The 227,962-nt window shown below is 50.1% G+C and overlaps 12 protein-coding genes across 20 annotated transcripts; 8 read left to right on the top strand and 4 right to left on the bottom strand.

The window, feature by feature from the left end:
* Positions 1 to 972: 972 nt before the first annotated feature.
* Positions 973 to 10,149, top strand: LOC310914048 (purine nucleoside phosphorylase-like; the record flags this gene model as incomplete). The annotated part of the gene is made up of 6 exons (XM_083869946.1): positions 973 to 995; positions 4,298 to 4,467; positions 4,745 to 4,848; positions 6,103 to 6,278; positions 8,856 to 9,046; positions 9,932 to 10,149. 6 exons carry the CDS (start codon positions 973 to 975, stop codon positions 10,147 to 10,149), a joined length of 882 nt encoding a protein of 293 aa, XP_083726072.1.
* Positions 10,150 to 17,273: 7,124 nt separating this feature from the next.
* CALB2 (calbindin 2) lies at positions 17,274 to 23,877 on the top strand. The gene is made up of 11 exons (XM_083870331.1): positions 17,274 to 17,387; positions 20,516 to 20,592; positions 20,781 to 20,870; positions 20,970 to 21,050; positions 21,866 to 21,922; positions 22,027 to 22,104; positions 22,208 to 22,263; positions 22,469 to 22,508; positions 22,620 to 22,673; positions 22,898 to 22,969; positions 23,209 to 23,877. The coding sequence occupies exons 1-11, from the start codon at positions 17,297 to 17,299 to the stop codon at positions 23,323 to 23,325; spliced, it is 813 nt and encodes a 270-aa protein (XP_083726457.1). The 5' UTR covers positions 17,274 to 17,296; the 3' UTR covers positions 23,326 to 23,877.
* Positions 23,878 to 25,091: 1,214 nt separating this feature from the next.
* On the top strand, positions 25,092 to 37,787 carry GOT2 (glutamic-oxaloacetic transaminase 2). The gene is made up of 10 exons (XM_083870042.1): positions 25,092 to 25,191; positions 30,504 to 30,660; positions 31,856 to 31,984; positions 32,341 to 32,400; positions 32,522 to 32,683; positions 33,135 to 33,239; positions 34,088 to 34,238; positions 34,891 to 35,056; positions 35,978 to 36,128; positions 36,600 to 37,787. The coding sequence occupies exons 1-10, from the start codon at positions 25,124 to 25,126 to the stop codon at positions 36,720 to 36,722; spliced, it is 1,272 nt and encodes a 423-aa protein (XP_083726168.1). The 5' UTR covers positions 25,092 to 25,123; the 3' UTR covers positions 36,723 to 37,787.
* Positions 37,788 to 38,780: 993 nt separating this feature from the next.
* On the top strand, positions 38,781 to 44,213 carry SLC38A7 (solute carrier family 38 member 7). The gene is made up of 11 exons (XM_083870090.1): positions 38,781 to 38,829; positions 39,997 to 40,437; positions 40,668 to 40,866; positions 40,954 to 41,098; positions 41,817 to 41,915; positions 42,644 to 42,701; positions 42,821 to 42,935; positions 43,159 to 43,306; positions 43,389 to 43,588; positions 43,849 to 43,903; positions 43,997 to 44,213. The coding sequence occupies exons 2-11, from the start codon at positions 40,171 to 40,173 to the stop codon at positions 44,097 to 44,099; spliced, it is 1,389 nt and encodes a 462-aa protein (XP_083726216.1). The 5' UTR covers positions 38,781 to 38,829; positions 39,997 to 40,170; the 3' UTR covers positions 44,100 to 44,213.
* Positions 44,214 to 47,078: 2,865 nt separating this feature from the next.
* CNOT1 (CCR4-NOT transcription complex subunit 1) lies at positions 47,079 to 102,455 on the top strand. 3 transcript variants are annotated; one of them, XM_083870251.1, is made up of 49 exons: positions 47,079 to 47,182; positions 52,740 to 53,016; positions 56,747 to 56,854; positions 57,525 to 57,623; positions 58,117 to 58,185; positions 58,292 to 58,346; positions 58,728 to 58,931; positions 60,289 to 60,457; positions 61,676 to 61,802; positions 62,091 to 62,201; positions 63,338 to 63,508; positions 64,044 to 64,171; positions 65,132 to 65,372; positions 66,825 to 66,944; positions 68,005 to 68,127; positions 68,353 to 68,504; positions 72,907 to 73,057; positions 74,431 to 74,632; positions 75,140 to 75,286; positions 76,408 to 76,532; positions 77,340 to 77,626; positions 78,471 to 78,549; positions 79,784 to 80,014; positions 81,319 to 81,459; positions 82,139 to 82,318; positions 83,366 to 83,482; positions 83,885 to 83,995; positions 84,581 to 84,658; positions 84,978 to 85,155; positions 85,655 to 85,785; positions 86,122 to 86,418; positions 87,889 to 88,029; positions 88,126 to 88,230; positions 88,778 to 88,897; positions 89,706 to 89,897; positions 91,211 to 91,353; positions 91,957 to 92,065; positions 92,156 to 92,325; positions 93,422 to 93,653; positions 95,682 to 95,930; positions 96,510 to 96,673; positions 96,948 to 97,065; positions 97,542 to 97,643; positions 97,902 to 98,075; positions 98,631 to 98,780; positions 99,518 to 99,698; positions 100,495 to 100,627; positions 100,731 to 100,865; positions 100,988 to 102,455. In XM_083870251.1, the coding sequence occupies exons 2-49, from the start codon at positions 52,915 to 52,917 to the stop codon at positions 101,064 to 101,066; spliced, it is 7,131 nt and encodes a 2,376-aa protein (XP_083726377.1). In that variant the 5' UTR covers positions 47,079 to 47,182; positions 52,740 to 52,914; the 3' UTR covers positions 101,067 to 102,455. The 3 variants fall into 3 exon arrangements, with proteins under 3 accessions (XP_083726377.1, XP_083726379.1, XP_083726378.1); XM_083870253.1 differs by having other exon boundaries at positions 75,140 to 75,271; XM_083870252.1 differs by having other exon boundaries at positions 75,143 to 75,286.
* Positions 102,456 to 105,039: 2,584 nt separating this feature from the next.
* SETD6 (SET domain containing 6, protein lysine methyltransferase) lies at positions 105,040 to 109,224 on the bottom strand. Its single transcript, XM_083870015.1, has 9 exons — positions 109,167 to 109,224; positions 108,944 to 109,042; positions 108,714 to 108,858; positions 108,050 to 108,191; positions 107,547 to 107,741; positions 107,287 to 107,410; positions 106,854 to 107,034; positions 106,506 to 106,648; positions 105,040 to 105,994 (listed from the first exon to the last, which is right to left on the bottom strand). The coding sequence occupies exons 1-9, from the start codon at positions 109,191 to 109,193 to the stop codon at positions 105,683 to 105,685; spliced, it is 1,368 nt and encodes a 455-aa protein (XP_083726141.1). The 5' UTR covers positions 109,194 to 109,224; the 3' UTR covers positions 105,040 to 105,682.
* A 1,963-nt stretch (positions 109,225 to 111,187) lies between these two features.
* LOC310914272 (SNF-related serine/threonine-protein kinase-like) lies at positions 111,188 to 116,498 on the bottom strand. The gene is made up of 6 exons (XM_083870318.1): positions 116,460 to 116,498; positions 115,001 to 115,623; positions 113,429 to 113,570; positions 113,045 to 113,257; positions 112,805 to 112,942; positions 111,188 to 112,667 (listed from the first exon to the last, which is right to left on the bottom strand). Exons 2-6 carry the CDS (start codon positions 115,587 to 115,589, stop codon positions 111,827 to 111,829), a joined length of 1,923 nt encoding a protein of 640 aa, XP_083726444.1. The 5' UTR covers positions 115,590 to 115,623; positions 116,460 to 116,498; the 3' UTR covers positions 111,188 to 111,826.
* Positions 116,499 to 119,199: 2,701 nt separating this feature from the next.
* On the top strand, positions 119,200 to 120,825 carry AGRP (agouti related neuropeptide; the record flags this gene model as incomplete). Its single annotated transcript, XM_083870332.1, has 3 exons — positions 119,200 to 119,383; positions 119,672 to 119,766; positions 120,634 to 120,825. 3 exons carry the CDS (start codon positions 119,200 to 119,202, stop codon positions 120,823 to 120,825), a joined length of 471 nt encoding a protein of 156 aa, XP_083726458.1.
* Positions 120,826 to 121,995: 1,170 nt separating this feature from the next.
* ATP6V0D1 (ATPase H+ transporting V0 subunit d1) lies at positions 121,996 to 156,623 on the top strand. Its single transcript, XM_083870067.1, has 8 exons — positions 121,996 to 122,174; positions 132,362 to 132,533; positions 146,034 to 146,212; positions 149,166 to 149,245; positions 153,059 to 153,136; positions 153,735 to 153,911; positions 154,656 to 154,733; positions 155,259 to 156,623. The coding sequence occupies exons 1-8, from the start codon at positions 122,045 to 122,047 to the stop codon at positions 155,418 to 155,420; spliced, it is 1,056 nt and encodes a 351-aa protein (XP_083726193.1). The 5' UTR covers positions 121,996 to 122,044; the 3' UTR covers positions 155,421 to 156,623.
* Positions 156,624 to 157,202: 579 nt separating this feature from the next.
* On the bottom strand, positions 157,203 to 176,084 carry HSD11B2 (hydroxysteroid 11-beta dehydrogenase 2; the record flags this gene model as incomplete). 2 transcript variants are annotated; one of them, XM_083870434.1, is made up of 5 exons in its annotated part: positions 157,203 to 158,072; positions 158,549 to 158,686; positions 159,277 to 159,492; positions 159,726 to 159,938; positions 176,030 to 176,084. In XM_083870434.1, 5 exons carry the CDS (start codon positions 176,067 to 176,069, stop codon positions 157,711 to 157,713), a joined length of 969 nt encoding a protein of 322 aa, XP_083726560.1. In that variant the 3' UTR covers positions 157,203 to 157,710. The 2 variants fall into 2 exon arrangements, with proteins under 2 accessions (XP_083726560.1, XP_083726559.1); XM_083870433.1 differs by lacking the exon at positions 176,030 to 176,084 and adding an exon at positions 173,793 to 174,087 and having other exon boundaries at positions 159,277 to 159,462.
* Positions 176,085 to 180,483: 4,399 nt separating this feature from the next.
* On the bottom strand, positions 180,484 to 198,517 carry FHOD1 (formin homology 2 domain containing 1). 4 transcript variants are annotated; one of them, XM_083870431.1, is made up of 24 exons: positions 198,266 to 198,517; positions 192,125 to 192,231; positions 191,936 to 192,000; positions 190,550 to 190,617; positions 190,356 to 190,461; positions 189,883 to 189,977; positions 189,341 to 189,452; positions 189,155 to 189,249; positions 188,923 to 189,066; positions 188,591 to 188,805; positions 188,327 to 188,437; positions 188,014 to 188,037; positions 187,257 to 187,310; positions 186,678 to 186,844; positions 185,500 to 186,425; positions 185,088 to 185,240; positions 184,774 to 184,956; positions 184,375 to 184,494; positions 184,061 to 184,222; positions 183,770 to 183,960; positions 183,505 to 183,697; positions 183,260 to 183,413; positions 182,998 to 183,174; positions 180,484 to 182,509 (listed from the first exon to the last, which is right to left on the bottom strand). In XM_083870431.1, exons 1-24 carry the CDS (start codon positions 198,449 to 198,451, stop codon positions 182,427 to 182,429), a joined length of 3,891 nt encoding a protein of 1,296 aa, XP_083726557.1. In that variant the 5' UTR covers positions 198,452 to 198,517; the 3' UTR covers positions 180,484 to 182,426. The 4 variants fall into 4 exon arrangements, with proteins under 4 accessions (XP_083726557.1, XP_083726558.1, XP_083726555.1 ...); XM_083870429.1 differs by lacking the exon at positions 180,484 to 182,509 and having other exon boundaries at positions 182,516 to 183,174; positions 198,266 to 198,514; XM_083870432.1 differs by lacking the exons at positions 187,257 to 187,310; positions 188,014 to 188,037.
* Positions 198,518 to 205,285: 6,768 nt separating this feature from the next.
* Positions 205,286 to 214,213, top strand: SLC9A5 (solute carrier family 9 member A5). 3 transcript variants are annotated; one of them, XM_083870319.1, is made up of 15 exons: positions 205,286 to 205,566; positions 206,217 to 206,380; positions 206,667 to 206,745; positions 207,443 to 207,620; positions 207,750 to 207,970; positions 208,156 to 208,358; positions 208,869 to 208,958; positions 209,087 to 209,157; positions 209,852 to 209,981; positions 210,142 to 210,230; positions 210,395 to 210,521; positions 210,645 to 210,815; positions 211,385 to 211,454; positions 211,610 to 211,741; positions 212,118 to 214,213. In XM_083870319.1, the coding sequence occupies exons 1-15, from the start codon at positions 205,392 to 205,394 to the stop codon at positions 212,582 to 212,584; spliced, it is 2,367 nt and encodes a 788-aa protein (XP_083726445.1). In that variant the 5' UTR covers positions 205,286 to 205,391; the 3' UTR covers positions 212,585 to 214,213. The 3 variants fall into 3 exon arrangements, with proteins under 3 accessions (XP_083726445.1, XP_083726447.1, XP_083726446.1); XM_083870321.1 differs by having other exon boundaries at positions 212,054 to 212,335; XM_083870320.1 differs by having other exon boundaries at positions 205,345 to 205,435.
* The last annotated feature ends 13,749 nt before the right edge of the window (positions 214,214 to 227,962 follow it).

Below are 227,962 nucleotides of genomic sequence, written 5' to 3' on the forward strand. Positions count from 1 at the left end.
TCCGTGCTTGGGATATTTATAAATTCTACCCCCATGTGTGCATTTTGGATCTATTAAGCTGTGAATGCATATTGTAGATGTGGCCTTTCAGCTGGGGCGTGTAAGGTCTCTACTCATCACTGCTTTTCTTCAATTTTTTTGGCATTCAATTGTCTTGGAAACATCTCTGGCTCTGTAAAATGTGGTTCACATCAGTTGTTGGGATCAAACACCGATGCACAAACAGATTAATATGACAAGGTTGTTTTTATATTTGTTTTCATACACAGCAAAGCTAAAATTAAAGGGACAGATGGTGGGGTGTCCATCTTCTTTCCTGTGTCTCCCATAATCTGCTGAACAGAGGTTTAGCATATCTCAAAGAAGTATTTCCTTTTGGGAAGGGTGAGGCAATTAAATAATGAACAAAAAGCCCTGAGGGGAGCTAATGGGTCATCAACGCTGGTTGCCATGAAAGAATGGGAAGCTAATGATGTGAGGTATGGAAAGGTCTGGGGTCAGTGGTAGGTGGTACAGGTCGTCTCACAGAGTCTGCACAGTCCCAGAAGTTTGAATTGCACAGGAGCAGGTGACTCCAGCTGGTTCCCAGGTGACACAAGAGGTGCAAATCCAGGCAGATCTCTTGTCAGCCGCTGAAAAGTTGTGTGTGTGCGTGTGAAATTTCTAGGCTTAATCTGCATTTCAGTGTGTGTGTGTATGCATGTGTGTAAGCTTTCTGCAGAGCTCTAGAGCATGTGTGTCATGTGGGGTGAGGCCAGAAAAGCAGATGTCCTGACCATGCCACTCCTACTTGGGGATTAGAGATGCTCAGGGGACAGCAGAGAGAAGCTGGGACACACCTCCCTGACTCACTGCCAGAGACAGCAGCAGCTTCTGCAGGTTCAATAGGCCTCTGCTCTTTAGTCAAATAAAACCCTGCAGCTTCATTTCCAACAACCATCCCCTTCTTTAGGTTAACCAGAGAGGAGGAGGATGGCCTATGCTGAGGAAGACAGGTAAGGTGCTGTGAAATAGGGGATGCACAGACATCCAAGCTGGATGGGGCTAACAAAATTACATCGCTTTTCCTCACCTCGTTTTCTTTCTACTGGGCACTCAATAAATGTCAGACAAAGGCTGCTCAGAAGTAAACATCTTATTACTGGAGAGGAATCTGGCCATCTGCCTGTGCAGGTGCTGGTATTATGAAATATGGCAGCAAGTAGGTGACCTTGGGAGAGGTTATGGGCCAGAAGAGGCAAATATCTCCTGTGGAGAGGCACAGACTGTGAATACGTATGGCCGTGTGCCCCCAAACATAATGCTTTAGCTGTTTATTGGAATGTGTCTACTTTTTTTACATGGATTTGCTTTCAGCCAATTTAGAAGCACAATAAGGGTGGGGGTTTTTTTCATGCCATAAAAGATCTGTCACCGGTGACAGTCCTGTGTTTTGCAACAGATGCGTTTCTCCAGTGGATGACAGCAATCACAATAAAGGGGATTGTGTTTTCAGCTGATCCTGTGATTTAATCCAAAGCGATGCTACCGAGCACTATTATTAGGTGTGCATTGTTAGAGCAGCTAGAGGGGCCTTTGTGCTACATGTATTAATTCAAGCTGTCAAAAAGCTTGCACAGGCCTTGTGCTCACGCAGTTCCAGGCCGAACACTCTGTTTGGTGACCCACAGGTCAAACTCCCCCTTTGCTCCTGCTGAGCAGGTATCTCCCTTGCATTCAGAATTTATCAGTGCTTGCCAGTCCCTTTGATGTCATCCGGAAGGTTTCTGAAAGCTAAATACTGCAAGCAGATTAATTTTGGCATCACTGTGCTCTCAGCACTGGGGACAGCTCTGATGTGCCCAAAGCCTTTGGGATGGTCAGGCCTCTGCCAGGCCCCTGTGCACTTGCTGGAGCTCCTTTGAGGCAAGGAAACATATGCAGCACTGGAGATTTACTTCTTTGGTTAAGAAGTATTTTAATATCTTCTGTTTAAAAGGAAAAAAGTCACTGTAACTTGGCATAGCTCAGTCAGTCCTGATGTCTTCAGCAGACATTGAATGGGTTCCATCCCACATTCCTAAAATTTCTGAGGATATAGGAATAATATCCATTCTTTAATGTTATTTTGCAATGGTTTATGCACTTTTTGGAAAAAAAATACTGAAACAAGCAGTAGTATGGTCATGAGGAAGAGCAGACCCTGGTGACCTTGTTCTTTCCTCATGCCTGCCGCAGGTGTGTCAAAAGCTTGGGTATTACATATAAATTCTCTTGGTTCCCTTGAATTTCTAAACAAGGATTACAGTTATTCAACAGAGGAATTGGGGGGAATTGTTCATTAATGTATGTAAAGCACTTTTAAAGCTTTTGTCTGGGAGCAAGTGATAACGTAGTCAAGTGTAGTCTTTATTAATGTCACTTTCACAGCTCCTGCTTATTTCAGGAGCTCATGATACACTTAGAAAATTCAGTATGTGATGGTAAATAAACTCTCTCATTTCCAAACTTTTCCTTTGAAAAGTATTTAGCTAAGTATGACTCTTCATTTTAATCCATGTGTATGGGAGTTATTTCTTCCCATTGGATTGCAGTTTTATGACATTTTTGGGTATTTTTGACGTCACAGTTTGTAACTGGGACCATAAGTTTGTGTATCATACACTGGATAAGATTTTCAGTAGTAACTAGACAGTTAAGAGATTAAATGCTTACAGAAAACACCTGTGCAATAACAACTGACCCTGTCAGTGTAAAGAAAGAAAAAGCACAGAACTGAGAACCTTTGTTTCAATACCTGGTACGTTAGTTGGAGGAACCAGTTGTGCAGGGACAATCAAATCCTTTTAGTGGCCTGAGACCTCCTGCAGTGAGGAGCACCACTTTGAAAGCTTCTCTCTCTGTCCTCTAAGGCTGTTGAGGGCAGCATCACAGCATTACTAAAGTTTACACCTCTTGAAACAAAATAAAAACAAGAAACACTTGATAAAAAAATAATCAAAATAAATGTTCCTGGACAGACAGTGACTGCTTATCACCACTTGCAGTCAATTTGACATCACCTGCAGCCTCACAGTATCTGATTTCCTCACCTCTCAATAATCAGATCAAGTTTTCATAGAGAGAATCGCTGTCCCTGCTTGTGTTGGTTCTCTCCAGGACCCAATCCTCTATCATGTACAATCATTAATTCTACTCATCAATGGCAATGATTGAGTTAGTACCCCTGCTTTTGAGGATAGCTTCCAATCAACCTTGATATTAACTTTCAGAAAGTACCTGCATTGTCCTATTGGAAACAGGATTATAGGATTATTTTGCTATTGATTGTATTTCAAATCCGTGATTAAAGCATCTGAATACTGGGCTAAGAGGTTAAAAGCTGAACTCTTCTCCCTTCCCATGAGACAGATATACAACAGGCACTGTAATACCAACTTCTATCCCACCTTCAGGCAGTGGGGTTCCCTGCTGGATAAGACTTTCAACCAAGGTATTTGCTGAGTCCCTCTCTTGAATCAATCTAGGATCTGGAGCCCAGATTCCTGTTTTTCCCTTGTTTTGATGGAGACTGATGTCATTGGGCCTCTTGGCTATGTCTGGACTGCAGGTGTGATCCCATGCCCACTCTGTGGGAGAGAAGAGGCTGAGTAAGATCTCCATGTTTATCCTTCTGTACTGAAGGCACGAGGTATCAGGAAGGTAGGTGGGTGTCTGACATGTGGTACCAGCCTGGATGGAAGTAGTGGGAGCTGATGGCACTCAACACTTGCAGAGATTGGCTTCTCCATCTCTGTAGATGATGCTTGACTCATGTCTCAGAAGTTTATCTGAATCTTTACCTACTGCAGATGAGTGTCTACCCCTTTATCAGCACAGCACTCCAGCTGTTCGGGTGTCTTCAGAGCCCCACACTTGGATTTCCCCATCACAGGCTGGACATCTGCAATGCACACTCCTATAGATTGGAATTTCTCAGTCTGACTGTGCTTTTGCCTTTCTTCAGTAACTCAGGAGAGACCAGAGCCCATCAGAAGCAGGAGTGGTTATGCCTGGTGACATTTCTGTGATCTAGGTATCATTAGCCATTCTTCATCTACAGAATGAAACCAGCCAAGGGGATTCAAATTATTTCCCTGTAGTCAGGGGTAAAATACATGAGATTAAAAGTGATACATCTTCAATAATAGCAGCGAAGCTTCTATCATTATAGTCTTAATGAAAATTCTTTTTCTCCGCACCTTTTCAGGACTTTTATCCTTTGAAGCTTGTTCTTTGAACGGGCTGACAGTCTCACTGCCCTGTTCTCCTCCTGCAGAAATAGCTACGAGGTGTATAAGGAGACAGCAGAGTGGCTGCGTGCCCGTGCTGCCCAGCGGCCCCGCATCGCCATCGTCTGCGGCTCTGGGCTGGGAGGCCTGGCTGATGTCTTGGATAACAAGACAGTTTTCCTGTACGAGGACATCCCTCACTTCCCACGGAGTACAGGTGAGCACAGCCCAGGCCATCAGTGCCCCATCCACCAGCAGCCTCACACAGGGGTCACTCAAGTCTGCAAACCAGTCCCACACTGGTGTAATGTGTACTCACAGTGAAAAAAACATAAATATCATAGCACAGAAATTTGTATTTGTTTCTTTGATTTCCAGCTCCTGCTTTTGCAGTGCTTGGCCCTGCAGTAAAGCAAAAATCATCAACTAACAGATCGCTCTAAAGTCAAAGTCCTTGAGACCTGTAACTGACATGAGACTCTGTTAATTTCCAGTGGCAGGGCACGTTGGCAGGTTGGTGTTTGGGGAGCTGAACGGACAGCCCTGCGTGTGCATGCAGGGACGTTTCCACTCCTACGAGGGCTACTCTTTCAGCATGGTGAGTTCTCCTGAAGGAAGGTATTCATTGTGGGGAGATGTGTTGCAAAAGCTGCAGAAGTGACTGCTTGCCTTGCTATCTCACTGCAGGATGGTAGCTCTTGCAATGAACTTACATTACTCTTGAAATGAATCTTTCTTAGATTTCAGATCTTCCCCCGCCCCCTCCAGAAAAAAATTAGGAGTTCAAACCAAGAGGTGGATGGCTTCTGCTGGGTGAAGGTGATGCTGCACAGCCACACAAATTGGCTGACCCTGCTACTCTCACAGGGAGAAATAGTTTATCATAGAAGGCAGATTAATTTACATGCTTTAAATTAGTCAGTTTATTCATGATTTAAATCAGCAAACAGAAAACTTTGATAAGAATAATCTATTTTGATCTTCTATTGCATTTGTATAGTTTACAGCTTTTTTTCTCCTAGAAAAAGTTCCCAGGCTACTGCAAGCTGCTATAACCTCCCAGCTAACATACTGGAATGTGTGGAGATTTATGTTACCTACCCCGCACATATGTACTTTTCTGCTAGAAAACAACAATATTATTTATTTATTGGCTCTTTTTTTGTTTGGATAGCTCTGAGATTTTCCTTTTTACATTGAGATTGTTTGCATTTGGATATAAACTGTAATTTTTGGCACCACTCAGCTTCTTATAGAGAAACAACTATTTTAAAATCACTCAGTACAAAACTAGCTTTGTCAAAATATGTTTGTTTATTGAAATTAACTAATTTCTTGAAGAAGTAGTGTCCATTATTAGGAAATTTTTTGCTCACAGTAGCATATGATTGATAGCAGGTATCATCCAAATTCCTTTGTGACTCCTCAAAATCAAACTTCTTAAATTTTTTTCTCCAGCTCCCAATTGTTCCTTAACTTTGGATTACTCTCCAAGTCCCTGTGCATAAGTAGTTACTTCAATCAGCACAGTGGTTTGATCTCTGCAAGACCTTGGCAGTGAGCAAAACCTATCTGCATGTTCTTTCTGTATCACCTTTATTTGACCTTAGTGCAACTGTAGGAAGTGTGGTCTTGGATTTTAATGCAAGATTTTCATTGCAAGATAATGTTTAATTTCTTCAAAAAGCATTAACCTTCTATTTAAATTAGAGGAATGTTTAAAATTGAAGAAGGTTGTTTTGTCTCCATATATAGACTCTTTGCATCCACAAATTGTGATATTACAAATGTAGCAGCAGTAGCTGTCTCATGACTGTGATACTCATTGCACAAATACTTTTGGTTCTTGCAGGTCACCTTTCCCATAAGGGTGTTCTTTCTCCTGGGAGTGGAGATCTTGATTGTCACAAATGCTGCTGGAGGACTGAATCCCCACTTCCAGGTGGGGGACATCATGTTCATAAGGGATCACATCAGCTTGTTTGGCTTGGGAGGGCAGAATCCCCTGCGTGGACCAAATGATGAGAGGTAAGTGAGAAGGCATCAGGTCCATGCTACCAATTAATCCTTTCTTCCTTCAGCCACGGGCTGGGACTGCCAGTTGTGCCTACTGACAAATATTTACTGAGAGGTAGAGTTTGGCTCCAGATAACCACAAGGAAAAAGTTACAGCAATAGCTGCCCTGCCTTCCCTTTGCTGTTGCTTACTTTTACAAACCTACAAGTTTACACACAAACCCCCGGAAGGTCTTGTTTTGTACAAGTAGGCTTCTGATCCTTCTCCTGACATGACCAGCTGTACCATCTGCTAAAGACACCCACTGCTCCTCTTCTTATCAGCCTCTCTCTCTGTTGGTTCCTCTTCACTGAGCAATCAGTGAACTGTTCTATCTCCAGCCTGGGTTTATCAACAGCCATTTCTGGTGTGATGGAATGGGTGCAGCAGAGGCCAGGCAGCAAATGGAGGGCAGAGCAAAGATGAAACCTCTAAATTTCCTGTTCACCACTGCTGTATCCAGGTCTTTAAACTCGGGTGCCTTTGTATTCACTGAAGGCATTGCTCTGATGAGAGGTGGTTGTCTTGGCAGCTTCTTCAGAGACCTTGAGATCTACAAGAGCAACCTGCTGCTGGCTGAACTGGGAAGTCGGGTTTCCTGTGCTGGCTGTGTAGCAGAATCTTTGCCTTATGGAGAGTGCAGAGAGGAGCTTCTAACATATCCTCACCCCTGAGCTGCAGTTGCCACCAGATTTGGATTTGCTTTGAGCAGGATGCTGGACTAGATGACCTTGAGATCCCTTCCAAAATGAATTTATGATCCCAAAATTCTTCCAAGACACCATCAGACTGGTAAGGTGGAAGGCCCATTTTGAAAAATGGATGGGTTTGCAGGGCAGGCATGTGGATTGTCCTCAGATCTTTCCAGAGAGAAAGTTCTGCTGAGAGTAAGGTGGCCTGCCTGGTTTTCAGTTAGTTCCTTCCTGATGTAACAGCAGACCTGGCTCTTGCTTCTGAAAGAATCTGAAAGGTGCTGGCAGCTCCCTCAGGAGAAGCAATCACTGTGCTGTGATTCCATGGCAAGAGGACAGTACCCATCTGAAGCAGAACATCTTTAAATTTTTGTAGGTATTGGTGTGGGTTGGAGGAAAGTGATCAAAAGCAGGGAAGCCACATGGAGTGTTTAAAGCTCTCTGGACTTGCATAATTGCACTGGAACAGGAGGAGAAACTCCAATCAAACAACTGCATCTGGACAACGTTCAAAGGCAGCAGAGCTGCCTCATTGCCTTCCAAAAGCAGCTTCTTGGTGAAGACTGCAGTGCTCTGGGAGATGACTTTTGTACTGCTGACCAAGGCATCAAAATGGGCAAAAGGTCTTTATGAATCAGGTTTTCAAGTATTGCAGAGATTTAGCTGAGCAAACTCCTAAAATCCTGTCCAGCTGAGCTACCAGGAAGGATTTATCTAAGCACAACAGAGCAAAACTAGAGGCAATGAAGTGATGTGGAAATAATATTTTTTTAATAAATTAGAAATTTGGCTTCTGCATTGCTGGCCATCCTTCAGAAAAGGGAAGCAATTTTCATGGTGATGAATACTTATTGCCTTAGACCAGAGGGGAAAGTTTGTTTTTATTTATATAATATTTAGTGTTTATAAAAACAAAATAAGCCACCTACTGCCCTAAGCATTGAGCTGGAAGAACATGTAAACAAGCAGAAGCTTTAATAGCATAAATGAGGGACCTGGTCCACTCCTACTGAACTGTGTTGGTGAACACAGCTGGGAGTTTATTTTCCAGTTTCCTCAGTGGCAGCATAACAGTCTTTGCCATCTACTTCTTCTCTCCTTGAGTCAGGAGCAGAATTCACTCCATCCGGAGCAGGGCCAGGCTGCTATTTTGAGACCTAAAGCAAGAGACCCAGTCTTGAAGCAGAAGATGAAAGCTACCTAAAATATGGCCCTGGAGCTCCAAGATGTAAAGTAGCTCCCTGCTGTGATGGGCCTTAAATGTAGGGACTGATGCTCCATCAGGCCTGGCTCAAACCCCCACTCAGGGGCAGCCTGAGGGATTCTGTGCCTCAGGGAGCCCAAAGAGCAGCAACTGTCTGGTGGGGAATGTTTAGAAGTCATCATGAGCAGTTACTGAGGAGAGAGACAACTGGCCATCATTTCTCACTATAGACAGAAGCCCTTCAAATACCATTCCAGAAGGATTCCTGCAGTAGGGAAGTAGTGCCAGACCTTCCAACAGCCATAACCTCTGTGTGCTGATAGTCTTGGCTGATTAGATCTAACAGGAATTTCATGCCCAGGTAGGTGCCCCATTCCTGGAAACATTCAAGGTCAGGTAGGACAGGACTCTGAGCAACCTGATCTAGCTGAAGGTGACCCTGCTCACTGCATGAGTTTTGATGAGGTGGCCTTTGAAGGTCCCTTCCAGCCCAAATTGATGGCAGAATTATGATAAGAGTGGAGTGAGAGAAATTGCATCCATGGCAGATCTTCCCTTAACCCTTCCCTTTTCTCCAAAGAACGACCATCCCTGGACTCTGATGGAGGGAGCAGCAGCACGATCACACAGCTGTGTCCTTTACTGCCTTTCAGGTTTGGAGTGAGGTTTCCCTGCATGTCAGATGCTTATGAACAAGATCTTCGTGGCCTGGCAATGGAGAGTGCACAGGAGCTGGGGTTCCTGAGCTTCACCAGGGAAGGAGTGTACTGCCTGGTGGCTGGGCCCTGCTACGAGACCATCGCCGAGTGCCGCCTGCTGCAGGCGCTGGGAGCTGATGCTGTGGGTGAGCTGCCAGCCTGGGCTGCCAGGGCCCACTGGGCACATCCAGTGAACAGTTAATTCTGCTCAAGGCTGACTTGCTTCAGTCTTTGATTCTCTAAGTCTCCTGGGGCTGGAGAAATGAGCTCTGTGTATTTCTGCTTCATTCTGCAGTGGCTTAGTGCAGCTCCTGGGAGGATCTGCAGAAAGTCCCTGTGCTTACAGCTGCGCAGGACAGGGATCTCAGCACAACTTTGTGTTTATTTCCCAAACACAAAGTCTCTCATGCTCAGATGGCTCCACTTCAGGAGGACTGAGAGGGGCTCAATAAAAATGAATTCTTTTTCTAGTGTTTTTCCTCTAATTCTGACACTGTAAAGATTTTCACTGTGCTTTTTCTCTACAACCTTCCCAACTACGTACAAGAAAACTGAGTGCCATGATCCATATGATTCCTCCAGCTATGATTTCTTCCATGACCCCTGCCTCATGGAAGTCTGTTCATTAATACCTGCAGATTCCTTGTGTGTGAGGAAAGGGGCTCAGCTCCCCTCAAAGCCATTTTTATTTGCAATAGCATTTTTAGCCAAGGAAGAGCCAAATGACACAGCATATCAGTACTTCCTTAGCAAGTCTGCAAGCAGACTGACAAATCTTGAGGAGGGAGTTTGGTGGCACAAGGATCAAATGCAGGAGGTTTATTGTGCTGAGCAGAGTTGTACCTTAGTACTGCAGCTATTTGAGCCTTGTACATATCACAGCCTTTAACTATTACAGAGTTCAGACACAGACCTGGGGGGAATGAGACAAGGGTGTGTGCTTGGAGGTAGGATGGTGGTTTGCAGCCTTGGAGAGATCTTGTTTCAGAGTAAATCCTGACTCATTATGGTTCTTTCCTCTCCTACTGTAGGCATGAGCACTGTCCCAGAGGTAATTGTAGCCAGGCACTGCGGCCTCCGAGTCCTTGGGATCTCCCTCATCACCAACAAAGCGGTGATGAGCTACAACAGCCAAGAGAAGGCAATCCACGAGGAAGTGCTGCGCATCTCGGTGGTCCGGGCTGAAGCCCTGCAGAAACTGGTCACTCACCTCCTTGGGAAGCTGGGGGAAAGCACAAACTCTCCGTGACCTCCAGCCATTAATCCTTTGTATCATAATGTGTGTGAACACTACCAAGTGTTGGGGGAGAGCTGTTGGTGGGACTGTCCCCTTCTCTCCAGATTTTAAATAGACCTTTTGATCTTTGTGCTTTATCTGATGAGGTGCAGAAGTTAGCTTTGAATTTTGCCAGGATGATCCCCTTGTTAGTAGCCAGTGACCAAACAGCTTACTGAGACTTCAACACTCTGGCATATTCCCAAACCCCGGTGTCAGCAGAGCCCCCAGTACTGTGACCTCCACCTGTCTCTCTTGGGGCACCCTCCTGCCCCAAGTCTCTGCTCCCCATTGCACATGAGCCAGGTCAAGAGTTGGTCATGGGGCTTGGTGCCTGCTGGGCCTGCTTTGGTAGGGCCTGGTCTGAAGCCAGGGGAAGCTCACAAAAGGAGTTTTGAATACATGAAACAAGCCAGGCTAAAGATGAGATCTGCCTGGAACAAGCAGTGGTGCAGAGCAGGTGAATTGCAATTGATTTAACAGCTTGGAAAACCACTGCATTGCCATGGGGTTGTGTGACCTTCCGCTCCCAGAAGGTCTTCCAGAAAGCCCTCTCTTTCCTCATCCTTGGCTCGCCGTGACCAGCTGCAGAGCTGTGTAGCTGTTTGCCACAATGCAGCACATCCCCAGCACCCCTCACACCTCTCTATTCTGTTTCATTGCCCAATTTAGCAGGACATGAAAGTTCAGCTCAGTACAAGGCATGGCTTACCTGTGCACCATGTAAACATTGCCAATCTGGAAACAGAATCCAGGTCTGTCTCTCCCTGATGTTGATCAGTTTCTGGATGTCTTGGAGATCAGTGGCTTCAGCACTGCAGGCTGGTTTCCTGTTGGTGCCTAAAGACAGAGAGATCAGTTTGATCTCATGTTTCACATGAGCTTTGCTCCTGTCCCTGCAGCAGATTTTGGAGCACCAATGGTTTGTGGATTTTAGCAATGTGAAATTACAGGGGAAATATTTTGAAACAGGTATGATATTTTACCGAGACTTTCTTGGTCCTCTTACATAAAGAAATTGAACCAAGCAGTGAGTAAAGGACAAACAAGAGAGGTTCTCCCTTACCAGTGCTGACGGTCTGTCAAGTAGGGGGAACAGTCACCAGAATGGTGCATTATTCATTGTTCCTCAAAGGTCAGGCTGAGCTGTGAATGCAGCTGGATGTGAAGCAGTGACGGTAATTATTAGATAACCTTTTTTTCCTTCATTTATCTTGTAGTTCTCTATAAAGCCCATCACTGTCATAGCTAAATGTTTTTAGTTGACTCAGTGGTCTGAACTGAAGACACCCAACCAGTCATGGAGAGCTCCCAACCTGCCTTCCTAAATTTAGCTGACCAGTTGTTTACCCCTGATGCTTGCCCTCTGTCACAGCCTTCAGCCTTCCATGACATTTCTTCCATTTTTTTCCAGATGGGTATTTGCTTGAAGCCTTTCATGCTGCAGTTACTGGTGTCAGCTGCAGTATCCACGGTGCTGATGTTGCCACCAGGAGGAACAGTTGTGCTGTGAATGTTTTTCATTAAATGGTAGCACTTGAGGTGTAGGGGAGATCTTGGGGTGGCCCCTTCTCTCCTTCTGGGCAATGTTACCTGTGATCAGCCCTGAGAAATATCTGCCCAGCCTGGTCTGGAAGACTTGTGGAAGGGAAGGATTCATTGCTTGTGATTTCCTGGTAGATTTACTTGTTCTGCAGCTCCTGGCACTTGGAGGAGCTCTCAGAGACAGCAGCTCTTTCCATTTGATGGGTCTGACTGTCAGGACAGTCTCTGGGACCAGCTCTGGTTGGTAATCTGCAAAGGGAGAGGCTCCAGATCCATCTTTCACAATGCTGTTCCCTTTCCAGATCAAGCAGGAGTGAAGTGCTTGTCAAGAGGGGCAGCACAAGCAGGAAATATGAAAAGTGGCAGATGTGCAGAGCTAGAAGGAACCACTTCTACCTGCTCCCTTTTCAGACTCGTCCCAGTATGAGCTTGTTACAAGGCAGGCAGAGAGCAGATAATTTCCCCTGCCTAGAAAATGGTGCTTCACGTTCATCTAATTAATACTTGGTAAATACAAAGTCTCTCAAGTGGGAGTGGAAGGCAGCTGTGCAGCTCGCTGTAGCTAGCAGCAGCCAGAGTAGCTAAGGCTGAGATTTCAGCAGAGTCCATTAATTAATCAGAGTCAGGCTGGGCTGGGATGTGAAGACAAGCATCCAAAAAAACCTGCTGTTGTGCTGGTACTTCTCAGGCAGGGTTTGAGATGATGAGGAGCTTGGCAGCAGCACCTGCTTTCAGCAGGCCAGGTCTGCTCCTCTCTCCAGCTGTACCAGAGGCAGATTCCATGCTCTTGTGTCTGAATACAGCTGAAATGCAACTTAAAATTGAACCTGAAAATCACTATATAGCTAAGTCTTCAGCAAATTATGTCTGTTAAAAAAAAAAAAATCTAAATTGCATCTGAGCCCTTAAACAGTTTGTGACTCTTCTTTTAGCTGCCCAGAGTTGGCTTGGATAGCCCAAACTTTGCATGAACATCTGGATTTTTTGTACCTGCCAATGGTAAGAGGAAGATGCCCTGGGCACTTTGGAAAGGATCTTATTCGTTTGCAGGCAAGAGAGGAAATGCAAAAATTAACACAGTGAGCTCATCTGGCTTTGGAGATACTTTTAATACAATTTTGATTTCTTTTTTTTTAATGCTGATGAATTTCAAAAGTCTGAAATGCAGTGATGCAAAATGGGTAAGACGTGTGGGGAAGGAACTGTGAGGGAATAAACCCTGCTGTGATCCTGAAAACTGTTTTTGTTTGCTGTGCCAATGCCACTGGTTAGAAAGAAAGAAGGGGCTTAACTGCTCCCCCTACATCAAATCCCCAGGCTGGAGGATAATCCAGGGAAACCCCATAGCACCACATCCCTGGGGGACCAGAACTCAAAGCTCAGGATATGCAGGAACAACATTTGACCAGCACTTGGCACAGGTATTTCTTACAGATCCCACTAGGCTGACAAACATGGAAAATATACCAAGATCCAAGGTACCTCAACTTAACTTCTGAGCAGCTGGAAAGTGCAGTGGGCTGTGGTGATGCCAGAGCAGCAAGTCATCTATACTGGAAGCAGGACACAGTTCCCTTGATGCTCTGTCTTTCATTTAGTGCTTTTGGTGTTTTCTGGCAACATCCATGGCTGAAATGACTACTTCAGCTTTCTTCATTCCTGTACTCTGTGCCACTTACCTGCTTCTGAAGTCTAGGGCATTGTGGTCATAAGGATAAGCTGAAAGATACATGAAAAGCTAAGACACCTGGCAAGTGGTAAAAGAGCCCCAAATGATGTGATGATCCTGGCTTTCTCAGTGCTTTGGTTGGCAGTGAGCCCAGGTGCTGCCTGATTAGGGAATGCCACCAGCATGGGCTGTCCCATCTGGCTGTACCTGTGGCAAAGGGACACATGGAACACCTGTGTCAGTGCAGGGCAGAGCTGGCACAGCTCCTCCTCTACTCACTCACAGCCACAGACTTGTGAGCCAGTCTGCATCATCCTCTGTGCCAGCCTTTTGTTTTTCTTTGCTCATCAGTCCAGAGAAAACTTTCCAGATCACAGGGTCCTGCTGTTTCCAGTCCCCTGGAGAAGACAGAAGTGTTATATTGATGCCTTCATGTGAGATTCACATAAAAATGTGAGGCCAAGAGGAGAAGCCTCTGCCACAGTCCTTGACTGGACCATACCATGAGTGTTTAAGTAGAGATCTCTGCTCTTATCTGAGAAACAACCCTGTGACCCAAAAAATTTGATGGTGTGATTTATCCTGTTTCCTTTGCAAGCCTCAGTTTCCTATTTTTCCTTTTTTTTTTTTTTTTTTTTTTTTTACATGAGGTTTGCCTTTTGCATTCTTTCCTATTTACAAGTAAATCAGAAAGCTTTTAAAAACCTGTGCTGTCTTAGCTCAGCAGCGAGCGTGTGCATTGCCTTCAAGTTATCAAAATTCCCTTAGATGTTTCTCTTTATTGAAAACCTGCAGTTGAATTAAGGGGATTCTGCTACAGCGGTATGTTGTTTGTAGTTTTTTCCAAAAGCTTTAGGTCTTCACTGCAAGGATTTCATTTGCAGGAAAGAACTAAACTCTCCCCTGCTGTGCTGAATGTGTGGAGCAGGGGGGAGCGATGTGGGTCATGGCAGCAGGTTGATCTCATATGTTGCTGAATTAAGTCCTGGCTCTGTAAACAGCATGATGGTCTGTTCTTTCCAAAATCTGATGGCATGTTCACATTGAATCACAGACTGTCCTGAGTTGGACCCACAAGGATCATCGAGTCCAATGCCTGGCACTGCACAGGATATCCCAAGAATCCCACCATGTGCCTGAGAGTGTTGTCCAAATGTTTCCTAAACTCTGTCAGGGTTGGTGCTGTGACTGCTTCTCTGGGGAGCCTGTCCCAGTGCCCAGCCACCCTCTGGGTGAAGAACCTTTTCCTGATATTCAGGTGGTGGGACAGTGGTGCAGGCTGGAGGGAACCATTTAGCCTTTAATCTTGCAGAAGGGACATCTCCAGTGCCTGGACACCTGTGTGGGAGATGGCTTCAAACAGCAGCACAACCACCACTGTTTCCTTTCCTGAAGCTTCACGGTCCTCTCTAAAAGTCTTTCTCAATCTTAGCAAATCCCTTCTTACAGCAATGAACCCCTCTTGCCCCGCCAGCTACTTCAGAGGCAGCTTGGGGAAGCATTTCCCCAGAGAAGCGGGGGGAGTGCACCTGGAGCCCAAATATCGCTCCCAGGCCCCAACTTGGAGCATCCTTGGCTCTTTGTTAGCAGAGATGTGGGTGTCATGGAGCAGCATGAATGTGATGGGCTGGTGACCCAGAGCCATCCCTGCACTGGGCTGGAACTCTGCTCCCTGTTGAGCAGTTCATGGACCAGTGTTGGTCCCTGTGCCCAATTCTCTCCCCTGCCTGGGCACAACTGGGGACACATCCCTATACCCAGCCCTGCAGAAGCAGTGAGTGTCCCCTCTCAGCCCCCAAGAAAAATCTGCTCTGGAGGGAGTGGGACAGTAAAGCAATGGGCTCTGCTAGGGAAAATTGTGCTGCAATAATGGAAAAAAAAGAAGCTTTTTTTGGACTAATTTCTGTGCCAAACCACAGGAAATGTGAATGGAATACACAGGACACCCTTCAGTGTCCCACGTGTACCTGAAGGCTGCGTTGTGCAGCAGGGAGGAGGAGAAGGCCATCACACTGCTCGGTGTCCCAGTGTGGTTCTTCTCATGAGATGCTGGCACAGCATCTCTTCCCATGCCGGAGGTCCTGTGTCCTACCCTGCCTCAGCTTCCCACAGCCAGGTGTGGCTCCATCTCCACTGCACTGAGCTCCTCCAGGCCCCTGCCATTCAGAGGGAGCACCTCACCCCCCCGCCCTGTTCTTCCAGCCAAAAGACAAAAATAAGAGGCACCAGCGTTGGACAGGATGGGCAGTGCCCTGGATAATTCCCAGCAGCTGCCTGCTGCCAACTGTGTCCCTGCTCTGCACACATCTGAACTTCCCTGATGCCTTCTCATCTTTAATTAAGCACTTCCATCGGCTCAGCCTTCTTGCTGGAGCTGAATTATTTTTTTCATTGTAGCCATGGCAACGCTTCCCCTGGGCAGGCTTCGCTGGAGCCAGTGACAAACCCCATGTGTGGCTGTTTTGTTTGGGCCTGGAAACTTCCCTGCTATTTGGGAAAACTTGGGAAAAGAAAATCCTGCAACGAGCTGGTGAGCAGCAAGGGGAGCCAGGGTGAGAAATGTGTTTTGGGCTGAGCATCCCTTCTATCCCCCAAGGAGCCCTGCTCCAGCACGGATGGCAGAGCCTTGATCTGAGGATTCCTTATTTCTTCCTCCAAAAGATGGCTGCAGTGTCCAAGTTTTGTGTCCTGGCTCCAGCCATGGGTACAAGTGACAGCCCTGCTGTGGCCATTGCATGGTCCCTTGGTGGTGGTGACATAGGGACTGCCACTGCCCTGCTCCTCCTGCCACGACCAGCAAATCATGAGTCATGAAGCTGCTATGAGGCAGAGGGACAGTGACACAGATGTGGTGACACAGGGCATGGACATGGTGGCTGGGGTAGGGCTCGGTGGCACAGGAAGGGATACAGAGACTTGGGGAAGGAATGGAGTGACAGGCAGGAGGAGGCAGCAGGGCAGAGTGCCAGGGCAGGGCTGTCAGGAAAGGGCTCGGTGACATGAAGCAGGGTGGGTGATGTGGGACAAGGATAAGTGGCACAGGGCAGGGACAGGTGACACAGAGGAGGAGTAGATGTCATGGGGCAGTATAGGTGAGAGAGTAGGGTTAGGTGACAAGGCAGGGACAAGTGTCAGGGCGCAGGCTGCCGACTCCAGTGCCCAATGCTGCTCCCAGTATCCCGGTGTCCCGGTATCCCAATGTCCTGATATGCTGGTGTGCTAATGTCCTGGTATGCCGATGTCCGGTATCCCGGTGTCCCAGTATCTCGGTATCATGGTGTCCCAATGTTCTTGTATCCTGATGTTCTGGTGTCCTGGTATCTCGATATCCCTCTGTCCTGATATCTGGGTATCCCGGTGTCCTGCTGTCCCGTTGTCTGGGTATCCCGCTGTCCCAGTATCCCGGTGTCTCTCTGTCGGGGTGTCCCGGTATCCGGTTGTCCCCCTGTCCCGGTATCCCGGTGTCCCTCTGTCGGGGTGTCCCGGTGTCCAGATGTCCCCCTGTCCCGGTATCCCGGTGTCTCTCTGTCGGGTGTCCCGGTGTCCAGATGTCCCCCTGTCCCGGTATCCCGGTGTCCCTCTGTCGGGGTGTCCCGGTGTCCAGATGTCCCCCTGTCCCGGTATCCCGGTGTCCCTCTGTCGGGGTGTCCAGGTGTCCCTCTGTCCAGCTATCCCGGTGTCCCCCTGTCCCGCTATCCCGGTGTCCCCCTGTCCGGATGTCCCGGTGTCCCCCTGTCCCGCTATCCCGGTGTCCCGGTACCCGCTGCCCCCCGTGCCCGGCCGGTGTCCCGGGGCGGGGGCGCCCTCTGGCGGCGGCGGGCGGCGCGGCGGCGGCGGATATAAAAGGCGGCTGCGGACGGCGGCGGGAACGGGAGCGGCGGGATCGGGAGCGGGATCGGGAGCGGGATGGCCGGCCCGCAGCAGGCCCCGCACCTCCACCTGGCCGAGCTCACCGCCTCCCAGTTCCTCGACATCTGGCGGCACTTCGACGCGGACGGTCAGTCCCGGGGCGCGCGGGACACTTCGCTCCTCAAAAACCCGGCGGGGAGGGCAGCGGGCTGAGCATCCCTGGGGGTACGGGGCTGAAAGGGGGTGGTGAACAGTCCCTGGACATCCCGGAGGAGAGGACAGACCCTCCACTGCCGCAGCCCAGGGGTAACGGTGAGCCCCCGGAGTGATGGAGAGCCCCCGGGATGCAGAGACTCCAGGATGGAGAGTCCCCGGGGTGATGGAGAGTCCTCGGGGTGATGGAGAGTCCTCGGGGTGATGGAGAGTCCTCGGGGTGATGGAGAGTCCTCGGGGTGATGGAGAGTCCCCGGGGCGCAGCCCCGTAGGTTGAAGCTCCGGGGTTGGGGAAGCTGTCGGTCCCCCAGGACCTCCCCGTCGGGAAAGGACGGGGAGCCCCAGAACTAGATCGTACTGGGAGCCCTCAGCCCATGGGACGCTGAACCCGGGATATCCCGAGTCTCCTTGGCACGTCCCCCGGGTGCCCAGAGAGCTGAGATTCGCTCGGGGCTGGTGTCACTTCTGGGTGCTGCTTTGGGGTTTGCCCTTCCCGGGGTGCCCGGTGTCACCCTCCGTCCCCTGCCCCGGCAGTGCCCCGCTGTTGGTAACTGGAGGGAGGGGGCAGCGCGGCCACCAGATTGTCCCCAGGGCCACCCCCTTGCCAGGGCGGATGTCCCACGCCTGGGGCAGGCTTAGGAACGGTCCCCCCACGTCTGGAGCGCTTGTTCTCTGCCTGCCGGCTCCCCAGCCTCACAAAACCTCTCCTCGGCGAAACTGTGGCAAAAACTGCGTCCACTGTGGGGATGTCACCTTCCCACGGAGTCACATCTGGGCAGGACATCCCTGTTCCTACCACTGTCAGCCCCAAAAAGGAGGGTGGGGGGGGGTGTGGAAATGCAAAAACCAGCATTGTTTTGGGGAAAACAGTTTCTTCCAGCGCTGCGGTGCCGTGAAGGAGGCTCAGCCCGCTGGGAACAGCAGCCCAGGGGAAAGCTCGTGTCCTTCACTGAGTCTCCTGCTCCTGCAGGGAGGTTTGGGGACCAAAAACCTCCTGGGAACTGCGTCATGCAGCCTCCCCAGCTGCGCTGCTGGAACGGGAGCTCAGCTTGCTCCCGGCTGCATTTTGGGGTTCCCCCCCCCCCCCCCGCAGCCTCACAGCATTGGGGACACAGACAGAGGTCTCTGTCACTGCTGGAGCTGGCACTGGAGCAGCCACCAAGGGGTTGGGAAGGTGGCACTCCCGTGGGAGTGGGCAGGTCCTGATGTGGGTGTCCAGCTGCCTCCCTGCAGCGCGTCCCACTGCGCCCTTGGATGTGCTCTGTCATCTCCAAACCCAGCGGCAGGCACGGATCCAGCTTGGCCCACGGCCCCCAGGCAGGGCAGGGCTGTCGAGCTGCGGCACGGCAGGTGCCCAGGAGAGGAGGGACTCAGGCGTCGGGAAGGAAGGTGGCCTTGACAAGGACAATGCTCGGCTGCACCAGGCAGGAGCTCCAACAGCCCTGGCTGCTTCCCCGTGCCAATGGAGGGGCCTGGGTTCATTCCCCTGTGCATGGGACCACTTCGCCCAAGCTCATCCCTGAATTTAAACCCCTTCAATGTGGTTTCCATGCCTTGAACCGCTTCCCCTCAAGGCTTGTCATGCCCCAGAGATGTCCCCTTGGATGTCTTTGGTGTCCTCACTTTACCAGCCACAGCTGCCCCGAGGCTCCGAGGTGGAGCTGCATGGACTGGCAGTGGCTCTCCGGAGGGGATTTTCCATGACACTCCACATCCCGCTGCTCTGCGGACACGGATCAGACCTGTCCAAGCTGCTGCTTGGAGGAAGCCAAGCTACTGGCCACAGCTTTTCTCAGCCTTATTCTTTATTCCTGGCTCAAACTCCTGTTGATTTTTCTTTTTTCCCCAACTGAATTGAAAGCCGCTTGAGGTTCTCCTGCACCCAGAAGAGCAAAGCCCCTGGGAAGAGCAGGGGGAAGCCAAGTACCTCACACCAGCACCCCAATATCACCCAAGCCCCTCATCCCCTCCTGGGAAGGACGCTGCTCATCCATTGGGATGTGGTCACCAAAGAGGAAGGTACCCTGGGACTTCCCCAGTGCTTCAAGCTGGGATGTGGATGGGTTATTCCCAGCTGCTGTGCTGCAGTGGGGAGCAGACGTGGCTGGGGAGCCTGCAGGTGGTAATGCCGAAGGTGGCGCAGAGCAGGGAGCTGTGGTCCAAGCCTCGGGAGGCTGAAATGCAGAGCAGTCCTGGGGAAAATGTTCACAAGGAAGAACTCTGGCTATCCTTCAGCCAGGCACTTCAGGGCAAAGGGCAACATCCCTCTTTTATTGTCCAGATGTTCTTAGAAGGGAGGATTTCTGGCAGGGAGGTGACACCTTGCCTGACAGTGCCATAGAGCCAGTGTCTTCACTGCTGTTCCCAGCTGTGATGTGACCCTGCTGCTTCCAGGCACAGCAGCCACACCCCAAAGCCACCACTGTGGGTGCCATGTGTGGCTGAGCTGTCCAGCCATCGAGCATCTCAAAGGCAGGGCAGGGCTGTGGATAGCCCGGGTTCCAGAGGAACCACATCTCAGCACGGATACCAGCAGTGAGAGGTGTGAGGTACACAGGACAGGGATCTTTTGGAGCTCCTGGCCACGCTGGAGATTGGCAGTGGGGTCACCCCTTCCTGGGGCTGATCCTGCACCCAGGATGTGCTGGGTGTCTTGTCTCTGCTCCCCATTTGCCCCTGTGGCCCCCACAGGGGGTTGAGAGGAGACAGTCCTGGCTGGGAGATACTTGCACGGAATGGGGTGCCTTTATTTAAGGCACCTGATTGAAGCATCAGATACAGAAAATGCAGCAAAGACCAAGATGAACGAAGTCCCCTGTCCCCTACAACTGAGTGCAAGGAACAGGTCCAGGGCTGTGTGTCACCTGGGCAAATTTGGGCATCACCAGAATGTGTAATAACACTCAGCATCAACATTAGCTGGCGTTTCCTTGCTGCCACAGTTGCCTTGGAGCCACATCCTGGTGCAGAGGGAACAAGCACCATGTCCCCTGGGAGCCTCTGTCCCTCTCCTCCAGTGCTCTGACACTGTGGAAGTCTTAGTGCATTTTTTTCCTTTCCCAGGAAATGGCTACATTGAAGGCAAAGAGCTGGAAAATTTCTTCCAGGAGCTGGAAAGTGCAAGAAAGGGGGCGGGTGTGGTAAGAGCATCTCCTGGTTTTATTCCCTCCTTCCCCTGTTCCCTCATGCCCAAAGTTTCACACTCATGTCAGCCCCATCTCCTTTGGGCACTGATGAGTGGGACTGGGGCTCCTCTGAGAGGAAAGCAGGAGAACACCAGCACAGGCAATGGGAAAAATGCTCCCATCCCTTCTCTCCTTGCTGGCAGGACTCAAAGAAGGACAATTTGGGTGACAAGATGAAGGAGTTCATGCACAAATATGACAAAAATGCGGATGGCAAAATCGAGATGGCAGAGGTGAGCAGTGCTGGACCTGACAAACCCTGGGTTGTTCATGTTCCACCCCCATGGTCATGTTTCCCCTCCACCATTCCACCATGCCTGTGTTCCCCACAGCTGGCCCAGATCCTGCCCACGGAGGAGAATTTTCTGCTGTGTTTCCGCCAGCACGTGGGCTCCAGTTCAGAGTTCATGGAGGTGAGTGGGACAGGCTGTGCTGGGAGATCCCAAAGGAATTCAATCCAGCTCCACCATGGGAAAACAACTGGGAGCTTGAACGCCCAAACCTCCCCTGGCCTCCCCAAAATTCTTGGCATTAACTCAGCACTGGGAGGCAGTGCTGGTTTAGGGAAGGGAGTGTGGTGAGTTTTCCCACTTCTCAGCACCCCTTGGATACTTCTCAGGGCAGCCGGGTGCCTCATCCCAGCCTCCAGGCAAGGTGAGCTGCAAAGATTTGGGGCATTTTTTGTAAACTTCCCCTCATGATTGCTCCTAACTGCCCGAGGGATGTGCCAAAGCCAACACTGCTCTGTGCCACCCCACAACCTTGCTGGGCCCTTGCATGGGGTGAACCCACACAGGTGGGAGAGAAATTGCAGATGGGGAATAAAACATAGTTGGGGTGGAAGGGAATCTTGGAGAGGAAGGAGCTTCTACATGGAAAATGAACCCTGGGTGGAGGGGAAGGCTGAAAGAAGAGCAGCCTGTGACATGGGGGGAGGTAAGCAGGCACTGTTGTTTAATTGGGGGAAGCAATTAAATATTATTAAATATTAAAGCCTGATCTTGCATACTGACATGAGGATAAAGGCACTTGAACTCTTGATGTGAGGCTGAACAAAAGCATCCAGCCCTAAGGCAGAGCAGTGACACCAGTGGGAGCTGTGAGATGGCCCCATCTCCTTTAGGGTGCTGGGGGACACTCTCAGGAGGGGTTTATGGGGACACACTCACACTTCAGGGATGGTAGGGGTCAGAAGCCCCTGCAGAGGCTCATGGCAGTCCCTCCACAGGCTTGGCGCAGGTACGACACGGATCGCAGCGGCTACATCGAAGCCAACGAGCTCAAGGTGGGCTGTGGGCATAGGGTGGGCTGGGTTGGGTCCCTGCCAGTGGGACATCCCCACTGGGACATCTGGGCATGGGGAGAGCGAGCAAAACCCTCTCCTCCCAGGGCTTCTTGTCGGACCTGCTGAAGAAGGCGAACCGGCCCTACGACGAGCCCAAGCTGCAGGAGTACACACAGACCATTGTAAGTGGGACCTGGGGCACTGTGGGGTCTCAGCACCCCAGGGGGGTGGCACGCAAGGGAGGAAGAGGTGATGGGTGACAGGGCACTGTTTGTATCCCGACAGCTGCGGATGTTTGACATGAACGGTGATGGGAAGCTGGGCCTCTCCGAGATGTCCCGGTAAGGTCATGGGCAGCGAGAAAGAAGAGCTGGGGAAGGAAAGACACCTGGAATGCTTGTATTTAGAAAGAGTCTGCTCCAGCTTCCAGGGAAAACTGTTTTCCTCTTTAATTTACTCATGTTTCTGAGCAAAACATCACTGTGATTTAAGAAAGTGTCTTTTTCTGGCTGCTTGCCGCTCTTCCCTGCCCTTCTTGTTTTTCAGACTTTTGCCTGTGCAAGAAAACTTTCTTCTGAAGTTTCAGGTAACATAATACTACTCCCTACTGCTAATAATAACAACAAAACCAACCCATTCCCGTTGCTTGTACCTCCATCCCCTCTCTCACACCCTGCTGTCCCTTGTCACTTCCCAGGGAATGAAGCTGTCCTCGGATGAGTTCAATGCCATCTTTGCCTTCTACGACAAGGTAGGGAGCTGGCTCATGGGAAACTGCCCCAAATAAATATAACTTGGCAAAAAATAACCCCAAATCATATGGGTTTGGTTGGGGCAATTCCTGCTCTGGTTTGAGGTGGGAGAACTGGGTTTACCTCTGGCTGTGCTGGGTGAGGTCTGGGGATGCCCATATCCAGGGGGGAATTGAGGGGCTTGTGTCCTTCCTGCTGTTGATGTCCCTCCCACACTATCCAGGATGGAAATGGCTTCATTGATGAGAATGAGCTGGATGCACTTTTGAAAGACCTGTATGAGAAGAATAAGAAAGTAAGTAGGGGCAAAGCTTGAGTGCCACCCCCAGAGCCTCCCCCAGTTCCTTCTCCCCTCTCCCAGCAGCATCTTTCCATGTCCATGCTCCATGGGGACTAGGAGATGCTCGTCTGGGTGCTGACCCTGCATCCTCATGAGAAGCTGCACTGGAGCTGGGGGGAGTGTAATCTCAGCCTGGGGGTACTCCCCAGGGAGAAAGGGGATGCCCACCCCCCTCTGCCCCTCATGCCTTGCAGGAAATGAACATCCAGCAGCTCACCAACTACAGGAAGAGCATCATGAACCTCTCCGACGGGGGCAAACTCTACCGCAAGGAACTGGAGATGGTGCTCTGCAATGAGCCCCCCATGTAGGACCCCCATACACACAGCCCACGCTCCTCCTCCCCTAAAACAAGCACAAGGGGGAGCCCCCATCACTGCAGAGCTCCCCCAACAGCTCTTGGGTTGCTGTAGGTTGCTAAAATCCCATTTGGGGGGAAAACTTTTTTTTTTTTTTTTTTTTCCATCTGCCTGGTTTGTTTAATTATATGATTTTTTTTTTTCTTTGCGGGGGTTGTTGTTTTCATTCCTTTGGTCTCTTGAGTTTTTATCATTTACCAAAGAACAGTTTACTAATAAATTCAAGTACTGCTAGACTGGAGCCCCTATTTCTCCATCCCATGGTGGGCTGTGGGGTGACAGGGAGGAGGGGGGCATCCCCACACTCTGATCCCACAGAGGACGTGGCTGCTGGGTGGGGAAGAGAGATGGAGCATTTGGGATGGAATGAGGGTCATTGAAAATCCATGGGGGGCAGAGTGCAGGCAGGGTGGGTGGGGATACTGGACCTCCCAGTCATCCCTCCCAGACCCTGCCAAAGCCTATGGGACATCCCAAGGGTTGTTTCCCCCACTCCCAGTTTTGGACACCAGTCACAGGGTGACGATGCTGGTGGAGCTCCAGCAACCTTTCCCACTCTTGTACCATCCAGTGCGGCCCAGCTGAGGCCTGCATGGCCCAGTGCAGTCCCATCTGGACATGTACAGCCCAGTACAACCCTGTACTGCCCATTATGATCCAGTACAGCCCCACATAGCCCAGTATGGCCCAGTACAGCCCTGTACATCCCTCTGTGGCTCAATACACTTCAGTATGGACCAGTACCACACTACACAGATCTGTGTGGTGTTGTACAGTCCTATATGGCTAAACACAGCCCAGTACAGACCTTTACGGTTCCACATGGCCCTGTACACCCCAGAATGGCACAGGGCAACCAAGTACAGCCCCATACAGCCCAGCATGACTCAGTACAGTCCTGCACAGTCCTGTACAGCTCCATATGGCCAAGTAGAGCCCTGTATATCCCTGTAGAATCCTGTATGGTGTGTTACAATCCTGTATAGCTCACTGTGGCCAAAGACTGCCCTATGTAGACTTGTATGGCTCCACATGGTGCAGTGCAGTCCTATACAGCTCAAGTACAGCACTGTACAGTCCAGTATGGTGCAGTACCATCCCGTATGTCCCAGTATGGCCAAGTACAGTCTGATACAAGATGGTCCAGCACAGCCTGGTCTGGCCCACCACATCCTAGTTGAGTCATCCATATTCCAGTACAGCCCAGCGTGGCCCACTACATCCCAGTCGGGTCCTGCACAGCCCAGCGCAGCTCAGCACAGCCCAGTCCAGCCCAGCACAGCCCAGTCCAGCCCAGTACAGCCCAGCCCAGTCCAGCCCAGCCCAGCCCAGTACAGCCCAGCCCAGCACAGCCCAGTCCAGCCCAGCCCAGCCCAGTACAGCCCAGCCCAGCCCAGCCCAGCACAGCCCAGCCCAGCCCAGCACAGCCCAGCCCAGCCCAGTACAGCCCAGCACAGCCCAGTACAGCCCAGCACAGCACAGCCCAGTACAGTCCAGCCCAGCATAGCCCAGCACAGCCCAGTCCAGTCCAGTATAGCCCAGCACAGCACAGCACAGCCCAGTACAGCCCAGCCCAGTACAGCCCCGGACCGAGCGGGCGGGCGGCGCGGCTGCACTGACCCGCAGCGGCCGCCAGGGGGCAGCGCCGGCAGTGCCCGGCGCGCTGCGGCGCATGCGCGGGGCGGAGCGCTCAGCCGGTGCCCGTGGTCAGAAGTGCCCGCCCGCCGCCGCCAGCACCGCTGCTGCCGCCATGGCGCTCCTGCACAGCCGCCGGCTCCTCGCCGCCCCGCGCCTCGCCGCCGCCGCCTCCCGCGCCAGGTGAGGGCTGAGAGGTGGCTCAGCCCCTGGGGCCGCCCGCCGGTGTCGGCGGAGGGGATTTCCCGCGGCCGAGCCCCGCTCCGAGGTGGCGGTGGGGGGAGGCTGCGGGGAGCGGATCTCCCCGTGCGGCAGCGGGTGACGCCGCGCTGGGGAAGGGGGTTGCCGGGGGGACGGGCCGCGCTCGGATTGGCTGGGGAGGGGGGTCCTCGCCCTCTGATTGGCTGCGGCCCAGGCCGGCGCCCCCCGCTGCCCTTGAGGCGCCGCCGTGGAGGGCGCGCAGGCACCGGGGAGCCCCAGAAACGGGGCCGGGGGAGCCTGTGCCTTAACGGCGGGCCGGGGACACCCTGTGCCTTGAGTGATTGGGCCGGGGTGTTGCTAGGGCTGTACACTGTGCTACAGGGCACGAATGATGTGGTTGATGAGAGGCTGGACGTGCCCGGCCATGTGCGCTCGCAGCGCAGAAACCAGCCATGTCCTGGGCTGCAGCACCGGCAGAGTAGGCATCAGATAGAGGGAGGGGATTCTGCCCCTCTGGCCTGCTCTGCTGAGACCCCACCTGCAGCACTGCATCCACCTTTGGGACCCCAGTGCAGGAAGGACGTCGACCTGTTCGAGCAAGTCCAAAGGAGGCCACAAAGATGATTAGAGGGATGGAACACCATTTGTGTGGGGAAAGGCTGAGTGAAAGAGCTGGGGTTATTCAGCCTGGAAGAGAGAAGGCTTTAGGGTGACCTAATTGTGGTCTTCCAGCATCTAAAGGGGCTACAGGAGAGCTGGAGGGATTTTTGACAAGGGGTGTGGAGCAGCACACCCATGGATTTCCAGGACAAGGAGGAATGGATTTAAATTGGCAGAGGGCAGGGTTAGATTAGATATTAGGAACAAATTCTTCCCTGTGAGGGTGGTGAGGCCCTAGCACAGGTTGTCCAGAGAAACTGTGCCTGTCCCATTCCTGGAAGTGTTCAAGGCCAGGCTGGACAGGGCTTGGAGCATCCTGGCCTAGTGTAAGGTGTCCCTGTCTATGGCAGGGGTTTGGACAAGGTGATCTTTCAGGTCCCTTCCAGCCCAGACCATTCCAGGATTCTGTGTGCTGTGAAATGGGGCTGGGGTGGTGCTGTCTGGCTGCCCTGGGTAGTGGAACCAAGAGACCTCTGCACTGTGCAGTGGCCTGGGGACTGTGCATGGTGCAGCAGGTCTGCAGTTCCCCCACGATCCATGGAGGCTGGCTGTGCCCTCATGGATCCCGAGATCCATGGGAGTAGTGCTGGCTGTGCTAGAGCTGTGCCCTCAGGGGTACAAACCCTGGCAGGAGCGGGCTGGGAGTGACCATGTTTCTGCAAGGACCAGTTCTGCACTGGCTGTCTCTGGTCAGAAGAGGTTTGGAGAGAAGGCTGCTACACAGCTGCTGGACCTGTATGAACAGCCCAGAACAGTTTCCACGAAGTACAGCTGACCTGAGAGCCACAGGGCTGGGAACATCACTGAGACCAGATGGCCAAGAAGCAGAGTGTGCAGAGGGATCTGGACAAGGCCTTGCTGCTCTCCAGAGCTCTTTGACTCCTGGCCCTCACTAGTGGGGAGTTCTCTAAGAAACATTTCCAGCCTACATCAGAGCAGGAAAGAAGTGAGGTTTTTTTAATCCCCATTCCAGCAGTCAGTACTGCTTTTAAGCCAGCCTTCTGGCTCCTCTCGGCAGGGACAGAAGAGCAGCTGTTTAGAACTTGTATTTTGTGCCCGTGGACTGTAGCAGGCTGTGAAAAGTATGGAGCCTGCTGGCATAAGCTTTGCTTTTATCAAGCTTGTTATACAGCAGACTATAAATTACTAAAATGCATTGAGGTCACCCAAGAGAGGTTGAGTTTTGTAAGGAGCCTCTGTACACACCCCATTTTCCTGTTCAGGAATTGTGGCTTATTATGCAACAAGGAAAACCAAGCACTGATTAGTGTCTGTTTCCTTATCTTTGGCGATATAATGTGATGCCCCAGCTGCTACCATTACTATGTGCTGAGAATGCTCTTTCTGAAAGCAGAATAAAGATAAAGAGATAGGAAATGGTTAAAAGCTGTTCCTTGACACACAAATGTTAATTAGGGTGATAGCTCAGTCTGCTGCTCTGATGTATCACAAGACAGCTATTTAAATACTTTTCTTGGTGGAAAGCTTACCCTAAGCTCACTGAGGCAAGGAATTTGTAGGCTTGAAAGGCTCTGTAGTAGCCAGCAGCCTGTTGGCATTGTTCTTCTGTAAATATTTGCTATAGATGTGGTTTTACGTACAGCCTGACAGCCTTTGGCCCCTCGTTCTGCCCCAGCTTGCAGAACTGCTGTGGGGGCTTTGGCAAAGCTTCTGAAATCCAGTATCTCATGTGGCTGTACCTCAGGGAACGTGGGCTGGCCTCTCCAGGATGGAAACCTTCACTGGGCTTGTAAATGCTTGCTCTCCAGGCTTGGCTTGAGTCCTTAAGCACTTCTTAGGTCTATGCACTTGAGGCATAAGTTCCACATATATTTTGGAAAGGTGTTGCAAATTTATGCAATTCCTGATGCATTTTCCCACCCTCTCTGTCCCACTGCACTTGCAGATGTGCATTAAACCAGCTCAGAAGACCATCATGGCTAAGAGCACAGAGGCTATTTGGATACCAGCTCTGATGAGCATCTTAACTGAGACTGGGCCTTCTGTGTTGAAGTCCTAGAGAATGTGCTTCCTTTGGCTTACATTGAGTATCCCTCGGGTAGGTCAACCCCAGCTTACGTTTACCTCTGGTTACTTTTCTGCACTGAATACCTCTGGCCTGGCAGAGATGTGCAGTTTATAGCTTTGACCTTTATTCAAGCCCAATGTTCTTTTAATTGCTCAAAATAAGATACAAGGCAGTGGAGGGACAACACTAATGTGGTAGAAGAGTCTTAGGGTTTGTGGCCTTGGACCCCTAGTAGATCTCTTTTTCCCAAACCCCATTTGGAAAGCTTTGCCTCTGTGATCTCTTTGGTATCCTGGTGTGTTTGGACAACTCAGCCTAAACTGTTTTCTCTTGTCTCTCTGCAAGCTCACCTCCCTGGAAACACCAGAGAGTCTCGTTTCACCTGGAAACAGTCATGCTGCGAACGGGGAAAATAAGTCCTAAACCTACCCTTCGGTGCCTTAAGCCAGCACAAAAACCAGATCAGCACAAAAGTACTTAAATCTCTTGAGTGCTGCAGCTTAGGTGAATGCCTGTGGGATCAGCATTAATTGCAGTATGTTAAAACTCAGTGACCTGCCTAAGCCTTAGCAGGATCAGGACCTAAATACCCCATACTGTAAGCTGCTTGGGGAAAGGCCCAGCAGAAAGAAGGTGCTGTCACCATCTCCAGAGGAGCAGCTCTTTAAAATAGATGGCCAGGCTCCTGCAGCCCTTGAAACCAGAGTAATCCTAGACCAGGTAAACTGCAGAGAGACAGACTATTGCACACTGTTCCTCTCTTTCCCTGCCTTTCCATTGCCAGGAACACATTGGGAGGGGTTTATCCAAAGCCGCCTGAACCCGCAGCTGGAGTTTGCTCTGACAGTCCCCTTGACGTGTTCTGCTTAGGTTGGTTCCCCAGGTCACTCCCCCTACACTGGCTGCAGCCCCTGTCCCTCTCTGGAGGGTGTGTGTTGATGGCATAACTGACTCATCCTCCTTTCCAAGCTAATCCTATACTTTAGAGGTAATTAAGACTGGTTAGTGGTCTGAAAAACATTAAGCACATCTTCCATTTTTAAACTATCTCAGGTAGCTCTACCTCTTCCTCAGAGCCTGTCGAAAGGAGAAACAGGCTTTTTTTTAAATTTGGAAATAGTGTACAGATGGGAAGAGCAGTTAGTCTGAAGAGAGCAAATGATGTTTGGGACTCCATGAGATGGAATCTACGTACATGGGACAGTGCAAAACTTTTCTGTAGTGAGTAAACTTGGCTGAAATGGACCTAAAACAGGGACAGAGTGGAGAGGAAAGATGATTTTCTGAGTTCTGCTGATCAGTTGCTGAGCTTCCTTAACCCACCTGGCGCCACAGATCTGTATCTGCCTACAGAGTGTGCAGTACACACTCAGCAGGAGTTCTGGCTGGCCCTGGGCTGGCTCCAGGCTGCCTGCATTGCCTGGGGCGGGGACCAGCCCCAGGACAGCATTCCCAAGTTGGGAAAGGATCTTATCAGATGAGGTTGCCTTTCCTGGGCTGCAAAGCTTAGTAAAGTTGATATGACTCTCTGTCTGTGTGCTTCTCCTTCAGCAATCAAGGCTTGAGTTCTGTCCTCCAGGAGATAAACCAAATCAACTTTGTATTGCTCCCTTTGTTCCCCACTGAGCTGGGGGACCTGGGTAGGTGCCTGTGGTGAGTCAGGACACTCAGAGCTGCATGCAGTGCCTTCAGGAGGGGGCTGTGACAGCCACAGCCCTCTGCCAGGCAGGTTAAAAAACATCACAGTGCTGCTCCTGCACTGTCTGCAGCCCTGCAGGGCTTGGACATGGGACAGGGCAGACACTGTGGCCAAAGGAAATAACAGGTTTCTTTTTATAGCATGGTCTGTTCTGCCCTTGACATTAAGAGAGCCTCTCCATCTTCAGGGTGTGCTGCCAGCAAGGCAGAGGCAGGTGCTCCTCGTGTTGGAGGAACTCAAAGCTCCTCCTGATGCAGGGAGGTTTTGTGCTTGACAGCAGGGGAAGGGTCTTCACATCAGAGCCTGTCACCTGTCACACAGGGAAGAAACTCTTCTGTGATTTCCTGGAGAAAACAGTATTTGTCTATAACGCATGGGGATGCAGAGTTTGTAGGGCAAGGAGTGGAAATACCTTTGTTCTGTCAGCCAATGTTGGGAGAAAAACAAATTAGTTTTCATGTACTAGAACCCTTCCAGGAGTTTGGAAGAGACTCCATATTTATGCTATGTGCAATTACTCGAGTTTGGCCAAGGTTCCCTGGAGGGGAATAACCTGTGCAATCCCACGTGCAGGCTCTGGGCACTTGTCCAGAGCATATGAGTTCAAGGCTTCAGTTTCCTGGGCTCTTTGTGGTGTTAGCACATAGGGCAAACAGGAGCATTTCAACATGCTAATTGACTGACAGGGAGTCAGTTATCTTCAGCCACAATGAACTGAGGCTCTTCACCCATTCTGCAATATATGATGTGACTTAAATGGTTTGGTTTTTCTTTGGTAATTCTCTGAACGCTATTTATACCTTTTTCAGTGGTTTTAAAGACAAGTTTTCCCTTGAGGGTTTCTGTTGGTGCACATCTCTGCCCAGTTCTCAAGCCTCATGCTTAGCTTCTTGTTTCTCCCTTTAGCTCATGGTGGTCCCATGTGGAGATGGGTCCCCCCGACCCCATCCTGGGGGTGACAGAAGCTTACAAACGTGACACCAACTCCAAGAAGATGAACCTGGGTGTGGGGGCATATCGGGATGACAACGGGAAGCCCTATGTCCTGAACTGTGTTCGCAAGGTGAGCTGGGCCAGATCACTCTGCTGCTGAGCAGAGCCAGACCCGGGTGCCAGGTACCCTGAGGGAGTCAGGGAGGGGGAAGGTCACTAAGCAAGTTTTGTCTGTTGGTCCTTAAAATAAGCTTTGTCTCCAACTGAGCAGGACAGTTTTCCTGGATGTCTCCCTTAGCAGGACTAATGCTTTTGAGACATGACAGGGCCGTTAAGGAGTACAGGACAAAACAGGAAATATATGTCCTGTTTCCATTCAGGTAACTCTCAACTTGCTGCTGACTTCCATGAACCCTGCAATGCACCTGTTCTTCTCTGAACTTCAAGGTGTTTCTTGAATAGGCCATTGTTCTTTAGGGCACCCCACAAGGGAGGAAGGAGCTCACATTGGCCCCTTAGTGGATTAGTCTTAGAAAGTCTGCTGAGCCGATGTTACCCAGTTTCTCCATAAGCCAGTCTAAAACTCCAGCCCAGGGAGCTGGGTGTGGACATTGCTCTTGAGGGGATTATGGGGTCTTTTAGGGCTGTCAGGGTAGAAATAGGCTGTTAAATAGCTAGCAGCTACACATGCATTGATTGGCTGCACTGATAGGGACAGTATCTTTCCCATGTGTCTTATCAGTGTGGGGTTTAAAGCTATCCCTTGCCCTTCCTCTCTCTGTGCAGCTGGGTCACAACCAGGGAGCCTGGATGGTGTCACAGGGACAGTTTCCTGGTGGTATGTGAATGCTGCCAGGGTCTGTGCCACTCCCAGCATGACAAGGCCTGGCAAAAGGTTTGCTACCCTACCTGGTTTGGAGATGTCTCCTATGTAGAGATAATATCTGCCTCTCAGTAGCACTCAAGTGTTGCTTTCCTGCAGGACAATTCCTGCGTTTTTTTCCTTGCCCTTTGCTTGGGCAAAGTGTGTGTTCTTGTGAAGCAACATTGACTTATAATGGGGAAGTGGTGCTCTCTTCTGGTGCCAGGTTTCCTTAGCTCCACTGCACCAATGCTGTCACCCACTGAGAGCTCTGGTGGCTGCGGGGTTTTATCTGAAGTGTTTACTGCTGCCCCTTGCTTGAAATGAGCCCCTGCAGAGAAACTTCTGTAAACCAACCTTTGTCCCTTTCGAGCAAGCAAATGTGCAGAGAAGTGACCTTCAGCTGTTCATCATTCTCTCCATGGTGATGCCTTCCTTGCTGAGCTTGTGTCCTCCCTTCCAGGCAGAGGCCATGATAGCGTCCAAGAAGATGGATAAGGAGTACTTGCCCATTGGGGGACTGGCAGATTTCACCCGGGCATCTGCAGAACTGGCTCTGGGAGAAAACAGTGAGGCTTTCAAGAGTGGCCGGGTAAGGAGAGGCTGGGACACAGGGGGCAGGGAGGACACACAGTTGATATGTGGGTGCTCAGCAAATGTGGAAGAACTGGTGGGGTATTGATACTTCTGAGTTGTGGGCTGGCTGGGCCCAAGGATCACTGCTTCCTCTGAAGGCTGGGATGAAACAGCCCTGTCCAAGGAGGGGATTTAACCTTGCCTGGGGGCCCAACTCCCTATCCTGGAGCTGGAGCTGCTGACCCCTGTGGTCTCTCTAGCCCCTTGTCCCTGTTTTGGTGTGCTGCTGCCAGTGCTGACATAGTGACTGTGTTCTCCCTGTAACACAACATAGCTACTCAGACTCAGATATTATTTTTTCTTTCCTTGCAGTATGTTACTGTGCAAGGTATTTCTGGGACTGGATCTCTGCGAATTGGAGCCAACTTTTTGGTGAGTGCCTGGCCAGCAGTGGAAGGAAAGGATATATTTTGATCAGAGCTGAATTTTTAGGGTGTTCTAACTGCTTGAATGTATTCAGCCTGTTTGAACACTCTGTCTTTCTATTGACCAGCAACGATTCTTCAAAGCCAGCCGTGATGTGTATCTACCCAAACCATCCTGGGGCAATCACACTCCCATTTTCCGTGACGCTGGCATGCAGCTTCAGGCTTATCGTTACTATGACCCCAAGACGTGCAGCCTTGACTTCTCTGGAGCCATGGATGACATTTCTGTGAGTTGCCTTCCATGCCTGGAAGTAGGGAGGTCGTGGGGAAAAGGGTGGTGATCTTACTTTACTCTGTATGTGATGATGCAGCATAAAGCGATGTCAGGGGAGGTTTAGGCTGGATATTAGGAAAAGGTTTTTCACCCAGACAGTGATTGGGCACTGAAACGGGGTCCCGAGGGAAGTGGTCATGGCACCAAGTCTGCCAGAGTTCAAGGAGGGTTGAACAATTCAGGCACATAGTATGATTCTCAGGGTTGTCCTGTGCAGGGCCTGTGCATAAGGAGTTGGACTCCTTATGGGTCCATTCCAGCTTGGAATACTCCTATCATTCTATGATGCCTGAAGGCATTAAATCAAGGCTAGAAGCCTCATAGAGCTTATCTAAGCTGTCTCCTCTGTTGAGGAGAGTGCTCTGATATCATTGATGATTCATTCTCTATAACATCTTCCTTAGAAAATTCCAGAGAAGAGCATCATCCTCCTACATGCTTGTGCTCACAACCCCACTGGAGTGGATCCCCGGCAGGAGCAATGGAAGGAACTGGCAGCTCTGGTGAAGGTAAGCAATGTCCCAGGGGTACTGTGCCATTCCTGGGAAAACCACATCTCTGGCCTTTATGGTTTTCACTTCACTAAAGGTTACTCCCTTCCCTGAAGCAGGATGGGTGTCATGTTCCTGACAGGAGCCAGCCAAATGCACCCAGAAGGCTTCTAGCTGACCATTGGGCTTTCTGCTGGCACCTTCCCAGGAAGCTGGAGTAGGGAGACCTGAAAGGAGAGCAGCAGGGTTGAAAGCATGAGCTGATTGCTGTAGCAGAGCACCCAGTGCTGGTGTGTTAAAAATGCTGCAAGATCTCTCACATGCCTGGTGTCTCCTTGCAAGCTTTAGCTGGAAATAGACAGAGACAGGTTCTACCTTCTCCTCCTTCCTGCTGTTCCATCAAGCCTATAGTCAGTGAAATTTGGCTTGGAGATACTTGGCATTAGTAGGGTTCTGAGAATTGGTAGATATCAAAGTGATCTCTGTGGCCTACAGAAGGGTAGATCTCCTGACTAAGGGGCAGAGCATCTAGGGTATCTGCCTACCTAACTAGAGAGTTCCCAGCTGATTTCCTGGAAACTGATAATACAGAAGACATTGAAGTAGACTGTTTTATTACTGTTGAATCTACTTCTGCATCCCATAAATGCACTGGAGGGTCTTTAGCTGCTGTTTTGATGTGTGGTGGGTAGCTGCAGGTTTTGGGCTGCTTTCCCTGTGGTGAGTGAAGGGGAATGGCTCTCTTTCTGGAGGAGAATGGCTGCAGGTGGACAGACTGCTGTCTGCATGGCTTTTCTCAGCCTGCTGCCCTGCTCCTTGGAGGGCTGCTCAGTTTCTGTGACACTCTCTTCCATCTTTTCTGGCAGAAACGAAACCTCCTTGTGTACTTTGACATGGCCTACCAGGGCTTTGCCAGCGGGGACATCAACCGGGATGCCTGGGCCGTGCGGCATTTCATCGAGCAGGGCATCAACATCGTCCTGTCACAGTCCTTCGCTAAGAACATGGGGCTCTACGGTGAGTAGGGCATGTGGCAAGGAAAGTTTCATCCAGGCTGCTGGCGGGATCCCAGTATCTCCAGGGTTTAGCAGCCAGTGTCTTCCTGCTGCCTGTGTTCATCCTGCAGTACTGAGTAGGGATAACCCATTAGGAGCTGGTGGAGACCCTTCCAGAGAATAGGGATCCACTAAAGCTGTGTTGGGTGCCACAGTATAAGGATATAAAGCTTTCAGAGGATGTCCAAAGAAGACTACAAAGATGGTGAATGGTCTAAAAGAGAAGGCATACAAGTAGCGACTGAGGACACTTGGCTTGGTCAACCTGGAGAAGAGAAGACTGAGGGCAGAGCTCATCGTAGGCATCAGCTTCCTCCCAAGGGGCAGCATCTGCTCTCTGTGACCAGTGACAGGACCCAAGAGAATGACATGGAACTGTGTCAGAGAGGACTTAGGCTGGATATTAGGAAAAGGTTCTTAACCTAATGGGTGATTGGGTATTCGAACAGGCTTCCCAGGGAAGTGGTCATAGCACTAAGCCTGACAGAGCTTAAGGAGTGTTTGGACAATGCTATCAGACACAGGAATCGTTGGATTCTTGGGGCTGTTCTGTGCAGGGCCAAAAACTGGACTCAATGATCCTTCCAACTCATGATATTCTGTGACTCTTTTAGGAGAGCGTGCAGGTGCCTTCACAGTGATCTGCAGTGATGCAGATGAAGCCAAGAGGGTCGAATCACAGCTGAAGATCCTCATCCGCCCCATGTATTCCAACCCACCCGTGAACGGAGCACGCATTGCCTCTCTGATCCTGAACACCCCTGACCTGCGGAAGGAGTGGTAAGAAGAAATCTGTAATGTTCATGACAGTGAGGTCTCTTTGTGCAGCCCTGTACTGTGCTTACTGTGTGCTGCTGTCACAGGCAGGTCTTAGCTTCAGGAACAGTCAGAACCATGTTTACTCTGGAGAAATCCCTGCTTATGTTCAGGCATCAGCTGGTGTCAGTTTAACCTGACACAAACACGTTTTCCTTGTGTTACTAAGGAAGAAAACATTCAAAAGGAGGGGATAAAGCTCCTGAAGGATTGAGGGCTGCAGGAGCTGCTTATCCAAGAAGTATAAAAGTCTGAGGTGGTGTAGCCATGTAGTGTGTCTCATGTGGGGGAAGTGGAAGTGTAAGCCCCCTGGGAATAAGACCCAGGAATGTAACCCTCATGCCCTAAGCCTGATTCCTGGCGTCAGCCTGTGCTGTTTTCCCAGCCTCTTTGTGCCGGGTCCCTCCCAGCAGCTGGCCTGGCAGAACAAAGGCTGGCAGTGTGCTGGGGACTGTTTCTTTTGGCAGCCTGACACTTGTGCCTGATCCAGGGTCCAGCAGAGACATTTCCTAGCTATGCTGCTTTGGAGCAGGGCCTGTTTGTCAATGCTACCCCTGCACTCTTGGTTTATCTGTAGATACTATTTTATCTATGTTTGAGTAGTGCTGCCATGAGGCATCCTACTGACCTGTGGCTTTCAGATGTGAGAAATGTCTATATTCTGGTAGTAGTGTCCAACAGCAATGGAATAAATTAAAAGAGGTCACCTTCAGGTATCAGGAAAAAGCAGCAGCTCCCCCAGCTGAAGCTACATCTTCATGCTCTTTTGCATCCCCCTAAGGGGCCCCTCCAGGTGGAGAGGTGGATTTTCAATAGCTGGGGTGGGGAGAGTAGCACTGGTGTGTTCTGTCCCTGCTCTGAATGGTTCCTGGGTTGGCTCCTCAGGCTCACAGAGGTGAAGGGCATGGCTGACCGGATCATCAGCATGCGGACTCAGCTGGTGTCCAACCTGAAGAAAGAGGGATCCTCCCGCAACTGGCAGCACATCACTGACCAGATCGGCATGTTCTGCTTCACAGGGCTGAAGCCTGAGCAGGTAAATACAATTCCAGTGGTCTCAAAGTGTCATTTGTGGTCCTTGTCAGTAAGTTTTTGATTGCAGATGCCAAAATGGGCCCTTGTCAGCACTTCCTCCTCAAGGGGAACATTATCCAAGCCCTAAGCACTGGCACATCATGGGGACACTGTTTTTGCTCTGTTCCCTGCTGTACTTGGGGAGGTTGAAAGTAAATGTAGCTGTCGTGTCTATCAAAGCAAGTCACTTGGTGCTGCTCTGAAGTTATCTTAAGGTCAGCTCAAGGAGGTGACTCTTCCAGCTGAACATCTGCAGTGTTGCTGCTTGAGCTGAGCAGCATCTCTCTTGGTGTACAGGGTGCTCTGCAGGTAGTGGGATGCTCTGTCTGCTGGCAGCCAGTTTGCTTTGATTTTTAGCAAGCTGGGTAAATTTGCACTTTGCTGACACAGCAGAGGTTGGGCCTGCAGTTTGAACTTTGCTCTTTCACCCCAGGTGGAACGGCTGATCAAGGAGTTCTCAGTCTACATGACAAAGGATGGACGCATCTCTGTGGCGGGAGTTACATCAGGCAATGTGGGTTACCTGGCTCATGCCATCCATCAAGTCACAAAGTAAAGACAAAGGGGTGCCCTGGAGCTGGTGGCTTTCCCTTCCCCACCAGTCGAAGATGGGGAGGGAAAAGAAACAAGCAGAATACTTCCAACCACAGCACTTGAAGCCGCTGCTGAATGTATCTTGTAGATGAGTTGTTGTAGAGGCCTAGTCAAATCCACCCTGTGTTGTGGAGCAGAGACATCATTGCTGGCTCCTGCTCATCACAGCCGTTCTTCCCTGCTGTCCATCCTTTCTCCATCAGCCCCAGCACCTATCTATGCTGGAGGAAGCAAATGCTTAGCAATGCCATCCTACCAGTGTAGGCACCAAAAGCTTCTCCGCACACTTTTCTCCATGAGAAGGCTTTGTGAGACTGTTGCCTGCTGGCCCAAGCAGCAGCAGGCAGGGAGCTGGGTGAGCTGAGTTGGAGGGCTGCTCTGGTGTGCTCCTCCAAATTCCTCAGCCAGTCCCTGCTGCCAGCAGGCTTCATCTTCCTCCATCATCCCAGCCTGGGGCTGGGCAGCACCAAAGCTGTCCTCTGACAACCAGCTCTGAGGACTTCTCACTACCAAACTCTGCTCCGTCGCTGGCTTCACTCTTTCCATCTGGGACTCTCCTTTCAGGTATAATTCACAGTGGCATCAGTGCATGGGGCTGACCAGTGTCCCTCTTTTAAACCTGTCTCATACCTGGAAGTGAAACGGTTTCTCACCCTCCCCTCCCCAATAAGAATCTCCTCTGAAAACTGCTCTCTGGTGGTCTCTGCCTCTCCCCATTCCTGTCTTAAGCCCAGCAGTCCAGTCCTGTACCTCCAGCAGCCCTCCCTGCAGTGTTTGTGCGTGTCCCAAAGCTGTAAGCCAAGAGGCTGGCCCTGCAGTATCCCCCTCACGTGGAGATGTGGAGCCTTCCTCTCTGCTCTGTTCAACCACATTTCTGGTGACACCAGAATACAGAGCTCTTGAGAGAAATCTGAGAGCTGATGACTCAAAACCCAATCTTTCCTTCCAAACTGAGTGTCCCTGAGGTCCTATGACTTACTGGACTCTGATTTTTAATCCAAATAAAACTGGTGCATGGCTATGTTGAGCTGGGGACTTCATCCTGTCATTGTGCAGCTGGATCCTGTCTCTTCCATGCACCAAACATTTCCTCTCAGGGCCATGCTAGCACAGGGGATCACATGACCAGTGAAACTCCTCATCTCCTGAGAATCCCATGTGGAAAGAGGCAGTTCCCACCAATGGCCCCAGGAGCACATTGTATGTGAGGTTGTCCAGGTGCAAGCTGGTATCACAGAGCTGAAATTAAAGCCTATGGCATTCAACGTAGGTGTTGCTGGGGAGAGGATAAATTCCCAAAAGCTGTCTGCCTTGGGACATGGGGCCATCCTTGGCCACTGGCCCACATTGGAGTGGAGCCTCCCTAAGCAGAACTGGAGGCATTACCTCTTAAGGAGTTTGTAAGCTGTCTCCATCCACTGGCATCTCTTCCCTCTGCAGCCATACCAGGGTATTTAGCAGGGCAGTCCTCATTTTCCATTGCTGCCCAGGGCAGCCGCGTGCCCGTTGGAGCTGGGGCAGGTCCGGTCTGGTGCACCTGTCCCGGTCTAGTGCAGGTTGTTTCCACACTTGCTGGAAGGCTGGATCCTCCCGCCTCTCCCTGCCAGAGGGTTTCCGCTCCCACGCCGCTTGTTTACTGGCCCCATGCCCACAGCCGCTGCTTGCTGTCCTTTGTGCAATAAACCACTTTCCATGCCGCACACGCTGTACGTGCTGCCCCACGGTGCTGCGGGCTCCTGTGCTGTGGTCCCCGGTTCTGCGTGGCTCTGGAGCTGCCGCCTCCTGCCCTCTTACCCGCCTGGGGCCGTTCTCCTGCCCCTTCTCTGTACAATAAAGGCACCCTGGAGCACAGCCCCGTCTCTCGCCCTCTCCTTGCCGCGCGTTCAGCCTCGGGGAACGGCTACTCGAAGCGGGGTGTTTCCCCTTGGCTGATGCTCCCCTATCTGCGGGGCTGGACTACAACCCCCGGCGTGCAGCGGGCAGGGCGGGGCTGCGCCGCGCCGCCGCTGCGGCCGAGCTCGGCCGGGGCCGGGGCCGAAGGGAGCGGAGCCGAGCGCGTTCCCCGCCTGGTGAGTGGGGACGGGATGCGGACGGGGCGGGGGGACACACGCGGGGAGCCCAGCGACCGGCTGGGGCGGGAGCCGGTGCATCCCCTGCGAGCGCGGGCTGCCCGCCACCGGCCCCGGGCCTTGCTCCTCCGGGCGGGGGGCGCGCCGGGCCCGAGCGGGGCCGCGGGGCTGTCGAGTCACCCTCGGGGAAGCGCCTGCTCCAGGGGTTCCTGGTTGCCAGAGTACGGCGGCTCTGCCTGGAGGAGAAGGACACCCTTCAGCATCCTCCCCCAGGGCGGGGGAGAAGCACGGACCCCCTGCAGCATCCCCGGCCGGGGGGAACTTCAGCCCACGCGGAGCCACCGGCCAGTCCCTCCACGCCCCTGCCCCCGGGGCACAGCGCGGCCCTTCCTCCCCTTCCCCGGAAATCTTTACAGAGAATTCATAGCACAAGCACAGAGTTTAAATAGCCCAGAAGCAAGGAATGAGCTGGGTGGGCAGAAAGAGTCTGTAGATGTTCTTTAGGAATAAAACCCAGATTTCCTTGAAAAGAGATTTCTCGTTGTCATGTAGATTCCTGCAAAATGCTGCCAGGTTGTGAGGGTCAATCTCCAGCTTGGGGGCACTGGGATGAGATTTGGACTATCCAACCCCCAAGGGCTGTGATATTGGAAACAGCAGATCTTCAAATCCAAAAGCTTCTGAGACATCATCTGCTGGTTGTCACCCTGAGGGTGCACTGGAAGGGGCCAGTCCTGCTTTTCCTGTTGACACAGTATTTCTGCTGCACACAGTCATTCCTGTTGAGCCCAACCTTGCCCTTTACTCAGGAGCACGTGCACAGCTCCTCTTGCAGAGCTTGCAGAAATTAGGTTTGGAAATCAGGAAGTGAGCCGGGACACTGGGTTTCACTCCCACACAAAGGCAAGTCCTGCTGTGAGGCTGCAGTTCCTCAGCCCCACAGCCAAGGTTCAGTCCCCCATCTGACAGCAGTTGTGTCCTCTCCCTTGATTTGAGGGACAAGAGGTGAGTTCTGCTATATCTCTGCTGGTGTCTATGTGCTGTGACCCCCTGCAAGCTAAGACCCTGGGAACTCAGTTCTCCTGTGCCCCCATCTGATGCCTGAGTTGACCCCTGTTAATATAATTTAAGTAACACTTAACAGTGACATTCTTCATCCTCTTGTAGGAGTAGGAAAGTCCCTGACTCCTGTGTTGCTGCATTCCAGCCTGTCTGTTTACTGCCCTTCCTGCCTGATGGAGCCAGCACTGGCTGAAGACCCTTCTCAACGTGCCTGGCTGAGCCTGGTGCAGGACCACTAGTGGGACGTGGATGGTGGCGTGTGCCACTTGAGGAGGGACAATGGCTCAGGGCACTGGGAGCATCAACAGTGACTACAAGGATTGGGAGTGGAGCGACGATGCTGGCGAACGGGCCAGGCTCCTGCAGAGCCCTAGTGTGGAGACGGTGCCCAAAAATTCAGAGAACCAAGGAAACAGTCTCGGGACCACGTCGGCTCTGGGAGCTGTCTTCATTGTGGTCAACGCTGCCCTCGGGGCTGGACTGCTCAACTTCCCTGCTGCCTTCAGCATGGCTGGCGGTGTGGCTGCAGGCATCACCCTGCAGATGGTGAGAGTGGGGAAGGGACAGTCCCCTGTCACACCCTGGGAGGGTGCATGGGAGGGACATGTGGTGCTCCAGAAAGGGCCTGGGGAGGACCAGACTGCTAGGAAGAAGCTCTCTTGGGTGATGGGCACCAGAGATGCTCAGTGTACTCAGGGGTGGCTGCCTGGGGTGGCTGAGGGGACTTTGCCATGTTGTTGGCTCAGTGTTCCTTCCCTGTCTCTCTCCCATCCCAGTGCATGCTGATCTTCATCATTGGAGGCTTGGTCATCCTGGCATACTGCTCACAGGCCAGCAATGAGCGCACCTACCAGGAGGTTGTGTGGGCTGTCTGCGGGAAGGTGCCCGGTGTGCTGTGCGAGGTGGCCATCGCTGTCTACACCTTTGGCACCTGCATCGCCTTCCTCATCATCATTGGAGACCAGGAGGACAAGAGTAAGAGCATCCCATGGAGCAAATAATAACCAGTTGTTGTCCATTCAGCTGGAAGGGCCAACCTGACCATCTTGGTTGTCCCCACAGTCATTGCTGCTCTGGTGAAGGAGCCCGAGGAAGTTGGGAGCAGCCGCTGGTACACAGACCGCAAGTTCACCATCAGCATCACCGCCTTCCTCCTCATCCTGCCCCTCTCCATCCCCAAAGAGATTGGCTTCCAGAAATATGCCAGGTGGGTGGGAAGAGCCCTCTGGGGCTGGGAGTTGGGGTGGGCCAGCCAGCATCCACCTAAGCACAGTTGCAGAGGACAGGGACTGGAAAAACTGTAGTTCTAGTGCCATATCTGCCCACTCACCATCTGCCTTCCCATGCCTCAGTTTCTCCATCTGGGAAGCAGAGGAGCAGCTGAGCACCATGTAGCCATAGTGTTGTACTTCAGGGCTTGTGTCTCTCACTTCTGCATGCTGGAGGAAGCAGGAAATGCTGCTTTCAACTACATTGTCTCCTATCTTTGGAGTTGGCAATCCAGCAGAAAGGAGAGCCAGTAAGTCCCTAAGTCCCTAAGCCAGGTGGTCTGCAGGCCAGCCCTGCTCCACCAAGAATTTTGGTGTGACCTGGCTGCTGGAGCTGGACCAGAGGCACCAAGGAGTGTCACTGATTCAACACTCACCTCTTTCTCCAGCCCAAAACCCAAGTCTGGCAGGTTTGCCACTCACAGAAGCATGGGATAACCCTCAAATGCAACAGAATTGTGTTGGGATCTGCTTGGGGGACAGCGGGTGACATTTCCTGACTATTCCCATGGGAAGAGAGACCAAAAATAGAGCTGATAGGCAGGAGAGGGGTAGCCTGTGCTGTGCAGGGCAGAAGATCGGGGTGGAGAAGCTGGGAGGAGACCCTCCATGAAGTGGGGAGGCAGAGCACTCACAGCCTCCTATCCCCTCTCACAGCTCCCTCAGTGTGATTGGAACATGGTATGTCACAGCAGTCATTATCTTCAAGTACATCTGGCCTGACAAGGAGCTGGTGCCTGTGGAGATCCCCACCAGGTGAGAGCAAGAGACACGATGGTGTCAGTGCCATCACAGCACTGCAGAGCTGTGGGAGTGGGGGCTGCGAAGGCTGGGGATGAATCTTTCATCAGCCCCGTCCCTGGTCCTGGGGACTCTGCATGTTGCTGCCAGAAGCTCCCAAGTGGCTGCACCTCTGCATGTTTCAGAGGAGCAGGTGGTGAAGAGGAGGAAAAGGACCTCTTAAAGGTCCCTATGGCTCCATCACAGGTTTTGATCAGCACTGATTGGCTTTTATCTCTGACATATGCAGGCCCTGGATTCTCTGTGCAGTGTTTGTGCTTACCCAGCAACAAGGGCTGTGTCTATGTTTGGATGATTTTGGTTATTTCTTTGGCCAGCACAACCACTGTGGCTTATTCCCTTCCTCACAGTGTATATTTTTGGATCCAGTACAGGAATTTTATTTTATGACAGAGCAAAGGTTAGACCAGTTTTTTTGCACTGCACAACTAGATCCGTATTTTTTACTGATACTTTTACTTTTGTATGCTCAGGTTTGGCTGTTTCTGTATCAGTGAAAGGCCCTGGTCTTCAGGGAGTACCAGGTCCCAGGGAAAACTCATTTCATGCAATGGCATCATCCTGGGTGGGGGGATACAGTAATGGCAACAACACTGAGCACTCTCAGCTCATCCTCCCCTGGGGCACTGGATGGGGGTCAGAGGAGATTCTGCTGTGACTGACGGGTGTTTCTCTCCTGCCAGCCCCTCCACCTGGACAGCTGTCTTCAATGCCATGCCCACCATCTGCTTTGGATTCCAGGTAAGGCTGTGAACTTGGCACTCACCTTCCATCCTGTGTTTGCTTGGGTGGCAGACTAAAATCCTGCCTGTGTGATTGTCTTAGTGATTGGCTAAAACCCTGTCTCTGTGTCCTGGCAGTGCCATGTGAGCAGCGTGCCCGTCTTTAACAGCATGAAGCAGCCAGAGGTGAAGACCTGGGGGGCAGTGGTGACAGCAGCTATGGTGATTGCTCTCTTTGTCTACACAGGCACTGGTAAGTGAGGGACACCGTGTGAGTGTGGCACAGTCCTTGGAGTGGCTGTGAGCTTCAGGAGGGCAGGGAGCCTCTGGTCATCAAGGGTCAGAGGGAAAAGGGAGGAGAGTCCATCGAACACCTCTGCAATGTGCCCTGTGCCATATCCATCCAAATCTGGTCCTTCAAACAGGTGTTCAGGGGACTTGTCCCTGTCTCCTGCTGACTGGTCCCTTCCTGGCAGGCATCTGTGGCTTCCTAACCTTTGGAGCTGGCGTGGAGCAGGATGTCTTGATGTCCTACCCCTCCAATGACATCCCTGTCGCTCTTGCCCGGGCTTTCATCATCCTCTGTGTGCTGACGTCCTACCCCATCCTGCACTTCTGTGGCCGGTGAGTGCTGGGAGAGATGGGGCTGCTGTGGGAAGGAGGAACAGCACGAAGAAACCCCTCTATCCTGGGTCTGTGCCCATAGGGCTGTCTTGGAGGGCCTCTGGCTCCGCTATACCGGGATAACAGTGGAGGAGGACGTGGTTCGGGAGCGGAGGAGACGCCTGCTTCAGACCATCAGCTGGTTCCTCCTGACACTCCTTCTGGCTCTTTTCATCCCTGATATTGGCAAAGTCATCTCTGTCATTGGGGGCTTGGCTGCCTGCTTCATCTTTGTCTTCCCAGGTAGGGCATCCTGGGATGCTCAGGGGCTGACAGAGGTCTCATGGTCTTGTGTCTCGAGGAGGGAGGGCAGGATGGAAACACAGGAATCAGGAGATTTTTAGAGGAGGACAAAAATGTGTGAGGCCAGTCAACAGCCCAGCTGTTTTGGCTGGACTTGGTGCTCTGTAACAGGGAGTGCAGCTCCCTGTTTTATGGAGTGTCTGTTCAGTCCCCAGTGGACAGTCCTCATCTGGTTCTAATTTGCCTCCCCTGCCTTTCAGGGCTCTGCCTGATTCAAGCCAAGCTCTCTGAGATCCAAGAAACACGGGCAATCAGGTAACTGAAATTACCCTCCCCTCTCCCCTATTCCCCTGTGGATATTGGGGTGAAGGACCCCTCTAAATATGCCCTGTCCTCCTGCATCCACAGCTGGTGGGCCCAGGTCAGCTATGGGGTGTTCATGGTCACCCTTGGAGCCTTCATCTTCGGACAGACCACTGCCAATGCCATCTTTGTGGATCTTACAGCCTGACTCCTCCAGGCTGGACTGCACTGCTGCTGCTGAGGGGATGGAGATTTCCCCTAGGACCAAAGGGAAGTGGGAAGAAAATACGTTGGTGTGTTGGGAGGATCCAAGAGAGCCGTTGTGACTTGGGGCTTGGCTGAACAAGCCCTGTGGTGGTTTGTATCTCATTGTCTTAGGGCACCAGGCAGTCAGGCTTCTCTCAGCCCTGGCTCCCTGGTGAAGCCAGAGCAACACTACAAAGGGACCTGTCATCCAGGGCAAGCTCCTTCTGCCCCTTGGGGTAGACATCACTCCCTTAGACATCAGTAAGGGGTCATGGTTGGGGTTTGCACAGCCATGCTGCTCTCATCTGTGTACTCTTGTGCTGGTGGAGCTCCTCTCCACAGCTAAAATGCCTTCTCCCAATTTTGGAGGGAGAAGCAGTGTTCTGCATAAAAGGAAATAGTAATCATGTTTATCAGACAGGGAGACACCCTCATAGTCCTGTGTCAATGTTTGGGTTGAACTCTGGTTTCCTGCCAGTCTCCTGCCCCTACTCTCACATCTCCCTCTGCCTGGGGGATTGCACTTTGTGTGACAAAGGGTTGCCTTCAGCCTGTTTGGGTTTTTTCTTCTGAGGATCAGAATGACCCTGGGGTAGGGACATGCCAGTGCAAAGCTTCCCTTGCCAGGGGTTGCTCACTCAGTAGAGAAGCTGCTATGACTGCATTGACCTACTGAAGACACTACAACAGAGCAAAGCTCTTCTCCAGATTTACAATCCTGTTCTTCCAGGTGTCCAGGAAATGGGACTGGGCCAGGTTTTAAGGGATGCTTTTGGGATAAAACAGTCGGTATTAATTTGTTTTATATTGTTCTCATGGTCATTTACACTCTCTATGGCTGGTGTTTCTCTGGGCTGTCCCTCTGTTGCCCGTCTGGATGATAGTTTCATTCCTGCTTTTTCTGGGTTGAGCAGTTCCCCCAGCTGCAGATTTGGTTGGGGCATTAGACCTCAACAGCAAAGTTTCCTTGTTCTGTCTTTGAGTTTCTTTTTCTCTTGTTTGGCTTGTAAAACCCTTGGGGAGGAAGGAATTCAGGTGTAGCTGTTGATGCATCTGTGATGAGGGTTCAGCCCAGATTTGTGCAAAACCTGGCCCTGCACCTCTTGCATCTTCTGGAAGCAGCACAGGCTGTTGTGGTGGGAAGGAGAACCATGGCTTGTGCTCCAATACTTCTGAGCATGGCTCTGTCCTGTGCAACCAGAGGCTGCAGGAGGGGAGACAGCACGTGGGTGCTTCCCCATGTGGAAACGTTTGGTCTTTCCTTCCTAACACTGCTTGTAAATGGAGACCTCCCCATTGCTGCTTGGGACAGGGAGACCCAGAGAGAGGAGGAAGAAAAGCCCCAAGCACAGCAGGAATGTTTCAGGGACACTGTGAAGGCACAGATCCCTCCTGCCTCTCCCAAGGGATGTCCAGCATCTGTGCCCTCATCTGTTGACAAAACCAGGCTCCAGCAGTGATGCCCCACTTGTATGGCATCAGCCATGTCCCAAGCCCCTTTGAGCAGGAGCTGGAGCTTGAGGACCCTTTGGCATAAAGAAGATGTCCAGTTGTCCTGGATGTGGGGAGCACAGAGCCACCTCCCATGGAGCCCAGCAGAGACGCTCAGCAGATGCCAATGCCAAAATGCCTTCTAGTGCCCACCCTGCATGAAGATGGAAAGGTTTGGTACCTGGTGGGTCTTGTGGCCCTGGTTTTCCTGAAGGTGTGCTAGGCATGAGGAAGTCCCTTGGCCAAAGTGGAGGAGGACAGAGTGTCTCATGTCACCTGGGAAACACCAAGGCTCCCCTGGTGCTCCCGCAGCGTCCCTGTGGCTGAGGGCAGGGCAGGTCTGGAGGTGCTGTGGCTGTTCTGTTTGCCTTACTGCTCCCGTTTACAAACACTGGCCTTTTAACATGTATTTTGTACATGCAGAAAAGTGGAGGGTACTCAATAAAAGTGACATTGTGATGCGTGTGTCAGGCCAGCACGAGGTGGTTTCTGTGGAAGATGCTCCTAGGTGGGATACAGGGATGAAGCCATATCCTGAAATGCCATCCCAACTCTCCGAGCTTTGGGAAGGATGGTGTGGAGCTGGGAAGTCCCACCGCCTTCCTCAGGCCCTCATCCTCCGGGGTATCTTGGCGCCCAGGGCCGGGGGATGCCAGGGGAGGCACTGTGGGCCCCGGTCCCGATGTGGCACCCCAATGCCGACCCCGGGTCCGGCAGGCGGGTGTGGTGTAGCTGAGACGGGCGGGAAGGAACTGAAGGGAGTTTCCTCTTGGGGACTGAGTCCGGCCATCCGGATGGGTGCAAACGGAGAGAGGATTTCCTTAGAAAGGAAAAGCCGCCCCTGGAGCGCTCTGGCGGCTCCACCATGTTGTGGGGAAACAGCGTCTGGGCCGTACCAAGGCACCGCCTGCGAGGGGACGCCAATGCATGGGCCCGTACCACGGCGCTGCGCGGGGGGGGAAACCATTCCTGGGATTGTACCACCGCGGGGGGGGAGGAAACAGCGAGGCGAGGGGGAACGGGGCGGGCCGCACCACTCGGGAGGGGTGCCCCCCCCCGCCATGACTCCGCGCGCCCTTTGGCACCGCCCGCCACTTCCCCTTCCCGCCCCGCCCCCGCGCGGCGCTCCTCGCTCATTGGCCGGTCTCGGCAGCGCGGGTTGGCTGCCGGCGCGCACGCGCAGCTCGTGAGGGCTAAGGCGCTCTGATTGGTTGAGAGAGTAGGAAGGATTTCTGCCCCTCCCGGCCAATGGCGCGCGGCTCAGGCTCCTCGCGGAGGGAGGCGGGACGCCCTCTCCCGAGGTCGCACGGCGCTGATTGGCCAGCTCCACGCGGCCCCGCGCTCTGATTGGGTGAAGGCCGCGCCGGGGGGGCGGGGCAGCTCCGCGCGCATTCCGCCCCTCCGCTCCCCCCGCGTCCCCCCCCGCGAGAGGACGGGGGAGGGGAAAGGCCGCGGCGCGAGCGCGCGACCCCATCCGCCATTTTGTATCGGAACGGCGGCGGCGCGAGAGAAGCGCGCGAGCGGCCCCGGCCCGGCCCTCACGACACCGCCGAGGTGCGAGCGGCGCCCGCCCGGCCCCGGGGGGCGGCTCTGGGCGGCTCTGGGGGAACCGCGGGCTCCGGGGCGGGGGGAGCGGCGGTGGGGACGGGGCCGGAGGCAGTGGGGCCGGGCCGGGTTGCGCTGGGGGCACCGGGGCCGCCTGAGGTCCCCCCGGCCGGGCCGCCCTCGGGGTGTGCGAGAGGCGGCGGCGGGACCCGCGGCCCTCTGCCCCCCCCGCTCCGCGGTCCTGCGGCCGGCCCTGAGCCACAGGGGGACCTCCGCAAGGTCCGGGCGGGAGCCGCGGGTGTTCCCGTTGGGTGGCGGGGGCAGGAGGCGGCGGCGGCGTCGCGAGGTGGCGGGGAAACCGCCGGCTCTGGAGCCGTGCTCATTGCTCCCCCTTGGCTTGTGTAACGCCGCTGGTGACAGGTGGAGCTCTGAGGAGTCCGGGCCGGGCCTGCCCCGGCCGGGCTCGGCGGCCTCCTGGGAGATCGGTGTTGTTCTGACTTGCCCGTAGAAAATACGGAAAAAGTGAGCTGTAGTAAATAATCCGGTGACATAACCTTCTTGCAGACCACAGGAGAGAAATCCTTCTCAGTGCTGTCCTCCAGTTAAGAAAACACTGCCCAGTAAAATGGACTTGTATAATACTGAACTAGAAATAGCAACAGTTGGGCGTTTCGGCAGACGCTGTATCGATACAAGAGCTTCTTTACAATAGTTTTCTAACTTGGAGTAGTACCATTTACTTCTTATACAGGAAGGCCTGTGAGTAATTTCAACAAACCACAAGCAATTTGGACTGTATTTTCGACAGAAGTGAGGTAATACTGAAGATACAACCCCAGTCTGTTGGTACATCACATATTCAGATTGTTTCTGAATCCCACTTGTTGCACGGGAAGCGTTAGCGACTGCTCTCAGAAACTTTTTTTAAGCAGGTAACAAAGCAGGTCTGACTCTGACGAGTCATTCTTAGTGTACCCAACTGATTCCTGTTTCTAAGGTAACTAATTTGGCATTGGCTAAAATTATGGGCAGGGTGAGTCCAGATGGAGTGACTCTCTTACAAACAGGAAACAAACTTAGTTAGTAGTAGACTGGTCTGTCCTCTCCATGTTTGTTATTTTGATTCTTTCAGCCCTTTTAAGTTCACTCTTAACTGTTGCTGCTGTTGGCCTGGTGTTTCCACACCAAACTCACAGCCTGTTTGCTGCCTACCCGTGTCTCTTCTTTGGAGAAACACCTTGTCCTGTTTATCCTTTATAGTGTTCCTGGGTTTTTGGTTTATTCTGAAATGGCCACTCTTGGTGTTGAGCTGAGTAAGTGAAAAAGAAGCTGTGGAAATATAACTTAGCCCAAGAGGACAGTGATGTTTTGTGTCCCCTTGATGGGACATAACTAAATCACGTTGGGAATTGTTACCACTGAGGATCATGATTGAGGCCATCACTATTTTAGCCAGATTTCTCTTTTTGTTCCTTAAACATCCCTGATGTGTGAATTCTGCAGTTTTCCTTTGACTTTTGAAGCAGCATTTAGCTGTTTTAAAACACATTTTGGATGGCAGAAAACCATGAAGCATTTGATAACAAGTCCCTGCTTTTCTTCCCTCCAGCAGAAGCTTTATTCTGCAGTGTTTGTCTGAAGGAGAACTGGGAAGTGAGAGTTTCTTGGTTTGTTTTCTTTTAACAGTCCAGGTTGAGATGGGAAAATGCCCGAGGCAGTCATGTCATGTTTGATGCATATCTCATGTATTTGAGGTGAATTCCAGACTGCAGCTTCACTGGCCTGAGTGTACAGGAACAACATAGTGCTTAATTCAGCCGCGCTCTGTAAACTAAAGTTACTGTGTCTAATCATCTTTGTGACTTCCAGTTTGCTGGATTTGGGGGCAGATTTCCAGCGTATGGAATGTTCAGGTGTCTTTTCTGTTTGTAAACACCTGAATTTGAACTGATCAAATGAATTGGGAGATTATTTTACTGGTAATGTGACTTTCACTGTGGGTTTTTTCCCCCTCAGTAAATTTCAAAGTGGTAGACATCCTGAAATACAAAGTATCCTGTGATTCAAAACCACCTTTTCTGCCTTGGATTGCTCCCAGTATTGGCCTTCAGAGAGGTGTGGTGCTCTTCCATGTTTTGTATTTGTTCATGGGTTTAAAAAGAGGATGAGAGACTATTCTGAAGAGCAGGTTTAGCAGTGGTCCCTTTAGCATGTTTTATGTGATGTTTTGTGACAGAAGTTTAGATCTGATCAGCAAACACCTTGCTGTTTGTGTCACTTGGTCTATTTTATCCTCCACATGCAGCACGTGTGCCCTGAAGTCATACAACTCTTGAAATCCAGTGGAATAGTTACTTCTACAAAATTCTGAAAAAAAATCCAAAGTTATTTTAAAGTAATTTTGAAGTTACTTTCTTTGTGAGGGCGTTTCTGAATTTGTGGAAGACTTCAGGTTTGTAAACTTCAGTATCAAGGCTTAGTTACTCTGTAGTGATTTCTGGTTAGTAGGGAGTGTCTTTGGTCACACCTGATGGGTGGTTTCATATTGGCCCTCTCTATTTTGTGATTTTTGGATTCTTGCCTGAAATTTTATTGCATTTATGTTTTAATCCAACAGAACTCTGCTCTTGAAAAAAGGTCTACAGAAGGAGATGGCAAATGTTTTTTGCTGATGGGCTGTTGTTTTCCTTAGGAAGTGTTCAGGGTGTGTAATGCTGTAGAATTTGGTAAATACATTTTATCTCTTCAAAATGGGCTGTGTTGCACAATATAAAATTATAATATTGAAAGAGCTCCTGAGTCCCTGCAGGGTATCTTAATCCATTACTGTATCAGAGGATCTGTGACTGAAAGTAGCTAGTTTTGCCAGGTAATCTAAATTTTTTATATATAAATTCCGTGTAGCTGAGGCCTGACTTGTCTGAACATGGCAGATTTGTCCCATGAACTGAAAGCTTCCTGAATTGTTGAGGCCAGTGTAGGGAGATTCATTCCCACTAAGGATGTATGGATCTAAAAATAAAGTCTGCTTCACATAGCATTCATAGCTTCCTTAATCAGTGCTGTAGTAATTGAATTTTCGCCTTGCACTGAATGACCAAAGAGGTACCTGTGCAGTTCTGCTTTGCAGGCGAGGCTCCCTTGGTAATTCTGTACTCCCCTGAGTTGGGTTACATCGTTTGAACCTCTCAAGTGTGTTTAACGTTGTGTCCGTGGGAGCTGTCAGGGTTTGCTGTGTGTCAGGATACACATGGTGCAAGCCGTATGTTTAGAACATAAGTAGGAAGCTGTTTCCTCAGCTATTGTGCTCCTTCCTTGAGTCTCTGTGTTTGCTCAGGCTCTTCCTTGAAAGGAAAAATCCGATTTTGCCTCCAGCTTGGATTGTCCAGTGGCAGTGCCAGATTTTGCAGTTGGAAGGTGGCAAAGCTTGTTTTGCTTCCCTGCAATCAAAGCATTCCCTGCTTTTTTGAGAGACAACAGATATGCTAATGGGAGGGTGGGATGGTCAGTGTTGGTGCTCTGCAGGGTGTTGTATGGCAGCAGGGAGGCTTGAGCCCAGCTTGAGAATTTCAGTACTAACCCCCTGGGTTTTAGGTGGAGTAGGTGTGATTGCTGTGCTGTTTGTATTGGTAAGAGGAAAAATGCCCAGAGAAATACATTTTTTTCTTCCTAGGGGCCTGAAAGGCAAATTCTGAAATTCTGTTATAGCCTTAAAAATTGGTCCAGTTGAAGTTTTGTGTTATGTCCTGTAGGCAGTTGGAACAGCCTGTGAGTTTTCCAGGCTGATTGCTGTAATCTGGAGCTCTGATGGGACTGAGTTCCCCTTGCTCACTGCTGGTTTTAGTAAGTGCAACTACTGTCCCTAGGTCTGTGTGTTTGATTTCTAACAAATACTTTTCAGAAGCTTTATATTGGTCATGTATTTTAAACCCTGCCAGTAAGATTGTTTTGGAAGGCGAGTGTTTGCCAAACCCAGTGACATTTTCTAGGTTACTCCAAAAGAGGAATTTGAAGGTTAATAAAAATAAATCAGGTATTGTGCTACTGAGAAATTTTTTTTAAACTTTGTGCCAGTCCTGCCTTCTAGAGGATCCACAGTCAGTGGCCTTTTAAATCTTTATATATAAAGGTAATGAATTCTAGCTTGTCAGATGTACTAAAAAGAAATGGAAGTTTTGTAATTCTTCTCACTGTAGTTTTAGACATGCCCTGAAATTCTTTCAGAGACCAACTGCCTTGTCACTGAGGAATGCTTTCAGTATTACTGCTTGAAAATTTGTTCTTTGTGAGATGTAAGTTTTATTGCGTAAGAACAATCTTGCATACCTTCATTGGGTAGTCAGGGTTTTCTATGGCATAAGGAAAGTCTGGAAGTCAGTTGATTTGACTTAAAAATAATTTACCTATATATTTGTGCAATATAATAAACTTTTTCAGAGAGCAGAATGGTCCTCATTGCCTTTGATAGGATTTGTTGCCCCTGATGCTTTGAAGTGTATGCAGATGTTAAATAAGGTGTGGTTCCAAGTGTAAGCAAGTGAAAACCTTTGTATAAAGGGAGATGTGAGGAAGAGTTCTATTTGTGGCCAGCACAGCCTGTTCAGCCTCCTGCCTGCTGCTGCTGTTGGGCGCTGGCAGGAGGAGGCCCGGAGTGCCGGGCTGTGCTGCTGCAGGAATCCTCCCCGCACTGCTCTGCCTCAGTTCCGCGTGCCAGGAGAACACATCACCCCAGCCAGCCCTTTACATGATGAGGCAGAAATCCTGTGCTCCTGGATTTTGCCGTGGAGCCAAGACAGCAAAGCAATGGTTTTTGTTCTGAAAAAGGGATCTTCAGACTCCTGGCATAGAGCCCAGTGACCTTTGTGTTTTGATCAGGTAGAGCTTCCAAGCAGTGACTCTGTGGCTTGATTCTACCTCTGTTAATGCACAGCGCTGCTTCTCAGAGCAGCTTGGGGCTTCTTTTGAGGCTCCCCACACTGTTGGATATGCAGGACTTGCTTTGGGATGCGATTTTGTCACACTGGCAATCTGTAATTTAACAGATGAGATGTCAAGTGCCAAGTTTTGTGTTGTCATAGAAATTTATTAAGCTGGCAAGCTTTGCTGTTGTAGATCACTGGAAAGCTGTTTCAGTATAAGCCAAATGTTAGGGTTAGTTTATTGCAGTTCTTTGTGTGTTGCTCATTCACAATTGCTTGTTTTGGTGTACAGGGTTGAGGCAATACTGCCTGGATGTACTGAGGCAAAATATAGCCGAGATGGTAAAAGTGCATTTTTGGTACTAATTTATAATCAATGCTTTGAATGATTCTGGCCTCTGATTGTTGCTGTGTGGTATCCTATTCGTTATTCGTCTCGTTTTCTTTCTCACGGTGCTGAAAATCATTCTTCTGACTGAGCTGTTTGCTGGCTCTTTCAGACTGCAAACTGCAGAAACAAAAGTGGTCAGGTAGTGTAAAAACAACTGAACTTGTGTTTTAAAGACTTAATAGTACTTTATTTTCCTTGTAAACATAGTTATGTGATGTTGCTAAGAACTTAAATCTAATTTAATACTGTTTTCCAGGTGCCATGTTTCAGAACAGACGAAGACAACTGAGAAAGAAGAGCTGAAGCAAGTAACACAAAAACAGATATAGTCTCATTGGGGGAAAAAAACTTGACCTGTCTCTGAGGTGACTAAAGGGGAATAATGGTGATTTTGCGCCGGGCTCGGCCGCCTGCTTCCGCCCCAACCAGCAATGAATCTTGACTCGCTCTCGCTGGCCTTGTCTCAAATCAGCTACCTGGTGGACAATTTAACCAAGAAAAACTACCGAGCCAGCCAGCAGGAAATACAGCATGTAAGTAAAGTGATACAGTGCTACAAAATAAATTTTGGAAAGAGAACTGGAGTTTCTCTTCTTGTTTGTATTTGTACTCTGTCCTGCTCTTGTGTACGTTACTGTTCGCTGTTTTCTGCGGTGTTGGAAATTGCAGGGTGTGTCTGATACTCCTGCTGGTTCATTTGCCAAGTCATGAGATACAGCTCAGAGCTGAGTCCAGTATTAACTTTGTAGTTGAATATCAGGATTAACTGCTGCTCCTGAAGGGTGGTATGAAAAGCTTTCTTCTCCAGGTTAAATCTTCCCACTTTTGAGCATTCAATAGAACACTGATTGGGAAGGGGAGGAAAACTGTATACATTCAGTGTTCAGAGTTCTTGCACTGAAAGCCTGAGTGTTGTAATTTACCTCTGAATGCTCTCTCTCCTCCCTTGATGGAAGTTTGTTTTCCTCTTCATTCAGTGACTCATGGCTTGGTTGTGAAGCCAAGCTGGCTGTCTTGGCCCTGCGTTTTCAGACGGCAGGCAGAGTAACTGCACGTTGAGACCAAAATATTTGTGATTTGGACAATAATTCTGTTTTAATTGACCTTTTTAAAAATAGCTCTAACTTGTAGGGTGGACTGAAAAGCATTATCTGCAGAGGAGTTCTTAGGAGGAAGTGAATGCTACTGAGCTAGTTTTAGAAACTGATTTAGTTCGGTTCCCAGCAGACAGCTGGGCCACTTAATTTTGAGTGTTTTTCCTGTAACAGTGCAATCCCGCAGTGATTTGAATCAGATTAGAAGGCCAGGAGGCTTAAGCAGTGAGTTTCTGTAACATTTGATGTCTTTAAAAGTGCATTCATTGCTTATCTTGAGGTGAGAGGAGAGTGATTTCAGCTGTATTGGCTTATTTAAATGTAAGGTTGGATAGATGTGTTGTAACTTTTTTAACTTTCTCATGTTTTTGCAAATTCAGTACTCCAGGGGCTCATTTGGGATCATGCTGTCCTTTTGATCCTTGTTAGTTTCAACAGATGGTTTTTGCAGCAAGGTGTGACTGAAGCATGGCTTGATTTGGGAGAAGATATGGTTGATCTGCCATTCACTTGGAGCACAGCTCTCCAAAACAGGGACAGATTGTTCCTTACCCTTCAGCCAGGCCTCTTAACCTCACTGGGGTGAGAGGGGCAAGAGACTGGGACCTGGTCCCTGGAAATGTCTGGATTGTGTATGGTTATAAAGCAGATCTAGAATTTCAAGGGTAAATTCATAAAATCGTAATCTCTTATTGTCTTTTATTTCCTGGTATTGCTTTACTTTTGTGGTTGCTGGTACAATATTTCTTTAGTTGAAGAGAATATGTGTGCTGTAACTCTGTCTTATGGTACACTGCTTGGGGTGAATTTTCGGCATGATTCACTCAATTTTACAAAGTTTCCATCTAAGCATATAGAGTTGTGGAAATTCATACTCAGAGTTGTTCTTGTCTCAACTGACCAAAATGACACTTATATTTAGATACATCACTTGAGTGTAAGAGTGGCAAAGCTTAAGGAACTATTTTCTGTTTAAATGTGCTATCAGTAGTCATTTAATGTAGATAATTCTTTAAAAATAGAATATATGTTTAAAAAACCCAAAAATATTTTATGCATTTGTCAGACACAAATTCTAAACCATGACTTCCTCTGAAGTGAGTTTTTGTGGTGTCCTTCTTCTAAAGTGGTAAGGAGAGCCTGGTTGGAGTGGGGGAAAGGGCTTTGTGGGTGAGATTATCTAGGAAAGCAAAACTTTGTGAATCTAGAAAAAATTCTGTCTAATCCTGTATTTGCCCAAACACATTATGTGATAAATCCAAATATGTGTGGCTCAAGTTTTATCCTAAATCACAGGCTGGTTGAGGTTGGAAGGGGCCTGTGGAGGTAATTTGTTCCAACCTCCTGCTCAAACAGTCACTTAGGGGGGGTTGCCCAGAAATATATCTGGGCAGCTTTTGGGTACTGACGTGGGTGGAGACTCCACAGCCTTTCTGGGTGGCCCCTGTCAGTGCTTGATCACCCCTGCACTAGTATTTTTGGTCTGACTTTGACTGGATACACTGTTATGTAAACTTATCTAGGCTGCCAATACAAAGGTTTTTTTCATCTCTTTCTTCAGGAACACTGGCAGTTCTCATTCCCCATTTCCTGGAAGACCTTTTTTGTGAATGTAGTTAGAGTTGAAATATGATACACTGCACTTCTAGCCTTCTCTTCTTTCCTGTATGTTAAATTTTCAAATTATTGTCCTTTGGAAGATACCTCAGTGCAGGGAAGCAATCTACTTCTGATGCTGGCAGGTTGTGTGGATGGCTTTAGTATGAGCAGTTTTCTTTGGCGTCTGTTTACTTCGATGAATTCACCTTGGTCACAGCACCAGGCAGCTCCTTAGGAAATTGATACAGCTTTATGTCAGTCTTGTTAGCACATCCAAATCTTTGTATTTAATTTGGATCACCTAAACAAACTGGCTGTTTTCTGAAACCTGAGCTAGGGAGTAGAATTTGCTGCCAATTCAGGTTTGCTGCCTTTTGCACCAATCTGAGCATCTTCCTAATCCTGGGGTATGGCTGCCTTCAGAGGCCCAGCTGACATCACAGCTGGGCTGTTTACTCTGGACTGACATACCACAGGCATGTATATTATAGCCTCTGGTCAAGAAGCACAGCTAGGTTTGACTTGGAAGTTTCTTTGCAGCAGAACAAAACTTGGCAGCCACTGGAATCAGCAGGCTCTGAGGGAAAGGGAAGCATAGTGTCAGATAACAGTAGAAAAACTGAGATGAAAACAGTCAAACATCAGAGCCCGGGCAGACAGAGCCTAAAGCAGCCCTGTTTGTGTCTTTGCACAAAGAAACTACTGGCAAACAAGGACATTTGTGACGGGTGAGGCAGTGGACTTGGTGGAGGCAGTCAGACCAGAGGCAGAGCTGCGGGTTTGTGCTGGCACATTTGTGTCTCCTGCAGCTACAGAAGGGGAAACAGTGAGAAAAACGTTGCCAGTAGGTGAAGGTTGAATTTGTTATTAGCTGCTACCATGTGGCCAAAGAGGCAGGCTACTGTTTATTGGCTTCATATTTCTGACAGTATAGATTGTATTAAAAGCGAGTAATGCTGTCCAGTAAGTCCTGTCCTGTAAGTGTAAAGAAAGGAGCAAGTTCTGAAACAGTATGGAGCTATTTCAGACAACAAGCTGGTGAGCTGGTCTGTAACCAAGAGTTAAGGTAAATGGTAGGGGATGCAAACGAAAATGTAATATTGTTAAGATTTAGTAATGAGTGATAGGTGTTGTAAGTTAGCAAATGCAGAACACCCAGATGCTGTCCCAAGGCTGTGTTCTTCCAGAGTTAGGCATTGCACCTGTGGGAAAGAATGGGGAAAAGTGAGGCCACAGACTGTGTGGATTCTGGGCTGTTTTGGTGACAGAATCCTGAGGGTGACTTAAAAATCCCTTTTTACTTAGCTTTATAAGAATACCATCCCTGAAATGCATGGCTTCCATGTCAGTGACTTGTGTCTAGATTCTCTTTGTTTATACTTATTATTTGCAAATAGGGTTAATTATGTGGTTTCTAGGTTACTGATTAAAAGGAATATTTATAACAGTTTTCTTGAAACTACAGACGATTTAACTACTAGCAGTACTGCTGTATCCATAGTATTAGACCCAGATCTTGCTCTGTAATGACTGTTTACTACCAAGCTGTTTTTTTGATACTTCTTTTCAGATTGTGAATAGGCACGGTCCCGAGGCAGACAGGCATTTACTACGCTGTCTATTCTCGCACGTGGATTTCAGTGGCGATGGTAAAAGCAGTGGCAAAGATTTTCATCAGGTACAGTTTGCACCAATGCATCTGTTTATTACTTCAGATTGTTAAAAATCATGTGCTGGGATTTTATCCAGGTCAAGCACAGAGGCAGGTTAGAAGCAGTAGCTTCAAACAAAATTCTTTTCTGGTTATGTGGCCTTTTAACTGCAAGCACTTTTTGCCAGCCCTCAAATGAGAGGATAATTGTTGATATCTGGCTTACCATCTCTTGATCTGGAAAAAACCAAGTTGCATCAGTACAAATGCTCCTTTTACCTCATGCATTGCTCTAGTTTGAAAACCTTTCTGTGTATCTTTAGAGTTTGTCTGAATCCATTAACTGACATTTCTGGTGCTGACTATGTCTATTGAATGTTTTCATCCTTAAGCAATTTTGCTGCAGACTTTTTAGCTCCTAACCGTGAATCAGGTACTCTGGGTTGTCTATTGCAATGCGTGAGGATGTTTACAGAAAGGAAAACATTGCACATATGATGGAGAATGTTTCATCACTTTGTCAGTCTTAAAAGCAAAGCAAACCTGAAGAAAGCTTGAATGAAAAGAAGCTAATTGATGTTAGAGAGAATTTGGGCATTTAAATAAATACTTTATCTTTTGTTTTTCAGTGCAAGTACTTTATTTTTATTGTCCTGTTACGAAACTGTGAGTCTTCAAGTTCTCTTGTTCTTTTCAGACTCAATTTCTGATCCAGGAGTGTGCGTCGCTGATTACAAAACCAAACTTTATCTCGACGCTGTCGTACGCCATTGACAATCCCTTGCACTATCAGAAGGTTTGTTTGCTTCTTGAAGGGGATCTCAGTGTCAGAAACTGCGCTGAATTGGTCTTTAGGAAACCAGCTGGTTTTCCCTTGTAGTAAAATTTTCAAAAACTTAACTTGCCTGGTTGGTGTGGGGTTTTTTTTTGTTAAACTAAGCAAGTTTGTAAATTACTCGGAATGACTGCAAACTTAATTTTTAATACTTTCTCTGATGTTGGTTTTTCATGGCTTGTTTATGGCACCAGAACCAAAACAAATCATCAGTGCTTCTTTAAATATGAAAGCCATGAGAGTGGTTTAATAGTGGAATATATGGAAGAAGCTTTTAGATGAGATGTAGCCAAAAATAGTTGGAAAGTTGTTTAGCCTTAGAAGCTTTGTGTTAACCCGCAGCAGAATAATTACTAATATTCCAAGCTTGCAAATAGACTCTAAATAGTCTGACACTTTGCAAATGAGATTAATCCCAAAACAGCTTTCATGTTATTCTTCTTACCTGTTTCAGAGTCTAAAGCCTTCACCCCATTTATTTGCCCAATTGAGTAAAGTCATCAAATTAAGTAAAGTTCAAGAGGTAGGTGAATAGTTATTTCAAAATTTTTTATTTCTTCTTTTTTTTATTATTTATCTAGTTAGAAAGGATGAGGTCCCCTTACTATGATGTTTGTTTTTGTTTGTAGGTGATTTTTGGTCTGGCTTTACTGAACTCTTTCAGCTCAGATCTGCGAGGTTTTGGTAAGTTTTCTAAAGCATCAGGGACAACCTTTTTCAGCAGTGTGCTTTTTAGATGGGGTAGATGGGTGCCTGCCTGACCTGACCTTGCAATTAGTGGTGCCATTGGGAGGGGCAGTAGATAGCACAGTCATCTTGTGTGAAGTTAAAGGACCAGTTCATGTATGACTGGCTTGATAATGAATCAAATTGGGCTATTGTGATATCTTAACTTGTAGTTGTCCACTAATATTTGAGTTCCCAGATACGAGATTTCTGTTTAAATCTGAACTGTTGTGGATTGTGTTAAACGAACTCAAATTAAGAGAATGGTACCTAGCTAAATGAATCTCATATTAAAGCAGAATCCCAGGTTTTGACTCTAACCTCTTCTGTTTCCAAAAGCTGCCCAGTTTATCAAACAGAAACTCCCGGATCTTTTGCGCTCTTACATTGACGCGGACGTCAGTGGAAATCAAGAAGGTGGCTTCCAAGATATTGCAATAGAGGTCCTGCACCTTCTCCTCTCCCATCTCCTCTTTGGGCAGAAGGGAGCCTTTGGGGTAGGACAGGAGCAGATTGACGCTTTCCTCAAAACATTACGTAGAGGTAAGTGGTGCTGTTCAGGAAGCCTGACCAGATGCAGACTTTGAGATGGATTTTTATGACTTGCTGTCAGTGCAGAGTACTGAAGTGGTGGGGAGCTTGCCAACTTAGAACTTGGTAAATTTTCATAGTAAACTGACAGAAAAAGTACCATTGTTCTGGTATTGGGTCCTAATGTACAGTTTTGCTTTCAATGAGCAGAAATGTGGTCTCATGTTCATGAAAAGTTTTGATAAATGAACACCGAATAAGGGATATTCAAGTCTGCGTTTGCTTGTATTGCTTGGTATGTGTGGATTTAACTAAAGCAGCTTAGTGCACTGTAGTTGAAAACCCCCATGCAGAGTAAGGAACATACATTGCCATTTCAAACAGGTTCATTTCAAGCATTGTTTTATTACATTAGATGCAGATCCATGAGGAAACACTAGCACACTGAGGGAGTTGCTTCTGACTTAAACTCTAGTTCATTTCCTGAAAACTACCACTGTAGTCTGTTCCTTTCCAAAAACCAGTGTTTGCTGTAAACCTATCACACTAGGGAGGATTTGGACTCAAGATGATAATTGAACTTAACCCATTCCTTGATTCTGCACAGACCTAGAGGAAGCTACCATTTCTACAAAAGTAAAATATTTGTTCTATTTTTTTAAATATAATGTCATCGTTCATACATATTTTAATAAGGATTAGTGCATTAGCTTGTGTCATTCCTGACGCTTTGCTTTGGGATATTGGGAACTCTTCTATGAATGGCTCTGTAGGGTCTGGAGGTGCTGTATGTCAACAGTGCTGTCTCAGGAAGGCCCACCCCACAAAGGTGTCTTTGCTGCTCTCCACTGTGAGCAGAACCCTGATGCGCAGATCTGATCCTCTCATTGCTTGTCTCTCTTAAACTTTGCCTCCCAGGAAGGAAATGATGAGTAATCTTTCTATGCCCAAGTGCCTGGCTTAGTTTTGCAATGTTTCTTAGACTCAGTAGGAGATCCTTTGTTTCCTAATATTACCTGATTTGGAGGAGTAACTTTTGCTGGACTGCTGTATTGTTTCCTGCTCTGTGCTTTTTTTGGATGACTGCTGTTAGTGACAATCTAGTTCTAAACTTACACCGGCACAGCTGCTGGCCTTTTGGGCAGCTGCTAAGCTGCAGTGAACCTGCATGAGCCTAGTTTAGTCTACATTCTTCTTCTCTAAGAATATCCCAGCGCCAGTAGAGAACTGAGACTGGGATGGAGGGATGCTGCTCTCTTGATTTCTGCAGCAGTAGGCCAACTCTAGCACAGCCATGAAAGAATTCTGAATAGTCTTTGACATGCAACTGTTGTTCTGGGTGTTTTGACATTGTTACTCTTGCCTTTAGATTTTCCCCAGGAGCGTTGCCCTGTGGTGCTTGCACCACTTCTATACCCTGAAAAACGGGACATTCTAATGGACAGGATCCTGCCTGATTCTGGAGGGATAGCCAAAACCATGATGGAGAGTTCTCTGGCAGATTTCATGCAAGAAGTTGGCTATGGCTTTTGTGCAAGGTTTGTAGGAAAATACAATTTTCACACATGTAATTTTGTGGGGGGAGTGTTTTTCTTTCTTGTTTCTTGAGGTAAAGGATAAAGAACACTTAAAACACTAAAATAAGTAGAATCTTAAAAACTATTATGAGGTTGTTTATTTGAATTCCGGTTGTACTTTGCTTTCTTCTAATGTGTATTAAATGCCTGTGGACACCGTGTAGAATTTTAATTTTATCATGGTAAGAAATGCCACATGAAAGGATTCACATTGCTTTTGAAGGTTTCATAAGAATTTGACTATCACCCTTTTGTACATGAAAATGAAAGTGTCTGGGTAGACATAAACTCCGGCTAAATCCCACTAGAGTGTTGGAATAACTTTGCTCTTGCAAAACTTAGGCCTCAGAATGAAGCTAACCTGTTTTTTTGTAAGAGGCGTAAGGTAGAATTAAATTATTCTGTATTTCAAGAGAGGCTCTTGATTACTTTAGGGAGGTGACAAAATCTCAAAGGTATTACCATGAGTTTCTTTTTAAACCAAGAAATAAAAACACCATGTGTTGGAAGATACTGAGTTATTTCCTTTGTTAACACATGCATGTTAATAAAACAGTTTATATATTCTTGCTATATAAATCTTCCTGGCCTAGTTATGAAGTGTTCACAAAATGGAAAAAAAACTTGCAAAAAAAGCCTTCAGTTCTGAAATTGAAACTCAGGCATCTGCTCTTTGTTTTCTCTCTAGTCTCCCAGGAGGTTTTTGCTGGTGCCCTCTGCTCAGGGATGCCATGGTTTGTATCAGGCTGAAGGGGAAACATTCATAGTTTACCTTTGAACAGTGCATGTCAGCGTTTTGAAATGTGCATTCTCAAAGCCTTTGTTTCGCTTTTAGGTAGCAGAAAATTTGAGTCTTTGAAGCTCTGTATCACAGGTCAATAGTGGAAGTGCTTTTAACTAAGAAGAGTGCTAAACCTAGCCTGTGCTTTTACTTTGATAGAGCATAGTCTGTGAAACATCTCTGTGACTTCCCTGTCACTTCAGTATACCTGGCTTTGAACTGGAATCATGGCACCAGTGTATTTCATGGAAATAATTGCACACACTGCTGAATTTTTCTTCTTGATTGTCTTAGAATTTTGTTATGTTGGATCATTTAACTAACTTGATGGAAGTCTTACATTGTGCTACAGTGCAGCCTGCTTTCCTGTAAGATCTCTTTGTTTTGTTGCATCTTAGTGTGGAAGAATGTCGCAACATAATCATGCAGTTTGGTGTTCGGGAAGTCACGGCTGCCCAGGTTGCCAGGGTGTTGGGGATGATGGCTCGAACCCATTCAGGATTGACAGACGGTATTCCACTACAAGTGAGTGGCCTGTTGTGCTGGGGATTACATTTCAACAGAAAGAGTTTAAATGCTGGCCTCTAGGAATTTAATAATTGCTTGTATTATTGAATACTTGTCCTTCTGACTCTTCTGCTGTAGATGTCTGTAATACTTTCATGAATGAAAGATTCTCAAAGTGTTAAACTGATACCGTTACTAGTCTGAACTTCTGTTTACACCTCTCTAGTGCAGGGAGTTCTGTAGCCGGTGGGTGTTGAGCCTGTGTTATTTTTTACTAGTGTTTGATTCAGTGTATTTGACTTGCAGTCTATTTCGGCTCCTGGCAGTGGGATTTGGAGTGACGGCAAAGATAAGAGTGATGGAAGCCAAGCCCTTACCTGGAATGTGGAGGTCTTGATTGATGTTCTTAAAGAGCTAGTAAGTCTTGTGAACATCTTGATCTTTTATGTGGATAAAGCAGGACATATCTCAGTATGATTATAAACCTTTTTAAGCTCCCCAACAGCCTGAATAGCTTTGAATCTCTCTAATGTAACTGTACTTAAATGCTGGGTTGTTGTTTTTTTTTTCCTCATGAACAAGTAAATTTTGAGGAATTCTGGAAAATGGAAGCTGCTTGTATGAGTGACTTGGGTGCAGTTTGAGATTCATTCTGCACTGCTCCCATGTGTTCCAGCATGTGTTCTCTGAGGGCTTTTGTGTTTCAGTGTATTTTTGACAGTGGGAAGTTCTGTACATCCGACACCTTGTTTCGGAAAACTTCTTACTGTAGGCATTAGCGATGAGTGGCTATGCATTCCAAAACTCTTCTTTATTGCTTCTTAGATATGCTAACACTATAGAAATAGTAAAGTTTTTCCACCACTTTATAAGCAGCAGTTTTTGTAATGAACTCAGTTAAACATGAATACCATTTCTTTTGCTTGCCTTATATAGGATTTTTTCTTATGTTTCTTCTAATGTATGCACAAATCACTGCTTTGTTTTTCTAAACCTTGGGCCATAAAATAGCTTTGTCTCTGCTGCTCACCTGTCTCTGAAATGAATGGTTTGTGTTCTGTAATGGCCACAGTTCCCTCCAAGCTCCTTCATCAATATTGTTTCACACTGTTCCTGAAAATACAATGAGTGCTTTACAAGATCTTGGAGTTTACATTTGGCAAAAGGAGGAGCAAGTTCTGCTTGCTAGCAGATCAGACCCTTCTGCCTTTTATCAGAAGCTGTGGAATCCTAGGAAAGGAACAAGTTAGTATGCTACGACAGAAGCTATATGTTTGGGGGTTTTTAAAGAATTTTTAGTTAAATGTTTGGAAGGAGAGACAGCTACTGTAGTGCTGGGGAAGTGCAATCTCACAGAGTAGTTTAAAACATTAACTTGCATCGAATTCTCATAACTGTATAAATACATCTCTTTTTAAAACAAAGCACTTGCTTTCAACTAAAAGTTGGGTGAATGTTAGGTTGGGTACAATACTGATGAAGAGGAGTTCTTTCAAGACAGCACTGGACATTGTAATGTACAAGGCTGACAACCCTTGTTTGTCTCATTGCAGAACCCTACCCTGGACTTCAAAGTAGTAACGTATGAGTTGGACCATCCGGGATTTCAGATTCGTGATAGCAAGGGCCTGCATATTGTAGTTTTTGGCATCCAGAGAGGGCTGGGCATGGAGGTTTTTCCAGTTAATGCCATATACAGACCTTGGAAGCATGCAGAGGGCCAGGTATGTTTACCAACTTTTTTGTTGTACCTGTAGAATATTTGCAAAGTTCCTGAATTTCTTGAATGATAAATGGAGATTAGTAGTGTGAATGTTTAGATAATCCTCATTTGAAATGCTGGCCTGTAAGGCAGAAGCCTCAGGTGTGTTACAGAAGTACAGTGTGTGATTGACTGCACTGTGTGGGACATGGTCACTTGCTGTGCACTGTGTCCCTGCCTTTGGCCCCAGCAGAGTTCTGGTGTGTAGTGCGGCTGAGCATAGAACTGGTGCTGCATGGCAGTGCTCTGGGGTGCTTACCTGGTTAAACAAAAAGGCCACAGCTTCATGCAAACAAGTACCTCAGCACATCTATACCCATCATTCTCAGATTCCAGAAGTGTGAGGTTCAGTCTTGCATAAAACACACAGTGAAGCTTGGCGCACATCTCAGCTGCTAAGTTGATTTGTATCATTCTCAAAATGTGACACTTGATAAATCAGAAGGAACCTGAAACTAATATCTAAACTACTTCTGACATTTTTTTTTTTATTCCAGCTCTCCTTCATCCAACATTCCCTCATAAACCCTGACATCTTCTGTTTTGCTGACTACCCTTGCCATACTGTTGCCACAGACATCCTGAAAGCACCACCAGAGGATGACAATCGAGAGATTGCTACATGGTAATAAACCTGCTCTCAGCTGCTTTTCATACACAGTTAGATTACTTGTCTGGTCAAAGGTGGCTTTATCTTCATGCAGGCAGATTTATTGTAGCTATGTACATACCAGTAGATCGGCCATTAGTATTTGTGACGTTTCATTGGTGAAACTATTCACAGTATCAGAACTTCCTGTGTACTTCCATAATACCTTGCTTTTGTTGGAGTCTTCAGCTTGTTTGTAGAGTTTCTGCTGGTGTGTTTTGGCATATCCTGCAAGCTGAAAGGAGGCAGTAGAGGAGGTGGTTTGAAACTTAAATCTGTCTTTCTCAGGATGATATTAGAAACTTGCTCTACTTGTATGAAAGTAGTCCTAAAATTTAATTATTATATGTATGTGGATATTGGTGAGTTATTACGTAAAGGTGGCTGGTGTGACTTTCTGAGCTGACCTTTCCACCCCTTTTTTGGTGTAGCCATGTAGCTTATTTCAGTACACATACTTGCTGCTTTTTCAATTACACGGCCCAGAATAGGGAATTGAAGAATGAGGAATACAAGTAAATTGGCAGTGATCATTCGTCTGTAAAGCAAGCAAAACAAGTAGAGTATCTTCACTAACTTTCACAAGTGGGGACTGTGAGGTGTTTTAAAAAGTGTTTTTCCATTTCTGGAAGTATGTTTCAAGTTAAATTATCCAAGTGATGCACCTCAAGCTGAATTTCTTCAACATCAGCTTTCAGTTCCCTCTCCTCCCTAACATAATTAGGAGCTCTTAAGTTCTTGGGGTTTTTTTTTATGGTTTCTTGCAGGGCTTAATTGTGCATTATAAGAGCGGCAGTGTCAGATTGTTTGCAGTGAGTGTTGCTGTATATGTCCTTACAATTGCTGCCATAAAATACTTGAAGCCAGGATCCTGTAAACTTGCTGCTTGGTAACTTTGTGGGGGTTGTCTGTTTGTTTTTTCTTCTCTTTTGTTAGGAAGAGCCTGGATTTGATTGAATCTCTGTTACGATTGGCGGAAGTGGGGCAGTATGAACAGGTTAAGCAGCTCTTCAGTTTTCCAATCAAGCATTGCCCAGATATGCTGGTTTTGGCCTTATTGCAGATCAACACGTCCTGGCACACCTTGCGCCACGAACTCATCTCCACACTCATGCCAATTTTCCTTGGCAACCATCCCAACTCAGCCATCATTTTGCACTATGCATGGCATGGACAGGTAAGTATTTTCACTGTAGTTTGTTCCTGTAACTTGAAAGCTGGTTAAATGGGTTGAACAGTTACCACAATGTTGGTTTATGAACCAGTCAGTTTAAAACCCAAGAGGTCAATGATCCATGGTTTATGTAAAGTAATGGGATGTCTCTTCCCTGACTTGAGGGGGAAACTGAACTGTTATGGTTTGGTTTTCAATAATATTCACTGAGAAGATATTCCTGAAAAACTACAGAGATCCAAGTTGAGTTAGACTTTTTAAAACTTTAGCTGTAAACAAAGTTGACCACTTTTATTTTAAGAAAAAGGAAAAAAAAAAAACAAAACCAAACAACCCAAAAGAAACCTCCAAAACCTTCATAGTAGCATCACCTACCTCACCTCCTCAACTCTCAACCTCACACATTTAAAGTGTAAAAACTTGAAGTAGTAAGATGTGAGAAGGTTTAAACCAAAATAGTTGCCTTTATACTTGACAAAAAGATGAAGGCTATTCTAGACATAAAAAAACCTACATGCATGGGAAGTTTTCAGAATCTGGATGTTTTCTGAAAACTTGGGGTTAGCTGCTGACCTTTTTCAAGGAGAGCTTCCATGTAGAGATACAGTAGCTGTGTATGCAAATCCCATCCTTCTAATGGATGTTTTGTTTGGTGTGGCCTTCATCGTGATGTGCACTGATAGTTAAACAAAGAGAAGTCATATGAAATTTAAAGCAGAGGAAGTCTCTGGGGTCGTAGGGAATCTGCATTAGCAAACATGTTTCCCTGTTCATCTAGAGTAGAGTTAATGGCAAGAAGCTTGACCTCTGAGGTTATGCTATGAATGTTTTATATTTTCCTGATGGAAGTCTTTAAATTAAAGGATGAGGGGTAGAATAGACATGAAGTGTTTTTTACATGAAGTCTTGAAATGGCAGAAGAGGCAATATTTCCACAGGGTATGTCTCAGATCAGGGCACTGAATGATGGTTGCCATGGGACATGGTGCCATTCCATGACACTTTTCCTTTAAAAAAAACTGTTGCTGCCCTGAAAATCTTACTTGTGTTGCATTTTGAAATTGCCCCTGTATGAGCAGAGAGCTAGATACTGTGTTTTCTTTGTAAGGTGTACTGAATTTTCACTTCAGGACATCATGTCCAGCATAGCATTTAGTAAATATTTATGTAGTCTAAAAGTGATTTGCCTATGATAGAGAGGAATTGGTCCTGGACAGTGGTAGGAAAGAGGTGGGGATGTATGTATCTATCGTTTGCAGTCCGCTACATCCTTTACTTGTAGCTCCTGGGTAGTTTATTTTTGCATAGAAGGAGCTCAAATCAGAAGCAAGTTCTGAAGCTAAAAAGTAAATATGTTTGTTAAGCTTTTTAGTTGTGAAATACCCCATTGAATGTTCACATATTTGATCCTGTTTCTAGAATCATGAAATGCAATCCTAATTTAATTCTCCTCAGGGTCAGTCTCCTTCAATTCGTCAGCTTATCATGCATGCCATGGCAGAATGGTACATGAGAGGGGAGCAGTATGACCAGGCAAAATTGTCACGTATTCTTGATGTGGCGCAAGACTTGAAGGTGAGTTTTGCAAAACGCTGCCATTTTTTTTTGTCTGGTGTCTTACACAGACTTGCTCGTCTTTTAAGGAAAGCTAAGCTTACCTTGGATTAATTTAGTAAGGATTACATTGTTTAGGCATGTCTGAATTAATTTCAAAATTGGCTGCTGTCCCTCATCTTAAAGAAAAAAAGCCTACATTAATGTGACTTAAAGTACTCCTCAGCTGAGTTGTTGTATCTGACTATAGATGCTTCCAGCCTGTCCTATTGCAAGCCCAAGATGTTTTACTTGATATTTGCAGTGGGGTTGGTTGTCATGGCTTAGACAAGTACCTTGGGAAGCAGCACAACAGAACTGCTCTCTGTGTGAATGTAGTGTGAATCCAGGAAGAGCTTTGTCTGTTTTAACCTTGAATATTAATGGAATGACAATGTAGAAAATATCAGATGCTTGCGTGAAGGCGGTAGTGCTAAACACAATGGAGTGGGGATTTCTTGAGAATGCTACAATTTTTCAGATTTTATTTATTGACAAAAGACTGGAAGTTCTGACTAACTTCTTTGAAGCCTTTATTGCTTCCTAAAGTTACATGCAGAATAATTTGTTGTCTCAACGTGCAAGAGCACAAGCTGCTGCTTGAAGTCAGTTTTGTTGTAGCAATTACAGTGTTCAGAGATGACCTCTTGGAGCAGATATATTCCAGGTATCTCTGAAGTGATTGAGGTCTGTTTGCAGGAAAATGCTAGGTTCTTCTGCTCAACTTTGTAGCAATATCAGTTTCGTAGCTCTTGACCACTTGCTGGTGGTTTTTCATAGCACAGAGGAATTTGAAACTGTCAGCACAAGGTCACTTTAAAGAAGGTGAAATTATGATTTCAAATCAGAGCTCTTGCTTATTTGTCTCACAAGCGAGCTATAAGTGAAGTTGATAGTACCAATCTTTGTTGACAAAGAAAGCATAGCAGCATGTCATAATAAGACTTCTTTGCTAAAATGTGTATGGGAACTAGAAAGAAAAGAAAGGAGAAAGAGTATTCTGTGTGTCTTCACTAGTAGTCTTCTGATTTTCTTTCTTTAGGCCTTGTCAATGCTGCTAAATGGTACTCCATTTGCCTTTGTTATTGACCTTGCTGCACTTGCCTCTCGACGGGAATACCTCAAACTTGACAAATGGCTCACAGATAAAATTCGGGAGCATGGGGTAAAGCAGGATTTTTCTCTTTACTTTTGCACTCTCTTTAGTGACTAACTTAAGTCACTTTAACAATTTTATAAATAGCTTTAAAGTTATTAAAAATGGTCTGATAGTTCAATGTTTTCGCTGAACTATAGTAGCTTAGTGGAATCTCTTCCATGGTGCAATTGCCAAGTTTGAAATAGTGTCTTGGATGTGGTTTGGGAGATTAAAGCAATATTTTTTCCTCAGGAACCTTTCATCCAGGCCTGTATGACTTTCTTAAAGAGAAGATGTCCATCTATCCTGGGTGGCCTTGCTCCAGAGAAGGATCAGCCCAAAAGTGCTCAGCTTCCTCCAGAAACCTTGGCAACTATGTTGGCCTGTCTGCAAGCTTGTGCTGGGTAAGAATTATGTTGCTTATGCTCAAAGTGTAATCTGTTTGCAGCTCGCCTTCTGGCACGTTCGCAGCTGGTTTGGAATTTCATGTGGAAAATGGGGTTAGCGAGGGTGTATAAACTTTCAGGGATAGGTGTAGTAGTACATTTAATTTTGTGCTTAAACTTCTGTTGTAGGCTAGATCACAAGAGCTTGAGTATTGTCTTTATCATCAAACCAGGTGAGCTGATCTTGGTGGCTGGGGGCTGTCTGGTCAGTCAGATAATCAGTTGTTAATGACTAGATAGATAGAGGGCTGTAATTCAGACAAAGGAATCCAGGCCATGGCTACAGAATGGGACAGCATCTTGGAAAACAGTGGCTTTATAATGAATTTTGTGATTGCGTTAACCAAATGTTTCTGTGTGGTAACTGCTTTGGCACAAGGGACTCATGCTGCCCTTATGAGTGGGAGAAAAGTGGGGAGTCGTGATTGTAGTGTAACTGAGACTGAAACTAGACATGTGTAGCTTCTGTTGTTTTTGAGAGAGACTCAAAGTAGTCAAAGATGGAAAATATTGAACGTCTGCAATCAGATTGTTTAGCCAAAGTCTAAAGAAAAGGGTTTGGATTTAAGAGCTGCTAGAGGCAGGGGTGGAATACAGAAGGGTTGATGGAAAGTGAAGTTGGACAAATCAGTCTTTAAATGCTATGTACACACATAGTAAATGTGACTGAAAACATTTGTGGTGTTGTTTCTTAATGCTGTCAGATCAAGGTGTTGTTGAACTGCAGCAATATTTCAGAGTTAACAGGAGGCAGTGTACTGCTGTGTGTGAGCCAGAGTGGCTGGAAGCTGGGATGGCATTTGTTTTGCTGCTACGTTTTGGCACCGTATGAGGCTGACATGTCCAAGTGTGTGTTACCTAATCTGAGGTTTATACTGTGTCCTTTGGCTTAGCCAATGTGGTCTTGAAAGAGATAAGAAACATCTTTAAAGGTGCCCAGGGTGATTCATGGCTCTCACGTAGATAGTAGGAAATTATACCAACATAGATTTGGTCACAATCAGTATCGGAACTGAAAGGGAATTTGAGGTATCTGTAAGACTTTAAGAGAAGGGATTCTCCTGTTTTCTGCTGGAACCTATGCAATTGAAGTTCAAATGCTGTTTCTGAAATAAAATGGTCTAGCACATGTTTTGGTCTGAAGAGATAGCTCTTAATTTTCAAGTCAAAGTGCACCTTTTGAGACTGTAGTTCATAAATGGACTTATATTCCTTATTTTGCATGTTGCAGTGTCTGTTTTAGAGATTTAATAGTTAACCGTAGATTTGAATTGCATCTAATGTCATTGTGTTCTGAATTTTAATGTGTTACCGAGTTTTATTTATTCCATTAATTCCAAACGCCACTAGTTCTCTACTGGCACAATTCTCACAGCCTTCGGTTTCTTTTTATAGCTACTTCTATTCCCTTTTATACAAGAATGTGACCTACTTGCAGTCACTCTCCATTAGTTATTCTCTTTGAGCTTTAGAATGAAAAAGCTTGGATTTCTTTCATGAAGCAATTGCTTTGATTAGCTTAGGTTGCAGTCACGAATGGAAGCAGGCGTTGTAAAGACTAGAAGGTTAAAATCCCAGTAAATATGAAATACATTTGGGAGGGTAGTTGTACTTCATCAGCTGAAGCCTGCCATCTCCTAAATCTGTTTATTTAGGAGCCTGCTTTTTAATTAGGCTTTGGTTAGTTCTTTTCTTGTTTGTGACCTGGGAGATGCAGGTTTTTTTTAGCCACCAGGTCCCTGCATGTTCTAAAACTTATTTTTGGTGCAGCTTGTTTATCACTAGTGAGCACTGCAGTTGTGGCATCATGTAACAGTGAGTCTTCAGAAAGAAATACATGTTCCTTCTATCCTGAGTGTTTTTACAATGAAGTCAGGCTTGGTTGCAGGCACCACAGGCTGACCAACCATGTAATTGATTAACAAGCTGCTTGGGATAAGTCCTTCCCTTGTGGAGCTGCCAGGAGTTGGGGAGGGCAGCAGTGCCTTCTCCACGCAGTCATGTCCTCCATGGTCCACGTGTGTCAGTGTGGGGAATGGTCATTTCTTCTCAGTCCTTGTTTCAAGCAGAGAAGAGGCTTCTGTGTACCTGTGCCTCAGGAATGGAAAGGCTTGTTCCTGCTTTGTAAGAAAGTGTTTGGGGGGAGAAAAAAGAGTAAGAGAAATGAAGATGTGATTCCAGCAAGCTGGAACTTCCCTAACAGCGACAGTTTTGTTGCTCTGGACTCTGGTCCCTGGCTCTCAGCTCATCAGCTTCATTTGCCTGAAATGAAGACTGGGTTTTTTTGTGGATTTTGGTTTTGCTGGGTTTTTTGGTTGTTTTTTTTTTCTAGAAAACCAGCAGTTCTGTGCTATCTAAAAATACTGTGGTGTTTGCAACTTGATCCAGCAGAGTGTCTCTTGACATGATAAAAAAGTTAACCTTCTGTCTGCCTGGATGGCGGGACAAAACATTTGTGGTTCTCTCCAAAGCACAAATGGCTTAACCAGTCACTGTAAATATCCAGCTGGGAGATTGTAAGTCTGGCTTTGTCCTCATTCTGGGCTTCCATATTATCTATCTACAGCTGGTTGGAGTTTGTTTTGTAAAAACATGTTGTAGTATTTAAGTGTAAAGACTCCAAATTTAACCCCCAAAAAAGGAGGAGGGCAAAAGACTGGGGTTGGTAACCACATGTGAACTGTAGACTCCCTGACCCACTCCATGGCTAAGTGATGTGCTGTATGGTCTTGAAATGCCTCCTGCATCAGAAAAAAGTCCTGTGGTGCATTTCAGTTGGTCATTCATACATTTAAACGTTGAGATTTCTGGGACTATGGCATTGGGGTAAGGGCAAATACATACTGTTGATACTGGGTCTACTGTTTGCCAAGCTCAGAGCTCTGTCTTCAGGTCTGGTTGCACTTTCTGAAAAAGAAATCTCTGGAGTTTTTGAAGGTAGATTTCTGATTGCATTTTTGTACATTCCCCCCAAGCCCATTTGTTTTGAAATTTTTGAAACAAGGCTCTGGTGAGAGGATGTTAAAAGAGTGTAAAGGAGCCAGCTTGTGAAACAGTTATTAACATGTTCATTGCCCTCTGTAGAAACCTGGTCACCCATCCTACCTCCCCAGATTCCCATCTGTCATGGGTGGGATTTTCCCCACACTGCATAGTGCATCACTGGCTGTGGAGAATAGCTGGAAGCCCTTAACTAATTCTGGGTGTCCCATAACAGGATACCTGCCAGAGTTAAAAGCTAATCTTCAATTCTTCTGCCTTAATCGCCAGGATGGTTCCTTTGTTCTTTTTTCTCTCATCCCAAGAGTTGAGCAGTAAAAGCTTGTGAAAATTGAGTTGAAATGAGGAATCTTCAGACAAGGTTAAGAACAACAAATCTGTATTAAGATAGTTGCACCAGGTACAGAAAGAAATCTGCAGCTTTAGCTGTCTTCACCGAAAAGGTATAACTGAAGTTCAGGAAAGCATAAATAATTGGCTGTTTTTTTCCAAAAGGAAAGTGTTAGTGTTCTGTTATTATGTCTGTGTTAGGTAAGTCAGCAGCAGAGCTGGCTTTCTTTCAGTTTGGGAACCTGGCAGTCAGACATGGAATACTTTGGAAGGAGGTACTGACTGCTCTGGGTTGTGCAATCACTGTGCCTAAGTTTGAGTTTTCTGAGGTTTTTTGATTATGTTTTTTCTTGAATAGTTAAGTTTCCTGTCTCTGTTTGGGTTTAGTGCCAGTGTGTGAAGCACGTCTTTCAGTCTGTAGACAGATGAGTTTTAGTGAAGCAGGTGGTGGTATTTACCTCTGCTTTTTTTGTCTGTGAGTGCATAGCCCATGTATCTCATCTTTTAGAGAGACCTTGTGTGTAAGGAAATTCATAATGAGAACAACCATAAATGATGAAGTTTGGGTGCAGGAAAAAGCCTTGAGAGGCAGATTTGAACAGGGGATCACAGCACCACTATCTGTGTTTTAATTCATGAGGCTGAGGTGTTCTATAGCCAGTAACGTGGACAACCACAGATGAAGGCTCTTCCAAGAAGCTGTTAGAGCCATGTAGGTACTATCCCAGCCTTCTGTAAGTCTTTACTCACTGAGGTAACTGTAAAGGAGTTATTGAATCATCAAAAACAAGAGAATAGGCTGTTGGAGATTGTTATAGAACTACAGTTTAAACTTTTCTATTTTAAATATAGCTATTTCTGTTGGGAGATGATCTAAGGCAAGTTTTTCTAGTATGTAGCTTTTCCTGGGGTTGTTTTGCTGCTTTTTTTTTGTGAAATGTGGCTTCAATTTCTTTAGGAAAATCAAATAAGTTAATGGCCTTATTTTTGTGAATCTTACATGGCTTACTGTCGTGCTTCCACATCCCAGGAGTGTTTCTCAGGAGCTGTCAGAGACGATCCTCACCATGGTAGCAAACTGCAGTAATGTCATGAACAAGGCTCGACAGCCCCCACCTGGAGTCATGCCCAAAGGACGCCCACCCAGCGCCAGCAGCCTGGATGCCATCTCTCCTGTGCAGGTACAGCAATCACGTGCTGCATTTTTGGAAGGTGCTGTTAATTTGGTGCTAGTTCTGCTGTACTAGTTGAGCTCTTTCTGCAGGAATTAGTCAGACATCATCTGGCTCACGTAGTTCTGTGCTTGCATGTCTTGATAGCTTGCTTGTAACTAGAGAATAATGTCTGAGGGATGTAGTTCAGAACTGTCTTTCACTTCACTGATGTCTGTAAGAAGTAACTGTGAAGTATTATAGGATGGGAGTGCTGAGGAGGGACAGATACTTGGTTTGGTTAAAATAACTGAGGCTTTCGTTTAAAGTGCTAAAATTTACTAGGACTTCTGAGAATTAAGCACTGCCTTTGAACCTGATGTGTCTTGTTTGTAGCTTCACGGGCCAAGCCACAGTGCTAGAGCATAAGGACTTGTTATAACTGGGGCTCTTCAGCTCTCAACTGAACTGCTCTTTTAAAAACAAGGTACATTTCAGTTAATCCCTGCCACTCATCATCCCTTCCTCCTCTGGGAGCAACACATTACAGACAAGTTTTGCTTCTAGCAGTTACATTCAATGGCAGATTTTCAAGCGGTGAAAAATATTTCACATGAAATAGTGGCAATTCAGCATTTAAGAATGACTGAATTGTCAGTAAATTATGTAAACTAAACCCAGAGAGTGGTTTTATTGTGAATTGTTGCTTTATTGAAGTTGCTCATCAGATGTACCAAATATCTTGGCAACCTGCTACAAATAACTCATGAACAAACAGCAGCAATTTTTAGTCTGTAGTCATGTTGTCTTCTGAGTAGATAATACCATTTTCTGCTGTTCCTAGTCAGTTCCTTAACTTACTGCTTTGGCAGACTGTATTGTCTTCCCTCCTGTTCATGAACCAGGTCCTAATGCTTTTTATTGAAGACTTCATTCAGGTATCTAGCTGTGAAAAGTGGGCATAGTAGGGTCTTTCAGATAGTCAAAAATACTTTCAAGTTTGAAATGAAATAGCTTTGTACGTCTTGAAGTGAGGTCTGAGGTTGCAGACTGCAGAGCATAAACTACTTCAGTGCAAAAATCTGCAAGTAGAAGTAAATGATGCTTATTGTAAGCATTTACTCTTGTGTTACTCTTAACTACAGACTATGGAGCAATCAAACTTTCTATAAAACCTGTGAGAGAATAGAATTTCATGGGATTGCAGAAGAAAAATAAAAGTGCATTGTGTAGACAAACTAATCTTTTGGGGTGATCTGGATGACTTCAGAATTTACAGTAACCATGCAGAAGAGCTATTCTCAGAAGTGTTTTGATATGTAGCCATCTTTGTACAAAAGATGCCAAAAATCATCTGGATTGTGGTTTATGGATGTCTGTATAATCTTGCTTTCTTCACTCAGATCGACTCGCTTGCAGGAATGGCCTCTCTCAGCTTAGGTGGCTCAGCTGCTCCTCACACCCAGAGCATGCAAGGCTTCCCTCCAAACTTGGGCTCTGCATTCAGTACTCCTCAGTCACCAGCAAAAGCATTCCCACCTCTTTCCACCCAAAACCAGACAACTGGTTTCAGTGGCATCGGAGGCCTCTCTTCACAGCTTCCAGGTACTGCTATTGAGTGGAGTGGTTTTGTTTTGACACGGCACAGCTGAGGCACTGTTACTGCTGTGGTTGGAAATACTGAGGGTGACAGCCACCCCTTAAGGGTGGATTCGGTGCTTCCTTCCCTTTAAGGATGGGAAGTCACACTGGACAAACAGCTGTGTCATATGGGAGGGAGTTACACTCTGATATGGAGTGAGGAGTCCTCACTCCTGGGTCATTGCTGAAACAGCACTTCAGAGTGTTGCAGCTGCAATAGGTAAAAGGTTTGAGTCAAGAGGATGAGTGTTTTGACAAATATAGCAGCCTTATTTTAGGTTGGGACAGAGATGAAGAACTGCTTATGTTAAAACTGCTTTATATTAGACAGCAATGAGGCCATAAAGCTCTTGAGTTTTTGGAAACGACAAGGGCTAGGAGGAGTGGTAAGTGGATACTCTGAGGGTGCAACTGAGATGACCAATTGCTTGCTTTTGTAGTAAGTGGCCTTACTACAGGTTTGCTTTTCAGTAGGTGGTCTTACTACGGGTAGCCTGACTGGCATAGGAACTGGAGCCCTGGGCCTTCCTGCGGTGAACAATGACCCATTCGTGCAAAGGAAGCTGAGCACATCTGGACTGAACCAGCCTACATTCCAGCAGAGTAAGATGAAACCTTGTAAGTGGTAGTGTTGTCTGTGGCTGTGAAGTGTGACTGTGGTTCTGCAGTTAATCTGTGTTTGCTTCAGGGGAAGCTTGGATCTGTAGGTGGTAAATGTTAGAAGTGTGGCTCTTGTATTATTATATTAGTCTTAAAAAGATGTTTCTAAACTTGTATCCTAAGAGCTTGCCAAGTGTGTGTGGGGGGGTGTTTTTAAAAAAAAACACATTAGCATTAAAATATAATGGGTTATGGATTTGCATGAATAGTGTGTTTCTGTCTGTTTTCTGCTGTGCTGTGTTTTGAACAAGTGTTGTCCGGCTCTTGACAGAGAATTGTATGTGTCTGGTACCAGGGTATTTTTTGTTTCATTTGTAGCAAGGTTAAACCTGTGTAAGTTTCTATTGCAGCAGAGAACTTGACAGGTGAAGCAGTGAAATAGACTGCAGTATTGGATACAAATAAGACAAAAGTTGGTGGGAAGGTAGTTTTTGAAAGAAATTATTTGGTTCTTAATACTAAGCCATTATCCTTAACTCATTTATGCCTCTGCAGCATGCTTACAGTGAGATGTTGAAGCAGTCAAATGGTCAGGAACCACAGCCATGTGCTAAACCTTCCACATTGCTGTTATGGAGGAAGATATCAAAGGAGCCATATGCAGTAACAGCAAAGTTAGCTATCTCTACAGATGTGCAATGGAGATGGCTGTAATGACCATTGGTTTATATTCTAGGTTTTGAACATTGAATATAAATTTGTTGGAAGCTCATGGGCTGGCCTGAAAGTTTGTGTGCAAGTTTGTGTGCATGTTGGTGTTGTGTAGCATGCTTTTTTCTAGTCTGTTCTGTATTCATTTATTTAGTTGTCATCTGAGGTTAGCTTGGGATGCACTGGGTTCTAAGAGTAGAGCAGTGTGAGGTTAATGCTATCTTAGGTTGCAGGTTTTTTGAATAAATATAGCATAATGAAAACAGATTTTTAAATAGCAATTCCTGTCTCCTGGGAATGTTAAATATCTTGCTTTTCAGAAGAACTAGCAATTTTCTATAGATTGGTGGAAGAGTTGAAAAGGACTAGATGAAATCCTGAGTGTCTGAAGTTGTCCTGAGCATGATACCTGTTCTCCTTTTTACCAGCTGACTTATCTCAGGTGTGGCCAGAGGCTAATCAGCACTTTAGCAAGGAAATAGATGATGAGGCAAACAGCTACTTCCAGCGTATTTACAACCATCCACCACACCCAACCATGTCTGTGGATGAGGTGAGTTCCCTTCTGTAGCAGTTACAGCACCTGTCCAGAGACTTGCAGTAAAGTGGATCTTAATTACTCCTTCATGTATTAGTTTTAGTGGAAAATAATAAAGGGCTTGTAGCATTGCTTGCAGTATTGCTTTTTTGCTTGGTTGAAGTTGTTTTCACAGTAAAATTGCAGTTCTTCATTACATTCAGCTTTTACTTCTCTGGACTGAAGACTTTAGATGTCTAATTAATACTCCTAAAATGCAGCTAAGTGGGAAGGATTCAGTGTAGTGTGGAAGCTTTTGTGTTGAAAATAAGTGCTAAAGAGTGCCTTTAAATAGTCTGTATAAATTATCTTAAATGTATTTGGTTTTAAACTATGTAAAAATGACTACAAGATCCAGATACATAAAAGTGTCCCAAGTTCAACTTTCTGAGCTTTTCATAATTATTTTTGTTAGTCTCTATGAGAGTAATTATTGGTCTGATGTACTTACTCTTTGAAGTACTTCAAATTTACTTTAATATATTTACATAGTTATAAATTATGGAAGACACAATATTAATTTTCATTTTTCTGATTTGAAAGTAATGGAGTACGCGGTCACAAAAAAGTTTTGTGTGAAGACAGTCACTTAAAAAAGAACTCAAGTCTGAAGAGGAAGCTGGTTGTAGTGATGTAGTGTCTGTCTGCTGGCTAAAATAAAGCAGTTACTTTGTGGTTGTGGTAGCATAACGTACTTTAGTAGTTGCAAACACTCATGAAACAGTATGTGAAAGGGCTGAAATAAAGCAAATCCGTTGGTAACAATTTACAATTTCTTTGCAGGTCTTGGAAATGCTGCAGAGGTTTAAGGACTCCAACATTAAACGGGAACGAGAAGTGTTTAACTGTATGCTGAGGAACTTGTTTGAGGAATATCGTTTCTTTCCCCAGTACCCAGATAAGGAGCTGCACATAACAGCCTGTCTCTTCGGGGGCATCATAGAGAAAGGACTGGTTACTTATATGGCATTGGGCCTGGCCCTGCGCTATGTTCTTGAAGCCTTACGAAAGCCTTTTGCATCCAAAATGTACTATTTTGGTATTGCTGCACTAGATAGATTTAAAAATAGGTGAGTGTGGGTTTTGGTACACTTCTAATAGTGCCTATATTGTCTCATGAACCTTGAACCTGCTCTAATCATACAGTGCAAGGTTGCACATCTCAGCTTAGGGATTTGTTCAAAGATACACTCACTTGGAACAAAATTTGTGAAAGTGCTAATTAACCTTTCTAAATTAAAATGTTCAATGCAATACCTGAATATATGTGGACAAACTGAGATGCTGAAACTACTTGGACTCTATAAAAATCAGTAAAGTGTTGAGTTAGATGAAGTAACTAACATCTTATTAGAAATGTGGTGAATGTAATTACTCTTCACGGTGCTTTTCAGTGGGGTGCCATTTGCACTGTTCATTACTGAAGGACTGGCTGGGAGCTAAGCTCTAGAACTTTGCTTTTACACAGGAAAGTATGGCTAAATAATCTCAGAAAAAGTTCTTTCCCAAAACTTCTAATGAATTGCAGATAGAGAAGATTCTGGGTGTGAGGTATACTCTGGTTTGCTGTTTAATATGCACTGAGCCAGACTACAAATTACTTATCCAGTAATCTTGTTGCAAACACTGAATATAAATGCAACTGTGTACTAGGTCAGAAGTATAGAGATGTAGGAAAAGATGAGTTGTTGTGGATAAATCTTGTGCTTTAAGGTTAAATTAATTAATTTTAAATAGATTTTGCAATAAAAAATATTTTGTAGGAAATGCTTTGTTTATAGTACAGCTGCTGTAAGGACTCCAGAAGTAGTTCTGTGGTGCAGTATGGGAATGACATACCTAATATTTGTTTCTGTCTAATACTGTTTCTGATGTGGGCTTATGCTTCTGACCAGTGTATGTTTTGTCTGACAGATTGAAGGACTATCCCCAGTATTGTCAGCACTTGGCTTCTATTAGTCACTTTATACAGTTCCCACATCATTTACAGGAGGTGAGTGTGTTTGTAAGCAACACTAACTTTCTATGATGTTAAATTCTTGAGAGAAAGTTTCTATTTCCTTTGGAAAAGCAGTCTCATCTGTGGTGATTTTAGACCATGTACATCTACAGAATCAAATGCCTTTTCTTAAAGGTTTTGCTCTGGGCTAGGGTAGGCAGATGAAGGTGCCTTTCCTGCTTCCATAAATCTGTTTGGATTGTTTATGTTGAAATAGCTACCTGCATATAACTGCATGATCAACCAATACACATGTCCATGCATGAAGGTTTTAAAGTGCCTTGGTGGATTTATATTCCAGTCCCTTAAAGATCTGAAGTTTTAGTCTAAAACAGAGGTCATTCAGCTGGGTTTACCCAGTTTCGTACTTAGACATGATAAAATATTCCAGGAAAAATTTCTTTCCTGAAGTTACGATAAGAGCCATGGGAATACCTTGTTGTGCAAAACAGTGTTCATCACATAGTGTCTGCCTTGAATATGCTTTTATTGGTAGAAATACAGAAAAAATAATCCCAGTCGCAGAGCTTAAGAGCATGAGCTAAGTAAGGAAAAATGTTCAGCTCTACCATTAAGGTAGAGGCTCACACCTGAAGCTGCAAAGTCCAATAGCAGTCTTACCAACAGCTTTCAGACTGTACCCCTTAAATGATAATCTGATGTTTCCAGTTTTTGGGGAAGTGTATAGCAGTGGGGAAGAAACTCATTTTCTACTATGGAACTAGTTCAGAAAATGTAATGTCTAAAAGTTGTCTGTTTCTGAACTGTGGTTTTGCTTATTAATGGTCAGTTTTACACTATTCTATCTAAATGTTGAAATCCTTGCAGAAGACTTCTTACCTGCTTTGTAGCCTGGTTCTTGATACTCCCACATTGCTCTTAGGATCTTTCTCCTCTTTTGCTCTGCTGGTCTAGGCCTGGGGGGATAGAAAGGGAGGTTTTTTAGGTAGTGGTCTGTAAAATACTAAGCATGTTAGGTCTTGTGGGGCTTGATATCAGCTTGTTGAGGCTGGAGGCAGAGCTTGAGGCTCCTCTGCAGTAAGAAAGTCCATAGTGACAAGATGTGCTTTATCAGGGTATACGGTTGTATTTACGGATTCCTTTATAGCAAGACTGTCAAATATTTTAATGATTGTTGGCAAACTTTTATAATGCTCATGGTAAAAATCAGCCTATAGTTCTGTTGCTGCATGTGAAATTTTGTATGTGCTTGTTCACCCTGTTTTAGTACATAGAATATGGACAGCAATCCAGAGATCCTCCTGTGAAGATGCAGGGTTCAATCACCACCCCTGGAAGTATTGCACTTGCCCAGGCTCAGGCCCAGGCCCAGGTTCCAGCAAAAGCTCCTCTTGCTGGCCAAGTCAGCACTATAGTGACCACCTCAACCACCACCACCGTTGCAAAAACCATTACAATCACCCGACCGACTGGAGTCAGCTTCAAGAAAGATGTGCCGGTGAGCATTGTGTCATTGTGCCCTTCCTAGAGGGGCAGATGCTGCTCTGGACTGAGTACATACAGACAGAATTCTGTTTCAATTTGTGTACTACAGATTTTCAGACTGTGATCTTTAATTTAGATTTAAAGTATATGACCTTTTAAAATATGGCCCACATTTTATTAGAGAGAAGGTGTTTTTCATCATCAGACTACCTAATTACTTTGGAGTAAAGTTGAAATGTGTTCTTGAGGCTGTAATTATCAAGACAATTAAAGAACCATCATTTCTCTTAATGACTTGCAACAGGACTTTTAAAATAGTTGGCAGCTGCTGTTCTGCTTGGGACTTAAGAACACTAACTACACACATCTGACCTCACAGTTCTAACTGCATTACGTTTTCACATTTTTGGTCACTTGTGTAAACAACTCTGAAATGCTTGTCAGAGTTATTACAGGGTTGGCAGATAGATAGATAGAAGTGGCTATTGCACAGAAAGTTTTGGGGCAGACTTGGTCCCATGTGAATGCTGAGGCTGGGCAGTGCTGTTCTGTATGATGGCTGAGCACTGGAAGGTTGACCCTGTCTTTCTGCTTGGGACTGTCTTTGAATAGCTCTCTGTAAAGGAGGCAAAAGCCAAACTAAGCTGAAAGTGTTGTGAACACACTTAGGGTGACAGTCATTAGTGTAGCTATTAATGTCTTTCGCACTTGATTACATCATGTAGAAATTTGTTACTTTGAGGTGTTTCTTTTCCCATTTTAAACTCCAATCAGGACTGATGCTTAAAACTGCATTGCTTTTTCCCTTAACTGCAATGTACCAGGTGCTAAAGCCCTGGGGTCCAGGCCTGCAGCTGTAGGGACCAGGGTCACATGCTGTTGACTTCAGCTGGCATCTCAGAATGAGAACCTGGCCTCAGAACGAACAGCCGGGATTTCACCTTCCCAAATCAGCACTGAAGTGCTCCTGGAGACTCCTTGCTGTGTTAAGTGCTGCTGGGTCTTGTGTTGTGATTTTTCTCCAAGCTATAACTGTACACAGGCTTAAAGGCCCAAAGGGTGCCATTGCAGTGGCACCTATTATATGTGCATGTAGAGGCTTTTTCTGTAGCAGCATTCTTCTGCTGAGTATTGATCATCATTTTCAGAATAAAAAAATCACTTGGCTCCTTCAGAGTGCTGTTGAAAATGAATCTGAGACAGCAGATGTCCCCTGATAAAGCTCAATTCTATTTTTGTTTGACAGAACAGAGAAAAAGTTTCGTTTTATGTCACCTCTAGGTATTGTTTATGCTTAACTTCTTGTTCTCTCTCCAGCCTTCCATTAATACTACCAACATTGATACGCTGTTAGTAGCAACAGATCAAACAGAGAGGATTGTGGAACCTCCAGAGAATGTCCAGGAAAAAATTGCTTTTATCTTCAATAATCTGTCTCAGTCAAATATGACACAGAAGGCAAGTATGAAAGAATGCTAGTAAAAATAATTTTTATACTCTTAATCCTTTATTTATATATTAATTTTTAAGTGTGGGTTGATACTTCTGCAAAATTCTGACTTCAAACACTTCAGGAGGGAGCACACTGTAAAGAAATTATAGTTTCCAGGACTTTCTGTTTAAACATCTTTGGAGATAAAATTTTCCAGGGAGTGGAGAGATGGGGAAAAAGATACCTGTTCTTAATCTTAAATAAACATTCACATCATAAATGGTCTGAGTACCATCAAGTGTTGCAAGGTTAAGCTCTGGTATTTCAAGCAGAAATTAAGGGAATTTTTCTGAACTAGTTGAGGTGTACAGTCCTGCTGCCACCTGCGCTGGTGTCTTGTGGGTGGATGGCTTGAACTTGTAAAGTGACAACATTTACTTCCAGTGTCTGGTAAAAAGTTGGGAAGTGAAGAAGACATGAATTGTTATGCCTTGCTAATTTCATGTTTGAGTCCTTACTGGTTGACCAGATCTTTGGATAATGAGGCGCTGATTTCAAATATTTATCTTTTTTTGATAGAAAAACAGCCTTAGTATTAGAAGCAATTGACTAATTATAAACTGTGTTGCTCAGAGATGGCCCCAGAAAGTTTTGATTATATTCTCATCTGTTCTGTGGTGTGCTTTGTCTTTGGTTTGAGCACAGGTGGAAGAATTGAAGGAAACTGTGAAAGAAGAGTTCATGCCTTGGGTATCACAGTATCTTGTGATGAAAAGAGTCAGTATTGAGCCTAACTTTCACAGCTTGTATTCAAACTTCCTTGATACACTTAAGAATCCAGAGTTTAATAAAATGGTTCTGAACGAAACCTACAGAAATATCAAGGTGAGTAGTGCAAGTTTTCTAAAGGCAGCACAGGAGTATGCTGTTCTCCTCATGCTATGTGTTTGTATGGTGCTGATCCTCAAATATAGGATATCATTCAAAAATCTACTCTCTAGCTTACATTAAACTTACAGGTTATCTTTAGGAATACTGGGATTGTTTACAGTTACAAATGTATGAAAGACTTAACTTGTATAACAGGAAGGCAAATTTGCATTTGAATTAATTTATGTAGGTGGACTTCAAATTTGTGTGAGGTTTGCAAATTATAACCCAGGGGGAAATTGCTCACGGTCTAGTTGTTTTCTGTGGAGGGAAGTACAAAGATAGAAAACCACACTCTGCTCTTTTGGCCCAAGAGGAATGGGGAGAAAGGGTGTGTTTAGAAAATGGGGGTGTAAAAGCCAAAATTTATTGGAGGACTAAGGTAATATGGGTGGGAGGAGGAAGCAGTAGCGCAGAAGTGATGACCAGATGAAACAAGTTGGTAAAGAAAGCACTATTTTTAAACCTGTTGGTGGAATTTCCTGACCACCATGGGTTACGCTGTAGTGCAAAAGCATCTCCTGACTTTTGAGAATACAGCTGACCTTGCTCTGTTCAGCTGATACTCCTCTGAAGTTAAGGAACAGAATTAACAGCAGAATACTTGTTTTGTGATTTATGACATGATGGCATGATTTATGTTTTGACATGACAATGAGATGGTTTCCCTGGAAGGTTAAACTGTAGCCTTCAGGTCTGTGGTGAGGCAGCTTGGCTATGGGAGTAGTTGTAATAGTCTCAACAGAGTAATTGGTAAGGTCTGGGGAGATGTAATCCTCTTTTTTTGATCCTTTTAAAGAAAGGAATTTTGAAGTCATCACAGTGCAGATTTACAGGGTGCTGCCTTGAAGTGAAAGCTGTTCAAGTATCTCGGTAATGTGACTGAAGCTCAGAACTTAATGTTTTAAAACTTTGCCTTCACTCAGATCAACTGTTGGATTTAGTTTGGAGTCTGGTTATCTTCCGCTTGTTGCTTGAGATGCTTTTTTTATTCTTTGTTAGGTGCTATTGACATCAGATAAAGCTGCAGCCAACTTCTCAGACCGTTCCTTGTTAAAGAACCTTGGTCACTGGCTGGGAATGATAACGATGGCTAAAAATAAGCCCATCTTGCACACGGTGAGCTTCTGTCTTTACAGATTGCCTTGGCATGAATTGGTATGCTGTTATGCAGTAGCATTGGCTATTTGGGAAATCTTACCACCTTTCTGGTGCCTCTTTTATGTGCCAAGTACAAAGCATGACTCCAGAGTTGGTTATTTAACACTTCTAAATTTTTTTTTAATTCAGAAAAGTTACTAGTTAAATTTATTTTGGCAAAAGCCTGTTAATCCATGTAAAAATGTAGATGTGTAAATCTTTGTTCAAAAAGTAACTGCTACTTAGCAGTCTGTAAAATTCAAGGGCTGTCTTGACTCAGCCTTGCCTGTATTTGAAAAGGATTCAGTGTATTAGTGGAACTGTGTGTGCGATGTGTTTGCTGTTTTCTCCACCCTCATTCCCACTTCAATTGTTTTTCAGGATTTGGATGTTAAGTCACTACTACTGGAAGCATACGTTAAGGGACAGCAGGAATTGCTTTATGTAGTGCCATTTGTTGCCAAAGTCTTAGAATCCAGTGTCAGGAGTGTGGTAAGTGTCTTTGTACAGAGTTATTGCCCACATGGCATAATATTGCAGGGAGTAATCAGCTTTTGTCACAAATTGAAAGCTGATTGAATTCCATGGAGAGAAAGGAAAGGGATGTAAAAAGCATGAAGTGAAAGAGTTCTGTCTGGAGGGAAAGTGGCCATGCATTTTTGCAGCATAAATAGGTGGTGTTTGCTGAAATGCACTGTGGTATCCCTGAACAGAACTCTGTTGAGAAATTGAAGGATGCCATTGAAGAAGTTCTAGGATATATTTATTCCTAGATTTATTTTTTTTCTTCCACCCGCTTTGATCCTGATCAGCTTGTCAGTTCTGCTTGATGTAGAACTGATCTTTCAAGAAGGACCAGGTCATTGTGTTTCCAGTTTTTCACTTAGGTTTCTAATGTATTTCCAGTTATACTGAATTACTGGAATAATTACTACTAAAGTACTAAATTCAACTCTAATCACAGCAGTTTAAAGGTTTCCATGGCTGTATGCACACATAACTGCTTGTGTTTAAAATATTTCCAGTCATAAATTATCTAGATGATTCTGTAATACTGCTGTCTTCTTTCTCTTGTAGGTCTTCAGACCTCCAAACCCATGGACAATGGCCATTATGAATGTTTTAGCTGAGCTACATCAGGAACATGATCTAAAGGTAAACTTCTGGATTTTTTTTTCTGTAACTTCTGAGAGTAAGGTTTTATTGGCATGCAAGTCAAGAAGGCTGTTGTGAAGGACGAGAGCAGTCCTTATCACTGCTTAAGCATGGGGAAATTATTTTGGTATTGCCTAATTTGGTAATAATTGAATGGAGCTCTTCTCCATGAGCAGCATCAGGATAGTTGTTTAATCCTCAGTCACTATTAGTCTCTGAAAGGGGTGAGATTAGAATGGGGAGCTTGGGAGTCAGATGGCTCAGTAGATGTTTTGGGTATTTTCCTTGTGATGTGACCTAAACTAGAGTTGTTTTGCAGTTGAATCTGAAGTTTGAGATTGAGGTGCTCTGCAAGAATCTTGCACTGGACATCAATGAGCTGAAACCTGGAAGTCTCCTGAAAGATAAGGATCGTCTGAAAAACCTGGATGAGCAGCTCTCTGCTCCAAAGAAGGATGTGAAGCAGCCAGAAGAGCTACCACCCATCACAACAACTAGTAAGTGCATCTCATAGAATCCAGAATCACACTTTTAAAGTTCAAATAAGACAGGTTTTGCTATCACAAAATAAAATATGAAGCTACATGTGTTATTGTAACATTCTTGAGTGCTTGGGAGTGCTTATTTTTGTAAGAAATAGGTGTACAGTTTGGAAATGGGAGGGGAGTGGAAGCTGCATGAGGATTATTTCTTTATTATGTGTGTGTAGCTACTCTTTAGACTCCCTCCTATTAGCACTACACCGGGTGCTAAAACTGTCATAATAAACAGCTCTCTTAAAATGTACTGAAGCTACTTTGGAACTAATCATTAGGTAAAGGGAGAACGAAAGTTGCTTGGTAAATTTAGGAGGTTTCATGGTCAAACTGCAAAGCTTTTGTTTCTGGTTTACAAACAAAGCTTTTGTTTCCTAGTTTAAAAAAAATATATATACCTGTTTTATAAGCAGTTGCTTTTCACAAAGTGTCTTAATACAAACCTACTTGTGTTCTCCAGCTGCTTCTACAACTCCAGCTACCAGCACCACTTGTACAGCCACGGTTCCTCCACAGCCCCAGTACAGTTATCATGACATCAACGTCTATTCCTTAGGAGGGTTGGCTCCACACATTACCTTAAATCCAACGGTGAGTTTTAGAGCTGATTTAGTTTGCTGAAAGAATTCTTTCAGCCAGGGTTAATGCAGATCTCAGCTGGTGGGAGCTTTCAAGACTTAAATATAAAAGGAGCCTCTGAGCTCCTTTTGTCCAGTCAGCAGCTCAGCTCTTAAGTCAATCTTTGCATTGTTACTCAGCTGCAACGTGGTTAGAAAAATAACAATTATCAAATACTGTAATAGCTGCATGGGGGAACATGATTGTACCACACAAGCTATGACAATAAGTCATTCATAAAATGCAGATGTCTAGAGTAGATGGGATTCCAGTGTACTTTATTCTCTCACCTTTCCTAATCCCCGGCAGATTCCACTGTTCCAAGCCCACCCGCAGCTGAAGCAGTGTGTGCGGCAGGCGATCGAGCGCGCGGTGCAGGACCTGGTCCATCCCGTGGTGGACAGATCCATCAAGATTGCCATGACCACCTGTGAGCAGATAGTCAGGAAGGACTTCGCCCTGGATTCCGAGGAGTCACGGATGCGTGTGGCCGCTCACCACATGATGAGGAACCTGACTGCTGGGATGGCCATGATTACCTGCAGGGAGCCTTTGCTGATGAGCATAGCTACCAACTTGAAAAATAGCTTTGCTACTGCACTGAGGGTAAGAGCCCCATCATTGGAAGGTTATATCCAACTTACAGGACTGTAGGCATTGGTAAATCAGTTCTCCACAATGTAGACTTGTTAATTAATTGTGTGGCTTAACTGGCATGGGAATGAATTCACTGGGTAAAAGTTTTGTGACTCTTGTGGAATTACAGTGGACCTGTGATTCCAAGTCAAACACTCTTAAACCGAGATGGTGGATCTTACTAAATGGCACATAAACTTCCTGACTATCTTTTTATTTTGCCCCAGTGTTCTGTCCAGTTTGATCACATCATGGAGGCCTTGGAGACTTGAACTTTCTGCAGGGTTTGAGGCAGAAAAGCTGAAATGGGGAGGACTGAATTGATTTTGGTGATATCTTGGGTTGTTTCAGCATGCATGCTTCAGGCAAATTTTATTTACTTGTGCTGTTAGCAGATAGGTAGTTTAGATTCTTCTGCACAGCTTGTGAATTCATTGGGTTTTCTAGAGGCTATTATCAGGTCTCTTAATGAAGAAAGTTTGAGCTAAACTGCATGAAACATCCTGTGAACTGCTGACCACAACAACAGCTACCACCCAGAATTCTTGCCATCAGTGTCAGCAACAGGCACAAGAGCATAAGGATCTTGGAAAGATCAAGACACAATTGTACTTTCAGCAGTTAGAAATTAATCAGTTTTTTTATCCCTGAAGACAGATGACATTGGTACAAATCTAGTTTTAATCTAAGGAAGTTTTTAAGGGATAATTGTAGAAAACCTGTTGTTGCAGAAAAGACTCTATATGAGTCATCTCAAAATTCTTATCTGGCTTATTTTTATGAAGTGGTTTAACAGAAATAGTGTAGTTTAAAGGAATTAATGGAAGAGCTCTTAGCAGACAAGGAAGTCCAAGTAGATGGGACAGGCTGCCTTTATAAATATATTCCATTTCTAGTGAAAGTTTCTGCTTTGTACCCTGGAAAATAAGTGCATCTGTTCAGGGTTCTCATAAAGCAGACTCTGAGAAGGAAGGAAGGAAGGCCGAAAATTGGATTCCTTATCAGAAAAGGAACCCACTAAAAAGGCTTAGGACTGCTGTTTTGCACTGTTAGTGCTGCACCTTTATATCTTCCAATTACAACCTAGGAAGTAGGAAAACTTCTGTGATGCAAAGCCTTCCCTGCATTAGCATCACTCTGTGTGTGTCTGTCTAAAACAGGCCTTTATTTCTGTGCCCTGGAGATGAGTAGGTGGAGAAGATGGAGAACTCCTGCTGTTTTGTTCCTTGTTGAAAGTCTTTACTGTCGTCTTGCCTACATGTTTTATTCAAAGCTATGCAAAATTAAATTTAATATTGTATATTCTATGGGAAGAGAGTGTGATCCTAAGAGCATTCCTTTTTGTTGCTTGTGTTCTCTATAAGCAGTGGTGCAGATTTTAAGGCTAGTTATATGCAGGGAAATTTTACATCCTTCACTGATTATTGTGATTTTCAATAGGCAGCCTCCCCACAGCAGAGGGACATGATGGAGCAGGCAGCTGCCCAGTTAGCACAGGATAACTGTGAGCTTGCCTGCTGCTTTATCCAGAAGACAGCTGTGGAAAAGGCAGGTCCTGAGATGGACAAGAGGCTTGCAACTGTAAGTATGGGGCTGTTGTCTTTTTAGAAGTAGTCTATGTGTTCATACACATCCAGATGGGTGTCTAAAACGCAGTGTGGTGTTTGTTTTTCCCAGGAATTTGAGCTCAGGAAGCATGCAAGGCAAGAGGGGCGTCGCTACTGCGATCCTGTTGTGTTAACGTACCAGGCTGAGCGGATGCCAGAGCAGATCAGGTTAAAGGTGAGTTCTGTTTGGATGCTGCTCTTCTCTCCCTCCTGATAAGGAAAAGTGGGTGGCACAGCATCAGATGAGTAATTACATATTGTTACTCTTGCCTAGCAGTGCAGCTGCTGTTTTCTTGATTGGTGTGGAAACACATAAATACATTATTCAAAAATGAGTGTTTATATAATTTTCTCAATTCCTTGAGTCTCTATTTCTGTGCATTTCCTCTCACTGAAAGATGGCTCATCTGTTTTGTTGTCTTTATATTTTTTCTTTCGTCTCCTTTATATTTTCTTCCTTTAAGGACATACCATGTGCTTTCAGCAGAGCATTTCTCAATATTTGATTATTTCTGTTTCTGGGAATGTGAGTTTTATTTCTAGAGCAAAATCCCTGTGTTAGGAGGTGTGGCAGGAGAGATAGGACCTCAGTGCAGAGCAGCTGAATCCTACTCAGTGTTTGGGCCACTCTGTTTAAGAGTAGCTACCTGTTACACTACCCTCATTTTTTACTGCCTTGGTGCTTATCAGTGAGTTAAATGCCTGTTCTTTTTGTTGCAAAGGTTGGAGGTGTGGACCCAAAACAGCTGGCTGTTTATGAGGAGTTCGCACGCAATGTCCCTGGCTTCTTACCCACCAATGACTTAACTCAACCTACAGGATTCTTGGCTCAGCCTATGAAGGTAGAGGTTTCTGAATTAATCAGCTTGAGAGTACTCCAGCCATTTTGGAGACTGTTGCAGAACTTGTGTTTCTGTTATAAGGACTCATAAGAGTTAAGTGTTTGTATTGCTTGGGGACAGTCATTGAAAAAACACCTTTGTTCTAAAGACAAAGTAATGGCAAAAAGCTTCCATTCAGTCTTAGGGATTTGTACACCAAATTGGGACAAATTCTGCAATTTAAGATTACTACATGCAGTTTTAGTTGCAGTGAAACATTTTATTTAAATCTCAGGTTACTTTTGCAGGAAGATCATGGACAGCAAGTCTGAATTTTGAGATAATTTAACAAGTTTTTGTATGCATACATAAAGCCTTACTGACAGAACAAGGGGGAATGGCTTCAAACTGAAAGAGGGCAGATTAGATTAGATGTTAGGAGAAACTCCTCTGTGAGGCTGGAAGAGGTTATCTGAAGATGTAGATGGCCCATCCCTGATGTGTTCAAAGCCAGATTGGGTGTGGCTTTGAGCAACCTGCTCTAGTGGAAGATGTCCCTGCCCATGGCAGGACAGTTGAAACAAGATAATCTTTAAAATCCTTCCAACCCAAACCATTCTGTTACTCTGACAGAATTACGCGCTGGTTATTTTCACAGCTTAATTTGCTCATATGTGTGTGCTTAAAATACCAGCATAACAAACCACAGTACTGCAGAAGTCTAAATTCTGGATGCTATAATTTCTGAAGAAGAGCCAGTCAGTCAGTATTTGAGCGTCACAAATGCAATCCGTGCAAAAATCACTGATTCTCACTTTCTCTTAAGCAGCAGGCTTGGGCTACAGATGATGTAGCACAGATTTATGACAAATGTATGACAGAACTGGAGCAGCACCTGCAGTCCATTCCACACACCCTGGCCATGAATCCTCAAGTTCAAGCCTTGCGTAGCCTCTTGGAGGCGGTGGTGGTGGCTCGGAACTCCCGGGATGCCATTGCTGCACTTGGACTTCTGCAGAAGGTGAGTGTTGACAACTCATCTCTGTAACAACTAGCTAAGAGTTCATTACTCACCTCGCTCATGGATTGCCTTGCTGGTGACCTTGTCTCTTCATGCATTCTGTGGAACTGCTTGGTGGACAATACTGAACTGCTGTCTTCGGAAATGCCATAAGTAAGACTGGGAGGGAGCCATTGTGTTCACTTAGGGTATTGTACTCATGGTCTCTACTTCCCATCAGCAGGGAGATGTCCAGCTGCTCCTCACAAAGCAGGGCTTCAGCACATGTGACATTTGCCTGGAAAGGCAAACATTGGAACCATGAATACCCTTTTTCATCCTCCTTTCCCTGAGCTTTTATTGCTGAACATGATGTCATATGATACAGAATATCCCTTTTTTTCAGTTTGGGTCAGCTGTCCTGTCTGTGTTGCTTCCCAGCCTCTTGTCCATCCCCAGCCTACCCACTGGTGCACGAGGCAGAGTGGGAAAGAAAAAGCCTTGATCCTGTGCTAGTGCTGCTCAGCAGCTGGCAAAACTGTGGTGTGTTGTCAACACTATTTCAGCACAAATCCAAAGCACAGCATCATGTAGGATGCTGTAAAGCAAATTAACTCCATCCCAGCCAGAATTTGTAGGCTGTACCGGTGGGAAGTGTTGCAGTGAGCTCTGTGAGCTGAGCTGGCATTAGTGCCTGTGTAGAACAAGTGACAGACAGAGAAAAATTCACTTGAGAATAGTGTAAGGATACTGAGCTGTCTGCATGAGGATCTAAGAACAGTGCCAAAACAAAAGTAACCAAAAGCAGGAGGGAGACACTTCATTCTTGTCTCTTAGTGCTTTTACCTATTGAAAGATCCAGTCCTGACTAGGACTGGACATAAAAAAAAATGTGTTGCCTATGTAAAACTCATTTGCTGTAGACTAACACAAATACATCTGAGTTCTGCAGCTTTCTCCAAGGACGTTGGCAGGTTCTGTAAATATTTTCTCAGGTAGTTTTCAATGAGCTGTATGCAGAAATTGCTTGAGGAGGCATTGACTTAGGGAAGCTGCAGCACAGACTGACACAGTCTGTCATGGTATTTGGTGCACATACAAAGCTAGTGGGGCATAGAGACCTTTAGGTTTGTTTGTGATAGCATAGCTTTGTAAACTGCATGTGTAGATGCCATAGTAGCTGGTAAAATCTTGCAGTCTTATCAAGAGGTCAGCATAATTACTAAATCGATTTTTTTTCATGTTTTCTGGTGATAATTCTTGCTGACGTAACATGCAGAAGATTTGGAAGAGGACTTGTTTTTTCCTCTGCTAACAGGTTGCATCTATTCTAGGCTGTAGAGGGCTTGCTGGATGCCACCAGCGGGGCTGATGCTGATCTCCTGCTCCGCTATCGCGAATGTCACCTGCTGGTGCTGAAGGCTCTGCAGGATGGCCGTGCCTATGGGTCTCCATGGTGTAACAAACAAATAACTAGGTCAGTTACAAGACAACAAGGACACTGATGTAGCTTTGACCATCTTTTGGGAGTTGCCGTGTTACTCTGAATTCCCTGCCTGTTAATATTTTACTTTGCTGCAATTTGAACTGACAAAAAATAACCAGCTTTTTTGTCAAAATTAACTAGATCTTCTGATAATGCTGGTTCATCCCAGAACATGATAGGAATCTAATTAGAGCATGGTCTGGGCTTTCCCACCCCCCCCCCCCCCCCCCCCCCCCCCCCCTCATTTTGCAGAGAATATCTCAGTGCTGTCACAAGCAATGTGACATGGCATATGCCTGTAGCAGAAGCTTCAGCTAGGCAGATCTGCCAATTCATCCTTGGAAGAGGGGCTTCTTACGCTGAATAAACTGAAGCTCTTGGAGGGCTCTTGTCACTAGTTGTTCGGGGCAATAGATGTTTGAGTGGGACTATTCTGAACTTAAACATTACCTTAGAGAATACTCTACAGGAGCCTTCTTGTGAAGGTGGATAGTAAATCACACTGAATGTCAGTTTCTGAAGTACTAGATTTGAGTTGTTTCACTTAAACTGTGTTGTTGAAGTACAGTGTTTATAAGAAGTCCAATTCTTCAGGTGCCTGATCGAATGCAGAGATGAGTACAAGTACAACGTGGAAGCTGTGGAGCTGCTAATCCGCAATCACCTTGTTAACATGCAGCAGTATGACCTCCACTTGGCTCAGGTAAAGAGAACCTACTCTGGTAAAAGAGGAGGGGTGCACTCAGTCCACTGTAAGATCTGTGGTTGAACTTTGTCTTTTTCATGTTGACAGTCCATGGAGAATGGCTTGAACTACATGGCTGTGGCTTTTGCCATGCAGTTGGTAAAGATCTTGTTGGTGGATGAGAGAAGTGTTGCTCATGTAACAGAAGCAGATCTGTTTCACACCATTGAGACACTCATGAGAATTAATGCCCATTCCAGAGGAAACGCCCCGGAAGGGTGAGGCTATAGTATTGTGCAATGTATTACTTTATTTTGTGCTCATTTATGATTTGCATATTATATAGGCAATGTCTCATATCATTCAGTCATACAGCTTTAAACTTACCCTGAGGCTGCAGTCCTTTCTTAGTTTCAACTGTCACTCTAATGTAAATGTGCTCATCTTAGTCAAAATAGAAGCAGCTGCAGCAGCATGTGAAACTGAATGCTTAAGCAAGAAAATCTCTCCATGCACTATGCTCCAAAATTCTGTCGAACTGTGAGAAACCTGTTTGAATTCCTACTTTATCTCAAATTTATGCAATATTACTGCATGCTTAAATTTTATATATCTAGGTGTCAGTATGTTAAATAGTTAACTGCAAACAATCCAATTGGACAGTCCTTTCTGTTCAGAGCTTACAGAGCAATCCTCCACCAGTCTCATGTGGCATATGTATTCACCAGCAAACTTCCCAAACCATTTGGGTAGCAAATGTTGCCACATCACCTGGAAATACCTGTGGCACTTGCAGGCCCCCCTTTTGTAAGGTGGAAGCAGTTGCTGGGTTTGAGTAAGAGATGCATTAGAGCTTGGAGAACTTTGAATAGATGTGAGAACAGCCAGCAGCTGGCTGATGGCAATAGCTGCCATTACCAACACAGCTGCTTATAGGATATCCCAAAACCAAAGTCTTTCATCTGTGCTTGGCATGGATACACTGTCCTCGCTGTATGGCTTGCTTTTCACTGCAGCCAAATCCAGTGCCCCAGTCAGTTCTGACATCTCCCTGTCTGGGAGAATTTTAGAGCTCCTGAAGTCTGCAGAAGAGAAGTTGCTTCTAGTCCCTGTGGTGGTTTGTTGCAGCATTCCCGTGTACAAATTGGAGTGGAACTTCAAAGCTTATGTGATTTCAGTGTTCCTTCTTTCATCATAAGTGTATCTGCTTTCATGACTTATTGCTGCTATTCCAGTGAGGACTGAAAGATAGAAGGTTTTAGTTTAAGAAATAATTTACTTTCTTTCAACTCTCTTTGACTGAGCTTCCAGTTCCTGCACCTTCTGGGCGAGGAGGAATTCTAACCCAGCTCTTGCTCTGGTCTGTTGCATTAGATTACCCCAGCTGATGGAAGTGGTCCGATCAAACTATGAAGCAATGATTGACCGTGCTCATGGAGGTCCTAATTTCATGATGCATTCAGGAATTTCCCAAGCTTCTGAGTATGATGACCCACCAGGCCTAAGGGAGAAGGCAGAATACCTGCTGAGGGAGTGGGTGAACCTCTACCATTCAGCTGCAGCAGGCCGTGACAGTACCAAAGCATTCTCTGCGTTTGTTGGACAGGTAGAGCTTTTGGAAAGAAAGGTGCTTTTTATTCAACATAAGTAGGGTGTGATGCCCTCCATTTTAAAGCAGTATTATAACCAGACATCATTGTGAAATAGAATCATTGTGAATATAGACATCATTGTGAAACTTCCAGGTGTATGGCAGTTTACTGTCAAAATTCTGTCTGTTGTTGATTAAGCCCCTGTCCTCCACCAAGTCATGTTCTTCAGATACTGCAGCAACAGGCTGTCACTTCAGACCATGAGTTCTGGGATAAGTTTGGCAGAAAAAGAACTTGAGCTGAAATAGCTCGTGGAAATAGTTCTGTCATGCTCTGTAATGAGCCTTGACTGGTGTTGCTCCTTATGGGTAGCAGTAAAAGCTCTGACAGCCTACAGGAGGATGTCACCAGTAGAGATTCAGGTAAACTGTTTCAGGTCGTGTGGGCAAGGGAATCTTTTTCCAAAATGAAATCATTAATAAGGAAAATCTTGAGACTTCATTAGCAGAAATGACGTCTAAATTTAAACAATGTCCGACGTGCCACTCTGAAACACTTTAACAGGTGTGGTGAACATTACATACCATCTGTTTTCTAGGTGTGATTGAGGAGGGAGATCCCCTCCGTGGGGATCAGCATGTGTAGTAACTCCAGTATTTGCAGGCATCTCCCTAAAACTATGTTCCTTGCATGCAGCTCCTTGACTGCAGCTGGGAGAAAGCCCCTGACATGGCCTTTTTGCATTGTGTTCTTTTTAAGTTTGTGACACTACCACAGAAACGCTGCAGACTTTGCAGCTACTAATGAAAATAAGCTCAAGCTTCAGAAAATTGTGACTGATGCCATAGGGGTTTTTAATTTGATTTTAGTGTCCTTGCGTACTGGTTATAGACAGCTTTCTGTTGTTCTGACTTCTACTGCATAGAACTTTTTGAATGTTTTTAATAGATATTATGCTAAATGTACATCTTAAAGAAGCATTTGACCTATTTCTGTGACCTCACGTTTTACTTTAAATCACGCTTCTAAAACAAATTTCAGTATAGAGTGCTCATAATACTTAGTACGCTTCTGTCCCACTTCACTTTTTATCACACTTGTTTGATCACACCTTTTGTACATATTTAATCAGTTTTGAAATAGCAATTTAAATATATTGAAGTGCAGTGTTTATTTACAATTGTTTCCTTACAGGCTTTAGTAGTAAGTTCTAAAGGAATATTCTGTAATAACTACATTAAATAAGGTTTTATTACTGGATTTGTATGACTGCCAAAGTGTTGCTTCCTTCCCACAAGTCTGTAGGACAAGAAGAACTACGAAACTTTGAAAGCAGATGCCTAAATTCTTTGGGCTTTTTAGAATAAAAGTTTCTCTAAAAGTTCTCCACATTGTCTCCAGGTTACAGCTGTGCTGTTTTTACAGCTTTATGTCCAGTAGGAGTTTAGAAATAGAATGCTTTTTTCAAAACCCCCCAGTTTTCTGCAGTGTAATTTGTTTCATTTTGATGGTTCTAATACTGTGGCTAACAAATGAAATAGAGGTCTCTGGGGTTTTTTATATTATTAAAACAACTCCCTCTTGCAAAGCAAAAGAGCCCACCCAGTCTTCCTCTGTGTGTAATGTCCATGTAAGGAAAATTTGCTTTCCAAATGCAGTTTGCTTCTACAGAATGGGGCTGCAAATTAGTGATGATCCTGAGCTAGAAATGGGAATCTCCCCTTCCCAGAGCTTGTACTTCTCATGTTCTTCATGCAAGGCTGAATGCTGGTGGCAGCACTCATGCTGAAACAGGCTTCTTAGCTATGCTGATGGTTGGAAATATTTGGGATTCAAAAGATTATTATTTGAGAATAAATGTGCTTGCTAAAATTGTGTTGCCACCCTCAAATTGCCTTGCAAACATTAATCTCTCAGGAGAGTATGGCAAAAATTTAACTGTGGCAGTCAAGGTGGATGCTTTGTAAAGGGTGTGTTTGAAATAAATTGTAAAACGAACTGTCTGTGGTTACAGTGCTGACGTCTTTTCCTTTCCTGGTTAGATGCACCAGCAGGGGATCCTGAAAACAGATGACCTGATCACCCGTTTTTTCCGTCTTTGCACCGAAATGTGTGTTGAGATCAGCTATCGAGCCCTGGCCGAGCAACAGCACAATCCTGCAGCCAACCCCACTATGATTCGAGCCAAGTGCTACCACAACCTGGATGCCTTTGTGCGACTCATTGCACTGCTGGTGAAGCACTCTGGGGAGGCAACCAACACAGTCACAAAGATCAACCTCCTGAATAAGGTTGGGAATCCTTCTTGTCCTTATTGCATTTAAAGTATGTTGTCACCTGTACCTTTGTTGATAAACCTGAGGTGCAGACCTTAATGTGGGCTGCTGCTGAAGTGTCAGATGAGCACTGATTTGAGTGAACCACCAAGATGCCTAGTGGCTTTCTTGTTCACAAAGATTTCGTCTCAGACCAATCTGAAATTCATCTTTGTGCGTTGAAATGAAAACGTCAGCAGCTGTTTTAAGGTTGTTGATTCCTGAGTATTTACCTTCATGTTGTGAGGGTCTTGTCTTTGCTCTCACACTACTTGGTTTATGGCTGGATGGTCTTAGGTAATTAAGACCTTCAGATACTACCCAGTTAGTTAGTCATTATGACTGTGGTCCAAGGGACAGGGAGGGCAAAGCATAGTAGTTGGGAATTGCTGAAACAAATTGTATTATTAATTTATGCAATACTTTTAATAACTAGGAGTTTTGGTTCTTGATAGAATGTACTGTTTTGGTTTTTTTTACTGATGGTTAAACTATTATCTGTAGTCTGACTTGCAGAGTAATTCTTGCTGTCTTCACATGTCTTAATCTCTTTAGGTTCTTGGTATTGTGGTGGGAGTTCTTCTGCAAGACCACGATGTTCGGCAGAGTGAGTTTCAGCAACTTCCATACCATCGCATTTTCATCATGTTGCTGTTGGAATTAAATGCTCCTGAGCATGTACTGGAGACCATCAATTTCCAGACACTCACAGCTTTCTGGTATGTATTTGGGATTGGCCACAGTGCTCATCCTTTCTTGGCAGGATCAAGGATTTTCACTTAAAGGCTATCTGACTGTTCTTTGTGGTGGCTTAATAATTTTTAGAGTAACTGGTTCTACTGTGGACTGACCACTTGCTTGTTTTAGGGAAGGTGACTGGTAAAACCCAAGATGCTCAAATGCCTTTGCTTTTAGGGCTGTGTTTTTCCCTCAATGTTATGAAAAGCAATCTTATTGCTGTGCACTTCTAACCTGCTCTAACTTTTCTTTCAGTAACACATTTCACATCCTGAGGCCTACAAAAGCTCCAGGTTTTGTTTATGCCTGGCTGGAACTGATCTCCCATCGGATATTTATTGCAAGAATGCTGGCACATACACCACAGCAGAAGGTGTGGCTGCAGTTTATCTTTTCTGAATTAAAAAGCTCACCCAGATGTTTATCTGGTGTGATGCTGTTTCACATCTCTTGAAGTGCACTAGTAGCATGGCTGTTCTGTTTTTGTTGTCTTCCATATTCACAGTAACCTAACTGCATGGAGCAGAGTCTGTGTGTCAATAACTATGGAACACAGGGTGAATTGAATTGGATGAACATGCCTTTGTCAGTGTCTAGAAGAGCTGTAGCCTTCCTTCTGGGCTAAATATTGTCAGCTCGATATGGCATGTTGCGGGTTCTGGAAACCCCCATGGCACAATGGTGTGCAGCTGAAGCCCTTGAAATGAGCTGTGCTGCACTGAGTGGTTAAGCTGGCATTTGCTAGCTCTTCCATCCAGTTTTATATAAAGATCAATATAATTATAGTTTTGTAATTAAGGTAATCGGTCTTCATTGCATGTTTTCCACCTGCTGTTCTTTTCTTGACAGGGTTGGCCTATGTATGCCCAGTTATTGATTGATCTGTTCAAGTACTTGGCTCCTTTCCTTAGAAATGTGGAACTCACCAAACCTATGCAAATTCTTTACAAGGTAAAAAAAAGTTAACTAATAGATGCTTCCAATCGAAGTTGTCTGAAAGTAGAGGTAATCTGGCAGCAAAACAGAATTAGCTGTTTTCTTCTAACCTATGCCTGAGAGTTGAATTGAAATTGTGGGGGAAGCAGGCTGCTCTCCCAGCTTAGTTTCCTTCTGGTAACGTTAGCCACATGACGTAGAATGATGGCTCTACAAGCTTTTGGACAGTTTCAGCAGTTACACACCTCTTATATTTAATATTTTATTTCACAGGGCACTCTGCGTGTGTTGCTGGTCTTGTTGCATGATTTCCCAGAATTTCTTTGTGACTACCACTATGGGTTCTGTGATGTGATCCCACCCAACTGTATTCAACTAAGGAATCTGATCCTGAGTGCCTTCCCACGGAACATGAGGCTTCCAGACCCTTTCACCCCCAACCTAAAGGTAGAATTTACTTTAAAGGAGTTTGATAATAGGAATTTTAATGCTCAAAATACTCTCTATCCAGGTGTTAAAGTTATTTAATTAAATCTTCAGGTATCTGCTAGGCAACTAACCCTGGAATGATTAGAAGGAAACATTCTCACACTGCCAAAGCACTGTCCTGTTGCTCTTCTCTGAGCTGTGCAGGGTGATGGGAGTGAAATTGCAGTGCTCATTGTCACTGAAGAAGGCTGTTCTTGACTTGTGTGGATGTTTGTGTCTTTTGAAACTACCAAACTAGAGTGTAGGTGGGGAGACCCCAAAGGCAGTGACTGAATTTCCCTGTGGCCTTCACCCCTGAATTGTTTTATCCTCTCAGTTCTTCAAGACATAATGTAATAAGTTTGCGTGTTAGATATCAAGTTTCTTCTAAAACCTGCAAAAGTCAGGTGTTACCATTTCATTGATGGAAGGAAAAGTGATCAGCTGCAATAGTTGATGTAATATTGCTTATGGATCTGCTTTTCAATTTGCTCCATTGCTGATGGTTTAATTGACTGAGTTTTCTGTCAACAGGTGGACATGTTAAGTGAGATTAACATTGCTCCACGAATACTCACAAATTTCACTGGAGTGATGCCACCTCAGTTCAAGAAAGATTTGGATTCCTATCTCAAAACCCGTTCTCCGGTCACCTTTTTGTCTGACTTGCGGAGCAACTTACAAGTAAGTTTGAGGTTTTTGAGATTTCTGTGGGTGCTCAATTTAAATAATGTGGCACAGATGATGTCACTGATTCAGCCACCATGCTTTCCTGAAATTTTGTTGGTGTGTTAGCCAGCTCCAGGCAGTAGAAAAGCCTGTGAAAATGTACACTCTGAATAAATCTTTTGCCATTCCCTGATAGGATGCATTGAAATCTTTTAGAATCTGATTAAATTTTGACTCCAAATAGATTAATTGTTACAGAAATATATGGATCCTGATGCCAATAATTCAAGGGTAAAAAAGGTCAAATTGGCTAAAACCTCATTTCAGACATCTCATGGCTTGGCTTGCAGCAGACTTGAAGTTGGACTTCCTCAGGGAATTGCTTAGACAGAAACAATCAGACAGTGGGGATGTTTCAGCCACTGTCTGGCACTGCTGCTGAATTCACATTGGCTTACCTGTTGTTTTCCTTTAGTCAGAGAGCAAAAACAAATCTGTTGTGTCAACACTTTGCTGGTGTTTTTGAATATATATATATATATACACACACACGTATATATGCACTATAATATATGCTTTCTAGTGTATGTGTATTAAAAAAAAGGCCAAATGCCAAATTGAATTTGCGGATGTCCCGGTGTGTTGTCTTCTGGATAATCAATAAGATCCTTGGATGCTGTTGTTGTACATGCTGTACCTTTGAGTGCTGAAGGAATATTGACTGTTAATGCTTTTCATATCTTTGTTATTAGGTATCAAATGAACCTGGCAACCGCTACAACATCCAGCTGATTAATGCACTGGTGCTCTACGTAGGTACTCAAGCTATTGCACACATTCACAACAAAGGCAGCACACCCTCCATGAGCACCATCACCCACTCAGCTCACATGGACATCTTCCAGAATTTGGCAGTAGATCTGGATACTGAAGGTGAGCTGGAAAACACGGCTAGTTCATGCAACATCACATTTACAGCAAGTGGGCCTTCACTTTAGAAGGGATATTGAGGTGCTGGAATGCATCTAGTGAAGGGCAGCAAGGCTTGTGAAAGGTCTGGAAAACGTGTCCTGTGAGAAATGGTTGAGGGAGCTGGGTTTGTTTAGTGAAGAGGAGGTTCAGAGAAACCCAAGCTCTGATGGGTTGTAGTGAATTGGGGTCTTCTACCATGCCTGCAGTGAGAGGACTAGAGGAAATGGCCTTAAAGTGTTACAGGGAAGATTCAGATACCAGAAAACGCTTTTTTCACTGTTAGCATGGTCTGATATTGGAATAGGCTGCTCCTGGAATAGGGAGGTGGTGGAGTTGCCATCCATGGAGGTGTTTGAGAGGTGTCTGGACCTGTTGCAAGTGGTTATGGGGTAGTGCTGGCTTGATGGTTGGACTTGATGGTCCTGAAGGTCTCTTCCAACCTTGATGATTCTGATTTCACGTAGCTGATAGTGAATTCACAGAAATAAATGCTATGTTAGAATATTAAACTCTGAATATAGGAGCAATGTTCTAACCAAAAATTAAAAGTTTTGAAGGGAATTAGAAATGCCTTCAGTGAAGAATTGAATTCTTAGTTCTCCATCAGCCTGGGTTGATACAGCTTTTACATACCTTCAGTTGGTTTTGTTTCACGTACCTCCATAAGGGTCCCAGACATCAGTCTCCAGCACTGTTGCTTCTTTATCCCTCTTTGTGTGCAAGGGGAGCTGTGTGCGCTCAGTGTTCTCTCCTGCAGGCCGGTACCTCTTCCTGAACGCCATCGCCAACCAGCTGCGGTACCCCAACAGTCACACCCACTACTTCAGCTGCACCATGCTCTACCTGTTTGCAGAGGCCAACACAGAGGCCATCCAGGAGCAGATCACCAGGTCAGAGGGACAGCCTTTAACTGGCCAACATTCAGCTTTTTGCTTTCCTTCCTTCTCTGTTTTTGATCTTTGAGCTCTAAGTGTTCTAACTTTTGGATTTCAGGGTTCTCTTGGAACGACTGATTGTAAATAGGCCTCATCCCTGGGGTCTCCTCATTACGTTTATTGAGCTGATAAAAAATCCAGCCTTTAAGTTCTGGAACCATGAGTTTGTTCACTGCGCTCCAGAAATTGAGAAGTGAGTATAACTTAACCACAGAATCATTAAAATGGTATCTCTGAAGCAGCTGAAACTTGAGGTTTCAGAGCATCCATTTGCTGCCATAAATGCACCTACCATTGCTTTGCTTCTGTGTGCAGGTTGTTCCAGTCGGTTGCACAGTGCTGCATGGGGCAGAAGCAGGCCCAGCAAGTTATGGAAGGGACTGGTGCCAGTTAGATGAGCTGCATCCTGCGTTTTAAGAGTGCCAGCCTGGAGGTCCTGTCCCATCAGCTGACTGAAGACTCTGTAAGGCTCCTCCTGACCTTCCCAGCCCCCTTGATTGGGTAGACACAACAGACCCTGGGTGAAAGTCTTATGTGGGCATGTTCCAAAGTTTGAAACAATTTTTTTGACTTTTGGCCAAACTTCAGAAGATGCTGTGAATATCATTTGAACTAGTGTAAATACAAGGAACAGAAACATTTGTCTGGACTTTTGGGTTTGTGCAAATTGTGTAAAAGGCAGGTGGGTAACTGGTGCCTGTCCATCTTGTAATAAAGGGGCAGCTGCTGATGCCAAGCACTTGTCTGGGGCAGACCTCCTTGTCCTGACATTCCCAGACTCCCAAAGAATATTGAAAAGCCAGTAACTTATTTTTCTTTATGTGAATGGGGGACCTTTAAATCACTAAGTTGTTTAAAAAAAAAAGTGGATGTGTTTGGAATATGGGAATTCTGTGGAGTACAGGAGGGGTGAGGGAAGGGTTAAGGTTCAGGGTTGCTTTCCTCTCACCCTCATCAAATGCTGATAGACAGCAAGTGGAGTGGCAGTCAGAGAACACCTCCTTTATGTTGGAGAAGAAACAGGCCCTTTGGATGAGGGTCAGCTGTTTTCAGTAAATAAACCAGAGACCAGGCCTATAGCTTCTTTTTTTTTTTTTTTTTTTGACAGTTGTAAATTTTGAAAGATGAGGGGTTAAATCTAGACCTTTTCCCACCCTCCCCTGTGACCACACAGTATAAGTTTGTAAAAAAACCTAAAAAAAGGAAAAAAAAGAAAAAAGGAAAAAATTAAACAAAACTAAAAACCCGAAGGACCAATACAGCCCATTTTGTAAGGATTTTCAATGTTTTGTAAAGTATTGGTCCACGTGTTGTATTTTGTAGCCTTTCTAGTTCTTGGGCTTTAGTTCTCCCACTCTTGTATGTATGCATACTGTAGTTACACATTAAAGTCATGACATGCAGCACGTGCCACTGTGCTTATTCTCTCCAGTTCTGTCCTGGCCAGTTGGTGTCTTCCAAAGCCTGTTCCACCCATCCAAAACCTGCAGTTTTCCAGCGTGTTTTGGGCACTGCCTGTTGAAAGTACCCGGGTTTGTTCTCTAGCATGAGGTCAGTGGGCAGATGTAATGACTAGACAGGGTCTTGTTTGAAGTGCATCAGAAAGGAAACAGAAATGGCTTAGTTGCAAGTTCATGAGCAGTTTGTCTCAGACAGGAGACTGCATTGGAGGTATATAGAGCGTAGACAGCCCATCAGTTTCATTTCTAGTGCCTTCCACCTGCTGTGATCTCCCTGCAGCAGGAATCTGCCCAAGATTGTGGTTAGCTATTGTAAGGGTAGGCAGCTTCATGTTGTTAATATTGCAAGGTCCTTTAACCTAGCAGGTGCTAGGCAATAGAGCTTCACTTCTTTCTTTTTAGATAACATCACCTTCTTTAAGCTGACTACTTTAGTTGACTGCTGTGGTGTGGGCAGAGGTCAGGATTTCCTGCTCAGGTTTAAGGGGTTCATACCTTTGCATTTGCTGCATAGAGGAAAAAACAGCTCCAAGGGATCACTGAGCCAGCTGTGCCAATGGATGGCAGCTCAAAGGGAATTCTCTCTCTCTGTTGCAGGCATTAGTCACATCTGTGTCAAGGAGTAGATTGTGGCTAGGTCCTACAATTCCATGGCATTTCTTTGCCAGGTCATCAGCTGTGCTGAAACTGAGCCTTTTGAAGTTGGAACTGTGGACACAATTCTCATTTCTTCTTCACTATACATTTTACTATGCCTCCCATTCCAATCCCAAGGACACACAGTTTTACATTGTTTTCTAGAAATTGCATGGCTGTTCGTAAATCCCTGTGGTAAAACAGTCCAGCAGAATTGACAGCCCCCTGTTGGAGGATTCTCCCCTTCAAATGCAAACAGCTCCTGAATTCCGGCATCCAGTTGGTTACAAAAGGACATCTTTTAAGGGAATATCTTTCAAGTCTAATGCCCTAAACTATTGATCACTGTCTTTTTATGTGGTTGATGCATATCTTGTATGCAAGCTTTATGGCTCTTAAATCTTGGACTAGCTGATACTTATCTGATTGTGGTTTCTTAACTGGTAGAATTGGGGTATTAAACTGACTGGCATTCCTGAAGCAAGTCAAATCTAATAAATCTTTCAATGTTTGGCTCTAGTCCCTTTCTAGCTTCCAATTTATCAGGGTATTGTTTTCATCTTAACCAGTCTGGTGCCTGCTTTTAATTAGATTGTTACCAGTTTTGCATCTTGTGGTCTTGCAGGTGTGCCAGTCACCTACATGACAGGAGTCACCCCATTTTCTAGTTTTTGGGGTATCTCTTCCTCTCTAGGTCTTTTGATCCTGTAACGTAAACACTTGTGCTCCCAGGGCTTTTTCTTCTGGTTTATGTATTTGGATCTGTTCTTTTTTTTTAAGGGTTCTTTTTGGATTTAATTTACTTAATCCTCTTCCTAATAATGGCCTTGGGCATTTGGATATGTATAGGAATTTTATAAAGGTCTTTACAATTCCAAATTTGAGTGGCTGGAAGAATGGCCCTATTTCCTTTTTCCCCCAATAGTTCCAGCTATAGATGTGCTTTGTTTACTGAAGACTCCTTTACATCCAAGTTGCTCCTCTCTTAGGTATTCTACCTTTTCATTCCCTAAATTTACTGTGACCAGGAGTTCTGTTGGGCATTCTTGGGAGCTCTCAGCTGCCTCTCAGTCTAAATCCCAGTTGAGTGTAAGCAGTCTTCCTACTTCTGGAGCATCCCATCTTTGAGGATTACCTATGGCCCTGGGTTCTGTAGGAAATTGTTTCCAGTGCCTGTTCTGCTTACAGTAAGTACATTTAATTTTTTGTACTAGATGGGAATTTACCAGTTGAAATCTGATTCCCTTACATTACCTCCTGCCCTTCCAATTATCACAGCAATCAACCAAATTTACCATCCCTTTTCCTGATCTCTTCTCCTTTTCTTTCCTTTCTCTTCTCCATCTCATTCTCTTCATTACACTTCTTTTTTATTTCTCTAGTGCTAAAACATGAGAGTCTGCTGCCTTCCCAGCCTTATCATTATTCTGCAATGCAAAGAACAGATCAACATCTGGTACTTCACCCCATTTTCCTTCCTGGCAACAAAGTAACATTAATTGCAGGATCCATTCTGAGGCCATTTTCCACAATTCTCTAATAGATACAAATGCCACCACATAATCAATTTCTTGTTAGTAAGTGAATCCCCTCCAAGCTTTCCCCATGATCCAAAAATACACTCTAAAAGTGAAGTTCTCAAAATGCTTTTCTCCAATGAGATAGGACTTCCAGTGCCCATGCAGACAAACAGTTACAACCAGTAGGTATAACAAACTCTTGTTATACTGCGTTCAAACATTTTATATGCTTTGGTCATCACCAAGTTTGTGCATACCTAAAAAACAAGTGTAACCCAAACCCCAAATGTTAAGGAAGATACCAAATGTAATACTCCTCTGACATGTACATTTTTCAATATGATTTCTTTGGAGAGACATGAGATACCAAAATACCAATTTTAACCGTGTCTCTATGAAGGATAACAGCAGCTGTGTGAGATCCTGGTCAAATTCACTATTTTCCCATCTGGGGAACCAGAGCAAGCTCCCCTCAGTACTGTTAAACCACCCTGTCCCCAAGCATTATAGGCAAGGCTGTAGCTGAGCTTTGTCATGAGTGCAGTTTGGGTTTTGTTTATCTGCAATACTTTTAACTGCAGCAGCACCAATCAACCCCCTGCTTTTAGATGGGACTTCACACTCTGTTGAAGTAGAAAGCATGGGCTGAGTAAGAAAACTCGTTTTATTAAATAGAGCTTGGCCTGTCAGCCATCAGTGTTTTGTCATGCAGAACCAAAGTGAGTTCAGAGTAGAACTGCATTAAGCAGAGGGTGTGTATCAAATTGTCAGCCTGCAGCAGCTGTAGAACTGTGACAGTCCTCCAGAGTAGTCTCAAGCAGACACAGAAATACCTTTTGTGGAAATAAAAGGAAATATTTGTTATACTGAGTCTACATGAAGACCAGCTAGAAGGGCCTGTACTCTTGAAAATGTTCAACATAAAGCATGTACAGATGAAGAGTTTAGTGTTGTCAGCAGGTCCAACTGCTAGATATTTACTCTGAACCTCTCCAAGGCAAGAGCTGGATTTCTGCCCTCTTAATCTGGACAAGAAGCAGCTCTTGCCCTAAATTTCCGATGCTGAATGAGGCATCATTCTGCTGTTCTGACAGTGTATGTCCGCCTTCCTGAAAGAGCCATTAGGATGGCTGGGGTTTCTTATGGCCTCTGGAAAAAGGTGGTGTTTGTGCTCCAGAGCTGTCATAGTACAGTAAGGCCACTCAAAACCACCTTTATGCTGTGAAGATACTTCTTTATGTAGAGGTAGCTAAAAATCCATGTGCTGTATGAGGGACAAGTGGACCCACAGTCAGTCTTGCCATCTGTTCTCTCTGCTACAGAAGAGATGGCTAGAGGCTGACCTTTCCCTCAGGATCAGCCCCAGCCAGGTCCTGTCCTGGGTACTGAGGTTTCTATTGTACCAGCTCTAGCAGCTGATGCAAGATCCTTTTCTGTCCGTAGCGCACATGCAGTGCTTGCTGCTCCCTTCGACTCAGTTTCTCATAAGCCTCCTTGTTGTTTAGCAAGTCCTGCTCTGCTTTCAGGTCTGCCCCATAGGACTCCAGGGTCAGCAGCACACTGTCATAAAGAAGCTTCTTGCAAGGGGTTTTAAGTCTGGAGAGGGCTTCATTTGAAAGAGTAGAGTTTTCCTCATCCTCACTGTCGTCTTCCCAGCCATCTTGCTCCTTATACTCCTTGAATTCTTCTTCTGACATGCAGAGCACCTGTAGTGACCCAGGCAAAGAGATAAGTTACTGGCAGTGTGAGTACATCAGGCTTTCTCCTCTGTGGAACAGAAGAGCCACATGGAGCAGGTGAGCTGTTCTTCAGCTGCACTAAAGGTTAAGAGACTAAAACTGGCTTAGATACCTAACTGCAAGTAATTGTGGGTTACAAGAACATTAAAACAGCAAATCTGGGTATTGGTAAGTCTTGTAAAACATCTCAGCTGTTTACCTGCAAAGTTGTGACAGCTTTCTAGAACAGCAGTGGCCATGGAGCCATTCAAGACAAATATATGAGTGCACCTGAATGGCTACTTCAGGAGAGGAAGGTGATTTAACAGCACCTGGGAGCTGGGCAGCCACATCCCCTACCACTCTTCACACAGGACTGGGAGTGCCTAACTGCCTTCAGGTGCTTGTCCCCTTCACTGAGCCATTCTGCACTGCTGATCTGCCCAGCTGCACTCTGTGCTCCCTTTTGCAGCTCTTCCCCCAACCTGGCCATTTTTACCTTGAGGGTCACGGACAGCTCTTCTTCTGTCAGCACCTCATCCCAGCCAAGCACAAAGGCACCTTCCTCCCCCACCATCTCCAGCTGGCACAAGAAGTCCCACTGCTCTGAGATCAGCTGCTGCTGAGCTTCACTTTTGGCACCTGTTTTGAAGACAGCGGAGCTGTGAACACAGCCGGGATGGCAGTGGAGGGGGAAGGTGAATGGAGAAGGGGAAACAGAAAGCAGAAAACAAAGGCATGGCCGCACCCCCTGAAATGCTGTGGAACAGGCTTATTTTTCATGTCATCCCAGTTTAACAGAGATCCCTGCCCCATCCTGTCCCAGAGGGGCTGAGGTGCCACTCACGCTGCAGAGCCGCCCTGCGCAGCGTCACCATCTGGATGTCGGCCGTGTCGTGGGTGTTGCCGGGGTAGGGCTCTGCGAAGCCGTACATGTGCAGCAGCTGCCAGTTGGCCATCTGCCCATATGTGTTGAAGATCTCCTGTCCTTTCCCCACAGGCTGTGTTGTAACCATCCTCAAACATTGCTGCAAGCAGGGAGAGGAGAGCATCTGAGCTGTGCTGATCCCACTGCTCAACAGGGGCTTTCAGAGAGTTCAGATGAGCCTGAGTTCCTCCTAACAAACACCAAACATGCAGCAGGGCTTTGTATTAACAAGATCCAGGCCATACTTGCTGCCACGGGCTGAGACCTCACCCTGCTGTGCCCCCATTCCCAGAGGTCTTACTAAAACAGAACCAAGCTGTGAGAATGCCTGGTGCAGCAGCTTTGTACTCACAGGAGAGTATTCCAGGTTGGCATTGTGGTTGGCCACATGGTTCAAAATATCTGCTACAGGCACCATCATGGGAGGATTGGGCCCCTTCTCATCTTCTTCCTCCTCCTCCAAAGGTTCCTGAAAGCTAAGACAAGCCAGTGGTGCACAGGGCAAGCTTCACCTTACACTGGGTTTCTTGTGCAACTGCACCCTCTAACATAACCTGTATTCCTGCTTCCTTGTCCGTGATCCTTGCCTGGAGCAAAGCCCTCACTTCTCACCTGTAAGCCATGACAAATGCCACCAGCTCCTTGTATAACTCCAGAGTGTGCAGTTTGGGGTCAAAGATGTCAGGGTGTGTCTCCATGAAAGGCAGGATGATGGAGTTGTACTCCAGGTCAATGTTGGCTAGGTCCTTGTCCACAGCTTCTGGGATGCCTGTGCCCTGCAGGAGCCTTGTTCGCTCTTCTTGAGGCCTGTTGCAAGAAAAACAGTTTCTTTTCTCTTTGTGCTAGGGCCAAGGGTCCATAAACTCCTTCCTCTTTAAAAATCTCAGCGTCCCTATGCTCTCCAGCTCCTTGTTCTCTAGCTCTCCCTGTAACGCAGCTCCAGGAGGGCCCCTCAGGCTGCTGCCAGTGCCAGCACAGGGCTAGAACAGAGGGTTGGGGTCACCCAGCAGGACCACATCCCTTCCCAGGACAGCACTCAGCAGGCCCTGCCCTGTGCCATGCCTGCCTTTAGCTGTAACACTGAGCCTCCCCAAGCCCCCTTGCTTTCACCTTACCAGAACATGGGGTGGTCCAGGCTCCGAAAGTCCTGCCAGAGGGAGAAATACGGCTGCCAGTGGGAGTTGCTGGCTGTGTACTCGTGGAGCAAGGCCAGCAGGAGAGGGACCCAACCGGACTGGCTCTGCAGGGACTCCTGGGCTACAGAACCAGACAGGATGGAGAAAACCTAAGTTGCTCAGCATTTCAGAACCAAAACCTGATATGAGAAGCCTCTGTGCCTTGTCTTCAGCCTGGAGACAGGGGTTGAGCTTTTATTCTGGTTTGTCTTGTGTTTGTCCTGAGCTGAACCAGGACCAGAAATTGCTTCTCAGGAGTTATGGATGAGCTCTCCCAGGACCCACGGCCTTGCCCTCCTCAGCCTGAGGCTCTGTGTGCCTTCAGGAACCAAGGAACTTCTTATCAGTGCTTCAAGGAAAGCAGCATCATATGGGTACCTGTCACTTAGAAGCTGGAAATGTTGCATTGATGGACTTTCCTCCCTCTCCAGTACAGCTGTTAGGGAAGCGAGGAGGCTGCCCAGCCCTCCCCTTTCCTACCTGGTATCAAACACCCCTACAACATCCTGTGCAAACCAGGAACGTTCCCGAGGCTTTTCCACAGACCCATTTACTCCTTTAAAAGGCACAGCTGACTCGGGTGACACAAGAAGCTTGCACTCACCTTCCTGCAAGAGTGCGTGGATGGAGGTGGTGTGCTGGGACAGCAGCGCCGTGCGAGGGATAGTGAAGAGCACCTCTCCCGCCTCCAGCTCCTCGGCGGCCAGCATTCCGTACCCCGCCACCGCGCCCTCCCTGCTCAGCCGGACCTGGGGCCAGAGGGGGCGGTGAGGGGCGGAACGAAGAGACCAGGGCGGACCTAAGGCGTGCCCGGGCCGGCCCGCTGTGCCTCACCTTGGGGCTCAGCTCCACCCCGGCCTGCCCGCACCATGCCAGGAACCCGGAGAGGGGGTCGGCACTACGCTTCTCCTGGGCATCGCTCTCGACCGCCGCCTGTGGATGGGAACATGGGGTGAAGGGGAAGGAGGCACGAGACCGATCGCGGATCCCGTCAGCGCCGCCGTCCCAGGAGCCGGTGTGTCTCCAGTTCCCCGGGAGCCCCCGGTTCGCCCCGCACCTTGAACCTCTTGGGCGCCGACGCCATGACGCTGCCAACACGTGGTCCCGCACCACGTGGTCCCGGCGGGCCCTTCCGGGTGGGCGGGGTCTCCGCCCCCAGGGGCCGGGCTAACGGCGGCCGAAAGGGGACAGAAAGGACTCGGGGGAGCAGCTGCGGAAACGCACCCGGGAGCCTCCTGCTCGCGGGACTCGGGGAGGGGGGGACTCAGTCCCTCTCTATAGGGTCATGCCTCCGAGCGCCTCCCGGAACGGTCTGAGGTCCTTATGGTGCCTTTGTGGGATCCAGGGACCACCGCATGTGTGGCTGTGTCCACCCCGGGGGGCTGCGGTGCCTCGTGGCTGCCGCGGGGCCGTGCACCGGTGGGTGCACGGGTTAAAAGCAGTGGGTTCTAATTAATCAGGGTAATTAAGCTTGTGCTCTTGTTCAGTCGACACTGCACACACTCCCACCGAACGTACGGGCTCTGATCTCCCCTCCAGGGCCGTCCCGAGGCCATCGTTCCCCCGGCTCATTAGAGCTGTCCCCAGCCCCAGCAGAGAGGGGCTGCTGCTATCACTGGCTGCTCTAATGAAGGCAATTAGTTCGCACGAGGTGTTTGAAGAGGCCCCATGGGCTCTCTGCGGGCTGTCCCTCGGGCTCCCCCACCCCGTCTGCAGTTTGGGGGCGGCTTTAATCTTCTCCAGTCCCTTCGAGCCGGGCAAGGCTGGACTGGCAGGGTGGGCTCCCTATGGGGCAAAACGGTCCCTTCCTGGGGAATGGGGAAGGAGGGCAAGAGAACATGTGGGATGGCCTTGAGGTGCCCACCGCGGGCTCTGTGTCTCTGTAACCCAACCCCCCGCAGCCGCCTCCCTCCCGCTTTAACGCGGCTCCTGTAAAATCACCGCTGGGACTCGGATTGGAGCCGAGGGGCTGCAGGCACAGAGCAGAGCCCGGGCCCCTGTGCGGCCACAGCCGCCGCTGCTGCTCCTGTCCCCCGCGGGCCCCTCCTGCCTCCCTCGGCGGGCGGCGGGGGTTTCACAGCCGCTCCCGCCGCGTCCCGCTCCCCTCCCCGCCCGCGCGTCCCCGCGGCTCCGGCATCTCCCCGGGGCGCGTCCCTGCGCCCCATCCGTGCCCAGGGACATTCCCAGGGGTCGGGTGTTCGCTCTGGGCTGCGCCGGCAGCCCCGTTGGGGTGGTGTGGGAGTGGGAAATATCAAAGCGGGTCCCCACATTGTCCCGGCAATGCTGCAGGAAAGCGGGGTCCCCCCTGCATGTCACAAATATGCCCCCCATGGGCCCAAATGTGAGCCTGGATAGCTCAGTTGGGAGAGCATCAGACTTTTAATCTGAGGGTCCAGGGTTCAAGCCCCTGTTCAGGTGGATGCTTTATCCTTTAAGATAAAGAAAAGGGTGCCTGTGGGCAGGAGCAGCATCCCCTCCTGCTGCTGGAGCCCTGGGGGGGGGGCTGCAGGGTCCTCAGGGCACCGGCCTCCTTCTTTTCCTATCACGTGAGGACTCCCCAAGCTGCTCACAGCTGCCTCCATCCCAGCTGGGACCCACACAGCATTGCTCCGTTCTTCCAACCACCCAGTGCTCAGAGAGATCTCATTTTGGATGGATGAGGACAGACAAGGGAGCTACCAGGGGTGCACCTGAAAGGAGGGAGGATAGATAGAAAAGGAAGAGGAACAGCAGAGCTGGAGGGAAGGAACTTTGGGCTGGGTTGGAAATTGGGGACTCAGGGGTGGCTCCAGGCTGAGAGTGGGGAAAGCTATTGGGGACACCCTGAGGCTGAGTGTGGTTGACTCTCATGGGGATGTGCAGCACCCTCCACCTGCTTTCTGGCATGCCCAGGCCTTCCCCCACCTTTGGATGTTCATCATGCCTGTCCTCAATCCCATCTGTGGCTGCCCTGAGCTTCATTCTGGGCCCCTGCCCACCTCAGCTCAGGCGGATGCTCCCCTGAAGCCATCCCTGGCCCCCTGACTGAGGGGACAGTGATGTTTTTGCAAGGACACTGCACCTGCATCAACCCACGAGTTTATTTTATTGTCCTGACAAACTTTGCTTCCCAGCGGCTCCGATCCTTCCACGCACATGCGCCACGGCTCAGGCCGAGCTCGGGCCCACGCCTCCGTCGTCATTCATTTCTTGCCAGCAAGAAAACAAAGAGATAATAAATAGGAAGCTTATTTGCAGGGAGGGCCCAGGGGACGGCCTGGGGTCACGGGGCAGGCTGTGCCTGGCCCCGGCCAGGGCTGGCGGGGGGGCTGCAGGCAGGACAGTCCAGCCCCGGGCCATGCACGCTGTGGGGCTGGGGCACTGGGGGGAATATAGCAATCTCTATTTAATTACATTAAAATAGACTATTTAAAAAAGTTATTTCTAGTAGTTAAAAAAGTATCATGGTCCATCCCATTCTGGCAGGGTCATGGAGCTGTCCCAGAGGTTTTGGGACACACTGGCCAGTGTGGGGATGGACCCCAGTTTGCTTCACCCTGGGCAGGCCTGTCTGGGGGATGGTCTGTCACAGCAGGTTCCGGGGTGGGTGGTGGCAGGGCGGCCACCACGGGTGACAAACAGGGCACTGTGCCACCCACTAGTCCCACAGCCACCACAGACCAAATGAAGGGGAGTGGGCGCCCTCCCAGACCCCACAGCGGGGCCAGTCCCGGGGCCTTAAATGACATGGCAGCAGTTGAACTGCCCCAGTGACAGGAGGCTCTCCTTGGAGCCCGGCCGGAGTTTGAAGGCCAGGGCTTTCTCGCAGAGTGGGAACTGCAGGAGCCTGTCCCGCAGGCTGCCGCCCTTGCTCTTGCCCGGGTCCAGCTTGATCACACTCTCTGCGCCCCCTTCAGGGCCTGAACTCTCCGCCGACTGCTGGCCCGGGTTGATCTGTTCCCCCTGGCCTGGGGACGTGTCTGCAGGACTTGGGAGGGTGGCAGGAGTTGTCTCTGTCCCCAGTACCTGGGGAACTCCAGCCGAGCTGCTCTGGGGTGACAGGACAGCCCCCCTTTCCTTGGGGAACTCTGCTGAGGAGCCCCCAGGCTCTGTGTCCTCCTCCCTCCTTGGCGGCTCAGCTCCATTTCCCCGCAGCACCGGGAGACCCCGGCCCCCGCTGACCCCCTTCCCAGCCCAGGCCGCCCCCGAGCGCCCGCCCCGGCCCCCCAGCTCCAGCCCCGGCCCCCAGACCTCCCCGCGGCCGGGCGGGCGGTGGGCGCGCAGGAAGGCTCGCATCTGCTCCTGGTTCAGAGAGCTGCTCTTCCTCTCCATTGCGCTGGGCCTCTCCTCCTCCTCCTCGTCCTCCTCTTCCTCCTCGCAGATCTGCTGCAGGGCCGGGGTGCTCTTGGTGATGGTGGTGTCAACGGCGGGGACCTTCAGCAGGCTCCCGGTGGGCTGCCGGCCGCCAATGTCCCCTCCGGGGGGCAGCCGGGAGCCCCCGGGGAGGCCGCCTGTCTCCGCGAAGGGCAGGAGGCTGCCGGCGCTGCCCACAGAGCCAAATGAGTCTGACAAGTTGGGCCTGAAGAAGGGGAGAGAGGTGCCAGTACCCAGCTGGGCATCACAAGGAAAGGACAGGGAACCAGCTAAGACCCTGCACTGGGGACCCAGGATGGTGGGGAGGGGGTCCACAGGACAGGGGGCAGCAGGAGGGCTCACCTGCTCTGTACCTCCTTGGCCAGGTTGTAAACGAGACTGAGGCGGTGGCCCTGCTTCTCCTGCTTCTCCCGCAGCATCCTCTCCGCCAGCAGGAAATAGGTGGCCGTGATGTGGTTGTAGCGGTCGGCTTCCAGCGCCCTGCGTGGGGCCGAGGGAGTTGCATCAGCACACAAGGGACACACTGAGAGGGACCCCCAGAGCCCTTCCCTGGGGCTCTCACCCCCGCACCCCGTCACTCACTCCTGGATGGTGTCTCGATCCGCGATGTTCCCGCACATCATGGCCTGGAGGATGATCTCGTGCTCCTCCTCCGACACGCGCTTGTGGGAGGTGAGGGGCAGCAGGGAGCGGCTGGCAGGGGACGGGTCCACCCCCTGCAGCCACGTGTGGCCCTCGATCTGCTCCAGGGACGCTCGTTGCTTCGGGTCCCGCTGCAGCATCCTGGAGATGAGACTGGGGGAAAGGAGTGACGCTGCAACCCTGCAGCACAGTGTGAACCCCAAAGCGAGCAGCTTTGTCTGCTCTTCCCACCGCAGCTCCCAGGCACTGCCAGGGCTGGGGCACCCACCCCAGGGGCAGCAGGTTGGGGTCTGGGGGGACGGTGAGGGGGTGGGTGGTGCTCACTCAGCGCACTGTGCCGAGACGTGCGGGGGGACGGTGTAGCGGCAGTCCATGATCATGGTGAGGGTTTCGCTGTCGTTGGCCTCCTGGAAGGGGGGGTGGCCGCACACCAGCATGTAGAGGATTACTCCCAGGCTCCAGATGTCTGCAAGAAGCAGCAGCAGCAGTTCAGGTTGCACCCACCGTGGCCCAGGAGATTCCCCACCCCAGGGACTCTGGGAGGGGCTGCTCCAGCAGAGAACAGTGCTCACTGGGATGTTCCTTGGAGGTGAAAGCTCCCAGGTCTTGCCCCATGGACAGGGGGACCATACTCCATACTCCCATCAAGGCAGGGAAGGATCCTCCCATCCCCACATCCAACCATGTCTCAAGGGACTTCACCAAAGCATTTGGGGTGTTATCACCTTGTCCAGGCAGGGACAGGAAGGCCAGCCCTGAGCTCTGACCCCATCCCTGCTCCCCCTAGTCACACACTCACCCATGGCACTGTTTCATGTCATTCCTCAGCTTCCTGATTCCCAAACCCCACCACAACCACCCTGGCACTGGGCTGTGCTATAGGAGACACTACAGCAATCAGAGAGGGGCATAGCACTGATCTGGGCTCTCTAGCTGCATAGGGATCAGCTGGGGCAGGATGGCTGCCCTATCCTGAGGACAGGGATGGAGCCAGAAGCATGTTCACTGGCTCCTCCTGCCCAGAACACAAATTCCTGCAGATGTGCGGGTTTAGGATGCTGAGCACGCCCTGGGGCGCTCTGTTAATACCTTCAGCTGCTTAAGTCAAGTGTTTGAAAATTTCTCATCTGCGTTGGTTTTCTCCCTTCATTTCCCTTTGCAGCGCCACCAGCTTATTTTTCTACCGCCTCCATAAGCTATCCCTGTTCTCAATTCAGGATCCGCCTTTCCCTGAGCCAACGCTGAGCTTTTGCCTTTAAGGGCTCATGTTTTGCTTTGCTAAATCCTCCTGCCCTAATTCCAGCCAGCCAGCCAGCTTGGATTCTGCTTCCCTCCCACATCCCCTCTGTCACAGCAGAGCCTCTTGGAGCCCCCAGCCCAGCTCCCTGTGCCCTGGGACAGTCTCCCCAGATCCCTGCACCCTGGCCAGGGGAGGAGGAGCACTGGGAGCCATGGGGAGGAAGTGGTTTTCAGGGCGGGGATGGAGCAAAGGAAACTTTCAGAGCTCCTCCACCCAAACAGCAGCATCCCGAGCAGATTTCCTTCCGGCCTCACCCTGCCAAATAACCACCAGCGCCAGATTGCTGGCAGCTGTATCCTCACACTGCTTCTCCTGGCAGCTGCCACGCCAGGCTCACAGCCTGCTTGGGCTTTTTCCCCTCTCTGTGGGATCTCTGTGGATGCCAGGATGGTCTCTGCAAGAGGACCCTGCTGTGTCAGGGCAGGGCAGGGCAGCCAAGCACCCAAGGGACAGGCTTGCTCCTTGCAGGGATAGCAGTGCTACCGTGTGCTCCTAGTGTAAGGGGCCAAGTGGGAGGTGGTACCCTGCTGGCAGGACCAAGCTCCAGGCAAGGGACAGGAGGAAGGCAGGTCCCCAGGGCACCCCACAGCCCTTACCAACAGCCGGGGCATCGTACTCATCCCCAAGCAGGATCTCTGGTGCCGAATAGGCCAGGGAGCCACAGCTCGTGGTGAGCATCTTGCCAGGCTGGAAGCGGTTGCTGAAGCCAAAGTCAGTGAGTTTGACCACCCCTTGCTCCTGGAAGAAGACCACGTTCTCGGGCTTGAGGTCACGGTGCACCACGTGGAGCTTGTGGCAATAGGAGATGGCGTGGACAATCTGGGCAAAGTAATGCTTGGCCCGCGGCTCGGCCAGGCCGCCCTCGTGCCGCATGATGTGGTCAAACATGTCCCCTCCGTCACCCAGCTCCAGGATGAGGTAGAGCTTGGCGTGGGTGTCGATGACCTCGTAGAGGCGCACCACGTTGGGGTGCTGCACCAGCTTCATGCAGCGCACCTCCTGCAGGAGCTGCCCCGCCGCCTCCCCCGCCAGCTTGCTCTTGTCGATCACCTTCACGGCCACGCGCTGCCCGGTGAAGACGTGCCGGGCCAGCTTCACCACGGCAAAGTGGCCCTTGCCCAGCGTGCGCTCCAGGTCGTAGAGCCCCGCGATCTTGCCCTCGCCGCAGCCCTGTGCCCCGGCCATGGCGGTGTCCTCAGGTGGGCACGGGCATCAGGCGCTGTGCCAGGGAGGAGAGGCTGAGCAATGTGAGGTGAGGGACAGGGTGCTCCCAAATGCCAGGGCCCCCGGGACCACTGACACCAGCACTGCCAGCACATCAGGTCCCCAGCAGCCTGGGCACCCCCGACACTCCACCTCGCAGTCCCCATCCCAGGACCTAGACCCCTATCTGTATCCCTGTCTCCAGTTTCTAGTACTTTGGACATCTCAATACTTTAATCTTCCATCTCCTGAGTATCCTAGGGCACCACATGGACCCCATGTCCAGGTCCCCAGCATCTTAAGCACTCCAACACCCTTCTTTCAGTTCCCAGCATCCTGGACATCCTGATACATCCCTCTACTTCCAAGAACCCCAGGACATCCTGATACCCTCTCCTCCAGGTGTCCAGAACTGCAGCACTCTGGGATCCCCAAGACTCCTGCCTCCAGTTCCTCATCACCCTGAGCAGCCCCACACCCCTTCTCTCCTGGTTCCCAGCAGCCTGACCACTCCATACCCCTACCTCCAAATTGCCAGCAGCCCTGTCACCCCATACTCCCAGATCCCAGCATCCTGGGCACCCCAATAATACCAACCTCCAAGTATTCGGCTCCTGGCTACCCCAATATGCTCACCTCCACTACCCAGCACCTCTGGGCACCCCCCTATCTCCATCTCCAGTCTCCAGCACTCCGGGGCACCCCCATAACGCCAACCTCCAGGTCTCCAGCACCCCTGTCAGTCCCGTACCCCCATCTCCAATCCCCAACACCAAGCCCTCACCTCCAGACCTCAGCACCCTGGGCACCCCCTTGCTCCCCCTCCAGCGCCCCGGGCACCCCGATACCCACCCCGGCCCCTGTCACCCTGTGCGCCCCAGCGGAGCCGCACTCACCGGGGCGCGGAGCTGCGACCGCCGGGGCTGCGGTGCCCGAGCGCGCCCGCCCCGCTGACGTCAGGGCGGCTCCGGGATCGCGCCTTAAAGGGCCCGGCCCGGCGGGGCTGGGGCCGGGGTGATGCTCATCGCACCTCCCGAGAGGCAGCTCCCGCGGCCCCGCTCGGTACCGCCTGTTTGGGGTAGCGGGGACTCGGATGGCCTTAGCAGTAACGAGGGCTGGTGATGAGCTAAATGAGCCGCCCACCTGCCTGGATGCTTCCAGGAGGAGAGGGAGAGCCCCCAGCCCGGGCTTGTCTCCGCAGGGTCCCGCCACTGGGGCTCCTGCCCGGGGTACCCGCTCACGGGCATCTCTGCTGTGCCACTGACCCACTCCATCGCCCGCTCCCACCCTCGCTGGAGCCTGGACCATTGAGCCCGGGAGCGCAGCCCCGGCCCCCCTTTCCCCCTCGCTTTAAGCCGTCTTTTCCTGGAAGCGGCCCGGCGAGCGGCCGGCCGCCTCATTTAGCTCGTTACTGGCCATCGGGATGCGCACAAAGCAGATGTTGCTCCTGCAGATTAAAATGCTCTCAGCGCGGCCGCCCTCGTTCCCGCTAATGCCTTCCCAGAAGTCCCGGCCCGCGGCTGCAAACAGGCCCTAATGAGCTGTGCCGAGCGCTCCGTGCGGGGGCCGGTGTCAGCGGGCACCGCGGGCCTGGAGACCCCAGGGCTGAGGAATGGAGGAGCTGGGGCCGGATGGGACACTCGGCACCCAGCTGGGCCTTGGGAATGGAAAGGGCTGCCAGACCTGCCTCTCAGCCGAGATGGGTCTGTCCAGGCATGTGGGGTGCAGGAGGCATCCAGGTGCTCTGGCAGAGGATCCTGACTGGGTGTTGTGCACTGGGGGACCCAGATGGGTGGTGAGTGTTTCCAGCAGCCACTTGCTGGAGAAAATAACACATTGCAGATAAGCAAATCACTGGTCCTGGCCAGCTTGTCCCTCAAACGCAGCAGGAGCCAGATCATGCTGGGAGAGGGGATGGAGGAGCAGAGGAAGCCTGCAAAGAGCCCAGAGGTGGTGTTGCAGCCAGGAGCAGAGGCTCACGCTCTGCTGGAGATCTGCTGGGAGGTCTGGGGGGTCCTCCTGGTCTAGGAACAGCCTGGTGAGGGCAGAGCCTGGGCTGTCAGCCTTCCCTGCTGGATGTGTCAGAGACTGCTGGATCCTTCCAGATTATGTTTTATTTCCCCAATTTCTTGCAGGACTGAAGCCACTCAAAGCCATAAGTGTTCTCCAAAGGAGCCTGGCTCTGGGGAGATGCAGGTTTTCCAAATGAGACATGAGTAAGAGATGCAGTTAGCACAGGTGGAAGCCTGGACAATCTGCAGATGGTATGTCAGGAGCTGGAGGACTTCTGGAGGCTCTGTACTATGAGTGGATGCTTGCCAGGAGATACAGATAGGCAACATTCCCTTTGAAAACCAGTCAAGCTTGGCATGGTTTTGGTGAGGAGACTGTAGCCTTGTTATTTCTGTATTTGGGAACCAGGAGATATCCTCAGGCTGCAGCCTTGGTGCTGGAAAGGGAAGTGGGCTGGGAAGAGAAGTGGGCTGCAAGGACAGTGGGGATCACTTCCAAGAAACCTGGGAGTTTGGAGCTAACAGGGACGTGTTCCTTCCTGCAGCTGTGCAAGGCACAAAGCAGGAGTCCCCCCGCCCATGCATCACCCCACTGGCTGCCTCTCTACCCAGACAAAGCCCGTTTTCCAGAGACTCCCACCTACCTGGTAGTTAGTGAAGTCATGTGGCTGCAGCACTTAATTAATAAAAAGCCAATATAAATCCCAGTAAACATGTGGGGAGGAGGACACCGAGACAGAGAGCAGTAGTGGCACTTCCAGCAGGCTCAGTGGAGCAGCGGACAGCAATCCCCTCTCTGCTGAAGAGGTCAGTGCCATGGAAAGGGTCTTGGGAGCGTGCGGGGTGTGACGGCTGTGGGGCTCCCCACAGTGCACAGGGGGCTCTGCCAGGAAAGAGCTGGGTGGTTTTGTGGGATGGGGAGATGAGGAGTGGCCAGCGCTGGGCTGCTGGAGCCAGGTTTGGAACCCCAAGGCTGCCCAAGCAGCAGGCACAGGGTTTCCCAGGATTTGGCTGACAGCAGCAACTGGGATACCACCTCCTGGCCCCTTTCCATTTGCTCCCTAAGAAGTCACCTACTTTTTAAAGCCTTCAAAAGCCTGACCCTGCAGCTTCTCCTGTCCCCCAGCCATGTGTGCTGTGGTCCATCTCCCTGCCCAGCATGCAGATTCTAGTGGCACTTCCAGGCTCAGAGCCGTGGTAGGAGCCATGTCAGATGTTTTGGCCACACACTGCACCTCAGTGGCCTGGTGGCTGCTGTGTCTGGGGCAGAAGAACCTGAACTGCTGCAAAAAGATCAAATCTCAGTCTGCTGTCTGCTGGTCACCCCTTTCTGTGGGGAGATCATGAATGTGAGAGAGCTTTGGGGGCTCCTGCTCCTATGTACCTGTGGGCCCAAAAAAAGGCTCTCAAGTCCAAGGGAACAAACAGCTGGGAGTGGTGGCTGTGCCGGCAGAGGCTGCCCCTCGCTGACACAGCACTTCTCGGGGGTGGGGTGTGATGGCAACGAGGGGACAGGCCAGGTCGCCAGCAGGTGGGCTGATGCTGGCCAGGCCCCTCTGCACAGGTTGTCCCCCAGGACCATGCTGAACGTGCTGCTGCTGTGCTGCGGGCTGCTGCAGGGGATCCAGGCTGTCCTGGATCTCAGGAGTGCTGACCTCAGCTGTGGCCACCTGCAGAAGGCGAGCGGCGGGCTGGAGGGGGCGGACAGAGCCCGCCACGCCGGGCAGCAGCGGGGACCCAAGGAGGTGTCTGCGGGGCCCGCAGGTGAGTGCCGGGGCCGCCTGCTCTTCACTGACCCCCACCGGCTGCTCGATGGAAAGCCCACGGCCCCAGAACTGAGCTGGGGATCCCCTTAAAGCAGCACAGCTTCTCCTGGCCCGGGCTAGTGAGAGCAGCCTGGCAGCCCACAGGGAGTGCGTAGGTTTTTTTTTTTTTTTTTTTTTTTTTTTTTTTTTTTTTTTTTTTTTTTTTGTGGGGACACACGAGCAAAGGGAGAATAATCAGAGCTGACCCTCGAGCAGCCTCCTTGTGCAGCCTCTCTGTATCTTGCAGGAGCTCTCCCAAGGCTGGGGTTTGAGCAGATAGCCATGGGGGTCCAAGAAGCTGATGGTGACCTTGTGCAGAGAGGGAGCCTGCTGGAACCACAGGTATGGCTCCCTGAGCTTTCTTAGACACCCCTAAGAGCAGGGCAGCCTCAGGCCACAGCAGCCTTCTCTGTGTCCCTGGGGCTGGGGGGGGTTGGAACCCAGCACGGTGCTGGATGGGACTATCTGTCCCTCACCTGAGGAGCTGGGACAAGCTGAGGCTGCCCAGACCTGCAAGGGACTCCAGCACCCAAAGGAGAGTGGTCCAAGCCTGTGCTCCTGTAATCCATTTAATTAACCTCAAGTGCAGCCCAGGAATCCTCTGCAGAGCAGGAGCTTGCAGGGCAGTGCCCTGTATTGCCTGGCTCAGCCTCTGGTGCCTCTGTTTGGGCAGAAGGCGCAGCACCATTCACTAAAGTCCAGGCTGAGCCACAAAATAAATGTGTGCAGAAAGACCTTGAGAGACCGTGGATGAGGCAGCAATGCCTGCAGAGAGTCCACAGGGCTCAGCAGTGACTTCCAACAGAAAATAGAGCCCAGAGTTGAACACGACAGAAGCCTCTGCTGCTGGCAACGCCAGGTTTCAGCAGCCACTCTTGGCTCTCCCCTATTGCCATAATACTAAGCCTTCTGATGATTGTTTACATATTTTCCTTTGGAGTTTCTCAAAACAATGTATATTGTTTTCATTCCTCTCGATGATGGACTTCTGGATTCACCAATGGGGTCAGGGAGGTGTTCCTCTCATTGACCAATCCTTGACCAAATCCCAAATACTATATAAACCCTAAATCGTAATAAACTGCCTTCTTTTCCCTGCTTCTACCTGAGGGGTGAGTGTGGTTCTCTAACTGTGACACTCCCTCACGCAGCTCTTTACTGCTGGCACAGTGGTCCAGACCAGCTCTCCCCCTCCTGTCTCCCCTGCAGGCATCCCCCACAGAGCTGCAGGCTGAGGGCCGTGAGGAGCGCTCCCCCCGGCGCTGCGTCCGCCTGCTGGAGTCCTGCCTGGGCCAGCAGATCCCCTGCTGCGACCCCTGCGCCACCTGCTACTGCCGCTTCTTCAACGCCTTCTGCTACTGCAGGAAGATCAGCACCACCTTCCCCTGCGGCAAGAACTAGTGCCCGGGGGGCGGCCGGTTCCCGGCCCCCGTGTGCGCCCCCCTCCCTGCAGCTCCAATAAACCTGCCCTTCGCAGAGTGGGGACGGTGTGATGTGTCCTCTCGGGCTCTCCGGGGGTGGCAGCGGGTGAGGGTGGTTTGGGTACAGTTGTCCACATAGCCAACGCTCCAGGACACATTGACATCAATCCAGATGTGCCTTTCCTGGCTTTATAAGTGGTGTTTCAACAGCCAGAGTATCACTGCCCCAGGTGACGCTCTGGCCCTGCTGCTGTTCCCCACAAACTCGAGTTCGTTCCCTGCTGTGCCCCGAGCCGGCAGGGACACGCTCCAGAGGAACATGGATTGTTTATTCCAGAGCTGCCCCAGCCGGGGTGCTCGGTGTGATCCCACAAATCCAGCACACCCCACCGGACCTTCCCTGCCATTGTTTACTCTGAGCAGTTCAGGGTGAGGAATTTCCCGAGCACAGCCCCATTATTAAGATTGGTTAGAAATTTCCACAGAAATCACGTAACTCCAGGTGACTTCTACTCGTGCTCAGGGGAAGGGTCTTCACCTGGGCAGGGCCTTTTTACCCACAGAATGATTTTTAGTGTTACAGTGAAGACAGTTCAGCTCTAGGATACCTGGAGTGCAAGTATTTCACCAGCTTAACAATGTACATATAGACATATATGAACATCTTGACTTACTACATCCTAAAAGCTTGTTCCAGGATATTCCTGAGTGAGAGGTGCTGGCTCCTGCCTGTTCCACTGATCAGGTGTCCTTTCTTCCTGATAAGGCTTGAAAGTGTACAGAGCTCTTACATCAAAGAACATCCTGCCTTAAGCCAACCTTGACACATCTCAAATTTTTGCAGCACCTCTACATCAAACAATATTATTTCATTTTTTCACAGAGCAGCTGCCGGCAAAGCCTTTTAACTGGCTAGGTATTTCCTGACCAGCAGAAATGGTGTCTCGGCGGTAGGCGACGCTGCGAACGTTACTAGTGCACCCTTCCCGTGCCTGTACCGCTCACGGTGGCTGAGGGGCGGCGGAGGGGAGGCTCCCGGGCGCGGGGTGATGGCGGTGAGCGGGGTGATGGCGGCCGCCATGGCCTCAGGCCGCCCCCCCCCCCCCGCAAGGGCTGCCGGGAAGGCGCCGCGGCCACGTGACGCGCTGGGGGTCACGTGAGGCGGCGGGCGGTCGCGCTCCCGTCTGGTCGCCGCCGCCATGTCGTGTTTCCCCGAGCTCTATTTTAACGTGGATAACGGGTACCTGGAGGGGCTGGTGCGCGGCTTCAAGGCGGGGGTGCTCCGGCAAGGCGACTACGTGAACTTAGTTCAGTGCGAGAGCCTGGAGGGTGAGTAGCGGGAGAGGCCTGAGGGAAGCGGGAACACCCCCCCCACCCCGCCATCCTGAGGGGAATGTCCGGGCTGTGGGCTGAGGGGAGGCTGAGGGGCTGCCTGGCAGGGGGGAAAAGAGCCGATAGCGGCGTTTATGAGATGCTATTCCCTCTCCACCCCGTGGCTGTCCGTGTTCCGTCCTGTCCCCCCACCCTCTTCAGCTGACTCAGTTTCCCGGTCAGCCCGGCCGTGTGATTGCAGCAGCTGATTGAGTGCTGTAAGGGAACTTGGGCTCCCGCTGCTGTCTTGAGGTGGCCGTGTGGCTGTGCCCTGTGGATTTTGGGAGCTTGGAGGGTTTTGACAGACGTTGCTGGTGAGAAGTTTGTGCCTTCACTCCCTAAAGGTCAGGAAGCCTTTTAGGGCCTGGAATAAGATTACTGGTATAATCTAGGATCCCTGATATCCATTATTAGTTTTTAAGGCGATCAGGTCACCTCGGAAAGTACCTGCTGTTATTGAAGGATCGCTAGTGGAAAAAACTCTAGTGGACATCTGAGTAAATTTACCAGTGGATTACCTGTTACCTGTGATCTTGAGATCTTTGGAGGCTAATTCTGATTTGCAGCTGTCATCTTTTTTCCTAGGTCAGCGTGTACAAACTTGCAGAACTGTGAGGAATTTTATTTTATGATGAGGGTGGTGGAACACTGTCACAGGTTGCCAGAGAGGTGGAGGATGCCCCACTCTTGAAAACGTCCAAGGCCAAGTTGAATGGAGCCCTAAACAGCCTGGTCTAGTTAAAGATATCCCTGCTTATTGCAGGCAGTTGGACTCTATGGCCTTTGAAGGTCTTTTCCAACCCAATCTGTTCTGCAGTTCTGTGATCAGCTGTGCTCAGCTCATCATCTTAATTACTTGGTGCTAAACTGCTCCTCTGATCAGTGACCTGATTAGGAGTTTTCACTGGTGTACAGAACCTGGATCACAAGTCACAAAGATTAAAACCAGGCCTGTCTTGAAATAAACACACAGATGTTGGTTGTTTTGATGCATGGAACTGTAATTATTGGATCATTCTTCTAAAAAAAATTAGTTAAGTATCAGTTTTATCTAGACACTTGTTGCTGAGTGGTTAATTGACATTGACAATTTAGATGAATCCCTGGCCAGCTGAACTCTGGACACAAGTTACTTGGAGCTGCTCACTCCATGTAACAACAGAATGGGAGCAGAGTGCTCTGTGCCCCAGTCTCTACCTTACAAATTCCCACTATATTTTTACTTAGGACTGAAACTCCTTTTCCACTTTGATTTGCTGGCAGCAGTCAGTGTCAGTCCTGCCACGGAGCCCAGGGCCTAAAGAGAGCAGTGGGAGTGACTTCTGCTCTCTTGGTAGTCACAAGTCTCAGCATGCCCTGAACTGTGACTTTTCCACCTTTCCTCCAGATAACTTCCTCTCTGGGGTCTTTCTGTGCTCGGAGCTTCTCTTTTCTCTCTGTTTCTTGGTTTCCAAACCAGCCTGTTTAAACCCAGTTCTCCCTTGGAGTGGTGCTGGCTGCGTTTGGGATGAGTCACGTTGGAGTTCCCATGTTTGTCACGCTGGAGCTGCTGTTCTGTCCCCAGCAGTTCTGGTGGTGGTCACTGCTGTGCTCTTGGTCACGCTGCATTCAGAGCCTGAAGGCTCCTCCAAATTCACTGCCAGTCTTGTTCCTCCTTCCCTTGGCTCACTGTGCCCCTGCTCAGCGTGCTGTTGGGCAGGGATTGTTCTTCAAAGGAGCATTGTTCTTTATTACTTACTTAGGTCTCTGGTCAAACAACTTCTTTCCTCTGTCCTTTTAGTCCTGATGTTCCCTTTCCAGTACTTGTTTTCTGTGCTCCACAGACTTCTAACATGTTTCTTTCCCTCCCAGATGTTCGTCTGCACTAAATTCAGGCAGTGGCTGATGTATTGGAAGCCAAAATAAGTACTGGGACATAAATTACAGATACATTCTTCCCTGTTTCCCGTTTTGTCTTTGCTGCTGCCTCTCACGTGTCTGGCTCTGCAGTTGGTCCCAGTCCTGGAGCGAGTGATTGCCTTGGCCACAGAGAATGCCTGAAGGACCAAGGCTGTTTGGGGTCTGGCCCCGGGAATTGAGTGTCTGGCTGCCTGGAGGACATTGTGCTTCCAGGTCTGAAATGCTGCTCCCTCTGCTGTGCCCAGATCAGTCTGGAAGCATAAAGGCATTGACTTGTCTGCTTCAGGACGTAGGCTGGCAGTTTAGTGCTGCTGGAAGGGAGGAAATCCTGCTTTTCTGTGTGATCCCCTGTTGCCTCTGCTTGTCTGATCACAAGGTAACCTGATCCAAGCTCTCCCTTGTTGAGTCAGAAGCAGAGTGCCAAATGGGCTGTCTGTGGTCGGGCAGGCTCCTGAGCTGGCCTTAAGAAGTGCAGGATTGAGGGTGTTTATGTGAGAACTGTTTTGGTTTAAGCTTTCTCTGAAACCCTTTAGAAATAACACATTTAATCCCTTCTTTCAGCTCCAAAAGTCCCGGTGCTCTGGTTGTTTCTCAGCCGAGGCCCTGTGCAGGACACATGAGCCGGGAGCGTTTGGAACCTGCCTGGCGGCCGCTGTTGTATCCAGTTCCTGCTTCTGACACAAGGTGTCAGTGAAGGACCTGGAGCTGCTTTCCTCTGCTCCAGTGCTGTGGGCATGGATCTGTGCTTGAGTGGAATCTGTTTGGGGCAACCCAGCTTAGGAGTCACCCAGATTTCTGCTGTCAAAGGATTGGTGAGTCATCTACAGCTGCTCGAGCTGTGGTGGCCTGTCAGAGCTCTGATATTCTGTCAGGAGAATGAAGAGCTGTGGGCTCGATCTTTCTCAGACCGTGACCAGAATGAAAGTCATCAAGTGGAGGAACCTTCGAGTGATGACCCAGATGCAGAAGATGTGAGTGATCACTTGGACGGCCCCTCTACAGACAGATATTGAACATCTTGCTCTTTTTTTCTTTTTTTTTTTTTTTTTCTTTTTTTTTTAACAGAAAAAAGGCTGAGATGTGGGCTTGATCTTTTCTCAGCAGTTCTCAGGCTCAGAAAGTATTGAGCCCACAAAAAGCTGTCGATGCAGTTGAACAGTGGTGACACTTTTAAGCAGAAGAGTTCAGTCTAGATCTAGACTGTAGGTCATCAACTGGCTTTACTGCTGATCTGAAAAACTCCCTTTTGCAAAAAGCGCACAGAGCCCAAGAACTGCAAAAAAGTGTCTTGAACCAGGAATGTCTTTAGCCTTAGGTCAGTGTTCATGAGCCTCTATTGCTACTACTTCTGGCTTCCACAGCAACAGTGTAGAAAGCTGCTTTCTTTCTGACCTGCCAGAGTTGTAGAGGTGATTGGTGGGTGAAATCCAGCAGCAGGATGTGTCACCTTCTCGCTGGGTGATGAGGCTGAGGAGTGGCAGAGAGTTGGCTCAAGCTTGTGGGCCTCTTTTGGGAGAGGCCTTCCAGAGATTGTGCATCTCAGCACCAGCACTCTGGGTGCTTGTGCCTCCATCTGTGCAGCTGGTACAGCTGGGAACTGGGATGCCACGGGAACAGTGGTGTGCACTTGGAGGAATGGGATCTGTCCATGGAGTTTGTCTTCTGTACACCAGGCTGCATGCAGTGTATGCTTTTGTTTTCATTTTCCCAAGGATCTTTTTTCTCCCCTGCAGGCTGTCATTGCTTTGAGATGTCCAGCACGTCTCCTTTCACTGAGAGAAGAGCAGGGAAGGGTATGCTACCTGTCTCTTTTCCATTTCTTCACTGTGGTCCTGGAATTCAGGTCCCAAGAAGGCTGGAGCTGGGCTTCTCTTTCAGCATAACCACATGGGCAGTGTGTCCTCTCTGGGGTGTTGCAGAGCTCCAGACTGACTTCAGGAGTGCTTTTGGTGGAGCTGATGGTATTCTGTGTGAAGGGGAACAGCACAGATCCTTCCCTGTGCAGCTCCTTTACTGTACTGCCAAGCAAGGAGAGGCCACTTGATGTTCCTGAGGTGTGGCTGTGTTTAGATCCTTCCTGAGCTCTGAGAATGGCTCAGTCTGAGCTCTGGGGGTGTAGAAGTGGTGGGCACCTTTCATTGTCATTCACACAATGATGATTTGTCACTCTCCTGACACCTTGGAGCCCTGTGTGAAAAGCTGACCCCTGTGTGCTCAGACTGCAGCAGGGCTGGCCCCTGGCCCCAAGAGCTTTTCTCCTGCCAGAGGAGGCAGAGTCCAGAGGCAAAGTGACACCTGGGGAAAGTACAGACCCTTTCTGTCCTCTGAATACTGACTTCTCATGCAGCAACAGAACAGGGTCCAAAATGCTGTCCTGCTAATCTCAATGCTTTGTCCTGCATCCTGTGTGGGTGTGACCACTGGGCTGTGGCTGTTCCATCAACTGTCCTGTTAAAACAAGCTCCAGGAAAACATCATTTATTGGAAGAATGATGGCACTTCCATAGCCTGCTAGATCGTGGTGGCAAACAAACACTGTGGTCACTGGCTTCCTGCAGGGTTCAGCAGAGGCTCTTTGCTGTTTGTTCTGGCCTCCTTTACCAGGCAGAGACCTGCTTCATAGCCTCTCCTAATTAAACTTCAAGCAGGAGCTGAGGTCAGCTTCTCAGTACTGGTGCAGCCTCAGCCCTTGTTTGGGTCCTGCCCCTTGTTAGATGATGATGGTGTCTGGGTTTCCTGGCAGGTATTGCTGATCAGCAGCCTGTCAGTGCTTTCATCTTGTTTGTCCTCAGCTGTTGGCTCCTGCAGCATGAGACTGTTTGCTGCCCTGTTTGTTTTAGTTTCTGAGTGATTCGTTGCCTCTCCCTTAACCCCTGCACTGGGTGCTGGGCTGATGTCCTGCACTGGACTTCTGAGGTTACAGAGTGTCTTAGAGCAGTCTGCTTTTGGAGGGGGAAAAAGCAGGCAGATGAGGAGGGATTACCTTGCCTTTTGGACAGATTAGGAAGGGGCTGCCCAGTTGAGGGGCCTCTCATGGAATATGACCTGGCTGTGCTGGGCTTGCAGCTCTGAGTGGAGTGAGTTCAGTCCCAGGAAGGGATGGGCTAGAAACACAGGGTGCTCTTTGGTGCTGTGGCCATCTCAAACTGGTGAAAAGTCAAAGGTGAGATACTGATGGAGGAAAGAGCCAAAGATGATGCTTCTCTCTGCCTAATTGTGGCTCAGATAAATTTGCTGCCTGACAACAGAGAAGAGGTAGCACATCGCTGCTGGTGGTGAGCAACCACAGGAAAGGTCTTAAATTCTGCAGGGAACAAAAGGTCTCTGAGTTCTTCTTGAGCAGGATTTCAGAGAATCAGCTTCAGGAGTGTCTGAGATGGCTATAAACAGACCAAACAAACAGCAACAAGGCAAATGATAATGGCTGCAGTCTCCTGAAGGGAGACGTGGGCGATGTAGCTCAGCTGCAGGCTGCTGTGTAATCCCTCGGCTGCTTTATTGCCTCCAGCCTAGGAGATGGCAAATGATATTTTAATTTTTTATATAGGCGGTGATGACCCCAGGTGCTTTGGAGGACGATGTTGGGGTTACAGCAGATAATTTTTGTGAAAACATCAGTTCAGCTCAGAAGTTGCAGAAGCTGATTCTGTGCCTGTGCATGAGAAGACAGATTAGTCCTTGCCTGGAAGTGCTTGAGCCCTTAACTTGATTCAGAGCTCTGCAATGCAGTTACACCAGGAAAGAAGGAAGGGTTGGAAGTCTGAGCTGATGGGGCCATGGATCACTCTGTCTGAGCAGGGCTTACAGGAAAGGCTTTGACTGACAGATGTCTGACAGACTAATGGCTTGGTTCCTTGTTATGTCAAAGCAAAATTGCAGGAGAGGATAGTTGCATTAGTGTGGATTTAAAGTCTCTTGTGAAGATGTCATCTGAAACGTCAAGGTGTTGGCACAACAGTGTTTAATTAAGCTCTGGCTGTTTGTGGCTCATGTACAGGCAGCTGCACGAAAACCAGAGGGCCTGATCTGAGAGTTGATGGGAGGTGGCTGTAAGTACATGTCATGGTAATCCCAAGCACTACCCTACCCAGTTGAAAAAGGCTGTCATTGTGACAAATGGTTGTGTTCTTGCACGAGACAGCTTTCTGGGAGCAGTGACCTGGCCATGATTTCCTAGGTTTTGCGGGGGAGGAGAGGGAGCAAAAGTGTGGTCATTCAAGTGCTCCCTTGCCAAATGCTGGCTCAGTCTGTTACATAAAGTGTGCGAACCTTTTGGAAAAATGCCAAAACAGGCAAATGTATCTCTTAAAATCAATCATTGGGTTGAGGCTCTGTGCTGTTGCTGGTGGTTATCTGGAGGAGCTCATCAGGAGGGGCTGGGCTCTAGGTGCAGGTCTCCCTCCTCCTCAGCAGCAGAAGAGGCGCTGCAAAAGCCTTGCGGGCAGTGTCTTATCGACAGGCAGTGTGTGGGATCTCTGGCAGCTGCCCCTGCCACAGTGCTGCTCTTGCTGCCAGAGGCCAACTCCAGCTCAGTCTAAGCTTGTGTCAGTCAGGAACCTGAGCTTTTGGAGAGCCTAGGGCTTGCTCAGCAGTGGGTCCATTTATCAGCCACCACGCTACTGGGACAGCTCTTCTGGCAGCAGATTTGTGAAACCACGGGATTGGTTTGCTCTCATCTGAGACGCTTGACATGTGAATAGTGCTATTAAAAGTTCCCAAACCCTCTTGGCTGAGGCTTGGTGACTAGCCCAGCAGCTGGAGGAGGACAGGCTAGTGTGAAGCACTGATACACCGTGGGATGCACTGAGTCAGGGTTCATAAATCCGGTCCAATTTTTGGAAAATATGTTCTGTTTTGTCTGCCTGGATGCTAAAAGATTCAGAAAAAGTTTAGTCCTGCAGTTTGTGGCTGGCCTTCCTTGCAAAAATGAATTCCAAGTGTTATATAAACATGGCCCTTATTCCAGTTGCAACATAATGTGCTGGCTCTCGTGCTGTGGAGTTGGGGGGACAACCCCTTCATGGAGCAGGGCAAAATGTTCCGGCCAAGCAGCTCATGGGAGCTTGCTAAGAGCTGTTGAGAGCCTGCAAGGCACAGTGTGCAGCCTGTGTGCCTCTGGTCTACATGAAGTGCAGCTCTGCCTTCCTGGAAATACAGCAAACTTCTTTTTGTGTCACTGAGTCCGTAGCATCAAGTGACATGATTGCAAAGCAGCTACTTGCAACCTCAAAAGCAGAGTTTCAGGTTGTGATGACAGCAAAACAAACTCATGGTGTTGGACTTGAGGAAACAAACTTTGGCAGCTTCCCTACTGAAGGCAGATCTGGGAGGATATGCAATAGCTGCTTCCTCTCCAAGGTCCTGTATGCTGCAAAACAACATCACATGCCTTTTTGGGCAGCCTTAGCTTCCATTAGAGCTCTGCACAGCTACAGGAAATTGCAAGTAGGAGGTATATGAATGCAGCTACTGCAGTTCCCTGTGCCTTCCCTTTCAATCTGAGCTTATGGGTATAATGCTCTTACCAGTACCTTTTCTCTCATATTCATTGAACAAATGAATTGATCAGTTTTGTTCCATGTTTTCTCCAGTTTCTGCTAAAAGCAAACTAGTAAAGTCCTGATCTGTCAGGAACTTAGTTTCCACTCAGCCTCCAAAGTTCATAATTCAAGAGCTTTAAAAAGTGGGACAAAAAAATCATTAAGATGTAGTTCAGGTAGATTTCCCATCTATTTTTGCTTTCAGAAATCAAGTGATTGCAGAACAGAGGGGTCAGAACCCTTTGTACACAGGGTGCTGCCCACAAGCTGGGCTTTTTGAAGACTTTAGGAAGTGATCACTATGAATAATAATCATGTGCAGGCTGCAGGGAGGTGAGGGATGCTCCAGGTTCTGGCACGATCTGATGTTTGACTCTGTGGCAAGGTTCATGTTGCAGACTCAGCTGAGTTACCCAGGCAATGTCTTCTGCCTTGCAAGTTGTGAGCATAAGTTGACCATGATTTGGCAGAATAAACCACAGCTGTTCAGCTGCAGACTAACCTGAAGAACTGAGATCTAGGTTAGATCTCTGCTTTGCTTCAGCCTTGATGTGTGTAGTTGGATGGGGAGCTCTCTTTGCTCCATCCAGGATTCATATAAATTGAATGGTTTGGGTTGGAAGGGTCCTTAAAGACCATCTTGTTTCAAGTCCCCATCCATTGACAGGGTCACCTTCCACTAGACCAGATTGCTCCAAACCCTATCCAATCTAGCCTTGAGAAATTCCAGAGATGGGGCATCCACAACTTCTCTGGGCAACCTGTGCCAGTGCCTCACCACTGCCCCAGGGAACAATGTCATCCTAATATCCAGTCTAACCTTAGTCTCTTTCAGTTTGAAGCCGTTACTCCTTGTCCTGTCATTCCATGCCCTTGTTAAAAGTACCTCTCCAGCAATAGCCCCTTCAGGTACTGAGAGGCTGCAGTAAAGTCCCCCTAGAGCCTTTTCTTCTCTAGGCTGAAAAATTCCAATCCTCTCAGCCTTTCCTCAAAGGAGAGATACTTTTTCCCTCTAATTATCTTTTATCCTCTTCTGGACCTTTTCCTAACTGTTTGATGTCCTTCCTGTGCTGGGGACCCCAGAGGTGGATGTGGTGCTGCAGGTGGGGTCTCACCAGAGCTGACTAGAGGAGCAGAATCCCCTCCTTCATACAAGTGCCCCTAAAACTCTCATGTAAAACACTGAGAAACACGACAAACTGAGTGGTATTTAAGACTGGCCCTTTTTTTCCTTCCTTATAAACTCCATCTGTTTTCTGCACCACCAAGCAGTGGGAATATCTTTGTAACTACTGAGTACTGGGTCAAAGTCATCTTTGCTAGACCTCCTTGGAAACACCCAGAAGAGTCAATTGGCTTGGAAGCCATTTGACCCCTGATCCCTGGGGCTGAGAACAGTATCGTGCTGCAGGAGCTCAGGTTGGAGCCAGAGGAGGAGCTCCATGGCTGGGTGTAATGTCAAGAGATCAAACTCCTCAAACCAGGCTGAGTGCTTGCTCTGACCTCGGTGCTGTGGATGCCTGTGCCATAATGCTGAGGACTCGTATGGCTCAGTGGGAGGGAAAGGCAGCCTCAGTAATGCTGCTTTAGAAAAAACAGGGGGAAATGTCTTTTTTTTTTTGTTTTCTCTGGATGGTGTGTTCACATCTGGTTTGACTCAACTCTTCCAGCTCCTCTCCTTACCCCATAAAGGCCTTGTATTCCTGGGAGGATGCTTGCCTAACTGGCCCTCTGAGGTGAAGCTGAAGGGAGATGAACATTGTGTACCAATGCAACTAGTAGAGTTTTGAGGAGTAGGGTTGTATGACGTTCCTTAGTTCTGGATTCAGTTTTTCCACAGAGACACTTAAATTCTTTTGGCTCAAACAGGGCTTTTATCTTGACAGAACTCAGCGTGTTGTGGTTGCTGGTTGGCCAGGACTGCAGCTTGGTTGGGCACCTGACCTGCAAGCAGGGGTAACAGAGGAAACAAAGGTTTCCTCTGCTTGAAACTGGAGAAGGGGAAGACTTCTGAGCATGTTCTTCCATCCCGGGCAGGGATTGCCTGCCCTGTGAGATGGATTTAAATGGCCTTCATCCTCACTAGCCCCTCTCTACCTATTAATGCCTGAATTCTATTTACCAGCACAGTTAGCTGAGCTGCTTTGATAATATAAGACCAAGATGGTTTACAATTTCTAAATTGCTGTTTCTGTCTTATTGGCTTTGAAAGCTTTACAAATGCCTGTACATCACTAGTATCTGGGGTGACTCGCTGTGCGTGCAGTTAGGTTCTTGGTTGTGATTTTTTTGGAGGGGCCTGCAACCAGAGCCCGTTCAGCTAGCCCTTTTGGAATGCTTAAGTTACCTGTTTTTTTTTTTTTTTTCTCCCCCTAGATTTCTAGCAAGTACCTCCTAGAAGAGCAGTCAGCTTCCACCTTGACCTAGCAAGAGGTGCTCAGTTACACACATGGTGTCACAGATTTTTCTTTAAGATGAGGCAAGGCTGATATGGTGAAACACTGATCTTTTCCTGCATTTGGGTTGTCCATGATAAAACTGAGCACAAATATAAATGTATGACCTAACACTTGGGTTTTGTCTAGGTGGTGTTTCAGGGAAGAGAGTGCTTAGAGAAGTGCTGAGCAACAGGTTTCTTGGCAATGCTGAACCCCCTCCAAAGCCAGCCCAAAACCCTCTAGAGTGGAATAATTCTTTCTTTTTCAGACCTGAAACTGCACCTCCAGAGCACAGACTATGGGAACTTCCTGGCCAATGAAGCCTCCCCGCTCACGGTGTCTGTCATCGATGACAAGCTGAAGGAGAAGATGGTGGTGGAGTTCCGTCACATGAGGAACCACGCCTATGAGCCCCTGGCAAGTTTTCTGGATTTCATCACGTGAGTACCAGCTGCTCATGAACAGCATTTGAAATGCTGGTGCTGTTCCAGACTTGAGAGCTCTCAAAACAGCTTTCTACTCTCAGCACTGTGCCTGTTGTGTTTTATGGAGCTTCTTGAATAAAATGGGTGTGTGCTTGTATCTGGAGGTCTCAGAGCAGCAGCCATGGTATCACTGTGTTGTTAAAGGCTTCTGTTCCCAGGGAGCATGTGCTCCATTGGTACAGCTGCTTGGCTGCCTTCCACTGCAGTATTGATTCAGTCTCCTAGAGGTACCATTTATCTTTCTCCCTTGTGTTAAGCATTCTTGGTTTTTTTAAAAGCTGTGGTCCTGCTGCAAAACATAGGCATGCCATGCATGTGCACTACAGCAGTTGTCTGGCTAGTTCTGAGCCACTGAGGTTGATCAGCCTTCATCAGGACTGATGTGATTCTCCTGTCCTACCCCAGGGGCTGTAGGCCTTCCTCTGGCCCCATCACAAACTGGTTCATGTTGTTGAGCTGCCCAGAAATTGAACATTTTTTCCCTTTTGGGGCTAACCTTTGACTGTTTTGTTTTTCTTGGACAGCCCGGTGGGATCCAGCAAATGCCAGCCCTAGGGGAGGGCAGGGCCTGGAATGCACAGCAGGGAAACAGGGCTGCAGCAGCCTCAGCACGTCTCTGTCAGTTGATGGAAACACATGGGGCTTCCACAGCAGGTTCAGCTGATGTGAAAAGCTTGAAATAGCCCAGCAGTCTTGAGGTATCTTCTCCCAGAGGTTTTGCACAACCCTCTGCTTCTCAGTGTGCTGCTCTTGTTTTGTTCAGTAAGAAAATGGAATTGTTAGTGGCAGATGGGTAGTAGTTGTCCTATCTTGAATCTGAAACATGGAAGTAAAATTGACTTTTTTCTTTTCCTTAGTCTATATAAGCTCGAGTTTGGCTTGCAAACTGCACAGCCAGTGGTCTCCTCGAACCATCAAGGAGATGCCTCAGGGACAAAAGTGAGTTTCTGGTTCAGTAGAATGTGACTTTAACTTGAATTTCTGAGAAGGAGATCATACTCTATTCTCGAGTGGGATAGTGAATGTATCACCTCTGGTACAGTGAGCCTGGGCTCATCACAAGCACTCTGGCAAGTGATATTTAACCCTGCATTTTTGGCAGTTGTGTGTTCTCTTGTGTACCAGCTGCAAGTTTTTGAATGATGCAGGCTGATGTAGAAAGAGCTTTGTGGTTGATTGAAAAATTTTCAATTTTCATCTGTCTGTGGCATCTCCTGCATTTGCAAATATTGACTATACACCCATCTCTCTGCCATGTGCCTTTGTGTTCACTCCTTTCTGTGTCTGGGTGCTGCTACTGCTATCTCACTTTCTAACCCAGTGGCTTATATCTGTTATTTTCTGTGTCAGTGTGTTAAAGTTGTCTCCTAAGTCTTTCCTGTTTTCTAGGAAATAGTTTTTACTTCTAAGCTTGTCAGTAAAATTTCTGGAGTTTTCATGTTTGCACCCAAATATGGAGCAAAACATTACTAAGCTCCCATTTTGCAGCAGCATTTGCTGTGAATGAAGCAATTTCTAGTTCATCATCTTAGTTGTGTGGAGGAATCTCTTCTATTCTCTCAAACTTAAGTTAGCTCTTAAAACACCTCTTTGCCCATCTTGAATTTTCTGTCACCAGTGCTGTTTGAACTTGGCAATATTAGGTGGGTGGTCCTCCACTATTGCTTTTCCTTTGCTGTGTTACAGGTTTATGAAAATGTCTCAATGGAATTTTCATAATAATCACTAATGCTTCTGCCATACCTGTTTAAAGGCAATAATTTGGGCAGCACAGCAATATCTTGCAGACTTTAAAACTTTGCTGTTGCCTAACAGTCTCACTTTAAAAACCAGTGTGTGAAAAACTGAATGGTCTCAGACCACGCCTGCCTTGGTTACACACTGCCTGACTTGGTAGGATGGCCATGGAAATCCAATTCCTTCTTACTTCAGTCCTGTTGATCTTTATCCAGTGTCTACATCCACCTCAAGTTTTGCAGAAGACCTTAAACATCTTGTGTGATCAGAAAGGCTGGTTCTTACCAGCTGTTGGAATCACTTTTTAAATCTGATGTTCTGTCCTCAACTTGATTTAACGTTGATCTTGTTCTGCTTCTGTCATTCTGATGTTTGATGAGTTCTCTACAGCAAAGCATGATTCTGTGCAGATACCTCTATCTCTTGCTACTGCAGAATCTCTTCTTGGGTATATTGTTCAGCACATAATGTTCCTTCCTCAAGTTGTCTTCAATCTTATCTCTTCTTTTCCTTTTTACCCACAAGATTTGCTTTAATGCCACTGTCTGCAGTGCTGCCTAGAGGAAGGCAAAAGGTGAAGCAGGAAAAAGCTGTTTTCCTGTATGGAATATCTGTGCTTTCTTGTAGAGCCTTTTGTGCAAGGAGGTCAAGTGTTGAGTTGGGTGTTGTCATGGCTCTGCTGCACCACTGATGGAGGGGCCTCCTCTGGGTCTGCACTCACCACACCGTGGGGTATTGTTGAAGTAGAGGTGTTACCAGCTTTGACTGCTCCAAGGTGGCAGTCACTATCAGGGTATCAGAGTCTCTAATAACTTGTAATGACTCTACAGGCAGGTTAAAACAGAAGATACAGTGAACCACAAGGAGTTTGGAGAGGGTGCTGCTTTTGCCCAGTGGGTCTTTGTATCTTCCTTGATAAACCTAGTATTTTGGTGACAGGCCTAGTAGAGAAGGTGGACTAGACGTGATTTCTTGGGCTGCCTTTCAGACTATCTTCCCTGAAACTGTCCTTGTTGTTGTTGTAGCTCTTGGTTTGGGGCAGGGGACAGAAATTTCAAAGATTTTGTTTGCTGACAGTGTAAAACTTCCCATGTGTATCTCAAATAGTTGGAGTGGAGAACAGAGCTCTTCAGAGCTGGTAGCACATACTTGTGCCAGTGGTTTTTATTGAGGCCTGTATGGAAGCTGCACCATAAAAATGTTCAGCCAAAGGATGTTGGCAGTGCTGGGGATTTTGTGCTTGTGCACCCAGAGGTACTGTGCCTGCCTGCCTGCCTGCCTGGGGGACACTGGGACAAGCCTTTACCTCTTGATTTTTTCATTCTGGGTGCACACACAGATAGGGAGTGATTTATCTTTGCCCTTTGAACATGACTTTTCCCACTCCTTTCTTTCATGGCAGTTAATGAAACTTGAGCAGGAAATGATAAAGACTGCTCCTGGTAGACAGCTCAAGGCAATTGAGGCACCAGGTGGTCAGAAGAAGAAATTGTACTCAACTGGATGTATCTGTGTGCTAATAGTATACAGGCTGAAGTGAAATAAAAAATAGTAGAAAGATGTGGAAAGTTTGAGCAAGGCTGGCTTGTGCAGAAGGAAAGCTTGAGTACACCGAGACCTCTTTTGAGTTGTAAACAGAGATTTTTAACGTTGAGTGGGACTGTAGGAGGTGTGTCTGGCTCAAATTGGAAGGAAATGCTTTGTAGCATGTCCAGTTCAGCTTTGAAACTCACTGCTGCTTGGATGTCTTTGTATGTACTTACCTTTTTGGCCTTCTCAGGACTCCTGGATAACATCACGTGAAAGGGGCACATTGGGGCCTGTAAACACTCATTGATAGTGGCCAGGCTGTGTGTGGCTGATGCCAGGAGGTGGACCAAGCATTTAAAAAACAGTCAAGCTTTCTCCTTCCTGAATGTCCTGCTGAACCTTTGAGGTGGTTTTGGGTGGATCATCGGGTGACTGTTGTGCTTGTTTTTTGAGGCTGCTCCAATCTGACCCAGGACAAATTGCTGAGATCTGGGGAAATGTCTGATTGTGGGAGCAGCCGTAGTCCTTGTCTCCTCTGGCCCCAGCACCAACTTGCCAGGAGCCATGCCGTTTGTCCCAGGTGGAATGGTACCATGTCATTTCATTTGCCCCTTAGAAGCAGCCCCTGCAATAAGTGAGGGCAGGGAAAGGAGAAGCAGCAATGGGGGCAGTGCAGGGGCTCTGGAGCGGAGGGTGTTCCGTGCCCGGCTCCAGGGAGGGGAGGCCGCGCTGCCGGTCCCTTGCCAGAAGGTGGCACTCCAGCCCCGTGCTCCCTGTCCCCAGGTGCGCAGGGAGCCTGGGTGAGGATGGTCACCTGGGGAGGTGGGCAGGAGTTAGCCTCTATCCCGACTGTAGGAGAAAGGACGGTGTTTCAAAGCATGCGAACAAAACTGGTCCCAGAACGCAGCTAGGCAGCAACTCCGAAGTAAGGTCTTTGTTCCCTAAGTCACTTGCTGACACTGATTTTTTTTGTCCTGTTGTGCTCCTCTCCTGGCACCACACTGACTCTTTCCTGGCTCTAGTTCTCTCCAGGAACTCTTCTGTGGCAAGTGTTGTGTTCTTAGTACCAAAATAAGGGAAATCAGCCAACTTCCTCAATTTGTTTTTTCAAGTGGTGGCTGTAGCTGGCAGCCTCTGCCACTGCAAGCAGAAAGCTTGGCTTGCTGAGCCTGCTGCAGTCTCCATAACACACCTGCTAGCTCTGCATCTCGCCACGCAGCTCCTTGCTGGAAATCTGCTGGTGCTTCCCCAGGTCTTTCAGCCAGCCCTAGTAGGTTCTGAGTGATAGGCACAAATTGTCTGTTAACATCTCTGCTCCAACACAAACAATGGACTGTTTGGCTGAGGGAATGCAGTGATGTTCTGTAGGGCAGCAACAAACAGGTATTAAGTGTTCTTGAAACAGCAAAAGCCACTTCCTGAATTCAACAAGCACATATTGACTTGTGGGATGGAAGTGGGTTTTAGGTTCTTCTTAGTGATGTGCTGCCTTGCTTTTCTGTACAAGCTTTGTTCTTTGTGTTAGCCTGACACGGTGCCATGGCCTGTCTCCCCTTCTTTCCAGTGTTCATGTATATGGCTTAGATAGGGGCAACATTATGATAAAGAATCCTGACTCCAGCTTGCTGTAGCCTGATCAGATTGTCAGCTTTAGTGTTTTTCTAGTGGCAGGGAAAAGAGTTTAGTGGGTTTTATGGGTTGGTTTGTTTGATTTTTGTTGTGTGGTGTTTTTTTGTTTGGAGTTTGTTTTGCCTTTTTTTCCTTCCCCCTTTCTACAGCACAGTCTTTTTCCTGCTCTGGAAAGTCTGGCCTTGCAGCAGACCACTGTCAGGGCCCTGGCAGCTGTTGGGCCCTTTGAACCCTCACAACAAACTGATGGGCAGAGAAGGGTTTGATCTTGTCTTCTGCGGGGGAGCTGCTGGTAACTGTGGGCACTGAATGTGCTGTGGGAGTCAGGGCTGGCTGGGTCTAAATACATCTTCCCAATCTGCGATCAAGCCTGTCATTAGAGGACAGACTAGGTCATCTTTTTTATCTTACCAGCCTGCAAGGGCTGGGAACCAGGTTCTTTTTTTGCCTTGAGGATGCAGCTGGGAACTTGGCTTTTAGTATGTTTTTGTGGTCACAAAATGTGTTTTTGATGAGGCTGCATGTATGTACCTTTTCCCCTTGTGTGTGCCTTTTCTTAACTGAGACTTCCCTCTGTTACCTTCTCCCTGACCCAGTCCCACTCTGCCTCTCCCCTGCACTGGATAGATCTAGTTTCTGCTGCACAACTTTGAGTTCAATTTTAATTTTGCAGCAGTGGTTTTTCTGGAGCCAAATTGTTTCAATTGCTACTTAAGATGAAGAGCACTAATTCTCTTCTCTGGAGTAGGAAGTTGCCTGTCTTCATTCTAAAAGTATCGGAGTGTGCATCCTGGCAAAACTTTGGAGGTTACAAAATATGATTGCATCCTTTTGAAATCTTTTCCTGCAAAAGGAAAAAATCCTCCAAATGCTTTACATTAGGTATAGTTCATTGGGACAAGTCCAGCAATCTGAAGGATCTTCCCTACTGCTGCTGCATTTAAAATTACACTATACTATTTCAGTCAGGTTCCTTGGTGGCACTGGGGTTAGGGAGCAAAAATTACCATAGTGGCTGGGGATTCTGCAATAAAAGGTTTAAGAGTCTTTTCTGGCAGAGATTGTTTTGGCAAAGCAGCACAGGTTTCTGACAAACAGCTTCCCTGTTTGCAGGGAGTGCAAAGTTGAACTGATAAGCCAAGTTCTTAGAGGGATTATGCAATATTCAGAATAAGAGGGCATGTAGCTAATGGTCTGGAAATGATCAGAGACTTGTGTCCTCGGGATGGTGGCATCAGAGCTGCATCTGTTCACCTGCATTCCCAAAGGATGCTGATCTCATACTGGTTTCCCAGAACCAATGTCTGTGATGATGGACTGGATTTCATGGTGGTGGCTGTGGGAGTCATGGTGTGACTGCAGGTGCCTTCATTAGAAAGGGAATCTTTGAAAGGTGTGCTTCACTGTATATTACATTAAAAGGATGTTTTTTTCCCCGATGCCCGGAAAATATTTCATTTGGCCAGTGGATTTGAATGGGAACAACCTAATTGTTCTCATATGAAGCATCAGTTCTTCACAGTGTGTTAGCACAGTGCCTGGTAAACAGTGAGCTCTGGTAGTGATCAGGAAAGCTGACAAAATGTTACTGGTGGCAGTAAAGATGCAGCAAATAGCGAGTGATAAGCTCCAGATGTCAGCCTGTGTGTCACTAAGATAAGTCTTTGGTGAAACTCTGCAGAGTCTGAGAAGGGGCTCTAGCATGCAGGCTCTGGGGGATTAGGTGAGTGTACCCTCAGTAAGCAATTCTGTTCACATGTAACATGCTTCACTCCTTGGCTGAAACCATTTCCAAGGTCTTTCATGCTTGACCTTAGCAGCTTTTATTTTCCTTTTACCTTTTCATTGATTTGCTTCACCCAACACTCTAGATTGGCAAGTTCAGCCCAGAGAATGTCTGGAGGCCAAGGACATTGCTTCTGAAAGGTTCCTGGGGGCATCTTGAGTCCTAGTCCCCTCTCCCAGGTCCATTCTGTAAGCCAGTTTGAAGCCTAGCAAATACTTGTGTAGAGCTTTGCATAAGTACCACAATATTTAGAGGCTGAGCTAAATCTTTGTCTACCTCATACTGTTTACTGCATGTCAAATGGGATGATGAATTTCCTTGTCTTCTGCTGGCAGTGGGTCTGCATGCACAGAGATGTTCTGTACACTGGCTGGGTCCAGACCACACATTCACTGAGAATAGGTAGAGGCTTTTAGGCCTCTAAACTCATTCAGGTTTCTTAGCTACTAGAGATAGTTTGGGGGATAATGTGAACAGTGCGACCTTTCCTTTTATTTTGTATCCATGAAATGTTTTGGGGTTTGTGCTTTACAGGTAAGATAGGAAAAACTTTATGCAAGTTTGACTTCTGCAGCTGGTCCCTGTGAAAGCAGCATGATTACATGTTTTTGGTCAATATTTGAAATTTAATTAGGGCTCAAGTCTGCTCAAGGGGCGCAGAGTGCCAGGGCTCAGCTTTGCATGTTAGACTCGTGTTTCTCAAGCTTTGAGGCATCAAGTTTAGGTAACCAGAGATTCTTGCATCAGCAGTAAGGTGTTCAAAACATTCCCTGGTGTTTCAAGAGGCTTTTACAGATAAGGAACACTGAGTCAAATTCATGAAGTTTTAAAATGAAAAGCTACTTCTTGTAGCTTTTTTTTGTTAGTCTTTAATGCAGCTAACACTGTATCACTACATGTAAGTTAACAGATGATACCAGTGGAAAACTGAGGTCAGTATCCCAAGAGACCTAGACTAGAGGATGGTAAAAATCATGTGGAGATACAGCTAAATATAGATTAATGCTGAGAACATTCCTGGATACTTGGTTTTGAAAGGCTGCCACAGCCTCTGTAGTACTCTGAAGCTTTAACTCTGCTCTCAAATGGTCTTGTTGATCTAAGTTTAGCAGAGCACCCACTTAATGGCTGAGTGCCCTTGGCTTGTGGTGGCAACCATGAAATTCTCAGCTTTCTCTTTGGCAGGTCCATGAATGCAGCACTTAGGTGTGGTTTGTGTTGGTGTGCCTCTAGGAAGGACAGTGTGCAAAGACAGGAAGAGACCAGCAAGGACACTTTGAGCAGAGACCCTCACACCCTGCATCTGCTCTTGCTGTTCCTGGGCTGCCTGAGCCTCCCATGCAGATGAGAGGTGGACCTGCTGCTGATCTGACATGTTCTAATACGAGCTGAAAAACTGATTAAAGGATTTGACTGCTCATATCCATTGTCTATTACTCAAACAAATCTCAGTGAGGCACTGACATCTTCCTGATGTGCAACATTCCTCTCCTTTCCAGATCAGGACATCTGTGCAGTTATTTACTAATGATCTTAAGCCAACCCCGCAGATACAAACATCTCAGCTGTTGGCACTATTCTTAGTGTCAGCCACTGCTCTTTTGGGCTTTGAAGTCTGTGTGTTGCTTTCCCCCGTGGTTGCTTAACATTTGGAGCTTGAGAGAGGTGTGACAAGTGGCTCTGTGTACCAGCACAGTATCCAGTGGGATATAGATGGATCTGTGTATTTATGCACAAACCCAAGGAAGCCTGAAACTTTTTCACTAAGTTACTTCTCCCAACACCCCCTGAATATATGAACTGAATGAGCTACAAGAAGGAAGCACTAGATGCTAAAATGACTATAGTCAAAACAACTTCATTATCTTTTAAAGCTGTCTCTAGAATTCATGCCAAGTTCAGAGCACTGCTCTGATCCCACTGGAAATTTCCCTTTTTCATCCCAAAATAAATACATGCTTCTATAGTAATCTGAGTAACTGCCCAATGCAGTCACATAGGAACTTTGGCCTTGCTCACAGTAGTCTGAGTTAACGTCTAATGCTGGTTTTGGAAAGCATTAAAGCTGCCTGAGCAAGGCAATTTCTTAACCCATCCCGACAAAACCCCAGCTATGCACCTCTGCATTGGCCCACTATTGGCTGTGACATGGAGGGCTGTCCTCATGATCCCTTGCAGAGCAGCTGTTAAGCTCCAGTTTTGGCTCTACTTTTGGAGGATCCCTGAGAATCTCAGGTCGTGCAATGTTCCATCATTATTCATGCTTTGTGGCCACTTGCAGTATTGTTAACGGTTTTTTTAGTGTCCTGGAACAGAAAGCAATAAAAGACCAACCTATCTGCTGTAGGATAATGACTCTTTATGATTAGATTAGATTAGTAAGTGGGTGAGGGAGAAGCTGTAACTGTTTTGGGGTCATTGCCTTGCAGGGCTGTGCCTGAGTGCCTTGAGGCCAAGTTGTGATGAGTGTTCATGCATTTCATGTGCTCCCCTGCTAAAACAGCCTTTCCAAATATTCATAGGGCCATTGCAGTCTTTCTTGCATATCGAATTTGTCAGTAGTTAAGTAATGCCAGAAGGAGAAAACATACATTGTCAAAATACTTGTGCATGACTTCTGTGCTTTTGCTCCACTCCTGCTTGATTCTGCTCCACAGCTACCCATGGGTGACTCTGTCAGGATTTCGCTTCTGGGGGCTGGCTCTCCCCTCTTCTCTGTGAGGGATCTCTGCTGTGTCTGCCTGAGACTATACCTCCCAAAACTAGGAGTGAGGATGAACTCTGCCTTGCTGCTGCTGGAAGGAAGGTTTCCCCCACCAGCCCCTCTCTTTTGGCTTCTCTAGGCATAGTCTAGCCTGCCTTTGTTCTTGTTATCTGAGTGTCACCCAATGCATATTCTGCCGTGGGAGTTGTTGGAGGAGCAAAGATAGTGGCTCCAGTTGTCTCGGACTCCAGGAAGCTGTAAATCATCATCTCTTCCCCATTGTGGATGATGCTGAGGATATTTCTATGTTTGCTGACTCTTTTCTGTCCTTTAATAAAAAAAAATATACTTTCCTGTGAGATGTTACTGACGCTTCTCAGTATTGACTAAAACTGTGTTTCTGTGAATGTGAATTTCTGGAATATACCACACCTCTGTTCAGTGGGTGACAGGAAGAGTTAGGTCTGGTGTAACTGTGCGTGTCAGCTCTGGCTAGTTTTGTGCCTGTGTCCCTGGATGAGCAGAAAGCAGCTCAAAGCAGAAGTGTAAAACACGTTTGTGTGCAAGAGAGTTTTGCTATGAGGAGACCATCCAAGTGGGCTAAAGTAAGACTTGATGGTGTTGCAAGTGACAAACTACTTCTATTTTCTCACGTGTCCCAGAACATGGTCCTCTTACTAGCTGCACTGAGACCTAGTGAAGGTTAAAATGCTCTTGGGAGGGTTCTGAGTAGGCATTAACCATGAGAGCTGAAACATTTGAAGCTGGGAAGAGCCTTACAGGAGATGAGGAAGATGACAACAAAAGGTGCTCTATTACACAAGTAGTTGGAAACACTGCTGCCACTGTAGTTAATCTATTTCTTTGGGCCTGGGAGAAAACGCCAGTATAGCCAGGACCTTTGCTGATGGAGGCAGATGGAGCCTTGTTGAAGCCTGATACAGCAATGTGACTGTTACCCCTTCCACAGATGAGGCTTTTTTCCAGCTGCCCTGGCACTGGAAGACTTGCCTCGTAGCCATGGGTGGCTAAGCTGTGACTGGTTTTATTGGGATGAAGTAGGGAATGAATGTGAAGAACAAGGATGGTCTGGTCTTGCTTGGAGTAAGTGGAACTATCATGAAGGATTAGGTAGTGCTGCTGGTGTCTGCCTGGCCTTGACAGATACAAGAAGACCTTTGTCCTGCTTTATCTCCCTTGTTATTGTGAAGGTTTAAAATGCTGTCAGAAGGGAAATTTGAATGAGAATTCCTCTTGTGTCTCACACATATTAACTCTTCCTGCAGGGATGAATCCTTTGATAGTAAGATTTAAGGAGGTGAAGTAATCTTTAAAACAGTTGGTGCCTCCTTGGCATTTGGGCTGTAGATCATGCATTTCCCCGACCTCCCTGAAGGATGAGGAAACAGTCAAGTTAAGGAGTATAGGTTAAACAAGGAGGGCCATGCTTTGCTCTCTGGCACGGGAAGCCAGCTGGGTTGTCTTTCCTGAGACCATCAGTCCAAAAGCAGGAGCTTCTATGTGTGAAGAGAGACAGATTTTGGCAGCTCTCCTGAAACCTGGCTGTGGCTTTTGTGCTGAGTTGGACTGGGAAGGCATGAGTGAGCTTGGTGGGACTCCAGTAAGCTGCTCTGAAGACCTGAGAGGGCTCCAGATATTTCTCCTCAGTTCGTTTTTTGTGCAGTTGACTTTGGCCAGGCTCCTTGCAAATATCTTGTGGAGAGTGGTATCTGTAGTAAACTGGGAATGGGAAGGAGATGTGCTGACATACACGACTGTGTTTCCTTACCTATTCCTTCAGTGTAGGCTGAGTTAAAGTAACAATTTTGGTCTTGTTGTATATTGTTGCCTAGCTTTGTTGAGGGAAGTGCTGCCTATGGTCTTTCCTTAAAGCTACTGTGTTGCACAAAGGAAACTTGCATGTTGAGGGAAGATGGTGGAGCTGGGAAATGATCTGTATCCTTGTTCTGGCGCACCTCATGCAGGAGCATCTGTGTTAGGGTGCAGATGCTTTTATTTACCAGGAACCAGCTGCTTACTGCAAGGGACTTACCTCAGTTCTCATAAACAGGCCCTTCTTGCTGTCCTGGAGATTGCAATCATCTCCATGGTGAGAGCTGCACAAACAGGAGGGAGATAATGACCTTGCAGATTAAAGGGCAAAAGGAGGTTTCCTAGTACGTGAAGCTTGTGCTGATTGCCCTGGTTCTAGATTGAACCAGGAAAAGTAGGCTGCAAAAACAGAAGGGTGCTCTGCAAAAATCATAGGGCTAGGAGGTGCATTACTCAGCCTTGCAGTGTGAAGAGAAAAAAGCAGCACCTGTTTGAGGAACTAAGGTGTGGATTTGATTTGTTCATGGACGTGCCCTTTGAGCATATTTGAGAGGCAGTAAGCCCATCTAATAAAAACCAGCAAAATCTGCCTTTAACTGGATCTGCTTACCTGATGTGGTTAAAGGGAAGCAGGTCTGCACTGTGCTCTTTGTTATCTTGGAAATACAAAGACCAGCAGCATCCCAGTGTGTGTCTGGCAAACATCATCAGAACCTTGCCATGCCTGTCTTTGCCTCTGTCCCAGAGCGCTGGCCTGAAGTTCCCTTTCTGCAGTACTCAAGTACCTGTGGGAGGCCTCTCAGCAGAGCTTCAACTCAGGATGTGCATAGCTCCTTCTGCCATTCTAGTTCAGGCCTGATCTCATTTGTTTTGAAGCAGCTCCTGCCAGGGAGCTTCTTCAGGTCTTTTCCATCATCTAACTTTTTAAAGAGTTAGAGTTCTAGCAGTGAGATCAAGAGAGTGTAAAATGCCACCTACCCTGCTCTTCAGCATCTGTGCCTCCCTGTGCTACTGAGGGATGTGTGTAAAGGCAACTTCTGCTGACTAAAAAAAACACCTCATCTCATATGATGTTTTTCAGGTTCCCAGCTTGGTTGGCTTGTGGCTTAGCTGGTGGTGAAGATGCCTGGAGTATCACTGCTGTTCTTGCTGGGGACACTTGGTATTTATGTGATGCCTTGATCCCCTGCCTGGACCTTCTACTTGGAGAAGGCTACCAGCCTTTCATGTGTCCCCAGTCTTCAGGCCAGCTGTGTCTCTCTTCTCCGGCTGGACTGGGAGTACTGGGAAGTGTTCTTTCTCCTCTGCTCAGTGGAGGCCTCACCTGCCATGCTATGGCCAGTTCTGAACTCCTCAGTGCAGGACAAAAATGGACACACTAGAGAGAAGGGGCACAAAGGGCTTGTGTTGGTGGAACTTATGTCAGGTGCTGTGATTCCAGATTGAATGTCCCATTGCTGCAGTGCCAAAGACTGAATCTGCTAATCCTGAACAACATAAGCGGAGAACTTAGTTTGGGGCGTCATAACTTGGGCTAATGCGAACAAGTTTGTAGCTTTTGGTGTAGAGGTGTGATAAACCTTGTGTGTAGTTTCGTGAGGGTGTGAGTGAAGGTTGTGCCAAAGCTTCCAGGCCTGTTGTTTTTGGAATGGAGTGAGGCAGCAGAAATGTGACCCTTCCTCCTCTTACTTGGCAAGATGGAGCAGTGTTGCTGGCACTGGAACTGGAGCCAGGCTCCTCTTGGAGGTGTCTGGGGTTAGGAGGAGAGACAGTAGACAAATGACCGTGGGGGAACGTTAGGAAAACCTTTTTCATTGGGAGTGTGGTTGGATGCTGAAGCAGAGCCCCAGGCATGTATGTGGGGTACACATCCTTGTAAGTAATTCAAACTTCATATGAATATTCAGAAGTTTTTTTGCCTGAGCAGCTAGAGCTGGCCATGCTTGGAGCAAGGTATGCAGCCAGAGATCTCCAGAAGTCAGTTCCAATTTAGTACTCTTCAGTGGTAGGTGGTACCCAGATGGTGTGGGTCAGCTGTGGCATAAATCACACCCTGGGATTATGCCTGACTGCCTTTTCCTAGGCTGGCGTGATAAACAGACACCAAGGAAGTGCCTTGTACTTCTTTGTGGGAAGTGTGCATCTTTCTGGAGATGTTCATAAGAAAATGATCTGTGCCTGTTGCTGGGTTTTATATTGTATGTATTATTTCAGTCTTCCTCTTCCATTCCTCCAGGTACAGCTACATGATTGACAATGTCATTCTGCTGATCACTGGGACTCTGCACCAGCGTTCCATCTCCGAGCTGGTGCCCAAGTGCCATCCTCTGGGAAGTTTTGAGCAGATGGAAGCTGTGAACATTGCTCAGACACCTGCAGAGCTCTACAATGCAATCTTGGTGGACACTCCCCTGGGTGAGTGGAGCTGTTCAAAATACCCTTCAGCTGTGTGTGGTGGAACAGATGTCCCTTTCTCCCCCAGTCTTACTATCTCCAGCTAAGCCTGAGTTGTGCTCCAGGGAGATGAAGTGGTGGGTAATGCACAGCTGTGGCTGTACTGCCTGTGGTGGCTGGGCTTGAGTTCAGGTTTATGCCTGTCCTGTGCCATCATTTCCTCTGGAGAACCAGCTAGCACTCTGTACCCCTCAATCACTGTCCAGGCCAGCACAGTGGTAGGGCAGACTGCTGGACAGTTTGGTTTTTGTAAGCCAGGCCTTGAGTCTCCTTAGTGAAGGGCTGTTGGGTCTTCTACTGGAATGAATCACTTGATTTCCAGCACTTTTAGTTGGACTGTTGGGTAATTTCTTGTGTGCAGTTTTTATAGATAATTACAGAGATCTGCACATGCCCAGTCTTGTTCTGAGACTACTAAAATTAGCACTAGTTAAATAGAAGCCCTTTATGTAAACAAAAAACAAACCCAAACAACCACAGCAAAACAAAGAAATCTCCAAAAGCCTTTTAAAACTCATTGTATAGCAGCATCCTGGACTGAGGTATATTGTCTCAGGGCTACAGGCTTGTTCAGGAGGCATGTAATGCTAAAACCCAAGTGTCTTATGAAGAGCTAGTAAGACAGATCTGTTCTTTAAAGATAAAAGGTGTAGGAAGTGGTTCTGGAGAAAATATGGAAGTCTTTGCAGTAGTAGGGGAGGTAGTCACAGGTGACTTGCTAGTTTAGCATCTGTGGGCAAAAACGTAATGAGAGATGCCTGAGTCAGTGATTAGTCATTCTTTTGGGGTTGCTAGAAAGAACAAAACACTCTAAGTCATCATACTGTCTTTGATAGAAATAGTTGGATTTGGAACTGAAAGTGCTTTTGTAAACGCTCTGTGTAATAATGGGGCAAATGAAGTAGTTGTCATGGAAAAGTGACTTGTGCCCAGTAAAGAAGGGAGAATGTGCCTCAAGAGATCTGGGTTGCAAAGGCAGGGCAACAACACAGCAGGAGAACTGAGGCTCTGCATGAGTTGAGCCCACTGTAAGGATGATGTGTGGGAAGAAAATCCTCCTCACAAGTAAGTGGGAACCTTCCCATTTTGGCAAGGAGATAGAACAGAATATTTCAGAGATATTATTTCTCAGAAACCTTAAAGCTTCCAGCAGAATATGGATTGAAAATGCCCCATGTCAGTGTTGAGGTGCTTCTGGCTGGCAGTTGAAGGTCTTTGCCTCTTGTGTTCATGTACTTGTACATTAATTAGTTTTGCCTGCTTCAGCCCTGCCTGGGCTGGCTTCTCCAGACCTTTGCCCTGGCCATGCCCTTGGGGCTGTGTACCAAGCAGTGTGGCATTTCTTCAGCAGGGGAACATGGGGAGTAGCTGTGTTGCCTAAACAAGCAGGCATGCAGGCTTCTGTTGTTTAACTTGCACTCTTTCCAGTGACCACACGCAAAGAAACAGCAGCTCTATCTCCTAAAAGGGCTTGAGGAGCTACGTGGCTTGGTGGGAATGCCTAACCCCAAATGGCTTTCATAGGTTAACAGGGCAAAGTGAGACTTGCTGTAAGCCTAATTTGGGATATCAGAGGGCCAAGAATTGAAATAGCAGTGTACTCATTCCTCAGCTACTCTGAAGTAGCCACTGCTTAGCTATCCAGGCTGGCCAGTGCATCCTGCAGTAAAAACCAGTCCTGGCACACTCTGTTTGCATTTTTGCCAACCGTCGGGAGCAGTGTTCCCCTGGCCACGTGGCATTGTGCTCTGGTGCTGCAAAGAAACTTCTGGGGAGGTTAACCTCTGTTCAGGACCCTCCAGACCCACACTGTGGCTGCTGTCCTTCCAGGCAGCTCATGCTATAAAAGTGGTGCAGGCCAGAGGTGTGAGCCTGCATTGCAGCTGGTTTGTTGCCCAGAGCAGAGCACTGGTCAGTTCTCAGCATGACTGTGGTGTCTGTTACACACAGCTGCACTGTGTAAGCTGAGACAGATCAGATTTCTCTTTGTAGCAAATTCAGCGAAGTTGGTTACTGAGTGAGAGTTGAAGTCAGGAAGTCCTGTCAATGGGTTTTATTGTACCACTCGTTTGCTGACAAGAACGTAACAGGAGCATTACACTACACTGTAGATGTACAAGACTCATCTCTATCTGCAGCTTGTAGCACCTGTTTGGTCTGAAATCTGTGTTCTTTAAGTGGCAACAACTTCTCCAACTCCCTCACAGAGGTATTCTGGCATAGTATGTAGGGCTGAGCATCCTACCAAGTCTTATTAATTTATTCTGTCTCCTGTTACTAACTTTCAGCTAGAGAAATAAAAGCCCTTGGAAGAAGTGCAAAATGAGACAGGTAGACTTGACCAGGAGAAACAATTCCTGACTCCAACCATGACCAGTGTCATGGCCTATATGAGCTGTGGCATCAGCATACCTTCTTAATCCCTACTAAGATATTGTAGAGGGAGGGAGAAGCATCAGCTCATTGTGTCTCACTAGCTGCTGTCTCACAGGTGGTTAAGCATGCCTGCCATGCTGTAGTAGGCAGTTCAAAGCTACCTTGTCACCTCCAAGTACCTGCATCTGGGAACAGTTTGGGGATTGCTTAATTTTGAATACAGGCTTCTCTGTCACTGATACTGGGGGCTAGAGCTGAGAATTTCTGCTGGGAATAGGCTGTTAACAAAACCATAGGACTAAGGGGTGAAGAAAGATCTTCATATGAGAAACCCAAAAATTATTATGGCCTAAGGAACCATGGTGGAGCCTGAGGTTTTGAGTCATGACAATTTGGCTGCTGAAGATAAGGGCCAGGCCTAGGAGGGACAAGCTTAACACAGGGTGTGCTTCTGCCTGGTATTGTTGAGGGAGTCTGGAAAGTGCTGAGCATGGGTCTGGTTAGGGCAATGCTAACTCTGTCTCTGGCTCTGTTTCAGCTGCTTTCTTCCAAGACTGCATATCTGAACAGGATCTGGATGAAATGAATATCGAAATAATTCGAAACACCCTTTATAAGGTAAATGAGTCGCAGAATCACAGAATGGGTTAGGTTGGAAAGGTCTACAGTGGGTCATCTGATTCAGCCTCCCTGCTCAAGCAGGGCTATCCCAGAGCACATGGCACAGTATTGTGTCCAGATGGTTCTGGAATATCTCCAGTGAGGGAGGCTCCACACCCTCTCTGGGCAAACAGTTTCAGTGCATGGTCACCCACACAGTAAAAGAGTTCTTCCTCATATTTAGGTGGAACTTCCTGTGCATCGATTTCTGCCTGTTGCCTCTTGTCCTAGTGCTGCAGTCTCTGAGGAAGGAGATGTAAATTTCCCTCTTTATTCCTGGCATGGTGATTAAACATGGCCAAAAATGAGTTGCATCCATTGGAAAGTAAAGATAGCACTCCTGGAGGGGCCCAACATCCAATCACCCAGCTCTGCCGAGTCAGGACACCAGAGCCAGGCAGAGAGGAGGATTTTCTTGGCGCTTTTAAGAGTTCTGTGGAAGAGATTTTGCAGAGGTTGTGTCTTTGAATTTACTCATGCCCCAGGCAGGCAGGAGAAGTCTGTTCCCTCACCACACAGGTTCAGAGGTGCAGTTAACTGCATTCACAGTGACTAATCTTAAGCTTGTTTGAAGGAATCCCATTGGCTTAGCTCCCTGTCTTGAGCCCTTCCCAAAGACTGTCTGCTCAAGCCTGCTGTGGTTGCGGTTAGATGCTCTTGGTAGAGCAGTGTAAAAGGTGCAAGCTGGAGAGAGTGTGTTGGCAGAGGGATGTGGAGGGGCTAAGGATCTCCTTGTCCTGAGTTGTCATCTCCTCTGCAGGCACTGTCTGGTTTTAGCTGGCAGTGTCAAAGCGTGTGTTTATGTGCAGGCTGTGGCTATCGCTCCATCTCAACTCTCTGGATCAGGGGTGGGATGTAGATTTTATCTGTCAATCTTGTTTTAGCTGGTCACAGCCAGCTTGCAGTCGGTGTGACCTCTTCTTCCCAAGGAAGCTGTGGCCTGTTTGGAGAGTCAGAGAGCAGGTCAGGCGTGAAGGGAAGAAGGCAAAGGGAGGGAAAAGGAGCGGTGTGTCAGCAGTCATGCCCAGCTGCCTGTGGCCTCTGGCATGTACTGCTCTTTGCTGTAACAGGGAGGGACACGTGTGTGCATAAACACCACAGCCTTGCAGGGCAGAGGCCTCGGTCTTAACGTGAAGCAGGAGAGGGAAGACAGGCAGCAGAGTGGGCACAGGGAAAATTGGTTGGGAGGGAGGTGGGATGTATGCCCTTGGATCCCAGCTGCTATGTCCTTTCCCATGTCCTTTTTAAGGCTCAATACTGCTTTGTAGTCTGCTCTTCTTACCCACAAATGGAAATGTAGGTGCCTGTAATGCCTCAGTGTATGCTGGCAATGGTTCTTGCTAAAGAGCAGCCCCTAGGGAATACAGGGGCTCTGTCTGTAGCAAATCACAAGGATGAATGGTTGGAAAAGGTGATTGCTGCTTACAGACTCTACTTGAAGCCACCTCTCTCCCCAGGGACTGGAAAATGTGTAATACAATGCAAATGAGGGAAATAAAAATAAGGTCTTGAAATCTGCAGAGAGCTGCTCTGAAAAACACAACAGGCCTGGGACAGATGACTGTGTCCGTGTGGAGTTGGCATGGGAAGGGGAAGTGCTATCTCCCAGACATACTGCAGGGTTTTTTAAGGAATCTGTGAGTGTGTTGACAGAAGGTTTGAGCAGGATTCATAGGAGGAAGGCTATTACAAAGGCTTCTTGTTAGCAATGAAGGTTCTTAAATGGAAATATGATTAAAGTGAGGAAAGAGGTTAAAAAGGATGAGTGCTTAGTGTAGAGTGCAGTCAGCAGCCAGAGTTTGCAATGGAAGTGTGCTGGCTTTGTTATCTTCAGGGCTTACTCTCTTTGTTCCATCTCTTGTTGAAGTGAAGCCAGCTAGCTGACTGTTGGCCTTTGCTTGTGACTTTCTTGTAGGAACCAGTTGAAGGAGCTTTGTGACTGGACAATTAAACAAAGCAGGCAAATCAGTGTGGATAAATGCGGAGTGATGTATGGGAGAGGCCAGGAGGGAACCCTAAGTCTGCTTGTACAGTGAGGGTCTCCTTGTTCCTTCCTGCTTCTAAATGGAATCTGGGGTAGTGGTAGACCTAATCCATTGTCTCTCTACAAGGTAGCATGTTCCTAACAGTAGAAAAGAACTGTATGAGTATCACTGTGCTACTGCATCCATCTGTAAAGTGTGTTTGACCTGGATACTATCCCATTCCACTCAGATTATGAACAGCAAAACAGAAGATGGTGCTAAGACAGACACATTTAGAGGCTTGGTGATAACTTCTGTACAGAAAACTACAGAAAAAACTACAGAAAAAGGCCAGGATTCCTCACCTGGCAGAGGAGGGTGGTATCCACAGATCATGTTGGAAAAGTCAGTGTGGATGGACAGGCCACAGGCCTGTCTTCAGACTGGCTTTGAGGGCAGATGCTGGCAGGACACAGAGAGGGTGGGCTCATGAAAGGGAGGACCCACTGAGGATCATTAAAGGCAAAGACACCCCCGTTCCTGGGGTAAGGGCTTCAGGATATTGGCCTGTTTCTGTCAGTTGCTGTCACTGGAAGGGCACCCAATGCAACTGTTAGCAGATTGTTTCCACATTGTCTGTGATACTGGATCCCCATTCACTGCTGGATATTTGGGTTCACCTATATTTGCTTCTAAAGCCTTAGGTTTGTGCATGAGGTCTGATAAGGACAGAGGTAGTGACTGAATCTCTTCTCCACATTCCCTTTCCTGTCAGCCTCAAACAGCGTCCATTATCCATGTCCTTGTTCCTGTGGTAACTCTGCAGACTGATGTTCTGTGCTCTCCTCCACCTAAGCAATGGCAAGTGCTGGAGAGGCTTTCTTTGATGAGTGATGTTCACCCAGCCCTGTCCTCTTGCACTCTGTGGTAACAAATATTTACAGAACACAGTAATCCAGGTGCTTTCCTAGTGCAGAGGCTGAGGGTGCCCAACCTGTACATTCTTGGTCCATCTTCAGTCCTAGAGTTATTGTGATAAAGCAGAGATTTGTGGTGTCTCAGCATCCTTTTATTCCATCCCTTTGAAGTGATTCTGGTTGCAGCTCTGTACCCGGGGAGGTGCTTTATTACTTGATCATTTCTTCTGAGAACATTTTTGCTGAATGATACTTTTAGCCATGCACAGCCTTCTTAGGCTCCCCCTGGGAGACTCTGTCATCTTCCAGATGGATTACGGAACATCTCCACAAAGGATTACGTTTCCTGGAGGCAGCGTAGCTGTCCCTGGCCTTATGTTTTCTGCAGAGCAGTTGGGAGAGAGACCAAGTGGCCGCAGTGTGAAAAGAGAATTAGAGGGAATGGCTGGTTTCTTTCACAGATGTCCTGTCTCATCTCTTGACTCTGCTTACGCAGCGCTACTTTCTGAGTGTAGGTCTTGCAGCTATGGTTGTGTGGCTTGGCATGTTTGTGGAGGCCAGAACAGGGTCAGGAAACCACGTGAGACTTCACTAAATGAGTTAGGCGACTCAAAAGAGAAAAATAGGCTTTAACCTTGCTGCCTGGGGATCTTGCCCACAGTAAGCTCATGCAGTCACTTGAACAAACCCAACCACAACCCTTCATGTCTCTGGCTTCTGGGGAAAGCACTGTCCTTGTGTGGGCAAGTTCACATGGGGCCAGAGTGCCTGTGTTGTGTTACAGAGTGTCTGGGAGCCTCCCTGCTCGCTGTCTGTTCTCTGCTGAAGGGCCCTGTGGGGAAGTAGATGAAGCTGTGTAGATGAATGCTCATCTGCCCTCTCTCTCCCAGGCTTACCTGGAGTCCTTCTACAAGTTCTGCAAGACACTGGGAGGTACCACGGCAGATGCCATGTGCCCAATCCTGGAGGTAGGTCTGGAAACTCCATAGCTGGATGGTATTACAGTGACAGTCATCACTCCCTGCTCAGGCCCACCTTGTCTGCAAGCTGTTAGGCATTCTCCAGTTAGTGTTGAGCATCCCCATGCCCACTTGACCTGCTCACTGGGAGACCTGGGGAGCATTACCTGCCTAGAACTTTGGTTCCCTAAGTACTGATACATTTGCCTCTGTGGCAACATCTTCATCCTCTCCCTTGGATAACAAGTAGGAGAGCTGCCAGAGCTGTTAGGGTCACATACTGTCTCCATGTCAAGGCTTGCTGTGAGACGTGCAGGACTCAGGAGCAGTAGGTGAGAGACACTCCTTGACTTGGGCAGGATTTGGCTTGTGCCAGGGATGGGAATTTCCTCACCTGAGTGCCCCCCAGGTACTGGGCATACTGGGAGCCTGTACTTGTGGCCTGCCCAGGCTGGGCACTGGAGACCTGTACACATCCCAGCAGCCTCCTCATGCTCCCTCCTCCCCACCCTCCTCCTCTGATGTGGCTGTGTGCAGAGCAGCGCTGATATCTGCCAGCCTCTGGTAAAGATACTGCAGCCTAGCATGAGCCACTCTTTTCCCGCAGTTTGAAGCTGACCGGAGGGCCTTCATTATCACCATCAACTCGTTTGGTACTGAGTTATCCAAGGAGGACCGAGCCAAGCTGTTCCCACACTGTGGCAAGCTCTACCCTGAGGGCCTGGCTCAGCTTGCCAGGGCAGATGACTACGAGCAAGTCAAAAATGTTGCTGACTACTACCCTGTGAGTGCTCTGGGGTGAGGGCTGTGGGGATTGGTGCAAGAACCTGCTCTGGATCAGAGCTTCTTGGAGATCTGGAGGAACTCATGGCTTGACAGCCTGGGGAGGGAGGTGCCAGTCTTCTCTGATGCTGTTAGTCCTGTGCCCTGCCTGGCCAGGACTTGGCTTGCCTGAGATGTCGTTGGCTTGTTAGTCATGGCTGTCATTTCAGTGGTGATTGGGAGACAGTGTTCCCTGTCCAAGGGTGTGGGGACTGCCCTTACCACCAAACTCTTGAGGTGCTGATGTGGCAGCAATGACAGGCTGTCCTTGCCTGATTTGGGAATGGAAATGTGTCTTCAGTGAGAAGTGGTGTTGCCCCACTCCTAGCCCTGAGTTCTGGTTCAGTTGAATATGAGATGCTGACCTGGCAGGACGTGTTTGGATTTGTCTGTGTTCAAGCCACTTTGTGTATGGCTGAAGACCTTTTTGTAGTCAGAGAGCTCAGTGTCCCCTTAGCAAGCATCCTGTGTGTGTGGCCCAAACACTCCAGTCTGTACATGGAGGGGTCTGTACCTGATGCCCCTTTTCCTGTGGCTCAAAGCAACGATGCACCTTTGAGAACTGCACATTTCAGAGAAGGGGCAGGACTCTTGGTTTCTCTGTCCTCTGACTTGACAGAGTGGCTGGAGTATCTGTCACACAGGGGGATCTCAAGTGGTGCTGAGCTTGGGTACAGGTATATCCTCATGTAATGCCTTCCTGCAGGAGTACAAGCTGCTATTTGAAGGGGCTGGCAGCAACCCTGGAGACAAAACCCTTGAAGACCGGTTCTTTGAGCACGAGGTGAGTGAGCCCTGAGATGCTTCTTGACATGTGCCATTTGCAAAGCTCCAGGTGTCAGGAAGCTGGTCTGCTGCCCTGTCAGCAGTGCTGTGCATGAACAGGGTTTGGGGGAAGGAGAAGCATGCTTTCCCTCTGCTCCTGCATGAGAGTGGGGGCCTGGCCTAGTGCTTGGCATGTTGTTTCACCCAAATAGTTCAGAGCAGTGTGGGGAGGCGTGTTTGGAGCTTCTAATGGATATTTGGTCCATCAATAGCAAAACCAGAGTGTAATTACATGGAAAATAAGGACTTTCATGGTACCTGAGTTACATTTCCCCCTTCAAATGTCAGATCCTGTCTTGAGCCATGTGCTGTAGGTTAGAGTTGTCCTGAACACCTAGAGAGATGCAGAACAGGATAACCTGTGCTGAGCCTTTCCAGCCTGCTGGGAAGTCAGGGGCCCTTCCAGGCAGCTCCATGCTTGCCTTGACCAACTCCTCCTACCTGAGGTGAACAAATGACATGTCCTCCTCTGGGCTTTCCCCAGGTAAAGCTGAACAAGCTGGCCTTCCTCAACCAGTTCCACTTTGGAGTCTTCTATGCCTTCGTGAAGCTGAAGGAGCAGGAGTGCCGCAACATTGTGTGGATCGCAGAGTGCATCGCCCAGCGGCACAGGACCAAGATCGACAACTACATTCCCATCTTCTAACTCTGCTCTGCTCCTGTCCAACCCACCCACCCCTGGAGTCCAGAGGGACCCCTAACTCCCTGAGTTGTCCCTTGCCCAGACTCCAGGGATGTACCATCTATGGAACTGGATCAAATGAGGAAACTGTACAGTTGCTAGTTAAATTATTCACAAGCTGAAGTTTGATTTGTGTTTACTGTGAGACGTCCGGAGGGACCAGTGGTCCAGGCTTAGCCCTGTGCAGCAGGAGGGCCTCCTGTTGTGCATGCAGTAGTCCCAGTGTTCCTGTACTAATTGCTGTGTGTGCTTACACTCATAGAGCAAGCTTGAACTGTGGAGGGCTGCCTCTGAGGAGCTCCCACTGCTGCAGAGGAACAGGTCAGGTCTGCTATGGCTGGGGGGCCCTCTGTGAGTGCTCTGCACTTCTCCTACTCAGTGTTGTTCCTGTGAGATGTAGTTAGAATGTGGTTTGTAGCGTAGCCCTTGCTGCTGTGCAATCCCTGCATCCCCTTGTAGTGAACCCTGACCCGGGAGAGACTAAGCAACCCTGGCCAGGACTGGAATGGAGCCTGTGGGAATGTGAGGGCAGAGCCAGAGTGCTTGTGGGGAGTACATTCCTCCCACTCTGGCAGTGTTTGCACTTGGTGCAGCCTCTCTGTGTCTGCAGAAGCAGCTCTCATCAGTCTCCCTGCTGCCCTGGACTGGGCTCCGTAAGCTGGCTGAGCTCCTTCCTCAGAGCTGTGTAGACCCACAGCTTGCAGTTTACTGTTACAACCGTGCAAGAGCTGGGGCTTCTCTGGGCTCTGCAGATAGTGATGGACCCCTGCACCCCTCCAGGGTAGACATCCAGGCTTCTCCCCTGCAGAGAGTGGGTTGGCACTGCCGTGGAGCTGTATGGCACAGCTGGCCAGGAGACAGAGCAGCCTTAGTCACCCTGTGGGGGCAGGGATGTCCCATGCCCTGCCCATCTGGGGTGGGAGCCAAACCCTGGGCATGGTGTGGCAGCCCTGCTGCTCTGTCCTGGCTAGCTCCTACTTGCACTTGAGTTCTGGGAGATGTGCAATGGCAGCAGACAAACCTTGCTGGAGGGAAACATACTGGATGCTGCTGGGACAAAGGATCAATAGAGAGTGGCTCTGTCCCAGCTTGTGCTATGGTCACCTCTGCAGTTTGTTTTCCTGTGATCCCTTCCTCTCTACACCAATAAATATCTGCCTACTGCACTGTGCTCTCCTGTTTACTTGGGCACCTGCTCCCACAGCCCCAGGTGGAGCCTCCTTCAGTCACAGGGAATCTGGTAATTGTGGTAGCGGAGCCTGGTGTGGTTCCTGTGTGAGTTGGGATGCTTGTTTCTACCACAGGCGTGGTGGTACCGCCCTATGAGGCCCAGGGTACTCCATCCAGCCCAAGCCATGACAGTACCTGGCCTGTGGGTGCAGCTGGCTGCTAAGGGGTGCAGCCTTATGGGAATGATCCATGAGGTTAGGGAGCTACATGGTTTGTCCCTGGTGCATGGGACACTGTCACTGCTTCCATCCTTACCCCAGCAGGGCTACAGAGACAGAGCAAGGCAAAAGAAAGCCTTTGGCATAGGGCTGGGGAGGAGCAGAGAGTGGGCACAAATCCTGACCAGCTGACCCTGTTTCTGGGAGTACCTCTGGCACCTTCTGCTGCATGTGAGGCTCCTGTCACAGTGCTTGGTGTGGTGCCAGCCATGACCCAGCTCAGCTTTGACCACAGGCTGAGCATCCCTGAGCAGCATTGCAGCACTGCACTGTGGAAGGAGACAGCCAGAACCTGCTGGAATGTCAAGAATGGATTTATTTAAAAAGTGACAATCACATAGGTCATCTCATTAAGAGCTCTGCAGCACTGGCAGCCTGGCCTCAGCCCCTGCACTCGTTGGGAGCATGTGGAGTGTGTAATGAGTGGCAGGGAGGCAGTGGCTGCAGGGTCCCAGCCCTAACCCAGCCAAGAGGGGATGGTGACAAACAGCTCTGCGAGCAGTAAGGAAGGTGGTGGGTAGCTGAGGAGGTACATCCCAGCCTGTGCTGCAGAGCCGCTGAGTCAGGCAGGGATGGGCCTCTTGGAGGGTGCATGGTTAGAAAAAATACAAAACCAAGGTCTCTAGAAAATGTTGATTCTTGCACAATAGAAAATAGATCTACCTGATTTTGGAAAGAAATTTGGTTTTTAACGTCTAGCGCTGATTGTTCCCCCACAGTGCAGGAGGGCGGTGCCTTTGGCTTTGCACGCGCTCAGGGGCTGGTGTGCCTGGACAGCCTGGGAGAAGGCCACGGGCAGGCCACGGTCAGGCCTTCTTCACGTCGTTGTGGTGCTCTCGCCGCAGCGCTCGGGGCAGCTTAGGGTTGATGAAGAATCCTTTCAGGAACAAGTCTCGGACAAAATAGGGCAGGTAGCGGTGTATGAAATACATGATCCCAAGGCCCTGCCCTGGGTAGTAGCGCACGGCTGGGTTGGCAGCCAGAAGCCCGTCTGTGATGCTGTTCACCACCGCGCTGAGGTCCTCCACCGCCACTTTCATGAACTGGATGAACTGCTGGTTGATCTCCTCCACATAGTCCTCGCCATAGGCCTGCAGCAGCTCCTGGGGCAGACTGGCCAATAGCTTCTGCTTCTGCAGGTTCCAGAAGGCAGGGTCGCATGTCGTCCCTGCAAGGAAACAGTCCCTGTGAGCTGTGCGGGCTCCCCATTCCAACCCCCCTGCCATGGGCGCCAGCAGCCCCCGTCACCTTCCAGTCTCACAGGAAGGTGCAGTGGAGACCCTGGCAAAGATTGCCATGAGGGAAGCACAGTAGTTTTACCATAGTAGCTCTTGGTACCCTGAGACTGGACTAGTGGTCTTGGACCCTGCCTGCAGTAGGGATGCTGCTACCATAAATGTGACTGACTTGTTTTGACCAGCCCTAGTGGTATGGGATCTACCAGCAGGACTTGATCCAGATGCTGTTAACAATCAACCAGAGCCCAACAGCCACAGGATAACCACTGTCCCCATATGGCTGGAGATGCTCAGAAGCTACATGTTTGCACCACCAACTGCTCATCCTGTTGCTTCATCTTCTGCCTCCCTGGGATACCTGTCCTTTGCCCACAGACACAGATGGAGCAGGCACTGACCCTCTTACCTGTTTTGTAGTAGCCGGGCAGGATGAGGCTGACTTTGATGCCCCAGGGCTGGAGCTCGCTGCGGAATGTGTCCATGAGCAGGCTGAGGGCTGCCTTTGAGGCCCCATAGGCTGCCAGGCAGGGGAAGGGCATGTCACCTGGCATGAGTGAAAGAATGAGTGAGCCAGTGCTCCAGCAGGGACAGAGGGGAGTGGGTCGCAAGGGCAGGGCTTGTGTAGGGCTCTGTTCCTGGCTCCTGCTCAAGGAAATGTCTTAGGGTTTGTTTTGCTGAGAAAACAACTGAAACTAGCTTCAAATTAATGTTTTAATGAGGGAAAAAAAAAGTGGTGAGGGAAGAGGAAATTGATTTTGTTCCCTGTCCAGCTAAAGCTTGGGATTGTCATCCGCAATGGAGGATTAATGTGTTTTAATGGGCAAAATAAAGGGCAGGGGAGAGGAAGTTGGTTTTTCCACCCTGGCCAGGGCTGTCATCCCCAATGGAGGCACATGGCTGCTGTGCTGGGGTTGCCCATGCTGCCTGTGACCAGGCTGACTGTCACTAGTCCCCTTGTCTTGGTGGCTGCTGTGGAGTTCAGCAATGCTGCCAGCCCATCCTAGAGTTCCTGATGCCAGTTGGCTGAGAAGGTTGGAGTGCCTGGGTGTGAGAACTGCACCACACCATGGGGATGCTCAAGCCGTACCTGGGCTGAGGGTGCCAGGGGCGCCATGCTGGAGGGAGGCTGCTCACCTGCAGGGCTGCTCACGGTGACAATGCGGCCGCTGGCGGAGCGGAGCAGGGGCAGCAGCCCCTTGGTGAGCTCCAGGGAGCCAAAGAAGTTCACCTCCATGCAGCTGCGGAACTTGCCCAGCGGTGAGAGCTCAGCGTCAGCAATGGTGTCATTGAACCCGGCATTGTTCACTAAGCCCCAGAGTCCTGTGGGAATGGGGTGCCTGAAGAGGTGACCTGAATGGGAAAGCCCCACCCTGGGATTCCCAGCTGCTCCCCAGGCTGATGGGAGTCCTGCAAGGGAGTTGTGGGGTGCCCCAGGACAAGAAGAGAGCTTGGCAAAGGCTGTTGGCGCAGGTGCCTGCAGGGACGCAGCCCCCTGTGGGGACACATGGAGGTTTGGCACTGCCATGCTAGCTGCAGGCTGAGGTCCTAGGGAATTCTGTGGGGTTGCCAAAGGCTACTCCTACCTGTGCTGTTGGTGTGGGCCTGGATGTGCTGCAGGACACGCTGGATGTCCTCCGGCTTGGTCAGGTCCATCTGCAGCAGTGTCAGCCTTGGTGAGCAGCTCCGGCGCAGCTCCTGGGCACCAGGACTCTGCAGGTCCAGCACGCTGGCAAACACCCGAAAGCCCATGATGTCCAAGTGCCGGGCTGTTGCCTGCCCAAAGCCCGAGTCACATCCTGAAAGAGATGGGAAGAGCCTTGCAATGGCCAGTCACAGCCACTGTCTGTCCCCGGCCTCCAAAGATCCCCTACCTCTGCCTCTCCGTCACCAGGAACCAAACATCTACCCCCATCAGTTTCCCTTGCCCGAGGACCACCTCGGCTCCGCACCCCAACGCAGCTTCTGGCTCACCACGATGTGACCTTGCTCTGGGGCATTCGCAGCGCACGGAGCTGTTTTCTCTCTCTTGCGGGAGGAAGAAAACACTCCCGTTATCTGCAACCCCATCGCCCCTGAGCACCTCACTGATTTAAGGTGCAGGTAAACCCGCAGGCACCAGCAACATACCGGAACAGCCCAGAGCCCTGCAGCGATACGGGGCCATCAACCCTCAAAATAGCCTCTAAAAGCTTCATCAAGCACTATTCAGAGCTGCCATAAGGCTCGGTGGGAGACTTTTGCAAAATGCTTTTTGCCTCCCAGAAAGTGGTCAAGAGGCAGTGGTTGCCCGGCTGGGGCACGAGGAGATTAAAAGGAGTGAGGGAAAAAAAGGGATTCTGGTCTGCTCCTGCTACCCTGCATCCTTCAAGGGACCATCCAAACAGGATGGACCATTCGGGAGAGTACTGGTGCTCCGTGCCCAGTCTCAGCCTCATCTCCTCCACCTCGGCTCAAACGAGGGCACCACAGGTGACACTGTCACCCACAAAGCCACCATCGGGGTGGCTGGGGGCCAGCCCGGGCAGGAGCTGGCTGTTGCAGAGCAGTGACAAGGCCAGTGGCCATGGTGGAGCGGCCAGGATGCAAACAAACAGCAGCAGCAAGGTACAGGCTGTTCCCGGGGCCGATGGCAGCACTGATAGCTCAGGGAGTCTGTGCCACAACCACTGCCCAGTCACATTAACCATTAACAGGGGAGCACTGCAGGGGCAGCCCCATGGCCCTGCACCCTCCTGCCCAGCACCTTTGCGTGCTCCTGAGGACATCCCTGAAAACAGGCTCTGTGTAGCACCTGGGGCCACCCTAGGATGGAGACAACAGTAGCTCTGGGGACGGTCACTCCATGAGATTCAGCACTCCTCCACCAGCCTTTGTCGGGAGGAGGGGGGTTGGGGCTGGGCACAGGGACTGGCTGCCTCAGTCTTCCATACCTCCAGGCTGGGATGGGGCACTTACAGCTCTTGAAGTGGTAGCTAAGTGTCAGTTCAGGGTCTCTGTCCCAGCCCCCAACTCGGTTTTACTCTACTGCTGCATCAGCAAACGCCAGAGGTGCTCAGCTGGCAGGAAGGGGCTGCAGAGACTCTCTTTCCCACACAACACCCATCAGGTTGGCTCAGTATCATCCCAGCATCACCCCCACTACCCTGGTCTACACAGCATGCTGAAGGTGCTGCCAGCACAGCACATCTACCTCTCCCTTTCCCAGGAACGGTGCATGCTGCCAGCAGACAAACAGATAAGGTGCATTTCACCTTTCTGAGCAGTGTGGGAGAAAACTGCAATAAAGATAAGGCTTAAAAATAAAAGTGCTTGTGGCCACAGCTTCACCGTGACACAGCTGACAGGAGGGTTACCTGTACTGCTCCCATGCAGCCAGCAAGAAAAGCATCCAGTCCAAACATGAAGCTTCCTATCACTAACGCTCAAAACCCCAGGAAACATCCCAAAAAACTGAGAGCCAGGTTTGCCAGCTTCTTACAAGCAAGTCTGGCAAGAAGGGAGCAAACACGGCCACATGCTGTCCAAGTCAGGCAGGGTTTGTTTTGCCTTAGAAGAGCAGGGCAGTCAGAGAGTTTGTTTCGGAAGTTCTAATTTATTCACACACATACCAAAAAAAAAACTCCTGGGAGGCTGGCGGGAGGCCCAGGGCCAGGAGGTTGAGGATGCTCTGGTGTTATTTAAGGTCTCGCCGCTGCTCAGCTTCCCATCCGCTGTGCTCAGGCATGGCCAAGAGTGCAGGGAGGGACAATGAACCCCCTGGGCCCATAACACGTGGCCCCAAAGCATGGCAGCTCGCCCAGGGCCATGTTCACTCCCCATGGCCACCAGCACATGAGCTGCTGGCCACGCTGGAGCTGGCGCAGGAGCCACTGCCGCTGGCCCGGCCCCGCCGGGAGCACTGGAGCCGTCCAGTCTGTGCAGCCCCAGCAAGGCTGGCGCTGGGCTCGCTGCCCTCCCAGGATGCTGCATCACGAGGAGATGCCGGCGCCAGTTCCCCCCGCCCCAGCTCCCAGCTTGCCAACTGGTTTCACAGTCGTGCTGGAGGGAGGGACGTGGTCAGATCAAGCACAGGAGTCCAGCACTGGGAGCGCAGCAGACGAGAGCAGGTACCTTGAAGCCCCTCCATCACATCCTCATGGACCCTGGGCCAGCAGACAGAGGCTTTTGCTGCAGTAGGAGCAGAGCACAGCCTGACTCCGGGTTGCAAAATCCAGCAGCCCTCCACAGGCTCAGCAAGCCGGGACAAACTCCTGCACCAGGGGCTGGACAGCCATTTTCCAGAACAGCGGGTCAGCGGCAATTCCTGAGGACTTTGCAGAAGCTCCAGACATTTCAGCGGCTCCCCAAAGAGCAAGACGCAAGCCTCCACTAGAATTTTGGCATGACAAGCCCCAAATTTACTTATCTTGAGCAAGCAAAAAGGTTTGGCATCATCGTAAGGGGTGCCCTCCTGCTCACTCGGGGAGGGCAAGGAGGACTGACCCCACAGCATCCTGCATCCATTGTTCAGAGTTGCTCCTGACCGGTGACAGCAGAGCCACCACCGGGGCTGAGCTGTGCCAGCTGGGCAGCTCCCAGCCAGCCTGCACCGCTCGTGCCTCCTCGCTGCCTGGAGCCAGCTGAAGCTGCAGTCCTGGTTTGATGTGGACACGTTTCTCTCAGGTGAGTCAGGCATGGCACGCTCTGACATTTTACTGTCTCAGGTATTCACCCTGCTCTCCTGCACCAGCACCAAGGCCACCACACACAGACATGCTCAAAATTAGTGCTACAGGTTTCTGATTGGAGCAGAGAGGGTCAATAACACAGTTGTGACCTGGGAGCTGCTGAACCACAACCCTGCCCCCACTGCTGGCACGGTATATGATGGAGGTCTGTGGTGCTCACCCCAACACAACCTAGGAGTGACTTCCCTTCCCAAGCTGCGAGCTGAGAGTCCTCATTCTAGAGCTGTGGAGCCTCATTCTGGAGCTGTGGAACTGCAAGCTGGGCATTTTAACCTCTGAGGTACAAGCCAAGCATCTTCATCTTCAAGCCGTGAGCTGTGTACATCCTCAGGCCATGAGCTGCGAATCCTCATCCCTGAGCCATAAACTGAGCACCGTCATCCCTGAACTACAAGTTGTGCATCCTCATCCCCGAACCATGCACAACAGGTGAGGACCAACAAAAACCTAAGCAGTGAGAAGCACAGCTTGGCTGAAGAATTCCCATATGGCTGCAAAACTGCCCAGGGCCTGGTAGGTACAGCAGCAGACCCTGGTGTGGAAGCTGAAGAGGGATTGCCCCAGGGCTGAGCACCCCTGTGATGGAGCAGCTCCCCCAAGGTCACCCTAGCAGTATGGTCAGTCAGCAGCCCTAGGGGCTGCACCACAGGCACATGGAGAAAGGCAGCTGGAGGCACCCCTTGAGGATGCTCCTTCTTCCACCAACTGGGAGCTTGCCAACTGCATTGGGCACTCAAAAGGGCATCACTCCCTCCACCCCCATTAGCTCTGCAGGCCCTTGCCTGGGTGCCCCCTGCTGCTCTCCAAATCCCAGGACATCAGTCCCCCCTCCCCAAAGAGCTTTAGGGCTGTGTGTCCCACCACCCTGTCTGAGAGGCCCTGCCAAGATGGAGCTGTCACTAGGCTCAAGGACACCATCAATGGGGGGAGCTGGGGTGCCAAGGCCGAATGGATTAACATGCTGAGCCACTCATTTCCATAGGCTCAACCTCAAACCCTGCATAGGATGCCAAGCTAAACATGGCCTTCTGGCTCTGACAGGATTCACTGCCACCATGGATCCAGCTTCTCCAGGCATGGTATGGGATTTAGCTGGGCAGCCCTGAGGGAGGCTCAGCTGGGTGCCTGAGCAGGCACTGATCCCAATGCAGCTGTTCATCTCAGCTCCATCCTGGGGTGTGGGCACCTCATGGATGCAGAAGCACAGGGCAAAGTGGCATCAACTGGGGATGGTGCCATCAGAGGGGATGGCAGTCCCCAAAAGGAACTCAAGGAAGGAGGTCCTTGCACAGTGCAGGTCCAGGCGGGATAAAATGCCCAGCAAAATCCTCATGGGCAGGGCAAGGCCCTGTGGCCAACACCTTCCGGATGCTGCACACTTTGGAGCAAGGAGTGATAAAGGGGTGATGTCACCCCTGGGCAAGAGGGAACAAATTCTTGGCAGGGCACAGGAGCATCTGTCCGCACAGCAGCTGGGCCGCCACAGCCACATGCCAGTCCTGGCCTCCCCAGCCAGGCATCAGCCACCATCTGCCCACACCCAAGGTACTGCTGGGGGAGTGGGGCTGGGAAGGGCCCGCAGCCCCCAACCTATCCAGTGTGTCACTGTCCACAGGAAACACCACCCCAGCCAGTGGCTTGCATGGCATGCCATGTCCCCACTCCCCATGGGAGCAGCCCTCATGCCCAGACAAAGGCAGACAGGGCTGGGATAGCAGCAGCCCTGGTGATGCCGCTGCTGGTCCTCAGCACTGGGGTTCAGGAAGCCACAAGCCTAATTAAATTAAATTAAAGCCTGAAGATACCTTCAAGGATGACCCAAATCCCATCCTCAAATCCCTATGAGTGGATAATGCAGGAGCCTCCCACCCAAGCAGCCTCGGTGGGCATCCCTGCAAAGCCTCAGTCTCCTTCCTGAACAGGACCTGAGCCAAGGGGGGAACGCACCGCCTCTGCTCCCCTAGGACCACCCCCCTGCATGACACAGTCAGCACAGGCAGCTGGAGAGAGATTGCTGATGGCTCCTACAGCCCAGGATAGACACAGCCCTCCAGCAGGTCCTGTGGGTCAGAGAAGGGTCAGACAAACTCTCAGCCCCACAAGGAGACCCACGACAGAAGGCAAAACTCTCAATGCCCATGGCAGGGGGTACGTGGGTGACCCACCCCTCCCTGTGCCGTGGACAATAGCCAGATGGTATGAATTACAATGGATTAGCCAAGTGTTCCTGGGGCCTCACAGTCACCACCTCCACCGGGGGAGTTATCTCCCACTTAACAAAGAGAAGGGGGGAAATCTGATTTTCTGCCTAGACAACCAAAGCAACCAGGCAGAGATGACGAGGAGCCCCCAGGCCAGTGTGAATGCACCCACAGCTTCTGGATTAAAGGCCATTTCTCAGGAGCTTTACTCGTGCATCCCTATTGGGGACTCGATGTCACAAAAAGCAGCTGGGCAATAAAAAAAAAGACACCACAGCCCTCCCCATCACTGTCGCTAAAAGCCATCCAGACGCCTTATCTCCCACCAAAGCTGTGAGCAGCATCTGCTGCTTGCTACCGGTGTGGCTCATGAATGCAGGATCTTGTTAGTGCCCTGGGACAACAGGACGGGAATGAGCCCAGCCACCCACCGCAATGCACAGCCAGTGCCTGGTTGGATGCTCAAAGAGGTTGGGACCCGGGAATTAACCCAGCCCTGGCACGGCAGTGATGCTGCTGCCGGTGAGCACTGACCCTGGGCTCACAAGCTGACGGGCGGGGGGAGGAAGTGCCACCTCCAGCATTGCCGTGACACTTCGCAGAAAGAGAGCACAGGAATTTCCTAGAAGCAGCCGCTCACCGCAGCCCAGGGCTGGATGGCATCTTCCGGCAGCTGCTGTCTCTACCAAGGGGAGATCCTCACCCCAAAAGGAGTGGTGGGGCTCTCACAGTCAAGAATTTGATCTTCCAGCAGGCAGGGATAAGCCAGAGAAGACAGCAGCACAGACATCACCTGGCACAGGCTGTACATCAGAGCTAACCTGGATGCATGGATGTCCTTATGAGAAGAGGAAGTTGTGAAGACCTGTGGCAATAGCTGGGTTAATAATAAACTTCAAAGGGAACATGGTGAACTGGGGACATGGGGCCAACAAGCCTCAAAAGCCATCCATCAGGAAGAGCTGTCACTGGGAAGGACACCCATGGCCCAGAGACAGCTCGACCAGATCACCTAAGATCAGTGCCAATGGCAAACTGGCACTGGTAACACATCCACCTGGGCTTTGGAGAGGGGGTGGCTGAGTAGGAACCAGGCTGAGAAGCCAGAAAGCTCTACCAGCTATGTCTGGAATGTGACAGTGAAGATGCTCCTGGGGAATAAGGTGGTGGCAATAAAGCCATGGCTGGGGCAACTGCTAGTGGGGATCTCTAGTCTGCAAAAGGGCTCTCCAGGGACTCCCAGCAGGCTGGAGAACCACCAGCCGAGCCCCATATCCATCTCTCCTGTCTGCTAACAGGCAAGGAGAGACATCAGGTCATGGCTAAGGTCTGCAACAGGCAGGGCTAATCCATCCACAGGCAGCTGAAGGGAAGAACAGCTCTTCTACATGACCACCATGAGCCATCATCACTGAGGGACATCTCAGGGAAGGTGTTTGTAGCCAGGACAGCAAAGCACCATAGCCATGACATGACCAGGAGAACCGCTAATCATGTGGTGGGACAGGTCAGCCATGGGAGAGCTTTGAAGTGCCACCCAGACAGCACTGTGGACAACTCACAAGTGATGCCAGCAGGGACAAAGCCATGCTGGGACAGTTCTGACCAAGGCAGCAGGTCAGAGCAAGCTCAGGGGATCACCATGTTAAGCATCTCGGAGTTTGCAGCACCCCAATAAGGCTGTGTCAGTTTCAATGGAGCACTACCAGTTCAGGGGTATTTTGCTGATGAGATATTTCTTTCTTTCTAAGGTGCCATCTCATCACTCTCCTTGTCACAAGGGTAAACTCCCACCACATGCCACAAGCCCAAGCAAGCAGAAGTGGTGCAAGCCCTGCCCATTCCCACATCATGATGGTCTCTACAGCTGCACCAACTATTTTCTTTTGCAGCTTCCAAATCCATGTGAAGCGGGGGACTTTTTTTTTTTTTTAGAAACTGAGCAAAACACTTGAGCAAACACCAACTGAGCTTCTGCCAAGACAGCTTTTGAAATACACTGAGCTGTTTAAGCCCCCAGGCTCAGAGCTGTGCCTCATGATGACCTCAAGCCACCTGCCCTTTCCATACACAGTTCAAGTTGTCCTCTCCTAACTCTTCACCTGCAGCTCTCACCAGCTCTTCCAAATAAGAGTTTGAGTATCATAAGACTGCTTTGGTGCATTTTCCCCAAAATACATGAAGGTGGCCCTCCAGTCTGAGGTGCTTGGACATAGTTGTGCTGATCCAGGCAATGCCAGGGCAGGCCCCACATAGGCCCTTCAGCTTAGGCACAACAGCTGAAAGGGGGACAGAATCCATCCTGGGATGGCTGCACACCCCATGTTAGAGCTTATAACCAGGACCCTAGAGAGGAACATATATGGGCCACAGTGGGTTACTCATGGCACAATGAGGTCCTGGTAACCCAGAAAAGCTGCAGCTGCCCCACCCCTGGAAGTGTTCAAGGCCAGGTGGGACGTGGCTTGCAGCAACCTGGTCTCATAGAAGGTGTCCCTGCCCATGGCAGGGGAACAAGATAGTCTTTAAAGTCTTTTCCAGCCCAAACTTTTCAGAGCTTCTGTGATTCTGAGAGGCCAGACTTTCAGAGCTGTCACAGAAGACATCAGGGCAGGTACCTGAGCTTTCCAGTCCATCCCTTCTCTCTGTTCCCAGCCTGCCTGGGAGTCACTCACCATCTGGCTCCTTGGGGTCAACCACCCAGCAAGAGGAAGCGCTGCTGAAAAGCTTGTAAAGCCAAAGACTGCTTTTCAAGATTACAGCCTTAGAGCCAGCAAATCCCAGGACAGTGCTATGTGTGACAGGGAAGGCAGCTCCCAAGGGGGAAGCTGATAAAGCTCAGGGCCTGGCAGCTCTCCAGGGGAGAAGGAAGCAGAAGTGATACGTTGCACATGCAAGCACACAAAAGCTGAGACAGAAGAATGGGAGATGGTGGATATATCACAGCCACTGAGGGGAGCAGGAAAGAAGGTAACAGACACATGCTGGGGAGGTTAAAAATAAAAGATCCTAAACTATACTTGTAGCAATGCACTGGCAGCATGAGGGCAATTTTTCCACCTTATCATAGAAAATTTGAGCATTTTCCACTTTATTATAGAACAGTTAGGTTGGAAGGGACCAATAAGGGGTCATCCAGTTTCAACACCCCTGCCATGGGCAGGGACACCTTCCACTAGCCCAGATTGCTCCAAGGCTCATCCAACTTGGCATTGGAGGCTCCACAGCAGTACCTCAGATCTGAGATGACAAGAGGGATATCAGGAGGTGAAGAGGTACAAAAGCCCTGCAGCCTTTCCTCCCAGGAAAAAAAACCCAAAATCCTCCAGCTGCAGTTTTAGACCAGCACTGAAAGAAGACTATGGGGAGAAGGCAAAGATTTGGTGGAAACACCTTGAAGAGCCCCCTCAAACAAAACCCTGACTGGGCAAGTCCACCAACCCTGTGCTGTGCTCCCAGTAGTAAAAGCAGCAACCGGCTCTTCTGTAACCAGATCCTGGCTTGAGGGGAGCTAGACTCAACAGTGGGTAACCCAATCCCAGACCTCATTAAAAATGTGCTGCTCATTGGACTAGAGGGCAGCAACTGCCTACACTTCTCTCCTTCCGAAAGCATCCGTTCCCATCTGACAATCTCATTTCAATGGGGAAGTCTTTGCTTTGTTGCTCTCATGTCCCCGCATAACCCTGAGGCTAATCAAGCCAGCTTGGGTTTCTCTACCAGCTCTAGTCTCCCACAGTATGAAACCTCACTGCGTTTTTCCTCCTGATTAGCTGTGCTCATCGTTTATAATTTTTGGTTAACGGTGCTAAAAACTCCCACCTTAACAGGTCTGTGTCATTAGTAGGCTTCAAAAGTGCTTATTTTATAGATAAGTGAGAAAAAGCCAAGTGTATCTATCCACATGCCTGCGGTGAGCAGGGGTAGGTATCTATTTCTGAAAAAAACCTCACGTGGGAAAGAAGAATCCTAAATCCATGGAGGGCTGCTGACAAAGTGGGGGGGAGGCAGAATAAGCAGCTTTCCTACTCTGTTCCCAAAAGCCAGCATCAAACCCTATAACTAGAGTTAAGTGTTGCTAATTTTTTTTTTTTTTTTTTTTTTTTTTTTTTTTTTTTTTTTTTTTTTTTACTTCAAGTATACCAGGAATTGCATGTACACCAGGGCTGGAGTTTGGGTGTTTGATTTTGGTCCTGTCCCACCCCTCAGCTTGGAGACAGCAGCTGCCTCTGCTGTTAATTTTTAATAGATTCTGGAAAAATCGGAGCAATTTCAGGGAATAAGCTGATTTTCAGCCTTCACTTATAGAATCACAGAATGGTATGGTTTGGTTTGGCAGGGACCTGAAAGATCACTGAGTTCCAAGCCCCTGCACTTAGGCTGGGGAAAGAACCCAGGTACCTCTGACCTGGATCACTGGCTCGAGAAGTAGAGTGGAAGTCACCTAAGGAGAGCTGCAGTGCTTTTGCACAAAGCATTTCTCACGGCAAAGCTGCTGGCAGGCTCAGCACCAAACACGGGCTGTGAGCATGCTGTGCAGGTGCTCCAGCCATGCCGTGGTGCAGAGGTGCCATCCCAGAGCCAGCCCTGAATCCTTGACCCCGACATTTCTCAGTTACTTTGTTTAGCTGGGAAATACATCTAAGATAACATCAAAGTCCAGACGGGAGCGACGCTGCTTTTTTACCACACAAAGTGATTTACCTTCATGGTAGAAAGCAAGAGTCCCAACATCTGGATTGAATCACTCAGTCCTGCCGCAGCCAGCAGATGCTTCAACATCTGTGGAGTCCATGGGAAACAATGAAGCAGTGCAAGTTGCAAAGCCTCTGTTAACCTTGAACATGATCTGAAGCTCTGACCCATTTCAGATTGTTAATGGGGCATGCAATTGTAACAAGAACGCTTCACCAGGAAAACCACACTTTGCCTGCAGCCAGGAATGAGAAGAGAGGAGGACAGAGCAGGTTTGGGTCTAGGCAACCTGACTTAACAACCAGCTTTGCTTCCAGGGATGATTTGTTGTAAGACAGACCAATCTGCAGGTGCTCCTAGCTTCCTTCATAGGTTTCACCAAGGAAGAGCAAGGATACAAGAGACCCAAACTGCTTCTCTCAGGCAGCCATCCTGACATTTGGGGTTACTGGAGAGCTACTTCAGGTACCAGCATTATAGACAATTCACTATTTTCAACTTTCTGTCCAAGCTGAAGTGTATAAACCAATACCTTGTAACACAACTCCTCCCTCTGCTCTGGCAAAGCCTTGCAGACAGGCAGACTCTATGGGCTGGTTTGCATTTGATGCTTTCCAAGGATCTGCAGTAAATCGGGCAATTGGCTACTGTCCAAAGAACCACCCCACACAGTCACACATGGCAGAGCTACACAACAGCCAGAGGCTTCTCCACCTGCTCAGTGGAGCCCTGGGATGCTCCTGGCCATCCTTCCACCACCTCCAGGCACCCAGTTGTGTTGGATGGTTTGAATAGACTCACTGAATTCCACAGGCATCTGCTAAGACCACAGGAACCAAAGGATGGTCTAGGTTCATGTCTAAATGGACCCAGTCAAAGCTCAACCTTGCACAAAGCACTGCCAGCCTGAATCTGGAGAGGCCAAGAAATGGCAGCTCATCAGCTCCCTCCAAGACTGCTCTCACAGACCACCCCCCTGCCCAGCCTCCAGAGGCTGGAGTGCTTTTTCTATCAATTCCCAGTGGGAGGAAGTATGGGATATAACACTCCTCCTCCTTGCTCACACAGCTCTGAGGTGTCCAGTGGCTCTAAGAACACCCAGCAGTGCTGATTCACATTTGGGAAGAGGAATGCACAAACCAGCCATTTGATGTTCAGAGCAAGCAGCTCTCAGTAAGCCACCAGCATTACTGACCCGCAGGTGCCAGCCAGCAGCACCAGCACCCTGGAGTGCCCTGTCACACACTGTGGTGAGGGATGCCAGTGTTGGCTGCCTTGCAGCTTCCCAGGGCTGGGTCAGGCAGCTGCCCATACCAGCCCTGCCCACATTGCAGGTATGTTGGGGTCCCTGTGGTTTTCCAAGTTTGGCCAAAGCCTGTGCCAGATGTGGGCTCATCTTTAAGGCAAGGGCAGGCTCAGGACAGCAAACCAAGGGAGGCATGGAGGTGGCTGCTGTCTCCCTCTCAGCCCAGGCCAAGCAGCTGATCTCCACTCCCCTCCTCATCCCCACCATCCTCCTGGGGCTGACCTCTCCCAGCCCCTGGCTACATAGGAGGGCATTCTCCTCCTCCCTGAAAACAGCTGTTACATCCCCTAGGAAGACAGGATTAACACTTTCCTCACCCTCTGCCCCTAGCCAGGCTGCATCCACTTGAGCAATACTCCCAGAGAAGCTGGACAATTGGGATGCAGAACAAAAATCCCAAGGTCACAGCCCCAGACAAACATAGGACTGCATGGACTAGTGACCACATACTTTGCTAGCCCAGGGGATGCATCATGGGAAAGCACAGCATCCCTTGCTCCCCTCTAGCAGCAGGCAGCTGCCTATCCCTGCTCCAGCCAAATCCCAGTCCCACGTGCAACAGTCAAAATGCAAACCTGCAACAGATGGGAAACGCCACAACCTCCCAGTCCCTGCTGCTACCACAGGGTCAGCAGCTTTGCTCTGCAGCAGCTCTGCTATTTTCCCACTGAGTTACACAGTTAGTTTTCTTTCAATCCTCCCATAACTAAGTTTTATTTAGCCAGCAATGTCTGGACCAGCACATGGGGCTGGAGCATCACATGCAGAGCTCAACTTAGGTTTGTTCCCGGGGGGAGTGGGCAGCTGGAAGAGCTGAAACTCCACCTGGGAGACAGAACAGCACTGCAGCCACCTTACCTTGCCCCAGATAAGAATCACTGAATCTGCTGCAGGATTGGCAGCACCCAAGATGTGTATACAAGGAAACGATGCCCAAAGATTTTCAGGCTGAGACCTGCAGTGCTCCATAGGGAGGGGACTTTGTGCCATTTCTCAGTTGATCTGCAAGGTCCAGCACAACACACAGCATAGCAGAAGTTCTGTCCCTGACCTCACACACCTTCAATGAGGCCCAGCATTTCCAGTCATCTATGCCCATGCTGCTTGCTCTGCCAGACTTTGCTTCCCATTGGCAAGAGGAGGAAGGTCAGGTTGCCTTTCTCCCAGAGCTGATCCTTCCCGGCTGCTCCCACAGGAGACATGGACAGCTACTCAATACCTAGTTGCCTGGAATTAATCCGTAAAAGAATCAGGCTAATTACTATGCAAATACTCAAGTGAGGGATGCCATCCCCAGCAGAACAGCCCTCGCATCTGCCCCTTGGCAGGCACTTGCTGGAGCAGCACTACGGAAACGCCGATCCCGCACTGCGGGCTGCACCTCGAACCTGTAAAACCACAAAGTATTTACAGCCAAGAGCAAACACATCAGAGCTGCAGAGGTGCCACCTCAACGCACTGGGGCAAGAACACCTTGTTCCAGTCACTGACTCACTAATTATACAGGCAATGCCAGAGAGCCAGGGCTGCCAGAGCCGGTGTGCCACAGGGCACCTGTGAGTGCATGGCTGTCAGACGTCCTCTCCAGGCAGCCCTACCCTGCTGCAGCTTTGACCTTCACTCAGTTGAATCATTCATTCATCCTCCACCTTGCTCCTCCGATCTTCCTCCTCCAGAGAGGATTCCCTGCACTTCCTACTGGTGCCACAGAACCCTTCAAGCTGAAAGGGGGACCCGGGTCTTGTCTTAATCCTCTAGGAAACAAGCAAACTGCCTTCTCCAGCTTCAGCGCATCCAAGCCCAACCCAGACATCCCCACCAGGATACAGGCTCCTGTCCTTGGGAGCGCTGCCAAGGTCATGCCCACAAGTTTCCCTCCTCACTGCATCCATGCAGAGCCAGCAGCACCTTCCAGGCACACCTGGAGCAAAAACCACCCCAGCTCCAGCATTTCCTCCTTATCTCTCCACTACCATTGCCTCACAGCAAAGCACTGCTGAGCCTGGCTCTCATCCTCCAGTTCCACTGCCAGGAGGAAGGAGTAAGAAACCATGTATATACCAAGATATCCTGAAGAGCTTCAGTCAGCAAGCCAGAGCTGTGCAAAACTTGGGAGCACAGCACATTCTCTAAGGAGCTCAGGACCACGGAGGATCTCTGGACCAGGCAGCCCAAAGAGGAGGTAGGCAGCAGTTGGGCAGCATTTCCCAAGGATACCCACACAGTGGAGGACCTTGTTGCCAGCAGCTCCCTGGATGGAGCTCTGGATGAAGCAGTGATGCTCAGTGCTGGATAGCCAGCTCTGTTGAAGCCTCTAGAGATACTATGAGACCCTTTCCAAGAACAAGTACAACTCCAGAGGGGAGGAAGGGAAGGGGAGGAGAGGAGAGGGAAACCCTTGGGCCAGCTGACAGGGTCCCAAGCCAGCGCTCCGGCTCTGTCCCATCTAATCTCGGGGCTTCCAGAGGAAGCAGCTCTCAGCATCGTGCTGCAACTAGTGGTCAACACTCGAGGAGCCATTGCAACTCCCTGCCTCGCGGGGCAGATACAGCCTGGCCGGTTCTGCTTGGACGTGGATGAAGGATGCGCTGGCAGCGGTGGTTGGTCCCCAGCGGGACCCCACTGACAGCAGCGTCCTGGTGCCTGCGGGACACCCCACTCCGCTCCCCGCCGAGCCCAGGCGGTGCCGTCGGGGCGTAGAGGCCGTGTCCCCGCACTCACCTGTGACAAGGACGGCTCTGCCCGCCACCGGCAGGAGCCCGCGGGGCGCCGCCCGCCACAGCAGCAGCCCGGCGGCGGCGGCGGCCAGGGCCAGCCCCAGGGGCAGCGGCAGCCAGGCGCGGCACAGGCTCTGCAGCGCGGCCAGCAGCGCCAGCGGCAGCACCAGCCCCCGGCCCAGCGGCGGCCCCAGCCCCCGGCCCGGCCCCGGCGCCCGCCGCGCCGCCCGCAGCGCCAGGCTGCCGGCCAGCGCCGCCCACAGCGCGCCGTGCGCCCAGCGCTCCAGCCCCGGCTCCATCCCGGTCCCGATCCCGGGCCCGGCACGGCCCCGCCGCTGCCGCTCGCCCGCCCCGCCGCGCCCGTTTATACCCGCCCGGCGGGGGAGCGGGGCGGGGCGGGACCGGCCGCCGCCAATGGGAGACGGGCGGGACGGGAGCGCCGGGCACCGGGAGCCGCGGGCACCGGGAGCGCCGGGCACCGGGAGCGGCACCGACACCGGCGGCCGGGGAGGGGGAGAGGCGGAGCGCCTTGGTACTCGCAGCTCGGCACGGCTCGGCTCGGCGTGGCTTGGCGCGGTACTGCGGGCAAGGCTCGGGACATCCTGCTGCCTGGGTAGGCACGGCTCGGCTCGGCTCGGCTCGGTACGGTTTGGCTTGGCTCAGTCCTGCCCAGGATGTTGTGCTGCCTAGGTAGGTGCGTTCAGTGTCGCTTAGTCTGGCATGGCTCGGCTCGGCTCAGCTCAGCTCAGCTCGGCCCAGCTCAGCTCGGCTCAGCTAGGGACATGATGCCACCCAAGTAGATTCAGCTCAGCACAGCTTGGGGCGTTTTGCCAGCTCGGTAGACATGGCACATCTCGGGGCAGCACGGCTTAGCTCAGCTCAGCCCTGCTCAGGACATTTTGCCACCTAAGTAAGTAGGCACAATTCAGCTTGGTCCAGCTTGGCACAGCTCAGCTCAGAACAGCTCAGGACACCATGCCATCTCAAGATGCACAGATCAGCTCAGCACAGACCAGGACATGATGCTGTGCCAGATAGTAACATCTTGGCTTGGCTTGGTTTGGCTTGGCCCAGCTCAGACACTGTGCCACCTCAGTAGGCACAATTCAGCTCAGCTTGGCATGGCTCAGCATGGCTCAGTCCTGCTTGGGACATGATGCCACCAGTTAAGGCACAACTTAGTTTGGCACAGTTTGGCTTGGCCCAGCTCAGCTCAGCTCAGCTGCTCAGTACATTGTGGCACCTCAGTAGGCATGATTCAGCTCAGCACAGCTCAGTTTGGCTCAGCTTGGAACATTATTCCACCTAGACAGGTGCAATTCATCTCAGCTCAGCTTGGTTCAGCACAGCTCAGGACAGCTTGGGACACCCAGGTAGGCACAGCTCAGTTTGGCTTGGCTTAGCACAGCTTGGGATGTCATGCCATGTACAGGACACCTCAGCTCATCTTGACACAACTCAGGACAAGACACCACCTAGGCAGGCATAGCTCAGCTTGACACAGCTTGGCTCAGCTCACCGTGTCTTGAGACATCATGCTACCTAAATAGGCATGGCTTAACTCAACAGAGCTTGACATGGCTCAGCATGACTCAGCTCAGCACAGCTTAGCACACCATGCCACCTAGGTAGGCACAGCTCAGCTTGACTCAGCTCAGCTTGACACAGCTCAGCCCATCTCAGTCCAGAATGGTTCAGCTTGGTTCAGTATGGCTTGGTTATGTGGCACCTACAGCACAGCTCGGCTCAGCTTGGTTCAGCACAGCTCAGCTCAGCTTTGTTTGGCACAGCTCAGCACCTCATGACACCTAGGTAAGTGCAGTTCAGCTCAGCTCAGCTCAGCTTGGTTTGGCCTGGCACAGCTTGCCTCAGTGCCTGTCCAGGCAGAGCTTCCTGGCAGGAAGTGGCATTGGATCCAGGAGCGCCCAGCAGGAGGGAAGCTGCCCAAGCCACAGCCAGTGCCACCAGCACCCACACCCCACTGGACAGGGGGAACACAGGGCATGGCCACTGTCAGGGCCACCCCTTGATCAGGACTCCCTGCACAGGGCAGTGCCCTCAGACCTTGCTGGGAGAGCACTACAGGAGCTTTGGTGCCTTGGCCAGCCATGCTCAGTTCCTCAGTGCAGGCAGGTGAGGCGTGAATCTCTCCCAGTGCTCCCTGTGACTCAGGCCCAATGATTCTGGGGGGATCCCAAAGCATTTCTCAGCACCCAGAGCAGACAGCATTCTGCCACTCACCTACCTGGTGTTTTTCTGGGGCTGCAGCAGGGCAAGCCATGCTGGGAGGTCAGGTCCTGGCTTGCCCCAGTGAAGCTTGGGGAAGCCCTGCCATGCAGTGCTGGATGCCAGGCCTGTGCCACCTCCAGCAGCTGCTGGCAGGAGCTCCCTGCACCACCTGGCTGGGGGGCAAAGTCCTCTCCTTCCCAGGTTAATTACACAGGGTAATTGCTGCCGCTGGGCTCGCTTTATTAAGTACATGCTTTAATATTTCACCAAGTCTCCGTACTCAGTGATCCTTCGTGCGTCCCCGCCGTGGGCCTGGCTCTTGGCACTCTCCACCTGGGCTCTCACGTGCCATCATCAACACCACTCTCCCTTCCTGGTGGGGCCAGGCCCTGCCAGCTGTGCTGCCATTAGCACTGGCCTCCCCACCAGACCCCCGAGCCCTGTTGTGGTGACTCATGCCAGGGATGCCTGTGCCATCCTTGCTGGAAACAGCCTCCCTGGTACTGCCAGAAAAACACATTTCATCAGTGGGGATGGCAACAGCTGCAGAAGTACAGCATGGAACAGGCTGGGGTGGTTTGGCTGGGGTGTGGTGGTGTCACCCAGCTGAGTTTGAAGTGCTCAAGGGAATGTTGGGAATCCAGCAAGGTAGAGGAGGAGGAGGGATGCTCCCAACAGCATGGCCGCAGGCTCTCCCACAGGAATCTGCTTGCTTGCAGCCCTGGGCTACTGAACCTGGTGAAAACAATAGAGGTGGCCACAAAGCAGAGCCTCAGGGAACTTGGGCTCTGAAGAGGACCTAGTTAAACCTCACTACACATCACTTCATTGGGGCTTGAAAAATTCTGTTGGAGAAGGGTTGTTTTCCAGGAGAGGCCATCCCTCACTGTGCTGGCCCAGCTGGAGGTCTTGGAGCACACACAGGAATGGGGTCAGGGATATGGTGCTTTGCAGGGACAGACAGAATGTAGAGTCTGTACCCATGCCAGTGTTTCACAGAGGGTAGATGTGACCGTTCCCAAATTGTAACATCAATTTCCACAACCCCTTGAGAGCTGGGTTGGATGTTAATTTGTCCGTCCATCCATCCATCCATCCATCCATCCATCCATCCATCCATCCATCCCTTTCAGATCTCCTCACACATGGTCTCAGGATGCCTTTCTGGTGGAACAGCTCAGGATGGGTTTGTAGATAGCCATGGTGTTCTTTGTCACATCAATAAGGGCTTTGAGTGGGTTTTCTCACCACAAGGTCCGTGTGGTGGGGCTGGACCAGCAGCACCATTTTGCTGTCTCTGGCTGCTCCTCACTTTTCCCCCAAAAGGCTGGTGTGCAGTCAGGGTGACTGGTGGCTCTTCCCTTGAAGACAGTACCTGGCCTTGTTCATCTGCCCATTGCCCAACCCCGAGGGTGCCTCCCAGCTGTGCCGTGCTGTTGGGAAACGCCGTGATAGCCCCATTACCTTTTGACCTACTTGAGCTCTTCCGTACCCGTTCTGCTAATTACAGCTCATCTTTCACAGGGGAAGCGGGGCTGGTTCAACCACAGCCACCTCCCACACCTTTCTTGGGGCTGCTCAAGCAGGTCCCTGGGAGGGGGGACACACACACCACATCTTCCTATGCTCCCCTTGCCCTAGGCTGTTCCTCCAGCTCCTGGAGCCTCCCATGACTAACAGGTTTTGAGATAATTGTTCCACTCCCTAATCTGATCTGCAGAAGATTCATGACATTGTTTTCAAAGTGCCATAAGCCATTTCCAGGGGCTCTAAGCCCATGAGGGTTGTGATTCATCCACATGCTGCTGCCATAGGTACTTAATCTTCTTCAAAACACTAAGTCCTTCTTCCAGGGCTATTATCTCCTCAGGAAACACCACCCAGGCAAGCGCCTAACAGGGCACTTTTGCCTGTTCAGTGCTGATGGATATTTGTGCCAGCTCTTGCTTTCTCACAAATGCCATGAGGTACAGTCCTTCCCTGGGAGCAGTTGTCTCAGGAGAGGGGACCTTGGTGATGAAGCCTCCTTCAATGCCACTTGAGGGCTGGGTACCCACCATAGACTGCCAAACCCACAGGAAAGGGGATGCTGCACTAAAGCACAGCAGAGTCCTTGTCTCCCACACCATGTCCTCAAAGAGCCCTTGAATGGACAGGGGTTCATCCTTCACAGTGAAGATATGAGCCCATTGGCATCTGGGGCTGGAGACAGTTCAGGGGTGACAAAGGCTGTTACACCACCTGGAATTAACAGCCATTTTGCCCCAGAGCATCTTGCAGGGGACAGTGATTGATTACTCCTGGCACCAAATATTTGCGTCCTCCTACTGAACTTGAGAAGTTCTCTTGGTTCTGGTTGAACTTTGCTACTATAGCAGGAACTCTGTTATTGTGGTATTCTTTGGGGAGCACAGATCCACAGGTGGCTGTGATTCAGCTAAGCCAGGTTCAGCTCCAGGAAGCCTTTACTGCACCCAACAATATCCCTGTGATCCTTTCTCAAACCTAAGGCATGGGAAACTGAGTCTAAAAAAGCCCAGCCTGGAGGCATTTCCCATGGCACAGGCAACCTCCTCCACAGCCTCCATGGAGCCACCTTAGCTCTGTGTTCTGGGACTTTCTTCCTCTTCTTCCCTAGAATTTTCCATTCCTTGTTTCCAGCCTAATTGACGAAGTCCTTTTTTTTGGCCTTTCCTTATATTTTGAAGCTGTAAATCACAGGTGACCATTGGTGCCCATTATCTGCTGCATCTGATGCCATGTTGGTGGAATCAGCCTGAGATGCAGGCTTTGATCCTCCATCTGTAGGGGGTTTCCACATACCTTAGTTGGATGGTAGGCACAGCTCAAACCTTTCCCCAGTAGGTGGGCAGGGCCTCCTTGCTCCTGGGGTGCTGTGGCTGGAGCAGCTCCTTTGTGGAATACCAGGGCTGCTCCCCAGGACAGCCTTGCTGGCAGCATGGAGCATCCAGCCAAGTGCTGACCCTGGGTCTGCTCTTTGCAAACCCCCTTGTCTTCGGAATATTCCTGCCTCTGACTTGTTTTTTCAGGTTGTGCATGATCCCCAGGTATTTACAAAACACAGTTCTGATTCCAGAAGCATTCGTGGCTTTGGGGAGGTTTCACCTTCTGCCCTGGTGAGGACCTTGTGTCACTGTGCCTGCACAGCCTTTGCCAGCCAGGCTTTCTGTACCACAGTTCCCCAAACCAGAGCTGATTTTGGGCTGCACGCACCTTACTCCGTCAGTATGGCGATGGAACAGTGATACTCTGAAGTGATTCCACCTCCACTAATACTTAGTGCTCTCCTGGGTCGTGTGTGGTACCCATGCCAGGCTTGCTTTGCCAGCCCAACATCAACCTCCCATCTCCCATCTCTTCCATGCTCATCACAGAGACTCAACATTGGGGTGATGGAAATGGGAAATGCATCTCCCCCTTGGCCACAGGACAGGTGCCAGGGGAAGCTGACTGGGCCACACTCCAGGTGACATCTGCTCCCTCCGCTCCTAGGGAAGGGGGGTAGTAGGTCACAGCAGCTGTGACCTGCTTCCCATCCCACGCCTCCATCCTGCTGGGGAAGGTGGTTGCAGAATGGAGCCTGTTGTCAATCTGAAGTTGCTTAAGAGGGTTGAGGCCAGGAAGTAGAGTAGGTGTCCTCCCGCTGAGGCAGGAGGAGGAATTGTGGGGGGTGGTGTGGGGGTGATCACAATGCTTCTGGAAGGTGGCCAGGGTGCACCAGTATTTGCAAGAAATGCTCAAGATGGTTCTGACCTGGGAAGAGAAGAGAGGTTGTGCTGTTACTGATGGGTGCTCCACAAGGTGGTGGAGCTTCATGGCAAACAGGAGGCCAGGACCATGGGGAATCCCCCACGCTGATCTTGGGGGTGGCAGTGGGGACATGCCCATGTAGCATGAAGCTGGAGCTCACTTCAGAGTGTGGCAGCAAACAGGACCCTGTGCTGGGACAATCCAATGGAAAAGATGGAATGGAGAAGGCAGGGAACATCTATCACAGTAAGAGTAGAAGCTACAGAACAGGGTAAATGCAACATGAAGAGGAACCAGGCTCATTCTTGCTGTCTCCTGCTCCTCCCCACTGCCTGGAACGGGGCCAGGGCAGGATGGGGGCCAGGGACAGGCCCTGGAGACACAGCTGATCACAGGGGACAGGAGCCTGTCCCTGCCGGCCAGACAAACAGCCAGGACCAAGGACGCGGCTGTCATTCAACAGGAGACATGAAAGACTCGGGCTGTGTCGCTGGGTAGGGGGAGCAGGGTGCAGCCCCGCCGGGTGCCAGGCAGGAGAGAACAACAAACTAAAGGCCAGCGGCGAGTCCCTGAAGAATGGCGGGACGCGGGGCGTCCTTTCGGAACATGAAGCGTCCTTTCGGGTGGCCTCGCGGTGCATGTGGCCACCGTGCCCCCTCGTGGCAGCAAGACACAGCTCGTGGTCCCGGGCTGGTGTGGCCACGAGCCACGCAGGGATGGAGATGGAGGAAGGAATGGAGGTGCTGAGTGCCGTGGGGTGCCCTGGCAGGGTCACTTCATCCCACCTCGAGAAGTCCAGTGGGGCTGCAGCACCCCAACCCCACCTCTGTTGATGCTGCCTGAGGTCACATGTGCCCCAGGTCCCCCTCAAGCCTCATCTGACTGCCCCAAAACCCCCTCAGCTTGCCGAGGTGCCTCCAGCATCCTGCCACCCCCTCTCCTTCTCAGAGGTCACCCCTGCTGCTCATATTTTTGGCATAAACCACTTGTGCTGTGGCCAAGCCAAGCACTTCAGGCGCCGCTCAAGGGCAGCATGTGTGCAGGGCCAGGCTGGGAATCCTGGAAATAACACCAAGGCTGAAAAAATAAAAAGGTGGAAAAACCCAAACACATTCCCCTGCACCCTGCCTCAGTTTTCCCCAGCAAGTCTTCAGCAGTAACAATCCTGGGGCTGTCACGTGTAATGTCATTTTATGTACATGGAGTAGGTGCAGGGGGTCAAGAAGGTGCTTTCTCACCCCTTTCTCCTTCCTCCTGTGTATCAGTGTTGTCTATCACAACCTCTTTGTCCTGTCTTTGCAGCCCCAAGTCAAGCACCCAGAGGACAGGAAGGCCAGACCATATCTTGAGGCGCCTCTGGGACACTTCAGCTCTCAGCGTGGCATCTTGCTGCTTTCAGGGCCGCTCAGGAAGATCTCAGACACATGCAAGCCGAGGCAGGCTGGCATGTCCAGCCTCGTGGGAGAGGAACAACCCTGGGCAGAGATAGCCAGGAGGAAAAAGCTGCCCTGCCCGGTGGAGTTTTTCTTCATTCCTTGAAAGCCACAGAGACCTGCTGTGCGGGATTCAGGGCTGGAGGCAGCGCCAGGGCAGCGCCGAGGTGGAGCTGTCGTGACAGATGATATGACACCATTCCTGAATGCCTCTGCTACAGGTGACAGTGCCCAAAGCACTGCAGCTGGCAGAGGGGGATGCTCAGAAATGGTACCCACTGTGAGGAGCATTGCAGTCAGCACCCAGTGTGGGGTTTAATCCGTGTCTGGCATGGCATGAGCCATGCTGGGATAGGAGGTGGCAGGAACATCTCTACCATGGGGACAGGTAGATGTTGTCCTTGATGCATCTGCAGGAACAGGAAGCCTGTGTTTGCCAAGCACAGGTATTTCTGAGGATGGCTGCTGTGTCCTGGACCTGCTCCTAGAGGGGGACAACCACCCTGCTTCTGACCCAGCTCTGGGTCTGGCTAAACCCCCCAGGAGAGGTTTGTAAAGAAGGGGTGAGGTGAGAGAAAATTTTACTGTGTTGTGGCCTTGCGCTCGAGCCGCTGCTCCTGTCCTTGAGTGTGCAGCCTTGAGCCTGGCAGCAGTCCTTGCTCCTTTTGGAAAAGGCCCCCAGCTGTCCCGGTACAGAGGGGATTGTGCTGTGCCCAGAGAGACAATGGTGCCTACAAGCCACAGGGCTGGCTGAGTGCTTGCCTCACGGCACAGGGTTGGAGATGTGGGAGAAGGGATACTGGCTTGGCCAGGGAGGGAGTATCACATCATTCTGGCCTCTCAGGCACAGGAACAAGAGACACTGGCAGCATATCATATCATTTTATTGCCACAGCAGCTATGGACAAGACCTAATTCCCAGAGGGGGTTTGGGTCCAGACCCTTGACCCCTCTAATACTGTTGAGAAGATGAACCTTGAGCCTCCAAACGTGAGTGGTGAGCATCTTCCATCCCTGTTGCCATGGAGCAGCTCTGGGGCATCGCTCCCATCCTGCTGCCTGCACCTCTGGGAGCTGGAGGCCAGCAGGGAAGAGTGAGGCGTGGCCAAAGGTGCAGAGCGTGCCTATCCTGGAACTGCAGGGGCTGCCACCACATCCTGCCCTGGGGCTGCTGGCAGTGGGAAGCAGGAGCCCCCTCGGCCCCCTCAAACCTCCATGCCAGGCGCCCGCCCCAGGCCCAGTGCCTGGATCAGGTCATCGCTGAGCCCGCTCTTGAGCGTCCGCCGCACTGCAGGGAGAGGAGAGGGTGGCACTGGCAGCACAAGCAGCACTGGGTGCCAGAGTCCCCTTGCACTGGGGACCTGCCCATGCAGGGCCAGGGTAATGGGGTGCAGTGGCATGGAGTGGTCTCAGGGTATGTCCTGTCTAGTGGGCTCAGCATGGCAGATCATGGGTGGCCCATGGGGAAGGAGCCAGACAGGACATGGGAACAAGGACACAAAGGACAAGGCATGGAAACAAAGCACATGGAGATGGAACAGAAGACAGCAACAGGGACAGAGATGAGAGGGAGTATGGGGATTGGGCAAAGCCTGGGAAGGGAGATGGGACAGGGCATGGCAACAGAGACAAAGAGATGGGAAAGAGTAAGGTGACAGGGACACAGGGCCGGGACAAAGTATTTGAGCATGGGACAGGGACACAGAGATGGGACAGAGTACAGGGACAGAGCGTGGAAACAGAGACAGAACAGGGCACAAGGACACAGGGACTTACAGGACTTCCTATTGCCACGAGACCTCCTTCGCTCCTTGTTGGGGCAGGGTCGGGGGTTGGCATTGTGAGTCACTGATTTCACCAGCTGGTCCATGATTTCATCTGAAGCATCATCAGGTGAGCTGGGAACGTCCTCCTGGGCTGGAGAGCCCTGGGTCGGGGTGCCATGCCCTGTTCCTGCATGGGGACAACAAGGATGCTGGCACCAGTTGTTCCCAACCAGCTGGGCATGCCTTGAGTTCCTTTGCCATCCTGCTCCTACCCTGGCTGGCTCGGCTGCGGCGGGAAGGGATATCTGTGGGGGAGGTCAGCACAATCTTCAGGTTCTCATGACCCTCTTCCATCTGCTCCTTGGGGCTGCTGGACACCACGGCAGGCGGCAGAACTGCCTCGGCAATGCCGGAGAACTTCTCAGTCTGCAACGGGAGGAGAGGTTGGTGCTGGGGACTTGAGGAGCATCGCCTCCTGGTGGCACCCAGCCGAGTGTCCCCGTGAGTGTCCCCGTACCTCGGTGATGAGCCGTCCCCGGGTCTTGCTGCGCTCGCGGTGGGCGGCGCGTTTCTTCTGCTGTTGCAGGACGCGCTCCCGGCAGGTGCGGTACTCCAGCGCGAACTCCCGCAGCAGTTTGCAGATGGACGTCACCTTCACATCCCGCGCCGCGCTCGCTGGGTACCCCAGGTACAGCAGGAAGGAGTGAAACCTATGGGAACATCAGTCACAGAGGGCCACCAGCAGGACTGCAAGTTTCCTGCCGTGTCCCCAAGCCACCAACCTGTTTAGGACACGCCTGTGCACCACCTTCAGGACAACGATGCGCTGGGTGCTGTCCTTGAGGAATTCTGTCAGCTTGGTTTTCAGCACTGGCTTGGTCTCATGCTTGGCAATCACCTTCAGGTTATGCCAGGAGGCCCTGCACCTCCGCTCCAACTGTACCAGGCTGTTGGCCAGCTCTTCAAAGTCAACCTGGAAGAGTGAGATGTCAGTCCTTGGCCATGCTGGTGAAGCTGGGCAGCCACAGGACCCACACCCTCCCCATGCCTGGGTGTCACCTGCCTTGCCTCACCTTGGCCGAGCGGGTGATGGAGGCAATTTCTGAGTAGAGGTCAGTGGTTTCTGGGAACTTCTCTACCACCATCTGGCAGAGATGGTAGAGCAGGGACTGCCGGTGCACTGTGTCCTTCACTTCTGAGACCTTCTCCAGGTAGCCAAGCTCAAAGCCTCTGCTCTGAAACCCAATGGACTCAGCAGGGACTCTCCTCCCTACTCCAGCAGACCTCCAGTCTGCAGATCCACTGGGTCCCCACCAGCACCTCCCAGCTCCCCACAGACCCTTCTGGGTGCCCACACACCATGGCTGGTCCTCACCCTGCTCCTCACCTGGGAACCATTCAAGAAGTTGCCCATGGCCAGCAGTGTGGCCAAGATGCACTTGAATGTGTGATTTCTGGCCAGCTGCTCCATGCCTACCTTCAGATCAAAGAGTGGCTCTGCAATCTCCTGGATGAGGGGAGAAGCAGGTGAGATCCCTTGGCCACTCTCTCCCTTGGGAGAATTCTCTACAAATCCATTTCCCACAGAGCTTCAGCATTCACCCATGAGGACAACCACCTCCTGATCAATCCAAGCCCATGCTTGCCTTCGGGACGTGCAGCCCATCCCCAGCCAGGCACCTCCCATGTTTGGATATAACTGGTCCTCACCAGAAACATGCTTGGCTCAGTGCTGGGGTGTCAGCGGTGGGAAGGCAGAGGGGACATGAGGTACATGGCTCCGTACCTGCTCCAGGCTCTCATAGTCCAGCTTGAAGGCCCAGAGCTGGAGCCTGGCAGTGAGGTCACTGATGGAAGACAGGGAGAGCAGGAACTGCTCTGCAGAGCCCAAAGGCACATCAGGATTGGCCAACTGGGCCTCCTGGATCTTCTGTTTTTCCTCCTCAGTTGGGACCATGGTTAGGATTTTCTGGAGCAGGGAAAGAGGGATATGTCAAACCTCATACACAGGATGTGTCAGCCCAGGCATCATGGCATGAACATCTCCCAACCTGGGGAAATGGACCTCAGAGGAGCTGAGCTTGCTTCTCTTGTGCTCACCTCAATCCCTTCCTTGCTGACTGCAAACTCATCAAAGTTGAGCACAGCTGTCTTGATTATATGGATGGGTGGCAGGACAGTGAGGCCAATGTTGATGGCATTGCTCCTCTTGGGGTCCAACACCACCACCACCTTCTTCCCATCAATGGCTTTCTGCAAAGAGGACAGGATGGATGGGGACAGCCAGGCAAAGGCCTCACCTTCATGAACATGGGGAACCAAACACAGACCAGGCAGTGAGCCAAACCAAATACGTGCACTGCCCATAATCATCCCCACTGAGCCTCCAGGCTTCTGGTGCCCATCCTTGACATAGGGTAGAGGTGACAGTGCATGCTGAGAGTCCCTACAGGAACCCACAGGCTTCCTCCTACCCCTCAAGTCCCCTTTGCCAATGGGTGCCCACTGGTACCTTTGAGGCTGGCGTTTCCTTTGACCGTGATTCAAAGAGATGCTCCAGTTTGGCAGCATTGACCTCAACATCCTGCAGAGATGCCCAGAGTGTCCCCTGGCCAAACCTGCATGGCCCCACAGTGCCATCCAGCTGCTTCAGCTCCTTCCAGAAGAGCTTCACTGTCCTCTTCTTCTTGGCCTGGGAGGGGCCATCTGTTGTTGAGGGACTTGGCAGCCCTGGTGGGGGTGGGCAGCCGGGGATTGCAGGAGGTGGAGGTGGAGGGCAACCAGGGAGGGCAGGAGGTGGAGGTGGAGGTGGTGGGCAACCAGGGAGGGCAGGAGGTGGAGGTGGAGGGCAACCAGGGAGGGCAGGAGGTGGAGGTGGTGGTGGTGGTGGGCAACCAGGGAGGGCAGGAGGTGGAGGGGGAGCCATGAATGTTCCAGCACTCATTGCTTCAATGCCAGTATGGAGCAAAGACCCATTGGTCATTGTCCCTGTGTCCAGGATGTCAAAATCTTCTTCTTCCCCCAAATCAGTGAAGTCCAGGTCCTTGATCTTCAGCTGCGCAGGGATGGTCTCCAGGCGCTCCCATGTCAGCTCTGTGTCCTTTTTGATGGGCATCATCCCAGTGTTCTCCAGCTTCTGTGTGTGGGTCTCATCATCTATGCTGGACATGGCACGCACCAGCTTGGCATGGGCACTGGCTACTGGCCCGTCTGGAGACCTGCCACGGGGCCGGGCACTCTCCTGCTCCTGGCTGCTACTTCCCTTGGTGTCCATCTCCACCTCACCCTGGATCCGGGGAGATAAAGGCATTTCATGGAACACCTTCTCCCTCCCTGACTCTGAGGAGCCCTTGGCATAGAGCATGTCCAGCATAAACTTGGTGTCAGAGGAGATGGTGCTGCAGGAGTCAGTGGCGTCAGATCGAGCCAAGCGAGACCCTGCAGGGAGAGAGGGAGAAGCTGGGACAATCTGCTTGGAGGGGGCAAGTGGTGCTGGGATCAATGTGGGATTGGAGTCCTGCTCCAGAGTGGGGTATGCTCAGATGCTGGCATTTTGAGCAAGGAGGTATCACCAGCTCCTCCAAGGCTCTGTGTGTCACAGATACAGGCATGGGATGGGGAACAAGGGGCCACTAATCCCTACTCCAGGGACCCAGATGAGCTGGGAACACACAACCTGGCAGCACCTACTCATGTTGGGTGGTTCCATCCTGGAATCGGAGGTGCCGTGGTCTCTTTCCCATGCAAGAGCAGTAGGATGCTCCAGTGTAGTATCACTGAGGACATCGAGCCGTCCCTTGGCCATGGAAGAGATCTTCTCCTTCTGGGCTGCAGCCAGGTTCTCCAAAAAGCGAGCTCTGCAAGATGGGGTGGATGTTGGCTGGGAGCAAAGCAGGGATGGGGACAACAGGGACAACTGACAAACCACACCATGCCACACTGCACAACCAGTCCCACAGCACAGAAACCCCCTGCACTGGCCACACTGCATTGGGGACACCAAGGATTCAACCTCCTCTGAGCCCTGCAGAGAGGTGATGGCCCCACGGCTGTGCCAACAGGGTGCTGCTGTCACCAGATGGTCCCAACAGACCTGGTGCTCACTGCAACCCTCATCCAAAAGCTGCAAAACCCAGGAGGGCACCAAGACAGAGACTTGAGGGCACGCTCCTGCTCCTCATGCCCTGTGTGGCTGGAGCCCAGATACCTCCAGCCAGGTACCAGTCCAAGGAAGCGCATGCCTGGAGACACACGCATGCCTCTACTTACTCAAACTTCTTCAAAATAGGCTTGTCCCCATGCAAGGAGGGGGCATTCTCCCGCCTGAGGGAAAACAGGGGTTAGCCCCCACTGCTGGCAGCCCCCCAGGGCTCATAGGTCCTGCACACACCCACCTGGTAGCCCTCCAGCATGGAACCCTTGCTCCATGGCCCCAGGGTTCACAGGGAACCAGGAGAGCCCTGGTGAATCCCTTCCTGCCCAGGCACCACGTGGCATTGTGTGCTGGAGAGATGGGACATTGTCTCCTGCACCAGGCCAGGACACCTGGAGTGGGTTGTGCCACTCCCAGCAAGGACACCTCACCCCAAAGCAGGAGTCAGAGGATGCCACATGTAGTGGGGTGATGGGGGAGCAGGTTGGGGTCCCATAGGTAGGACTTGAAGGGGGAGAGTCAAGGGATGGGGGCAGCAAGGTGGGTGCAAGTGCCTGCTCCTCCCAGAGCATCATAGGATAGGGCAAGGGAGAATTAACTGGACATTAAGCTGAAAGAGAGTAGGTTTATATTGGCTGTTAGGAAGAAATTCTTCCCTGTGAGGGTGGTGAGACACTGGCATGGGTTGCCCAGAGCAGCTATGGATGCCCCATCCCTGTAAGACCAGGCTGGATGCTTTGAGGAACCTGGTCTAGTGGAAGCATTGGAACTAGATTGTTTTTACGGTCCCTTTCAACCCAAACTATTTCAGGATCCTTTCATTCTATGATCATGCTGAGAGGGAGCACGCACATGCAGAGCCCAGGCACTTACCAGACAGGGGCAGTTTGGTGCAGCCTGCAAAGGAAAGATAGAAAGAGTGGGCAGAGGAGAGGGCAAGCGTGGGCAGAGAGGAGAATGAGGAGGAGCTGGAGCAGAGCTGTGCATACCCGAAGGATGCCTTGGAGCCCCTGGCTGGACCCTTTGATACCTGCTGCCCCCTCATACATCTCTCCAGCTCCAGTGCCCTCCCAGACTGTTTCCCCTGGGGGAAAGGCAGAGTGTGCCCTGGGATGGACACACCTGATGCATCCCATCCTGCTGCCCTGAGGGATCTCTGTGCACCCAGCCCTTCCTGGCTCCTTACTTGTAGACACTGCGCTCTCCTGGGCCTGGGGGCTGCTCCTTCTCAGCCGGGGGGGAGGCCAGGGCCAGCCGCACGCTGGAAGTGCTGTTGTAGATGCTGGTGGGACAGGGTCTGGAAGAAGTTGATGGGGACTAAGAGCAGGTCCCACAGGACTGCTCTCCACCCTGGCACCAGCAATGGATCCAAGTGCTGCTTATGCAGCATCTCGGTGTCTTCACCATCCCAGGAGCATCCCCACCACGGACCACCTCCAGCAGCACTTACTCTGCTGGGCTGCTTGGTGCAGGGACAGGCAGAGTGTCCTCAGCTGGGGGCTCCTTTGGAGTGCCAGGAGACCCCAGCAGTGGCTGGGCATCAGCACTGGAATCCTGGGAGCCACTGTGGGATCGCCACCCACGCCGGCCCTCGTCTGTCCTCCTCCGCTCTTTGCGTCCCCCTGCGGGCGGCTCTTCCGCATCATCCTCCAGCTTGAGAGCATTCTGTGGAGGCACCAGGGGCATGGCATGGGCACAGCAGCATCCCTGCAACCCCACACACTCATCCTCCCTGATGGAGGCAGGTAGCATATGGCCAGATCCTGCTGGAGCCCCGCTCACCTCGTAGAGTGTGAACTGGTGCTTCAAGTCGAGGTCAGTGCCCTTGCTGCCCAGGTACTGCTGCACCACCTGCTCCATGCCCTGCTGCTCCAGGCAGTCGGTCACGTCGTAGAAGGTGTCCTGGTCTGGGAGGGCTGCCAGTGTCTGGGCAGAATCAGAGGGATGCTGCTGGCACTGGGGTGACCCACACTGAGCCCCAGCAGTGTGGCACCACGGGGACACCCTCACAGACCTTGTTGATCAGTGTCATGGTGAACACCAGCAGCTCCGTGTCAGCCCCGTTGCGCTGCTCCAGGATGGCCATTAGGTTGGACCATGGACAGGCACCTGGGAAAAGATGCATGAACAGTGACATGCAGGCCAGGAGGGGACACTGTCCCCCAGCAGGGACCTCGCAGGAGGCTGGAGCTGCACTCACCTCTTGCCTGGTCCACAGCATTGACAGCGTGGATGAGCAGCAAGGCGTTGGGCTCTGTGTACTCCACAAACACCAGGAGCAGCTTCAGTGCTGTCTTCACCACCAGGCGAAACTGGGCAAGGGATGACAGCTGGGACAGCAGCAGCAGTGACAAGGGCCTGCCAGTGTGCTGCTGGGGTACTGTGGGGTGGCTGTGCCCATGCCCCAGGACTGGAAGCTTTGCCATGGGGCCAGGGACCTGCAGCTGTGAGGCTGATGGCCAAGAGACACTGGGAAGGGACCTGGAGCGGGAGTGTCTTACTCAAGCTCTGTGCCTGGGAATTGGTCACATCACGATGGGGAGATCTGCAGATCCTGAGTGACTTTCAGATGGCTGGGAGCAGCACCCAACACAAGTCAAAGTACCAGGGTACCAAGCCTGGCACCCTGTGTGGTGGCAGTGAAATACGTCCTCTGAGGGATGGTGCAAGGGGACAGCCAGAAGCAGGGAAGGGGGTGCAGTGGAGGGTACAGGCAGCCCCCCAAAAGCAACAGGCACTCACTGGGCTTCCTGACAGTGTGTACAGCCACTGGACAGTCTCGTTGTGGTTGATGACACCCTGCATCCCATCCACGAAGAGCATGATCTGGCTCAAGGCTGCAAGGCAGAGAGTGGGAAGGCTGATGGTGCAGCAGGCAGGGGCTGGGCATTCCCATCCCTGCACAGCATCACCACAGCAAGGGCAAATGTCTGGCTGCTGGGAAGGCAGAGTAGCCCTGGCAGACTTTCTGGCTCGCCCACCCTGAGTGCCAGCCTTCCTCTCTGGGGATAAGCATAGAATCCTGGAATGCTTTGGGTTGGAAGGGACCTTAAAGACCCATTTCAGCTCCCCTGCCACAGGCAGGGACATCTTCCATTAGACCAGGTTGCATCAAAGACCCATCCAGCCTGGCCTTGAACACTTCCAGGGATGGGGCATCCACAGCTTCTTTAGGCAACCTGCTCCAGAGGTTTGCCCTGTGCCCAAATACCAACCCCGGAGAATGTAATTCTGGTAGTTCTGGTCGGCTTCTGCCCCCACTTTGATCAGGCACGTCAACCCCTCCAGGTTCACGAACTCTGGCACCAGGTCCTTGTCCTCCTGTGGGGAGAAGGCCAAGTGTTACCTCAGTGTGGGGCAGCCAGCCCTGGGGGAGCCCTTGCCCTACCCTGCACCAGCATCACCTCACCTGGAAGAGCTGCTTCAGGGAGAAGAGGGACCTCCGCAGCTCCGGCCCCTGCGAGTTGTACAGCTTCTCTGGGAGGAAAGGAGAAATGTGGTTTAAATGGCTCACTGCTGAACTGGGGCTCCCAAATGCTCTCAGCTTCCTGGGAAAGCCCTGCATCCTGATTTATCTTGATCCCTGTGCCATTGCCCCGGCATTGCCCTGGCTGTGAGACACACTGGCTGGAAGCAGCTGCTGCTCCACAACTACGTATTTCAGCCCTCCCACTTTCCTTTTTTTTTTTTTTTTTCCCTCTGTTTCAGACTAGCAATGACACAAATATCCCCTCTGGTTTCCTGTGTAGAACCTAAACAGGAACAGAGGCAGGAGGCTGAACTACTTTTAGCAATCCCTCCCTGGGCACAGCCATGCCATGGTTCCAGAATTCTCAGCAGCCCCAAGGCTTGGGAAAAACCACAGGATGGGTATAGGAAGGCCAGTAATGTGACACAGGTTGCTCAGGGACAGGACTGTCACTGAGCTGGAGACTATGTGCTTATGGGGGTGGTGCCTGCAGGCAGGAGCCAGCGTGGAGAAGCCGGGGCTTTGGGAAGCTGGAAAACCCCATGAAGACACCAAAGCCATTGGGAGCCAGCACTTCCCACATGCAAAAATTGAGTTAGCCACACATCCCAACTTATTTGGGTCAGGCTTAGAGCTGTAACAAGCTAAAAACAAGATGTCCAAGTAGTCCTCCAGACATGCCCTGTAAAACAGTGTTCTGGCAGCCTCCTCCACTTGTTTATCAGCTTGTCAGAGAGCTGAGAGTGAAGGCAGAGCTGCTGGGAGGAAAAGCAGAAGAGCTCAGGGCTCAGAGAGAGCCTGGGAACTGCTGGCAAAGAGCACGACCATGACCCTGACCCTGAGCTTCCTGCATGGTTCAGCTGCAGCCTTGCACAGCCAGCTGATGCCCATCTGGCATCACTTTGCTTAGTGCTTGTTTTGCTGCTGCCAAAGACAAAAAAAAGAGGCTTGAGACTCTTGAATATTTTGCAGGACCTCAGAGCAAGCTGCCTGAACCATGGCAGCACTTTCTGCTGCGCAAGAGCCCTTTGTTTATATCTTCACAGCTATATTTAGAGCTTGCCTAAATGACCCAGAATAACTGCAGTGGGTGGTGGGCTCCCAGCCCAAGAGGCAAAAGTCCTGATCTCTGAGGATGGAGGGGATTAACCCAGTGGGTATGCCATAAGGACCACATCCCCTGGCCTCTGGGAGGGGTTATGGGGTAGAAGCAGCCCTCTCCATCACAAAAAACCTGGCCAAAACTCACTGCAGAGGCCAAACTTCCACCATCCAGGGCAGTGGAGCTGCTGGACCAGCCTGGAGGAGGGAGCAGCCCCGACTCACCGATGATGGCGTGGACTCGGACGGAGAGCTGCGTGCGCAGGATCAGGGTTGGCCGTCTCCCCTTCCTAAGGTGGAGGAAAATGCAGTGTGAGTGCCTGCAGTGGGATCACCACAGCCCCTGGCTCCTTGCCCATGGTGTTCACACACATATGGGGTCCCCACAGGATTCAGGTACCCTATGTGCCTCACCTGACCTCCTCATAGAAACCCTCCAGATCATCCTTCTGTTCCAGCAGGGACAAGTCAAGGTCCAGGTAGTGTCCAGAGGGTGAGACCTGCAGCGTGCAGTCCTCCAGCTGGGGATGCAAACAGCCAGGCTGAGCACCCATGCCCACCACAGCCCTTCTGGCTCCCAGAGCATTCCCAGGTCACCCTCCTGCCCACACTGAACTCAGCTGGCAGACACATCCTGGAGTGGGGTGGCATGTCCCACCTGTCCCCAGTCACTGGCTCTGCAGGGAGATGCCCCAGCACCTTCCACCTCAGCCTGGTGCTGATTGTGGAGAAATATGGAGCCCCGAGCTGGAAAAGGTTGAGTGAAGGCAGTCCTGCCACCATCGAGCTCCCTGGCAATCCTTAGATGGGAACCATGGCAGAGGCTGATTGGCTCCCTGGGGCTCTCCTTAGTCAGCAGGGCTGCGACGGGGCAGGATCTATCTCCTCCCAGGACTGGCAAATTGCCCCTGCCTGCAGGGACTGGATCTGAAGGAACTGTCAGGCATCCAGCCCAGCCAGGGACACCCCAAAGCAGAGCAAATCCCTGGGATGTGCCCTGGCTGACACACCCTTTGACTCAGCCTAGAGCCACGTGGCATCTCCCATCAGGATCCAAATAAGCACAGCCCTGAGACAAGGCTGAGGCAAAGGCGTCTTCCCATAAAATCCATGCACAGTGACCATGATGTACAGCCAGTGGGCACAGCACCCACAAAGTCCATGAGGTATCCTGGAGCCAGCAGCACCCCACAGCACCCCGGCATATCTTCTGGGATGTGGCAATTCACCCTTGAGGCATGAGTAGAAGCAGAGGGAGGGCAGTGCCAGCATCCTGCCTCCCCTGCACATCTGGATCTGTTCCTAAAGCATTTTGCAACTCCCCTGCCCCACCCTCTCCCTGCTCACACCACCTCCAAGGAACAGATCTGGATGGCAGGAACTGAGGACTGGGGATAAAACCCCATTATTAAAGCTGCTCATGGTGCAAACAAGAGCAAGCAGCACAAGCAGAATAGGAGAGAGAAGTGGGGATCCATCAGCCGTCCAGAACTCCACCTCAATTTCAGCCCCAAATCGCAAAAGTTCTGAGCACAGTCCTGTGGCTGAGGAGCTCAGATGGGAACAGTCACAGCTTCTCTCCCTTTCCCATCAATGCCTTTCCCCACTGTGGCCCTGGAGACCCCACAGCAATACTGGGTATGGCTCCTGCATCTCACTGGGATTCCTTTCCATGATATTCCCATGCCCTTGCATCCCAGCATTGTGCACAAGCTCACACATATGAATTGACTGTGAGTGTGACGTTAATACCAGATGATAAAGTAAAATGCCACATGCATTGAAGTAATTAATACAAGACCACGCCTCAGGATACTGGGCAATTTGGCAGGGCACTGTTGTTGGGTTGGGCTACTCCACCTCCCGTGGTCACTGGCCACACCAGCCATGGCAATGTGCAGCAAACACAGGCTGCTGGCACTGGACAGGCACTCCTGGCTGCCAGCTCTGCCTTCACAGGGTGATTCCTAACACTGACCCCACACGGGATTTGCTCACTGGGGAATGCTTCAATTCCTCCACTGGGACAGGCTGTCCTGTATCCCTGCATCTACCTGGACATCCCTGCATCCACTCAGCCAATCCTGAATACTCCTGGGCATCCTCCCAGACACCTCTGCATCCTCCTGGCCACCCCTGCATCCACAGAGGCATCTCTGCCAGCTGCTTGGGCATCCCCTCAGGCATCCACCCAGGCACTCAAAGACAGCAAAGAGCCAAGCACCCCCAGCATAAGAGCCTTGCCTTCTCTGGGCTGCCACAACCCCAGCATGTCAGAGTTAACATCTCCAGCTCCTTTGGGAGTGGTGACAAGTCCCAGCTGGCGGGGGGAGGCCAAGCCCCTGGGACCTGACCCTGTGTATTTCCTGTGTGAGCTTGGCAATGTTTCCAGGGATGCTCCTGGGGATGGAGAGAGGCCGTCCCAGGCTCCAGCTGCCCTGCCAAAAATCCTGGGCAGCACTTCCACACCAGGGAGCAGCAACTGCCCCAAGGTCAGGGGTTATTCAGACAAGGGGTTTATACCCTGTAGGACGAAGCAAGAGTCTCAGTGTCATGCTGCTGGGGGCAGCAAGCTGGGGTAACAGGTTACTGATAGCTCCCAGTGTAGGGTGGCTCTGATTCATCTGTCTTTTGCCTGGTAAACCATTATAAAATGAGCAAGACTTTGAGGGCAATGGAGACTTGAGGGCAAAGCAGAGCTGGGAGAGGAGAGGAGAGTGTCCCACGCTCACACATCCAGCCCGCAGCTCCTGGAAGTCCCAGCCACCCTGCAGCAGGATGGATGTCCTTCACCCACTCACAGGGAGGTTTTGGTGTCTTGCTGAGGACACGATGCTGATCCCAGCCCTGATGTGGAACAAGGACCCACGACTTGGGAAAGGTTTTGGTCTGTGTTGAATGCCCCATCCCTGGAAGTGCTCAAGGCCAGGCTGGATGGGACCTGGAACAAGAAGTCTAATGGAAGGTGTTCCTGCCTATGGCAGCAGGGTGGAACAAGATAATCCCTTTAAGGTCCCTTCAAATCCAAACCATTCAAACATTCAATGGGAGGATGATGGAAACCTCCCCACCTCCAATATGGAGACATCATCCATACACAGACAAACTCACACCACCCACCAGAGCATCACATTTTCCTGCTCACCCTTATCACAGCATCCCCACATGGGACGATGCTGTAAGGCCAGGCAGTGAGTATCTTCTTTATCTGCCAGCAAAGGAAACACTTTCACCCCTTTTCTAACACTTTCTTTTTGCAGTAACCACAATTTCTCGACATCGCTGCAGCTCATCTAGGAAGGGTATGGGGAAATTACAGGGAAAATATATTATTTAAATATAGTAGGCAGCAGTTAAACACAAGGCACTGACAAGTCAGAAAGCCCTGGCATCAGCAGCTGCTGCTCATCCTCCCAAAACACACAGGGTGAGATGGTTTATAGAGCTACACCAGCCACAGGACCAACCCCAACCCCAACCCCAGCCAAGCACATTCACCACAATTTAATTGCAGGGCTAAGAGGGGTGTCGAGGTGCTTGTCCACTCTTGCATGATGGATGGCAGCAGGTGGATGAGAACACTGCCACTGCCTTACCATGGGGGCAGGGAATAACCCAAGCCAGGAGAGATCTCTGGAGGTAACCCAGAGTCTGCCCAGAAGTGCAAACTTGCTTCCCTCTCAAAGCTCCTCCAGCTGGACTCATTGCTCATTAACAGATCTCTTGTTCTCATCAACAGACCTGTGGCAGTGGGAGGACCCCAGTCCTAGGCAGCAGTTGGTGTCCTGGAAAAGCCATGACATGAATGCCTGACTGCAGCTCCCTTTCTGGGATCCATGCAGGATGGTGTTGGGGGCTGGGGAAGTGCTGGGGGCTGCTGAGCACCAACACTCAGCACCACTGACGACCCCTCCTCACTGCTTTTTTGCCTTCCAGAAGTTAAGTGGGGCAAAGACCCTCACAAAAGCTCTCCTCATCCTGGTAGGAAACAGAAGGCAACAGGGCTGTGGGGTGGGGATTGCACACTACACACACAGAGACTGCCCCACCAGCACGCCTATTGAGCACAAGAGCTCTCAGCAAACTTATGGCACTGAGGCCAGCGACCTGTTTGCTCTTCCCAGATTTCCGGGGGAGGAAGAAGAATGCAAAACATCAGTTTTACAATTGTTTGGAAAAATCCCCAGATTCAGAGGTGAGATAGTGCTTAAGGGAGGCAAGGGAGCACAGGGGCCTTTGGGGACTTAAAGGACAGCCAAAAAAATCTGCCCTGTCAAAACCTGCCTGCAGAGATTCAAAAAACGCCCACGCCCTGCCCAAGCATCACCCAAGGGTACTAGAAAAATGCTGGAAAGCTGGGAGAAGATAGTATCAGCCTGGAGGCAAACAATGCAGCAGCAGCAAACAAAGCAGGAAGGTATTTCCAAGCACAAGCACACTTCCCGGAGAGCATGAAAAAGCCATCAGTGACAGGTCGTGTTCAGGGAGAGGAAGCGCTAAGGATGTCATGGGGCAGGACAGGCTATTGAAGGCAGTGATGCTTGCAACAGAAACCTCTTGCTCATCATTTCTAAGCTGTTCCCAGCACAGGGAGCTGCTTAGCTGGGCCCAGCAAGGGTAGGACTCAGCTGATGTCCCACGGGTGCCTGCGGCTCAATCTTCCTCTGACCATGAGGGTATCCCAGCCCAGCTCCCTCCTGGCTGCTGCATCCTCTTCCAGTGCTCTGCAGGTCCAGGCATGCTGCCCAGCAGGACAAACCTGGCACCAGGCATCTCCAGCTCAATTTTTTTGCAGCCAGTTCCTTGGGAAAAATCCGACTGTTCATTTACTAATTTTAGGGCGGTGACTAATGGAGCTGAGTGCTACCTGGCACAAAAGGCACCAGGGGAGGCCTTGGCTGGTCATGCCAGGGGAACGGCATCTGCATGGCTGCAAGGGTGCCAGCTCTGAATTTCGACTGAACTGGGTGGTTTGGGAGACTGACCTCACTCCACAGGCTGTAAATCCCTGTGCAGGAGGCTCCCAATTTAGACATTTACTCACGCAAACCAAACATCCCAGCCTGTCAGGTGGGACATTCTGCAGCTCTTGCTGCCTCAGAGAGTGCTGTGTGGTAAAGTCAGCATGGTTTATAACCTATATAATCCAGAAATCTGGTTTATGAACCCAGAACAGGATTCAGGCTGTTCACCTGTGATTTCACTGAGAGTCATGGGATGATACAGGGAAACTACAGGAAAAAAAATATCCAGAGCTTGGCTGAGGCAGAGAACAGAGCATGATATCCCAGGATCAACACACTTCTGCTGGGCACAGAACCTCCCAGCAACGCTCCTGCCCTCGGGAACGCAGTGTCCAGTGTCTCCTCCCCCTCCCACTGCCCCGTGCCTCCATGGCAGCACTCCGGGCTGGCGATCCCGTTACAGCCAGCTCCTGCCCAGGGAGCACAGCACACGCCTGAAATTTGAGTTTGCTCCATTCGTCATGTTTCCAGGCTGTTTGTTCCCAAAGAAACTCCTTTTAGTCACCGCCTAAAAATCCCATGACGGCGAGGACATGAGACCTGCTTCTTTGCTCCAAGAAATATGAAAAGGGGAATAAACGGGAGGGTTTTTTTGGTACAGGCAAAGGTCTCAAAGTGATCTCCTCTCCCCGGGAAGGCCGGCAAGCTCAGTGTCAGGCACACAGAGCTGATATTCCCCCTCCTGCTGCCCCATCTCTCTGCTCTGGCTCTGACTCCAAAATCCCCCAGCCAGCCGGGGTTCCTGCCTCCCTTCCCCGCACTCCTGTAGTGCTGCAAGATGGAGATGCTCAGCTATTGCCAAGCTCTGCTGGGTCCCACATTCCTAAGGAAGAAAACAAGCCTGTCCCCATCCTGAGAAGGATGCTCCGAGAGCATCACACCCACAGGAGATACGCAGGGAGAGTACTCTGTCTTCCTTGTCTCCTCCACTTCCCAGTCTGAGATAGACTTGAGGACGGACAAACAAGATACGATGCCTCACTTTACATTCGGCCTCGTGCCTTCCCGCCAGCTGAAGGAAATTGCTCAGCACTAATTTCCGTATTGTTTCAAAGCTGCTGCTGGACCGGTGAGATCAGAGGCTGCAGGGGCTGGTGGCCCTCCGCCCCCACCATCACCTCCCCGTTTTCCAGGTGCCGCAGCAAACAGGAACACGGGAAGGGTCCCGGGTGGAGACGATGTGCTCTGCTCCTGGCTGCCGGCGTGGAAACGCGGGGCCGGTGGGGAACACGCTGCCTGCCTCAGCCCCGACGACACGGGATGGACGCCTGCCCTCATCCTGCTTCCCCCTGCCAGGGTTCCTGCTTTCTCTGAGCAGCACATCCTCTTCCTCCCGCCGACTCATTCGGGGCCGGCCGCGGCTGGCATCTCCGGCAGGAGCTCACAAACCCCGCCGTGACTCACAGCGGGAGCGCTGCCCGGACACACCGTCCGATCCCTGGGCCCCCTGTCCCCTGTAGCCGGCCATCCCCACCCCGTTCCCCGCTCGGTGCCCGCCCGGTGCTCCCCCCGCCGCCCCGTCCCCGCTCACCGGCAGCGGGGCCCCGACCAGGCGGTGCAGCGCGGGCAGCTGCGCCCCCAGGGCCAGCGCCTCCTCCACGGCGTAAACCGGGGCTCGCCGGGGCTCCGGGAAGCTGCCGAAGGCGAAGGGATCCGCGTCCTCCAGGTACTGCACCCGGCAGGGCACCGTCGCCTCCGCCGCCTCCGCCACCGCCATGTCCCCGCCGCCGCCGCGGCCCCGAGCGACCGGAGCCCGGGCGACTCGCCTCGGGCCAGCCCCGTCACCGCCCCGTCCGCGCTGCTCTGCGCGCCCTCCCGCGGCCAACACAAAGGATTCTCCAGGCACCGGGATGCTCCAGGCGCTGGGGGGCTCCACTGGGACGCTCCGGCACCAGGGATGCTCCAGGCCTCGGAGGATGCTCCGGGTTCTGGGGGGCTCTGTCGGGGTGCCCTGGTATCGAGGATCTCCGGACACCAGGTTGCTCTGGCGTCGGGGGTGCTCCAGGCTCTGTGTGGCACCACTGGAATGCTTCGGGATGCTCCAGGCCTCATGAGGTTCCAGGCTGCTCCGGGGGGCCAGGTGGGCCTGCTTGCCCAGGGGAACTGGAGCACGGATGGGCAGCTGGGCTCCGTCTCCCCATCCTGGGGCAGGGGGGAAGCAGCACAGGATGAACTTCCTGGATCCAGTGGTGCTACCCTGGGAAGTGGGGCATACTGAGCTCAGACTGCAAAGCAAAGCTTGTGTAAAATGCATTTTACTTTCTTTTTGACAGATTACCTGGACAATGACAATGATCAGACGTGATGGAGTGGTGGGCAGGGAGCTTTCCCCTTGCTCCTGTCTCCAGCCTGCACTCCCCAGGCATCAGCCTCTGCTGGCCAACATCTGTAGCACATTTGTACCCAGGCAGAGAGGTGGGAAAAGGTGATGCCACCGAGGCTCCCAGGGAAGTGTCCTGTGGCCCATTCCCACCTGGGCAGTGGGCTCAGCCTGGCACTCAGCATCTGAGAGTGCCCATGCCATAGGCACTGCCAGACAGAAATCTTGCTCTGGCTCAGGTGTCCTCTGCTGTCCCCCAGGGACATGTGCACACAGAGCTGGCTCTCCATGGAGCACTCTGCCAGAATCCCTTCTTGCCCCCTGCTCAGCATCCCATCTCCCTGGGCTGCTTGGACATAGCTTGCTGCCCACCCAGACATGGGGTGCTGCATCTCCCGCACTGGGAGCCTCAGGGATGGGGTGTGGGAGATGAGGCACCTCCCAGGGCATGGGGGATGGCCTAATCAATAAACAGGAGATTTTAGGAGTATCTGAGAGGGGCTGAGGAGGTAAAGGGGAGACAGAAATTTTTGGAGCCTCCCCATGGGTGTTCCCAAGCTGGTGCTCAGGCAGCACCTGGGGCAGAGGTGGATGGTTTCACCTGGGAAGGGGCTGGCTGGGAGGGGGATTGAATGTGGAGGAAGATTGGGAATTTAGTGGCTGCTTGAAGACTAAGCCAGGGCGGGGAGACTCAGACAAAGCAGAGGCACGGGGGGAGGGCATGAGGGACTAGGGTGATGCGGGCGGCACGGGAACAGGTGCAGAGAGGACTGAGACGGGGCTCTAGCATGGGGCTGGGGGCTGCGGGTGGGTGCGGAGGAGCGGGGACGGAGGAGGGCACACAAGGGCTGAGCAGGGCGGTGCCGGGGTCCGGGGCGGGGGCTGAGGCCCGGGGCAGTACCGGGGGTGGCGGGGCCCGGGGCGGGCCGGTGCCGGGCGGGGCGGGGAGCGGCGGGCGGGGCCGTGGGGCGCGGGGGCCGGCCCGGCGCATCCCCACGTGCGCGTGACGCGGGCGGGGGCCGGGGCCGGGAGCGGGAGCGCGGCGGAGCGGAGCGGCGGGAGCGGCGGGGCCATGCACCCCCCGGCGGCCTCCCCCGGCCCCGCCGCCCCGGCGGGAGCCGAGCTGCTGCGGTGGCAGTGGCGGGAGGTGCAGGCGCCCTGCCTGGTGGCCGCCTGGATCCTGGTAGCCAGCCTGGCCAAGATCGGTGAGTGTCCCCGTGTCCCCACCCGCTCCGGTCCCCCGGGAGCAGCCGCGCCCGCCCCCGGGCAGGCAGGGGGGATGCGGCATTCCCAGCGGGCGCGGGGGCACCCGGGACCAGCGGTGTCACCGCGCGCCGAAACGCGGGTCATGGGGACAAATCCGGCCGGTCACCGCGCTCGGCTGGGTTGCGGAGGTCGGGGCCACCCCGCATGCTCCGTGCCCTGTCGGGGGATGATGTGCGGTGACGGGGTGAAGGTACCACTCCAAGGAAAAGGTGGCGGCCCGGGCTATTTTTTTCCTGCGAAGAATGGATGGATAGATGGGTGGGCACAGAGGATGGATGGTTCATGAGAAGAGAAGCCCCAAAGGATGTCCCGTGTTCCCAAAGGCTCGAACAGCACCTGCCTTTGGCAGTTCTGGAACCATTGTTCCCCCAGAGCCCTGGGGAAATGCTCGGCGGTGCCAGCGCCAGGCGGGATGTGTCCCCGGCAGCCTGGGGATGGCAGGTGCCTGCAGTCTCCTCCAGTGGGTCACTCCAGATTGGGTTGGCCTCGGGCTCTTGTGCTCCCCAGCACAGGACCACACAGCCAGGGGGAGGCTGTGCTGAGGCTGCGTGGGAAGGCACAGTGAGGATGTGTGTGAGCTGCGCAGGGCTGGGCTCCCCACCAGCACTGGGGGTGCTGGGGAGGGGATACTCATGCCTGGGTGCCAAGCAGGGGTACCCAGAGGGCTGGTCCCTCACAGTGCCCCGGCCTGCTGTGCTGGGTCCAGGGGATGAGATCATGACCTTGAGCCAGGTTTTCTCCTCAGGGACCCTGCTGTGGGCACAGCCCCTATGGTGGGGGCATAGACACCTTCTTAGTTTCTAGTTGGAGCAAGAAATGTGTGTTCAGAGTTAGGCAGAGGGATCTCAGATCAGTCAGGGATGTGCAGCAGCACTCATTACACAGGGGACAGATACAGCTCTGACCACCAGCTGGCCTCTTCCTGTCCCAAGCATCATCGTAGATATTGCATTCCTCTCCTTCCTTGCCTTCTCACAGGAGAGACCTAAGCCTCGCGAGGAATGAATTAAAAGGTATCATGAGTTTAAAAATACAACACTCTGCTGTAGCTGTGCCACCTCCAGCTGCCGAGTGCGTCCCTCCTACCTGCAGAAGATCAGAGAGAAAATTCCCTTCCCTGGCTGATATTTTCTTCTCTCCAGCCTCTCCCCGGAGCTGCTCCTTGTGCAGGTTGCCATTGACGTGCTCCCCTCAGCCACCCTGGATTTTGTGTGGGTGGGTGCAGGGGGGCCTGAGCTGGGATCATTCCCAAACCCCCAGATCCACCACATCCTTCCAGGCCTGAGGCTGATGGCCACTCTCCTTCTCTGTCTGTGGGACACGACCCTGATGGCTGACAGCTTCAAGCTGCCCGTAGTGTATCTGCTGGGTCCAATGGATACTCAGGTCCAATGGAGCCAATAGGGACACCCAGACCTGGGGGCACAGCTGCAGGCTGCACCCTGCTGTGGGCATCCCCAGAGATGGCACATGCAGTCCCCAGAGTGCACAGGAGTCCACAGAGGAGATGAACAGGGTGGAGGATTTTAGGGAGCAGAGAGGGCAGCTCCAGCTGTGGCAGCTGTGGATGCTGGGCGTAGGCTGGTGCAGAGTATCCGTTGTGGTTGTGGCACTCACAGCCAGCTCACAGCCCTGTGACTGCAGGGGAGGAAGCGGCCCCACGCCCGGGTGATGGGGAAATGACACTGTGGGCTCTGTTCTCAGAGCCAGTCACGATGCTGGGGTGACCCAAGGCAGCAAACACCCGGGGCAAGGAAAAACTGGCTTGGGTGTTGCCTTCCTGCACAGCGAGGCATCATCCGGGCTTTACTGCCTTTTCCATCCACAGTCAGAGCACAGGATGTGGGGAATACAGAGGTGATGAGCATTGCCCCAAACCAAACATTCTCCTTACACGTAACTGCCCCACAGGCAGGAGTTTGCCAGCAGATAGATGTTTTTCTATGCAGCAGCATTGCCATGGGTTGCAACCATCTCTCCTCACACCATCACCTCTGTCCCCAGATGCTCATGTCTTGGTTTAGGTGTTCTGCCGTTTCCCAAGCTCTGGAGGAGCAGAGCAGGTTTTGGCCCTGAGTTATCTCAATCGCAAATCTTTTATTAGAGATGCCTGAGTATGGATTATGTCTCTGAAGTTAATTCACATGTGGCTAAGTTACTGTTGCTGTGGGAACCTTTAGTGCTGAAATCCTTGACTAGTGTGTATAAAATTAGAGCTCGTTCCGTCTGTCCCCACTGGCTGCTCCCTGTGACACAGGAGCTCATGTGCTGCCATTTCCTGGGGAGGGTGGCAGCTTTCCCCATCAGCCCAGAGATTTTTGGACAAGCATGATCTTTCCCGTTGATGCTTCTCCTTTATTTGACCAAGTTTCTGGTTTGGTGAAAACAATCATAGAACCATAGAATGGTTTGAATTGGAAGGGACTTTAGAGATTATCTTTTTCCAACTACCCTTGCATGGGCAGAGACACTTTCCACTAGACCAGGTTGCTCAAAGCCCCATCCACCTTGGCCTTGAACACCATCCATCCATGACAGATGGCAGCCAGGACCCATGTCCCCACAACATCCCTGCACGCTCTCCTGGATCCCTCCAGCCAGCCAGGACATAGCTCCACAGCATGGGGAATGCAGATGGGTTGCCGAAGCAGAGAGCAGGGATCTTGGCAATGTTCCTGAGAATGCAGAAAGGGGCTGGACGCCTCGTTCCCTTCTTGAAAACTTCAGAGCTTTGTTCCCGTGGGTGGGAAGCGGCTTCACAGCCTGCTGCAAGCGCTGAGTGAGCACCATTTGTCCACCGGGGAAGGCAGCTTGTGTGGGGTGAACAGGGCTCTGCAGTGACTTGTGTGGTCATTTAGCAGGAATTTGGCCTGGATGAAGCCCAGCTGGCTTTTCCTCAGGCTGTGGGTCTGCTTGGAGGGCTGTAGTGTCCATGTCACCACAGTTTCCAGGGCTGTATTGCAGCCCGTAGCAGTGAGCAGAGGTGCCTGGGGCTGACAGGGAGTGCCCTGGGCTCTGTGGCTGGGGTGCTCAGTGGCAGAGCTATGGCAGAGGCTTGGCCTGGGTGCACTTTCCTATTGAGGTGCTTGGTGATGGAGCTGCAGATCATGCTGCCCCTGTGCTCACTGCTCTGCCCCTGCTGGCTGCAGCAGTGCTTCTGCTGTATTATGGCAGGAAGCCAGTGCTGGGGCATGGATGGGGTTTACCGTGCCAAGCAGCAACCTCTTGAGGTCCTCAGCTAAAGGAAAAGTGGCCCTTAGCCTGCACATTGGGTGGTGGGCTCAAAGATGTTGTCTCTGGTTGTGAACCAGATCTTCGTCATTGAATTATCTTCTCTAATTCAGAGCTCAGCTGTGGTGAAGGCAAGAAAATTACTTAAGAGGTGCTGGGAAAGGAGAAAGGAAGAACATCAGGAGGCCACAACTTCAATTCTCTGGCTGTCCACATCTTGGGAACACTGGGACCTGTCCCAGAAGGATAGAGCAGGACCAGGACAGGTTCAGAGGAAAATGACAAGGGCACAGAGACATGGAAACCTAGTGATGAAGCACTGCCTGTTCCTGGGCTCCTCTCCAGGTCTACGCCACTGGAGACAGCACCCTGGGCTAGGCAGACCTTATTGTCTGTCCATTGGGGTTCCAAAGGAGGGAAGCAGCTGAATGACCCAGGGCTGGTGCATGACCATAGCACAACTTTCCGTCTGGAGGGGTAGCTTGGCACAAGCAATGGGCATCTTTAGTCCAGCTAAAGGCTTTAGGGACTGGCTTTTGAGGTTGGCAGCAGGGCTGGGCTTGCAGCCAAGTGATGGCTCAGAGCCTGCCCTGATGTCCCTTGTACCTGCTGGGTGCGCAGGGACAGAGGTGGCTCTCAAAGTGCCTGGAGGAACCCACTCCCCAGGAGATTCCTTTATCTGATGGTTAAGTCATGTGACAGAGCTGGGCTGGATGTCACAAGTGATGGCAGAACTCTATGATGGGGGGACAAAATCACTGTGACCCTCAATAGCCTTTCCCCAATCAATGTCCTTTTGGAGGGGCAGCAAAATTACAGCACCTTGTGCTAGTGAGGAGAAACCTCCAGGGATCGGGGTTGTCTGCCTGGAGGTTGGACTGATTTGGGATTACACAGTGTAATTTTGATTTGGGATATCCCTGATATGGGGAACAAGGGTGCCTAGAGGGATGAATCCCCTGTGCTGGCCGATGTGGCATCTTGCTTGGCTTGTGCATGAGCACAGGCTCACTGCCACACTATTGATGGATGAATACCAGGGCATCCTCTGCTTGCTTTAGAAAATACATCCTGTTCCACGGTAGCTTAAGATTTGGCCCAAACCTTGCATGGAATAAAATGATTATTCCAAGCATCTCTAAATCTGCAGCTCCCAAGTGCCTGTGTTTTTGCATGCAGGTAGGTTAGCTGGTGCTGAGGGAGGTTGTGCTCGGGCATGGCTTGTGCTGCAGTGGTTTGCATGCTGCTCTGGCTGCTTGCTCAGATGGATGCAAACAAGGTCACCCTCTCACCAGGGCTGAGCATCCTCGTCTCCAAGTGGGGTAACATGTCCCGGTGTACCAGGATTTCTTCACTTGAACAGCAGCCAGCAGTGCTTGTGACGCTGTGAACGTGCTTGCTGTCTGCTTTAAACCTTTTAAGTGCAGACACCAGAAGCCAAGAAAAGTAAAATGCCTGGCTGATTGTCTTATTAGACAGTGGCTGAGAGGGAGAGAGACATCCTAAAGAGTCAGGGACCTGAAATCCTAACTGGGAGGTAGCTGGAAAGTCTTTTATGCACAAATGTGGCCATGAAGCAGCCTTCATAGGTGCTCCCTTGTTCTCCTCTCATCCATCACGGATCACCCAACCCTTCTGTGAAACCTGTGGATTTGGGATGCTCTGTCCATATGCCTCTTTGGCTGATGCTCTCATTCTTCTTTTTCTTCTAGTTTTCCACCTGTCAAGGAAGGTGACATCTGTCGTCCCAGAGAGCTGCCTTCTCATCCTGCTGGGGCTGGGCCTGGGGGGCATCGTGTTGGCCGTGGCAAAGAAAGCCGAGTACCAGCTGGAGCCAAACATGTTCTTCCTCTTCCTTCTGCCCCCCATCGTCCTCGACTCAGGGTACTTCATGCCCAGCCGGCTGTTCTTCGACAACATTGGTGCCATCCTCACCTACGCAGTGGTGGGCACGCTCTGGAACTCCTTTGCCACCGGCACCGCGCTCTGGGGACTGCACCGGGCCGGGCTCATGGGTGGGTGTGCAGCGCTGCCCAGCTTGGACCACATCCCCAAAAAATAGGTTGGAGGTGCAAAGAACCCCCAGTTGCATAGCCCACTGCCTCTCCCTGCTGTGGATTCCTAGGAATTACAGCGTGAGCAGGGTCCTGACATCCTGGGAATGGCGCTCTGGCAGGACGGTCAAGCGTGCAGGACAGACGGGCCCTGCTTGGCACTGGGCTGACTCATGTCTTTGCTATTTTTGTCTGCTGACCTTGGCTAGCCTTGCTGGCTCGCTGCCGTGTTCCCTGTCCTTGGCTGGAGCCACTGGCCCTGGCTGGCCTGGGCTGTGTTTTGAGCTCTCCTGAGCCCTGAGGAGCCACTTGATGCCTGGACCTGAGGTGGGGCTGAGCCACCTTTGGTGGTACCTGCTGGAGGAGCAGTGAAGCACCTGGGTGCCAACAGGGGCATCCCTCATGCACCTCTCATGTTGCAGCAAGAATGCACTGAGTCCCACTTTCCAAGGGGCATCCCGGAGGTCTGGGAACACTCATCCCACTGCACTCCCAGTTGAGATGCTGCAGCCAAGTCACTGAGATCAGATGAGGGATAGGCTTGTTTCCACCTGGTGAGAGGGGCTCTGGGGTGGCTGGTTTGCCTGACTTTGTTCCTTCTGTCCTAACAGATCCAGGTGTTGAAGCTGGGCTGATGGATTTCCTGCTCTTTGGCAGTCTGATTTCAGCTGTGGACCCAGTGGCAGTCCTGGCTGTCTTTGAAGAGGTCCATGTTAATGAGACCCTCTTCATCATTGTGTTTGGCGAGTCTCTCCTGAATGATGCTGTCACCGTGGTGAGTTGCAGATTGGGGGACTCTGATGTTGAGCCCAACATGGTCCAAGGTGCTGGAATTCCTCAGAATGGGCAGAGGATGCATGTGACATCCCCAAGCTGGTGGCAGACCCATGCTATGCTCTCTTGACCTTTCCTCTTTCCTGGCCCTGGGAGACTTTGCCTGCTGAAATGAGCTCTTACCTGACAGGTTTGGGGTGGAAAATGCCTCTTCCACAGGACCCTTCCTGCCCCTCTCAAGGCAGGGAAGTGCCCTGCATTTCTCAAGGGATTTGCCTTGCCTGCAGGTGCTGTACAAGGTCTTCAACTCTTTTGTGGAGCTGGGCCCAGCACACATCCACGCCACAGACTACGTGAAGGGGGTAGGTGAGTAATTGCCACTCCAGCCCTTCCACCTCTTCCTCTGTTGTCAAAGTGAAGCAGGGCAAGCACAGAAGCCACTGTCCTGTGGGGTGGGCACTGAGCACCACAGCTATGTCATCTCCATGTGTCACATGCTGGCCACACCCTAGAACTGCAGAATTCTTTGGGCTGGAAGGGACCTTAAAGACCCTCTTGTTCTAACCCCCCTTCCATAAGCAGGGACACCTTCCACTAGACCGGGTTGCTCAGAGCCCCACCAACCTGGCCTTGCACACGTCCAGGGATGGGACAACCAATCTGTACCAGGGCCTCACCACCCTCACAGGGAAGAATTTCTTCCTAATACCCAGTCTAATCCTACCCTCTCTCAGTTTGAAGCCATTCCCCCTTGTCCTTGTCACTCCATGTCAAAAGTCCCTCTCCAGCTCTTTTTGAGCACCCTTTAGGTACTGGAAGAGCTTCTGATGTCTCCCCAGAGTCTTTTCCAGGCTGAACAACCCCAACTGTATCAGCCTGTCCCCACAGCAGAGGTGGTACAAGGGATGCTTTGAGATCATCCAAAGCTCTGTGTTCCATGGCATGCTTTGGAGGGAACCTGGGTGGGAACATGAAGCTTGGCCAGCCCAGCATGGCATTGCTGTGGGTCACAGGAGCTGGGCCCACTTGCTTATGGTTCGAATGAGTCTTCTCCTCCCACCAGCCTCCTTCTTCCTGGTGAGCCTGGGGGGCACAGCCGTGGGGCTGCTCTTTGCCTTCCTGCTGTCCCTGATCACGCGGTTCACCAAGCGCGTGCGCATCATCGAGCCGCTCTTCGTCTTCCTCCTGGCCTACGTCGCGTACCTCGCTGCCGAGATGGTTTCACTCTCTGCCATCCTGGCGTGAGTACTGCCCTGGCCCCCAGGGGAAACCACAATTTGGGGTTGCAGTGCTGAGCAGCAAGAGGCAGTGAGTAGACTCACTGCTCATCCCGCTGTAGGGCCATGCCAGCTCCTTCTGCCCCTCTGCAGAGTCACCTTCTGTGGGATCTGCTGCAAGAAGTACGTGGAAGCCAACATCTCCCAGAAATCCCGCACCACAGTCAAGTACACCATGAAGACGCTGGCCAGCAGCTCAGAGACCATCATCTTCATGTTTCTGGGCATCTCAGCTGTGGACACCTCCAAGTGGACATGGGACACAGCACTGGTGCTGGGCACCCTGTTCTTTATCCTCCTCTTCAGAGCTGTGGGTCAGTCTGTCCTGCTGTGTTATGTGGCCGGTGGCACACAGCCCCTTTCATGCCAAAAAGGGATATTGCCCAGGAAAGGCTGAAGCACAAGGCTAGCCATGGATCCTGGCTGGGATTTTGTGCTGTCTCCTGCAGCAGGCAGGGTTCTCCCAGCGTTCCAGGCTCTCCTTCTCCTTCTTCCCCAGGTGTTGTTCTCCAGACATATGTACTCAACCGCTTCCGCCTCATCCCCCTGGACAGGATTGACCAGGTAGTCATGTCATATGGTGGCCTCCGTGGGGCCGTGGCCTTTGCCCTGGTCATTCTGCTGGACAAGGAAAAGGTGAAAGCGAAGGACTACTTTGTGGCAACGACCATCGTGGTGGTGTTTTTCACTGTCATTGTGCAGGTGAGGATGGGCACTCTCCCCTCATCCAGTGCTGCTTTCTTGCTCCAGAACTGGCCTGGGGACATGTGCTTTGGGAAAGTATCTTTTTTCAAGTGACCTTTGCTCCTCGGTGCTTTCTGGCACCTCCTCCATCAGCAGGATTGCTATGGGACTGTTGTGATGGTGGGACCATAGCCCACATTCTTTTCCCACTGGCATTGTGTTCTGGGACTGGCCCCTGGAGCTCCAAGGGTGCCTGGCTGTCCAGGCTGCTCTCTTTACAAAGCTGCTGATGGGCCCTGGCTCTGGCATTCAGTGCCCTGGGGAGGGAAGGCACGAGGAGGATGAATATGAGTCTAGGGGAAGGATGACTGGGGGTGTACACACAGCACAGGAGTTGGGTTGGTAGGGGCATGTGTGGCTGGCATAGCCACTGTCCCCAGTCACTTCGTGCTGCTTCTGCTCCCCATGCCCCAGCCATGCACCCTCTCGCCCTCCCAGTCTTTCCCTTGCCTTCTCCTGCCATTCTAGGGCCTCACTATCAAACCCCTGGTGACGTGGCTGAAGGTGAAGCGCAGTGACCACCACAAACCTACACTGAATGAGGAGCTGCATGAGCACGTAGGTGATAGTGCCAGAGGCTGCCTGGCTCTCCTCACATGTGGAGCTGGGCGAGGGCCATGTATGACCTTGGCATCTCCAGGGCACCCATAGCCTTGCCACCACTCTCCCTTTTCCCCTCACCCAAGGCCTTTGACCACATCCTGGCAGCAGTGGAGGACATCGTGGGGCACCATGGCTACCACTACTGGCGGGACAAGTGAGTGCGTTAGACAGGATCCTCTGCTGATTATTAATGAATGGGAGACACATGCCAGCCGCAGAGACAGCTTCAGGTTCTCACAGGAGGAACACCCCTGCTGTGAGCAGGACGGCAGGACCAGGAAGCCTGTATGTATGTCTGTCCATCAGTCTGGACAGGTACCATCTGGCTGTTGTGCAGCAGACCAGGATCACAAAAACATCCCAGAGAGAGGTCAGGCAGGTGTGGCTGGGGATGCTGTGGAGCTGGCATTGCTTGCCAAGGTCAGAACTTGGGGTATCCATGTTAGTGGCAATTGCCCTCTGCCTCCTCATGGATGGAGCTGCACTGGGCACTGAGGAGGGAACAGCCCTGTTCCTGCCTGGGCAGTGTTTATCTGCAGCACATGGACAGGAAAAGGATGCAAAAAGCCTGTTTCCTGCAGGGGAAGTGCTCCAGCAGGGTGGCCCCAGTCCTACTCCCACTGCCTCTCACAGACCCGACGGTGTCTGGCTTCCCCTTGGGCAGGCTGAAGGATCACCATGTCCCCTCCCCTCCTGCTCTCCCTGGCAGTGTGCCCCTGTGCAGAGCCAGGTCCTGTGTGCCCAGCCTCCCTTTGCCATACTTGGGACACTCAGCCTTGTGTGGGTAGATATCCCTGGCTGTGGTACCCCATGGGAGCTAAACTGCCTGTGTCTTCATCTCATGGCAGGTGGGAGCAGTTTGACAAGAAATACCTGAGCCAGCTCCTGATGCGGAAATCTGCCTACAGGCTGCGGGATGAGATCTGGGATGTGTACTACAAGCTGAACATCCGTGATGCTATCAGCTTTGTCGATCAGGTACAGGCAGTACTGGTGTCCAGGCGGCAGGGTGGCCCTGGCAGGAGAGGTTTCCCTCATGTATGGCCACATGTGCACCCTCTTGCCAGGCAGTGGGGACCTGCCCATCCCAGCTGGGTCCTTGCTGTCCTGATGCCAGCCTTGTCCTCCCACCTCCCAGGGTGGCCACGTGCTCTCGGCAGCCAAGCTGGCGCTGCCCTCCATGCCCAGCCGCACGTCCATGTCAGAGTCATCAGTCACAAACCTCCTGTGAGTACAACCATCCCTCCAAGCTCCTGGACAGATCTCGCTGGACCTCACAGCTGCCCTCTTCCCTGGGGCGGGGGAGGGGGGGGGGGGTTGCACCAGAGTTGGCAGGGGGCTGGCACAACGTGGGCACGGAGCCCAGCCTGTCCATCTCCATCTCCCCACAGGAGGGAGAGCGGGAGCGGCGCATGCCTGGACCTGCAGGTGATCGACACGGTGCGGAGCCGCCGGGACAAGGAGGATGCTGCCATGCACCACGTGCTGCGAGGGAGCCTCTACAAGCCCCGCCGGCGGGTGAGCACTCCTGGGCGTGCGGCTGACCCCGAGGGGAGCAGCACCCGCAAGAGGAGCAGGGATGGACGGTGCTCTGTGGGGCCAGCTGCTCACCCTGTGTCTCTTTGCCTCTCCCTCGGCCAGTACAAGGCCAGCTACAGCCGTCACTTCATCTCTCCAGATAAACAAGAGCGCCAAGATAAAGAAATCTTCCGGCAGAACATGAAGAGGCGTCTGGAGACCTTCAAGTCCACAAAGCACAATGTCTGCTCCTCCAAGAGCAAGGCCAGGCTGAAGGAAAAAGGCAGGAAAAAGGCAAGTCCTTCCCAAGCTCCTGTTCTTTTCCTAGCTCTGAGATTTGGCCACCCCAGGATGAAGTAAGAGAGGTCCTTTTGGGATGTAGGTGAAGTGCTGCAGGGCATCAGCAGCTCCATAGTCAGAGGAGAAAGTGCCTCATCTCTTCTCAGTCTTGTTGATGCTGCATGTGAGCATGCAGGTGTTGTGTGTCCATGTGTCCCCAGCATGCCATCAGTGCTGTGGGGTGGCTCTTCATGGGCAAAGCCCTGGAGGAGTCCCAGCTTTGTTTTGCAAAAGCACTCAGCATAAAGCAGCCTCAATGTTGGTGCAGATCCAGTCTCAGAAATGTGGCACTGCACCTCAAATTGAGCCTTAGGTATCTTCTTTTGTTTAGAGGCTTTTCCAGCCATTGCAGCTGAGCAGTTTATTGTGGGGCCATGAAAATGGAAAGCCTAAGGACTAGAAACCATCTGCCATGTAGCCAGGGTGGGAATCTACATGCCCAGTGTTGGCTGGCTCACAGGACCACCTGTTGGGTTGAGGGCTTTGCACAGGGCAGGTCCCACCCAGTTCTTCTTCTTTCACAGAAGAACATCTCTCTGACCAAAGAGGCACCCAATGGGAAGACACACAGAAATGTCCCCTGGCAGGATGCAGGTAAGGCCAGTGGCAGGTGAGGATGGCAGGTCCTGGCAAGGGGACCTGGTGGCATGGGAGGGGAGCACCTGCTGTGCCTGCCCACTGCCAGCTCAGTGAGATGACAGCACCCAGGGTTGTGCTAGCACCAACCTACCCCCTCCATCTGCCTGCAGCTCCTGTCCTGGTGATGGTCAGTTCAGAGGAGGAGGAGAGTGACAGCTCAGAGACGGAGAAAGAGGACGATGAGGGGATTGTGTTCGTTGCTCGAGCCACTGATGAGGTCCTGCAAGGAAGGACAACTTCTGGTAGGCACCAATGCTCCATACTGGGGCAACTGCCATTGGGTAGCTTGTCCTTCCTCTGCCTGTGGAGCAAAGCTGCCTTGGCTTGGGCAAAACCAAAGTCAACAGAGCATGAATGGGAGAATCACTGTCCTCTGGAGGCATGGCAGAGCTTCCCTGTAGCCTGCATCCCTGGGCCAGCACATGGTGTGATTCTTGGGGTTGTCCTGCATAGGGCAAAGAGTTGGACTCCATAATCCTTGTAGATCCCTTCCAACTCAGTATATTCTAGGATTCTATGGCCATTTGGTAGTGTTGGTTCTGCAATGTTTGCAGGGTCCAAGGACAGACTGAGAGCTGTGCAAGCTCCCTCTCACTGTCCCTCCATCTGCATCTCCAGGCAGCCTGGATGTCTGCCCCAGCCCCTGCATCATCCCTCCATCGCCAACCTTGGCAGAGAAGGAGCTGCCATGGAAAGGAGACCAGGCTGATCTGGCTGTTTATGTCTCCTCTGAGACCACCAAAATTGTGCCAGTGGATATGCAGAAGGCGTGGAACCAAAGCATCTCCTCCCTGGAGAGCATCGCTTCCCCCCCAGGCATCGAGAGTGGACCTCAACACAGGAGATTTGCCTGCCCTGTGCTGGAGGAGCAACCCCAGTCTGCAAGCCAGGTGATGCCAGAGCAGAGCTCCTGCTTCCAGTTCCCCAGCCATATCTCCAAGAGCGGCCGGTCACAGAGTGACAGCAGCCCGGACGGTCCTGAGCAGCAGGAGCTGCAGCCTTTGATGGCCACAGAGGAGCAGGGCAGGATGCCACCCACTGCAGAGGCCAGGTGGCTGATGTTCAACCGATCAAGCCACCTCTGAGGCACCCTGTGGATTGGGAAGGGGCTGAAAGCTGCAGACAGGCTATGAGCTGATGACCACTCTGTCTTGCATTGCAAAGCTTGTGTTTGTCTCCATAAACTCCAGGAGTGGCAGGAGAACCCAGTACTCCTCCTGGAGCTGTACTCCAGGGTGTGCTTTGCCCATGCACTTACTGATGCAAATCTGGTCAATAATTGGTCTTTGTGCTGTGACAGCAGGTATCAGCCCCTGTCCATCCAGGGAGGTACAGATCACAAACCTCATTCTTCCTCTCTGGTCCCTACACATCTCTGCTGCTGGGAGGTTAGAGATATTTCTCCCAGGGCTGGGATCCCAAACAGACTTGAACCTGTCATGGCTGTGCTGCCCTGAGGTGGTGGCTGCTGGCAGATGGGCTGTGGCTGCTCACAGGTGTAAGAGTATGAGCTGATCTCCAGCCTGGCAGTGCGTAGGAGACTTCTGGAAAGCGGGCTGAGAGCAGTGCTGGTGCACAAGAGCTCCCCACACCCAGTGACTGAGCCATTGACTTCAAGGTGGCCACAGTGCTAGTTCCTCACAGCATGCTTGGAGGTCAGCCAGGAGCTCAGAGATAGGTTCCTTGCCATGACAGCCCTGTGTTCCCTGGGTTATGGAGGCACCACAGAAGCAAGGCCATGACTTTCTCAGGACTGGGAGCAGTGCTCCTGGGGTTTGGCTCCACCAGGAGCTGGACTAGTGAACCTGTACGCACAGGGACTCTTCTAACAGCCAACCTGCTGTGCCAGTCTCACGCCTGTTGCCTGGATGTGTTCCCAACAGCTGCAGCATTCAGTTTTCTGGCTCTACTGGGAGGCAGCTGCCCTGCACAGCATCCTTGGTGTTCATTCTGTCCATGTCCCAGTGCCTCCAATTGTCTGGGGTGCATCAGCTAGAAGGACTGGACATGATGCAAGGAGTGGAGCGAGCAGCAGGTATGAATGTACATCAGGAACAGGGGTGAGGGGTGTGAGCAGTGTGCATCTTCAAAGGTCTGTCCCCAACACCTGCATCTCAGCCACCCCTGTTCCCTCCTCAGAGGGTGGTGGGAGCTGGTGGCCCACACGATGAATTATTTCTAGGGCCAAGAATTGCTTCCCAAAAACTGCTCAGCACACTAAAGAGCACAATGGCTGGGAACTGGCAGAGCAGGAGGGTTGGGGATTGCTCCTCTTTGGGAAAAATGGGGACTCGGACTGTTAATGCTCCAAAGCAGATAAAAGCCTGCCTTTTCCAGCTCTGTGGGTGTGCTGAGACAGGAGGTGCCAAGGGGACACTTGGATGCACTGGGTGGGTGAGCCCAATGTGGAGCAGGTGAGCTGGTGGGACCCCCAGCCCTTTCAGCAGGGCTCAGCAGAGGCCCTTCAGCTCTGTACCTGTTCCACCAGATGAGCATGAGGTTTTTAAAAGGTTTTTATATAGTTTTGCATTTCTGGTATGACTTATTCTAGTTTTGATTTCTGATATAGGGCCATACTAAATCTCTAGTTGGGTCAGTGTTTTCTGTAGCCATGGGCACCACAAATGACTCAAGACTTAATATATTATTTGCAAGGATATTGTTATAATGTGAAAATATATGCAGAGTATTTTGTAACGTTCAATAAACTGGAGTTGGAGCAGATGTTGTGGTCTGGTCTGTTTGTTGTCTGGGAACCTCTGCCCATCCTGGTTCAGTTCTCCTTTGCAAGCACCATGTCCCTGTGCCTCTCTGTTCTTCTCTACCCGAGGCCCCAACCCCCCTCTCTAGATGTGCCTAACTGGATTTCCTGGTTTCCATAAAGTTTGTGGAAAATGTGAAATTCTTTCCAGAGAGATGCTTGCCTGCAGCCATCGTTAGGCTGTGCAGAGGGAGCAACCAGTGAGAGACCAGGCCCTTCTGCCCAGAGCTGTGGCTGCACAGCCACCAGTGTGTTGGGAGCTCACATCTTCCCATGTCCTCCCTCCTTGCCAAAAAAATGTTTTAAAGGGGTCTGTTTCGGGGTATTCTGGGTCACAGGAGCCTCCTTGCATCAGTGTGTGTTGCTTTTGCTCTTCCCTTGACCTCCTAGTCTCTGCTTTTCCTGAAGGAAAGTAAATGTGGTTTACTTGATTCACAAGGTAGATGTTTCACTTGTATTGAATCTAGCATCTACCCCTGTTCCTTTTTGGCAGAGTCAAATGTAGCTTCTAGCCCTGTTAGCAGTGCACTGGCCCTGTTAGCTTTGCACTGGTGGAAGCTCTTGCTCCCTGTGACATTCCCCATCTGCCTTGCATCCCACTGACAATGCTGCTGGCTGAGCTGTGCTCTGTGTGCTGGACCTCAGTGCCAGCATTGCCTGCAGCTACAATTGCCTTGGCAGTGCACCAGGCTGTGTGAGCCAGGTTGTTTCCTGGAAGAGGTGGGTCTGCAGCCTTCAGGTCTTCAGAAGAGGGAAAGCAGACATCTCAGGTTCAGGAAATGCTGAGGCTGGTTGCTGGTCTCTCATCCAGATTATCTGAGCCTAGCAGCTAATGTGTGTGCAGGCTCTCCATGCCACCAGCCAGCAGCTCAGAGCTCCTCCTTCCCACTGTCAGCCCCAGCCTTGCTGTGAGCAGGGATGGTGGCTTCTTGCCAGTTTTTATTCTTGTACTCCACTCTCTGTATTTCACCTTAGAGTGTCCTGCCTGCACAGGACTGCTCTGATCCTTCCAGCATAGCTGAGAGTCGTCTCTTTCAGCCTAAAAATACTAAAGTGCTTCAATGGAAAAACACAAGGAGTGGGCCAAACCACGAATGCATGTGCCCAAAATTCTGCTTCTCCAGGACAGAGTAAGGCACAACCACAGGAGCTGCTTGTCAGACTCTAATCAGAACATATAACCCTCTGACTGTGACTGTAAGCAACCCCATCCCACAGCAGACTATTACAGACCTTTCATTTTGCACCCAGACTTCTGTTTAGACCCTGCCATTAAACCTGCACATTTTTTCCACAGGCATTTGCTTTCTCCAATACTCAGCTCCTCCAGTTCCTCTGTGGTACCAAAACTTGTGAAGTCAGCAGGGGATGTAAAACAGCTCAGCCATGAGCTGTATGGAAGAGCTGTGGGCAGTGAATTGGTATTGGCCATGTTACAAGTGAGTCTTAAAATCACCACACCACTTTTGCAAAATGCATATTGGAGCATCAGGTACATTTCAGAGAGGAAGGGGCTTGGGAAGCCCATGGTCCAATCCCAACTCCACGCAGGGCTGGTAGCAAAGCTAAACCAGGTAGCTCAGAATCCTGTCCCACTGGATTTGGAATGTCCCTGAGGATGGAGGTGTCAACTGTCCCTGTCCCAGAACCACACCACACTTACACCAGTCTTGCACAGAATGAATTTCTCCTTATGCACAGTAAATATTTCCCCTGGGGCAGGTTGTCCCTGTTACCTCTTGTTCTTCCAAGTGCTTCCCTGGGAAGAGTTGAGCTCTGTGGTTTTTGTGTGCCACCTTGTTGGTAGCTCCCCTCTGCCTTATCTTCTTAAAGCTGGTTCTCTCTGACATATATACATGTATATATATACATATGTATATGTCTGGAGATATATATATATATATATGCATATATATATATATATATATATATTCTTTTGGGAAGCCCCAGATTGGAACTAGCACCCAGTTGTGTCTCACAGATACCAAGTCCAAGAAATAATAATTTTCTTGGACCTGCCAGCTTTGTATTCTCCTCTGCAGCAAGGGTGCTGTTGACTCACAAGTGTAGTTGCTTATCCTGCTCTGTTTCTGGAGCACTACTGATACCCTCTTGGGAGGTTTTCACACTGCCCTATAAAGGCAGAAGCAGTGGGAAGTGAGTGAATTGGAGCCAGGTCCTCACCTCTCTCTCACACAAAGCATGGCAGAGGCTTTGGCCGTGCTCATGTTTGCATGGAGAAACAGCAGGAAGGCAAATGCAGAAGAATTCAGGGGAGGTGTTCAGTCTGATTGTATCTGGTACAAATAGTTTGGAGACACATTAGGGAGGCCGCTGCCTCCTCATGTCCATCTGTCCAAGCATCCATCTTACCTGGACACCTGAACACCTCCCCTGAATTCTGTGTTTGCCTTCCTGCTCTTTGCACCTGAAGCAGCCATCCCTGCTCCCTGCTTTCACTGGAACCTCCTCTGCCTGTTGGGGTAGGGAATATCCCCTGGAGGGGGATGCCAGCCCTGACCCTGGTCTGCCCCGCCGCGCTGGCTGGTGAAGCTGTGCAGAAGTTGCTCGGCTGACGGGATGCGGGCCGGGGCTGCACCTCGAGCGGTGACGGAGCCGGGATCAGTCGGCAGCCGGGGCGGATAATGAGGAACAGATTGGCGTTGGGCAGTGGTTCCCATGCTGCGTTCCAGGGCAGAGCGGTCGGGATGGGAGAGCCTTTGTGCTCCTCGCTGCACCCCTCCGGCTCGTGTGGAGCCGGCCCCTCGGCTGCCCAGGCTGTCCCCGCCGGCGGCCGGCACTGAGTGGCCCCGGGCTCCCCGCAGCGCTGGGGACTGTCCCCAGCGGCTCTGCCACCCGTCGGGCTGCAGGGTGCCCTTCCCCAGAAGGCTTTCCCCACAGCCTGGCTGTGCGAGGGAACGGGCTGCAGAGTGGACTGGCTGAGGACAGACAAGACCAAGGGGATCTTTAGGTCAGCAGGAGCTGGGTGGGGTGATCCACACCTTCCTTCGTGGCTCAGACTTCCTTGCTTTTCCCTGGAGGAGCAAACAAAACTGTAGCAATCTCTGAGGACTGCGTGATGAGGTTGATTTCTGCAGAGCAGCCAGAGTGGAAGCCAGCATGGTGGGGGCTTTGATTTTATGAGTACCCCAGATCCAAGAGTTGTGATGTTCCCTGCAGCCAGACACAGCTGTTCCTCGTAGCCTCTTGGAAGGCAAGGATCCCTGAAGAAACCACCTGGGCTCCTCTCACCTCATCTTTTCCTGGCATCTGTGGCCACACATCCAGGCTGTCCTGAAGGTAAATGAAACGTCGGCGGGTTAGTTGGAGAGGGAGGGAGCTGAGGCACATTGGGAAGATGACCACCAGCCCAGCTGGTCTGGTCTGTGTCAGACCACAGGTCAGCCCAAGCTTGTGGGTGGCCCAGGAAGAAGGGCTTTTAAAGCCATTTAAAGTGTTGCTTTGGCTCCTTGGCTGGCTGGGGGAAGTTTGGCTTCTGGTTGTGCAGAACCTGGGGCCTCGCTGTGTGTGGCTCCCTGGAAGTTTTGTGTCTCTGAGGCTTTCACAGGCAGTGGGATGAGCTGTGGGCTCAGAGCTGCCCTGAGAGCCCTCCTGTAGGCATGGCTGGTGCTGGGACCATGTGAGTACCACTTGTGCAGGAGTCACCCCCTCCAGATTTCTCCTGGACATTTGGATCCTGCCTGCTCTTTCAGAAATCCCAGTCTCCCAAGGGCCAGGATATTCCCTACCACATATGTGCATGTACATACACCTATCTTCAGTAGATATTCCTACCCTCTACTATTTATGGAGAAAGCTGGCAAAAGCTTCATAAAGGTACCCCAGAAAGACAGAGAAAGAAATAAAAAAAGAAACAACTATGAAGGCTGATAAGTTTCCCCAGGTTGAGGTGTGGGGCTGGCTGATGGAGCTGGCGGGTGAAGGAGCACCAGCCTCAGGTGCTGGGATGGAAGGGCCGTGGAGCAAACAGGTGGGACAGGTTGCTGCCGGGGCCTTAATCCATGATCCCTGCCAGGTTCACTCCGACCTGTGCTGTATTCTGCTAGTGAACAGATAGAACTGTTAAAAATATTAAACTTTTTTTTCCTTAATAAAAATAGCTTTGGAAGCAAACAGGAAATTACAGACTGAGGAGCGCAATGAAGCGGGGGAGGGGGAAAGACAGCTACCTCGCTGCGCTTGGATTTGTCTATAAATACAGCTCCACGTGGGGTGTCGCTTTCCCGAAGGCAACCGAACCGGCCCCAAAGCGGTGGGGATCGGGGGACGGGGGTGTGGGGGAGCATCTCCCCTGAGGCGAGGGTGACGCGCCGAGGGGCGGGGGGGGGGCGGTGCTGGCTGAGTACCGAGCTCAGCTGGCAGAGAGCTCGGTAAGCGAAAGCAGGAGAAGGAGAAGGAGGAGGAGGAGGAGGAGAAGGAGAGGGAGAAGGAGAAGCCGCACCGCCGACAGGTGTCGCCCCGCGCCCAGGCCGCGCCCCGGCCGCCCGCCAAGATGGCGGCCCCGTCCCCTCAGGGAGCCCCCGGCGGGGCGGGCGAGGCGGAGCGCGGCTCAGAGGCCACGGGGATTCTGTGACGGGGTAGTCTTAAGGGAAAAGACAATATACATATGGTAGTTTCAGGCCTCCTTTGGTGTGGCAGCCCAAGCTGCTCCCCCAGCTCGCCCCCGCTCTCCTGATGTCCAGGTTCAGTCACCGGCTCGCACTCTTTCTCAGACACCTTCATCTCATCTGGCAGCCAACGCAGGCAGGGGCTGCAAAATATGGCCCAACACCAAAACTTTCTTTTACTGTGGAGGTGGTGAGACACTGGAACATGTTGCCTAGGGAGGCTGTAGTTGTCCCAAACCTGGAAGTGTTTAAAGCCAGGTTGGATAAAGCCTTGAGCAGTCTGGTCTGGTGGGAGGTGTCTCTGCTCATGGCAAGAGGGGTTGGGACAGAATGATCTTCAAGGTCCATTTCAGCTTTCTATTAAAAAAAAAAAAAAAAAAAAAAAAAAAAAAAAAAAAAAAAAAAAAAAAAAGGCAAAGAACACACACCTGGACCTGTATGTTTCTGTGCTGGGGAGGAACCTCTTGCCCCACTAGTCCCTCCTCCCACCGCGCTCCTCAGGTTCATGGCCCCAGTCTGACGGTCCTGTTTGAACCCCAGAGGGGTCTAGGCCCCCTCAAACCTTCCCATGGCTGCTCTGTAACTGGCCTTACCCTGTCTCGGTTTGGGAGCAGAGATCCCTCTGCAAGGAGGAAGACAGCAAGCATTATGGAAGAAGGGCAAGCGAGAGGGAGAGAGGACAGATGCTGACAGGAGGCAGGAGCCCTCCGCCCTGTCTGTCTGAGCGGGAAACTGCTCATCTCCTTCAGGAGACACATTGTTATTGCTGCTGATGGCATCGAGTCACACCGTTTCCTGCTGGTGCTCTCCGGCCCTGCTGCCAGGGAGGGGAGGTGCCCGCCGCAGCTGGAACCAGGGGCACATCATGTCAGTATTGTGCTGCTTCCTGGTGCTTCCTCTGCCTCCAGCCCACGCTGGGAACAAAGGGACCCTGGTACAGCAGCTGTGATCCACAGCACACCACCTCCTCACTAGGCCCTGTGTCCCACCTGCTCTGTGTTCCTGCCTGGCATCCTTGCTGTAGGCATTCCCTGAGGTTCACTCCTCTAATTGCCAGCTGTGGATGTTCCATGGCAGACTGCTCCTATCCCTGTCAAACCAGCCCTTCCCTTCCAGTGGCATATAAGGAGCCTTTTCACTTCTCTGGATCTGCAGTCAGCAGAGTTGGTACTAGACTCCCCTAGGGAGAAGACCCTGACCCCAAACTGCTCCTTGCCCACTGCAGAGTGACTTGAACATCAACCTGAAGCCTTGCAGAGCTGCTGGAGGACTGTGATCTTTCCCCTTTGCCACCAGCTGGACAAGGCTAGGAGGGGACAGAGCAGGTCTCTTCTGTATCTGGGGAAACTGTCAGACCTGAGCAGGTTGTCATTCCTCTGTTGGAAATACCAGTTGGATTAAGGTTACTTTGAGAAGCACCTGGAGGACTCACAGTGGAACTGCTTGAGTTCAGTGGGCAACACAGCCCAGCTGTGACAGGCACCATGACAGCTGGGCCCAGGGAACGCCCATGCAGCTCTGTAAGGCACTGACTGGACCTGGAGATGCATCTTGAGGCTATTGCTCTGCCTCAGGGAGTGCTGAGCTAACTCAGCTGCTTGCCTGCTCTGGAGAAGCAAACTGCAGGCAGGTGAGAGCTTTCCTTCCCTCTGGAAACATTCTGCCATGGGAGAATGGTTTGCAAGATCTGTCGAGATCTGCTGGGTAGAGGCTCTGCAAATGCTGGCTGTAAGTGTGGGGTTTGGGAGGGTTGGAGGGCCTGGATGGGAGCTTGGTAGAGTGTGCACCTAGGGGAATAGCAGTTCAGGGGATCAAAGCTCCTGGATCAGAGTCCCTGACTGTCACCCCAGGTAGGACCTGGGAGGTGGCCCTGGCTCTGCAAACTGTGGAGCAGAGACTGCAGCTGGTGGTTGGAGAGGGGGTCTTTGCTTCCCTAGTTAGTTCTGCCAGCCCTGCCTCCTAGCAGGGCATAGTTGGATTTAGGTTGGTTTTGGGAAGAGAAGGGCTAGGTCTCCAGATCAGAAGTGTATCCTGGCCCTTGTCTGGTAATGGTGCTCAGTGGCATCCTCCAAGGGATGCACCCACTTCTCTTGGTGCGGGCTGAGCAGGTGTCTCATGGGCGCTGGTTGCTCAGCCATGAGCTGGGTACAGAGCAGGGACACAAGTGGAGGGCTCCTTGTGGAGTGGAGCCGTGGTGGGGGATGTCTGTCTGTCACCACAATGCTTGCTCTGCCAAGCAGACCTGGAAAGAGGAGCAGGCCCTGGCAGCTGTAACTGAGGATGGAATTTGCAGTTGTGTGTGACCCTGTGTTCCATGACTCCCTTGTCTGTGGGAGAGGGGCCGGGGCAGGAAGGGTGTGGGTGCCCGCTGGCACGTCTAGCTCAGAGGTGAGCGTGCTGTCTCGGAGAGTACAGTAAACATGTGCTGTGGGGCTAAATGGCATGCAACATCACTGCCAGGAGGGAAGGTAAACAGATGACTCTTCTGTGCCATTAAATATGTGGGATCTGGAGAGCGATGGGTCACTTTTAGGCTGCTCTTCAGAAAAAGCTGACCTGTTCTTCTGTTCAGAGACTGTGGTGAGTTTTGAAACAGCAGTCCTGAAACCACAGTTGGATTTCTAAGCCAAGAGCACTTTGTTCTCAGGGAAGGCAGGCAATGCCTAAACTCTTGGGAGACAGACAAGCAGCTCCTCTTAAACCATTTAAGCTCTCTTGACTCCACATTCACAGAGGTGTGTCCCTGCCTGGCTGTGTCCTACAGACTCTTGCAGGAGGCTGGGATATTTTCTCCAGTATTGTCACATCTTGCCAACCAGTGCACCTGCCTAGTACTCAAAGCACCAGAATGCTGAGACTCAGCACCCAGGAGGGGAGTCCACTGCAGTGGGGAAACACCCTCAGGGTGTGAGTGCACTGGGATGGGGTCTGATTGGGCAGGAGGCCTGGTTTCCACCCAAGCCTTGCTCCTCCCTGTGCTGGCTGCGTTCATTACTTCAAGGACAGGTTTCCAGAGACTGTTGTCTCTACAAGAGGTTAACTCTACAAGACTGGTGTGCAGCACAGCCACTTCATAAGGTCTGGGGGCACCTCTGTGTGTCCCCTCCCTGGGCCAAAGTTAAAGGAGCCCAAAGCTGCTCAGACTGAGATGGGTGTCCTGAATGAGAGCAGAAGCAGGACTTTGTCCTGTGGACTCTGGTGGTGGTTGATGCCAGCTGAGCCAAAACTCTGGGCACTTGGGGATGCCTGGAGCTAGTCTAACCATCAAGTACTCTGCATGTATTCAGTCCAGCTGGCTTGTCAGGGAAGACACTGTGTGTCATCAAGGTGTGCCTTCATATCTGGGCAGAGGCTGTAAGGCTGATATTTCCCTGCTTGCATTGCTTTGCTTTGCTGTGGGACTGCACACTATGAGCTTTGACTTAGAATCATAGAATGGTTTGGTTTGTAAGGGCCCTCAAAGTTCCAACCCCCCTGCCACAGGCAGGAATGCTACCCACTAGACCAGGTTGCTCAAAGTCCTATCCAACCTGGCCTTGAATACTTCCAGGGATGGGGCATCAACAGCTTTTCTGGGCAATCTGAGCCAGTGCCTCACCATCCTTTGAGTAAAGAATTTTTTCTTAACACCTAATCTAAATCTCCCCTCTTTTAGCTTAAAACCACTCCCCCTTGTCCTATCACTCTCTGCCTTCTTAAAAACTTCTCTCTCTGTTTCTTTTTTTTTTTTTTTTTTTTTTTTTTCTTTTTTTTTTTTTTTTCTTTTTTTCTTTTTTTTGAGGCTTCCTCTAGGTACTAAGATCTCTCTAAAGCCTTCTATGCTGCAGGCTGAACAGTTCTAGCTCTCTCAGCCTGTCCTCATAGAAGAGGTGCTCCAGCCCTAGGATCATCTTCGTGGCCTCCTCTGGACCTGCTTTAACAGGTCCATGTCATTCCTGTGCTGAGGACCCCAGACCTGGATGCAGTACTCCAAGGCAGGTCTCATGAGGGCAGAGGGGGAGAATTACCTCTCTCAATATGTGCTGCAGCCAGCCTGATGTATGAATTTAAAAAAAAAATAAAATTCCTCTCTCTTTTTTCCCTCATGGCACACATGGATATTTGAGTCCCCCAAGTGGAGTCCTGCCTCTTGTAAGACTTCCTGATGGTTAACTGCAGGCCATGGTTGCACGTGGCACTGAACAACATCTTGAATTGTAGCTGGAGACCTAGTAATTGAGTTGCTTCTGTTCCTTCAGATGGTGAGCGTGACCAGCTGTTGTTATGTAGTCTCTCCTTCAGTCCTTCTGGGAAATCACACCGTGATTATATTTCTGGCTTAAGAAATTTTTTTCTCTAATCAGACTGGGCCTCACAGAGAGGTTGCCACTTAGTGGTAATTACTTGCTTTAGAAGCTGAATGTCTCCTGAGGATTGCAAATAGCGGATTATCAAATTAATTAGTTAAACCAAGATGTGCTTTTGTGAAGCCAAGACCTGCTTTACTTGTGATCTGAAATAAAGGTTTAAAATATTATTAAACTGCATACAACCTGTTTTTGTCTCCCTAATGGGGGGAGAGAGCTCGTTCTTTCCTGAAGTGTAGTTGGTACAAAGGGCTGCTTGCAGCTGTACTTGCTGCATCACTTGTTGCCTTTCTTTCATAAACCCTGTTTTGAGCAAAATCTATCACTAGTTTTAAGGCTTGTTCTGGGTGAGGTCTAATGCTGCTTCATTTTTGTAGGCTGCCAAGTTGAAGGAGTATAGGGTTGGAGCTGGACTACAATGATCCTTGCGGATCCCTTCCAAGTTAGGATATTCTGTGAGGGATAGAATATCATCATGGATAGCTTTGGTGGGATGGTAACATACCTTTCCTTTCAGGGTACAGCTTAATCCATGGGATATCTGCACTGCCATGTCTGTGAATATGGGAGCTGCTGGAGAACCCCAGTCTGGTATGAGATGCCTGGAAGTAGATTCAGAGACATCCACTTATCAATGGGTTAGGAGGAGCCATATATCCTGGAGTAGTGCTTTATCACATCCCATTCCCAGGATCTCCATCCCCTTAGAAGTTTCTGTGGCCACAGGAGGTTCCCTATGTTGTGCTGAGGACTGCACCAGTGATCACTCTAAGCTAACATAGAGTTCATGGAGGTATTTTCCTAAGAGCTGTTGGCCACAGTAATGTAATCATCCTGCTAAGATCCATATTGCACAACTTCCCCTAGGTCAGGAGATGTCCTTATCTGGCATCTAAAACATCTGTCTTGTGTTGCTTCCAGCATAGCTGAATTCTATTCATAAAAGAATTGAGCATTTCCTGATTTGCACAACTGAAAATAAGCAGAACTCTGCTAAGTGTTGACCCAAAGGCAGAGGTCCTTTCCCTGTCTCCTACCTCTGTCTGTGCTCTCTCCCAGCTCTAGGTTGTGGTACTGCTTTAGGCACTTGAGAAATACTCCAACTCCAGAAAACAGTTCCTGAAAAGGAGAATGGAAGAGAGAGGAAAGAGGTGAAGGTCTGAAATTAGAACATCTGAAATTTTCAGAACAGTTGTACTGATCCCTCTTCTGCCTCCTTTTCTTTCAATTCTGGGAGGCCCCACAGCCTTCAAAGGTTGGCTCCCATTTGCTGCCTTTTGCTGTAAATCACCTCTAGGACAAGCTGTGCTTAGCAATAGTCAGCTGCTGCTGAAGGTGGATACCAAAGCGCTCCCCTTGGTGCAAAATTGCCCCTCAGTCCATGCAAAGGACCTGGGTCTGCTGGATGGGAAGCTGGGGCACCCGGATCTCTGCCAGCAAGGATGACAGCAGCCTTTTGCAGTGACTTCAGCAATTAAACCAACCCTGAGGAACGCGCAGGCCTCATGCGAGACCGAGGAGCTGCTCCTGCAAGGAGACAGAGTGAGACTGTGCTGGGAACAAGCATGGCATTGTTGTCAGCCTCAGTCAAGAGGGGCTTTTTAACACCCACTGAAGTGCTGGCTGCAGCTGTCTCCCATGTGCTTGTGCGGGAAATGGATCTACAATGCAGAAGAGGGAAAGGCCACTTTGCAATTAAAAAAAAAAGGGAAATTATATTAGGATCCAGCCATGAGTAAACAGCAGAGCCATGTTCCCCTTAGCACCATGCCATGGCAGAGGAAATCACGTCACTGCCTCTGACTGCGATAGGGGTGAGCTGAACTCGGGCTCTTCGGCCTGGAAATCCGTATAGGGGAAGGTGCTCCTGAGCTTTAAGTGCAGTGTAGGAAAGGGAGGAGGTGTGAGATTGGGCTCTAAGCTGCTCTTGTGTTTGGCAGCCTCTATAAATGGCGCTGCCAACTTCCCTGCATCCCTCTGAGTGGTGTTGGCTTGAGAGCTTGTGGACAGCTTTCTTTTTGTCATGGGAAATGGGATGGGAACAAGGCTCTGAGTACCTCTATGGTGCCTTCTTCATCTGTTTATGGGCATGCTGCAAGCTCCTATACCACTTTTCTCTTTCGGTGAGAAAAGTATCACTTTTCTCTTTCTGGCCATCGGAGAGCTGGAATTAGGTGGCTTGACAGTATCTTAACAGGTAATTCAGAACTAAAGGAGATGACAACCTTTTTCTCCCATGCCTGTGCAAGCCACCTGTAGGAGATAGGAAAGCCAAAAGCTGCTCACCCTGGATCTGCTGCCAAAGGTCTGAGCATAGGAGACCTGACCAGTTCAGTAACAGCATGGGAGCAGGTTGTCTGCTCCATCCCCTTCATCCCCATGGGCTCTGGGGATGTCCCAGCCCTACCTGGCTCTACACTGCCCTTTGTGCTACCTGGGGAGAACACGTCTCTGTTTCAAAGCTGAGGGAGTTCCTGCCTTGTGCAGTAGCGCCCCTGAAGGAGCAGGAGCTTTGGCCTGCAACTGGAATAGCTCTGAAGTGTCCAGGCTTGTTACCGAGGCTGGTGATTATCAGAGTTCTTTGAGAATCCAGATCTCTATTTGGAGACTGGTCCCTCTGAAGACCCCAGAGTAATTGCAGTGACCTGTTTGCTGGATAAAAATAGTTGTGTGCAAAGCTGGTGCAATCACTCATGGTATAATTTTTGGGGTTGTCCCGTGCAGAACAATGAATTGGGTCTGCTCCTTGTAGGTCCCTCCCAGCTCAGGATTTTTCTATGATCCTGCAATTTGAGTTAGCCCTGGGCAGCCATGGCCTCTTGAAAGGAAACACACATGTAATGCTGCAGTTGTAGAAACACTACATAAAACCATTTCTACAGTTTTCCATAAAACATCTGGGCATGAGATGCATGTTGGATCTCTTCTACCTCCTTTTATCCTGTGATGAGGATATGCCTCCAACAGAAATAGCCTGGTACTTGTGATAGCACAAGTCTTGTCACAGCCAGTCGTGTGAGTGCTGCAGAGACATCACTCTTGGTGCTCCCTCCTCTCTGGGAGTGGACCAGTCCCTAGGGAGACTCCCAGCAAGCACCTGCAGAAAGATATTGCAAAGGTTAGCCAAATGTAGCCATGCTCATTGCCTGAGAGATGTGCTGGGGGAATAGATGAAGGGCAAAGCTACTCTGCAAATGTAGCCTTGTACAGACCCTGAAAGCTGTGATCAGAGGCTCTGCTGGGGAGGTATGCCAGGCTCCTCATCCTCCTGATATGAATATGAGGGGGAAAGAAAGGCTCTCTTGCATGCGCAAACAAGATCTAAGATCTCAAATTAGTTGTGGCAGATTACAACAACTAGGTTGTGCCTGTGCTGGGTTGTTAATACTCGAGGTGACAGGGATGCTCTTCTTCACCCAGTTTGGCATTGGCAAATGCTGTCACCTGACATGGACACTGCCTACAGAGGCAGTGCTGCTGTGGGGAGAAGGTGACAGGCTGTTTGAGGCCATGGGGGAGCCTCCCAAAGCACAGGCTTTTTGAGAGCCAAGTGCTGAACAGTGAGGCAGCTGCTCAGCTCTGGTCACTGTCAGTGTCACAGCCCCTTTCAGCAGGACATCTCTTTGGCTCAAGGAAATGCAGCAGCACACCAAGCAGCTGGTGGGTTGAATGGTTGGCTTTGGGGCTGCTCAAACTCCCGGTTGCTGGTTGGGTCTGGAAACATGGGATGAGGCCATCATGTGCAAAGGGGTTTAGGGCAAACTGTTGTCAGTCCTCCCTGGGAGAGGAGTATCTGAAGGTGGTCTTGAGCTGGACTAGCTGGCATGTCTTCTGCTGCTGGCCCTGTGGAGCAGGGTTTGGAAAAGCTGTGGGACTCTGCCCCTGGGGCCAAGGCAGCAGAGGTATTGGTAGCAGTTGCTCGATTTTCAGCAGGCAAGTACCCTGTGCTGTTCTACTTGTCCATGCAGGAGATGTCTTCCCTTCTGCTGTAGGTCCTCACATCCTGCCTGAGTCACCATGTCTCTTGAGGATGGATTGGTTTGTGTGACCTCTCCCATAAGTGGGGACAACCAAGTTCCAGCACTGTGAACTCCTTGATGGAGGGTCATTCCCAGTCGAGGCTGCTGCGACCATGCACTGCTCAGGCTGGGGAGGCAGTTTCTGGTCCCAGGCTCTGCATCTCGTGCCCAGGTTTTGCCTATGTGTCACTTCCCGCCCTGCTTCCCGTTACACAAAGCCTTTGTGTGTCAGCAGATCCTGGGATACCCCGCGGCACCTGCCTCTCTCCTCTCTCTCCGCCTCTGTGGCTCTGCCCTTTCCCGTTGTCACTTCTGGAGGCTGCTGCCTGCCTGCCTGGTGACCTTCCCCACCGCTCGGGGAGTATTTTGGCCCCTGGCCATCTTAAACAATTAATGGAGGGGTGGAGAAACTAGCCGTGTTAAATTACTTCCACCTTTGGGAGGGGGTGAGGTCTCCCTCTACATCTCTTGCCTGGGTCCCAATGCAGTTTGTTGCTGTTGCCTGAAGCGGTCACTGCTCTGTTTTCTTTCTAGAAGTTAGAAAAACAATATTTCAGAGCACTGTCCCTGTATTTCTCGACATTTTACTTACGGCGGTGCCTCAGGATTTCGTGGGGTGGAGAAACTTCCCTGGACTTAGCGAAAAACAAGCCGAGAGGAGGCAAGGGGGGGCGGATTTTGCTGGAAACCTCTTTGGGAAGCTGGAGAC

This window comes from Zosterops lateralis, assembly GCF_965231275.1.
Source record: "Zosterops lateralis genome assembly, chromosome: 12".
NCBI classification, from domain to species: domain Eukaryota; kingdom Metazoa; phylum Chordata; class Aves; order Passeriformes; family Zosteropidae; genus Zosterops; species Zosterops lateralis.

Excerpts from the sequence above, each read along its gene's own strand:
- CALB2 (XM_083870331.1), top strand. The coding sequence starts at position 17,297 with ATGGCCGGCCCGCAGCAGGCCCCGCACCTCCACCTGGCCGAGCTCACC. Across the intron at positions 20,871-20,969 it reads GCAAAATCGAGATGGCAGAG|CTGGCCCAGATCCTGCCCAC; the intron begins GTGAGCAGTGCT and ends TGTTCCCCACAG. Across the intron at positions 21,923-22,026 it reads TCGAAGCCAACGAGCTCAAG|GGCTTCTTGTCGGACCTGCT; the intron begins GTGGGCTGTGGG and ends CTCTCCTCCCAG.
- LOC310914272 (XM_083870318.1), bottom strand. The coding sequence starts at position 115,589 with ATGGCCGGGGCACAGGGCTGCGGCGAGGGCAAGATCGCGGGGCTCTAC. Across the intron at positions 113,258-113,428 it reads GTCTCGGCACAGTGCGCTGA|TCTCATCTCCAGGATGCTGC; the intron begins GTGAGCACCACC and ends CCTTTCCCCCAG. Across the intron at positions 112,668-112,804 it reads GCCAAGGAGGTACAGAGCAG|GCCCAACTTGTCAGACTCAT; the intron begins GTGAGCCCTCCT and ends CCCCTTCTTCAG.
- FHOD1 (XM_083870429.1), bottom strand. The coding sequence starts at position 198,451 with ATGGCGGTGGCGGAGGCGGCGGAGGCGACGGTGCCCTGCCGGGTGCAG. Across the intron at positions 192,232-198,265 it reads TGGTCGGGGCCCCGCTGCCG|CTGGAGGACTGCACGCTGCA; the intron begins GTGAGCGGGGAC and ends TTGCATCCCCAG. Across the intron at positions 186,426-186,677 it reads GATGGAACCACCCAACATGA|GGTCTCGCTTGGCTCGATCT; the intron begins GTAGGTGCTGCC and ends CTCTCCCTGCAG.
- SLC38A7 (XM_083870090.1), top strand. The coding sequence starts at position 40,171 with ATGGCTCAGGGCACTGGGAGCATCAACAGTGACTACAAGGATTGGGAG. Across the intron at positions 41,099-41,816 it reads GGCTTCCAGAAATATGCCAG|CTCCCTCAGTGTGATTGGAA; the intron begins GTGGGTGGGAAG and ends CCCCTCTCACAG. Across the intron at positions 43,904-43,996 it reads CAAGAAACACGGGCAATCAG|CTGGTGGGCCCAGGTCAGCT; the intron begins GTAACTGAAATT and ends CTGCATCCACAG.
- GOT2 (XM_083870042.1), top strand. The coding sequence starts at position 25,124 with ATGGCGCTCCTGCACAGCCGCCGGCTCCTCGCCGCCCCGCGCCTCGCC. Across the intron at positions 25,192-30,503 it reads GCCGCCGCCTCCCGCGCCAG|CTCATGGTGGTCCCATGTGG; the intron begins GTGAGGGCTGAG and ends TTCTCCCTTTAG. Across the intron at positions 34,239-34,890 it reads TAAGAACATGGGGCTCTACG|GAGAGCGTGCAGGTGCCTTC; the intron begins GTGAGTAGGGCA and ends TGACTCTTTTAG.
- CNOT1 (XM_083870251.1), top strand. The coding sequence starts at position 52,915 with ATGAATCTTGACTCGCTCTCGCTGGCCTTGTCTCAAATCAGCTACCTG. Across the intron at positions 57,624-58,116 it reads ATCCCTTGCACTATCAGAAG|AGTCTAAAGCCTTCACCCCA; the intron begins GTTTGTTTGCTT and ends TACCTGTTTCAG. Across the intron at positions 77,627-78,470 it reads CTAGATAGATTTAAAAATAG|ATTGAAGGACTATCCCCAGT; the intron begins GTGAGTGTGGGT and ends TTTGTCTGACAG.
- ATP6V0D1 (XM_083870067.1), top strand. The coding sequence starts at position 122,045 with ATGTCGTGTTTCCCCGAGCTCTATTTTAACGTGGATAACGGGTACCTG. Across the intron at positions 122,175-132,361 it reads TCAGTGCGAGAGCCTGGAGG|ACCTGAAACTGCACCTCCAG; the intron begins GTGAGTAGCGGG and ends TTTCTTTTTCAG. Across the intron at positions 132,534-146,033 it reads AGTTTTCTGGATTTCATCAC|GTACAGCTACATGATTGACA; the intron begins GTGAGTACCAGC and ends CCATTCCTCCAG.
- SLC9A5 (XM_083870319.1), top strand. The coding sequence starts at position 205,392 with ATGTTCTTCCTCTTCCTTCTGCCCCCCATCGTCCTCGACTCAGGGTAC. Across the intron at positions 205,567-206,216 it reads GCACCGGGCCGGGCTCATGG|ATCCAGGTGTTGAAGCTGGG; the intron begins GTGGGTGTGCAG and ends CTGTCCTAACAG. Across the intron at positions 206,381-206,666 it reads TGAATGATGCTGTCACCGTG|GTGCTGTACAAGGTCTTCAA; the intron begins GTGAGTTGCAGA and ends CCTTGCCTGCAG.
- SETD6 (XM_083870015.1), bottom strand. The coding sequence starts at position 109,193 with ATGGCGTCGGCGCCCAAGAGGTTCAAG. Across the intron at positions 106,649-106,853 it reads GCGCAGGGCGGCTCTGCAGC|GTGCCAAAAGTGAAGCTCAG; the intron begins GTGAGTGGCACC and ends TCTTCAAAACAG. Across the intron at positions 105,995-106,505 it reads AGCTGTCCGTGACCCTCAAG|GTGCTCTGCATGTCAGAAGA; the intron begins GTAAAAATGGCC and ends GGGTCACTACAG.